General features: G+C 46.5%; 2 protein-coding genes and 1 pseudogene across 2 annotated transcripts; 2 read left to right on the top strand and 1 right to left on the bottom strand.

Moving 5' to 3' along the window:
• The first annotated feature begins 6,127 nt into the window (after positions 1-6,127).
• On the top strand, positions 6,128-6,217 carry LOC122898268 (annotated as a pseudogene).
• A 29,182-nt stretch (positions 6,218-35,399) lies between these two features.
• On the top strand, positions 35,400-63,431 carry OTULIN (OTU deubiquitinase with linear linkage specificity). Its single transcript, XM_044233711.1, has 7 exons — positions 35,400-35,660; positions 42,950-43,026; positions 48,369-48,463; positions 51,325-51,468; positions 55,983-56,108; positions 58,836-59,105; positions 61,587-63,431. The coding sequence occupies exons 1-7, from the start codon at positions 35,485-35,487 to the stop codon at positions 61,779-61,781; spliced, it is 1,083 nt and encodes a 360-aa protein (XP_044089646.1). The 5' UTR covers positions 35,400-35,484; the 3' UTR covers positions 61,782-63,431.
• A 14,049-nt stretch (positions 63,432-77,480) lies between these two features.
• ANKH (ANKH inorganic pyrophosphate transport regulator) lies at positions 77,481-206,079 on the bottom strand. The gene is made up of 12 exons (XM_044233696.1): positions 205,937-206,079; positions 130,612-130,828; positions 123,310-123,428; positions 120,597-120,680; positions 113,827-113,997; positions 112,024-112,158; positions 109,842-109,934; positions 105,805-105,900; positions 84,656-84,785; positions 81,877-82,000; positions 81,157-81,256; positions 77,481-79,540 (listed from the first exon to the last, which is right to left on the bottom strand). Exons 1-12 carry the CDS (start codon positions 206,030-206,032, stop codon positions 79,427-79,429), a joined length of 1,479 nt encoding a protein of 492 aa, XP_044089631.1. The 5' UTR covers positions 206,033-206,079; the 3' UTR covers positions 77,481-79,426.
• Positions 206,080-261,314: the final 55,235 nt, after the last annotated feature.

The raw sequence follows: 261,314 nt of genomic DNA, 5'->3' as shown, positions 1-261,314 counted from the left end.
TCAGGGAAGGGAAGAGGAGGGAAGAGCAGGGAGGGAAGAGCAGCCCAAATCAAGGGGAATTCACATTAATTCTCCAAGGATTTGCCTGCAAAAGAATTGTTGTGAAAATAATCATTCTTCTATATCAGGTGACTTTCTCATGTTTTAGTGGGATTAAAGGAATAGACCATTTTGATTCTGTCCAAGCTAATCTTAGAGAAGAAAAAAAAAATCTGACTTCTGAGTACTCTGGAAATGTTGGGAATTCCATGTTAAAGAAGGTAAATTTTGGGGCGCCTGGGTGGCTCAGTCGTTAAGCGTCTGCCTTGGGTTCAGGTCATGATCCCAAGGGTCCTGGGATTGAGCCCCATGTCAGGCTCCCTGCTTGGTGGAAAACCTGCTTCTCCCTCTACCACTCCCCCTGCCTGTGTTCCCTCTCTCTCTGTGTTTCTCTCTGTCAAATAAATAAATAAAATCTTAAAAAAAAGAAGGTAATTTTTTGAACTGATAACTAAGCTGATATGTGAAAACCTATACGAATACGAATATAGAAATGACTAATTCAGAATTAGTGCCAGCGAGTTCCTCAGATGGTATGATTGTCCTCACAAGAATGTGCTTCACGCTGCTTAAGACTACCTACTGTGTAAAACATAAAAATAGCCATGCATATTTTCATGGATCTAAAACTTCAACAGCCTACTGGATTACTTGTCATTTAGTCGGCTACCGTTTCATTACCTGAGTACTGACCGTATTTAGGCATACTTTTCTCCACAGACATTCAGTTTCTTTCAAGTCCTATTTTCTTCACAAGGATCGTTTTGTAGTCAGACACAAAATTAAATGGGTCCAAATTGTGCAATCACTTTTATGTTACTTGTTCAAAACAGTTGGGTCTTCCCTTAATTCACTTTGGTTTTAATCCCATCCTATCCTATAGGCTGAGGACTGGAAAGCTTATGGGGATTACGTTTATGTTTAATATCAACATGGGTTTGGAAGTAATGGAAAACCACTCACTCCCATACCGGACAGCCCCTGGACCAAAGCGCTCTGTGGAACAGCCAAAGGCGGGTGCTGTGGGTCCGCACTTGAAGGTCACAGACTGTGTGGAATGGAGAGCACTGTTGGAACAAGTGTGGTGCAAACATCTCAGTGGGTGAACCACACGTGGCATTTCAAGTTTTGTCCTGGCTGGTGTCTCTGGAGAAATGCTCTTCTCTGTTTAAGACCAGCTTTTTTGGAGGTGGGGAGGAGGGGTGTGCCTGGCTGGCTCAGTAGGTAGAGCATGTGACTCTATCTAGGGTCATGAATTCAAAGCCCCACGTTGGGCATAGAGATTACCTTAAAGATAAGTAAATAAATAAATAATAAGTAAATACTGAACTTTCCGTATATAATTGATCTCTTGGTCTTCACAGTCAATGTCATTGGGGCCTGAGTTGTTCTTTAAGTCATTTTGCTTCCACCAGCGTCACTTACTTGTGATGATTCTTGGAAACGTTAGTCAAGAAGAGTTCCTAAGATTAAAAAAAAAAAAAATGCTTGCTGTAAGTATTTCCAGCTTTGTCTAGACAGGCTGTAAAACCCATCTGCACCGGGAGCTTATTTAAACCAGGAATGGGTTCCAAGAAGCATTCCTAAGTACGAAATATTTTTTTTCCATTGAAATTGCTTGTTATTTGTAAATAAAGAATTTTCTCTTTTTTTTGCCCCTAATTTATAAAGCCTCACATGGAATATTTAGATGGAACCAAATAGAGCTCGGTGGTTAAAACTAGGTGTGAGTGTAGCATTTTACAGTTTTGTTCACCCTGGAGTTTGGAAAGGGGGCAGGAAGGTCAAATCGGCGATGCAAAGATGCTACGTGCACACCGTATAGCTTTACCCCATCGCACCTAACCAGCGATCAACAAATCTACCAGAACACAAAAGCCTGAGACTTTCCCAGCTCCATTTCCTGTTATCACAGCCATCCCCCAGGACAAATCTGGGAAACAGCTTGGGAACTACTTCACACACCCATCAACATGTGCAGGAATTTTCTCCGGGTGCTGGCTTCTCTGCTGGACTGAGCTCTGTGGAAATGCCCTCAGGGCCAGGTGAAGAGAAGCAGCTGGTGTAAAGTGAACCAACAGTTGGAGCAAAGACCAGAAAAGTTGCTTGAATGTTCTGGAACTTTCACTGTGTGACTCCAAGTAGACACACTGATGACTCCCTTAAATGAAAAAGGAGCAGAGATGAGCTGATGAATGCTGAAAATGGTGTTATAAGATATTCCTATAAGGGCACCTGGGTGGCTCAGTGGGTTAAAGCCTCTGCTTTCGGCTCAGGTCATGATCCCAGGGTCCTGGGATCGAGCCCCACATCGGGCTCTCTGCTCAGCAGGGAGCCTGCTTCCCCCCCTCTCTCTGCCTGCCTCTCTGCGTACTTGTGATCTCTCTCTGTCGAATAAATAAATAAAATCTTAAAAAAAAAGATATTCCTATAAATGGGAGGGATAAATGTATGTCTCTCATCAGAAGCGACCTTTGGCTACCATTTAACACACTAGATCGATGAAAAGAAACCTCATCCTGGTGGATGTGTGAGCCACGTTTAAGGCATTAGTCAGCGGCTGGTAAATGAGAAATTAGTGCTTCCACTTGGTTTAAATTTCACAAGGTAATAATGGAACACTTGGACCTGCTTGTGAGACCAGTTATACATAATAGTTGCTTTTTTGGCTGTCCCTCGCGCAGGTCTTTACAAGCGCAGGTGAATGGAAAGATACTCGACGTACCGTGCAAGAAAAGGAAACCCTGCACAATTCTTTTGCTAGAGCAGGAAGGAAAGTGGCCTTTTCCCTTTGAAAATGGTGCCAGAGCAGCCCTTTTAAAAGTATTCATGGTGAGGGACAAGTTCTCAAATTTTTCAATGCTCTGCAGACTGCCACTTTTGTTGGAATATAGTAAAACTGTTACACCGAGATCAAGTTGCTATCAAAGAAGTTTCTCAGTCCTTCCTCTCAACATCTGTGTTCCTGCGGGCTGGCGACGGAGGGTTCACGGTGTGATGCTGGTCTCGAGAACGCACTTTAATAGCGCTGAAATAGGAGTTTCAGGCAAGAATCAATAGATTCTGATGCTATTTATCTGGGAGTTTGGAATTTTGCATTTGTGCATTTGTGTTGTCGTTTTGTGGGTTTTTGCCGTGACTTGTCCAACTGAGACGCTGTATGCAGTTGCGCTGTGTGCGCCTCGCTCTGGGCACCTCCCCGGAAGGCGGAGGGGGCTGGCACCCCCCCTCATTCATAGGTTTCTACAGTCCCTTGGCAGAAAGCAGCAAGAACCTCATTTTGATTTCGGTTTTTGGTGCTAACAAAAATTTTCATCATCACACTTTATTTCTTTACTAGATATCAGACTCCTGTGGGAAGGGATGTGAGTCTTATATCGATGTGAAGAGAATAGTCCTCACACAAATACCAAATGAGTTCCCCATTGAAAGCGGAAGACGTCTAAGCACAGCTGTTACTACTTAAAGAAGCGAAGACTCTAATAGCGTGAGTATTTCTCCCTGAAATTTCTTTTTATTGATCCAGACTTAAAAAGAGCACGTTTTTAGACGTCCTGGGGAGAGACGCTTCCTGGTTCTTCATAACCTGGCATACTCATCAAGTCAGGGCGACCTATGGAATGACCACAGAGGACATCAGAGGTCAAACCCAGCTTTGCTAACATTGTATCTCTAGTGAGCTTAAAATTAACCAAGGACACTGACTGGACCCAGAAACAGGTTTTTAAATAAATGATGGCTCTTGGAAGAATGTTATGAAGTGGGGGTCATGGACTTCTAAAAAGGAACAGAACCTTAAGGGACCCGGGGAACACACGTGCCACCTTCCATGCCTTTGGACGGAGCCTGACCTCAGCCTGGACTCTGCCGAGCCTCCGGGCAGGTCCCAGGTTGGAGACAGCGATGCAGGGCCAGGCTGCTGTGGCCACGGCAAGCAAGAGGACGGGTGGCCTGGTGGCAAGTGAGAACGGGGGGCATAATTAAATAGCAGGGGTTTCCACCAGACTGTGTTAACCGGATCCCCCCATTATACCTCGTTTCTGATGGTCTTCCCAGCTCCACGAGATCACCGGTCTCCTTGGTCTGTGCAGGACTCATATATTGGTGGGGGGGTATAGAAGAGGGGTCACAGGCTAAATTTCTGCAATAAGGAAGAACTTTTGACAAATCCATGAATTCCAGTCCTGTGTGGGCTTGATTGTGAATGAGAAACGGTAAGGAGCTTGAGTGGCTGCAGTATGATTAGTAGGAAATATTGCCCGAGTCTTGTCAGGAATGCCAGCTCCTGACATACTCCGGGCTCCGTTCCTGCAGCCTGGGTTGCGACGACAGAAGCCCACCGTTAAGTGAGTTGGGTAGGGAGAATCCCATAGAGCACAGGGCAGGACGGGACAGCCTGTTCCTGGGAAGTTGCTTGGGCCCCAGAGAGCCAAGAATTAGGGTTTGCAGCTGTGCCTTTCATGGTTCATGTGAGAGATGGTCTCATCGCTCACGATTTCAGGGCCTCACCGCACACGTTTTCTCTCTGTCTCCCTGCCCCACTCAGTCTGTCTCCACCTCTGTCTCCCAGTCTTCCTCCTCCTGGCACACGAGGCTGCTCCTACCACCGAAGGAAACTGCATGGTCGTCCCTCAGTTCAAACTCCCAAAGAAGCCGATTGGCTCAGCCCACGCATGGCCTTGAACCACACGCCCCGCGCTGTCCAATCATCTGTGGCCCATGCGGGAGGACAGCGTGTCTCTAGCGCGTGTTCAAAATTTCTGCGAAGCAGGCATGAGCAACGTGTGCCTTGAACCGTATCTATCGTATGTGGAGATTTTCATAGCTCAGGGTCACGCGTGAGTGACCTTCAGCGGTGGAAGAACTAGCTCAGATCACCGTACAATTAAGGTTAGTAATCTCATCAGTGAGCATCCTCACTGATAAAAATGTTAGTGAGCTCACTGGAGAGGAGCAAAGACAAATGGGTGGCACCAAGGTGGCAGGGTAACCATCAGGCAAGGTTGCCCTCCTGAAGTAGTCTTCTTGGTGGCCAGGGTGGAAGATAAAAAGAAGAAGACTTTGCAGGTGTCCAGAGTAATTACCTTCAGGTGCAAGTTTCTTGCTGCTGATCTGCTTAAATAGATGGTAAGATACACGTGGGGTATTTTAAAAGCGCAGACCAGGGTTGCATGGGTGGCTCAGCTGGCTGGGACTCTGACTCTTGATTTTTGGCTCAGGTCATGATTTCGGGTCCTCAGAACAAGCCTTGGGTGGGGCTCTGCGCTCAGCGCAGGTCTGCTGGAGATTCTCTCCTTCTCCCCCACCTCCCCACTCGGACTCTGTCTCTCAAATAAATAAACAAATCTTAAAAACAAAAACAAAAACAAACCAAAGTCCTGTGAGCTTTCCTGCAGTGTTTTGATGTGAACGGATTACAGGCGCTCCAAACCTTCCCTGGGTGCATTTTCAGCAACCCTTCTAGTTTGCAGTGGGTTAGCTCCATAAAGCATTCTGGCTTAGCACTTCATGTTGCAAAGGTTGGATTTGGCATTGTCTACTTCCTCCAGGTTCCATGACGACTTCCTTAATTTGTTATTCTCTTTGTGCCACGGGTAGGACATTTCCATGGTAGTGGAAGTTGGCTCCCCCACTCTGAAGTGTAAGCCTGAAGGTCAAACCTGGTTGCCTGAAACCTCATGCACAGAATTCCCAGTGGCTCTATCAAAAGTTCGTTTTGTGTTTACTGTAATGAAATATTGTTTCCCCATGCCTATTATGACTTCTACAGGATATTATGTTTGTTAAGACACAGCCTGGGGCCAGGAAACAGAGTACTCAGACCCTCAGAAGTGTAAACCTGGTGATGGTTCTCACTGGTCAGATTGCATTTGTGGTTTTCTAGCCATTAAGTAAATAAAAACAGTGGGAAAACTTTGGAGGACCTCATGGTGGATATCAGAAAAGATAGTCTGGTATTGTAAATGAGTAATCCACTAAATTTATTTCTGGACCAGTATGTATTGGACACATTAAACTTATCTGCATTTCGAAGATTAACAATGCTGCTAAACTAAGCCAAGGGCACTTTTGGCTTAAAGAAAGCCATGTGCTTCTGCAAGCACATATACTAAAACTGGAGCAATGTAGAGATTAGTGTGGCCCCTGCATGAGGTTGACATGCAAATTCCATATTTTTATGTAGTCAATAATATTGTAATAATGTGGTATGCTGAATGATGGTAACTATACTTATTGTGGTGAATGTTGGGTAATGTGTAGAATTGGTGAATCACTATGTTGTATACCTGAAACTAATATAATATTGTATGTCAAATACACATCAATAATAAAAACTAAAATAAATACAGAGAAGAGGAAATATTTCTTACAAGTTAATGATCATCAAGACCTAATGAAACGTATAAATATGCTGAACAGTGCTATGAAAATCACAATAACAAAAGCAGTCAGACTGAAAGCTTTATCCCAATGACCTCAGTTACCAAGTTGACTATCCATGTGGGAAGAAGCAAGTACCATATAAAAAGGATATTACTGGTGCTATACCCATAGTTACTTATTGTTTACCCAGAGTTCCTTACTCCAGCTCAGGAAAAATAAGTAAATAAATAAATATGATGAAACAGTTTCAAATGGCTCCAAACCATCTTCTCTTATATACTCCAAACCGCCTCCAGATAATGAGACTTTCAATGTCAGTTTTTATGTTGAATGAGAGGCAGTCATAAAAAGTTGTAACCAAAATTGTTTTCAAATGGATGAAACAAAATATTCTTTAAATATTAATTGGAATAGAATCTCTCTGCATAAAACCATTTAGAGAGGTTTTTAAGTTTAGGAATGTAAGCAAAGACCCATGATGAGGGACCACCTCTTCAAAATTGTAATTCTACCTCTAGGTTCCTATTTGTAGATTGATGGTCCTAAGGAGATGAACAGTTAGATTAACACAATCTTCAGTACCACTGTGTACCAACAGAGAAGAGGAAGTTCAGCATTATCTATGTGGCCAGCCAGAAAGCTATTGAATCCTTGTATACAGAGAGAATCAATTGTCACATTGAATTCCTGACCTTATGATTGATGATTGACTGTCTGACAGCCACTTTTCTTTACAAGAGCATTCTGTTTCACAGCAGACAGTCACATGTTTGGTCCTTCAGTGCACCTGCAGCCAACCTCACATTCTGTGTTCCCTCCCCAAAACTCTTTGGTCTCAAACTTTTCCATAGGGGAGTGAGGATTTTGTGAATCTCTTCTGAAGGTCAAGCCAAGGATCTTCCAACTTTATGCTTTCAAGAGAATCACATTCCAGATTGACTACTTAAGAAACCCAGAGGATCACACCTTAGTAGTAGGGTTAAACTAGCTCAGAATAGAGGCTACTGCTGACCTACTCTTAAACAGTTTTTCTAAAAGCCACGAAAAGATCAAACCCATCTGATCTTCCAGTGGCTTAACTGCTTCCAGAACAAAGCTAATGCTCTTTAAAGAGAGATAGCAAAGTTTAGATACTTAATAACCTAAAAACTCATTATTCAGGGCACCTGGGTGGCTCAGTGGGTTAAAGCCTCTGCCTTCAGCTCAGGTCATGGTCCCAGGGTCCTGGGATCGAGTCCCGCATCGGGCTCTCTGCTCAGTGGGGAGCCTGCTTTCTCCTCTCTCTCTCTGCCTGCCTCTCTGCCTACTTGTGATCTCTGTCTGTCAAATAAATAAATAAAATCTTTTAAAAAAAATAAATAACAACTCATTATTCAGTATCCAATAAAAAAAATACTACACATGCCAAGAATCAGGAAAATGGGACCCATAATCAGGAGAAAAAAATAGTCAATAGTCAATAGAAAAAGATCCATCAATGACAGAGGTGGTGGAATTAGTACACAAAATTTTGAATTATCTATTATAAATGGACTCAACATATTTTTTAAAAAGTATTTTATTTATTTATTTGACAGAGAGGTAGAGAGAGAAGTAGAGAGAGAGAGCATAAGCAGGAGCAGTGGCGGGCAGAGGAGAGAGGGAGAAACAGGCTCCCCAATGAGCTGAGAGCCTGACACAGCACCCTGGGATCATGACCTGAGCTTGAAGGCAGACACTTAACTGACTGTAGACTCAATATATTTAATGATCTTTAATGGGAATAGAATGAAGAGATAATTAAGATACAAAAAGAACCAAGTGGAATTTATAGAGATAAAAATTAAATTGGTGAAATGAAAAAAAATTACACTGGACAGGATTAACTGCAGCTGAGACACAGAAAGAGAAAGGACCAGTGAACTTGAAGATGAGGCAATACAAACAGTTCAATCTAAAACATAGAAAAAAAAGATGGAAAAAATAAGGCTTCAGTGACCTGAGGACAATATCAAGTGGTTTATTGTATGTGTAATTGGAATCCCAGAAAACTGTAATTTAGTGGGAGGGGAGGAGAAGGAGACAGAAAAATAACTGAAGAAATAATGGCTGAAAAAATTCCAAATTTAATAAAAGCAATGAACCCATAGATCTACAAACCTTAATGAATCCCAAGGAGGATAAACATGCACAGAAAATCACATCAAAGCAATTACAATTAAATTGCTGAAAAACAGCGATAAAGAGAAAATCTTAAATACAGCCAGAGAAACAAGGCACATGATGTACAGGGGAACAAAGATGAGAATGAAAGCAGATTTCCATTCAGAAATTATGCAAGTCAGAATACAATGGTATGGCGTTTTTAAATTGCAGAATGAAAAAATAAAGTACTGTCAACATAGGGTTCTATATCCAGCAAAAATCTCCTTTACTATATCCAATTCGGCTGGCTCAGTCAGAAGAGCATGCAACTCTTGATCTTGGGGTCGTGAGCTCAAGCCCCACATGGGGTGTAGATTATTTAAATAAATAAAACATTAAAATAAAATATTCAACTTACAGTGAAATAAAGGCTTTTTAAGACAAAAGCTGAGAGACTTTGTAATTGAACATCAATGAAATAATGTTAAAGGAAATTCTTTAGGCAGAAGAAAAATAAAACCGGGTGAAAACTTGGATCTCCACAAGGGAATGAAGAACACAAAAAGTGGTAAATATGTGGGCAAATATGAAAGTATTTTATTTTCATAAGAAAATTCAACTACGTAAAGCAAAAATAACATTGGTTTCATAACTTACACAGAAGCAAAATGTATGACAACAATAGCACAAAGGATGGAAGGGGAAAATGGAAGTATACTGTTATAAGGTTATTACAGAACATTCAATTATTATTTAGAGTAGACTGGGTAAGCTAAGGAGATATGTCATAAACATTAGCACAGCCACTAAAAACTAAAATGTATAAGTATAGCTAATAAACCAATTGTAGGAAATAGGGGGACAAATGAACAGAGAACAGATGGGATGAATAGAGAACAAACAGCAAAGGACAGACAGGCAAGTTGGGGAAATTGTTAAGGAAAAGCATCAAACTGTTGAGAATAATATGTACAATAAGAGAAGAACAGCAATCTATCAGATGGGCTTATAGTTGAAGTAAACAATAATCACAGAGGGAACAGGTAAGGATTAAAGAATCATTAGGAAACAGAATTGGGAAGCTTTTGCTTTTTGAAACATTTGGACTGAAGATCTACCTTCCAACATCTCAGAGTCTTAGGGACTCCTGTTTGTGCCTACTCAGACTGATGCGCTTTCTTTCCTCAGGAAGAGAAGTTTTATTTATAACTTTAGTGTTAATGAACCCCAGGGCTCCTATGGAAATGTACTCTGACCTTTTACACAACATTTTTACTTAAGCCAGAGTAAAGGAGAGGCTGGACATTGAAAGAACAAATGGCCACCTTCCACTCTTTTCCTTTAAAAAATCAATAATTTTTTTTTCTTCTTAAGGAAGCTGCATCTGACTTTATGAAATTTGGCAGAGTTAAGCATCATGTACTAGTTATTTTGATATTTAAATATGAGTAAGATTAGTAAATCGCAACTAAAATGGAGCCATTTGAGTAAGAATGGAAAACAGTGAAGCAGAACCATACACATTTGGCTAGATTTTTTTTGTAGAGCATTTATCTACCTAATCCGATGTAGTCATACAGATGAAAACATGAAGTTATGTGATCTGACACAATTTTGCTGTCCAACTTTGTGGGACTTTTCTATATAATTTCTTATTTTGAAGTGTTAAATCTTATAGAATTCCTTTATAACAATGTTATATGGGGTTCAAATTTACATTCACCCCACAGATAAATTCTCTTATGACAGGATTGATCATATAGAAATATGTGTAGTGGACATGCATCTGGAGTTATGTGCTGAAATTCATCTTTGGATTAAATTTAGAAAGGTGAAGGATTAGATTCATAGCTTTTCATTTATGCATCGTCCTTAGAAATGGGCCCATTTTCAGGCCAGATCCAAGATTACGTCTTAGAAATTTGTGCCCATCTGAAGCATGCTTAAGAAGACAGTTCTTCCCATGAAGGCTGTTAACAGAATAACCTGAGTATATCCAGGACAGGAGTCTGGGCTTCTGATATCATGGGAGACTCTGTGTTCCCAGAAAAAAAAAAAAAAAAAAAAAAAAGATTGCCTGCTAACACAATGGGATGATGACTTGTTAAAGGATTCAGTAATAAAAGTACCTTTCATGAATACAATCCATATTGAGTTATTTCACAAATAATGGCTTAGTTTATCGCATGTGTAATAGTTGACAAGTTTTGGGTAAGGAAATGAAGTAAATAGAGGCTAGTGACTTGTCTAAGAGCTCATGCTGACTGAGTACCAGCACGTAACAATCAATCAATATATCTTGCTATCTGGACTAATGAAGTAGTGCAGCAGAGCTTTCATTTCCTGCTTGAATGCTCATGATATGTATATATAGAGGCAATCATGTCTGCTGTAATATATGACAGTGTTAAAAAGAAGAAAAGCATAATAGAGATGTCACTTTTAGAAAACTTCTGTAGGATTTGGGTAGCCTTTTGAATGGTACCTTTGAAAGCATAGCCTATGCTGGGGAGCTGTCCCTGGTGCTGAAACTGCCGTAAAGCAAGTAAAAATGACCACCAATTTTTCGTACATATTTTTTTCTGGGCTCCTATTACCAATCACAATCCTATTTTTCTTTAAGATTTTATTTATTTATTTATTTGAGAGAGCAACAGCGAGCAAGAAAGACAGAGCATGAGCTGGGGGAAAGGTAGATGGAGAGGGAGAGGCAGACTCCCCACTGAGCAGGGAGCCCAATACAGGACTCCACCCCAGGACCCTGGGATCATGACCTGAGCTGAAGGCCACCTCTTAACTGACTGAGGTGCCCAGATGCCCTCAGGTACCCCACTAATGACAATATTATTAATAAAAATTATATTTATAAAATATTTTCCCATTTGAACGTTTTAAAGACCATTTTTTAGATTATAACCTTGTTATTTATGCAACATTAATTTTACATTTTAAAGTGTACAATTCAGCATATTCTAGTATATTCACAAAGTTGTAAAATTACCATCACTATCTAATGTCGAACATTTTATTACAGCAAAAGGAAATTCATCCTCAGACTTGCTGTCTCTATAGATTTTCCTGTTCTGGACTTTTCATATAAGTGGAATCATACAATGTGTGACAATTTGTGACTGGCGTCTTACTGTAACATCATGTTCTCAAGGATTATCCATGTTTTAATATGTATCAGTACTTTGTTACTTTTATTGACAGACAATAATCCATTGTATGGCTATGCTACATTTATTGTTTCTAGTTTTTACCTTTGCTGCTACAAACATCTGAGTACAAGTTTTTTTGTGTGAACATGGTTTCAATTCTCTTGAATAGGTATCTAGGAGTAGAATTGCTGGGTTATATGATCTTTTCAATATATTGAGGAACTGCCAAAATGCTTTTCCAAAGTAGATGCAGTACTTTACATCTCCTGCCAGCCATGTATGAATATTCAAATTTCTCTACATCCTTGCCAACATTTGTTATTGTCTGTCTTCTTGATTTTAGTGATCCTAGTAGGATGTGAAATTGTATTGCACTGTAGTTTTTCACTTGTGCTTTCATTTCCTTAATGGCTAATGATGCTAAACATTGGTCATTTGTTATCCTCTCTGGAGAAATGTCTGTTTAAATCTTTTGCCCATTTAAAAAAATTTGGGTGATTTTTTTATTGTGGAAGTCAAAGAGTTCTTTACATATTCTGGATATGAGTCCCTTATCAAATATACCATTTGCAAATATTTTCTCTCACTCTATGGATTGTCTTGTCATTTTCTTGATGTTGTAAAGGATTATTTTCAACACAGTGGTCCTTCTCTGGTTCTTCTCAGACCTCTCCTCAGTATCTCTACAAGGGTTTGTTAATAGAGTGTAGTAAGAATTCCAAAATCTGAGCTCTTGTAGCACATTATGAAGCAGGGAACTCATTTACAATACGCTTGTTGGGAAATATCATATGAAAGAATACTTTTAGTGGTTCTCTGTTAAAAGACTTGTTTGTCAAACTGGGTGATGCAGAATATATGACCTCTGTCCCCTGTAGGAGAAGAGGCATGCCTCACATGCTGTACTTTTCTCATTATACTGACCCTACTATCCTCTTACTAATACAAACTCTGCTTGAAAATGTTGCCAAGAAAAAAAAAATAAATGGAAACATAGGACCATTTTCCATCCCAAAAAAGATTAGGTTCTTATTTCCAAGTTCTGTTCTTTGGCAAGAAAATACATTTCTTTTACACAATCGGAGATTAAACTATTTTTTAATTGAAAAATATTACCTTCTGCAAGTTTTCCACCCCCTTAATGGAAAGCAGAGTAAGAAAAATAATCTAGTAAGTTAACTGGGATCAATTTTATTCCCTTGAAAGTTTCAAAATGCAGCATTTATTCAACACCTACATTGAGTTGAAAAAATATCTTCTAACCCTCATAGCCCTGAGCCAAAAATATCTCTCCCCTCTATTGGCGGTTCTCCACTATGTGCTTAATTAAGCTAAGAGAATCGTTTTCCTCCTGCTAAAATCAATAATTGTTGTTCACATAATTGTGGACATAATTGAAGAATCATTCAAACATTTAAAGCTTAATTTGTTCATAGCATAAATTGTATTTATTAATATTTATTTTTAAATGTTTATTTTTAGGATAGAAATTAGACTGATATAGTAGTTTTATGTACAAATATCCGAAATTCCCATTTAATTTATATAGTTTTCACTCTAGTATCCCAAAGTCATAACAGTTAAGGTCATTTATATTTTATCCAAATAATTCTTGTGTAGATTTAGCTTTTTAAAAGAAATACATAGTAGAAGTCTAGTTCTGTTTTTAAGATTTTATTTTTTTAAAGTAACCTGTACACCCAGTGTGGGGCTTGAACTTACAACCCTGAGATCAAGAGTTGTAGGCTTGGGGTGCCTGGGTGGCTCAGTGGGTTAAGGCCTCTGCCTTCATCTCGGGTCATGATCCCAGTTCTGGGATAGAGCCCCGGATTGGGCTCTCTACTCAGTGGGGAGCCTTCTTCCCCCTCTTTCTCTGCCTGCCTCTCTGCCCACTTGTGATCTCTGTCAAATAAATAAATCAAATCTTTAAAAAAGAGTTGTAGGCTCCACCTTCCAAGCCAGTGAGTTCTATTTTTGATGTTACCATGATGTCTAGAAGATAGTGAACTCCTGCTTTAATTTTACAGATGACGCATGAATGATTAACTAGAACTGGCTTTAAAATTTTCTCTAGTGCTACTTCCAGAGTTACAATAAATACAAAAGAGTTTTTTGTTTTGTTTTGCTTTGGGTTTTTTGGTTTTGGTTTGTTTGTTTTTTAACCACTGTTCCCTACTGGATTATGGGGAATTTGTAGTCAACAACAAAAGTCCTGACTTAAGAACTGCCTCAGCTAAGTCACGACTTGGGTCATTACCCTATTCTACATGGCATCAGAGAGATGAGAACATTTTAGAGGTGTGGGCTCTGTCAACCTCCACCCTCTCACTTGTCAAAAATTTCATAGCAGGCACAGAGCTGATGAATTTCGCAAAACCAAATTTAGGGAAGGATTCACTGGAAATTGTTACGAGACCTGGGGAACAAATTTCCTACCACTTGGTGGTCTAGAGAATGTTACTCTGCTGGGGTGTCTCCAAGAGCAACAGTCACAAAGCATTGGATAACCAAGTAACAGTTAGATACCCTGAAATGCTGCCAGGGCTAACTTCCATTAAAGGAACAAGGAGGAAATTAACTTTCAAGAAAAATATTTTTTAAATTTCAAATGAACCAAGCAAATATTTACTTCTTTCTTACTGTGTGCCAGGAACCAGGCCAGTCTTTATCCAAGGAGATCACATTATAATGGAGAGACTAGTGGAAAACAAATACTGATAGCTGTTTTATGCCTACCTATATTCAGAACCAATGGAAATGGAGAAAATAATGCTCACAGGCAACTGGAGAATGGTAGAAGTTATAGTTTAAAAAGTAGGGTGGACCAAATTGTGAAGAGTATAGAACGTCACATCAATAATAAGCAATGGGGAACAGTCATTTGTGAATTTTATAAGAACGATTTGGGGGGCACCTGGCTGACAGTCAGTACAGCATGTGACTCTCGATCTGGGGTTGTGGGTTCAAGCCCCACACTGAGTATAGAGATTACTTAAATATAAATATTTATTTGACAGAGAGAGACACAGGGAGAGAGGGAACACAAGCAGGGGAACGGGATAGGGAGAAGCAGGCTTCCCACTGAGCAGGGAGCCCGATGCGGGGCTCGATCCCACGACCCTGGAATCGTGACCTGAGCCAAAGGCCGGCGCTTCATGACTGAGCCACCCAGGCACCCCTTAAATATAAAATCTTTAAAAGAGAGAGAGAGACTCTCTCTGCCTGCCTCTCTGTCTGCTTGTGATTTCTCTCTATCGGGTAAATGAATGAAATCTTAAAAAAAAAAAAAAAGGGAGAGAGAGAGAGAGAATGACTTGGATGGAAGCATGGCAAATGGGATGAAATGGAGGGGAGATGCAGAGAGACAGGGAGATTGGTTAGAGGATGAATTGGAGACAGGAGGCAAAGAAGAGAGTGATTTATTATAACAAGGCCTTTCTTGATAACCTATGTAAAATAGCATATCCTATAACTTAGGACCCTCTACTCTGCTTTCCCCCCATAGAAGAACTTGCCACTAACACACACACACACACACACACACACACACACGCATGCATGTAAGTATTAGCTATTGTTTATTTCACTAGTAGAATATAAAATTCATAAGGAAAGGGACATCACTGTATTAACTGTTGTGTCCCCAGTGCCTACCATGAAACATGTGATATGGGATGAATGAAATGGCTAACTTAAGAAGTGGATTTTGAGGGGCGCCTGCGTGGCTCAGTCGGTTCAGCACCTGCCTTCAGCTCAGGTCATGATCCCAGGGTCCTGAGATGGAGCCCCACATCGGGCTCCCTGTTCGGTGGGGAGCCTGCTTCTCCCTCTACTTCCGCCTGCCACACTGCCTACTTGTGCTCTCCCTCTGTCAAATAAATAAATAAACAAAATATTTAAATAATAAAAGGGCAATTTACTGTTCTTCAAATACAATTAGGAGTAGAGAACAAGAGAGTTTAAAAAAAAAGAGGTGGATTTTGATATTGACTAAGATAGGAAATAGAGAAGGAAAAGCAGGTTGGCAGTGGACTCAGTGTGCCGCGTGAGGAGGTGTCACAGTGAATGTGTGGTCCGGAACTTCGACTGCGACTGACATTTGGAAGCCATGGGCGCTGAGGTATCAGTAAAAGAACGAGTTTCTAATTAAGGAGACATTATATACGTCGTGTGCATCTCAGAGTTTTGTGTGACTTCTGGCCACCAGAACTGTTGTTTTCATCATCTGCTTCGCTACACAGCTGTTAAGACTGCTGGGAAGCCTGTTCCTCTGGCCTGCCTGGCTATCCCTGTCTACTCTGGATTAACTCTAGTTTATTTCAGAGGTGACAATGCATATACATCTTCAGTCCTTTGCAGAGTTTTAATATTGTCCACTGACCATGTCTGCTTTCCCACAAGCCACTTGAAATAACTACTCCCTAAACTTAAAACACACACACACACAGGGGCGCCTGGGTGGCTCAGTGTGTTAAGCCGCTGCCTTCAGCTCAGTCATGATCTCATGATCTCAGGGTCCTGGGATCGAGCCCCTCGTCACGCTCTCTGCTCAGCAGGGAGCCTTCTCCCTCTCTCTGTGCCTGCCTCTCTGCCTGTTTGTGTTCTCTTTCTGTCAAATAAATAAATAAAATCTTTAAACACACACACACGTACATCCCTGACCAATCATGTGATAAACCTTGAAACTAAAAATGCATACACAAATACCACAGGAATAAGTAATTTGAAAACTCAAAAAAGATTCAGTGGAAATGAAGATGTTCTAAGAGTCCTTGCTCTCCGGTGTCAATGAGAGCTAACATATTTCTGTTCTTCAGAATAACAAGGGCATAAAGGTTTGGTAGTAAGTGTAACCCACGCCTGCTCCCTTCTCAGGGCATTTCCCAATGTCACTTTCAGTTAACAATTACCTGGAGGAGATAAGATAACTCAATTTGGCTGCCATTATGAATGTATCTTGAGCTCTCACACGTGGCATAGTGATTTGATAGGCTTCCCACATTTCATTAGAAGGATATAGCAGTGGAATTCACTCCACTGGCTTTTAAGCAAATCTGAATCATACGGTGTGTTAAATCTCATTAAGAGGTGGATACGGTGAATGTCAAGCTTTCGTGATAGGCTAAGACTGTTCTAAGTTAAGACTCATCTATTGATGAACACATTAGATGGATTATAGTGTTCATTTATTAAATATTGTCATTACATTTCATTTATGATGGTATTTTCCTACGGCAGCCTAGCAGACAAATATGACTCCTAAATCAAATACAATGTTCTGCTTTCTTGAAGACCTGAATGAGGACTATGACCATAGGGATGCCTGGGTGGGTCAGTTGGTTAAATGCCTCACTCTTGGTTTTGGCTCAGGTTGTGATCTCAGATGGTGAGATGGAGGCTCTCGATGGGCTCCACGCTCAGCATGGAGTCTGCCTGAGACTCTGCCTCTCCCTCTGGCCCTCCTCCCTGCTCTCTCTCTCTCTCTCTCTCTCAAACAAACAAATAAATAAATAAATCTTTAAAAAAAAAAGACTATGATCATAAGAGGGGTGTCTGGGTGGCTCAATCGGTTAAGTGCCCAATTCTTGGTTTTTGGCTCAGATCGTGATCTCAGGGTTATGAGATCGAGCCCCTATGTGAGGCTCCATGTTCAGCAGGGAGTCTGCTGGAAGATTCTCTCCTCTGCCCCCTCCCGACTTGCGCTCCCATGGGTGTGTGCTCTCTCTCTCTCTCTAAAATAGAGAAATCTTAAAAAAAAAAAACTGTATAAAAAATTTTAAAAGACTATGACTATAAAATATGAGGAGGACAACTTTAATTTAAACTTTTAATCAATAAATTCCTTTGTAGTGTGCAAATTTCAGGAGCTCAAACACTTGTCGCATTAATGAAGATTGTTTAAATCAGCATTCCCAAAATGTGGCCTGGCACCCTTTCAGTGAGTCTATAAGGTTATCCTCATAGGCAGGCATCCCCAAAATATGGTTATTCTTCAGCAAGATGTTATGCTAATGTATAATAGATTTGTTTTTGAAAAGAATTTAAAATATATCAATTTTGGGGCTCCTGAGTGACTTGGTCATTAGACGTCTGCCTTCAGCTGAGATCACGATCCCAGAGTCCTGGGATCAAGCCCTGCTCAGGAGGAAGCCTTCTTCTCACACTCCCCCTGCTTGTGTTCCCTCTCTCGCTGTCTCCCTCTCTCTCTGTCAAATAACTAATAAACAAATCTTTTTAAAAAAATCTGTCAATTTTAGTATCTACAACTGGAAATAACAGTGGCTTGTTCTGAAGAGTAGGAAGCATGCCTTGCCAGATAAGGTCACGGGAGAAGCACCAGAGTTGGTCTGGAGGGAGGAAGAAGGGGAGAGCATAGGTGGGAGCCTTTTACTAAGGACAAAAAGGAACAGGTGAGTCAGCGTAAGCAGGCTTACAATTGGTTAGTTTGAATAAACTCAGTAGGCCCTAGGGTGTCGGGGCTGTCTTGGGTCTTCCAGTATCTGGCCCTGGGCTGATTAGGATAGGAGACTATTGGTCCAAATGTTAGAACCCTGCGAAAGCCTGATAAAGGTGTGTGGGCAAGACTAGGACTTTGGATTGGTTAGTTTGCATGTGAAAGGTGAGCTCACAGGGGAGTAGCTTGTTATCTCTAGAGATAAGCCAGCCTCCTCAAACACTGTTCTTACTAGTTAAGAATGTAAAGAACGCAGGGTGTTCAAAGACAAGACATTTGAGAACTGGGCTAGGTAAGGTGCAGTAACAAAGAACCGCCCGAAGCTCAATGTCAATGTCAACACAGCAAAGGCGATTTTTTTTTCCCTTGCGCGCGTGAGGTCTTTACACTTTTGAAAGGCAGCATACAAAGAATAACTAAATACTTAAAAAAAAAAAAGGCCAAAATATCAAAACAAAATCACTTAAATTTAATTACCTTAGCTTACTGAGAAACTCCCTTTTAGCAGAGGGAGACGGAATCCACGCAGATTCCCCACTGACCATGGAGCCCAACATGGGTCTCAGTCTCACAACCCTGAGATCAAGCCGAAATCAAGAGTGGGATGCTTACCTGTGCCACCCAGGCGCCCCGAGAGTCCGCCTTCAATGACACTAGTTTTCTCTGTGAGCCACAGGCAAGTTCATTGCTAAACATGGAGAGAGCAGGGGATGGGGAGGGCTTAGGGGCCACCTCAGGACTTGAGAGAGGACGTAGACCAAGAACAAAGAACAGGTGATGGGACCGAGGCCCAGCTGACTTTAGACCCCCAACAGTAATAGCATGAAACCCATGGTAGCTTACTGATAGGGCTTCTTATCTCCGATATTTAATAGACTCGGGCTTGCGTGAGAGTAGAGATCTGATGTTTACTGAAAGGCTGTGTAGTTGGATGGTGAGGGCACAGCCTTTGAGGTTAGCGGACCTGCGTTAGAATCCTGCCTCGATCACTGACTTTCCTGTTCTGGGAAATGGAGCCAATAATAGTCTTGTGGTAATGTCTTCATGTGGGTAGTAATGGTTTCGTGGAGCTGGGCTCAGGACTAAAGGACTTAATTTACGCTATGGTTTTCCCTTCCAGGTCTCCGGTTCCACCTAGCTTTCATGGTTGTTTGTTTTTGTTTTATTTTGTTTTGTTTTGCTTGGGTGTGTGTTGGGCTCTTGAAAAGCAACAAACCCAGCTCCTCTCCTGCCCTCATACATTTCCTCCATTTCCTCCGAGGGCTTGCCCTGCTCAGGCTCCTCTTCACGGATGGTGGGTGACTAAGGGGCAGGTACACCTGGCTCTTTCCTATCGTCTTCTCAAGCTATATTTTGGCATAATCTCTAAGTCCTACTTTCCTTGGGTCTTCAGGTTTGCATCTCAATTGTCTATTTTATTTTTTGACCCTTTAAAAGATTTTATTTATTTATTTGAGTGACAGGGAGAGAGCATGAGCGGGGGCAAGGGGAGTGGGAGAGGGAGAAGCAGACTCCCGCTGAGCAGGGAGTCTGCCACGAGGCTCCGTCCCAGGACCCTGGGATCATGGCCCAATCTGAAGGCAGATGCTTGACTGATTGAGCCACCCAGGTGCCCCTCAATCAGCTATTGTAGAGCAAATTACACCTGCCACCAGGCCCATCCGTTTATCCACGCGCCCTCTGGGTAGGTACCTCTGGATACAGGGAAACCTCACAGATGCAGAAGATGCTAAAGGTAAAAGCATGAAAATATGTTTTTTACAAAATTTCGTTTCAACAGTTACCTCTTTTAATTCTGTGAATAGATGTCCTCAACCCTTGAATATCTGTGAGTCGGGCCTTCAGCCCTGTGCTGGCGGCTACGGAGCTCTTAATCAGTAGTAGTTCAGTTCTTTGTTGTGCTCTCCCCTCTAGGCACTCTGCATCGCCTGGAAGGGCCATGCTGGTTCAGGTGGGGGGCATGAGGGGTCGTAGCCCCGGAGGCGTGGGGAATGGGGGCGGTTGTAGAAGTTGATGAGTAAGTAACTGCTCACCGTGAACACAGAGGCAAGAAGAGAAGGGGGCTCTGCTGGTAGAGAAGGGGGACCCCTTACACACGGAGAGGAGGAGGAATGAAGGAGCTGAAAGTCCCACAGAGACTGGTGAGCGAGCGGGAGAGGGGAAGGAGAGGTGGCTTCTGACAGGGAGCGGCGTGTGAAGTCGACGAGTTTAAGGGGGTTTACTTCCCGATGATGACAAGGTCTAGGGTGTAGCCATTGGAAAAGATGGCTGACGTCTAACACCATTGGGAGAGAGGCCACTCTGAGCTGTGTTTCAGTCGCTTGTCCGAGGGAAAGTTGAAATGTCACTATCTGGTGTCAAAGTTCTTCATAAATGTTGGAGAGTGATCTTGGCGTTGATAAAGAGCCTGCAGGGACCCCAGGAGCAGAGACCCAGAGCTGATGCGAGGCAGGAGCCTCCCCGGAAAGAACCTTGGTCTTGAATCGTAGCACGTGGCAGTCCTTCCACAGACTTCCTACCGTCCTCTTAGCAATCCCAGGCAGGAAACAGACCCTCTCCTGGAAAACCAGAGGCTAAGTGTCAGCGCCGGGACTCAGATCCCGTCCTGACTTGATCCATGTTAGCTGTAGTTTTCAGTGAGAACCTTGTTTCTCCACATACTAGTCACAGCAGGAGCTCAACCCCCTAGAAAAGAGAACATATAGACTCTGCCTAGAAAAGGAAGAACATCTCTCTCTGTTTTCTTCATCTAGCTCTTTGCTACAAGTGTTCAGGCTGTAAATAAATGGCGGTGGCCATTGGGTGGTCAGGAGCGGGTCCAGGAGAGGTTCTTACAGTGCCACCTAGCGTCCCTCAATGGACTTACTCACAAAGCTTCGTCTATAAACACATATATACATACATACTTTTAAGTAGGTAGGTCCTGAACCTTATGTGAGGCTTGAACTCGCTACCCTGAGATCAGAAGTCACACGCATGCTCTACTGACTGAACTAGCCAGGTGCCCCAAGGCTATAAATATTCTGAAAAATAACTTATATAACGAAACTGCAAGTAACTGATTAATTTTGCAGGAAAATAGCTATTAAAGCTCCTAAGTACTTCTCTCTCTCTACCTACTAGATTTCTTAACCTGGCTTCTTTTTTTTTTTTTAAAGATTTTATTTATTTATTTGACATGCAGAGATCACAAGTAGGCAGAGAGGCAGGCAGAGAGAGAGGAGGAAGCAGGCTCCCTGCTGAGCAGAGAGCCCGACGTGGGGCTCGATCCCAGAACCCTGGGATCGTGACCTGAGCTGAAGGCAGAGGCTTTAACCCACTGAGCCACCCAGGAACCCCTTAACCTGGCTTCTTGATTACCCTGAGGACTAGACCAGTTCAGTGAGCCACCTCATTCCACACAACAGAAATTATGACCTTGTTAAGTCCAGGGTTATTGTAAGTGAACACTTCTCACAAGGGCTGGATCCGCTGGGCTTGGTGCCAGCGGTGTCCGAGACATTTGGGTCTTGACTCGGGGGAATGCAAAGGTGCTTCACAAACCACAAAGTGCCAAGCGAAAGTATTAGATAGAGCTGTTGTTTCCTGCACTATTCCAGGCCCTTCTCATGCCTCCCTTCTAATCCTTATAATGGACCTATAAGAATGACTATCTAGATCTTATGTCTAATGAAACAGATGCTCAGTGAGGTTAAATGACTAGCTTAAGGTCATATAGCTAGTTTTCTCTCTGCTATCTACATGACCACTATGATATTGATATAAGGAATTAATGCTAAATTCATTCAACAAGAATTTGTTAGTGAGGCTGGTACCATCCACTGGGTTAGGAACAAGACACATGAAGCTTTAGGAGTGTTATGAACTGAATGCTTGTGTCCGACTAAAATTCCTGTGGTGGAGCCTCAACCCCTGTAAAGTAACTGTATGTAGAGATGGGGCTTTTAGGGAAGTAATTAAGATTATAAATGAGGTCGTAAGAAGCGGGAGAGGCCAGAGCAAACCAGCCTCCAGCCCCGTCGTGCAGGCCCTGTGAGCACGCACAGCAAGGAAGCAGTAGTCTACAGGCCCGAAGAGCGCTCTCCCCAGAATTCAGCCAGGCTGACGCTCTGATCCGAGACTTTCAGCTTCCAGACTGAGGGAGAATAAATTCCTGTTGCTCAGGCCTCTCAGTCTATGGTTGTTTGTTTGCTTAGTTTGGTTTTGTTTTATGAGAGAGAAAGAGAGAGCATGAGTATGTGAGGCAGGCAGAGGGGCAGCGGGAGAGAGAGAGTCTTAGTCAGGCTCCACGCCCAGCACAGAGCCCAACACGGGGCTCAGTCTCACAACCCCGAGATCAAGACCTGAGTGGAAATCAAGAGTGCGGTGTTCAAGCAGCCGCACCGCCCAGGCGTCCCTGCTGGTTTCGATGGCAGCCCAGCCCGAGCTAACGAAGACAGGTGAAGCTACTTCCCTCCAGGGGCTGCCTGCGGGGTTAGGGAGATCAGTAGTTGGATAAACTGTGATCCCAGTTGCGGGACAGGTGTAGGACCGCCTCGTACCCATAGGCAGTTGCTTTAGAGGGAATCCTGACGACGGGTGGGAGCGGCATTGACAGCTGACCACAGATCTGCTTCTGAGACCAGTACGTTTCAGAGACAGGATCTCCTGCTTCGAGGCCCCTCATCACTGAGAAATGGGACTTTCTCACGGAAGCCCATGGGCCTTCTCTGAGTAGGGATGGAGCCAGGGACTGAAGGTGGCCTTCGGTTCTGGTTCAAGAGCAGAACTTCTGGTGCTCAGCTGCCACGTATATTAAATGAGGGGGTTTTGACTCGTTGCCATCTAAGGCGGTCATATGAATATCTTTGCCCACCCACCCTTGTAAAAGTTTTGAAACACTGAGAAGCCATTTCCACGTTTGAAAGTTGACATCTAAATTTTTCCATTAGAAATTTAGTTTTAAAGGCCATGATTTCCACTGTATTGTAAGTGATTACTGACATTTTAAAATGAGATCATCAATGACTCACATTTCCAATGGAATCAAAATAATGTATCTATTAGAAATTCACTATCATTCATTAAAAAAAAGACTGCGATTTTACGTCGTTCCTTTTTCCCATTGGAATCTCATTTCCACTCCATTCTCCTTTTCCACAACTTTACTTAATGCAGCCTATTTTTATGTTTGAAAGTCTTTTATTATTTAAAATGATTTCAAAGTCTTATCTATACTTGCAATTTTTAATAGTTAACATGTGATTAAAATATGTTGTAAAGTTTGATAATTATTACACATATTTAGTCTTATTTAATAATTATTAGATAATTATTACACATATTACAAATTTTATTGATATATCCCTTTCAAAATCTATTAGTGAATGTTATTTATTGTTAGAAAGAGATAGGATTTAATCTCAATTCTTTTCCTATTTTCAGATTTTACAGCTAGAAGCACTGAGAAATACTGTTTTCATAAATAGATGAGAACGGACTTCTGCCATAACAAAATTATTCAAATCTTTCAGCTTCTGATTTGCATGCCAAAAGTATCATAGCAATTTCTCATTAGGTACTTTAATTATATTTAAATTAATTTAAATTTAATTTAAATTCAATTAGCATATAATATATGCGTTCCAGAGGTTGAGTTCAGTGATTCACCAGTCTTATATAATTATCCAATGCGCATCACATCCAGTGCCCTCCATAATGCCCAACACCCTGTTGCCCCATCCCCCCGACCCACCTCACCTCTGGCAACCCTCAGTTTGTTTCCTAGATTTAAGAGTCTCTTTTATGGTTTGTCTCCCTCTCTGATTTCAACTTATTTTATTTTTCCCTCCCTTCCCCTATGAGCCTCCGTTTTGTTTCTTAAATTCCACATATGAATTTGTGTTCCTTTGACTGACTTATTTCGCTTAGCGTAATACCCTCTAGTTCCATCCACCTCATTGCAAGTGCTAAAATTTCATTCTTTTTGATGGCTGCATAATATTTACACACACACACACACACACCCCACATCTTCTTTATCCACTCATCTGTTGATACACATCTGGGCTCTTTCCATAGTTTGGCTGTTGTGGACATTGCTGCTATAAACACTGCGGTGCACGTGCCCCTTCAGATCACTACGTTTGTATCTTTAGGGTAAATACCCAGTAGTGTGATTGCTTGGTTGTAGGGTAGCTCTACTTTTTTTTTTCTATATTTTATTTATTTATTTGACAGAGAGAGATCACAAGCAGGCAGAGAGGCAGGCAGAGAGAGAGAGAGAGAGGAGGAAGCAGGCTCCCTGCTGAGCAGAGAGCCCGATGCAGGGCTCGATCCCAGGACTCTGAGATCATGACCTGAGCCGAAGGCAGAGGCCTAACCACTGAGCCACCCAGGCGCCCCGGGTAGCTCTACTTTTAACCTTTTTTTTTTTTTTTAAGGATTATATTTATTTATTTGACACAGAGAAAGAGAGACACACAGTGAGAGAGGGAATACAAGCAGGGTGAATGAGAAAGGAAGAAGCTGACTCCCTGCTGAGCAGTGAGCCCGATGTGGGGCTTGATCCCAGGACCCTAGGATCATGACCTGAGCTGAAGGCAGAGGCTTAATGACTGAGCCACCCAGGTGCCCCTATTTTTAACTTTTGGAAGAACATCCATGCTGTTTTCCAGAGTGGCTATACCGGCTTGCATCCCGACCAAAGGAGTAAGAGGGCTCCTCTATCTCTGAATCCTTGCCAACATCTGTCATTTCCTGACTTGTTAATTTTAGCTATTCTGACTGGTGTGAGGTGGTATCTCACTGTGTATTTCACTGATGCTGAGTGATATGGAACATTTTTTCAGGTGTCTATTGGCCATTTGTGTATCTTCTTCAGAAAAATGTCTGTTCATGTCTTCTGCCCATTTCTTAACTGGATTTGTTGTTGTTGTTGTTGTTGTTCAGTTTGATAAGTTCTTTATAGATTCTGGACACAAGCCCTTTATCTGATAATTCATTTGCAAATATCTTCTCCCATTCAGTAGTTGTCTTTTGGTTTTGTTGACTGTATCCTTTGCTGTGCAAAAGCTTTTTATCTTGATGATATTCCAATAGTTCATTTTTGCTTTTGTTTCCCTTGCTTTTGGAGATGTGTCTAGCAAGAGGTTGTTATGGCTGGGGTCAAAGAGGTTGCTGCCTGTGTTCTCCTGTAAGATTTTGATGGATTCCTGTCTCCTGTTTAGGTCTTTCATCCCTTTTGAGTTTATTTTTGTGTATGGGGTAGGAAAATGGTCCAGTTTCATTCTTCTGCATGTGGCTGTCCAATTTTCCCAACACCAGTTGTTGAAGAGACTGTCTTTTTTCCACTGGACATTTTTTCCTGCTTCGTTGAAGATTGGTTGACCATAGAGTTGAGGGTACATTTCGGGGTCTCTGTTCTGTTCCACTGATCTATGTGTCTGTTTTGTGCCAGTGCCATACTGTCTTGATGATTACAGCTTTGTAATAGAGCTTAAAGTCTAGAATTGTGATGCCGCCAGCTTTGATTTCTTTCAACATTCCTTTGGCTATTCAGGGTCTTTTCTGCTTCCATACAAATTTTAGGATTATTTGTTGCAACTCTGTAAAAAAAAGTTGATGGTATTTTGATAGGAATTGTATTGAATGTATAGATTGCTCTGGGTAGAATAGACATTTTAACTATTTGTTCTTCCAATCCATGAGCATGGAATATTTTATTTATTTTTAAAGACTTTATTTACTTATTTGAGATAGAGAGAGAACACAAACAGGGGGCAGAGGGAGAGGGAGAAGCAGGCTCCCCACTGAGCAGGGAGCCCAATGCTGAGCTTGACCTCAGGACCCCGGGATCATAACTTGAGCTTAAGGTAGATGCTTAACTGACTAAGCCACCCAGACTGACTAAGCCACCCAACGATTTTATTTTTAAGTAGTCTCCATATGAGACATGGGGCTCAATCTCACAATCCAGAGATCAAGAGTCGCATGCTCTACTGCCCAGCCAGCCAGGTGCCCTCGTGAAGTACTGTAAATCATCAGCTAAAGCTTTAGGTTCTTCTTCAGACCTGTTCAACACAAAGACTTAGAAACCACCTCGATTACAGAAGGACTCATTCTTCAGTCATCAGAGCCCTGGTTTCTGGGAAGCACCACCTCACTCATAAACACTCCTTCGAAGACAGCGTCCTTGCCAGGAGTGTGTCACCTGACATAAGACGATGCAGACATTTCTTACTCATGCTCTCTCTTTGTTCTCTCAAGACACTTCCTCAGGAGCAAGGCTTTCTTTGAGTCAAGTTATCATCATCCTAATAACCCTGCTCTACACTCTGTCTGAATGAACATACCGGCCAAAACACTCCACTGAAATACCAAAATACCCACTCTTAGGAGAAGAGAAGGAAAGACACCAAGTCTGCATGCAAGTTTTTGGTGCTTTCTATGGGAGGCTTGTCTGAAAGCATTATTTAAATTGTGCTTTGTTTTGATGCTCTAAAATAGCACCATCCAATAGAAACATAATGTGACCCACATATGTAATCTAAAATTTTCTAGTAACATATTAAAAATTAAAAAGAAACAGGTGAAATTAATAACGTATATAATGCAATTCATTTGGCTTTTGAACAATATGGGTTTAAACCGCATGGGTGCACTTAAATGTGACATTTTTTCAATCAATATAGTTCAGTATTTTCTCTTCTTCTTCTATATTCTTCAGTACAGTTTCAGTATTTTCTCTTCCTTATGATTTTCTTAATATTTTCTTTTCTCGGGGTGCCCAGGTGGCTCAGTCAGTTAAGCGGCAGCCTTTGGCTCAGGTCATGATCCTGGGGTCCCGGGATGGAGTCCCAAAGCAGGCTCCCTGCTCAGCGGAGAGCCTGCTTCTCCCTCTCCTTCTGGCTGCTGCTCTGCCTACTTTTACTCTCCATATGTGTGTCAATTAAATAAAACCTTTAAAAAAATCTTCTTTTCTCTGGCTTACCCTATTACAAGAATATAGTATATAACATACAACACATAACATACAAAATATGTGTTAATTGATTGTTTATGTTATCACTGAGGCTTCCAGTCAACAGTACGTTATTAAGTTTTAGGGAGTGAAAGGGTATACTTGGATTTGTGATGGCATGGTGCAGGGGGGTCTGTGCCTCTGACCTCCATGTTGTTCAAGGGTCAGGTGTATCATTTCAACAGTCAATATAAAAAACAGAAAATGAGATACTTTACATTCTTCTTGTTTTTTGGTCCTAAGTCCTTGAAATCCTGTAGCATTTGATACAAACAGCAAACCTGGATGTTGACCAGCTACATTTCAGGTACTGAATACCCACATGGGGCTAGTGGCTACTGGACTGGACAGCCCAGTCCTTGAGGCACACACCGTAGTGAGGTTTGGGATGGATAAGAGAGGCCTTCTGTTTTTGTAAAGACTATTTTGAACAGAAGAAGTGTCTTGAAAGGAAAAAAAGCCTCTCCATGCCCTATTTTTGACCCTGGGCTTTTGTAGTATAACTGTACAAAGGGGCCTTGGTATATTCCAGGAAATAGAGGTACCTCAGTTTGAAGACCCTCTTTTAAGATCGATTCTAGCTGCCGAAGTTTTGGGGAATGAGGCCAAGATGATGAAATTATACATCCGTATCTTCTGAAGAAGGCCTAGCCAACTATCCTTCTAAAATGCTGGGCCGAGTAAAAAGAAAAAATCATGAGACAAAACATTAGCCACAAGATCCAGAAAGTCCTTGTTACTTTGTCAGCAATAGGCTGGTATGATTTTTAGGGTAAGGTTGACAAGCTACCTTATCACAAGCAGAGGGTTTTTGGTAATGGTAGGGTGATGTTTTCCTCTCTTAACGTGATGGAGATAAGATAAGATGTGAATCATCAACCTAACATCAGACTACTTGAGGAGGGGAAGCTATCCAACATATGTTATGGCACAGAAGTGACAAAGAATCTCTTCTTTGCCTTAATTTTCTTGGGAAACCACTACAGTTTGCCCCTTTGGGTTTTTTAAAAGTTCGAGTGTGCCACATGAATGATGGGCTTCCTTGCCAAAGGAACCTATATGCTTGTCCTAAAAGACAAGTACAAGGAAGTAGTTTATGATACCATCTCTGTTTGCTTAAGGCTAAGGCTTAGGATGCGTAGGCTGCCAGGAGAAAATCCCACAGACTGGGTGGCATAAACAGCAGAAATTTCTTTCTCACAGTTCTGGCTGCTGGAAGTCAGGGATCAGGGTGCCAGTATGGTCAGGTTCTGGGGAGAGCTCTCTTCTGGTTTGCATACTGCTGACTTCTTGTATCCTCATCTGGCAGAGAGCAGAGAGGGGAAAGCAGACTCTCTCATGACTCTTTGAAAGGCCATAATCTCATTCAGGAGGACTCCAGCTTCCCGACCTCATTTGATTCATCTTATTACCTCCCAAAGTCCTGCCTCCTAATACCATCCTATTGTGAAGTAGGGTTTCGACATAGGAAGGGGGATGGTGGTGCGGAGCACAAACGTTTAGTCGGGAACACCAGATATAGTCACTTTGGGGGTTAGAGTTTCAACATATGAATTTATGGGGGATACATTTCAGTCCAAAGCAGATATTAAGGTTTGGAAGAGTATGGAATTCCATTTCAGAAGCTCTCTAAATAAAGTGAGATTCTCATCTGCCTGGATGATTTCTTTAGGATGAAATTCTATTTAGCTAGAGGCCAATGACTAGTTTAACATTTTCCAGAATCCCAAGTCTTTGTATAACATCACTCTGTCATCTCCTTATATGTTTAATTTTCATGACAAAATAAATTTCATTATGACCCATACTTCTCCCAAGAAAAACTCTTGGGGACAGTTTTGGGGTTTTCTAGGTAAATTAATACTGTTGCAAGATATTTTTTCTAATGAACTATTTCCCCTATTTTTTTTTTTCTATTTAAAGTTATTTCTTTGAGTTTCAGAACTGCCAAAACATGGTAGGCCCCCCTGGCCCCAATTCTGTTTAAAGTAATGAGCATGCCATAATCCGGGGGTATGCTGGAAAAGTCAATTAGAAGTTGGCTATTCCTAGAGTAGTTAATTTCTAAGTGAAACTAACAATACTTCCTTTCAAGCTTGAGAGGTACATAACCTATGAAACAAGAATAAACTAGAAGTACTTTTCCTGTTAGTACTTTTGAAATTGATGTACATTATATACTTGAAGTCCTTTTTTTAAATTGCTATGACATTGGGAAATTCCAAAGAATAAAAATGGAAGGTGTTTTGACTTCGCTGTAAAATGTGAGTCTGTGGTACTGAAATTTTACTATGGATCCAAGTTGGCTACTCAACCAACTTGTACTAAATTCCTTACAGAGAATTCATCAAACAAGAAACACCCTGAATAGAGGTTTGGCCCTGTTCCTCGTGAAGATATAAATAAGGGCTGCTGTTTTCCAAGAAAAGGAACTCAGTCTTTCATGAATTAACTATTTTAGGCAAGGCAACTGAAGAGGTAGTTACCTTAATCCAGGGTGAATCAAAATCTAAGTTGCCAAGTGTAAGGACTTACAAATTACAATGTCATCATATAACTTTTAGTTATCAAATGAGGAATAAATCAAAGGAGAAGCCGGAAACTAATTGGGATTGTTCCGGTGATGTCATTACATAGGTTTTTACATATGTTTATGGAATTTGTTACAAAGTCCATACAAACTTTTTTTTTTAAAAGACTTTATTTATTCATTTGACAGACAGAGATCACAAGCAGGCAGAGAGGCAGGCAGAGATAGAGGGGGAAGCAGGCTCCCCGCTGAGCAGAGAGCCCGAAGCAGGGCTCGATCCCAGGACCTCGAGACGATGACCCGAGCGAGGCTAAACCCACTGAGCCACCCAGGCACCCCTCCATACAAACTTTTTACAAAAGTTTATGGACTTTTATTTTTATTTATTCATCTTGACATAAGAATAGGCAAGTTATAATTATTTCACAGTTCTTAGGTTTATCTCTCACAATTTCCTCTAAGAAACTCTAATTTTTGAATTAGTTTAACACACTTGCTCTCTAATAATTTAGTCCTGTAATGTCAGTAAAAATTTACCACATCCCCAATGTGCATATATTCAAAATGTATGTGTACTTCTGTGTTTATTATGTATACTATAAAACATATACAAAATAGGAAGTTTAAAAAGGTTAAAGATGAAACATCGACATTAAAAGTTTTCTATCTAAGTGCAAAATAAGAACAATGTAGGTAGATATTCATCATTATTTTGGAAAGTCTTGGTTTAACAGTTTGTGATGTGGTGATTTGATTTTTCCTATATAATAGACTTTATTTTTTGGAATAGTTTATGTTTACAGAAAAATGGAGAAGCTAGTACAGAGTTTCTATATACTCTACACCCAATCTCCCCTGCTGATAACATCTTACTTTATTTTTAGTATGGTATGTTTATTACAGTTAATGAATCAGTACTGATACGTTATTATCTTTTAAAGATTTATTTATTTATTTGAGAGAGAGAGCACAAAAGGGATAATGGGAAGAGAGAGAGGGAGAGAAGCTCAAGCAGACTCTGTGCTGAGTATAGAGCCTGACCTGGGGCTCAATCCCACAACCCTGGGATCATGAACTAAGCAGAAACCAAGAGTTGGACACTCAACGGACTGAGCCACCCAGTACATTATTATTAACTAAGGTGATAGTTTACTTAACTTTTTTTTAAGGAAGGATTTTTTTGTTTCAGGATCCCTACCAGGACACCACATTACATTTACTGTCAGTCCATCTCCTTGGGCTCCTCTTGACTGCGTTAGTGTCTCAGACTCTTGGTGTTTTTGATGACCTTGACAGTTTTGAATAATACTGGTCAAGTATTTTGTAGGATGCCCCTCTAATGGAATTTGTAATCTGTCCAGCTTTTCTCATGACTGGACTGCGGTTATGGGTTTTTGGAAGATCACAGAAGCACAGAGCCATTTTCATCAGATCCCATCTATCACGGTTCCAATCGACTGACATGATTTATTGCTGAGCCCAGGTTACATGGGGACTTGTGACTCACAGAGAAGCATTCTTCCTCTAATAAGGTCCAGGACAGGCCAAAAGCTGTTTCTCAAAGGGAGAGTAACTTTCACAGAGGGTAGCAGGGCTTTTAGTCCCAAATCCTAAGATTTGCCTTGTGATTCACTTATAGATGCTTGCCAAGGACTCCAAATAGTGTCTCTATCTGCCACTCCAAGCTCCACTGGGTCTACTGGGTCCTGTGACCCAAATGGCAGAGCCACTTGCACAAAAGCCTGGACCCATGGCAGAGATTGCTCTTTTCTCACTAGGTGTTGGGCCTCTTCCTATAGTAGTTACTTCCTTTAGTAACAACTTGTCCTTCACCTTTAAAGTGGTATCTTGATGAATCCCATACTACTGGACCCCTAGTAATTTCCCTGAGGAAGAAAGCCCTTGAGTCTTGGAGGATTTATTTTTCCATCCTCTGATAGGCAAATATCTTACCAATATGTGTTCAGTAATTGCTACATCCTACCTACCAGGGCCAATCAGCATATCATCTTCAATGGAACGGACTAGTGTGATTTTCTGTGGAAGGGAAAGGAGGTCTTTGCAGACTAAATCATGACACAGGGCTGAAGAGTTGATATATCTTGTGGTGGGACAGTGAAGGTGAATCGCTGGCCTTGTCAGCTGAAAGTTAATTCCTTCTGGTAGACTTTTTCTTTCAACAGGCATAAAGGGAAAAAGCATTTGCCAGATCAACAGTTATATACCTAGTCCTAGGAGAAGTGTTGATTTGTCCAGACAAGAAAACCACTTGTGGAGTGGCAGTGTAACTAGAATCACCACATAATTCAATTTATGAAAATCCACTGCCATTCCCTGAGATCCATTTGTCTTGTACACATGTCAAACAGGCAAGCTGAAAGCGTAGTGGCTACCACAACCTCTCCAACCTTCAAGTCTTTGGTGGTAGTGCTAATCTCTGCAATCCCTCCAAGAATGTGGTATTGCTTTTGGTTTACATTTTTACAGACAGAAGAAGTTCTAGTGTCTTCCATTTGGCCTCTTCTGAAATAACCACCTTCACTCTATAGCTCAAGGGACCAATGTGGGACCAATGTGGGAATTCTGCTAGTTGCTGAGCATGTTTATTTTAATTACACATTCTGGAAATGGGAAGTAACCACAGGTTGTGTTCAGAAACCCACTGGGCCTAATGTGAGATGAACCTGAGCTAGAACTCTTTTAATCACTTGACCTCCACAAGCCCCTACTCTGGCTCGTACACATGATGATACTGTGGGTTTCCGTGAAGCAGTGTCAAGTTAGAGCCATTATCTACTAATCTCCCAAAGTTTGATTATTTCCTTTCCCCCAGTGGGCAGTCACCCTGGTAGATGGGCATAGGACTCTTTGGGGAAGGCTGGGGACAAATTAATAATATACATTTTTAGCAAAAGAGCAATGTCCTTCCCCAGGAAGACTTGGCCTCCCCTTCATTCAAAGAGTTCTGAGTGTATAAACTGGTTCAAGTGTGGAAAATGACAGAGGGGCAGTGATGCTCTGTTCTGGTGGTGCAAGTTAGGACTTCTGTTTGCTAACCCTAGAACTTTTCTGCTAATACCAAGTATGAATTCAGTAGATTGTCCACTTCTATTTTTCCCTAGGGACATTAATTGGCAATGTCCTAGGTCTCTGCAAGTCAGACAATTCTGATTACTGCTTCAGTTCAGGTGTCCATTACAGCAACCACACCCATCTAGTTTTTGACAATTAAGTGCCACCTCTTGGTCCCTGCCATCCTAGGATCCCACTATCCCCAGTACATTTAGAAATCCCATTTTGTGTAGTTTCCACTGTAAGATTTATCGGACTACAGAGAACGCAGATCTCTTCGAAGATGCTGGGGCTTCACTCATAGATTTACTTCCCAGAGTCATGGTGAAGGGTAATGTCCTTTGGACCCTCCTGGGGTGGGTGAGCAGGTCTTACATGATAAATCCACTGTAACATGTCAACTCCCTTTACCCCCAAGCCTTTGGATACCTTTCTCAATAGTATCCCAGGCAGTTCTGGCACTTCATTTAGTCCATTTAGTTCATTTAGTTTAGTAGGCACTTTGGGGAGGATGGAAGTCAAGTGATCAGTAGAGTTTCGCTCAAGTCCTTCTCATAGTGGGCCCAGGGGGTCCCTAAGCCCATCTTATGATTATGTTCCCAGATTTACATGCATAATAGAAAAAGACACACTCAGCAACCATTCAAACAAACTGTCAAACTTTTTCTAACCATTGGAGGTAACATGCTGTATCTAAAATATCTGATTGGTGGACCCTTATCGTAAATGCAGCCTGATAGAATTTTGTAAGTCTTCATCTTGATCTGTTAGTTTCCTATGGCTGCTACAGCAAAGGACCACAAACTGAGGGCTTAAAGAAACAGAAATCTATTCTCTCACAGTTCTGGAGGACAGATGCCTGAAATCACGTTATTAGCAGGGCCACACTTCTTTGGGATCATCTTTGCTTGCCTTTTTCTAGCTCTGTGTATTGTTACAACACTCTAATCTCTGTCTCTGTCTTCATATGTTCTTATTTCCTGTGACTATATATTTCTGCATCCTCTCCTATTATAAGCACACTAGTCATTTGATTTCTGGCCCACCCTAAGGCATTATGACCTCCCCTTAACCTCATCTACAAAAACCCTATTTTCAAATAGGTCACGTTGAGGTTCCAAGTGGACAAGAATTTTGGGAGACACTATTCAACCCACTATAATCCCACATCCTTAATAGCCACTGGGAATATAACTCCTGTACTCTTTTGCATGCTCTGAATATTTTTAGCATGTGTATTTTTCACAATTAAAGGAAAAACCCCACTCCACTGTTCTTTGCCTCAAAATGCAAATATTTTACCCCTATTTTTCCAGTTTCATTGAGCAATAACTGATACACATCACTGTATGAATTTAAGGTATGCAGCATGATGGTCTGATTTACATATATTGTGAAATGATTACCACAACTGTCTAATTAACAACCATCATCTCCTATAGATAAAACAAATTCTCCTGTTATTAGAATCCCTAGGATCTACTCTTAACAGCTTGGCTATGTATCATACAGCAGCGTTAGACACAGTCATCACACTGTACATTCCATCCCTAGTATTATTTATCTTATAACCGGAAGTTTGTGCCTTTGGACCACTTTCCTCCCATATTCTTGGAGAGGAAATAGTCTTTCCATCCAATTTCTTCCTTTGATGCCCACTACTATCTAGTCTCCTCAAACTGGACTCCCCGTCTTGCCGTCTCCCAATCTCTTCTCTAACAAAGTCACCTTCTCAAATAGTCGCCACCTTCCAACTTTTAGCGAAGATCAAGCAGAAGCTGCCTTCCCAGCCTAAGGAAGCTTTTCTCCATCTGGTCTCCAGCATCCTCCTTCCAGGAACACCCCCTGCCCCCCCGACCGCTCCTCATCTTTCTCCCCAGAGAGGAAACAGTTCGGTTTCTCCTGATCTCTGACGTCTCTACACACCTCCCCTTCGCCCGCATTCCCCTCACATCAAATTTCCCTTCAGACACTACGGCCCACACTCTTCGTGCGGAGCTTGCGCAACTGCACAGAACCGGTTCACCCCGCCGCCCTCACCGAGGGGAGGGACCTAACTCCCAGCCCTCGGCAAGCCTGACCCCACACCCGAGACCAAAGCTCTCCGGGCTCCAGGCCGGGTCGTGACGGCGCTGTCACTCGGGGAAGGCCAGGCAAGCCGCACGTCGCTCGTCCGCCCACATCCTGCGTTCTGTGGTTGAGGAAATCCCGCCCGGCTCTGAAGCCCGGACTGACACTGCAAGCTGCTCAAAAGCGCCGGCGCTCTTCACACCCTGGGCGAGCCTTCCTCCTCCTCACCGAGGATGCGATCCTTCGCTCGTCCAGCGTTTTCCCTCCCTCTCACCTCCCAGGCGGGCCCCAACATCCAGGGAAAGCCAGACGCGCGGGGAACCCCAGCGAGGACCAGCCGTGTGGAGCATGCGCAGTGTCCGCACCACGCAGGCCGCCGTATTGGCCCGCGGCTCAGCTGGTGCAGCGGCTTGCGCAGGCGCCGCGACGAAGGGCTCCCCGCCCACCCCGTCCGAGCGGGCCACGCCCCCTCTTCGCGGGTCAGAGGCCGCGGGGCGGGCGGGGGTGACGCGTGCGGAAGCGTCCTGCGCGGCCTCGGAAGCCGGCGGGCAGTAGAACGGCCGCGGCCGCGCCGGGCCCCCCAACGGGAGGGGCCCCGGATCGTTCGGAGCGGCGGAACCGCTGTGGCGCCCCGGCCGCCGGCGGTCCCATGAGTCGGGGCACCATGCCCCAGCCCGGAGCGTGGCCGGGCGCGAGCCGTGCTGAGAAGCTGGTGCGGGAGGCGGGGGCCGCGTCTCCGGGCCCCACGAGAGCGGCGGCGCGGGAGGGCGGGAAGGCGGCGGCCGGCGGGCAGCCGCGGTCCGCGGTGCTGTGCCCAGCCGAGCAGTGAGTCGCGGGGCGCGGCGGGGGCGGGCGGGGGCGGGCGGGGGCGCGGGGCTCGTTCCCCGTGGGGAGGCTGGGCGTGGGCTGGCCTGGGCTGGGGAGTAGCCGGCCGAGAGCCTCTCGCACCCTTGGTTCTGGGTAAGGTCGGCGACGGAGTGGAATTCAGACACTTGTGTCCAGTCTTCGTACAGAATGTTTTCCCGCAGGGCCCGGGGTCTCACAGTTCTGGTCATCCAGTGCCCCTGTTTCTACATCTGCATAGCTCTAAAGTTAAATGAAAGCTCCAGGAACTTGGGAAACAAACCGGAAAAGCGTACTGTTCTAACTCAGTGAATCTTTCCTCCGACCTGGCTGGGGAAGTAAGGTTGCTTCTGTCACAGCCAAAGGAAAACTGAGCCATGCGACAAGTTTGTTCTCGAAAGGCAAGTCGCCGCTTGATGAGCGCTCCACCTGTTGAACAGACTTTGGTCGGAGTCTGACCCAATTCTCTTTTGCCCATTAACGGCTTAACTAGCTGTCCCCCTACCCCTTTATTTTTAGATAGGAAAGGCAGCGCCGGTTAGATCAGTTGTTTAGTGAATTGTGAGGAAGGCAGCACAAACCGGAGGCGTTGATATTTTTAGCAAGGATCTGGGATTGAGGTGCAGGCAGAATATAGACTTGAAGACGAACGTTTTCTACACTTTCAGGTTCTAGGCGCATGCAAATGCCTTTGAATTCCAGAATTGATGAAAGCATTCAGATAACCATTCTGACAGCTTAATTGGCTGGCAAGTTGAATTGTAAGGTGTGTTCAAATGTGATCCCCCCCACCTTTGGGCAAGGGGTCCTTGGTGGGCCTGCTGTGCAGCTCTTGTATTATAATGACATTGATGTGCATGGTTCTTGACCATGGCTGTTGACCTTCTCATTTACTGAGCACCTAAGGCTTCTGGAATGGTATTATCCATACTTAGTGTGTTAATGGCTACTGGGAAAGATTTGGAGTAGGCAGTCTCAAACTCTACCTATTCGGGTGACCTAGGTGAGTGAGGCTGGCCAGGTGTACCATGGGTTTCTGGAGAGCTGTGTCCATCACTGTTGGGGTCAGAGTCCAGGAGGTTCTACCTTCTGCTTGCTGAATTTTCTATATTTCAAGAGTCCAAATATCCTGAATTTTTAATGAAATATCCTGATTTTTAAAGACTAGCATTTTGTTCTTTAACTGAAACCACTGTGCAGGCCCATCTGGGAGCTGATGTTGGTTTGCTCTTTGGGTTAGAAAACGACCTCAGACTCCACAGAGGGTAAAATTGAATGGGTAGGGTGGGCGAGAGGGGGTGTCTTCTGCTTCTGCCCCTCCGCAGCCCGTTTTGTTTACTAACTGCTGCTGCCTTCCTCTTGCCCTGGTGGCTAGTTATGTAACTCCCTGGTTAGAGACCCTGCCCCTCAGAAGCTGCACCTTAGCCTTGAGTGGAGCATTCTAATGCCCCTTCTAGATGCAGAAACTTTGAATCCAGAACCATGTTTTTAAAAGTACGTATAGTTATTTGGCAAGTTTTTGGATGTAGTTTCCAGAGTCAGAACCTGGCAGATCACAAGTAGGCAGAGAGGCAGGCAGAGAGAGAGGAGGAAGCAGGCTTCCCGCTGAGCAGAGAGCCTGATACGGGGCTCGATCCCAGGACCCTGGGATCACGACCTGAGCCGAAGGCAGAGGCTTTAACCCTGTGAGCCACCCAGGTGCCTGGGGAAATAGGCCGTGGTGGGAAGGAGCACTCTTCCTCAATGAAAAGGTTTTAAGACACACCCCTTAACCGCTGTCAATAGATTTACAGACTTAGTCTGAAAGGAAGCACGGGGCGGTGGGGAACCAGCCCAGGTTTGTCATCTTACCCAGGAGGAAACTGAGTGGTGGATTCCAGAGGTCCTTCTTGGCCAGGGAGACAGGGAGTAGGTTTCTGGGCCATGTTCCCTGAAGCTTCGATGGGAACATACCCATCTTTTTCTGGATTTCTTAGCAAAACCAGGCAGAGGAACATGATTTATGACTCTCCCCTTACCTCATCTAGCTCATTTGAGAACCGGGGTTGGTTGGCATCCCGTGGACAGACCCTAAGGATGGCTCACAAGATGGCTTACGGTCTGATTTGAAGAAGTCTTAGGTCACACCAGATTTGGTTGACTTTTCTTGGAGCTTCCTCACTGTTTCTGTGAGCACATCTGCTCTGCGCTATCCCCTGCTCACCCCACCGCTGCATTTGAAACTGAGGCTGTGTCCATTTCTTGCCCTTAGCTAAATAAGTTACCGTTCCTGAGGACCAAAATGGTCCTGAGACATGGTCAGTGGCCAGGCTAGAGGAGCTCAGGGAACTGAGAAGCATGACTACTTCAAGACCGGTCTTTGCCTGCCCGATGGTGCGACATGGTTTGAATCTAGGGTCCCTAGGCTTGTTGTATGTGGTGGGGAGCATATGTCTGTGAACCTCTATGAAATGGAAGGTGAAATTTGATGTGTATTTCTTTTTCTGGGCTGAGGTTCTGATGGGAGCTATGGATTTTCAAAAGGGCTATGCACAACGAGTTTTTTAAACCATTGTTCTTGGATGTTGCTAATATGCTGTTGCGGGAGTGTGTTTTCCCACTCGCCTCACTCCTTAGCTCCTGTGGGATATGTTTGATGGGGTAACAGCCATTCCCTCATTCTCTCTTGCCCCTTGTCCAACCGGGAAGTAAAGACTGTTTCAAACCTCATTGTTGAGGATATCTGGGTTGTCCCCAGATACCTCTGGAAGTCACGTGGAGTAGCACGAGCCTTCATGGAAAGTCCACTCACAGAAGGGGGTGGAATTTTGGCTTGGGTGCCGGTACTTTCCTGCATTTGATGTGTTGTTCGCCCATCTCTACAACCGCGAAGTGGTGGAGAAAGGCTGGGTTGAGTGGCCTTTGCTTTTCCTGTACCTTTTTGGGAAGATACATTGGTGTCACAGTGGTTGACACTGTCTTACCAACACTGCCTGGGTGATGGGTCTTCTGTGATAGGCCAAGTTAAGCATGAACTGCAACGTTCAAGTTCAGAAAGCTGAACAAAGCCATACTTAGCTTTTTTAGACAACTAAGGGGAACTTAATGCAAATGTTCATAATGGTGAGAGATTCCAATACTGTCTTGTTAGTTTTGCATATATGTTAGAATTGACTTTTTTCATATTACATGTTGTATCAGAATTTGAAAAATTGGCTCTACAGAAATGTCTTGCTTCACTGAGCTCTGTGTTTTCAGTTGATAGCTTTTGTTCTTGGCAACAGTATAATTGTATCTGTATGTAGTAAGCATTTTTAAATTAAATTTTCAAACATTTTATTGTTATGCAGTTCTTCGAACAGAGCAAGAGAGATTATAATGTGGTCTGCAAAATCATATAATTTATTCAATCACATATATTGCCTCAGTATTAAGATATTTCATCTCTAGCTTAAAAGAAAACCAGAGCTTGAAAATACACACTTTAAAATAGCAGTGTGCTAAACCAAGAATTTTCTAAGTAGAACGTATTGGATTTTGGTTTTAAAATTTAACTCAATTATGTAATTGAGCCTGACTCACATGCCATAGTCCACAAGAAATCAAGTCATATTTAAGACTTTGGCTTACTTTTCTAGCTATCTCCTATGTTTTCTAGAAGGAAACCTTTTGCTGTGGTGATCATGGGTTTCAGTGGCCTGTTGAGTGCTGAACAGTAGACACTTCCCATCCCCATCCCAAGTTGACATATAAACACAAAAGTTTACTAAATTTCTGAAGCTGGTCAGCATCAACGATTTTTATTTTACAATGCATATCCTTTTTCTTTTCATTATTTCACTATCTTCCCTTCTCAAAACAAAAAATTCAAACCTCTAGTTTAAATATAATAAACATACAACAAACAAATAATACGTAAATATAAAATATAAATAAATATATCTGTGTAATATATAAATATTTTATTTTGTCATTTTCAGCCTTAATATTTTGATACTTAAACAGGTTAAAGCAATAGATTATTGAGTCAACTATTTTCCTAAGTAAAATTATTATTTCTCTTGTTCTCACACACCTCTCTCTCTCTCTTTCTCTCTCCAGCTGGTTGTCCTTATGTGGGACAATGACTATTTCATTTTGGCTGTTAAATATCTTCTTTTCTGACCATAGTAATTGAATGTATTGCTTAAACTTAAAATTTGTTCTCTCTCCAAGAAATTACAGCTTTAGTATCATTTTTATGGTAGCCTTTAAAAGCCATATTACAGTTTCCTTAGTGGTCTTTTAAAGTTAGCAAATGTCCTTGGATATTGTCCTTGGTGGCCAGGGAAGTTAGCAGACATTTGTGCACAGGATCTGAATGAAATCTGGTTGTGGTTAAAGTAATTTGAATGCACTCGGGCCTCCCATTCACCCATTTCTGCTTTGCTGCTTTTGTGTATCTTGAATCAGTGCTTTTAATTTCCAATAATCTTCCTTTCTACTCCGTCTTCCCTTCGCATTTAGTTCTCACGTTGATTTCTTTTTGTTCCATTCCTGCTGGCCTTCTTGGGAATTTGTATGTGTACAAGAGGCTTGTTCAGAGAACTTCCTCTGGGCACTGGTGTTGCGCTCGCACTTGGGTTATTTTGCAGATTAAAAAGGAAGAGGACAGAGGTGGAGCTAAATGTGCCTGCAGCGTAGCCACAGAATTCGCTTGAAGTATAGTTTTTAACAACACATAGATTCATAGTCTCATAGAACTTAAGACCTGGAAGAGGAACCATGTAGATCGTACAGACCTTGACTGCTCTTCTCACTTTGAAGATGAGAAAAACCAAGGCTAGGATTAGGGAAGTGGCTTGCCCAAAGTCATGCTTCTGATGATGACATCAAGAAAGTGGTTCACTTCGATGCTTGTTTTGTAGGATCAGAATTTCTCTCCTATTTGATAAAGCTGAGGAGGAGGCCAGAAGGTACAATGAAGTTATTAAAAGAAGAACTAACATATTTAGTCACTTTTTATTTTAGGCATTTGATGTATAGTCCCTGTGAATCTGGTTTTGGTTTGCTTTTACCTCTGGTGTGACAGCAGACATTTTACGTGGAATCTCATGGGGGTCAGAGAACATGGAAAGTACCTTTTCCTAATACGTTCCCTCAGCCCCACAGTATTTTAAAAAAATGGGCACACCCACATTACCTTTATTTAAAGAGACAAAAAGGAGTAAGAAATGACCATTGGGAGAATTATTTGTTAATACTGTGCACCAGTGGTGTAGTTTGAGAGTGAGAACAGCTAACTTTTGGGAGAGCTCCTATTTTACATGTGTCCTTTTCCACGACAGTCTTTTGAGGTGAGTTCTCTCACTGTCCTTTTTGTGCTGGTTAAATTTAAGTGGTTAAGTTTAGGCTCCGAGAGGTCTAGTTACTTCAGTTCCATGGCCACACAGGGCTAATGAGGGCTGGAGCGAGGAGTCGTTAAAAGCTGACCTTGTAGCTTCGGGGTCCCTGCTCTAGCTCCGGCACTCTGCAGCCTCGTCACCCCACCGCATGTGTCCTGATGTCCTAGGCAGTGAGTCATTCCAGCAGAGGGAGTGGATTGAGCCAGTCACAGGTGTAAAAGCATAGGCTAGTGTAGGTCAGGTGTTTGGACCGAAGCGGGGGATGTGTCGAGGAATCCTGGAATCCAGGCTAGCGTGGTGGGTCAGGTCCACGTATAAAGATTTTATTTATTTATTTGTCAGAGAGAGAGGGAGAGAGAGCGAGCACAGGCAGACAGAGAGGCAGGCAGAGAGGCAGGCAGAGGCAGAGGGAGAAGCAGGCTCCCTCCTGAGCAAGGAGCCTGATGTGGGACTCGATCCCAGGACGCTGGGATCATGACCTGAGCCGAAGGCAGCTGCTTAACCAACTGAGCCACCCAGGCGTCCCAGGTCCACATATAAACGTCGCTGCTTATTTGAGAGCCAGTAAAGGGTTTCAGTGAGGTGGGGGAAGGGGGGGGGGATAGCAGATGGCTCTCAGTATCCCTTCATCTTTCTCTTATTCCTGCTCGCCTCTTCTTCCTCTTTCCCGCTGCTGTGCAGAGCCTTGTACCAGGAGCTGGGCTGTCGAGGGAATTGGGAATGGGAGTATCTCAGGTCGTTTGCTTAATTTGCTTGTTCCTAATCTTACTAACTCCTTCCCGTGTCTCCTTGCGCCTGGAGCCTCTGTCTGGTGTGCAGGGCGGGCTGTGCAGCCATGGGGAGGAAGTATAGGGAATTGGGCATCTGATTACACTTAATGTGTACTTTGGCCAGTTTCTTCCTTTTCAGCTCTGAGGGTCTCCTGTACCCTGAAAAATGCTTGGCACTGCCAGTTCCTGAGCCCCTCTAGGGTTTTCTGCAGGTTTACCGTCTTAACTGTCCAGCAGATATTCCTCCACTGGCATGGAGGCTTTCCTGTCCTCGGTCATTTACTGTTTCTTTGTCCCTTTTTGGACTGTTTGGGTCTTGTGGTTTTAGCAAAGATAGGTTTAGTATTTCTGTTTCCCCTCCTTGTCGAGTTGTGGCTTCTCTTGAGGGGTAAAGGAGATAGCTTTTTTCAGTCCTTGTCTGGCAGCTAGTGAGTGGGCTTTTCTTTCCTTTTCTAGCACACAGTATATTCTTGTTCACTCACTAGATGGAACTAGAGACTTCAGGAACCTACCGTATAAGTACCAAGTCGATCAGGGTGGCGGCACTTCATGTATGTGGGGGACGTGCTCCACGGAGGGACGTGCTCCACGGAGCAGGGCTGGTTGCTGCAATGGGGGCCGGTGTCAGGGAGCAGGAAAAGCCTTGGGAGGGTTTTTAGCTTTGGGGACTTAAAATGATGGATGGTCTCCTATCCTTGTTTTTAAAGTACTGATTGTAAAATTTTCTTGTGACATAATAAAGCACTTGGCCTGCATTCCTGTGTAAATACTTTTATTAGTGTTGTCTCCATTCCTGGAACTTGATAGCATCGCGACGAGGCTTCATTGATAAGACGCATGCTAGGATGCTTACGAATGTAGCTGAGCTCCCATTCATAGATCTTCCAGTTCAACTTCACTCCGTACCCAGCGGAGTGATGTGAAAGTGTCACATTTAAATTAAGAAGCTCTGAAGTGGAATGACAGAAGCATGAGCGTCCAGCGTTTAAGATCCATATTTTATCAGATCATCATCATGTAATATGAAAAAAGCTACACTTTTAGTGTCTGATAAATCTTTTAAGCAAGTGCATATTGTAGTGGGAGGGAAATGTCAGTGCAACACATTTTTGAAATGTCTGATTTGGTGTGATTTCAGTGAGGAGGACATGTATCGTGACGCGGAAGAAATAGAAAAGGAGAAAGAATTACTTACACATGAAAAAGGGTTATCAGGTATGTTTGGAATCATTTTATTCATCGAGTTCTTACTGTTTATAGTAGGAAATGCAGTAGGTCGATATGGCCATTTTCATAAAATGCTGGGATGTGCTTCCTAGGAAGCATTCTTATGCGTATGGTCTTAGCTGCGTCTGATTATTCATTTTGCTGAGGTTTGTTTGGGGAGTACTGTTTCTCAGGTTTTAAAATCGTAATGCAGATATTCTCCCTGTGTTCTTTACATTCACATCATGTTTGCCTCTGTGAGGATTTGTTCACTCTCTTGACGCTGCCCTCTAGTTCCGTGATTTCCGTCAGTTCTTAGAGGGAGAGTTTGGAGTTGAAATGCACTTTCCATTTCAAGTGGAAGGACTTCTTGGGAAGCTGGCTCTGTGTGTCTTTGCACACAAATGGCCTTGTAAGAAAGAATGATCCTGGGATCAGTAGTGGGAGTTCTCTCTCGTTTCATGACCTTTTATCCGTGTTTCTGCTCAGTCACACCTGCTCTTGCCCCCCAACCCCTCAGATCCCCGCACCCGTGGGCCCATTGCTGCTAGGAGGAGGCAGGTCCCCTGGCCGCCTCCACTGCAGGCAGGGCCGGCTGGGCTGTCTGAGGACAAGAGGCCCCTCGCTTCCCTGGCTGGCTCGGGCTGGAGCCGAGGGGGGATGCTGCGCTTGGGGGAATCCGCCATAAATGACTCACAAGTGACATTTTCTCTCACTACCTGTGTAACGTACATGTTCTGGTTCGTTCTGAGCACTAGCTTGTGTTTGGTTTACGGTTCACAAAAATATTGTGTGTGTGGAGTTAGGAACATATGATATAAAGTAGGCTTTTGGGTCATTTTGAGGTTTTTCCTGAGTCGTCCTTGCAATGACTTGGCGGAACTCTTGACTGGGGTAGCCCCGTGGACCAGCTTCTCTGTCGTTGTCCCCATCAGGAGTTTTCCCGGGCCACCTGTCCCGGTCCCCCATGGAACTGCAGAGGATGCTCCGTTTCTGCTGCCACTATCGCACCCCGTTCGTGACGACCTTGGAGTCCTTGTTAGTCATGGCCCTGAGGAGACGGTGCTGTGTGTCCCACCGCAGGGAGCTCTTGCTTTCTCTGTCACTCTGCAGGTGCTCTGCTGTGGTTCACCCTGTCCTCGGGGGAAGCCCTCCCTCTGCAGGTGTGTCAGCGGCTGGGAGAGCTGTGTCATTTCCAGCTTTCGCCTGAGGTTGCACCTCAGTCCTTCTGGGGTCATTGCCCTTCCTGAAATAAGGTCCTTCCTGAAATAAGTGCTTCAGCAAGGAAGGGTCTGTTCGTGGGAAGCTCTGCTTGCAAATTGAGTCTCAGTTTTCTTTTTAAGAACTCCGGATGAGCAGGTTAGTCTTTCCGAAGATAAGGCAGTTCACAGTTCTGCAGTCAGACTGATCCTTCATAGATAATGTGTCCGTTTTTCCTGTCTTCTCTTTATCTTCAGTATTCTGCGGTTTCTTTCTGATGTCTGTTGAGTGTGGACTTTTAAAAGCCTACTGCTTGAGGTCTTCTTTTGGAATCCCTCCATGCCTAGTTTTCATTAGTTTGGGAGAATTCGCACCATTATCTTCTTTTCTTATTCTCCCTACTTACTCGTTTCAGAACTCTGAGTAGATGTTTGCTCGCCTGCTTCAGTCATCTGAGGCTCTTCATGACATGCCCTTTCATAGCTACATATTTTTAAATTATTTATTTGGGGCGCATGCGTGGCTCTGTGGGTTGAGCCTCTGCCTTTGGCTCGGGTCATGATCTCAGGGTCCTGGGATCGAGCCCTGCATCTGGCTCTCTGCTTGGCGGGGAGCCTGCTTCCTCCTCTCTGCCAGCCTCTCTGCCTGCTTGTGTTCTCTCTTTCTTTGTCAAATAAATAAATAAAATCTTTTAAAAATTATTTATTTATTTGACAGAGAGAGACACACAGTGAGGGAGGGAACACAGTCAGGGGGAGTGGGAGAGGGAGAAGCAGGCTCCCCGCCAAGCAGGGAACCCAGTGCAGGGCTTGACCCCCCAACCCTGGGATCATGACCTGAGCCGAAGGCAGATGCTTAAGGACTGAGCCACCCAGGCTCCCCTATAGATATTTTTATTGTGTAGCCTCTGTTCCATTCTGGGTAGTTTCTTCAGATCTCTTCTCTCTTTTTTTTCATTTTTGGAGATGTTCTGGGGGCGCCTGGCTGGCCCAGTCAGTGGAGCTTGTGGCTCTTGATCTCAGGGTCATAGGTTTGAGTCCCACATTGGGTGCAGAGATTACGTAAAGTCTTAACAAAAGACAAAAAAAGAAAAGAGAAAGAGAAGTGCTGTTTTCTCCAGATTTGCCTGGCTCTGTTTTTGATAGTTTTTTGCCCTTTGCTCATGTTTCTTACGCCTTTTATTTCGTTAAGTATTTAAGACCTACTCCTTTGGGTCTCATAATTTCATTCGCTGAAAATCTTGGCAGGTCTAATTATGCTGGTTGCTGTTTTTGCTTACTTTTTGTTTTTCAAAGTTTGAATTGAAAGCTCAGCTTTTGCTTATCTGCGGAGGGCTTGTGCAGTCTGGCCTGAGTGGGAGGCTTCGGCCTTATTCCTGTTGGGCACCCACCGTGTCACCTACCCTGGGCCACATTATGTCAGTTTCTAAAATCGAGTTTCCAGGGTCTTGGGGCTCGTCTGAATTCCCGTCCTGACCCTGTATGAGAGCCAGCCTGTGGTTATGAATTCTCAGGGAGACTTCCTCTTTCCCAAACCAGAACCCAGGCCAAGTGCAGAAAGTTTTCTTATGTACTCTGTTTGTAAAAAAAACAAAAACAAACAAACAAAAAGCAACAAACACTCTTCGCTAACAAAGATGTCCCAGGGTTGGCGAAACTATGGCTGCCTGGCCAAATTTGATGTGCCACCTGGTTTTAAAATAAAGTTTTATTGGAGCTTCTTTTTTACCTGTTGTCTATGGTAGCTTTCACACATGGTAAAGTTGACTAGTTGTGACAGAAACCTTATGGCCCTCAAAGTCTGTGTTATTTACTCTCTGGCCCATTACAGGAAAAGTAGATTCTTGCCCTGGTCCACCCTTTGACCCTGAGTTCTGGCTTTCTGAAGTTCAGTTTTAAGTTCCCATCTTTCCAGGTTCTGAATCCTTGTCTTTGTCACCATACAGTGATTAAGGACCAGACCTCCTGGTTATCTGAGCTCCTGATTACCCCTCTGGTTTTTAGCTTCTCCTTTGGGTTTGTTTTGTTTTTGACATTTTTAATGTTCTTTCTTAGAAATAGTAACAGTCTGCGTAGTTTGCATTTAAACGAACGGTCATATACTGTGACTGTCCTATAGTCTAAGCTGTTTGAGGTCAGGGGCTGCCTGTCCTTTGCCTCCATCTTCTATCCTGAAGGAGGGCATGCAGGGGCTGTTGGAGCCCTTCTCCCCAAGAACAGCGGCGGGACGGGATTTGAAGTATCGTTTAGGTGCCCGCAGCTGTGTGGGCGTGCCGTTTCCCACCCCGCTGCCGCCCGCAGGCTCTCATTCAGCAGGGCTTACGCTTGTGGCTTGGCTTCCTAACCCGGTGAGGTCCCCTGCCTCCTCCTCTCAGTTTTGAGACGGTGGACCTGCCCACCGCGCCCACGGGCCAGGGCTTACCTTCGTGGGGGCGGGAATGAGGACTGCAGGCCAGGAGAGCCGGAAGGCTGGACTTCAAGCTCGTGAGGTCCTTCTTGGGCTGGAAACGTGCTCTCTGTTCAGGCTCGTAATGTCTCCTGGTGGGAACATGGTCCAAGCGATGGCCTCAGTTCTGGATGTTTGCTCTCCCTCCTACTTTGTGGGGAGGTGAGTGAGAAGGCACATGCAAGGAATTCTTCTTTCCTCTGAGTAGACCCTAAAAAAAATGTTTCTTGAATCTAAACACTGATGGGTCTGTATTTAGGATCGGCTGTGTGGCTCCGGTATTTGTGGTCTCTGCATAGTGTGCTCCAAGGGTGTGTGTCCCTTGTACGCCAGTCCTAACTTCCGTCGCAGAATTGTCTGTAACCAGCGAGGAGGACTTCATGCTCCTCACTCCTTCACACCCTGGCCTGTCGGTGTCCGTGCTCTTTCCTTCTTCAGTCGCCTCCCAGTCTGTCTAGGACAGGCTCTGGGTCTTCACTGCCTTGTTAACCCTGGTTTCTAGCTCAGTGCCTGGCGCATGGTAGACATTCAGTAAATATGTGTCGTTAATTTACGTCTTTCCTCAGGAGTAAGTACATTGTAAGGTACTTCTGTCTTTGTATCTTAATTTCCTTGCTAACATTTACTTCTTCAGTAATTTAAAAAGGAAGTCAAGCTATGCCTGAGAATTACTTCACTTTTTTCCTAAAACACACATACCCGTGTGCGTGCGTGCACGTATACCACGAAGTCAACCCCCAAACCTTGTATGCTAAACAAAGAGAATCTAAAGCCCATTTATTTTATTATGTGATATTTCTGATTGCAACTTGGATTTTAAATGTCTTACAAGAGTCAAGTGAAGTCTGTAGCTCAGCTAACATTTAGAGAGCTTCATTAGTTTCTGGCTTATTAATAGTTTGTAGCCTTTTGGGATGAGGGCAGAGTATAAATAAATAAATACACAGTTTTTAGTAGGTTTTATCTCTTTGTATAATGGATATAAAAAAACTAAGTAACAATCATCAGGTGTATATTTCCATAGCTCAGACTCCTGCACGGTGGGTTTGAGTGGAATGATACTCACGTCATGTCAGTGAAGCTCCAAGCACTAAGGACACAGCTGAGACACGGAATAAACCCTTGGCCTCAGAGGAACTCGTGCTTTGCTGTGTTTGTGGATGTGGGTGGGAGTGGGAGTTTAGGGAGAAGTGGAGAAAAAGAAACATGTGAGGTGTCGATCAGTGCGTAGAAGAAAAACAAAACCGTGTAAGGGGACCAGAGTGAAAGTGTGTATGTGTGACATGATATATGGGTTTTGGGTGACGTCAGAGCGGAGACCTGTAGGGGGTGCCGGAGCCCCGCAGTATGTGGGCGAGGTCCAGGGGAGGCCACAGGTGGGGCTGGAGCAGTCAGTGTGGGGGGCGCAGGACAGGGGGCCCCTGTAGGAAGTGAGGACATCGATGCCAGTCCCGAGGGAGGCTCTGGGGCTCTCAGAACCCAGGGGTGGTGGCAGTTGTCTGAAGTTTTAAACGCATCGCTCTGGCTGCGGTGTGGAGAAGGTGTGGAGACCCGGGAGGGGAGTGAGGGGATGGTGGTGGGTAGTGGCGGGATTCTGGAGCTTTTTGGAGTGAAGGTAGGAGAAGAGTCAGCTGGGTAAAGCAGTGCTGCTCTTCTGGCGGTGCTCTGTTCGTTACTCACCCAGCCCCCTTCTGATTGTTCTGCAGAAGCCAGGTTAAGTGTAGCTCCTGAAATGGACATCATGGACTACTGCAAAAAAGAGTGGCGGGGAAATACACAAAAGGCCACATGTATGAAGAAGGTATGATGTCTAGATACACGAAGTTTCAAGTCTTTAAAGTAGTTTGTCCTAAGTGATTACGTAATATGTCCTTTTATATTTTTAGATGTGGTTACAACAACTGTTCTCAGACTAGGTAAATATTGGTGTTCTAATTCTAGAGATGAGGAAACAGACTCCAAAGGTAAGGAGCTTGTTTCGAGTCACAGTGTTAATATAGGGCCAGCTTTAGCTGTTCAGTAACTCCTTTTCTTTGAAAAATACGATGCTGTGCTGTTCAGAGTTGGGCCGGTCATTGGTTGTCCTCTTGGGGTCATTTGGCGATCTCCTTCTGGCCTTTTGTGTTAAAAGCTTTAGGGATGGGACCAGCAGATGCCATCCCAACTGCTGTCCCTACCTGGGTCTGGTCTCCTGCCCTCCTGTCCGAGGGGCCTGGGCTCTCCCACACTCCCTGTGCCGAGGGATCTGAAACGACTTCCTTTGTTTAAGGTGTCCCTAGAGCTGCCCCTCCTGGTCCCATTGATGACTCTTAGGGAGGGACTCCCGTGACGTGGTCCCGCTGTGGCTGGGCTGGCCATTGTTCAGCCGGGCCCCCTCCCGCTACACGCTGGTCGAGCCCACCACCCTCTTGGTTCTGCCCTCGACGGACCCTGAAGCCAACATTCCTTAGTGAGTGGAACGATGTGAAATTGCTACTCTCTGACCATTTCTGAACTACAAAAATGGCAGTTTCGACCTAAAACGTCCACCACCTCTTAGAACCTCTGCATTTATTTTTTGCTCATTTTTCTCTTGGGACTATTTACATTATGAATTTGAATGTACTTCTTTTATATTAGAGATACTGACCTGTCATGTTTGATAGGAATATCTGTCTTGTTGTTTACATCTGTATTGTTCAGGGTTTAAAATTTTTAAATATTTGTATACATCTGTGCTTTTCCTCAGAGCTGTTTTTATCGAAAACAGTATGCCCCTTTCACGTGTACTGCAGCGCTCCCGCCTGCCCTGAGCTTGGCCGGCCTTCCGAACGTAGCGGCTGCTGCAGTCTGAGAGCCCGTGCTAGCTTTGCTCCCTGCCGGGTCTGAGCTGTGGGCTGGCTGTGTCTCGGGCACTTGGTAGGGAGCTCAGTCATGAAGTGCCTGAGCGATGATTGTTTACACTTGTGAGGCTGCCTGCTGAACGTGTAAATTCTGGCCACTTACAGGTTTTCCAGACTTGAGCCCTGTATCAAACTAGATAACCAGGTGGCTGGATACCTAACATATGTTTTCTCATCTTTTCCAGAAATGCTTTCCCTGACTTCCGGTTTTATTTTATGATCTCAGCCTCTTTAAAGGATCTAACAGTTGGCACCTCAGGGTCCATAACTTGAAAGTATCTCTGAAGTTATCCACATCGTCCATATTTTGGAACTGACGCTAAAACCCTTTCTCTGTGATTTTAGTTTGAGGGAATGGTTTGACCATGTCGTCGGACTCTTCCAGTGCCCAAATAATCAAAGGCACATCAGTTGGACCAGGGTCACTTTGGGACCCATGGTAGTAATGAGAGCATCTCAGGGGCCTCAGTTTGGATCTCAAGTTCTTTTTTTGTCCCTACTTGTCTTACAGTTGATTTTGTTTTGGATATTCTTTTGGAAGTAAGTTTGTATAAACCCAAATTTAACTGTTGAAGTTGGAAATAGCACGAGTGATGTATGCATTTGGAAAATGCAGTTCCGGTTGGGTCAGCCGTCGCCAGTATTCCGAGGGTGACCAGGAGCCCGCCCAAGGGAAAAGGTGTGTCACTGGCCCTTAGTATGTTGTAGCGATTGGAGCGTTGAATGAAAACTCGACTCACACCCACTGAGGTCATCCTATGACTCGAACCTCGAGAACAGCTAATAACGAGGGCCCAGTGCTTGGGCAGAGTCTGCATGGCGCCCACCCCACGACAAGGGCGATGCTCCTTCCTTTGTGTAAGTGCAGGGTAGAAAGAAGAGTCTCAGGTGATGGTCACGGCGGAGCAGGAGGAGCAGAAGGGCCCCCAGAACGAGGCTAGTGCAGCTCACAAGGCAGCAGGTTGATCTGATGCGCCAGCATAATCCCGCCAGAGAAATCTGGTGGTCCTGTGCCTGTGGCCCATTGTATGGTGGCTGTTTGCAGAGGATGCTTCACAGCGGTCCGTTTGGATGACTGTTCTGAGTGACAGCGTGTATGTCACTCAACATTTTCATGTCCTCGTTTTGCTTCCAGACCAAATGACGCTTAAAATCCACTTTGTAAAGAGTCTGATAGAATTATCCAGACATCTCCTAGCATGTGGACTGTTTTTGCTATACCATGGAAACTTGGGATTTTTAAAAAAAAATTTTTAAAATACAGAGGTATAAACTTAGTACTTCTCTCTGTTCTTTCCTGTCTCTTCATTAGAGTTCGGGTCACTTTTAATGCAGATTAACCCCCTTAGGATGTTGGTTATCAATATGTGGGTATTATAACAGTTGTTTAGAGAGGGACTTGTAACTCCTGACCTCGGGGTTGGCTAGTGTTTTCATAATATTTGATATATTTTATTAAATGATAATTTGTAATTATTGGTCTTAATGATTATTAATGTTTATTAATCTTGATTATTAATAATCATTAATAAACGATATATTTATGTGTTCCTGTGTGTTGTATCTGTTACATATGCTGATGTTTTGTACAGTATTAACATTTGGTTATTTCTTTAGACTAGGAAAGACAGGAGTTAGAATGGCTTATGTGAGGGACTCAACCAGCCTTGTTTTCATCCTTCCGGTGATCAGAGGCTTGTTTTTTCCCATGGGAATAAAGCTTTCCATATGGTCTGAAGTCAGTAATGACCATTTTGAATTCTTTGATGCTTTTACCCAGGGCTATGAGGAAGTGTCTCAGAAGTTCACCTCCATCAGACGCGTCCGCGGGGATAATTACTGCGCGCTGAGGGCCACGCTGTTCCAGGCGATGAGCCAGCCGGCGGCACTGCCCCCCTGGCTGCAGGACCCGGAGCTCACGCTGGTACGCTGCTGCCGCAGGTTTGAGTCCGTCGTGTTTCCGATCGTTTTTGTGAGAAAGCTCCCTTCTCAGCCGGGGCCGGGTGCCGGTACTGTCCACAGAATGACGTCAGCGTGCGGCTTGATTTGGTTTTGGGTGGCAGAGATGATTTTCCATAATAAAGTGACCAAGAATGATTGCAATATACCAGAAGAGAAACGTGGTAAAATGTATTTGAACGGTTCTGCCGAATTTGAGAGCTGGTGTTTGTGGTCTGTAAAAAGCACTTCGGGGTTGTTTGGCTTCGGTGTTGTGTCTGCAGTAAGTGCGCCGTACGCTGGTCATCTGAGAGCCTTGGCGGGGTTATAGAATGCACATTCTGTGGTTTCCGCTCCAGTTCAAGAAATGGGCGCCTTCTGCGTTGTGCTAAGAGGATCAGTGTAGGGGGTGGCGCGTGTCACCCCAGGATGGGCTTCCTGGGAGGTCAGGGTCATGGGATGTGTCCCGTGCCTGGCCTTAGTTTTAAACCGGCAGTGTGGTAGTGGCGCCCTAGGGTGTCGTGTCAGTATGGCTTGTGTCTGTGACCTGTGTCAGATGAAGTCACGTGATAGGTTGGCTGATAGAATATCTCAGAGTGTCTGGTGGGCAGAACTGATAGTAAGACGTTCATCGGAAGAAAATTGGAAGCACCGTGCTTAAACACATGCACGCACGCACGCACACACACACCATAGACATGAACAAAACCCAAGAGTTCTCACAGTGGGAGATCTGCCTTAACGGCAGCTTACAGAGGTCATCAGGATGAACTGATCAGCGGCTCACAGAGGTCAGCAGGGTGGATGGACGGCAAGCTCAGTCCGAGCCCACATGGCGTGTGGCTGCCAGTGAGAATGAAGCCTTGTCTTGAACACTTCTGAACCACAGGCAGTGACCATCCCAGCTTGAGGGTTTGTGCCCGTGTCCTCAGTACAGATGGGAGTGTGGCCGACATGATTCCTCTTGTTCGGGAACTGTTGAAGGAGCCGGGGTATTTGCCTGGAATCAAGATGCTTTTAGAGGAAGCTGGTTGTCCTCTAAGCTTGAGATTAGGTACACGAGAGGTCACATGGCCTGAAGGGCACAGGCCATGGAGGCCTTTGCACTCTTATTCTCGTTCTGGCCCTTCTGCCGGTCTTCCCTCGGAAAGCCCAACTCCGACAGGGGCCTGAGCGTGTGCGTGATGGGGCAGCGGGACTGGCAGAACCAGGCGTGCAGACGGAGGCGGGGGGGTGCCCCTTGGTGGCAGGGCACCTGGACCACCTGGCCTCCGGAGTGGGGTCTCCCCATCTCCAGTACTCCTCATGTGACTGTGATAAGTAACCTCTTTACTATAAAATATATATTTGGTAACATACTTGCTTAAGACACGCAAATCAAGGGATAGTTTATTGCTGCCAAACAAGACAGTCCTACAGGAATTGGGGGATGAAAGTCATTTCTTACTCATTTTCCTGATACATCAGAGTACGATGTGTCCCGTCATAGTAAGTAAAACCCTGTGCTCCCTTCAAGCTCAGGCTACATTTTTTGTGTTAAAGATGGCATAGGCTTGCCATGGTAAACACTTGGGGCAGAGCCAGTGACAGTGGGTCTGTCCCCATTTACCCTGATCCTTGATCCTTCCAAAATGCCCAGGGCCTCCTCTGACAACTACCCCATGCCCGGTGACAGTCTTCTGTCCTGGTCGGTTGAGAGCACAAGCACCTTTTGTTATTGTGTGTCCATGGGGCTTCTAGAAGTGTGGGAATGCTGACCGTTTCCGGGGACACAGAAAAGCAGCTCTCAGCAGGCAGCTTGAAGGGAATCTAGTTTTGCACTCTTAGGGCCTCCTGAATGGCACTGGCTCTACATTAACCCATCTCGTCTGCTTTTGGGGTCAGAGAGGTCCTGGGGCACCTAAGTTTGTGTGTGAGTCTGGACTGAGAACCAGCGTCGGCCGGTCGCCTGTAGGCCGTGCACTGCTGGGCATCTCTTGACCTCATGGAGAATTGGGGCAAGCCCACAGAAGCCCTGCTTTGTCACTGCGGCACAGGCGCCCTTTAGCTGGCTGATCTGCTTCTGTTTGCAGGTTGAAATATGTTCTCTGTAGCATTTTGCCATTTTCCCTCTCTTCCAGAATGTCCTTGGTTTCAGAACATTAGAGGGAAAGAGGAAGGCTAGACCGAGAGAACTTCCCCTTAATCTGAGCTCAGTGAAAGAGACCCTTGTCCTGCCCACACTCGTCTCCTCTGGCCTGGCTTCACCGCGTGCTGGGAGGCGGAGCTTTGCCCTGGCTGCCTCTCTCGTCCTGCCCTGCTTGCGTTCCCTTGTCCGGGTCCCAGTCTCCGCATTTAACTGCACTTGATCATCTGACCCTGACGCCAGCATTGGAGGTGGCTTGGTCTGACTGTCCTTAACCTTGAGGGCAGCACCTTGGTCCCTGAGAGGGAGTGTTGGTCAGGGCAGGGATCCTTTGGTTTCCAGGTTTACCATGTTACAGAGCGTCTCGATGAGCAGGCGATACTTGGGACAGTTTTTGTTTACTGGAGCTCTTTTTTTATGAGTTATTTTTGGGGACACATCTCTGTTACCCCACAGTCCTTTTAATCATGGTGAGGATGTCAAGAGTTAAAGACCGCTTCCTGGAGAAAGCAGTTGGTTTTACAGTATAGGCACAAATGAAATTCCATCGAAGCTAATTACCAACCTTATTTTTGAAATATTTCCAATCATGGTTTCTTGTTTAAATCTTGTTACCTGCTTAAATCTCTCTTATTCTGACAAAAGCCCTGTCTCTTTGTGTGTCCTAGAAGAGTGGGTGTGTATGTGTGTTTTGTGTACCGTGACTCTGGAAAGCATTCAAGGTTAGATCTCCTTTTCTATTTTTGAATTAATCATTGCAAATGCATTATTCTTTTCTCATTATTTCTTTCACACACCTCGTTTTTTGGACTTTCTCCAGGATCTCCACATCTCCCAGAGGCCTACAACCCTGAACTAGGTCATTAGGCTGGCAACGGTTTGCCCAGTGTGTGGAAGGAACAAGGTTTCAGGGTTTCGCTGTACGTAGTTAGAACTTGGGGCTCTTCCAAGTGGTGCAGTTGTGTGTGGTGACTGCTGCTGGGGTACATGCAAGGTCACGTGAGGCTCCAGTGGTCTTCCAGGCTTCTCTCTACCCCACTTCTCAGCTGACCGTCTGGTATTTCCGCTCCGCACGCTTCTTTGTGCCCAGCTGTGATTTCAGCTTATTGCCACTTGGGGGCATTTTAGGTTCTGGTGATACATCTGAGAACCCGAATGGAAGGTTCCCCGCAGAACCACCTACCTGATGCCCAAATGCTGGGCGTTGTGGGCACGGAGCTGGGCTGGTGGTGGTAAGACGGGGAGAGCGCAGCCACTCCCGACTTAGTGTAAATCACCGTCACCGCGGCAACTTTCCCTGAAGAGCAGGCTGTACATCCCTCATGGTGCTGGCTTTTGCGGAAATGAGACCACCTTTGTTTCCCAGGATGGCTGCGGGTTGAGAAGGTGGACCTGGAGTCACCCTTTGTGAAGGGGCCTTTGAAGGCTTAGATTCCCCGGGAACCGAGCATAGGAGGCCTCAGTTAAAACTATTTTTGACTGTGAGACAAGCCTACGTTCCACGTAGGATGCTGTGAGAATGAATTCTTCTCTCCTGATCGTTTGACTCAGTGGACTTTCTCTTCCTGTCTGGGTGTTTCAGCAGTGAAGGGACGTGCCTGTGCCCAGCCTTATGATGCATTTTCTCCTGACACACCCCGGACTTGGGGGAAAGGGGGGTGTCAGAGTTCCCATGCTGTCATCCGTCATGTTGTGTCCCAGCTTGCCTGGCAGACTCCAGATTCTGTGGATGATTAGGGGAAAACAAAATAAAACACGGTCCAGGAAAAAAAAAAAAAAGGAACCGAGGAAGGAGTAGCTCAGCTGTCAATTCTTTAATGAGCGGAGCCCCTGCAGCTGTTAACACCCTGTCCCCCCTCCCCTTCCCTGCTGTGGTTTTGTCTCACTGTACTGATGAGGCAGTTAAACTAGAGACACATTGTGTTTGTGAATATTGAAGCTTTTGAGGATATGTGGTAATATCGGAAGTTAGGCCGTGTTTTTCTAATCAGGAAAGAGTCGGGTTTTCACTTGATCCTGGACCATCTTTCCTGCCCGAAGCCCTTCCTAAGTTGGGCTTTAGGGAGTGGCAGGGAGGCTGTCCGTGACCCCAGTAGCTACCTGGGTGGTTTGTGAAGACGTGTGGGGGATGCTGCTTTCATGTCCCCCTCGCAAAGTGCTGGTGGAATGTTCTGGGTGTGGTGGGAGCTGAGCAAGGTAGATTGTGCCTCTGTTATCTCAGCCGGAACCACCATTTCTCTCCAGCAGACAAACGTGCGGGAATTAATTCTGGAAACAAAGGTAGGTTTTGTAGGCTTTGTGGTTTTTGTGGGATCCTGTGGTGGATTTCTTGGAACGCTAACACCTCTTTTTCTCTCTGTTTCCTGATAATCCAGTTACCGGAAAAGCTCATAAGCAAATACAACTGGATCAAGCAGTGGAAACTTGGACTGAAATTTGAGGGGAAAAGCGAGGACCTGGTGGATAGAATTAAGGAGTCCCTCACGTTGCTAAGGAAGAAGGTTTGGAATCTGTAGTGTTTTTTCCTCTGGGAAGTGCAAAACTCTCACTCCTGTTCGTCCCAGCAGACTCCTTCTTAGTCCTCACGGAGTGCATTGCCAAATGTCCGTGGCCGACAGTTAGACAACATAATTTAAATGAACATAAACCCTTCCTGTGAAGTCTGTGGTAAAATCGAGAAATAACAACACCATTTATCATGTTTAGTGAAACATTTAACTTTCTTAAAAGGAAACCTTAAATGTGGTCTTTGTTTTAAGTCATACTAACAAGTTCAGGGGTAGTCTGTATTTAGTCTCTATTTCTTAAGGGTATTATCAATGACGTGAATGCGTATTTATAAATCCTTTCCAACTATGTTCATGTTTTAAGTTCTCCCTGTTTACTAGACTTGTTTTCATTTCTGAATGATTGTCAGAAACTTGTCTTCATTTTTTTTTTTTTTTAAAGATTTTATTTATTTGTCAGAGAGAGAGAGGGAGAGAGAGCCAGCACAGGCGGACAGAATGGCAGGCAGAGGCAGAGGGAGAAGCAGGTGGGACTCGATCCCAGGACGCTGGGATCATGACCTGAGCCGAAGGCAACCGCTTAACCAACTGAGCCACCCAGGCGTTTTTAAGATTTATTTATTTTAGACAGAGCACGAGTGGAAAGGGCAGAGGGAGAAGGAGAGAGACTCTCAGGCAGACTCCCGCACTGAGTGTAGAGGCCAAGGTGGGGCGTCCTTGATCTCATCCTGAGATCGTGATTGGAGCCGAAACCAAGAATTGGATGCGTAACCGACTGTGCCACCCACGCATGCCAGTAACTTGTCTTTTGAAAAGTGTCCTGAGGGTTTCTCTGAAACAGAATTATAGGGCACACTGATTCCCAGTGATTTGGTTATTAAAATACTCCATTTCTGGAGTATTCCATGGGTTTTGGAGGTCCTGCTTGGACACTGGCCCATGCGGACTGCTGGGTTGCTTGCCGTAGAAGAGCTTGAAGCTCTCCCACCAGGAACCCCAAGCTGAGAGCCTGCTGATTGCTTCAGGCTTTGTAGATGGCGGGGAGCCTGGTAAGGAGGCATCAGCCGGCCTTCAGGAGTCTTTTAGCGCTTACCCTGGGTGTTGATCCGTTTCATCCAGTACGGTCTGCCCCCTGGTTAGGCTTTCAGCTCCATGAGGATCTGTCCTGCTCCTTCCCTTTCACCCAGTGTCGAGCACCAAGCCTGACCACAATAGGCATTTGGTAAATACATTCTTTAGTGAATGAACTGAGGGCCTTGACCTTCTAGAACCTAGTTTTTATTTACAAACATAAGTGTTTCATGGAAAGTCTAGCAATTAAAAACTTGTGACAGGAGAAGGAAACAGGGATTCTTTGTATTCTCTTTGCCTTTTGGAATGGAGCATGGGGTTTACAGGGGCTGGGGACCCCAGGATCTAGGGTAGGTGAGAGCTGAGAGCAGGGCTCTGGCTGTGTGGGGGCACAGGAAGGCTCTTCAGCTCAGCCCTGGTGACAGTTTCTTTTTCATCTCTTTTAAAGTCTTGTGAAATTATAATTTTTGCTGTATTAGCTATGTGTGCTGTAAACAGATCCTTATTTTGGGGAATGGTTTAAGTGTTTCCAATTTACGGTAACATTAAAATTATTCATTAGTAATCCAAGCCAGCATTACTAGTACTTCCTGTGTGCCAGGCTGTGCGCTAAATGTTTCATATGTTATTTAATTCTCCCAAGAATTTGCCATATTATCCCCATTTTAAAGATTAGGAAACTAAGGTCCCGATGTCTGTTAATGCCCAGCAAAAACCACCAGCTGCTTGGTAGCAAGGCCTTCATTCCATCCTGACCCTGTAACTCTAGAGCCATGCACTTGACTGCTGACTGGGTTTACTTCTGGAAAATAAGAGATGCTCCAGCTTTCAACCACATATAGAAGAGAATCCTGTGGTACAGTCATTGCCATTAAAATTCATTGTTGAATTTAGAATTTTAATGGCTTTCTGAGAGGGGCAATGGTTACTGGTTATTCATAAGGACTAGTTCGTGTTGGTATCTCTCGTCTTCATTCACTTTAATTTAAAAGCACATGTGTTTATAGAGTTTCCTCATTCACCTAAAGTGTTTGCCTGTGTTAGCTGTATTCCTAGGACTCTGCTTTTTTCTTAAGCAGGAGTCAATAAAAATTTCCTGCGTGGATGTATTCATTTGAAACTCCATGTCTATTTTTAGGGCGTTAGAAGGATGAGTTTAGTAAACCTAACGTTCAGCAGCCCTCACAGTCTTCCTTGCTCATCTTCATTTTTGCAGGTTGGCTTGGTGCTTCTAGGTGGTAAGTGCTCCCTCCCGTAAGCCCCTTAAGGGGAGGTATAATTTTAGCTACCCCCCACCAGCTTCACACACAGCCCTCACACATGCACCTTATTCGCTCCTCCGGAAGTTATTTCCGATTGGTCCAGTTTCATCGTCTTGGAAGTTAGGGCAGTTGAAAGCTCCATCCCATGGCATCAGTGCCTCTCCTTAGTGCACTGTACTTTTGTTTCATGCTAATGGGGGAGAAGCTGAGTAAGGAATTTGTGTGGTCTAAAGAGTACCATTGTTTGAGCTAGAAACTTGAATGTTGCGAGCATGGGTACATGACCCGTGGTCGCCTACTTTTGAAAATAATTTTGTGCTCATAGTATGGAATATACCAGGGGTTTTTAGAGCAGGCGTTTAATTGTTACGTAACTTTCTTGTTGTAGTGGGCAGGCTTGGCGGAACTGAGAACAGCCGAAGCAAGGCAGTTAGCTTGTGATGAACTGTTCACAAATGAGGAAGAGGAATATAGCCTCTATGAAGCTGTAAAATTTCTAATGCTAAACAGAGCCATTGAACTATATGATGATAAAGAGAAGGGAAAGGAAGTACCGTTTTTCTCCGTGCTTCTGTTTGCTCGGGACACATCGAATGATCCTGGACAGCTGCTAAGGAACCATCTAAACCAGGTGGGACACACCGGTGGCCTTGAACAGGTGAGTTGTGCCTTTGAATGTGTATTAGTCCAAACTGGCAGTTTTAATCATTAAACATTGTATCACAGCTTTTGTAGGTCAAGAATTGGAGCAGCGTAGGTGTGTGGTTTTGGCTCAGCGTCTGAGGAGGGAGCAGTCCTGTGTTGTTCAGGACTGCAGTCTCCCGAGGGCTCGACTGTGCTGGACGATCCACTTCCCACGTGGCGCAGCACCTGGCTGCTGGCAGCACCCTCCGGGGTGGTTAGAAGGAGGCTTTAGTTTCTTGACACATGGGCCCTTCCATAGCACTGCCTGAGTGTCCTTGGGAAACAATGGCTGGTTTCTCCCAGACAGTGAAGTGAGCCAAGAAAAGGGCAAGGAGGAAGCCACAGTGTGCTTTACGATCTCATCTTGGAAGTTACATACTGTTATATACACCATTAAAAACAAAGTCACTAAATCCATCCCACACTCGAGGGGAGAGAGCATCAGGTCCCACCCACCTTATCAAGTGAGGAGGCAGAAGAATTGTGGGTTCATTTTGTAACCACCACATTGATTTCAGCCTGGACTTGCTTCCGCAGGATGCTGGATGGGATCAGCACCCTTGCACCTGGAAGGCTACAAATAAATGCAGCAAAGGGTCTTATTATTTAATCATGGCAGCTGGAGCTGTATTAGGTAGTGTCCTTAAAAATAGAATTGGAGTCACCTTGGCCAGTAGAGACCAGCCTGCTCTGGGATCTTTTACGCATATGCTAAGTTTGGAGTTCTGCGCACAGACCCAGACTCAGTGCGCTCCTGTCCCCTGACACCACACCCACCCTGTCCTGTCTTTGGTGTGTGCGCCCTGTGTCATCTCAAAAAGCTTAAGTCTTTGTTGGTGGAGTAGCCAGCTACGAAAGTAGCATTTAAGGCTGTCCATCCAAAGCACAGCCTCTGTGATATGTAGCAAAGGGGAAAGGCTCATGGTCCCGGCCCCGTCAGGCAGGATTGAAATTGAAGAGGACCGCTTCAGACAGTATCTGTGCTCAGAGATAGGAGCTCATAGGCTCCTTCTGTCTCCGGAACTGCAGCCCTTCCCTTCTGTACAGAGCCTGGGGCACGGTGGTTTGCGTGTTGGACTGAAGTTCGTTCTTGAAGAGTCCTCACAAAATCTGTAATGGCGAGTCCCATTTTTAAAACATAACAGCTGTATCGGGATAAACTTTACATACCAAAAAGATGATCCTTTTGAAGTGTGCAGCCCAGCGGTTTTTAGTGTGTTTATAGAGTTTTGCAACCATCGCTGTAACCTAATTTTAAACTGTTTTATCACCCTAAAAAAGCCCCTATACCAGTTGGTACTAATTCTGCCTCTCCTAGCCCTAGGCAGCCACTAGTCTACTTTCTGTTTCTGTAGATTTGCCTATCCTGGAAATTTTGTAAAAGTGGAATCGTATAATATGTGGTCTTTTGTGGCTCGCTTCTTTCCCCTGGCTTCATGTTCTCAAGACTTGTCCATTTTGCAGCACACGTCCCGAACAGTATTTCAGCGAGTGGACAGACTGCAGTCCATCAGCTGACGGACGTTTGGGGTCTTTCTGCTTTCTAGCTACTATGAGTAATCCTGTTGTGCGGACACATGTTTTCATTTCTCTTGGCTAGATACCTGGCATATACTTCTTTTGTTCCGTAGTTGAAGTTCACGTAACATAAAATTAACCATTTTATTGATTTTATTTTATTTTTTTTAAAGATTTTATTTACTTGACAGAGATTACAAGTAGGCAGAGAGGCAGGCAGAGAGAGAGGGGGAGGCAGGCTCCCTGTTGAGCAGATAGCCCCATGCGGGGCTCGATCCCAGGACCCTGAGATTGTGACCTGAGCCAAAGGCAGAGGCTTAACCCACTGAGCCACCCAGGCACCCAAAATTAATTATTTTAATATATTATTTAATATTTTTATATTTAATATTTTAATAAATTATTTAATATATAACTCAGTGGTTCTCAGTACATTTATCAAGTTCCAAAATATTTTTGTCACCCCAAAGGAAAACGTGGTACCTGTTAAGTAGTTCTGCCTCACTATTATCTGTGTGATGATAGCTGTTCCAGTGGGAGTGCAGGGGGTCCGTCTCTCTGTGGTTTTGGTGGGCGGCCGGCTGAGGACTCTTCCTGTGCTCCTTGTCTACTCGCATAACTTCTTTGGATTAATGTCTTTTTTCTGTTCAGATCCTTTGCCCAGTTTTCAAACTGGTCATTTTTTTTTAAATTGTTGAGTTATCAAAGTTCTTCACGTATCCTGGATACAAGTCCCGTCACAGATGTTCAGCCCACTTTTGACGGTCTGCTTATTTGTGACAAGTGTGTAGAGAAGGCTGGGGGCCGGGCCTGCGCCGAGGAAGGGAGGTTGCGGGGTGGCCGGGCCTCGAGCCGCCCCCAGCTCGGGCCGGAGCAGGTGGCGAGCCGCCCCTGGCGTGGCGGCTTCCGTCCGCACAGCTCTCTGCTCTCTCCCCAGGTCGAAATGTTCCTCCTCGCCTATGCCGTGCGCCACACCATTCAGGTGTACCGGCTCTCCAAGTACAGCACGGAGGAGTTCGTCACCGTCTACCCCACCGACCCGCCCCTGGACTGGCCGGTGGTGACGCTGATCGCCGAGGACGACCGGCACTACAACGTCCCCGTCAGAGTGTGCGAGGAGACGAGTCTGTGAGGGGCGCGCCTGGGCAGCCTGGCCACGCGGCCGAGTACACGGGCCTCGCTTGGCTCGGGCCTTGGGCCTCCGGGTCTCTTGGAATGGCCTGTGGGAACTCTTGGGCCCTGTGAGCCGGGCTGGACGGGGCTGTTCGGAGGACAATTTCTGATAAGAATTAACCGAGTGTTTTCCCTCATCTTGGATGCAGTACGTTTCAGGGGCCTTTAGAGCACTTTGTGGGAGGTACAGACTGCGTCTTCTCTGTAAAGCAAATCTCTGGTATCAGAGGAGACTCATTTTGGAAAGAAATGTGTTCTTTATGTCTCAGAATCAAACTCTTTTTAATTGTAAACTGGCTCTCCGTTTTTTCTAAGATAGTAATTTGTCGTGTTGGTGATAGTGGGTGTCTGTAGGCCCTTCCTGTGCACTTGAGCTTACGTGACCTAACTCTGGAGGGCGTCTGTCCCCAGGGCAGTCATCGCGGCCTCTGATAGTCTTGTTGATCAGTGGTTTGGATTTACATATTAATTAAAGCTATTCTAAACAGATTGTCTTATAGGAGATTAAAAACTGGGTCCAGAAAGGAGTTGCTAAAAGGAGAAGGAGCCACACGCAGGAGGGATGCGACGGCACCTGAAACCTCTGACTGAGAACGTGACAGGCACCTGAGGTCACGGCCGCAGCTGGTCTGGTGCCTCGTGCAGGTGCTGTGCTGTCAGCTGGGGGCACGGCTTGGAGCTGAGCTCGGGCGTCGGGCTGTGGATGATTCTCGGTCTCACAGGTGCGCCGCTGGGTAGTGAGGAGAGCGCGGCGACTCCCCAGGTCTTTGAGAGGAGGAAGCCCGGGCCCCAGGACTTCAGGCCTCTCATCTGAGCTCAAGGGTGGGGGGGAAGCTGGATCTAGGGCTTCCTGTGCCCTTTCCTCGGGATGCTTTTGAGGGTGCTGCCACTGCCAAGTTCGTGTTCCCGCCGGGGGGTGAGTCCTAGCGAAGTGTCTTAGATTTTTCTTGAGTAAGGTGAAGCGGAAGCAAGTAGAAAATTAAGTACACAAGTGGGGACTAGCGCATCGGTGTGTGATTTGATTTCGGGAGGCGTGAGGGAGGAGGGAGCGTACCTGTTGGTGAGTGATGCCGCCTGGAGGCCTGGTTGCGTGCGGTTAGGGCCGGAGTCGTCCACGGGGGGCGTAGGCCGTGTCCGTGGTTCCCCGGGACCAGGCACATCGCTGCAGTGCTGTGTCAGCCCCTCCTGCCTGGGCTCCGCGTCTGTGAAGGTAGCAGCACCCTGAGGCACCAACCTTTATTTTGTAACAGTTACAATCTTGATTTGGTTCAATTTAGTGTAGTTAATAAGCTATCACATGTTTGGGTGGAGTGGTGGGCCTTTTCTGAAGATTTAAGTTTTGCTTTATACTTAAAAATTAAAATTGTTTTGAGAAAACTCAGAGGACATACAAAAAACTATGCAGACTGTTACATGAGTATTTTCCCATTACCTCATCCATGATCCCACACTTCGGGAGGTGTTCATTCTTCAGACTGTTTGAACTGGGTTTTGCTCTGAATGTGCCTGAGTGTGTCGGAGAGGCTCTGTTTTTCACTGTGAAACGTCATGGTGCCTTGAATAAGGAGGTGCCTAGAAGCCAAATTAAAGAAATAATAATGACTTCTTACTGGCTATGATGCTTCATTTCAGTATTTGTAATTGTACAACAGTAATGCTTACTGTTCATTCTTGAACATTTTTAAAGCAGTTAGTGTTGGGGCGCGAGGCAGTGGGGGTCTCTGTCCTCCAGGGGGTGCATTGAGTCTCACTGTTGGTCCACACCTGCTATTCAGTTTAATAATACTCGTGACCATCTGTCTTTGCATTTTGAAAATGTTCTAATCTTCGTGATCTTGAACTGGACTTTTGGGCAGCTTAATTGTTTACATGCATACTTTTTCTTGTTCCCATGTGTGACATTGTTAGAGCGTGTGGAAGTTGTGGTCTTCGGCACCGCAGTGATGCCCGTTTGAAAGCATGCGCTGAAGCAGCTCTCTGACCCAGGGCCTTGCGGGACTCTGCGCCCAGCCTGTCGGACAGGCTTAGTGTGATCGCAGCATGGGGGAGGCAAAGGTTTCAAAGAAACAGTACTTCGGGAAATATAAGTGATTGGCTGGCTTTAAAACATAACGTTTCTTCATTATAACATGCAACTTCAGTTGCCAACAATCTTAATGCCATGGATCATTCCTGGTCATGGGCTGCTCGTGGGATAGTAGCAGAAAAGAAATTGTATTGAGACCAAACCAGATGCAGGATAACCGATTTAGAGGGGCCTCTAAGAGGATACAGTGTCCTAGGAAAAGAGAAAGCCGTGGTGACTACACTGAGCTTACTCATTCGCAGAGCTCACTGCAGGAGTTCAGAGGTCCCGACCCGAGGGTCTCGGCAGAAAGATGATCTCCGTCTTAAGCAGGCATGACTTACACCTTTGAGCTTCTTTAAGGCACATTTAAACCTGAAAGACTTTCCCTGTAGCAGGTTCCCTGGAATTAACACTGCTTCTTCAGGCCCTCTTCTGGCTCCTCCCCTCTTAGGAGGAGGAGCTTAGCTCGGGCACACACGGCACACTCGGCACACACGGCACACTCGGCACACACGGCTCGCACTGATTTCACTCCCGCTCGGGGAACAGCGAGGGCCACCGTGGAGGCTGAGAGGCCAAGGTGTGGGTTTGCCCTTGTGCTCCGGACCTAGGCGGGGTTTGACCTGAAGTGTTTGAGTTTCCTCTTCTTGGAATACAGCGTATCAGAAAATGTTTTAGAGGCACCAAATGGGATTGGCTGTGCTTCCTTTGTATTTTGTGTTGGGCACTGAGTTAAGTGAGATCTGAGGCAAGTTCTCAGGCATCGTCTTGGTATCCTTTCATTGCTCAGTTCCTTCCAGTTGTAGGGCTTCGCAGGTAAAAGTCTCAGGCCACATGAGTCTTAACACCTCTGTCAGAAGAAGCATCTTTTGTGGGTTTTTATGCCCCCCCGCCCTTTTTTGGAGGCTGTTTTCCCTCCTGCCCTGCCCCTCCCACCAAGGTGCTGTGTCGCTCCGTGTCCGTGGTCTGCTTCCTGCCGGTCTCCGGGTCTCTGGGTCTCCCTGCGAACAGCTGTGTGCGCCACCTCTCCTGCCTTTGCTACTCCTGCTGTCCCTCCTGCTGTCACTGCCCATGCTTCAGCCTCCAACACACTTACCCGCTGCCTCCTCTTTCTGATGTTAAAATAACATTTCGAATATTTCATTTTCTGTCTTTATTAAGCAGTACTTTGCAGGTACTCCCCCTTGGAAACCCAGAAGTATTTTCAGAAGTCTAAACCTCCAGGAATCCTCTCTCTAGGCTTACACAGAAATAAATGTTTTTTTAAAAAAAGCCTGTGCCTACTTAAAGCACAACAAAAAGGAGGTTCTCAGTGTATATGAGGTGCATCTGGGAAGTGTGTGAAAGGCACAGAACCCCAGATCGTTCAGGAAAAGGCAGGGCAGAGTCAAGTCCCTTGCAGAATTGGCGAAAGGAACTGTAAGAAGTGAATCGAAGGAGGAACTGATTTTAGAATAAAAATATCACTTAAAACAACAGGGGCACCTGGGCGGCTCAGTTGACTCAATGCCAGACTCCCGGTCTAGGCTCAGGTCGCTGCCCACACTGGGCTCCGTGTCAGCTGCGGAGCCTACTTGAAACCCAAAGGCCAAACATCAAATACCTGACTGACCTCCTGGCCCGTGTTACACTTGGATGAAAATCTGTGTGAGTAGAAGGACTTCTGTGCGTGGATACATCACTTTTCCTAAAACATATGAAGTTTCCTATTTCACAGATGTGCAATGTTCAATGCTTAACTCTTCTGGAAAACCCCGGTGATCTCTTCTGGGGAGGTCGAGAGACCAGGGAGCCAGTGCCACGCTGTGCGGAGAGCAGACGCTGTGCGGAGAGCAGACGAGGGCAGCTGACGATTAAAGCCTTTGTCATTCAGTTTATAGCTTGAGGCCTGGAAAAGCACAAGACCAAACTGGTCCGGTGGGCGGTTGGGGGGAGGTGCGGGGGGGGGGGGGGCTGGCAGGGGAGGGGTGCAGTAGGGTCAGGTGAGGGCCCTGCCCACGTGGGGCCGGTGCATGTCAGCATGTCTGCACCAGGCCTTGCTGGGCCCAGCAGCTCTCCGGAGGCCCGAGGGGACTTACCCCCTTGTCTCTTTCCATGGTCAGTTGAAGTCGTTACTAGGAATGGGGGAGCGGGTTAATTCGGTCTGAACTATGGATGTGTTCATTGCACTGAAGTTCTGTATCAGCAAACCATTTGGTCATATCACACCTCTGGTTCCCAGGCCTTCTGGCCTCCTATGTATTTAAATCCTTTGAACACTCAGGACTAGCCAGGGCTATTCATGGAGAAGAACCCCCGCTGGAGTTCGTCAGTCACGTTGATTTCTTGGGTCTAAGCCTGGGTCAGGAGCGAAGTCGTCAGAACGTGGTTAATAGAAGGAAGAGGATACAGGCCTTGAAATACCTGTGGTCTTAGCCGTCATTCTCCTAGTAACCAGGGATGGTTGAGCTTAATTGTGAACCTTAAAATCATTTTTTTGTGCTTAGATTTTAAGAGCTTTTCTATAATAAACGCCTTGATCGTGTGCCCGTAAATGGTGCTAACACACGGTCCCCTTTCCGGGATCCCCCGCCGCCCGCGGGACCTGCGCTCGCTTCTCGGTATCCCCACGTGGGCACAAAGCCAAAATGAATGTATCCAGTGAGCTCCCCCCTCATTTTCGTTGTTTTCAGAGAATGTTTTGCTATTGTTACCTGCATTTTAGCAGCTTCTGCCTTTCTGTGTTGTGAATTGGGAGAGGATAACAACCAACTTCCGCCTTTGGCGACGCGTCTTCCTTCCCCGGGGGCCCTGAGCTGGGAGGGCGGGGGGCATGGCAGGGAGCTCACCCCCGTGAGCCTGGCCCTGCTCCTCTGGGCCCGTTTAGCGAAGTCTGTTTACACTGTAAAATGTCAGATTTGTCGAGTACCTGTGCTCGGAGAAACACGCTCCTGAGGCTCCTGTCCGTGTGGGCCGAGCTCCCCACCTGCGGTTGTGGGGGTGCCCACCTGGGGGCTGGGGTGGGGTTCCCTCTGTGACTTCATGACTCGGCTTCACTGTGGATCCCCTTTAGTAAACGCAGGCACCGAGGGATGTACACGTAAATAACCAAAAATAAACGTAGAAAATAAAAGATTAGAAGCCTGGCTGTGTTGCTGTGTTGCCTTTGAGGACTCCGGGGGACTCGGGCCCAGGGCTGTGACTTTCTGTCCCCAGCCCGGACGGGCCTGTGCTGCCCCGGGGCTTGACAGTGCCGGATCCAGCAGTCAGTGCTGCGGGGCACCCCGGCGCCTCTTCCTGCCCCGGGGCTGGGAGCAGTGCCAGGCCTCTCGGCCGCTGTGTGGAGTGGGGCGCGCGCACTGACCGAGCCCCCCAGCCATGGCCCTGACCGAGCCCCCCAGCCATGGCCCGGGGGTCTGCAGAGCCAGGCCGCCGCCGCAGTCCTGACCCAGCCTTGGGTGCCTGCCCGGGAGAGGCCTGCGGGGCCTGTGACCTTCTGGGTGCTCACCGACGGGCGTGCGCTTGGAGCGGCGGAGTGGGAACGACAAGGTCCGCACTGCGGGCGAGTTAGACGGCCCTGAAGGGAGGGAATGATCGGAGCGGGGAGGACCGCGCTCCCAGAGGGAGTCCTGGGGTCAGAGAAGGGAGTTTGAGTCAGCACAGCCCTGCCTTCCTGTGAGTCTGAGAACCGAGTCCGGGAGTCTGTTTGCGGGATGGTGCCGCGCCGCGGGAGAACGCTTGTTGGGGTGCGCGTCCGGCCGCAAGCAGCCCCGGGCGGGAAGTGGGAAGCCGGAGACCTTCCTGGGATCATCACAGCAGCAGCAGACCGCGTTCCTCCTCCGCCACACCATTCGGCGGGCTAGTCGACAAGACATCTGCTATAAAGACACTTTGCCTCCGCTTGCCTGAATCACGTGTTCTCAGTCTAAGGGCCGTGTTTCTGGCATTTCTCCATGGCCTCCCACTGCCCTGCAAGCGGAGAGAAAACCAGGGATGCAGGCTGTGGGTCCTGGAAGCCCTCAGAATATGTTTACCCCGTCAAATGATAAAATACCATCTGTGTCATCTGTAGTTTGGATGGGTGTGTATTTCAACAGTCCGTTGTCACTTCTCTGTCTTGCTGGAGACCTTCTGGGCATTCTTTCTGTAGGGCGTCTAAATTATTGGTCTCCCCTTCCCACTTCTCTGACCCCTGCCTCTTGTCTGGGCACAGAGTGGGTGGCCTGGTAATCCCCTTCTGACTTTCTGGATCTGGAGGGTTCACTCTAGACTTCTGGCCCAGAAGAGGCAGAACAGATTTTGGCTTTTGGGGTGGAAAAGCCCAGAGTGACCCAGGCTTCCCAGCTTCCCAGAGTGTGTGAGGATTTTTTTGTCTTTCCCCCACCCAGCCGCCCAGCCCTCTGCTGTGGCAGGGTGGCTGAGAAGTTTCGTGTTACGATGCAGCGTATTTATTGTAGCCTAGGACAGTGGCTTCCACACAGTTCCTGCTGTCTCCCCAGATCAAGTAGTACTAAAACGTAGTTTAGGGCAGGTGAGATGCGTTCAGGTTGTGACATGCTGTGCTGTTCACGGGGGAGATGGAACCTCCAAAAATCTCAACGAGAACGCAGAACACAAAAGGCCAACCCCACAGTAATTGTTGGCTAATGCCTGAAGATCACATCCTGATTGTGTCAGGTCATGAGGAACATGCTATGCTATTAAGGTTTTAAAAAATATCTTTTAAAAGCATACATTTAATGCCCCTGAATAGGTCTGGTTTTCATAATCATAACTAGTGCTATAAATAAGCATTCTCATTCATGAACCTTTTTAGGCACTTCTAGATTCAACATGTATAAAGCTCTTGAAATGTATTTCCAAACCACCCTCCAAAAAAGTTATAAGAATTTTCAGCCTCACCAGGAGGTGCTGGAGGGCCTGCTCCCTTGTTCCCCCAGTGATACTAGGTGGGATTTATTTTTAACTTTGACCATTCAGCAAGGAAAAAAGTGGAAAGAGAGAGAGACAACTAGTTTTAATTGGCTTTTGATTCTGGTAATGGTAATGGTATTTCCTAGATATTTATCGGTTCTTTGGATTTCTTTCCTGCTTTGCCTGTCCAGGTTCACCCATGACCTTAATCTCCCTCGTTGAGGGTGCCCTTGAATTGAAGCATCTTGCGGCAGTATCCGCTGAAGAGGTGCCTTGGATGGACATGTCCACTGGGGACTAGGGGCGCCGATTTCCTTAGGCCCCTGCACACGCTGAGCTCTATCATAGTTTTTGATCTTTGCGGAGTTGGTAGTTGGAGATCGGGTTTGTGTTCCTGTACCGAGTGCGACTGAACCTGCTTTTGTTTGTAGAAGCCATTCATGGGTCATTTTCTGGGAGCTCATGTCCTTTGCCCATCTGCCATACTTTCTAACTAGACTGTCATCTGTGAGGGTACCTTTGGTTTTTGTCTCTGTGTTTCACAAAAAGATTTAAGGGAGGAAACATTGAGAAGGGAAGGCTAACGGGTGATCACACATCCATGTTGAGCTCTTTTGATCGCAACTGACAGCTAGCTGGCTTAGGTCATCTTAGTTCGTGGAGGGCTTGACGTTCACCAACCAGAAGTGGGGTTGGAGGGGAGGCCCTCTCAGGAAGGGAACTGCTGTGCAAGTGTCCTGGGGTTAGCATATGCCAGGGAGGAAGGTGCACATGCCGCCTTTTTCTGCAGAGTGCCTGCCCAGTTCCAAACTCCAGATGCAAAGATGAGCTGCCCCAGTCCTCCCTCCCTGTCCTTCCCCAGGCCCTCTCCCAACTGTCCCCAAATTTAACACAGCTCATGTGCATCTGAATGGCAGGACGGAATTACAAAGCAGTTTTGTCTTCCACTGTTCAAGAGTAATCAGTAGAACTTCCCCTGCCCCTGGATGAAAACTCAGCTGTGGACATCCATGATTCTCCCGAGCACCCCCGGATAATAAAGCTTACAGGAGCACCCGGGGGGCACAGGTGCAGTCGGTTTAGCATCTGACTCTTGATTTCGGCTCAGGTTGGGATCTCAGGGTCCTGAGATTGAGCCCCCTGTCCGGCTCCGTGCCCAGCGCAGTCTGCTTGAGATTCTCTCCCTCTCCCTCTGCTCTCCGCCCCCCACCCCCGACTCCAGCTTGCTCTTGTGTTGTCTTTCTCTAAAATCTCAAAAACCTTATGGTCATTTTACATTGCCCAATGTGATTCCTGTTCAGAAGTTGGGATACCCCATCTCGTCTAAGAGTCAAAGCCACGAGTAGTCACTGATTGCCTCAACCGGCCTCTCGCATTGGAGCAGGAGCAGACCCCTCTGCCCCTCCTCCAGCTCCCAGCTCAGCCTTGCGTGAGAACTTCCCTCAATGTGGCTAATCTTCTCTCCTACCCACAGCTCGACGTGGCTAATCTTCTCTCCTACCCACAGCTCGACGTGGCTAATCTTCTCTCCTACCCACAGCTCGTCCTCCGCAGCTCCTAGGAATCCAGCAACCCCTCCAGCTTCCTTCTTCTAAGCCCTGTTCTCTAGGCTTAAGGTGTCAAGCTCCTCCCTGCCCCCGCCCCGCCCCAAATCACGTATGTGCACACATCCCCAAGGAGGAGAAGGGCTCAGTATAACTCTGCAAAGAAACCGTCTCTACAAATGATCTTTTCAAGTATGTACTCTTTGTTCTTTTATGCTCTCACAGTGGGTGTGGATGAAAGAGGGAACAGGGTTTGGAATGGGCGGGGCACGCAGACATCTGGTCAGGAGGCGGGGCTCCTGCAGGAGTCCCGCCTCCCCCTCCTACCCTTATGATGCTGCTTCTCACTGGGTGTTAGCATCCTCCTTTCTGGTTGGGCCCTGTTTACGGCATGGAGCCCAAGCTCAGTCTAGTGTCTATCATGTGAAGTGTGAGGTTCTCGTTACAGCAACCCAATGCCTAGAGTGAGAGGGATGCCTGGCTAGCTTGGAAAAGCAAGGAGATTAATGGTGGGGAGGTGATCAGCCTGCTGGGAATGGTTGGGTAGGTTGTGTACTGCAAAACTCCAGGAGGTCTCATTCCCCCAGGGGGACACATGGGCCTGAAACCTCCTGGGTGACCAGGAGCACCTGAGCTAAGCCAGAAGGACTAAGGATGCAGAGGAGGGACAGAAGTGACAGCTACCAGGAGAGAGAACTTGTGACTTGGTTGAGGGAAGGGAGGGGCATGGAGGAGGCTTCTGGGTGGGTGATAATGACTCATCTAGACGGAAATCCAGAAGAGGCAGGGACAGTGTGGTGAGAAAGTGTGCAGAGAGGCCCTGAAGGGCCTAGGCCCGTCTGGGACCCCTGGGAGAGGTTAGCAGGTCACTGGTCTGAAATGTAGGAACAAGTCTGGACTGGAAAAACTGCCCTGGGGATCACCAGTGCATATTGGGAACTAGAGACAGGCCCGACTGGGTCGCCCGGCAGCATGCAGAACTGGATTCCCAACTTAGGTGGCAGCAGGCCTGGGGTGTGGAGGCCCATTTATATTCTTTTCCAAAGAAAGCGGAATCCTGCAGCTGTGGCCACCCCAGCTGCAGGGGGAGGAAGGCGGAGAGCGGAGCAGGGAAGCGTCTGGCAGAAAGGCAGAGCGGCTGGGGTGGGACGTGGCCCTGCCTGACCCGTGAAGAAACCACATCTGGGTTTTTGCTTCACGAACCTGCGAGCACATGTCCTCACCGTGTCCAGGGGCTGGGGGAGACGGACTGCTGCGGCCGGCCCTCATGGCACCCGAGCTTTGCATGGAAATCAGATGAAGACATGGCGGGTGGCATACAGTTGGGTATGAATCGTGTTTGTTCATTTCTGTCTTGGCCTTTGGACTCAAGGGTATCTGAGGTCTCTGAACTGAAGACGAGATTGGCCGTCATTGCATGGTGGTGGTTCTTGGCCAAAAGCAGGCCGGCATCAGCGCATGTCGAGTCACTGGCTGAGGCCCAGCACACGCACCTCTCCTCGGCCCGCGACGCTGGCCATCGGGCTCTGCAAATCCTACCACCACGCTAGCTCAGAATGGACAAGGTCTCGTTCTGCAGCAGAGAAGGCCGACCCAGAGGCATCTGATAACTTGCCTGACTCCAAGCTAGTCAGCAGCCGAGATGGAATGAGGATTCACAGCTCCTCTGTGTGTGTGTGTGTGTGTGTGTGTTCTTTTCTTTTTGTGCAAAGACCTGTGTACTGAGCTGTGAAATTAGCACAGTATTTATTGGCTTGCATAGTTCAGATAAGAGGCCTGGAGCTCATGGGGTGACTTAAACAAACAAAGCCAAACTCCCCCCCCCCCCCAGCCCTCAAGTGTTGCCTTTATGAGTTGAAAAGTTTAATTTGGAAGAGGGCATAGTTTTCTCCATGATACTAATGTAAAAGCCCAGTAGATCATATCTATGAATATATCTGAACTGCCCCATCACAAAGGTAAACCTTTTGGACTGTTGCTACTGTTGTATAGCATGTGGGTGTAGGCGGTTTGGGATAATTTACAGATAGGCAAAGAGATGAGAGGCAGGTGTTTCAAAACCATGAACCATCTCATGGTTTATTTTAACAGCCTCTGAATTAAAAGCTCTCAGCCATCATAAATGAAGAAGACAAGTATGAACAATAGAAGTCCTCTGCAATGTGTGATGTAGAGTGAAGGTGAGGAGAGGTGGGCAAAGCTACTGGGAATGGTTGTGCAGGTTGTGCGCTGCAAAAACTCTGGGAGGTGTCATTTACATCATAGTCCAGGGAGACAGATGAGCTTGGAGAAGCCTCCTGTAGCATCTGGACCAGGAGCCCATGAGCTAAGCCAGTGGCACTAAAGAGGATGCAGAGGAGGGACAGATGTGAGAGAGTGACAGAAGAGAGAGCTGCTGGGGGTTAGCGGGACCTGATGGTGCAGGACAGGGGTGTCATGGAATAGGTTTCTGGGTGGATAATCATGTGATTCATTTAGAGCCAGGCAAGAAGACAGGCCACACAGCCTAAGTGCCATGAAAGGCAAGAAAGGTATTGACCTCTTTGACTCAAAAACATGGCAGTGTTAGAGGCGGTAACAGAGAAGCATGGTTGAGGCAAGAGACCTGGGATTTTAACCCAAAGACATGGAATAAAGCAGAAGCAGCCTCAGGCTGGGCAGTGGAAGTCTCCCAACCCTATTAATTACAGGTGTGTGGTAAAACCCTTTCTCTCTGTAATCTCTCATGGGAGGTTCAAAGAATGAGCGCCATCACTCTTTGAGGTGAAGACACCACATTTTAAAGAAGAGTCATGCTTTTCACACAATGATCGATAAGAACAAGAATCTCTTAGATGTGGGCAGGAGGGGGTTTTGGGTTCTGGCCTTCTTACTTTCCTGACACCCGTCTAAGCTGGGTATCCCCATTCAAGAAGCGGTGGGGAGAAGCCGAGCCTCAGAGAAGTGCTTTCAATATTACCGCAAGGCCGGGAAGTCAGAATTCATTTTCACATAGACTATAACTTGAAGCAATAGGTCACATTTAAATAAGGGAGTTTCGAGAAATAACCCAGCAGCTAGAGGGGTTAGCCACCTAGGCAAAGGCAAAATTTTAATGCCTCCTATATGTTTGACAGAGAAGGGAAATGCAGTTAGAATTAGGAAACCATGTAATTGGGATGTATAAATAGGCTGACAGAGTTTAGAAAATCAAGAAACTAAGAGCAGTCTTAGCCGGATGCCAGATCTAAGCTTAGAGTAAAATTAGAGTGTGAAAACCGTTTGACAGCTCGTGAGTGTGAGCTCCACTACCCGCAATAACCAAAGAAGGAAAGCATCTAGAAATTGGTTTAACCACGCAGAAAGTTCCATCTATTAAATACACATGCAGCACTTGCTCAAGTTCTGTATGTATTTTATACTGACCTCTGCAGTCACTTCTGACCCAAGGCTGTGCAAATGTTTTAACGTGAATGGTTTCCAAAACTTCTGCCCCAGTTTTGATGCGAAACCGCAGTGCTGGTCAGTGGACAGCCGCAGCACGTGTCGAATGACTCCCCGCAGACTTCATTTCGTTAAAAAAAAAAAACAGAGCCATTCTGCCTCACTGCTAATGTTCAGATCTGAGACGAAGAAGGAGGTAATTTTATCTTTCATCCTGTCGTGTGCTCCAAATCCTAGATCGTACGCAGCGCGACGGCCCTGGAAGGAGCCTTAGGGGCTAATGGCGTCGGCCTCTCCGTGCGCGGGGACTGTGCGGTGGGCACGGCGTGAGAGCTCCGAGGGTCAGGCTCTAGACCCCCCGCGTTTAAGCTCTTCTTAGATGGGTGAGGACCGGCTGCTCCGCGTCACACAGAATCATTTCATGGGGGTCTCTGTCCGGATTCGGGAAGGGTTGCCATGAGCTCCTTGGTCATCCCGGCTCTGGGTGTTTGTGCTTCGGGACATCATCCGGCAAACTGACCACAGCCTGGCCCCAAGGAGCCGTGTGTTGCTGCCCCGAGCCTGGTGGGGGCGGCTCTGCGGTGGGGGGGTGGGGCGACAACTCGCCTGCTTCGTGACGGCTGGTCCACGCTGCGGGGACCGGGGGACTCACGCGGGTGGCCGCCTCATACCTCCTTCGTTCCAGCAGGCTGGTCTGAATTTCCCCTTGGTAGCTGGTCCATCCAAACCACGGGTCCCCCGTGCTCAGGGAACCAGAGTGGGCCTGGCCGTGATGTTTCCCAACGCCAAAGGCAGCCCTTTCTCGCCCCCTGTGCATGGCTGGAGAACATCTGCTTCTAAAACCCCCGGGGCCAACCGGTCTCCCTGCGCCGCGGGATTTCCACGAAGCCAGGTGGGCTGGTCTGTCCCCAGCGTCCTAAGGACACCACTTCTACCTCGGGCTCTCGTGCGATTCTGCGGACACACACGGGCTGTGGTGAGACTTGGTAGCGGAGGGGGCTGAAGTTTCGTAACAGCTTCAAGGTCCCCCGTGAACACCTGCCCCACGCTGTCTGTGCAGGTGCCTGACCTGACGCAGGCTTTGAGGGACCCTGGCCGATCGTACGTGAAGCAGAGGGAAAAACATTTGGGCATCACCGGGACTTGGCAAGAGTGACTTAAAAACAACACGGTGACCAAGCAGCCCACCTCCCCGTGGCCTGCTTCGCCCAGGCTGCTGACAGCTCCAGCCTCCCTCGTGGGAGGAAAGTCAACTCAGAACGTCCCCTCTCCACTGTTTTCCCCTTTCGAGATCAGACAGTAAGACACACACACCCCTTTTCTGACTCTGACTGGAGTTGGGGTTATTTGGATTACATAATATCTCTCTCACTTTGAACATTAGCCCAGTGAATTTGAGACCTTAAAAGGTCTTTTCAAGGGCAGGCGACAGGGCCTTTTGGTACATTTGTCTCTGGATTTCTTCTACATCCTGTTTTATGTGTGGTTTGATCAGCTGATGGATCATGTGATGTTTTGCTCCTTCAAATGACAGAAATAGAGACTCAGAATAACCACACGGAGAAGCCTCTCGAATGTTTACCAAACACATTGCTCAAAAACATGCTTTTCCACGGTTCACATGCTTTTTATGAAAGAGCCGCGGGAGGGTGGGCGTGGGGAGCCACGGGTATCACGGAACTGGCCGCACGTGGACCGCAGAGGTCTCCAGGCTACAAGGGGCGGTGTCTGCCAAAGCCCCGCCCGCCGACAAGAGGGGCCAGACCTCAAACACAAAAAGCCCCTTTTGCTGGGCTGTGCCTCGCTTTGTTTGGAAACTTAATTCCTATTTTTAGGGGTCAGCTCACCTCCAAAATAAGAGGCCAGAAGTCACAGCTCCTTAGAACGCAACAGCCCATGCTGTCCTGTGCATGGGTGTGCTTAGAGATTCATGGAAGTAGAAAGATTTTTAAATATAAGAACATATTTTTCAAGGTCATGTCATTGAATAACAAGACTATGAATACGTTTTCTCTTGCAACACAGCTCTTGGGCTCTCCCACTTCAATCTGAATTAAGGAAAGAGACTGGTCAGAAAACTACTAAGTCTTCAAACCATTTTGTTTCTAGAAACTAAGAGTATCAAAAAAAAAAAAAAAGTTACTCTCCTCTCCTCCCACCCTTTCCTCCCATAAGAAAAAATCTCAAATGTGGAGCAATTGGGGTAGGGAGCTGTTGGGTTTTTTCTCACTTGTTACTTTACGCTATCTTTGAAGAACTTCTGTCACACTTGGGAAATGTAATGACTATTCCAACCCCAAGAGAGATCCAGAAAAGGCTGCCCGTGAGGACTGCAGAGCTGGACCCTGGCTGGGAAGTGCCTTGGGGTTCGGAGAACTTTCAATCAGTTGGAGCTTGACTCTGGTAGAGCCCCTCCCTGGGCCTCCCTCCTCGTGGGCCCTGCCCTCTGCACCTCCCAAAGTTATTGGTAGGATGCAAAGAAGGAAAAAGTGTATTTGCTACCATACCAAAGCTTTCCTTGGCCCCACCCCGTATATCCTAAACAACACCGAAAGCTATTCTTTCTGAGGGTATCAGCCGTTCACGGACATCTCCAAAGCCAAGCCACATGCACAGGCCAAGCCCATGAAACAAATGCAGAACAAGATCTTTGGGAGAAGGCGGACCCAACACAGGCAGCAAGGGGCCATGCCTGGCTTCCACCCTGTTTTGTAAACCAATGCCCTCCCCCCCCCCCCCCCCCCCACCCCCCCCCCCCTCCCCCGTGCCCAGATGAAAGAATCCCAGTCAGGCAAGAGGTTCTGGCCAGTAGGCAAACCTCTCAACAGGCCCCTGAGCCTCAGGCCAACAGGTAGAGAGCCCCGTCATGACTTTCCTCTGGCGAGTCTCGCCTGGTTCTTTCCGCTCCCTGCTCGGGCATCCGATGCCACGGGCCAGCAAGCTCCGAATGGAACAGAGCGCACGACACCTTCATGCGTTGAATGATCTGGCTTATGACCCTCAAAAAAAGCAAGGAGGCCTCTGTCCTGGAAAACCTTCAGTATAGAAAGACTGCTTTGAACTGCCCCAGCTCACTTCTCAGCGTTTGAAAACAGTTTTGTGCCCCTGTCGTTTCAGGTTATTTTTGTCTACAAGGATCACCCAACACGGAGAAAGTCACGCTTGGTCTTTTCACAGTCCTTGACCTGTGACTTTCCCAGGCACCACGCCCTTCTAATTATACCTGTCCGCTAAGCGACTGGCAAGAAAAAAACCTGTGTTGGGGAAATCTGTTTTTTTTTTTTTGGCCAGCAAAGTCAAAGGTGTGGCCCTCCTTACTCTGAAAAGTGGGATGGAGCAGTGTCGTGTCCCCCTTCCCCCCGCCTTTCCCACCTGAGGGTGCCAACACCGTGTCCTGCTTTAGGAGCTAAGGCGTGCGTGGTAGGCCACGAATGAAGTTAGCCCACGTGGAGGAACTGGGTGAGGGACGGCGTGCTTCAAGGCGGAAGGTATTGGACTCGTCCCGCACGAGGTCTGTCACTATGGTCCGGGTGTGGGGTGGCTTCCCATGTTCTCTGAGACAGTGGCCACATATTTATGGCCCGTTCATCACCGACGGTGTCTCTGAGGTTCTAGCTTCTAGTTGTGTAATGAAGGCTCTCTAGCTGAGCTTTCCCTGACTTAGGAAGAGATGGCTTTTTCAGTTTGATCTTCACGTTCTAGCCCCACAAGCATGAGATAGTCACACATGTTAAAAAATACTGCTGTTTAATTTTCTAGTCATGTACTTTTAAAAAGCTGATACAATTAGACATTTTTTTCCCCATCTTCTCAGATCTGCCCCTGAAACCAGCCGAGAGCTACCCATCTTAATTCCCAGCACTCATCTACATGGAGGAAAAGTCTCTCAGAGGAAGCACATGAAAATCTGTCCCCAAGGTGGACACACCCAAGGTCACTTGATGTCCGGAAATGTGAATGCAGCCCTGTGATGTTCATGGCTGACTTTATGCCCTTACATTCTTTTTTTTTTTTTTTTAATGAGGAACAATATGATTACACAGCACTGAAAACAATAAACACGAAAGGCTTGACTTTTTCTTCCTTTTTTTCTTTTTTGCCCCTTCCAGTGTATATTTCCATTCCCACTATTGTCTATGCCAGCTGACCTATTTATACCCCTGCCACCCATAATGAAAAATAGTTCTCTCCTCATTTATTGAGCCTTACATTTATATACAAATGACAGACTCTGTAAAACTGCTGTAAATAAAATACAATGTTCATCGATACAATACGTATCAACTGCAGGTCTGTGGAGCACACAAGCAATCACCGTATTGTATTAGAGACATTTTATTGAAAATGCGAAAATAGGAAATGTATTATAGCCTAAAATAAATTACATAACATATACAGTATATATTTATATCTTTAAAATATTTTTGTGTTTAGGTTCTTTCCGTCTAGGAATTTTGACTAAATCAAGAATTTAGTGAACTGTGTCCATAATTTTTTAAAGAAAAAACCCGCTTTCCAAAACTTAGAAAAATATACTGCACTAAATGGATCTCAAATGTGTCATTTCAGGGAATATCACATAGTGACTTTGCTATCGCTTAGAAAACGTCTTGCTTTATCGTGTGGCGTGAAATTACCTGTCCCGCGTGGTTATGACTAAGAGCAGCGGAACCAGGTAATGAATCTACTTCGAAAGTTACGATACAGCAACCTGGCATTAGAATGCTAGATTATGACTTAAAGCTTCCGTTCACTTTTTTAAAAACTAAGAATGTGTGAAGTTAGAACGCTCCGTTTCACTTGCTCTAGCGCCATCTTCAGGAAAGGTGAGTGAAAAACAAGCCTTCGGGGAAAGTCATGCCTGAGGATGCTGACGTTTGGAGATGCGCGGTCCTGACAACTTAAAAAAAGTTAGCTCATGTATGTACACGGCGCGACCTGAAAGGTGGGAGCTCGCTCAAACCTAGGAAAAGGCCGGTGAGATGCTCTCGTTCAGTCCGCTACGCCCCTGGCGGTCCGGACCTTCCCCCGGGAGGGCAGGCCTGGCCGTCCGGCCGCCGCGCAGCCCGTTCACAAAGGCACCGGTCAGTGTGAACGGCCAGGCCGGCCGCCGCCCGTCGCGGACGCTCTGCATGGGGGCGGGGGCCGTTGGCCGCAGGCTGTGCGGGGTGGAAGGCCTCCGGGGCCGCGTCTCTCCGCACAGCCGTGTTCCCGGGAAGCCCGCCAGAGGAAGCCGAGCTGTAGCGTGTGGATTCGGAAGAGCGATGCGGAGGGACAGGGTCCAGGCCGGCCCTGGGCGGGGGTGGCCGAGGGCGCCGCTGGCACAGCCGCAGTCCTTTGGTTCCGAGTGGAGATTGTCCGAGGGAGGAGGAGGAGACACGCTGTTCTAGAGGCAGCTGCGCCTTCGGGATTTCGGGGGCAGCGGGGGCGTGAACTCATTGTTCTGTTCGTGGGCAGGAGGCGATGGCAGAGACCGCTGTTCGGTTCCCGCAGCCGGGTGGGCGCACCCAGTATGCCGCAGAGTCTCCGTGAGACCTTCACGGCGAGGCCTCTTCCCTGACCCAAACCCAAACCCAAATCCAAACCCCCAGCAGGAGAAAGCAAGCACGACGGGAGAGGAGATGTCGCTGCGCTGCCCCCTTGGCTGCCCTGCTGTCCCCGCGTCCCGCTCGCTCCCTAGTCGTTCTCCTCTCGCATTTCCACCACTTCGGTCCCCTCCTCTGCCGGTGGTATGTCTGTCATGGCCGAGTCCTCCCCCTCGGCCGCTGTCTCGTTCTCCATCTTCTTTTTCTAAACCCAAGAAGACTCATGAGTGTGGGGCTGGGACAGGGACGTGTCACTGCAGAGCCATGAGCGGGCAGCGGCTGCCTCGCTGCAGACCTGGGTCCCGGTTCTGGTTGGGGTGACGTCCCCGAGGCTGCATCTGATTCGGCATTTTCCTTTCTGTCTGGTTACTCGGGGGGCCCGGCGCTGTGCTAGATGCTTTGGGGGATCCTGGCTGCCTCCCCCACGCCCAGAGAGCACAGGCAGCTGATGGGGACCTGCCCCTGCACCCCCCTAATGGTGGCAGCACCTGGCGAGCCACAAGCGCAGACTGCGCTCCCTGGGGATGAGCTTGGGCCCCTCCCCCCAGGCCACCCCAGGTCCCTGGACTCTGCTGGCTGGCTGTCCCAATTCCTGGTGACTGCGCTGCCATTTTGCCTGCCTTGCAGTAAATACCTCTCTGTGCCCTGACCTCTTCTCCTTGGGGATCAGGTGCTCCAGCGCTGCCCCCTAACCCAACCTGCCATTCTTGGCTCACTGGAGACCCTGTCATTATCGGCACCCTTGTATCACTGACAGGCCAGCTGCAAGGACACAGTTCTCCACCTCTTGCCACTGCCCCGCCCCCCTTCCAGGCCCCTGTCCCTACAGCCCACGGGCCTTCTTGTCTCCTCTTTCTTCTCATCAGCTTAAATGAAATGCTCAACAGCCATAATCACTTCTGTGCCCTGTGCCTCTTTCGTTTCATCTCATTTGTAGGTAAAACCCTGGTCTTGGTTGGGTCCAAATCTCTGCCAAGTTCAGCCCTCGCCAGCCAGCTGCCGTGGCTGGGGTGTTGCACTGGGGAGCCCGGAGATCTGTCCTCGGCCCCTTCCCTTCCCTCCCCCCAGCCTCTCCCTGGCTAATCCTCTCCCTCCTGCTCCGTAAGCAGTCATAACCGTAGGACTGTGTCCCCAAACAGCCAGGTAGCCCTGCAGGATAAACGAATTACGTGCCAGAGTATGTAGTGTGTGTGTGTGATCGCGCTCGCGTGCGCGGTGAGGAGCTGAGACTTCCTGAAGGGCCCGGAGCTCTGGGGTTGAAGAGGGGAAGGGATATGCAGGGGCAGAGTCGGGGAGGGCATCCTGACCAGCCAACATGTGCTAGACCGGTCCTCCCTCCGCAATCAGTCCGAGTTTATAAGGACTTAGAGGATGGATAGTTTCAGCATTTTCTCACATGGTCAAAGCATTACTTAGTTTCTACAGTTTGTAGTTCTCCTGAGGAAACACTAGGATGCAGGACTGTATCCATTCTCCGCCGTCTCTCCTGAGCTGTTGGGCCGCCTTTTGAGACAAGGCGGGTGTCAGGAAAAAATCCACATAATAGTTGTAAGGAATAACCCACAAACAGCACACTAAGGTGTCCCCTTGCTATTGAACCTGACCTAGGACTGAGCAACTCTGGCCATGAGGGTCCCTCACACACAGGGGGGGGCCCGAGTTCTGGTGAGCAGCGTGGGTCCAGCTGAGGTGGGCTGTGTGCCTGTGACTGTGGGCCCCCCAGGCTGCCTCCTGCCGTGGGCCCTCAGGGAGCCACTCAGGGGCCCCTGCACCTGCGGAGGCTCCACGCCAGCACAGGTGTGCGGTCTGGGGCAGGCTCACCTGTTTCCGATAGACGTAGCACGCGGCTATGGCGACCATGGTGGATTCTCCCACGAACCCCGCCAGGAGGGAGCCCACGCCCAGAGTGGCTCCGTGTACCCTGGGGATGAGAACACAAAGGCCACTGGTCTGTTAAAGCCGTGCCGAGGCACAGGTAGAGCGGAAACCCAACGGAAGCCCAGGAAAGGTGCAGACAAGAGAGGAACCAATTGCCCCCCAGCTCTGCGGGTAAAGGCTGCACCTGATACACGCCCCCCCCACACATGGGGAGGGGAACTGGAGCTCCGAGGTGAGCTGTCCCCCACTTCCCGTCCAGGTCTTGGCCCCACACTGCTGGCTGGGCCGTGGGCCATGTCCCCCTCACTCGTGAGCCCACAGCCCTTCCTGCCCTCGTCTCTGTACAGACACGGGAGCTGAGGGCGGGGGTCACGATGTCCTTCCTCCTCTGTGTTTCCCCTTCCCGCCCCTGCCGCCCGTAGCAGGTGCTCAGTGAATAGGGTGTATGGGCTTGACCCCGAAAGGACGCTTCTAGAATGTTGCTCAGCTACCCTCCACCTACTGCCTGGGCAGAGAAAAGGTGTCACGATGCATTTCTAATTCTGGGTGTGCCTGGGGATGGGACATGAAGGTCAGAAGAGGCAGAAGGACCCTCAGCCCCGGGCCCCTCTCTCTCCCCCCGCCAGAATCATACCCCCCCCCCGCCCCCGCCCCGAGACATACCCCAGGTAGGGCAGGACCACGAGGCTGGTGATGAGGACAATGATCCGCAGCACGGAGCTGGGGGCCAGCACGAAGGTCTTCTTCAGAGTCATCAGCCACCCGGTGAGATGCGCCCTCACAGTGACTGAGGGGACAGTAGAGGTCTGGTCAGCGACGCCCTGCTTCCCCTAGTCCTCAAGCTCTCCCCCGTGCCTCGCCAGCACGCCTGAGTTCATGGGGTGGCTGCGTGCGGACCTAGGCCTTGCTGCTGCAGCCCGGGGCTGGCCACCGCGTCTTCCAGCCAGGGCTCCCGACCCTGCTCCCGGGCCCGCGACAGCCCGTCCCTGCTGGGCTCCCACCTCACTGCAGCCCTGTCCCGGGCCCGCGACAGCCCGTCCCTGCTGGGCTCCCACCTCACTGCAGCCCTGTCCCGGGCCCGCGACAGCCCGTCCCTGCTGGGCTCCCACCTCACTGCAGCCCTTAGCCGCCAGACAGACGGCTGCCGGCAGCTGCCTTTCTCCACCGTGACTGCCGTCCGGCTTCCGCTGGACCCCGCCTGGCCCTGGGACGGTCCTGCCCTCCCTGCTCCTGCCGCAGCCCCCATCCCGCCCCAGCCTGGCCTCAAGCTCTGATCTCTCCTCTTCAGAAGAGAAAACACAGAGAAAAGCCACAATTTGCCGGAGGTCCAGCTGGACTGTGGGTGAGGAGGGAAGCGGGACCAGAAGGCCTGTCCTCCTGGGGATGGGGGGACGTGGAGACTAGAGCGGGGAGAGGGAACGATGGGGCTTCCCTAGTTCCTTCCCAGGCACCCCGGACCGCTGGCACCTGCTCATCTCCTCTCCTTCCCGGATGGCCACCCCGCCTCTGTCACTACTCACAAGGGCCTCGCCTGGCATTCCCCTACAGGCTGCCTGTCCATCCCGGGAAGAGTGGGGGCAGAACGGGGTGCCCGGCCGGGGCACGGACAAGGGCTCTGGGCACAGACACGCCTGTCAGGAGGAAGTGCCTGGATGTTCAGCCCTGATCTGCAACCACTGCAAGGGCTGTTGGAAGCTGTGGCTTAGTCCTCCCAGGGTAGCAAAGCCAGGCAGAGTCCTGGGGTAAAAATGCACGCCCAGGGTACATTCGGAGGAAGACACTCTTGTCTTCCTCGTCTCCGGGGGGCCCTGCCTGCCCGGGTGGAAGCCTTGTGTTTATGAGGCGCAGACACACACTTGGGCTTGGGCCAGGCGAGGTGGGGGGGCACCCGCTGGAAGGCTCCACCGCTTGGCCTGAACCCTGCCGGCTGCAAAGACAGGTGGGACGTGACGGCTGGCCCCGCGCCCTCCGTGTGACAGAGACAGAAGGGAGTCTAGAGACTAAAAACCAGTCCAGTCCCAGCAGGATTTGTCTGGGACCCCCAGCCCCCAACCAGCTGAATGCGGGGAAGGAGCAAGCAGCACATGCCTTCATCGCCAGCAGGGGGCAGCCTTGCTCCGGGAGGGGTCACCCTCCTCGGCGTGGCTTGCCTGGTGTCCCCTTGACAAAGACCAGACACCACCCCATGGCCACGATCTTCCACGCCTCCGTTTCTTCCACAGCTGGGAAGGTGACACCTGAGAGACCAGCCTCCAGAAAGGCTCGGCGTCCAAGAGCAGGGGAGGGGTGGGCTCTGATCCAATGCAGGGATGGCACCAGTGGCCCTGGCCTCCTCTAGCTCTGTGGCCCATTTCTTTCTTTCTTTTTTTTAAAAAGATTTTATCTGTGGCCCATTTCTTTGTCCCTTCTGCCTTCTCAGCTGAATGATTTAGTGGATTATTTGGACATTAATTTTTTTTTTAAGATTTTATTTTTAAGTCATCTCTACATCCACCATGGGACTCCAACTCACAACCCTGAGTTCAAGAATGGCAGTTCTTCTGTCTGAGCCAGCCAGGCACCCCTGAGCAATACGTTTTTGGAATAAATAATGACATGCACTTGGTATAGAACTGAAAAGGAAGGGAATGCAATACAGAGGTTTTTCTCCCAGGCCTGACTCCCCAGGCCCTGGTCCTGCTTTCCAGAGGCAATCACGGGTACCAGTTTGGTGAACTGCTTCCAGGAACAGTAAGTGGACACCCAAGCACTTACCATGAACTTGACACACATGGACAAGCATGTGTGGTATGATTGTTACAGAAAAAGCAGCATGCTAATCAACGATTCTGCAGCCTGTTTTTCTCATTTAATAAAGAACAGCCTCACTCCCGTAGAGTAAACCGCCTCCTACAGAATCAGCTTGGGAATTTTCAGCCTGGCTTATTTTTGACTACGGACATTTTTCTCTCTGGCCATATGCCGTCTGGCCTCAGCCCTGCCCCCAGAGCCTTAAGTCCAGCAGTGTTTTTCTGTCTTTGTATATCTGCAGGTTTTAGCAGCCTTTCTGCCTTTTTGTTTATGTTATTTTTTAAATAGCATATTATAAAACTGACTTTGGAGCATACAGATCTAAGAATTTTAACACACGCACAGATCTGTGTAGCCATCGCCACGACCAGGGCATGGAACAGTTCCACGGCCCCCCTAAACTCATGCTGTCCCTTTGGGTGTGCTTTCTTTTTACCATGTCTGCGACCTTGTCCTTGAAGGAACAAATCATGTCTGTCCGATGTGTTTCTCGACCTTGCAGCCCACTGGATGCCAGGTTTGCCCCTTTCCGATCCACTGTGACATTTTGCCATTTCGGTTTGGGACATCATCGCAAACATTTCCAAAGAAAGAAGACCTCATCGGGCACGCGGTGAGATAGGAATTTTCCTTTCATTCTGTCTGTCTTTACCTGGAACCGGGAAGAAGGAGAAGATGCGCAGGGGAACGACGCAGAGCTCTGCAAAGGCGAAGTCCACGCCGATGATGTCGATCAGAATCTTCTCAGAAACGTTGGGCGTCCAGAACATCACGAAACAGAGCTGGGGGCAGAAAGGACAGGCAGCGAGGTCATTAGTAGGAGCGGGCATGAGTGAACCCACATCAAAGCCGGTGTCTCGTGACCCTGTGGAGTTGGAAGGAGGACAGGGGGGCCAGCCCATCAGTCCTCCAACTGCCGCCCTCCTGCCTTGTTCTCACCTTCGACACTAGCCACGCCCATTTGGCACAGGTGCCCCAAAGGGACCCCTGGAGGGACCCCTGTAGCGGGTGGGTGGCGGGCTAGTGAGGGAGACCAGCTGCTCTCTCGGAAGGTGTAACTAGATCGCTAAGCGGCCCGGTGAGGCCAGGTGAGCGTGCTGACTCATGGGATTTTTATGGCTTTCCAAGACTGAGAAGTGACCCGAAAGCATCTGGCACCCACATCTGCATGCGCAGGGCCACCCCGAATCAGCGCACCTAACAGAAAAGGAAACAGTGAGACTAACGCTGATGATGGGTTTGGGATCTTTTCAAGGTCTGGTTTAGAGAATGAGAGGCAACAGCCACAGAATGTGCACCTTTGGAGAGCAGGCGGGCAAGGAGTGCACGGATTTCACAGAACCCCTCCCCCACAAAATGGCAGGGGGTAGGGGTGGGGACTGAGTTGTCTCCAGCCCTTCCCGCCTCACCCTGTCAGGAAATGTTGGCAACAGGCCCTTCTGGAAGTGGGGGTGAGGGCGGGGCCAATAGCAGGCCGGTGGAAAGTCTAGTTAGTGAGCAGCTTGGGCACAGTTGCATCTGCACAGCTGGTGAGTGTGGCCCTGACCTTGGGAGGGCCCTGGAATGTCATCTCTCTGGTGGAGGACAGTTGCTGCCCAGAAACTGGGAATTAAGGGGAAGATGACGTCAAAGGTCCTGTCTTTTCCTCTGATCAGCTCCCGGAACGCAGGAAACCAGCTGCATCCCTCCCGGGGAGAAGACCCAGGATTCTGGAGGCTGGAGGATCCTGGTGAGGCAGCACCCCCTCCCGTGCCGGACTGGCCACCACGAGGCCCACACAGGGGATCGGCGGCGACCACACGTGCATGGCTGCGGGTCGGCTTCTGATGCCCCCAACAGTGAGGAGACAAGCAGGGATCACCACGGAAGCTCTCTAAGCTGAAGAGGCTCAAACGGGGGGAAAAAATTGGGGGGAAACAGAAAGAAAGCAGAGAGGCAGAGAGATGGACACACCCACGCGCTCACGTGTGCACACTCCCTCTCTCTCTCTCTCTCACACACACACACACACACACTGGAAAGGGGAGAGAGAGGAAACTCTCCCCCACTGATATTCTCAGAGTGATAGAAGATCCTGCACCCGTGAAATGAAGCCCAAATGGAAATGTTATTTTAAAAAGACATTTAAAGATCAAGAAAGTACTTCTGACAATTAGAAAGATTAAATCAGAAATAAGAAAATTCACAAAATGACAGTAAGATAAAGTTGAAGAAATCTACAACAAAGATGGAGCAGGACAAAGATACGGGAAGAACAGCAGAATGGGGTTGAAGAATATAAGTCAAAAACCCATCGCGGAGCCCCAACATTCAAATCATACGAGTTCCAGAAAGAACAGTGAAAATCCGAGAGCTGAACCACACAACGCTGAAGACCTTCGTGGGGTCCATCAGTGGACACAGCATCATGGATGAAGGAAGACCCCCCAGTAGAGCACACGCAATGCTGGAGGCAGAGACAAGAAGATTCTAGGAGCTCCCAGAGGAGCTAGGAAGCTCACACCGAGAGTCAGAAGACACGGAGCAGTAAGTTCGGGGGGAAAACGGTTTCTATCCTAGAACTCAGAATCAATCAATCATGTTGGAAGAAAGACATCTTCACATGTTCAAGGCCTCAAAGAATTTCCTTCCCACACAACATTTTTTCAAGAAGCCACGGGGGGTATCCACTGCCAGAGCAAGGGAGGAGTCATGGATGAAGAAAAAGATACAGGATTGATCTCAAGAAAAAGTCCTGGGGAATCCCTGGGATGGGGTCAGGGAAGACCTCAGAAGGGCCGAGAACAGGCCCAGAGGTCAGCAGATTTGCACTGAAACTGGCTGGAAGAGGAGACCCAGTGAGGAAAATGATGAAGGTCCAGGAAAAACTACAATTTTTTTTTTTTTTTTTAAAAGTAGGGAATCAGAGCTCGGCTGTCTAGAGTTTGCTACAGTCAGAACTCATCGAAAGAGCTGGGGGCAGTAGGGGCTTCGGGAGTACAAGAAGGAGTGTGCAGGCTGGGGGAGGCTGTTGGTAACAGTCCTCAGAGAACGGACCTTTTAACCTTCGTGTGAGTATAATGGACAATCCTGGAATTAAAACATGTAATAACAGAACTTTGGGAGAGAATGCTAACCACCTGCCAAGTTCACCAAATATTTTCTCTCCCTTTTTTCAGGAGCAAGTGACTCTCTTTAAAATGAAAGTGAATACGTTCAAATGAATCACAATCATATAAAAACAGAACGCTGACATTTCAGAATACCCTCTCCTTTAGTCTTTGGGTAAATTAAGTTTCATGGAATTAGGCTGGTCTCATTACCTATGTTGTCCTGAAGTATTTTCTCAAATACCTTGGAAGATCTATTATAAATATGTGCACCTTATAAATGTAATGGACATTTTATTCTATTAGTGCATTCTTCAGCATCTGGAAAGAATATTCCATTGCTTTTCAAAAGTGACGGTTGTACAATCATTCAACCCTCCTACGTAATGCCAATTCTCACACCCCGTTTTTGACATGAAGGGAAAAGTACTTCCTTACGTCCAGCAACACAGAGCCCCGAGAATTTATTATCTAGAGTCCCGGACAAGTAACCTTGTCATCTTTTCCCACCGCAAAGCTGCCAGCCTGAAATGCTGAGATGCACGCCTATAGCTCGGGGAGGGGGTGGGTGGAGGGAGGGAGGCAATTTCATGCAATTATAACTTCAAAATGACACTGAGCACAGGACTGGGACACCATTCATTACCCTGATGAAGACACGGATCATCTGTCCTTCCAAATATTTTCCATTGCAGCAAAGCCATAAAGATTAAGATAAGTGAGCATCACCCCAAGTCTGGACTTGCTTTGTGCCTTAGGAGCTGTGGAGGGCAAGCCATCCTGGGTTTTCCTGGTTGGAGGGAGATACCTCGGGCATATTCTCCTAAAAACGTAGGCTTCCAGGAGAATTGCTGGCATGCTGTATTTCTACTCTAGCCTGCGGTTTTCTGTGAGATAATGCTGCACGTTGCAATCTCTCTGTGTTTTGTAAGTCACCGTAAAGTCGCCGCTAGGTTTCAACAAACCCAGGAAAAAGGCGGGTGTGACCACATGTCCGAGACGGTGGTACAAGGAAGCGTCTGCGGCCAAGGCAGGTAAACCCTCCCCTCGCTTCTCCACATGGATAATGTTTGTCTGGAAGATTTCACTGCCTTCGATGAGATTATCAGTAAACTGTTGAAGGAGGGAGTACCATCTGAGGACACAGCAACAGCGAGCGGGTCCCTGTCATCCGACACGTTTATACTCATCTCAGCCTGGACGGGGTCACCGTGCTGGTCCCTTGCAAACCAGACGGTGAGGTTTAGTGGGTCGCTAATAGGTCCTCTGGGAGAGCGGCTTGATATTTCACTTCCAAAATTCCACAATTTTGACTTGGAGCCACGGAGCGACTCCGGTCTCCATCTGGTCTCCATCCGTGCCAAGGACCCCTTAAAGGTCCCCATCAAGGCCACATGGCATCGAGGTGCCTCTCTGGAGCTTTCAGTCCCATACACGAGAGCCTAGACTGGCTCTTTTAGAACAAGGAAGCTGGAAGCCATCAGTCTGGTCTGGGGCTTTAGCAATCCCGGGTAACGATTCAAAGAGAAGGAAAACTGCCTGTCTCGATGCTTCCTTTCTTTTCTCCCCCAAATTTCTTCTTCTTCTTTTTTTTTTTTTTTTTAAGATTTTTTGTACATTCATTTGAGAGAGAGACAGAGGGAGCATAAGCAGGGGGAGAGGCAGAGGGAGAGGGAGACAGACTCTCCAGCGAGCCAGGAACCTGACATGGGGCTTGATCCTAGGACCTAGAGGTCATGACTTCAGCCGAAGGCAGACGCCCAACCATCTGAGCCACCCAGGTGCCCTTCTCCCCCAAATTTCTAAATATGGTCCCTTTGCCTTTGCTGTGCTTCCAGCTGCCTTCCAGCAAGCTCCTGAGAAAGTCACTATTCCCTGCATCGCCGGAATACGTGCGACTTAGAAGTAGGCGTGGCATTGGTTAAAAGCGGCCATCAATAACGATCTGCATGTCATCTTCCCCTAAGAATAGCAACCAGATCACCTCTGACCAGCCTGTTTCTGAAAACAAAAAGCTTCAGAAGTTAACCTAACAAAGGACATTTCAGGAAAAGTGAAGTAATTCTAATGAGTTGCCCAGAGGTGGCTTCCCTGGGAACAAGCCCTCCCAGTTGACCATGACATGCCGTGTTCCTCAAATATTTGCAGAGCCTAATGACATTGACTTTTCCAAACCAGAACACAAACCTAATAAACTATGGACAATGAACAGAATTTGTTCTCCTTGGAGCAGGTGTGCGGTTGGCTTTTTTTCCCCCCTGCAGAGCTTGCTGTCAATATTATCTCATTAGGAAGTAGCCAGCAAAATGGAACAACCCACTCAGTGCCCAGGTCTGGGTTTTTCTATTTATTCTCCAATAAAAGGAACCAGGGCTTCTTAGAAAAGTGGCTTTTTCGAAGATCAGGGCAGGAAACATACGAGATGATCTGCCTGGAGTAGCGTGTCAAAGGACACAGGAGCTCCCGATAGCCAGAGCTGGAACAATAACACCAGAATAATACAGTATTGAATTATGACCCACAGTATACAAGAGCCCCCCATGGATCCGTGCTGATTTAAACAAATAGGGACAAAGCTCCCACACAGACTGCCACATGATTTATATTCTGGACGAGGCCTCAAGGGGGTGGTGCATACCTCCCCTTCCCGAAACGTGGGCTGACCACAGCCACTGCCTCCGAGAGACAGTGCCTTCCAGTGGGGAAGCAGTGAACGCGGTCTCGGCCAGGCCATCAGGGCCGAGGTCAACAGCGATGAAGTCATGTTGATTGCACATATTCTCAGTAAGATGGGGGAACGGCTCTTCACCTGGTCGGCTTCCTCCCTCCAGACCCATAAGCCTGGTCTAACAGAGAAAAACCTCAGACGCACCCAAACTTAAGCCCTAACGAGTATTCCTCAGACTCTCAAAGCCACCAAAAATCGGTTTGAGAAACTCTCACAGACCAGAGGAGGCTAACGGACGGGAAGGCTCTCTAATATAGTCATGCCGCAGGGACCTTAGAACACAAGAAGGACACGAGGAAAAAGCTGGTGAAATCGGAACGAGCCCTGGAGTTTACTTCATGGTGGGGTTGGCCTCTCGGGTGCCTCGCACGGGCCCGCGTGGAGCAAGATGGAGTGAGGGAGCTCTCTGAGCTGCCTCTGCCAGTTTCTGTAAACCTAAAATAATGCTAAAAGGTTATTGAAATAGAAGATCCGTGACACATTCCTCTTTTATTTGACAGACTGTAACTCTTTTTCTGAGGACCAGGCCACTGATTCTGACATTTCTATTTTGAACTAGGAAATACTTATTTACGTTTCGAGATATACTCTTCTCTAGCAGAGCATGGACCTCTCCAGACAGAGCCTTCTACCTTCACGATCGCCCATCTCCTGCTTTTCCTTTCCTCTCATTGTATTAGCCTCTTTAGAAACTAACCACCACTGGGCCACAGCCCTCTCGTTCACAATCAGGACAGGAAGCTCCCGGCCGGTATAGATGCCACGGTCAGGGTTTGAATGACGGTGTGCCCCCAGAGGGGTGATCTGTTAGGCTGGCCTCACTTGGATGTAGTTGTTCTGTGATGGGGGCAGTATTTAACCTTTCGCTTCCAGATTTGTATAACGATGATCTAAACTATGATCAAGTTCCGCCGTGTATTAGAATCCTCAAACGGGATTACAGCATGCTCAGAGGGCGAAGGAAGCCCTAAGCCTTACAGAAATTTCCCTCTTGGGTCTAAGACCCTACAGTCTGAGTCAAAGTGACCAGAACCACAGAAAAGGCATCCTCTCCAAGCCATGCTTCCTCACCTGCAGAGTCAGTCCCTGCCCTGCCCTGGAACAAGGATTTGGGAATGGGATTTGAAGAAGCCAGTTGCTTCGGTCAGGGTCTGAATGCAGAGAGCCTCTAAACCCAGCCACCGTGGCACAGCAGTGTCTGCACGTCCCGAGAGGGACCCATTCCACAAAGAACCAGGCCAAGAGCTCTGGGTTTGACTTCATTTCCAGAAGCTGTTGACCGTGCCTTTGAGGAACACACAAAGCCATCTTCGTGACCCCAAATGCTCAGGAGGAGTAGCAAGTCGGAGATTCTGATCCCCGAAGCTAGAAAAAGGGAGACACATGCAGCTGTTTTGAGTTAACGTGGTCAGCCCTGGGCATCATTCTTATTTGGAGATTTTACTTAGAAAGAAATTCAATATCCTTTTAATTGGACTTAAGTCTCCACTGGGTAAGCCGGTGGTTAACCGGCAGCCACACCGTGTCCACAGAGGTGGTTAGGAGCTTGGCTCCTGACCAAGGGCTTGGCGACTGTGTGCATTTCCATGCTGGTGCTGGCTCATTCCCCCAGTGCAGGCGACCAGACCACCAGATCGTCCACGGCCCCACACGGAGGAGCCTGCCCTGTGCCTTCAGGGCCCTCTCAGCACCTGGCGGAGTCCATGGGATCAATCAGTCTTAGCTGCCGTGATCATAAAAGCTTTTCTGGGACACAAGGAAATGTTAATGGTGGAGTCATCTGTAGGCGGTAAGATTAGGATTGATTTTATTTTCCTTTGTACTTTCCTGTTTTCCACAAAGCACTTGTAATCTTCTTCCTTTGTCAGAAAAACATTTTAGCATAAAAAGGACCCCTGTATTTGCTTCCCAGATCAAGTCAATATGTGCTTATGGCATGGGTGTGAGAAATCCTGATTTGGACGGGGGGCAGCTTTTACAAGATGGCTGCCAGTTCAATTTTCTTTCTTTCTTTCTTCTTTCCTTCCTTCCTTTCTCTCTCTCTCTCTCTTTTTTGGGTAAGATTTTATCTATTTACCTGACAGAGAGAATGAGAGAGCACAAGCAGGGGGAGCAGCAGAGGGGAAGGAAGAAGCAGGTTCCCCGCCAACCAGAGAGCCCGATGCAAGGTTCAATCCCAGGACCCTAGGATCATGACCTGAGCTGAAACCAGATGCCCAACCGACTGAGCCACCCAGCTGCCCCATGACTACTCAGTTTCCATAACCAGTGTCCCGGGGAGCTGTGTCCCATGTCATGACATTCGGAAGGCATGCGGATTTGATTTGCTTGCGGGTGGAGGGGAGCCCTCAGAAAAAGCAGGACCCTATTGGGTAGCCCATGCCTGTCTTGCCTGAGTCTTCAGGGAGAGCTGATGAAGACCTGAGGAACATCATTTGGCCTTTTGATTCTTAAGATCAAATTGCGTTGGCCATATGCCTATGGCAGGGGTGGGGTGGGGTGGGGAGTTCAGCGAGGGTTTTGTGGGTCATGGTCATGGTTCTGGGCCAGGCGGGGGGGAAGGGGGTGGAGAATGGGGGTGCCATGGTCAGAATATTGTGCTGACAGGCCCGCTGCTCTGTGGTGTTGTGTGAGGACTGACAGTGGGGGGGCACAGGCAGAAGCAGGGAGCCCCGTCATAGTGGGGAGATGGGTGTTACTGTAACTGTGGTTACAGTACAGGGAGTTGGCGGAGAGAAGAGGAAGGGTTGGTTCGGAGGAATTTGTGGTTAGTATTAAAGGGAAGTCCTGGGGACAGAGGTGAGGCCGGAAGAGGGAGGGATATGGTGGGATGCGAACGAGCTGTGTTCCATGTCAGCCTGGAGCCCGGGGCCACCGCGGGTGCCCTTCTGGCCTGTCTAGTCCAGTTTCTCCCTCCCTTTTGCTGGCTGCCACCTGAGCTAGACGTGGTCCTTTGGAAGAGTTTTCCCAGTGCAAATAGTGAGCTCATGACCCAGCATTTTTTCAGGATGTCTCTTGAAACCAGCGTGAGTCCCAGTTTTGAAGAAAAAAAAATGCCATCTTACTAGAGCAGGAATGACTAAAGCAGACACAATGGGTGAAAATAGCCAACGAGCCCCATTTCAGGACATCAGCATTGAAGAGGGTGACAGGGGTGGGAAGGGGGGGGCAAGCCTGGGGCAACAGCCAGAGGGCATGACTGCCGACCTGTGGGCTGGCGCTCTAGGGGACTGCCGATCCACCCTGACAGAGAAGGGACAGCAGGGGACAATGCAGAGGGAGAGGACACTTTCGCAGAGGAAAAAGTCACAGGCAGGGAAAACCTGGAGAGGAAGGGTCACGAGTATGACATCACTAGCTAGCGGGGAGGCTCGGGGACCGGCGTCTGTAAGGTCAGGCCCGCGGACAGCAGTAGGGGAACGAGATGGGGTAGACCGCAGCTGTCACAGAGACGCCAAACATGGAAAAGCACGTCACAGAGTGTCTGTGGCGTCCCTGATAGTCTCAGTGTGGCTTGAGGACAGTCACACTTGTTACGCATCTTCCCCGGCACACATTCCTAAGGGAGTCTATGCACAACCCCAGCGTGCGCACAACTCCCACCCCCCTGCCCTTGTGAAAGCACAGCCGTGGTAAAAAGTTCACGTTCTCGGATGTACATTTTAAAGTCAGCTTTTTACAAGAATATGAAAACGGAATCATTCCTGCCATCATTTCGATGGACTGAAACTGCCCCATTAGGACCCCCCATCAGGACACTCAGTACCTCGCCCAGAGCAAAGCCCCAGCTCCGAGCAAGGCAGAAATGACGCACTTCCTACAGCAGGGGGCGCCGTGCACCAAGTCTGCAGAGGGCGTTCCTGTTAGCGGCAGAATTTTTCATTCTTTCCCATTCTTGCCCGATTTGAAGAGTATTTAGAAAGTTCCAACCCAAGCTTCTGCTTAGCCTTAATTTTCCGTTGGCTGTTCACAGTCAAACTGAAACGTGCTCAGGCCTGGGGGCAGAGAGCCCGGGGAGCTGTTTGGTGGGTGGAGAGTTTTAGCTTTGCAAGATGCAGAGCTCTGGGGCTGGACCTCGGTGGTGGCTGGGGCACAGCCGTGAGAATGTACTGCCCTTCGTGTATGCAACGTATGTATGAATGTAATGTACTTTAACACTTAGAACTTGAAAGCCTTTACAATGTTGCTTTTTCCCCCCCTTCTAACAATGTTGCTCTTTAACAATGGTTAGGATGCTAAGTGTTCCAGAGAGGAGAAGAGAGTTGGGGGAAATGGGAGGGGGAGACAAACCACGAGAGACTGCGGACATGGAAAAACAAACTGAGGGTTTTGGAGGGGAGAGGGCTGGGGGGGTGTTGGGTGAGCCTGGTGGTGGGTATTATGGAGGACACACACGTATGCTTGGAGCACTGGGTGTGGTGCATAAACAATGAAGTATGGAATACTGAAAAAAAATTAAATTAAAAAAAAGATGTTAAGTGTTCCACTGGGCGCTTTACTGCAATGAAAAGACCTTTTTATACTGTCATTTCATGATGAAGTTTTTGGTGGAATTTTGGGCACCAATCGTCACTGTTTTCACCTCCTCAGAGTTCTTCCCAACAAACCAATAAGCCCCACAAATCTGCAGGGCCATGATGATTTCCTTAAAAAGCAGATGCTGGCGAAAGTGGGAAGGGAGAGCGGAGCTTTGGTGGGAAGGAGCAGCTCTTACCCCTTCTGATCACGCACCAAGAACCTTCCGTCGCTACACACTGTGGGGTAGTGAGGGAGAAAGCTTCGAATTCAGTTTATTTACCTTGGGTCCTTTTTGTCCTCCCCATGCACAAGAGGGTCATTTTCTTCTCCCGGATAATGGGAACAACGGGCGGGCAGTGTCCAGGCGCGGGGGTGGGGCCACCAGGCAGAACAAAGCCTCAAACAGGCCGTCCTTGTTGGAGACACAGGGTCAGCATGGTACTGTGGCCAGAATAAGGCCCGTAGTGTCCGCTGCCCCGATGACCGAGGGACGGACAGCCCGCAGAGAAGTTCAGCAGCAGGAAGGTGAGACTGGGTCACTCTCATGAGCTAGATGTTTCAGTCTTTGAAGACAGGGCCAGCCGGACAAGGTCTCACGGGACAGTGGCTTTCCCTGGTTTGCCTGCTCAGATTCGGCAGCGCCCTGGCACACAGCCGGACGGGCTTTCCTGCCAGGCAGCCCTGAACCGGGCATGTTCCAAAGCAGGAATTCCTGCTGCTTATGGGGTGATGCACTATGCGACCCCACGAAGCAGCAAGAGGGGAGGAGGGACGTGCGGCCAGAGCATGTGAGGCCCTCCCCTCTACACGTGGAAAGTAGATGGACATGGGACATGGGAGCATTCATTTAGAGCCCAGGATGCAACACTGGCCCTTAAATAATGCAAAACGGCTCCTAACGGGGGACACTGGGGCAGCGGCCAGCAGCACGGGTCATGGTGATGTCCCCAGCCTGCAGGCAGGGCACCTTCCTTCCCCAAGATGCTGCTTTTTCTGCCAGCAGCACCTTGGACCCAGAGAGCAGCAGGTGGCCGGAGCCGGGTGCTGGCCGGGATTTGGGATGCTCTACGTACTGATGGGGACAGCGACTTAGCTTCCAAAGGGAGCTGGAGGGACGAGGAGGCAGAGCCGAGTTCCTGTTCGTAGCTTTGGGATTTGTGCTTCCTGGGGACTTATCTAGTGTGAACAGCATAAGAAGTATTTCAGGATCGTCTGAACCTCACCGAAAGGGATTATCTCGCGTGTCCCAGAGAAAGCACCAGTCTGCTTCCTTCTCTGACGCTGCTCTCTCGCTCTCCGTCCCTCCTGGAGGGACCCTCGAGGCCTGAAGCCCTGAAGCTTTAGGATTAACATGTTTTCAATACCAGATATCTTCGTCTTAAATTCTGCAGTGGCCTCCAGCCCTTGATGGCCTCTATGTCCCTCCAGACTTGGGGCTCTGGAAGGCAAGGGTGGCAGAGGCAGCCCGGTGTGTTGCAATCCCATTCCTGATTTCTACAGACCACTCACTCGGTCACTGTTTGTCCATCAGCCTCCACCCTAATCCTTCCCGCACAAGGCTTATCTCGGGAAGCTGGGGTCGGAGATGGAGGACAGCCTCCTGGATGGGACTCTGACCTGCCAGGAGGAGGAGGAGGCTCACATGGGAGTGAGGGACTGCCCCCACTCCCAGTAACCAGGGACAGTGAAAACAAAAAACAATGATCTAAAGAAAACAGATTTCAAATTTTGTGGAAAGGAGGTAAGACCGAGTAGCGCTGGGGCTTCTGAAAGGGGCCGGAATGCTCTCCCAAGAGAGATGGCCTCCTGCACCCGGAAGAGAGGAGGGCACACAGGCACCTGCTTGCACACCGAGGTGTTCGCTCAGCCCAGCTTTCCCCGGCTGCCTGTCCCAAACGGCCTCTCCCTCACGCTGCTGCCTTTCATTTTTCTCTAAAGCACCCTGTGCACTTTGCAGAGGGGCCGTGAAAAGATGGATGGCCTTCCAGATGCCAGGCCACACCAGTATCGATCACTTTATAGAGCAGCAGGTGTGATTAAATTAAGGATCTTGAGATAAGATTATCTGGGAATGTCTGCGTGGGCCCTAAACATCACATGAGGGCTGGGGAAAGGGGCGTCCGGGCAGGCACAGAGAGGGTGGGGTGATGCGTAGGGAGCCGGAAACCGGGGTGCCGTGGCCCACCAAGGCAGCCGCCTCGGGGAGTTGGAAAGCACAAGGACCAGGCCCTTCTCCGAAGCCACAGGAGAGAGGGAGCCCCCCAACCCTTCGGCGGCAGCCCTGTCCACTGAATTTCGGCTTCTGGCCTCCAGAACAATGAGAGAGTAAACTCCGGTGGCTTTTTAAGCCATCAGGTCTGTGGTGATTGTTACACCAGCCAGAGAAACGACCCCGAGGCCCGACCCCATCATATCCGTAGCCTGCCTGTCTTCTCCAGGTGAGAAATCCCACGAGCAAAGCGACTTGGTGTGTTTACTTCCCCGTGGAAGCCTCAGAGCCGGGCAGGCCGCAGGGGTCCGGCCTGGTGGAAGGCTCGCCACCCGCCACCCGCCACCCGCAGAGCCTCGCGCTTCATTCCAAAGCTCAGGCTTTGGACAATGTTTGCGATGCGCACGTGTGTGGCTTAAACTCTTCCCATGCGGGCACGTCTCATATTGGGTTGGTGTCTACAGATATACTGGACTTCTGAGCCAGAAAACTGAAAAACATCGATTTCTCTTGCTGGGTCACGGCAGACTGTGGGGTGACAGACATTTCTGAGCTGGAGGGAGCACTGTCTGTACCCCGCCCTGGAGCCTACAGACAGGAAGGTGCGATGGGACATGTGCAGAGCTTTCCTGGGTCTCAGGGAGGAAAATGGTGCATGCATTATACGTCTTGTGTATGCGTCATGTCCTTCTATAGAAGATACGTATAAATCGATCCAGACGCCGATTTTTGTTGAAATGCCCCCAAAATTCCCACGGAAATTTGGAGGGATATATTAGTAAAACTAGAAAAATTCACAGATGCACTCATTGGCATCCAAGGTACCCAGAGCTGTTTGTTTACATAGGCAGACATCTTAGGCTCCCTTGGAATCCCGAGTGTTTGGGGATTCCCCGAGCACGGGAACCGCACTCTTGGCTTACAGCCTGCCTGACTCGAGCTAAGCTGAAAGGTCTTACAAGGTGGGTATTTTTATCATGTCCTTCTGGCAGCCAGGGAAGCCGAGGCTGTTTCGGATGACCTTCCAAGCTGCCCAGCAGGTGCACGGAGGAGCCAGTCTTTGACCCCAGGCGCTGGGACCTCAGGGACACATGGGTAAACGCCACACTCTGTGGCACTGAACTCAGGCTGGAGGCCAATCCCTCTCCCTGGCCCCCTGGCCATTCAGTGAACATGCAGCCCGGCCTCCGAGCCCCTCTCGGACTTGTGAGGCTCTGGAGCTGTCCGAGCCCCAGCCGGTAAGAGCCATCTCTCAGGGAGGATGAAAGAGAGGCAAAGGCCATCGATCGTTACCTAAAAGCGACTGGACTTTCCAGGTCACCTTCCAAGTCCACCTCCAGGGGCAGGGGACGGGAAGAGGCAGAGCCATGACATACCTGTGTGACCTGAATGTTTTTTGATTGTTCTCCTTTGTTCCCGGGTCCTGTGGTCTCCGGCGTCGGTAAGCACACAAAATGACCATTTAACGTGCGAACTGGGGTTTAATGTCCTCGATGTGCTCATCTCACACACAGCTTGAGATACACACGTCTGCGTGGCGTTCTTCGAGATCACGGAGGTATTTGCCGCCGGCTTGGCTGACGCCCTACGTATCCTACCAGTGTCAATCAAGAGGACACCCAGAGTTTCGGGCCAGCAGGACACGCACACGCCCAGGGCCCCACGCGCCTGGGGCTGTGTGGGCGCGACTGCGGTCAGAAACCCGAGAAGCCGCCATCAGCCCGGTGCTGTCCGTGCATCTTCTTGTGCACGGCTGTCGGGAGGCTCTGGACGGGCTCTGGCTGTCAGCGGAGACTAATAAAAACCGCCTGAAAGAACCCCAGAGAGTCATGAAAGAGGACTCCTCCAAGTCTGCGAATGAATCCCCACCGGGTTACTTTGCCATTTGGCCGGAGCAACAGTTCACGACCGTCCTCTTCCTCTGATCGACCTGCTGTTGCGCCAGAAGAGCCTGGGGGAGCCTGGGAAGCACGCCAGGGATGCGGGGCCGGCCGGCGGCCTTCAGCCCGGGCAGGATTCTCCGGCCGAGGGGGACTTTGCCGCACCCCCAGGTGGGGACGGCCGCATCTTACCGGGACGTGTGCTCTCTGCACAACACAGGTGTGTTCAGACCCGGTAAACCGAAACTAAGTAATCTGTATCATTTTGTGCCAAATCAGATACCATTTATAAGATCCGAGGGGGAAGCAGTGGAAGTATCAACGTTCTGAGAAAATCTGGGGGAATAAATACGACTGAATTTGTTCCCGGGAAAGCGGGAATGTGTTTTGGCTTCCCAGTGTTCGTGACGGAGGGCCTGGTGCAGAGGCACTAGGTCATTCGATTAGTGGAAAGCAGAACAAAGCCGGAGAGCAAAGTTACCTAAATTGAACACGGCTGCTTCTCCTGGACGCTGGGATGCCAACACCGCCCCGCCCCCCAAGCCCCAAAAAACCCACATCAGCAGAGATATAGTTAATCGCATCAATCTGGGGACCATCCCGTCCCCCCGAAAAATACTTTTATCTTACATGGAGAATCGGGAAACAAAAGAATAGAGATGTCTTATGGAAACAGTAAGTGGGGAGATTAAAAAGAAAACAAGTTGTAGAATCGTTACGTTTGGCTGATCAATTCACGTGGCCTTCAGTGACTACAAAAAGATTCTTTCTTTGGGAAACAATGGGGTGTGAGTTCCCCAAACCGGAAGGCTTACGGCAGCTCGAGGTTCTGGCCTCCCAGGCCTGGAGTCCAGCAGTCAGGGGGGCAGTACCGCGATCAGTTTGCAGTGTCTGGGGACGGTCCCCTCCAGGCCTGTCCTGGCTTTTGGCTGCAACACGTGGTCTGGATGCCCCCCACCCCCGCCCCGTCAGACCAGCAGTCCTACTGAATTAGAGTCCCCACACCTTCCTTATTCACCTACTGGGAACGCATCTTAACCTATTTCCAAATAAGACCTATTTCCACATTCTGAGGGACTGAGACACAATTGGTGGACACAATTTGGTGGACACAATTCAAGCCATGAGAGTTTGGAACAGACGATTCAGGGTTGAAGGCAGATTCACACTTTCCCTTTTTACTACCCATGATGTCAAAAAAGCAAAGCTTAGGAGGATCTGGAGTAAAAACCTATTTTACGTTTTTAGAAAGAACCAGATTCTCCAGTAGTAACAGCTCCTGCCTGGGAGCCTCCTGTGTGAGGCAGTGCTGTCTGCTGGTACCTGGTGGCAACCTTCTCTCCCCACATTAAGTGACGGCAACACACACGTACACACCACCAAACAGCCTCCGTTTGTTGAAGATGAGGGAGGCCAGTGGGATATACTCTGGAGACCCGGGCACGATCCCAGGACCTCGGCAGGGTCTGAATCTGGGGTCTCAAAGCCACCTCTGGAGAAGCTGGGAAGACACTCACTCTATACCTGCCTTCCTGAAATAGGCCAGCTCACCAAAAACTGGAAGAGCTTAACTGGCCAACTGACAATCTGTCAAATTCACTGATTTCTTAAAAATTTGTCTTTTTTTTTTTTTTTTTTAAAGATTTTTTTTTTATTTTTATTATTTATTTGAGAGAGACAGTGAGAGAGAGCATGAGCGAGGAGAAGGTCAGAGGGAGAAGCAGACTCCCCATGGAGCTGGGAGCCTGATGTGGGACTCGATCCCAGGACTCCAGGATCACGCCCTGAGCCGAAGGCAGTCGTCCAACCAACTGCGCCACCCAGGCGTCCCAAAAATTTGTCTTTTTAACTCTTCTAGAATTTATAGTGATTTGTACTGGGAGGATAGGCAGGGCCCTGGAGGGCTGTGAGGGCCCCAGGGGTCTCTGGGGCCTTCACATCCTCCTGACCTATCTGTGTCCCTCACCTCTGTCTCTACTCCATTTTGCCTTGACTTCCAACCTCTCTGTTCATTTTCTGACCCATAGTCTCTCCCCCTTCTCCTTCTGACCCGCACTCTTCATCTTCCCCTCTTGTCTTTCTCTGGGTTAAAGGGATGCTGGGTATGATTGTATAGGTTGTTCACTGCACAAAAGTACCCGCCTAGCTCTGCCTGCCAAGATCCATTTGGACAGATACCCATTTCCATTTTGTAGAAAGGGGGTTGGGGAGGCCTCATCAGCAGCCAAGCCTGTGCCTTGCACGGATTCTTCTCCAACTCTCTTGCAGCAGAGAGGCCGCCCTCTTGGCACTTGCTCCCCAAAGCTAGAGCAGAAAGGAGCTTAAGAAAATACCAAATGTTCTTAAAATGCTATTGTGAAATCAAAAGAAATTGGTCAACTAAAATCACCCAAAGACTTCTCCATTTAATTTGATTGGCTATGAACTTTAGAAATACGTAAAGAGGGGTGCCTGGGTGGCTCAGTGGGTTAACCCTCTGCCTTTGGCTCAGGTCATGATCCCAGCGTCCTGGGATCGAGCCCCACATCACGCTCTCTGCTCAGCAGGGAGCCTGCTTCCTCCTCTCTCTCTGCCTGCCTCTGCCTACTTGTGATCTCTCTATGTCAAATAAATTAAAAAGAAAGAAAGAAAGAAAGAAATAGGTAAAGAAAACATCTGGAGTAGATTGGCAATTTGATAAATTTAGCAAGTCAATCCACTGGCTTCACCAAACTGGCCTAGCACCCAGGAATCGAAGTCTATTGTCTATATATCAAAAGGATTGTTGAGAAGACACATCCTACCCTGGTTAGCGGTTCCTATTTTACCCCTAAATCTAGAACCCGGGAAGGACTCAGGGTAAATCTAGAGAGGCTAGCTAATAAGAGGGTGAGTTTCTGCACAGTTGGTATTATCAGTGCCTTTCCCCAAGAGGAACGAATGCTGTTCCTGCTTCCTGACTACAAGCTCATCACCACTTCCTCCAGCCTGTGTTCCCCATGGTTTTCTGCTAGAGAAACAGGCTTTAGTACATAGTGATTATCACTGGGCTTCACGTCAGTCACAGCAGTGATGGAGACCCAGGCTCTAGCAGAAGGTTTGGGGCACAACCAGCCACCGGTTTGGATCCCAGCACCGGCTCAGCCTTGCCTTGGGCATGGTTGATGGCTGCTCTGCCATGTGCCCTCTTCTGTGTGGCCGCCATGCCACAAGCTCTCGCAATGCAGCCTACTATCCAAAGTCTTCCTTCCAAATTGCCTTAAGCTGTGTACGTTTCCGAGCCGTGTGTTCCTTTACTCCAAACAGCAGCTGGGCCGTCCGTAGTCATCTTGCTAACACGGTTTGCATCATGTCTGCTCCTTTGCTGCCACGGAGGGGACCCCAGTTGACCTGACAGTTCTACCATTTTGAAGCTCATCTCTTGGAGGATCTAAAGCTCCCCCTTCCCTCACCCTCCCTGCCATCGAACGGGACCATCAGCGCTTCTTCCTGAAGGCAGCTCCGAGGGGCCGAAAGGAAGATGCTTCCCGAGTATTTGTCCTTTTCAATTCTACCCGCCTCCTCAACCCCTCTTCACAGATGTTTGCTGCCTTCTGTGAAGGAACACTCCCAGATAAAACCATGAGGCAGAACCAACTTTTGGAGTAGGATAGAAACTCTGAACTACATTGTGAATCCATACTAGGGTGTGAATAATGATGTGCATTGTAGCATACTGGAGTATTAGTGTCTTATTAACCATCAAAGGTGACACAGCCGTATTTTTCACAGGCCAAGGTGGATGTTCATCCCCAAAATGTCAGGGGTCCAAGAATGAGCCCACTCTGATGAAAAGGTGGATTTTTTGTTGTTGTTCTAGACAGCACACATTTTCTCTTTAAAAAGAGTCAGCATCCCTGGGTCTGTAGAATCTCTGGAGTCAGCTCTTCTCAAAGACCCGAGGAGAAGAGCCAGTGAGCCCAAAGAAGCAGAGCCCTAGAGAATGCTCTGATCCCAGGTGATGTACAGAAGGTTCTGGAACCATCAGAAAGCTGAGAGTCTGTATGTAACCTCATCCACTGGAATAAATACAATGTGCACTGCTCTTGAGTATTTTGGTGGCCTTCAGTGACATTAGTTCCCCAGCACTAAGAAGTCTTAAAGTTAAAAAAAACAAAAATGGGGGGCACCTGGGTGGCTCAATTGTTAAGTGTCTGCCTTTGGCTCAGGTCATGATCCTAGGGTCCTGAGATTGAGCCCTGCATCGGGCCCTCTGCTTAGTGGGGAGCCTGCTTCCCCTCCTCCCACTCCACCTGCTTGTGTTCCCTCTCTCACTGTATCTCTCTCTGTCAAATAAATAAAATCTTTAAAACAAAACAGAAATGGACTTGAGAGGAAAGGACCTCTCAAAAGCTTTAAAAGTTGGACAAACTGAGGGCAAATCATCATTGGTTCCTTTGACTCAGAGGTGAGTCCTAAGTGGCGGTTTATTGAGCGCCTCCTTTGTCAGACAGGATTCTTGGCCCTGGGCGTGGAAGGTGGCTACGTCGCACACCCGATGTGGGCACTTCAGAGCCTACGAGAAGCGACAGATGTGAAGACTAAATACAGAAAGTGCTACAAAAAGGAATGTACACATTATAGTGACAGCTTAACACTTAATTTAGGAAAGAAAAACCAGAAACCAACCCTACACCTGAAACTAATGTAACATTGTGTGTCATTTATACTCCGAATTTTAAAAGTCGCTTACAAGGGCGTCTGGGTGGCTCAGTCAGTGAAGCGTCTGCCTTCAGCTCAGGTCATGATCCCAGAGTCCTGGGTTTGAGTCTCATGCAGGGCTCGCTGCTCAGCGGGGAGTCTGCTTCTCCCTCTTCCCCTGCCCCTCCCCCTGCTCAAGCTCTCTCTCAAGCTCTCTCTCTCAAATAAATAAATAAAATCTTAAAAAAAAAAAGTTGCTTACTTTCCCCCTATGTCTTTTAAGGTCAATTCCTGTGGCTAAGATGTTGGACCAATGGACTGAACCATTGCAAGCGTAATGTATGTGAGGCACTTCCCGAGCAGCTAACTCAAATACTCCTGTTTTTTGTGTGAAAGAAACCGCCATTTCAAGCATGACGCCCACGTCTGGAGGCTCAGGGCCAGAGAGCGGTTCCTACCTGCTGAAAACTTCACAGTTGGGACAAAAGGGCCCGCAGAGTGGGCCTGGAGGCTGGCTTCTGGCAGGTTCCGTTCCAGGTGCTCAGCTGAGTCACTAATCCTCTCTGAGTCCCTTCCCCTTCTAAGAAAGGAAGGGTTTCGTCTCGCTTGTCTCCAAGTTTTTTTCCAAGGAAGGACTCTGAGTCTCCATTTCTATGGGGAAAATCTACCCTGACACACTCCAGTTACAGGAAAGAGGACAGGATTAGAATAATGACATAAATAAAGTCTTCATCTGGGAAATCTAGGCATTTTTCTAAATCATCACCATTTCAGAAACAAACCAGTTGCTTATCTCAGAGCGACAGATTATTGCCCGCGCACCCAGACCAGAGAAGAAACAACCTCAAACCCAGGCTGGTGGAGTTGTCCATCCGACTCAGCTGTAGCCGGGCAGGATGTTTAACCGGAGTGAGAGCAGACAGAGGAGGTCAGACCCGGATCGCCGAGTCACTGACAACTAGAAGCTTCTGGCGCTCAGTGAGGGATGAGGGCCAAGTCACAGAACCTGGCACTTGGTTCAACTCAACTTTTGACTTCCAATCATTTCCCATCGTCTCCAAAAGCTGAGGTCTGTTCCTGGAATAGAAGCCTTCTCAGCTTTTTTAAAATACTCTTTTAAACAGTTTCAAGGCTGCTCACTGTTTTCCTAATATTTTAGGGAACTGTGGAAAAACTTGCACACCATAGAGAAGTGACACAAATAGGGGAGCAGGGTTTCCTGGGGTAACCGACGACACAGGCGCGCTATGGGGAATTCCTCCTGGGCGAGGTGGCACAGGAAGGTGCTCCTGACGCCCCTCCCCCGCCGCCTCCAGCAGAGTCCAGAGGGAGGGACTGACAGGAGGGGCAGGTTGGGGCAAGGGGCTGCTGAGGACACAAGGTCACCATCGGTGACGTGACCGGCTGTTAGTTTCATGTTGCCCTTGTTACAATCTGTTCAGGCGTAGGATCCGTGGATCAAAGATTAAGTCATGGGCTTTGGAAACGTATCCATCAAAGGTTTAACACGAGCTTAGGGCTCGATGAGAACTAAGGAGCACCATCAGGGCTCCTGAAGCCAATAGTTCTTGTGACGAGAGGAAGAGGGGCCAGAGTCACCGCGTTCCTCTCATCAGCGTAACCAGCCCTTCTGCCCCGGTTTTCGATGACCGGAGCTGCACACCCCTGGCATTTCTGGAACATACTTGTACTTTATAAACAGAGAATTTCTACAGGACTTAGGAGGACCTGCGGAGCCCAACAACAAAGAGGAAGACTGGACTGAGTTCAAAAGACCCGCATTTTGGGGCGCCTGCGGTCGCTCAGTTGTTTGGACCTCTGAGACTTGATTTTGGCTCAGGTCACGATCACAGGGTCATGAGCTCGAGCCCCACGTCATTGGATCCCACGCTCAGCTGGAGTCTGGGATTTTCTCTCTCTCTCTGCACCCCTGCCCATGCCCGGACCCTCGAGTGCGCTCTAAATAAATAAAATCTTAAAAAAAAAAAAAAAAAAAAAAGAGAGAAACCTGCATTTCTTTTTACCTCCTTGTCATCTCCCCCTTTAGAACTCAAAGGGCATGGTCTACAATGCAAGTTTGTTTATAAAAGTGCTTTTCTTTCTGTTTTGCTACTATAAACAACCTTCAATTATATACCATGTGCTTTGGGCTATCGACCACGTACACATTTTTTCCAAGTTTTTTGAACAGTATCTTTTACATTGAAATTACCCATGGGGATGGATAAAGGACGTGTGTTGTTTATGTAGGCTGTGCGCAGAGCGCGGGGCTGTCCCCGGGGCTCCCCGCTACGTCCCCAAGAATGACCCAGGGCCTGGGATCCTACAGGCCAGCAGAGGGAAGCAGCGTGAGTGGGGTGGGGGGAGGAGCTTCTACTGCGCTAACTCAAGTAACACCAACTCAGTTTGGAAGAGGGTCAGGGATGTTTATACACTTGACTCTGAATGTTGAATACGGGATCAGAAGTTATTCAGTAAGACAAGAGTACTATTAAAACAAAAGGCAGCATGTTAGAAATCCCCAGACCTGCCAGAAGTCTACCCTTTATTCCTAGATTCAACGACCTCCCTAAGGAACGACCGTTCATATTTTGGGTTGTTAATTAATTCCGTATAGCATCACAATGGAACACAACAGTCCTCCCTTTAAAATGGCCATTCCCGTTTCCCAAAAACAACGCCGGCAGGGGGCGTGGGGTTGTGGGTCTCTCCCCTTACCGTGAGTGATAAGGCCATGCAGACAAACGTGAACTTCTTGATGTGGGCCGCGGTCACGGTGTTGCTGGTGCTCACCAGTTTATTGCTGGGGTTATTCTAGGGGGAAGAGGAGGACAGGTTACCCTCGGCTGACCACACATGCCACTTGAAGAACGTCTTGTTTCGGTTTTATTTGATGCGTCTGAGGTATAGATGTCCCCTGACAGCTGGGAAGACGGCTGTCACTTTGTCTTTCTCAGGCAGCGGTCAGGTTGCTGGACGTGAACATGAACCGGAGGGAGTCGCAGATGGACGCTGGGCAGGGTCTCCTGAATGTGCGCTCCCCTTGCCACCGGGCCCCCACCCAGCCTAGCTCAGGGTCCCTACCTGTGTGGCCCCTCCTGGTCACATGGCATCTCCTCGAAGCCACGGCTCCCCTCTGGGGCCCCATCCTCCCCGCCAGTGGACCGGAAGGACGGGTGGGCATTCTCAGTCCTGCTTGCCCTGACGCTGACTACCCCCCTCGGATTCCAGACAGAAGCTCTTGCTCTGCCCCTAACACACGTGGTGTTTTCCCATTTCGTGCCTTTGCTCCTCCTTGTCCCATTGGATCTTCTAATTTTCAAAGCCCCCTTTTGAGGGCATGTCAGTGGCACAGCCCATCTGTTTCTGAAAGCCTCTCTGACCTTTTACTCCTAACTGCCCTGGGGTCCCGCTTGCTGGAGTGCTGGCCAACCCGAGAGCTCTCCAGGCGTGGGTATGTGTTCGGGGGGCAGGCATGGAAGCCTGTGAGGTAGGCACTGGCTCTCTCAGATAAAGGATTGTGCCCCCCACCCTACTCTTTCCCTCCTGCCACTTAGCATGATCTTTCTTGAGTAGAGAAGGTGCCCATCTCTGTTAGCGCTTAATTTTAAGCAAAGAGTGAGGACAGCTCAAATGTCCTCTTGCATATTCATTCCCGAGGCTTCCTGAGACTATCCCAGCGCCACCGTGAAGCATGCCCACCACCTGATCAGACAAGTGTCTGGTCCCTCACCATGAAACCAGCGGAGGAAAGAGCCCCCACCTCCATTCGGATCCAGTCAGCCCCAGAGGTGACCGACAGAAGCCAGCCCCCAGCAAGTGGCTTGCGTCTCGCTTAACAAAAGACACAGAGGCAGAATGCAGACAGGTTCCACTCGGAAAAGAGCTTCTGACAGTTCCTTTCCTTTGGAGGCTGCCGGAGATCTCTCACATCCCTTCCCCATGATGCCTCCAGCACAAACATCTGGTCGAGCCTATGTTTTCCTAAGTCCAGCCTCTAAAGCGGATCTGCTTTTCTCAGTAACAGACTCGGCTGCTACAGTGAAGTGCAAGTCACGGTAGGTGCGTCTCTCCATCTCTCTGGCCCTGGGGGACCCGTGAGAGAGGTGCCCAGGGGGCTCACCCCAAAGAATCCAACAACCTCAAAGCACTCATGTCACCTGTGATGGGACAGCAGGGTACCACATGTGTCACCTGCGGTGGGACAGCGGCATGTGCCACACATGTCACCTGTGATAGGACAGTGGTGTGCCACATGTCACCTGTGGTGGGACAGCAGGGTGCCAGAGAGCCCCAAGTGTGCTTTCATTTCAAAAACAGTGCGTATTTCTGGCAGCAGGGTTGGAATAAAGGAGCACATATCGTTAGATTGGTAGGCGTGTTTCGCTTTGTTTGCCCGATGCGCTTAGACGCAGACTCTTCCGCAGATGATAACTGAACGTCGGAGAGATTATGTATGCGAAATGCTCCCAGTGGATATTTAGCGAGAGCCGTCAGAAGTTATGCAAGAAATGTCAAATCCCTTATTCTGGAACGCACAAAGAGGCTAGGATTTCCATTGTCAGTGCAGCCAACTCTGCAAGTCCGCACAGAGGTGTCTCAGATGTGGGTGAATAGACAGCATTCACACGGACGGCTCGGAGGCGCTCCCTGGAATGCCCGGAAACAAAGAGGGAGGCTCCAGAAGGATTCTGCATGACCGCAGCTGCTGGCGAGACGTACGCTCGCTACAGGGGTTGCTTCACAGCACCTAACCCCGGTGATCATGGGCAAAACCAAGTTTTCCTTGGATGTTCCCCGTGAAACCGTACAGTGCTGTATTGCTATTGTTAAGCGGTATTATTTCAAGGTAGCCAAAAACATTCCAGATGAGACTTTCCCAGCCAGGAGTTTCTAATATTTAGTATCTGCTGTTCTCCTCTAGGTTTATTATATAATCTGATTCTCCAAGAGCTAGAAATTTAGCAAAAAGACGTATATCCATCTCGGTTTTCTAGGATTTACTTCTATGTTCATGTTCCTTAAAAGGAAAACAGCGATGTCTGCTCATAGATTGGGTTAAACTCATGCAAACAGGGTCTTCCAGGAGAAACGTCTGCTGGGGCGTGCCCTGGCTCAGGGTGCGAGGTGCAGAGGAAACCTCTCTGGGGCCCCACGCCACAGGCTGTGCCCTCTTCCAGAAGCCCACAGACAACCACACATTTGAGAAGCCGGACGCTATGTGGAGAGAGAGCGCAGCTTATGGCCTGTGGCTGGGCCTTGCTTTGTGGGCTTCCTGGGCTTCCTGATGCCCACGCGGGTCTGGCAGTGGGTGGGAGCGGGGCGAGGAGGGAGCCCAGCCTCAGCCAGCCAGAAAGTGGGGCGACGAGGGAGCCCAGCCTCAGCCTGCCAGAACCCACGCTGCCCGAACGGCCAGAGCTCATCGGCTGGGGTCCCTAGCAAAGAGGCCGCCTCTCCTCATATCCCAGGGCTCTTGCTGGGATCAGATAAAATGGCACTGAGCTGGTTCTACAGAAATTCAAGGCAAAAGGGTTGGTGTGAAAAATACAAGTGCAGGTGAGTGCTTCTTTCCTAGTTTTCATTTCACTGTATTTTTAAAAAGATTTTATTTTTTTATTTGAGAGAGAGAGCACAAGCAGTGGGGAGGGGCAGAGGGAGGGGGAGAAGCAGACTCCCTGCTGAGCAGGGAGCCCGACACGGGACTTGATCCCAGGATCCTGAGATCATGACCTGGGCCAAAGGCAGACGCTTAACTGACTGAGCCACCCAGGCACCCCCTTATTTTTCATTTTAAAACATTGTATAGGGGCGCCAGGTGGCACAGTCGGTTAAGTGTCTGACTCTTGGTTTTGGCTCAGGTCATGATCTCAGGTTGTGAGTTCGAGCCCCGTGTTGACCTCCGCACAGAGTCAGCACAGATTCTGCTTGAGTTTCTCCCTCCTTCTCCCTCTGCCCCTGCCTCCCGCTCACTCGTGCACACGCTCTCTCTCTCTCTCTCAAATAAACAAATAAATCTTTAAAAAAATTGTACACTATCTTTGGGGCTTATGTTTTGCTATAAATGTCTATGGGTTAAAGTCATTAAGCTTTAATGAAGAAGGACATTAGTTCAACGTCTGGTAGGACAGGGCCGACCCAGCCGCAGGCTGGGAGTCTGAAGGGTTGCTGCAAGCAGCGGCAGGGCCAGAGCTGTGGTTAACAGAGGCTTTCAGCGGGGATAAGTCCGCTGCATCCAGAGCAACCTGGACCCAGGCCGCTGCACAGACAGCTTCGGGGGGCATGGACATTGCGTATACCAAAAGACATCCATCCAGAAGCTTAGGACCTCAAGGGCTCAATCCTGTCTATACCTTCACATCTGTTATGAGGTCAGCAAAGCATCTGTTTAATTAAAAAAAAAAAACAAAAAAAGAAACAACAAACCACAGAAACAAAATCCAATGTAATAAACTTTTTTGAGATTATATTTTCCCTCTGTAAAAAATTTAATAATTTCTTAATCAGAATTACCTACAAGTGAATATCGTTTGGAGGGCATTAGAGGATTGGCATGAAAGTAAGCTTCATGACTTCTGTTATTTTCGGAGGGAAATAGTCCACAATGACGCCTGACGCCCCCCCCGCGCCCCGCCCCACGTTCATCTTACAGAGGGAGGTGAGACGGGGAAACAGCGTGTTCTTCATCGGAGACGCCTGTCTATCACAGGCTAATTTTAAAGCGAGTGTTTCCGACACCACGCCGCACAGGTGCTCACCTTGTCAAAAGCCGGGTAGACAGCGCGGATTTCCGTCAACCAGCCATATGGCATGTGACCCACAGGGTATGTGGCTGTCAAAATCGCCACAGCCTACAAGAGAAAGAGCCGGCAGTTAGTGTCGGCGTCCCAGGGAGGATCTTGCCACGGGCCAGAGGGAGCGGTCTTGGTGCGGCCACCACAGACGGATCACTCGACACTGGGCGAGAAGCGCTGGCCGGCCGCAGGCGGGACTGGGGGAACGGGGAGCGGCAAGTGCTCCACTGCGACCACGGATGGGAGTGGGATCGCGAGCCTGGGCGTTGGCTGGACAAGCTACGATTTGAACCCAGGCCCACCGGACCAGGGACCTTTGCTCCTTCCATTGAGCCAAATGGAGCCCTCCAGTCTAGCCCCTTTCTGGAGTCCCGAAATGCGATTCTGAGCCCTTTCTGCTCTCCAGGTAGTCTTTGCTTAGGGTTCACGTCTACGCCTCATTCCTGTCCTTCTGGGTGGCTGGCAGTAGGCTCTAGTTGGTGGCTTTATGGTTTTCTCCTTCCGACTCAACTCACTTTTAATCTGTCCGGCCAGAATAGCCCAATTCTGATTTTTAATTTAAGAAAACTAAAGAAATATATCTTGTGGAAACCAAACATATCCTTCTGTGAAAATGAGAGTTTCTCTTCTTATGCAAACGAAAATGAAGGCGAGTGAAAACAAAGCATCAAACCCTACATTTTGGCAGAGTTCAACTCTAAGTAGCTAGTAAAGGAGAATTACAGGCTTCATCTATTTTCATTAACATTACACTCATGCCTGGAACATGGGGTAAGTCCCCAGCTGGGCGAAAACACTACTGTGTAGACCCAAACCTTCCCTTGGTCACCTTCCAGCTGTGTGAAGCAGGGACCCTCTCAGACCTCCTTTCTGTTCCTCCAGCAGAACCATGGGAATGATGAGATCCATCACAAAGGTTTGCTGGGCGTCCATGAAATGTGCATAAATGGCGGACACGCAGTAGATGGTCAATACACGTCTGTCCTGTACCCTACACGCTGAGTCTCTATGCCACTGAGGTGATTTACCTTGGTTTTTCTTTTCTTTTTCCTTTTCCTTTTTTTCAAAGGGGAAGATGGAATTCTAGCACACAAGTTAATGGGGTCACATACGTTTTTTCTGAGCAACTTAAACTGTTGGTGTTAACTGAAAAAGCTATTGGGTTGTAAGAGCCAGCCAAGATGACCTTCGTGATCCAAAACACAAAGTCCAAGAACAAAGTGAGGCAGGAGAAAGCGTCCTGCTTGTGATTTATGTGCATCCCTTTCCAAGCCCACATGAGCTGCTTCCCAGGACATGGAAACTGGCAGGAAGATCCCCGGCTGGAGACACGCCGACGGCACATCCAAGGGCGACGTGGAAAGAGAAGGCCCTAATGAGCAGCCACCAGCCTTCCTGAAGGCTCAGCAGTTCCAGAGACGGAATCAAATCTCCAGAGGGCAGCGGAGGAGGAGACAAATGAAGTAACTTGATTTGTTCATACCATACTTGAAAGATGGAAAAAATGATTCAACTCTTTCTTTGGAGTAGCTGCCAGTTTCCAGACAAATTTCTTGAGCTGCGAGTGAGTAAATAATGGAGATCCTCATTTGGGGGAGGCCGGACTGCCAAGGAGCTCAGAGAGCCACGATGGGCCCGGGGTGTGGGGGGAGGGGCGTCCTGCAGGAAGGCGGGGCAGGAACAGGCGGGTTGGGTCGACATGGGGGCCCTGGGCCTCCCGGTCTGGGCCTGGGCACATCTGCTGCTACACGGCAGAGTCCGTGGTCTCCGGCCACCACAATGTTGGCGTCACACTGACTCCACAGGAACATGGAAAGGCCACTGGACGGGAGTCAGAACAATCTGGATTCCTCGACCAGCCCCGGCTTCTTGCTAGTTTTGCACCCTTAGCCTTGTGCCCATGCCTCAGATCTGGTCAACAAGAAGGATGAAGGAGATGTTTCCTTCCATATTCATAGAAGTAAACAGTCCCACGATTCTAAGAGCCTCTTGGCTTCTGAGTGTGAATGGTCGTCCATTACGATACCACAGAATTACCTGAGTTCTCTAGGCAAATTGGAAACAAGTCTGTGTCCACTTCCCTACCCTCCACCCCCATTCTTTAGAAGGTGACCACAAGTGGCCCCATCCCTAGAAACCACCCTACCTCAGTAGCTGCGGAACTACCACCAAGGTCCCGGGAAACAAAGAGGTTGACGATTGGCCTACTGATCCTCTGTGTGGCCAAGATGAGTGCCAAAGGCCACCAGAAGCTCAGCATCTTTCTTATGGTCGCATCTCCCTGTGTCAAGAAATGGAGATACAAATTCACTAAATTCTAGAAACAGAACAGAAAAAACAATTCAGAGTGAAAGCTTTTCCTTTTGATGTCAATAATGAGTCAATTCATTGTACTTAAAAATAATACAAGGAAAAGCCTCTGTAGCCAAGCCAATTCAAATTAAAATAAAACGTACAGTGTTATTAGAAATTAACTCAGACAGCTGGCAATTTACCGTGAAATCAAAGCACACATTTAAGTTTGATGGATCCAAATCACTCTTTTCCAAACAGGGCAGTTCTAACCCAGAAAGAACGCAATTCCATGGCCTGGAAAACAGGCTGGAAATTGGTTTTTGTTTTAATCACCAAACTGAACTTAACTCTCAGAAGTGAAAAAAAAATTACTATAATTTATTTCTGTAACCAGCTGGATCACAATTGTGCCTAATTATTGAGGTATAAATCTATTACCAAGGTTCTTATTCTGAAAGCTCTGACGGAAGTCACGTGAATGTTCAGAAGCATAAAAATGAAAGCATGGTCAAGAAAAGGTGATTTATTGCGAATTCTACAAAACCAAAAGATGTACAATCTTTAAAGGCTGGCTTTCATGATTTAACTTCGGTTTTGATTCTTCAGAGGGTAAGTCACATCGTGGAACCATGCCAGCCACTTTTATCTCCCCTTGCTGGCGGCTCAGGGTTCAGAGATGGATTGTCACCATCGAGACCCTTTTGATGTGGGTGTCCTAGTGACGGAAACAACTAGATCAGACTTTATTGACGGCCCGCCTCGGATCGAGGTAAGTGGTCAATACAGTTATTGTTCTGACATGCCAAGAGTAAGCTGTGCTCAAAGGCAGGATCAGAGGGTGGAGTGTGGGGCCTTCTTCGGGGCTGCGTGGACTCGTGCCTATCGGCCCCACAGCTAGACGGAAACCAAGCCCAGGGACGTCTGGTCCCGATGGGCGGGGTCAGCATAGACATGTCAGATCCTGCTTGCACTGACGCTGAAACAGTGCTCGGGCCAGTTGGGGAGGCTTATACCCTGCTGGCATCTGACTCCACTTCTGTCACCTTCCAGGAGGTGGGGGAGCTTCTGAGACCCCATCACTGTCTTTCCTCCCTGCACTCCAAGGTCTTGTATCCTGCGTGCTGTCTGGGCTCCCGTCTAACTGTTGCTTCTGTGTCGCTCTCATCTATGGGATGGGACGTAATGCAGCTGCTTGAGGGCAGAGAGCAGAGTTCTGTGCTGCCCATGCTGGCTACACTCTCTGCTCACGCCACAGGAGGCACCCGAATGAGTGACCGTGTCTGGCCAAGGTGGAAAGTATAAAGTACAAAAAAAGTCTGGGGTCCTGCTGTAAACTCAGAAATTATCCAAATGCGAGGTTAAGTGGGAGCTGTGGGCCCCCAGCTCCTTGTTGATGAATATATAGAACGACTTACTTTTGACAACAGAAGGTATGAAGAACCAAAACTGCCGTATCTACTCCTCAGCCTGACCTGACCCACTGTGCCTCAGTTTCCCTATATGCAAACAAGGAGGCTGCACCGTGACATCTCCCAAAGCCATTTACCGCCCCCACTCTGGATGTGCCCTGGCGCTGGACATCTCAGAGCACGGGCTTGTATACGGGTCTCCCATTTCCCAGAGGGCCGTCCCCGGATGCGCAGACCGGCCGTACCCCCAGCTCCGGTCCGCTCCGGTCGGGGATGATGTCGTGGATGTTCTTGTAGTAGCCCAGGCACAGGGTGGTGCAGCGCACCAGGGCGCCCATGTACAAGGACAGGATGGGGATGAGCAGAGGCTCTCTGCATTCCAGGTGACTGTGCAGTAAGATGGCGACAAACACGACCTGGAGGGCGGGAAGACAAGGACATGTCAGAGGGGAGACGACAGAACCCGTCAACCGGCGTGCCCGCCGGCTGCTGGCGCCCTGACGAGGTGGACCTCCGAGTGAAAACCTTAGTGCAGATGGGAGGACAGGAGCCGGGGCCGGGGCTCTGTGTGTCCTCAGGGGAACAGCACACAATCGCTTTGCTATATTCCCCTCCAAGGCTCTTCGATTTTTTTTTTTTTTAAGATTTTGTTTATTTGACAGAGAGAGAGAGAAAGTGCACAAGCAGGGGGAGCAGCAGGCGGAGAGGGAGGGAGAAGCAGGCTCCCCAGTTATCAGGGAGCTCAATGCAGGGCTCAGTGCCAGGACCCTAGGATCATGACATGAGCCAAAGGCAGACGCTTAACCCACTGAGCCACCCAGGCCGGCCCTTTCTAAGACTCTTTGAAGGCAATGATATATCTAGTTACGATCTCATTACAAAACATCTAGACACTTTTTTCCCCAGACCCCCAAAGATGTGGTAGAGGTTTGCCCGCTTGAGCCTGGATCCTGATACGCACATGTAATCCACAACGAAGGCCCAGGTCCACAAGGAAAAAGTAGTGGTGATCAGCGGCATATACAGAATAATAGACATTAACATTTGTAAGATGAAGTTTGCTAAAAATGCTGCGAAAAGCACCAGTTTCAATTATTACAAAACAAAGTCAACTGAAGTTTAAAATACTAACTTAAAAAGTGGAAGAGTTCGAAAAAATAGAGTCAGGAGAGATTAAAATAATAATAAAGTATTAATCTCTACTGACTGTATAATCTCTGAAAAAATTTAACAAATATTTAGCTTTCCTGTCTATAAAAGTCCGAGGAGCAGCCCAGCCTCTATGGAGCCATCCGGGGATTCACACATTCAGAAGACCACTGAAGACGGAAGACCACAAAAATTAACTAACGGGGAGGGGGACACTATTCTGGAGTTCCACTGACTTTTTAAAAAAGATTTTATTTTTAAGCAATCTCCACACCTAATGTGGGGCTTGAACCTACAACCCCGAGATCAAGAGCTGCATCCTCCTCTGTCTGAGCTAGCCAGGTGTCTGTGAGCTACCGTGACATTAATGGCCAAATATCCACGGAACAACAGGGATGCAAAACACACCACCACGGAGTGGTCCTGACCCATGGAGGCTTAACCCCAACACTGCAGTCCCAAGGAATCGGCGATGACCGAAAGTTGAAAAGGAAGCTGGGGACCGAGCATGATGAGCTGGATGAGTGCATTCAGCTGCCGGAAGGAACAGAGAACAGCAGGGTTATACAGACTTGTGAGTGCAGTAGAAGTATCAGATGCTGGAGGTGGTTTGTTTGCAATGTGGGCTGCGTCTTATGCCAGCTGTCATTCTCGAACCCAGTACACGAGGCTAATTCAGACCGGGAGCCTTAGGCATGGCTTGGCCGCATGGACACAACCAGGCTGCAGCTGCACCGAGGATGTGAGCAGACACCAGTTGGGGTGGCGCTCACACTCCCACTCCTGTTCCCCAAAAACGCAGTGGAGCCTGCAGATGAAGTCAAGATGCCCGTAACTGGCCCGTGCCTGTTCCTTTCAAGTGGGACAAGTAGAAAATGCCACTGAAGATGCAGACACGACCTGGGGAAGTCTCGCTAGGGACACACGGTATTAGGAACGGAGGACCGGGAGTTCTGTGATGGGGCCCAGGCATGTGGGGACGTGTCTAATGCCTCAGAAGGCTCAATGGAGCCCCCAGGCAAACTCTCGCTTGAGTGTCTCAGCAAGCTGACCGTCCGTTGAGGGTCTCAGCAAGCTGACCATTTAGCACACAGAAACCCACAGTGGGAACAATGACGACTGTGCATAAAGGCTGAAAACTCGCTGTACAAGAAAGGAATACATGAGGACTGAGCCCTCCACGGCCACATCCAGGAAGGCTCCCAGAGCCATCAGGATGGCCACGTGAGATGCAGGCCTGCTGGGCAGGACCATGGAGGAGGATGTGGTTAAGAAGGGAAAGGGGGACACGAGCCAACGAGAAGTAAGTGTGGTGATGACAAGAAGGGGGTGGGCTATGCGGGCCCGAGGGAGGGGGTGCCCTGGGCCAGCGGCTCTCCCCCAGCTCCCCATTTAACAGCTCGACGCCGTGGGGCCCAGCACCCATCACAGAGCTTCCATCGTCACTGTGGACGGTACTACTCGTCAATTAAAAATAACATGGGGCCTTCTGCATTTCAGTCCAGAATTATGATGTTGAATCTGGTATTACCACCAGAAACATCAGGTGATTCTCCGAGGAGGAACCTACTCTCCTTGGTAAGGATTTTCCCCAGGAGAGTCTGTTCTGCACAGGCCCTGTACGCAGTGCTCGAGAGCCCAGACATAAACAAGATCGTCGCAGACTCTCCTCCGGGGGTGGACGGTCCAGTGCAGGAGTGGGGACGTGAACCAGACAGGGACACTGAGGAGCATCCACTGCGGGGGTGGAGGCCGCGAGGCTTTGCTGGATGGCCTGGCTGCTTCGAGGGAGGGCATCCCCGGTGCCACCTGAATCGAGACCTGTGGTCTCGGCAGGGTGTGGCAGGAGTCGGTGGCAGGGACGAGGACGTGAGGCAGAGCAAGTCCGCCTGGGCAGAGGGGCCGAAGCAAAGAGCCCCAGGAAAGGGTCCTCTGCCACACCAGGGCCCTAAATGGCGTGCCCGTGGTAGGGATGGCAGGAGCGAGGGGACGAGAGAAGAGTGCCAGGCCGGTGAGGAAGCACGGGCCAAGGGTCTTGAACGTTGTCTCCATGACCAGGATTTTGACTGTTTATCCCAGGAACCCCAGGAAGCAATGTTTAAAGCAGCTTCTGAGCAGCGTGGCCAGAATTTCCAAGAGAAGAGATCACTGTGGCCGCAGAGGGGAGGAAGGAAGTAAAGAAGGAGGGGCGGGCCAGAGTAGAGGCCAGTCGGGAGACTTCTTTAGTGGTCCGGGCGGGACGGGGGCTCCTTCGGACCCGGGCGAGGGGGTCGTAATGGGGAGAAGAGAGCACATCGAAGATACACCCGGGATTAAAATCGAAAAGGCCTGGTGATGAAGAGGACGGTCCCCAGGCTTCTGACCCGGTGACAGTGCCACGGGTTTGCTCAAAATCGAAACACTCGAGAGAGAACGTATGAATTTGAGCTTAGGGGGGGTGCCGAGGACCAGACTGGCATATAGATATGTTGTCTGGTGCTCAGAGGACAGGATGCGGCTGATTCGGGAATCGCTGGTCCTGTTAGAGATGCTACAGACCTAGGGCGGGAACTAGGTTCTTCTCCAACAGAGCCCAGCAAGGAGAGAGAAAGCCTCGAGGAGCGTCCACATCTTCACATCTGCAGAGGAGGGGCCTCCAGGAGGAGGAGACCGAGCAGGCGGGCGGTGCTGAGTTCCAGAGCGAGGCCGCGTTTTGTGCAGGAGGGAGCAGTGAAGGCAGTGAAGAGACGGCCAGAAAGTTGACGGAACCGTCCCATGGATCAAGTGACACAGAGGTCATTGGCAAGACCTCCCCTGCACCGGCCCCGGGGAGCCGACTTGGAGGTGGTAAAAGGACAGAAGTAGAAAAGAAATGCAGACAGTGCGCAAAAACCCCCTTCCGGAAAGTCTGGCTGCGAAGTAACAGAACTGGAGCCCGAGAGGCACACGGGAGCACGAAAAAGCTGCCCTTGTGGTTCTGTTAAAACGGCAGACGGGGGAGCACGTTTACGCGTCAGGAGAAATGACCCAGGGGAGAGACAACGGGTCTCGGAGAGCCAGCTGGACCCCATGCTTGAGAAAGTGCAGGTGGACGCCGCAGTTCTGGACCAGGGAAGGGGGGGGTGCCTCGTTTCCCAGAGTGGGGGGGGAAACGCAGATGACGCGGGGTTAGGAGGCAGGCTTGTAAGTCTGGTGGCCAGAGGGTGAAGAATTCGGTGGCTTCGACTTTCTCATGGAAGTGGGAAGGGAGCTTGTCTACTGGGAAGAGAGAGGAGCGGAGGGACCCTCTGACGCAGCTACTGGGTCAGCTGCGGTGAGTGATGAGCGTCGATGCGTGGTTCCATCACCTGCTGGACTTTCTGGGTGCAGGTGGTAAAAGGTGTATTGTGGGGGATTCGGGAGTGCGGCCTGGCCAGGAGGCTGAGATGAAAAGCCAGCGAGCCCAGGGACGGACAGGACGGCAGCAACGCTGCTGAGTGGGAGGGAGGCCTCCCGTCCCACGGTGCTGGGCTGAGTCGGGAGGCCAGGGCTAGGACGGGAGGTCCCAGTAAGATCCAGCAACGCCCTGAGATCGCTCCTGTGGATGCTGAGCAAATATTGACCAGGTGATTGTGAAATACAACAGAAACAGCAATAGTCTTCATAAATTCTTTGGCAATCTATTGGAATGTAGCACTATTTTATTTTTAAAGGTTTTGTTTATTTGACAGAGAGAGAGAGGGAACACGAGCAGGGGGAGCAGCAGAGGGAGAAGAAGACGGAGCAGCAGGCTCCCTGCCGAGCAAGGAGCCCCATGCAGGGCTCGATCCCAGGACCCCGGGATCATGACCTGAGTCGAAGGCAGATGCTTAACCAACTGAGCCACCCAGGTGCCCCTAGGACATAGTGTTACTGACAGTAATGGTGGCACAGAAAAGCAATACTGCACAGGTAAACCAAACCAAGAGAGCTTTCTTGTACTATGGTGAGAGATCAATTAGCTCAGTAAAAGTTTTTTTTAAAGATTTGATGCATTTATTTATTTGAGAGAGAGAGGAGTAGGCAAGAGCTGGAGGAGAGGCAGAGGGACAAGCAGAGCCCAAGGCTCGCTCGATCCCACGACCCTGAGATCAAGATCTGGGCTGAAACCAAGAGTCAGACACTCAACCGACAGAACCACCCAGGCATCCCAGCTTAGTAAAATCTTAAAAAATGGGAGTTGCCACTGAAAGGCATTATAAGCTACTTTCATTTTACCATTGGCAATGACTTGCTATCTCTCTATGCCAAGGTGGTATTTGCAGAGGACTTTGCCTGAGACCTGTCTACTCACAAATTCGGTGTTGAACAAAATGCTTTCAAGAAACAGAGGACTAAAACTGGGGGTGGGGGAGCAGGGTAATAAAAGACTTAGGAACGAACATCGCATTTATTCCTCCAAACTTTCAAACTACAAGGTTTAAAATAACTACTTCACCAGGAATAGCTCGGGGCCAGATGGTACTGAATCCAGCTCCCGTCTCTCTTCCCAACCAGATCTGATCATTCTGCACTTGCGAGCCCTTCCAGCAGGCACCGGCCAGGACGGGGTTTAAAACTGAGAAGGAAAATGGCCGTAGGCGTGCTGGCAAAGCATTTTTCAGGGATCTGGTTTTCCCTTCTACTCCTAGATGCTCACTATATTTATCTCCGGCAAAGTGAAGTTGTGTTTTGTTTGTTTGCCCTTAAGAAAACACACATCTATAAATATTCCCTGAGTTGCTGATGCCAATGTTGGAAAAGAGAGGTGCGGCCTTAATTTCAAATTAACTGATTAGAGTGAATAAGGCAGTTTAGATCATCTCTCAGAGGATGAATAAAAGTAAGATCAGGACAAAAACCTCTAATAACTCACAAAGAAAATTAACAAAACTATATCCAAAGAGGACATGAGCGAGTGTCCAGGTATATGCATGTGTGAGCAAACACACACACACACATACACACACAGTGTTAACAGGAATTAATTTAAATTACTTTCAATAGTGATTCTTGGAGTAAATGCAATTAATTTGGAAATGTAATTGTTAGTCTTTAGGGAGGTACTAATGGTCTGACAGTAGATTATTTCAAAAAGGTGGCCACCAGACTAGCTTGTATGATGGGGGGAAACCAGGTAGAAATGCATGGAAATGCTCATAGGATGGAACCGAGAACTGGGAAAGGAGCTTAAAAATCAGCCCATCCCCCTCCTCTGTGAAGAAACGGTTCTCCCGAACCCCTGATTGTAGGAACTAGGGCTGATTTATAGATTACGGGAATTAAATCTAATTTTCTGCTGAAATTTTCATGCAGTGTCCTGAGTGGCAGAAGAAAGGAAGTAACGTGGAGAGCTGGGGCTGGTGCCAGAGCCGGGCTCCACAGAAAGGGCAACGTCGGCCCTTCCTCTCAGAGCACGTCCAGCCTCCTGGCTCTTGTGAAATGTGGGCTAATGACGCAGGAAGGGCAGCCGTGTGTGGCATCTACACGAGAAACAACATGGAATAAGAATTCCCAAGAGCTCCCTCTAGAGCCAAGGGACAGACCATGTATTGGGAGACCACACGGGGGACCAAGTGTGCCCCCAGCTGCGGCCCACTGACCACCAGACACGTGTGTGCTGGGACCCGATGGCCACGTCACAGGCGAGTTCTGTAAGCCTCAGGGCCCACACATCTGACGCTGAATGTCAATTCCTACCACCCTCCTTCTCGCAGGGTTAGACCTGCGTCTCCTACAAGAGGTCTCATGCTCCCCCCTGTTCAACACACCTTCCCTGATGTCCACGTTCGGCTGGAGTAAGGCAGGAAGGCCCCCGCAGAGGGAATGCACGTCAGCGAGGCAGGAGGGGGCTCCAGGGAGCTCTGACAGACACACAGACCCTACTTACCTGAGCGATGACATCGGAGATCGAGGCACATCCCACCAGGAAACTGTATTTGTGTTTGAGGAGAATGCCAGCATGGGTCCACGCCTGCCGGGATGAAGAGAATCTGGCATGAGAGACACCGTCGGGATCGGATGACTTCTGGCCGTTAGGATTTACTGGGCAATCCGGAAATAGACTGCTACAACCCCCCACCCCCACCCCAGAACCTTCGGAGCACAGGACAAACCTTCCGTTGGTCAAATGACCATAACTTGGCCTGGTGGCTAGGTCCGCGTTAGATTTCTAAGTGGAATCAGTGACTGCACAGGATTTACTTAGTACAGGTGGTAAGGCGGACCAGGGCACTCACTAGCTTTCCTGGCAGGGAAGCTAGATGGATACCAAGAACAGAGGGAACACCCTCTCTCTCTGGGGCAGCTGGACTGACAAGGCAGAAGCATTCACCCTCTGCGAGGCATGTCATAACGAGGGCTCCAGCTCAGTTCCGAGTTATTACAGTCATTACAGGTTCTCATCAAACCATGAGGGCTCTACTCCTTCCTTCTCTTCAAGTTGGGGCAGGATCTGATCTGAAACTTTGCCTCTGAGGGAGATGAAGAGGAAGGTTCTCGGGGGGAGCAGACAATGGAAAGCCCGGGGGGCTGGTGAGTTTGGAGGTCTGAAGTCCAAGGCAGAATCTGTGTGAGCATCACCCTTCTGACCCGGAAAGGCCATTGCGGACCGACACGGCAGTAACATTTCGTGCGAGCTTCGCGCCATCAGACAAATACGATTTATTCCTGAGGTCTGTGTCGGGACTCCTGTACAGTAGCTGCCCCATCTACTTCCTCCCTCAGCTCACAGGTCTCGAGGTGCCAGACGTGGAAAGAGGCGCCAGCTGTCGATAACACTTGCAAACAGTGGCTTGTGGGCCCCCTTGGTTGACCGAAGCCATCGGGATGATAAGCTTTGTGGTTTTCAAACATTCTCTCTCTAACCAGGGGAAGGTGTGTAGGGGTATGTGCTTGGGAAGATGACCTGGCTTTTTATCGATGTTCATTATTTTGTTTTTCACGAACGGTCTCTTACTGCTGGGTCTTTGGGGGCCGCTGATGATGAAACAGAAAAGTAAAGGGTGTTAATCCCCAGTGTTCTGGTGTTACGCTGAGTTTTAGAAACTCTTTCACGGCAAAGAAATACAGCTGAAGGGAAATGGAACATAGGGCACACGGATTCACTTTTAGTTCCAAGTCCCTGAATTCACGTATCACCGTAATTCTTCTGTGTGTCCAACAGAGCCCCCATACAGATGGGGGGCAGGCCTCAGAGCAGTATTGGGCCTCTGTCTAGAAAGTTGGGCTTCTACTGTTTCCTGATTCCAAGCACTATGGGGCCCCCTTAGGTCAGCATGGGGCACTGTTAGGGAATTCAGCTCTAGGAAATCCAGCCTCTTTGTCCTTTTTTTTTTTTGGAGTACGTGTCAACTGCCAGGGTAAATACAGAGTAAATTTCTTACTTGGTGATAAGTAAGAAAAAGAAAATCCAGGTACCAGTGCTCCAATGGCCCAATTCTCCCACCGACCCTGCCGCCACACCAAGTGACAATCAGAGCCTTGGCATGAAAACTGTGAGTTCAGGGTCACCGTGCAGACTGGTGGGAAGCAGTCAGAGATTCCCACCACGTCCATAAGCTAACTGCAGGCGGTATAGCACTCCTGATACCATCAGAGAAGGTGGACCACCCGTAGTTGACCTTGGCTCATTCCTCCAAGGATGTGGGGGTTGGCCTCACCTCACTGTGGACGCCCATTTACCTCACGCATCTACAGTATGTGAAACTCGAGGGGCAGGGCACTGAAAAACTATACAGATGAACGTATTTTTAAGTCTACCCCCCAAAATAATTTAAAACGGAACCCAAAGAAGAGGTTTATTTCCCAGCATTAGACATTACTGAAGATGTGTGTGTGTGTGTGTGTGTGTATAAAATATATATTTTTATTTTGATTAAATCTCTTTTATAATTCTCAATAGCACAGAGGAATAGAGACAAAGCATTCTCTGAGAACTCTCCCATATCATGACAAAGAATTTAATCTATGGAAGTGAGCCACCCTTAGTAAGGTAGTAAAGCTGGTTATTAAAGTCATGAAAGCCTATCCATATTTTCCAGAGATTCTCATTCTAAAATGCTTTTGGGTGCTTAAGCCACACAAATGGTGAGTTTATCAGAAAGCTGTCCTGATCCCTTGATCCTGACTATATCAGGAAAGAACTTCATATTTAAATACAGCTTTCAAATAGGCTCTCTTGCCTCTTGCTAGAACTTTGTGGCAAGTACGACGATTCTCATCAAATAAATGGCCAAGATGGGCTGGTTACGAGTCTGGGGCCAGCTAGAACCCTTCTGTACTGCTGGTGGGCTTATAAAATGATAGAGCTGCCACGGAGATCAGGATGAGGGTCCCTCAAAAATTAAACATAGAATTATGATATAATCCAGCAATTTTACTTCTGGCTCTCTACCCAAAAAGGATTAAAACAGGGAGCTCAAGGAGGTATTGTATACCCATGTTCATAACCCATTATAGAAAGAGCCAAAAGGTAGAAATCACCCAGGTGTCCACTGATGGAGGAATGGATGAACCAAATGGGGGTCTATGGCTAAAATGGTAAATTTTATGTTAAGTACACCATCATTTTTTTTTTTAAAGAAGTGTCCACAATTACTCACCATCGCATCCATAAAAGGGAAGGCAGCAAGATACAGGAAGGCCCGTCTCGTTTTGCTGCCCACAGACTCATCCACATGGTGCAGTTTATTGATAATGTAGTAGCCTAAGTCACTATAAGCTGCAAAGGGCCAAAAAACATACAGAACAACATTTAGAAAAAGTTATCTTTTAAGCTTTTTATCTCAAAAGTGCAAAAACAATGTTAGATGTAATATTTGGGTTTCTTTCTTTCTTTTTTTTTGTTTTTTGGTGTAGAAAAATGAGAAAATTAGATGAGCAAATGGAAAAAAGATCATGTCCAATCTTAGCCCTCTGCTCAGTGGGAGTCCCGGTGAATGCTCTGGGTTCTAACAGCCCAGTTCTTTTATGGGGATGTGTGTGGTGGGCGCGTGCGTGGAGTATATATGTATGTTTTAACATGAACATGGGATCATTCCGTATATATATTCTTTTGTAAACCATGACCATCTTTCCGTGATTTGCTCCCACACTTTAATGGCTGCAATAAATTCCTTTTTGTGGGTTTACTTGGCATCAATTACTCAATCTCCTATTATGCATTTAGGATGCGTCCATTAACTTGACATCATGAAAGGGCGCTTGACGGATCATTTGGAAGCTAAATGTTTATATGGAGTAGTACTTATTGACTAAAAGGAAATTCCCAAATGTTGATACACCCTTTCTTTTTCTTTTCTTTTCCTTTTTTCTTTTTTTTCAAGAGAGGAAAGGGAAGAGGGAGAGGGAGAGGATGTCAAGCAGACTCCCCACCGAGTGCAGAGCCTGACCCAGGGCTCAGTCTCACGACCCTGGGATCATGACCGGAGCCAAAACCAAGACTCGGATGCTTAACCACCGGTGTCCCCCGGGTGCCCCTGTGAATATGTCTTTTCAATAAAAAAATGGAAAGCCTTTTCACAGCTTGCTATTTGTTTTGTTTCATCTTTTGGGAGGAGCGTGCTGGTGTTGAACTGACACAGAGCAAATGAATCGGCAGCCGCAGGACAGATATAAAGAAAGGAAGAGGAAGGTCTTTCTAGTGGATTAGCTGGGCACTCTGGCAGCTGCTGTTAGCAAAGATGAAATAAACTAAGATTTTCACCTCATTGATAGATGATTAGACTATATCGAAAACCAACAATCTTTGTGTTTTCGTACCGTTTTACATGGCGGTTTAATAGCACCATTCCTGCTGTTTTCATTTTTCTATAAATACGAATATTAATACAGTGGACAACTATAAAGCTGCTTTGAAATCAGAACGGAGACAGAATGCAGCGAGAGTCTCATTTTAGGTGAATAATAAGATCCTTCTCTCCACTTCAAAGTTTGGGGGATGACTTGGACCCCTATGAACTAAGAAGAAACCGATGGTAAAGAAAGAAGCTTCCACTCTTTTTCGGCGGATTAGTCCTGCCTCATGAGAACTTTCAGTCAAGTCTTCAGTATGATTTCATGGATATTTACATGCACAAGTGGGAATCCCAGATGGGGAAGTAAAGTGATTTCGAGGCGTGGGGGGTATGGAACGGGCAGGACGTCCCGAGAACGGGGGGATGGGAGAGGCAAATGCAGGAGGAGAGGTTGAGGCCCTCTAAGGAGGGGCACGGGAGAACCAAAAAGTGAGCCGCCAGGGGAGCAAACATGTCAGGTGTGGGGCATGGTGGGGCCAGCCGAGCCACTGAGGCAGCAAGAAGGGAAATCCGGGAGGGAGCGTGTCCCAGGGCAGAAAGAGCAAAGACCTGGGAAGTTGGGACAAGGAGGGCAGGATGCAGCTGTGAGGTCCACGCTGGGATCCGAGGGCACACAGACTAGATTAGATGAGCAGATTAGAGAAAGCTTGACCTGACCCTGGGAGGCTCAGGGGAGGGGCAGGGCGGGAGCCCCACAGCCCACCTTCCCCGCCTGGTGTGAGGCGCTCAGACCCAGGGAAAGCAGAGAGATGGAAACTCAAGGCCCTGGTGAAGACGTTCCTTAAGGAGGTGAATGGTGTACTTGGGGCACTGAAACCGGCAGGTTTTGTCTCAGAGTTTACTGTTGCTGCTGATCACGTGTACATTCGTTTCATTCAGTCGGGAACCAGCCACTGTGCTGGGACCTGCCAGGGGGGACTCATCCCCGGCCCAAAGACTGTCCCACCCTCGCAGACAGAAGCTGCTGGCAGGTCAAGGCAGCCGAGCTGGCTGAGACAGGCAACGCCATGCCAGGGGCGAGAGCCGGGCAGCTAGGAATAGCTCACGGGCTGAAATTCCAGGGCCAAGTTTAGAGCCCATAGACAAGGCCACGGGCACTTGATGGACTCTGAGAGCAGGGAAGGCCGAGATCTAGACGTGAGACAGGATGAGTGAGCCCTGTCCCTGGGGACGGCAGAATGTGACCTTCTTAGGTGACAGGGTCATTGCAGCTCTAATTAGGAAAGATGAGGTCACACTGGAGCAGTGTGGGCCCCCAATCCGATATAACTGGGATGCTTTTAAGAAGGGGAAATCTGGACCCAGAGGTGGACACACACGAGGAGAACACCTCGTGGATGTGAAGGCAGAGATGGGGGGTGGGGTGGGGGATGCGTCCACACACTCAAGAAGGCTCAAGGTTGCCAGCAAGCCACTGAAGCTTCCAGAGAGTCCCGGGGTGGGCATCAACCCCGCTGACAGCTTGATCGTCCAGCCTCCAGCCCTGGGAGATGATACATTTCCGTTGTCTCAGCTCCCAGTCTGTGGTGCATCATTAGCACAAGCCCAGCAAAGTCACACAGGCGGCTTCTGAGAACGGGAAAATTTTTTTCCCAGGAGACTCTGGGACCCACGAGTCTGAGATGCCGAGAGCCCGGCGTGCCATCTGCTTGTGAGGCCCCGGACGGCACAGAGATCGATACATATCTGCTTCTCTACCTTCTGCAGACAGACCTCAGTGTACCTACTGATTAGAATATTTTAGTGAAAATGTCAAAAACAGTGCCTCTAAGCGAGAGGATAAGGAAGACGGACTGAAGGAGGGCTGAGTGGTGAGCTCAGGGGGCCAAGCTTTCTGACTCTGCCTCTCCTCCCCCTTTGCTTTTTCTAGCCTGCAGCTGGTTCTCCGCTCCTGTGCCCTTGAGCTGTTTCTGGCTGGAGCTGTTGGCTGGGGGTAATTTGTTGAAAGTGCTTTGCACTGAGTCCATAATTACCAGGCTGGCTGCCCTAACATTCAGGGACCATCGACTTCTATCAACTGCCCCACCTCGACGGTTCTGAGACAGCTTCTATTCCTTCTGAAGGGCAGAACAACTCAAAAGAAAAATTAAACAAGGCTTCTGAACAAGACGCAAACGGATTTCATGACGTGGCCGCAGCAGGGAGGACACAGGCCTGACCTTTTTATAGGTAGACAGCTTTTGACCCCACCCAAAGGAGAAGAAACCAGGAGGGCCAAATCCCCAGCTCTTCTGCCCTGGGCCCATCAGGGTGACCGGCTCTTTCCAGAATGAGTGGTTCTCAGGCTAGTTACCCGCGCCTGTTGCAAAATGCCTCGAAATATTAATACTAATCAAGGCAAGTCTATACACCTCTTTTCCTCTGGGAATTGAGGGGAAAGCCTTCTTCTGATTCTAGTAAGAGAATAATATGTGCATTTCCAAGAGGTGATTTGAGAACCTTTATTCTCATTCAAATTCCAAAGTCCCCATGCTTAAAAGTCTTACAAGTATTCCTGTGACCCTGGTGGTGGGTATTAAGGAGGCACATATTGCATGGAGCACTGGGTGTGGTGCATAAACAATGAATCTTGGAACACTGAAAATAAAAATTAAATTTAAAAAAATAATAAAGAGGGGCACCTGGGTGGCTCAGTGGGTTAAGCCTCTGCCTTCAGCTCAGGTCATGATCTCAGGGTCCTAGGATCGAGCCCCACATCCGGCGCTCTACTCAGCAGGGAGCCTGCTTCCTCCTCTCTCTCTGCCTGCCTCTCTGCTTACTTGTGATCTCTGTCTGTCAAGTAAATAAATAAAATCTTTAAAAAAAAACAATAAGGAAAAAAATAGTACTACTGATTATGCCACGGACTTCTCTGTTTACTACTAGGCTTTTCACAGAGGCAGGTAACCTGACCCCCTGTGTTTCTAATGAATCATTTCAAAAGTGTGTGTGCTTCTATGGCTGATATTTAAATCACTTCCACACACAGGGTCGAACAACTTTTATGCATAAGGCACTGTGCCAGCACACCCGGCTGTGAAGAAGCTGGGTACTGGCATGGGGGCTGGGACACAGACACAGGACACCCCTCTAGAGTCCCCATTGTGCAACCGTTATCTGGAACATACAGGTGTGGGAAGTACAAGCGCCACGCAGGCCTTGGAAATCTATCGTAAATCCACGCATACAGTGTATGTGAGATTTTAACACAAGAAGGTAAATGCGATCTCACTGGTGTCGAGTCTCTGTGGAGTGGGTATTTTGTAATAATTTACCGCATGATCTCTTGCTTCTCTCTAGAGAATGTGCCTTATTTGTATCTGAATTCCTGGGATCTGCCCACTGTTTGCCACATAGTCGGTGTTCAATACATACTGATTAAACAAATGCATGAATCCATCATCCCCAAAGAAGTGACTGGGGTAGACCGATTGCAAAATGTCCCCGATTCTTCTCTCCTGCCTATATCCCTTCTCGGCAATATTTCATAGTTCCTTTGGTGCAAAGCTGGAGTGTGTTTCCCTACTGCCTTGAACCTGGGCTGCACTGGGATTTGTCTTGGTCAGTCACGCACGGTAGCAGTGATGGCGGCCACTTCCAGTTCTTGGCCTCATAAGGCCTTGTGGGCCGCTATCTTCTCACTTGGGGTATTGCCACAGCTGTCCACACAAGCTCAGGCTGGTGGAAGAGAGCCCAGCCGTCCCAGCAGAGGCCATCGGCCCAGCCCCTGCTGGCTGACGGCCCCCCAGTGAGCCCCGCCTCCTGATTCTCAGCAGAGAACAGAGGCATGAGCATAGTGAGTCCGAAAAAACCGGCCAGCCAGCCCCCGGTCTGGTGAGCAAGAATAAATGCTGTGTTTTGAGTCACTGAGTATTGGAGGGTTGTTACAGAGCGATGCGTTTTGAGACTACGCTAAAACTGTCCTTGTCTAGCATCCTTGTTAGTGTCAGTGATACCCACGTGTACCCTTTCCAGGATGGGTCTGTAACCCGTGAATAAGGGAAACGTTGTTGGAGATGGGAAGACTGACAATGGACCCACTCTAGAAGTTACTGGAAGAACCTCGGAACTTGCTCCCCTAAGCGGTGCTCACTGCCCAGGCTGCTCTGGAACATGGAAGAGGCCTTACAGGTCACTTGAGAATCAACTGTGTAGACCAAGAAAACAGCCACAGCCATGGTTTCTCCATCTGTGTGAATTAGGTGCACAGATACTACTAACTTCATGCAGGTGAAATTTACCTGGACCCAAATTAACCAAGTACAGGGTCAGCAAGGTTTCCTCTTTTACAAATTAATTAAGAGGGGGATGTGGGAGCACACCTACATCCTGACCACTGGCCTAAATTAAGGTTTGGTCATGGCAAACCCCAAGCCCTGCAATTTAAAAAAGTGGTGTCTCACAGATGAGCCCATAACAACAGGAGTGGCCACAATTTAGCTAAAATGAGACACTTATTGGCAGCTGCCCAACAAAGACCAAGAACCAAAAGCCAGAATTACTCCCAGGGCTCCTGCAGTTTGGATACTGAGAGCCAGGCTCTGGTGCACAGAGAACAGACACAAACTTTTGGGTCAGTAGATCTTCTAGAATTCCAAGAATCTGCTTAGAACAACAGCTAAATCCATCCGGGATATAGAACTGTTTTGATTCACACGTAAGATTTTATACTTGTTTTAAAATGGAAAATTTTAGACTGGACTTGAAAAATGATGCTGATTTTCATCTCGATGGCCACATGTTCCTCACTCCAGTTTCAATGACATAGGACGCTCAGCTTTGTTCTTCTGTGATGTCTGGCACCCTGTAATCAGCTATTAGTCCCAAAGCCTTATTCAACTATGACTAAAGCAGGGAATGTAAGGCTTATTTAAGAAATCCAAATAAAGAGTGATAGCAAAAGGGAACTAATTTACCCATTTCAACACAAATTAATCTAGACCTACTCATTCCACGTCTGGAATTTTCTCCAAGGCATGTACCATCTTTGAAAGTGACTTAGATCCAATCTAGCTGCAGGACATTTCTTCAAAGCACATCCACAAGTTAGTATTCAGGGCGTGAGCTGGAGGAAGAAGAGCATCTCCTCTGAACCCCAGGCCCTGAAGCTTTGCGCCCAAATTAAATGATCAATATCAACACTTTGCCTGAAAATCTGGCCCATGAGTAGCAACCTCTCACGTTTTCACACTGTTCTCAGCACAAAAGCTTGTGCTACATTTGAGAGGAAAACCAAAAGGGTCTCATGGCATTTACCTTCAGATTCAAGTTTGTGTGAGCAACCATTAATTGCCATCTGAATACACCATTAATAGTCTCGGTTCATTTCCCGGCTCCTTTATTCACCACTGACATTCATGGAGCTCATACAGCTGGTGCCGTTTGGAAGGTACACAATGGATTTATGAGGTGTTATTTCACGGGTTTTATGCAACTCGGCCCAAATAGATGTGACACTCAATTTTCATGCCCGGTAAGCTGAGCTGTTTTAAAGCCAAGGAGCTCTGAAGTCAGGCTCTTACAGTTTTATTGCCCCCCAGGGAGGTAGCAGAAGCAGAACTGAGGCTCCAGAGGAAGTTCTTTTCCAAGGTCTTGGTCCATCTCTCTGCAGGTCACTGTATGTATGATATAGTTTTCTTATTTTTTCATGGAAAGAATGTTATGCCATAGTATTTAGTCTCATCTTTGGATAAAACAGACTAGTGAGCCCCTAAAATAAGTTAACTTTAATACATTCAACAATCTGTTTTATTTATTTACTACATAAAATGATCATTTGTTCTCACTGCTGATAAGCATCATCTTAATAAAAACCATTCCGTTTTTATTTTTGAGTCTGTGTCATAAGGCGAGTCTCTAGGAAGCCTGGGCCATTTTGTTGACCTTCCTGAAGTCTCTTCTTCTCCAACACAGGGCTTGGGAGTCCACAGTAGAGCTTCCCAAAGAAAACACATTTTCTTTTCCTGCGCTAGGAGCACAAACCCCATTCCTTTCATCCCTTGACATTTTCACGTCAAGTGTTTTAATAATTACCAAGGAAATCACGTATCACAATAAATGCATTCAAACGGACAGAAAGGCACAAGAAACGAGAGAGCTCGCCCCTCGCGTGGGCGGCAGCAGCCTTACCTATCAGGGTGTGAAAGACGGCAGCGACGGCACCAGCCACCACCATGCACAGGACGGCTTTGGTCCTGTCTCGCTTGCTGTTCACGAACACCAGCCCCACATTTTTGAAGTCACTCATGGGACCCGTGAAGAACTTCATGAGGGAGTACGCCAGCCCGTAGCTGGCCAGCATTTCCACTGCATCCTCCTTGACAGCGGCGATGCCTCGGTTCAAGGCCTGTGGAGGGGGAAAGATAGGCCACAAACAGCATGAGAAATGTCGTCCATCTCCAGGGACTCACGCCTCCGAGATAAAAGCTCAGCAGACAGGTTTCTATAGAAACACTAAGCAGCTTATAGGGTAAAGCTCACTATAATTTGATAAAAGTTATTAGTTTTCATTTTCATCCATATTAGCTTTGGTTTGAAGTAGCTTCTTGAAGGGGAGACACCTGCCCGTTGGGGTGAAAGTATCAGAGGAAAAACCCAGCAAGTATTTTATGTTAATACCGGAAGACAATTCTAGGCAGTTGTGGTTAAAAGCTTAACATGTTAGATTTTATTTGTGGGCTGAATTTCTATAACAGCAACAGGCATTCTAGAAATGAGTCAGATGCTTCATGTGGAGTGGGTGATGGTTTCTTTCTTTCTTTTTTCTTTAAGGAAGGGGCGTGTGTGCACATGCATGTGTGCATATGTGCCTGTGCAAGTCCATGGGAGTATGCACCCATGACTTGAAATACCACGTATGTGCTATGTCGGTACCCTTCCCAGCACGAGCGAAAGCTATGAAAAACGCAGTGAAGGAATATATTGTATAATTGAAGGATGCTTTTTGGCCAATTCTTACTGTATTTTAACTTTCAATGTTAGGACATCACCTGTTCTTTAGGAACAGGAAACTGATCAAGGAGGAGAGCCGGCTTTCTGTGTGCGAGTCATAGACTTGTAGAAGCAGGATGCAGTGTAAGCACGGACAGTAAGCTTGGCCTGCCCAGACAACTATTTCAAAGAGGCACCCATTTCCAAGGAAACTATCATGAATAAATCCATGGCCAGCCACGCGACTTGATAAAGAGTCAGGCTACCTGCCGCTGCACTAAGGCTCCTTTGTTTTCGAGATCTTGGTTGATTTCATAATTGGCCATTTGCGCCACTTGTCCCTTTCCCAAGAGCTTTAAATTATTGCTCTTATGTCTTAAATTCACCAATAAAGAGTAAGCCTGTGAAACTCTGGGTCCGCACCCTTTACTCCAATAAAAGCAGGATCCCAGGCCTGTGCACGTGTGTGCTTGCTCTCCCCCGCCACCCTGCGTCACTGATGTAGCCCAGGTGTCCTGTGCAGCTTCCGGGCCTTGTTAAGTCATAAACCTTTCTTTTTCCAAAGTTTCCTGATGTCTGCTGTTGAAGGGTGTCCTGCAACCATAGTAAGATCCACAAGGGCCATCCCAGTAGTAACACTGATTCTGAAAGGGAGACGTGTCTGAGGGAGGCTCACGGAGGCCCATGTGAGGGCCTTAAGGCATTAGGAGCCATGGTATTATTATTGACAGGCTGAGATCAGAACAGAACAATAGACTTTATTTTTTAGAGCTGCAAAATGGAGCAGAATGTGCAAAGTTGCTATACTCCCTCTGCCTCAACACATACAACTTTCTCCACTATCAATATCCCATGCCAGAGGGGTACATTTCTACAGTCAATGAGCCGACAAGCACACATCTTTATCACTCAAAGCCCATAGTCTGCATTCACTCTTGGGTTGTACATTCTAGAGGTTTTGACAAATATATAATGACAATGTATCCATCGTTATATAGTTGAACGTTCCATGCAAAGCATTGTTAGTAAAAAAAAAAAAATGTATAGCAAAATACCAATGTGTAAGATGGTTTTAGAAGAACCTAGAAGAAAAATATCTAATAGCTATAGGAATTTAGTATCGTTCTTCTGACAAAGTTGGTATAAGCTAGTTTTTGATAGTTATTGCCACTTGGATGTCTAGTCCTCTTCTACCTTTTCCCCCCAAATTTCCCAAAGAACCTTCTTAGCCTTGGTGGTGCATGTCTGCCACTGTCCCTTCCTTAGAAAAAATTTTCCTTCTAGCAAAGCTGATCTAATAGTTGAATCCCCTAAAGCAAAATAAAACCCAAGAAACCCCTTGATAATAAATCCTGTGTTCAATAGACACCTCTAGTCAGAGGGTCCTGTCATGTGTCAAAACGCATCACTGGATAATCTTCCAAATTAATTTCTTTGGACCTTACGCAGGGACGCTGTTGGTGTCCTACACAGACCCTCTACGGGGCACCATTCCCCAGGTGCCAGGCGGGAGTTGGTCACTAATGGCTCACAGCTGCCTCCTCCTCAGAGTAATTTGTCCCCAGCCACTTTGGGTTGGTTGAGCCACATCTGAGCCCCAGGACGCACACAGCGAGGGGCTGGCTGACACAGGGGTATAGAAGATCAGCTCCCTGCCTCAGGGTCGGGCTGCTCTGGTACAATCCACACTCCAGAGCTCCCTGGGGGACCAGGAGGAAGCCAGTCTCCAGTGGAGACCAGATCCTTGCTTAACTTCTCCCCACCCCCCAACTCTCCCCTCTCCCTGCAACACTTCACTTGCCCGAGAATTCCCCAACACCGTTCCGCTCCCAGAGACCCCAGCTTAGGACAGCGTCGAAGTACGTTTCTCGCAGGCACTGAGATTAGCGTATGGCTCGGTCTTTTTCCTCCCTGTCCTTCCCCAACATCTATGACTGCAAATGGTTTAGATTTTTATCACCAAAACATTTGTTGACACTTAAGTGATAGCCATTATTTAGCATAGGGTGAAAAGGCATACAGGAGGGCACCTAAATAACGTAGGATTAGACTCTTTGCGTGTCTTGCTGGCAAAGTATTACTCTTGGCTAAAAAGACATCTGCCCTGCCTGGGACACCACTGCAATGCTCTCTTGTTCCACCAGCAGGTCCCTGACGGAGTCCTAAAGGCAGGGCTGAAGCAGGTAAGAGGCGGGGAAGGGGGGGGTTGCGGGGAATGACCGCTCGGTCAGCAAGACTGAGTGTGAACACTCCACTCAGCTCAACAATTACGGTAATTTGAGGAAAGTGCACAGGGTTTAAACACACACAGACTTGAGGGGACATGCTCCCATCACTTAACTATTGAGTGGCGTCGGCCCTGGTGCTCATTCTCACTGAAATAACCCGGCTGATCTCAGATGGATGGAGTGTACAGGGAACCAGTGACCGGCCTGGAGGAGGCACTTCAAAGCAAGGATTTGTGTCTGTTTTGTTTACCACTCCATACCGGCCACCTCACCACCTCAGAAACACTCAAATATTTGTTGAAGGAATGAAGTATTTTCTACTAGGAACTTTCACGTCCATATTAATTTTTATGAATGCTAAAAAGTTGCATTCTGATTCTAAGATGTTATTACTTGTCAGATATATTGCTGAGTTAATGTTTTAATGGCCACATTAAATGTATACAGTGGATGAAAAACATTCTAATTTCAAGTAATATTAAAAGGCAAGGAAAGAAGAACTTTACAATTGAGGGCATGTGCTATATTATTAGCCTTTTTAATATTCTCATTTACAGTAAGTATTTACCTCAATTTGCCTACTTCTTTATTTCCTGATTTTCTTTTGGTCCCCCAATATATTTGGTCCCCGAATAATAACTTGGTCCCCCAATAATAAGTTACGTGTAGCCCGTCAATCATCTCGTGGAGTTTCTTTCCACACTTTTGGACTTGGCTGTTCTTCCCCATCCACAAGTAAACCATCAATGTAGTTGATGGTTTCATTTGCACACTTAAATTTTAATCCTCCTGGAATTTATGCCATGAGATAGGGCTCAAGATTCATTTTCTAAAGAAATAGCTTATTTCTTCAAAACTGATCTGCATGAAACACTGATTGCCCATTATTTGGGATGCTTTCTTTCAGGTAATTCATCCTTCCAGAACCTTCCGTTGCCTGCGGTTTGTTTCATCTGTCTCAACTTGCTTCCCTGTTCCTCGTCACAGCGCACTCATTACCTGACATTAAGTTGACTCTTCACTTTCTGTCTTACTGTCTCTCTTCTCCATTTGAACGTAAGCTCCAGGGCACACAGAATTTTGGTTCACCATATGTCCCCAGACGTGCAATGTGAGGGGATCCCACACTGGTCAGTGTGTGAAAGAAGGAAGTACCACATCCACAAGCAGTATAAACACTCACAGCAACAGGTGCCAAAGAAAAGGAACAAGCTCATGAACCGGGACTCCTTGGAGAAGCTCGTTCCGATGGACTAGACGAGGAAAGCCCTCCAAGGATGGGACAGTTGAGCTAACAGTGGAGCCGAGGCCCCAAGAACAAGAATGAGCCGGTTGGATGAAGAGCTGCCAGAAGGCCAAGGGCTACGGGAGGGCTTCCTAAGGCCAAGTAGAAGCCAGCAGGAGAGTGTGTGTGCATGTGTGTATGGGGCGAGGGGCAGCGCATAAAGTGAGTTTGGAAAAGCAGGCAATGCTGAGATCGCTCCAGGTCATGGTCAAGAGTACGTGTTCTGTTCTAAGAGCAGTGGATCTTGGCTCCAAAAGAGCGAGGGTCTGAGCAGAGGTGGGCAGAGGCTCACACTGGTGGTGGGAATGAGCGTGGGCAGAAGCACAGTCAAGGGCCTGTGGTAAGCCAGGGAAGAGAGGAGATGGCTCGTGCCAGGACAGGATAGCGGAGATGGGGAGAAGGTGATTGATCTGAGAGCTTTCTGGAGATCACGGACATGGTGGGCCTGTGGAGAAGGGAGGAATCGAAGCTGACTGTTGAGTTTTCTGGGTTTGAGCCACTGCTCAAATGATCCAACTGTTTCCTGAGCTGAAGAGACCGGGAGAGGGAGGAAGACGTGGGGGAGAAAACAAGAGCGCGCCATCTCGGTGTCCCCCGTTGGGTCAGAGATGCCCCTTAGGATTCCGAATGGAGAAATCAGGTTAGATGGTTGGCTAGGTGAGTCTGGAGTCCAGGAGAGACATCTGGGCAGGGGACATACATTTGGAGCCCATCAGCGTCTGGATAGTATTTAAAGGCAAGAGACTGAACGAGATAATCTAGACAGGATATAGATAGCAAGGGGTCCAAGTGTCAGCCCTGTGTCTCTCTAGAAATAAATTTAAACCCATTCAGGAGGTGGCAAGCTCTCTGGGTGACACAGGCCTTGTAACTCTGCTGCAGCTCAGCATGAATGAGCTCGCTGGTACCGTTCTTGGCCGCGGCTCTCCCGAGCACTGTTGTGTCTCCAGCCAAAGAACTGTGTGTTCCAGGCAGAACAGCTCGCTGCCACGGCCGGGAGAGAGGCACAGCTATGGGCTGGAAGTTTAGCTAAAGTAGTGAGCGAGAGTCTTTGGAATGAATTGGGCTTGGAGTCAGAATTCTGTCCTAACTATAGAGGTTCACTTGCTATTTAAAGGCAAGTTTCTAAACGTGCGTGAACTTTCCACAGTAAAGACACTTCAGATCAGAGCATTAAACCATCGTGAATATGAAGGTGCCCTTCAATCACAGCTTGGTCGTGGTCCCCGATGGCATGGCTCGGGCCCTTCCTCACCCTTTAGATCAGGGCTCTCTATGCTGTGGACGCTCGGCACCATGGGATGTCTGGCTTACAAACACATTCGCGACCAGAAGGCATTCAGTGGGTCCTACCTGTCTTAGTCTCCCCCAGGGTCTTCCAGGTTCATGGTGCTCTGTTGCCTGATTTTTTTTTTTTCTCCCAGAAAGTTATCAAAGCTACAGGATATTAAAAAGTAAAAAACAAAAACAGAACCAAACAAAACAACCCCCAGGGAAATGGCTAACAAATCCCACATGTGATCTCCTGGATATGAACTGTCTTAGATCCTTAAGCCCTACAAGAGATGAAGCCGGGCTCTAGAGACCGGCAACATCTCCATACTGCAGGCCGAGATTCTCAGGCCAAGGGTCACCAAGTCACTCTGATCCTGCAGTCATTTCCGGGCAGTGTGACGGCAAGCACTCCCTGCCAGCCCCGAGGACCGCTGCCTCCCCTTCGGGGAGATGCGAGGCCCTCTCTGTTTCTCCCACTCCATCTCTTGAAGCTTCCCTCGACTTGTCTCTCTCGACTTCTCCTTCAAGGTCACCACTTTAACCACACCATGTCAATATCCACAGCTTACTAATGCAAACCTCTGACCCCAGATTCATCAAGTTATTTACCTCTTCCCCGCTTTGTATTTACAGGCTTCCACTTGGGCTCTGAGGGCGGCTGGAGCCAGGCCCACGGCAGGGACCGCTGGCTGCCATCCCACCGGCCTCCGCCCGCCGACCAGCTCTTTGCTGCTTCGCCAACCTCCATCTTTCCCGTTCCCTTCTCTGCACCTCTGTCCTGCCTCATTCCCTCTGACTCAGCAGATAACTTCCCCTCTTGCTTCATCTGGAATATGGAATCCATTGGAATTGAAATCTGGGGGGGACCCGGATAGCTCAGTCGGTTAAACGTCCGGCTCTTGATTTTAGCTCAGGTCACAATCTCAGGGTCCTGGGATGGAGCCCCATGTTCGGCTCCACGCTCAGCACAAAAGTCTGCTTGTCCCTCTGCCTCTGCTCCTCCCCCTGCTAACGTACTCTCTCTAATAAATCCATAAATAAAAATCTAAAAGAAAAAAAAATAAATAAAATTTCTTGTTGCTTCTCTCCCTAAAATGAACCTCGACAAAATACATCTACCCAAACCCTTCCTTACCACCTCTGTCCTGTTGCAATGGAAAGCCCAGTCTGAGCAGGGTGTTGACCTGGGCTCTGCATTTATGTCCCTCCGACCTTGACAGGAGCCCCCGTCCTCCTCTCTGGCTGATCCGATCCTTGCTACAGGACTGGCTCTTTCCCATCAACACTTAGAGATGCACCGGTGCTTTCCATCTTAAAAATAACCCTTCTCTTGACTCCTCGCTTCTTCTAGTTCCCACGTTCTTTCTCGCCTTCCTTTCATGGACAACGCTTCTCTGGAGCGTGGCCTTCTTTCATTATTTTCGCGTTTGCTCTGCCCGTGGACTCCTCAGCCTGTGGGAACAGCAGCTGCCCGGGGGCAGGCGTCTCACCCGCATCCCACGGCAACACATAATGGCAGGTTGGAGGCACCCCTGAGCCCTGGCTTCTGCCTTCCTTCCCGCCCCCCATGGGCTCTTCCTGCTTAATCAAACAGGCCCTTTTCTGTTCTCACCTTCCTGACCCCTTGGCGGATCTGACCCCGTTGGCTACTCCCTCTTGGAAACGCTTTCCCCCCTTGGCTTCGGTGGCGTCGAGGTTTCCAGGTTTTCTCCCCATTGCTCCCCTTCAGCTTTTCTCCTGATGCTTTGTCTTTTGGGGGGCTCCTAAATATTGGCGTTCCCAGGGCTCTGCCTGGGCGCTGTCCTGTTGCCACTCCCGCCCCGCCATCCCACCCTCTGCCGCAAACCTCTGGTGCTTTCTGTCTGCTCAGAATTCTCCGGTCCAACTCTCCAGACTTCCTAGACTTCTCTTCAGCTCCAAACCCACAGGTCTCCGCTGAGTGTCCCACTGATGCCTGGCACACTGCGCTTCCAAAACCGAGTTCACCATCAACAGACTACGTGGGTCCCCGCGGCCCCCTCCCCTGGGGCTCGAATGCACGTGGCCAGGATTCCCACCCAGGAGGTCGAGGAGTGAGCTCCCTGGATGCCTTTTACCCCGCGCTCCCACAGATCTCGTGGTCCCGTCACGTCTTCCCCAGTCACTGTAGCATCTGTCCAGTTCTCTCTGGCCTCGCTGCCGTGCCTTGGGTCAGGTCACTGATGGCCTGCCTGTCCCCAGGCCATCCTCTGAGCCTCCACATAGTGGTCAGATCACAAAAATCCAAATGACTAGAAAAACACCCCATGTGCTTCAGGGCTGCACCGTGTTCACAGACCATGGTCTCCACAAACCGTGCTCTAAGGGTCTGTAAGCGTGTCTGGCACATGGCTCGTCAGCATCCAACCGATATCTGGGCCATGAGTGAATAGTACAAAAGCCGTTCGTGATCTGACCTTGCCTGGCACTGCCTCTTGCACTGTGTGCTTTGTGAAGCCTACACTGACCACAGTTGTCTGGATATACCACCCCCCTCTCATCCAAGAGCCCCTTTGCTTACGCTTTTTCCTCTGCACAGAATCACCTCTACCTGGGTCCCCCCCATGCACCTGGTCAATGCATCATCAGCTGAGGGGCCGTGTTCCCTGGGAGCCGTCCCTGGAGCCTACCCCCAGCTCCATGCCCCGCGGCCACCTGCCTGGACGGGGGAGCCCCTCACGGCACCCAACACGGGGTCCTGGGCTTGCCTGCTCACTCGACCCCACGTCTCACCAGACGACCTGAGGCAGGGTTCGATTTACTTCTGGCCACTTCTCCCACATCCATTCGGCACGCCTCATGCGTCACTGAAAATCAGTCTCTGAATAAACACATGTGTTACTTGTGTTTACAGCTTGCATGGGGTCGTTCATGAACAAAACCCTCCAGCTGCAGGTTTGGGTTTCTGGCTAAATAAAGCTATTTTTGGTAGAACTTACATATTTAAAGTAAATATGCAAATTGATGGCAGGGGCACTGTACATATTCTTGTAGTTCTGGTATTTTCTCATGAGACAGGTAGGTCTGTTGTCACCTCTATGATGCCTCACTGGGCACCCAGCAGGTACTGGACGGGGGCGCACCGCTTAACTGCTGACACACAGACATCAGGAGGAAGCGAGCGACCCTGGGCCACATGACTAGCCTCTTAGCCTTAAGCAAAGACTCTTTTTCTGTTTCCCTTCCTTCCCATCCTGAGGATGTCAACTGGGATGGAGGACAGATCTCTACAGGGTCAAATCCTGTAACAGAAGTCAGCTGCTATGAGAAGGAAATCAGAAGCCAAAGAGCAGCGAACCTTCTTTGCCCATCCCCTGGACAAGCGGAGGAGCCTGCCGAGAGCTGGGTGCGCCCCCCCACATGACCAGGGGGTCATCTCCAGACTGAAAGACGGGAACTTGTAGGGGCAACAAGGCTCCAAGAGAGGAGGCCGCAGAGGTCAAGAAGTGCCAGGGCTGATCTGGTAACTGACGTTCACGGGGAACAGGCAAAAACATGATCATACTGCTCCTAAAGCAACAGCTTTTCAAATTCTTCCAGAAAAAGGTGTTGAGTCGGAAGCTGGTATTATTCCCCGAAATAGCAAGAGATTAGTATATGAAACACTGAAATTCTTTTTTTTTTTTTCTCTTAGGAAGATGAATACTTCCTTCAATGCCTCATCCTGGATTAGAAAAACGAATGGGACACTGGGCTCGGTAATAATTCTCTCTTGCTAGACTAATCTTTTTGATAAAAGACTGTTCCTCTGTCTACAGCTTCAATGATCCTGTTACACCTTTCATGACATGAAGCCAACTCGCTATGGTTACAAAAGATCCAGTTTTAAAAATCTCTCTCAAACCCAGGTTTCTCTGAACATGGCAGTTTGTGAAAGCGTGGAGAATTCAGAAGGACACGTGTAGGCAAAGCTACCTGTGGGGAAGAGCTTCCTTCAGTGTCATGGATAATCAGCACCCTTGGATTTCAATCCTCTCAAGGAGTCTAGGTTCTTGTAATTTTCCACTGTTATTGTTCTGTTTGTATTTTAAAAAGTGGTTTGGGTTAAATTAGATCATTTGTCTTCCCGGTAATTTTCCAGCCATGTTTTATTTTCTCAAGGATCTATACTGCTCTAAATGAGACACCCGCACTCTGTTTAGCTGGCACTCCAGCCAAGAACTCGACACCCACACACAAGGCTGTGGTTTAAAGGGACTAGCAGTAAAATGAAGCCTGGTCTGGCCTCGTCAGCAGTCAAAGTCATTGCCCTGTGCAGTGCCGTCCATATTTAGTGCTTCCTGAAAACACAGAGACAATACGGGGCAAGTCCAAAATATGACACTGGCTTTTTCTGTCACTTCCCACACCTGCAGAAGAGTTTCCATAAAGACTAGAGACAAACTACCCAACAGGTACCAGGTATGGCTAACTCTGGGTTCTCCTGTTGCGAATCTCAGAGGAAATGAAAAAAAAAAAAAAAAAATTTTTTTTTTTTTTTTTTTACTTTTTTGCCTTTTGAATGGAAGTAAGTTAGTTCATTAAAAGATAATACCTTGGTGTTGCAAGACCCTCTTCAAACCATTTTGATCCTTCATTTTAAACACGAAGCTTCTTCACCTGGCTTAACTTAACTTGGATTCAAAATGGCGGGAGGCTCGACAGGGAAGGAATGTTACCATGGATTTCTTGTGCACTTTAAAAAAACAAAGCTTTGGACGCCTGGGTGGCTCAGTGGGTTAGGCCGCTGCCTTCGGCTCAGGTCATGATCTCGGGGTCCTGGGATCGAGTCCCGCATCGGGCTCTCTGCTCTGCGGGGAGCCTGCTTCCTCCTCTCTGCCTCTCTGCCTACTTGTAATCTCTCTCTGTCAGATAAATAAATAAAATCTTTAAAAAAAAAAAACAAAAAACAAAGCTTCATGTGCCATCTAACTACTTATTTCCCAGCTTGACCTCACATCTTTACTATTAGTGAAACTCCCAAATTTCCCACACATGTTTCTATACTTATAGAGTCTCCTGGTCTCCAAATGGTGGTATTTCTTTCTTTCTTTTTTTTTTTTTTTGAGATTTTATTTATTTATTTGACACACTGAGATCACAGGAGGCAGAGAGGCAGAGAGAGAGGAAGGAAGCAGGCTCCCTGCTGAGCAGACACCCCGATGTGGGGCTCGATCCCAGGACCCTGGAATCATGACCCGAGCCAAAGGCAGAGGCTTTAACCCACTGAGCCACCCAGGCGCCCCCAAATGATGGTATTTCTTGATTAATATCTCAAGATTGTATCCATTCCACTTTAGAACAGAGTTAAAAATACTTTTACATTAAAAAAAAAAAAAAACAACCCACAACAACTCCATGAGCAACAGGCTGGAATAGGAGATGAACTTTGGGGTCTGGAAAGTCTCTTTGCTAACTGTCCATACCTTCTGTCCACCTACACACACACACCTACCAACCCTGCTCACATGCCGAGATGCTTACTCTCTCCCTGCCAGCACAACCCCCTCTTCCTGCTTGGTGACAGACTGTTCCCTCAATTGTTCCGGCACCTTGCACTTGTCTGCGGACCTCTGGACAGCTCAGAAGCCTCGTTCCTTTTTCCGACTCAGCTGCGACGTTCGGAAGCCCCCTCCGTTCGCGCCTTCCATTCCAGTCCAGTAATGCACTTATACTAACAGAATGACATGTGAGTGGCTATTTGCATGTAGACCTTATAATGGAAGCCGTGTAACTTACAAAATCCAACGACACAACCCTGATGACGAAACCACCCCCGCAGCTAGCACTGACTGAGGGCTGCTTTGTGGCAGATGCTATTCTAAGACCATTACCCTCCCCATCCCTCTGGGAGAGAGGCACTATTATTTCCCAGCCGGTCGGTGAGGAAACCGGTCTGTGGAGAGGCTCAGTCACTTGTCCGGGGTGACACAGAGCTGCGAAAAAAATCCAGACAGCTTCACTTCGGGCTGTGATCCTAACCGTCACTCCGTCATACCGACACCAACTCTCCTTTCCAAGTCTTTCACACGGAATCAGAGAGGGCAGGTGGTACGAAACGCTTACTTGAAACTGGATTAGCTGGCCAGGTCAAAGAGAACTTCTGGATAAAGACTCTTCTTCTGAAAAATTCCGAAGACCCTGAGGTAAAGACTAATTTTTCAACAGTAAGGTTGAAAGGCTACAAGTGTGTAGCAGAGGCTACAAGGGTGCACGCGGAGGATAAACGGAGTGAGGCTGAAGTCACCATATTTATCTGGGTCACGTCAAGGAAGTGCGGACACAGGAAATGGGGCCGTGTATGTCCCGCAAGAGGCACTCCATGGTGCGGCGGAGAGGACAGAGGACACCCGTCAGCGCAGCCCCACAGGTGCTGGGTTACGAAGCCCAGGGGCCCCTCCGTCTTCCCCGGCGCGGTGGGAATGCCGAGAGGCTCTCAACCGTGGCCTTCTAAGATGCGGACAAGGATGCTCATGGCTTCTTCTAGACAAAAGAAAAAGCATCATCCCCATATCTTTAACCCGTTCAAGGTCTCATTCGCTTCTCAGCTGTGGATTAATGTATTTCTGCCTCAGGTTCAGCGATGACTCACTGCTGGTGTTTACAGAGTGGTGTATGCCAAGTTCTATGAAAGATTTTGGAGGTTATGGGCTTTTGATCGGATTGCTTTTAGGAGGTGAGCAAGTTAGTAAAAACTGGTCATTAGCCCTGGGTGTTACACAGAATTGATGAATCACTAAACTCTACTCTTGAAACTAATAATACACTCTATGTCAACTACCCTGGGTTTAAATTTTTTAAAAATGGCCATTAAACACGCTAGTGCAGCCACCCCACGTGTGTTCTAAGCCAGTGCCTACGCACACACATGCACACACACGCACACTGTGAGAGGGACCCCCACGAAGTGGGCAAGAGTTAACTGCGACAAAGCTATCCTCTGGGTTTGCTTTCCGTGTGCAAGCAGGTTTGCCATGACCTCCCCATGCTCCCACTGCTATTACTAGTTTAAATTACTGGCCTGATTTATGGTATTTTACATGAAGGAATACCATCTCACTGAGTGAACTGCTTAGAACACAATACAAGACAGGACAGACGGTACCACTGTAGCCCAAGCAAATTGGGAAAGAGTCCAATGGCATCGTCAATGGTAGCGGGGATCAAAGAATTACACACCGCCCCGAATTTATTTTGCCTTTGCAAGAATAACCATGCTTTATGCCTAATACTTTTCACCTAATATAATACAGTAACGAACTATAAAATAATGTAGATCAAATTAGCATTTTGAAAATTTCTAAACTAAACAAAGAACAAGTATCTTTTTATAACTTAATACTTCATGCAACGAATGCATGAGAGAGTGAATGCTCTCACTGAGCTTGGTTCCAAAAATCCCGAGTCACTATAATTCAGTTTTGTATCTTGGGAAATCCGAGTAGCCCAAGCAAGGACTTGTCTTTCTCAGCCTTTTCACCTACATGGACGAGGAGGACAAAGAGGACCCAGTGAAAGGAGACATCTGTCCCTTCTCCTCTTGGCCTTCAGAGCCGGGAAGGATTCTGAGGCCACAGACGGCGTAGCTGTGATTCATTTAGGCACCATTTACGGGTCACATGAAGCCTTTTACGTACGCGGTATGTCAGTCTTGAATGTGCCTTCATGCATTCTCTTATAGGTTTTATTTCACATTTTTAAAAAGATTTTATGTATTTATTTGAGAGAGAGAGAGCATGAGGGGCAGAGGGAGAAGCAGACTCCTCACTGGCAGGAACCCCCCCCCCAAATGCGGGGCTCCATCCCAGGACCCCAAGATCATGACCTGAGCCGAAGGCAGACACTGCACTGACTGAGCCACCCAGGCGCCCTGCACAACTGGTTTTGTCTAACAAGGCTGCAAAAAACAGGGCCCGTTCTGAAAATTCCCACCCTGCAGACAAGGAGACGGAGGCTCAAAGAGACTCCGTGACTTGCTCAAGGTTCACGGCTGATGCGCGGTGCAGCCCGAAGGAGCAGCTCGTGGCCCGGTGAGCCGGCGCTGGCGTCCTTCCACGCCAGACTGAAGGCGTTGGGGGAAGGGCACCCCTCCACCGTCAGCAAGGCGGGGAGGGAGTGTGGATGGCCCCGCACAGAACTGTGTCATTACCTGACCAGTTAGGGCTGAACGTATTACTGGAGAAAATCTTTAATTTTAGATAATGACTATTTAGTTTGGGGAACTGGGGAGCATTTACATAAAAGATATGTGAGGTTCAGTTAGAACCTCCTTGAGGCTTTTCCCTTGGAAAGCAGGCAACAGCAGGCTCCTGGCTGTCCAGCGAAGCTGCTATAGACACAGGCCTGGTCAGCCTCTACCTGGCAGTCTGGGCAAAGAGGCCAGCAGGTCAAGCAGCTCCAGAAGCTTCCAGGGAGATCCCTGCCAGGCCTGGGAAAGGCATCTGTTAAGGTAGTATGGCTCCCAGCCAAGGCCCTAATGATCCCAAAGGGAAGATCTGTGAGGAACTGTGGCCACACCTGACCCCAGAGAGGTCTACGGGTCACACCTGCGCTCTGTCCGTGGCTCCTGGGTGAGGAACCTTCCGCATGTGGTGGACAACTCCTGAAGGAAAGCAAATGAAGCATAAGCTCAGGAAAAGACGTTCTAATACAACAGGAGTCAGGGAAATAAAAACAGAAACAAGACTACCATCACATTTAAACAATTTGTGACGATAATATTCAGGGCTGATGAAGGTGCGGCCAAGGGAGGGAAATCTCATCCAGTCCCAGCCATGACGTCCACTTCTATAATCATGTGGCCAAGCAATATGTCACGAGGGATTAAAATTAAAAATATACCAACTCCTTGATCCAGCAATCCCTTTATAGAAAGCTATCCAGGGGCACCTGGGGGGCTCAGTTGGTTAAGCGTCTGCCTTCGGCTCAGGTCATGATCCCAGGGTCCCGGGATCGAGTCCTGCATCTGGCTCCCTGCTCAGCGGGAATTCTCCTTCTCCTCTCTATGCCACGAGCATAGAACTAGAAAGAAGCCCACACGGTGGTAAGTAGAAGTAGACGGCACTTAACAATGTAGTGTATTTTTACTCCATTGAAAAACTAAAAAAGAAAGACCCTCAAAAATGTGTAAAGATCTTTGCAAGCAGAGAGAAAGCTGATGAGTGATATATACCAAACCGTCAAGACCGGTTGTTTTAGAAACGGTTAAGATGAAGTGGGGCAGGAAGGGGAAAACTGTTAACTTTACACACACACATCTGGAATGTTCTACTTACAACAAAGAGCCTGTTACTCTCACCATCTGAAGCAGAAGAAAAAACAACCTCATCAATGCACACAAAATAAATAAAATGCCAACTTCTTAGGGAGCAAGGCCGACCATCACCCTACAAAGAAAATGTTGGTATGTTTTTGTCATTCTCTTTCGGATGGTCAGCTGTGATGATACTTCCTAGAAGAATTCCCCTTGTTAATTTTGCTTGAAAATGCCATGATTTATAATATATTTTTTTTAAATGACAGTTTTGAACATATGACTGAAACCCAGAGGCTGTGTGCTGGCCAAAAGTCCCTCGCCAGTCTCCAAAACCTAGACTTTCGAGCATGAGAAAGAGGAATTTTCTGTTTAACTCACCCTCCCGCTGTCGCTTAAGCCCTCCAAGACCTACTTTTTTTTTTTTTTAAATTTAGCACCTAAAACATGATTTGTTTCGGAACAGGTAAAACAACAATAACCCAGTGCTTTTAGAGCAAAAGGCATTGAACCCAGGCTGCGGGTCAGAGGAGGGTTCCTGGAGTCCTATCAACTCCGCAGGCTATCAGTGCTCGCTGGAGAGAGCCCAACCTGAATGTCTCTGATGTGCGCTTTCTTAATCCCCATCGAAACGCCAGCTCTGCCTCTTGCCTTCTGGCCATCCTCAGCGATCCAGGACTTTCTTCCTCTGGAACCCTCTGGAGCCAGTCTTAGCTATACAATGGTTCCTGGCACAGGCTTATCTTCATCTATTTATTCACAGAACTATTTCATTCATTCAAACACACTTAGTGAGCTGGGTGTACTTGCCAGCCACTACGCTCTTTACTGACCAATGTCCACAATCGGGCTGGCAAACGGACCACGAAGCATTTGTGGTCACAATGTCCTCCTGCACACTGACCAGGAAAGAGCTCACCGTCAGGCAATCACACCACACTCACTAGAGGTATCTGAATCTGTCGGTATCCCTCAAAAACCCTAGAATTGCGGGCTTAGAGGAAGAGCTTACTCACTGGTTAACTGTAGCAAGGATTAGGACACTTTTTTTTCTTAAAGATTTTATGTATTTATTTGAGAGGGAGAGCGAGCGCACACAAGCAGGGGGAGCAGCAGGCAGAGGGAGAAGCATGTACAAGCAGGGGGAGCAGCAGGCAGAGGGAGAAGCATGTACAAGCAGGGGGAGTAGCAGGCAGAGGGAGAAGCATGTACAAGCAGGGGGAGTAGCAGGCAGAGGGAGAAGCATGTACAAGCAGGGGGAGTAGCAGGCAGAGGGAGAAGCATGTACAAGCAGGGGGAGTAGCAGGCAGAGGGAGAAGCATGTACAAGCAGGGGGAGCAGCAGGCAGAGGGAGAAGCATGTACAAGCAGGGGGAGCAGCAGGCAGAGGGAGAAGCCGGCTCCCCGCTGACCACGGAACCCAATGCGGGGCTCGATCTGGGACCCCCCACCGGGATCATGACCTGAGCTGAAGGCAGATGCTTAACTGACTGAGCCCCCCAGGCGTCCCCAAATTAGGGCAATTTTTTATGGCAAGGAGGAGGACAGATTCCAAGAGCTAAAGACGAAAAAAGTGGCCAAGGGGGAAGACAGTAGAGAGGCCGAAAGAGACAAACGCAGAAGGACTATGTCTGGAACAAGTGGGAAGACGCGGACACGGCAGCACGGCCATCTGAGTCCTGCAGAGGGAGGAAGGGTCCTAATGGATCAACATGAATCCAAAAGGGAACTTTAGAACAAAGTTCTATGGAATGACCCTAAACAGCTGTGTAAAAAGAAGAAAAAGACAATAGCTTGGACTCTGGGTGTAACTCCATGAAGCTCGTGGCATCATACTTAACGGCATTTCTGTAAGAATTTAAGAATTATTCCAGTGTCAGTGTTAGAATTGTCTTACCACTCTTGAGCTGCCTTATGGCTTAAATGTATTCTTCAAACAGAAGACTTAATCTTCTCCCAATACACTGAACCTCCAGGTAAACCACACTCAACTGGTGTGGTGTTTCTACAATGGCAGTGATGAAAAAGTTAAGCACCTTTTCTGGAAATTTCTTCAGGTGTTCAGTATTTTGGCTTGATCTCTTCTCCTTAACACTACAGAATAAACCAAAGTAAATATTTCTTCCTATTTTACTAAGAGCAGAAGGTTGTCTCTCAAGGTGATTTGTTGTCAAGTTTCTAAATGGCAAAGTGCGGACTTTAAGAATTGTGATTCAAGAATAAAAATAATGGCTTTGAATAGTCATAGATGTTCTCATTGTGGAAAATTAATTACTGTCTATATATTTTAATCTGTTTTAAAGTAAGCTTTATGACGCCTTTTGATTGCTCAATATAGAATATGATGTTTCCTCACAAGTTAAAATGCACTAAGATTTTCCCCTTGGTCTTTCCATAGAAGAAGAAAAATGTTTCTTTATATTTACTTTCTTTTATGTGAAGGTGAGCATATGTTACATAGATAAAATATGATATAAACTATGATATCAAGTAATTCCTGATCCTCTCAAAAAAATATGGGACTGAAGACTAATCCCATTTGACTACTACATGTTTTCTCGGCTGGTGCAAAAATTGACGAATTAAGAGAAAAACACTGATCAGGGAAAAACAGGAAGTCCCAACTTTGCAAAACACTCAAACCACCTTCTATGCAAACCACAAAAAGATTAGACAAACTAAGTATTTGTTGACCTTGGCTGCAAATTTGGAAAAGGAATAGAGCCTTAAAATATATCTGGAATGAGACTCAAATCCTTTTTCACTGGTTCTTTTCTTTTCCTTTCTTTTTGTAAAGTGTATTTTAAAGGAACTGCTAGGTAGAAGTTCAAAATTATTTTCATATTCATCCCTGTATAGATCAGCAAAATCATATGGAACTCCAGTTGTGGGTACAGGGGTCTGGGCTGGTATTTCTCTTGAGTCACAACATTTCACTTAATCCCCCTGAAAATGCAGCAAGGTAGGGAGTCTTGGCTCTTGTGAAAGATGGGGAGATTGAGGCTCACAGGGAAAAACAATTTGCCTGAGCTTGTGAAGCTATCAGTAGCAGAACTGAAACGGGTCTCTCAACCCAGCAGAATCTTCTGGAAAGCATGTGGATCATCGCTTCAGATTTGAGTTAAGGCGGCGTTAACTTGGGCACATGACTTCACCTCTCCCAGATTTAGTATCTTTAGTAAAAGAGGAATGCTCACCCAGATCTGTCTCCTGCAGGCCCCGTTTTCGGGATTCACTGAGCTCATGTTTGTGGAAGCGCCTGGTACCAAAGGAGGCAAATCACCAACCCTTTTCCTCCCTGGAATAAGAGCACTGCCGAGACAATGGTTTGGATGTCGGCCCTGACCTAAGCTGGAGGACCTGGCCCATCAGGGTGTCCAAGGTCTCCACGGGACCTCAAGATGCAGTGCTGGTTCAGGGCAGATGAACCCTGGTCCTAGACACGTTTGGCCCGTCTAAGGATCTTCTGGAATTTACTTGTCTTTTAGAATAGCCACAGCCTGTGGATAGATTCAGGCCAACAATCACTTCCAGGATCCAGTGCGTCACACCCATAGGGCCCCTCCATGCAGAGGACCTTAACTCTGGGTCGGTAGGTAAGCTCAGTCTGCTAGAAGGCACCGTGCTGACCCAAACTGCCCGAGATCTCATGACTCTCCGGTTGGTGGGGAGCAGAGGGGCAGGAGGAAGAGGAATCGTGGCAGTTGCTTTGCAACCTTCACGAAAAATGCAAAGATACAGACTCGGTGAAGTAGTTCCCTAAGTGCCTTCCATTCCAAGACGCTGTGTTTCCTAGCCAGGCTCCCCCAGCTTTCACAACCCCTTTCTGCCTCTCGATTTTTTTTCTTTTCTTTTCTTTTTTTGTTTTTAAAAGGTTTATTTAGAGAGAAAATGGGGGGGGGTAGCAGGGGAAGGGGCAGAGGAAGAGGGAGAGAGAGAATTGTCCAGCAGACTCCTCACTGAATGCAGAGCCCAATGCAGGGCTCGATCCCAGGACCCTGAGACCGTTGCTGGAGTCAAAACCAAGAATCTGCTGCTGAGCCAACTGAGCTACCCACATACCCCATCAATTTCTTTTTATAAATATGGCTCCTTGGCTTAAATAAATGAGTGGAAATTGGTTTTTGACCAAATTCAGCCACACAGTCCAAAGCAGCAGTAGCTAAGCAAAATCAACCAAACTTCTTACGCCTCAGCCTCTAACTTCATTCATCGGACGGTTTCAGAAGGCATGTGCACGGCCTGCGCAAGGCAGCACTGGCTTTACATGTTCCCAAGCAGCTTGTAGTGACTCCAGGTAGACAGGACGTCTACTGGGCCTCTGGCTGGGGCCCTCTGGACTCTTCCATTCTGGTAGCGCTCTGCCAGCGGGGGATGCACGGAACCGGCCCACCTGGGAGTCTCCTGACTAAAAGGCATTTGCTCCTTAGCTGTTAGGTGCCCAGCACCCTGGAGCACCCCAGAGAGATTTCACACGAGGTCCCTGGGTCCACGGAGGTTACGATGATAATACGGAGCAAGTAAAGAGGGGTTCAATGTGGTTCAGTACAGAGCGGTTGGGACACGAACTTGAAGAGTGGAGGAGACAAAGCTGGGTACTGGAGAAGACAGGGAAGGAGAGGTCTGGGGCGGCAGAGAGGAGGGTGGGGGGCTTTACGTGGCTGCGGGGATGGGGGTGGGGAGGACTGGAGGCAAACTAGGTAGGGGGATCACCTGATCCGAGGCAGGTGGATTTAGGTTGGGTGGAACAGGCAACAGGAAGGAACAAGAGCTTGCGTCTGCAGTTTATGGAGACGAATCTGGGAGGAATGTGTGTAATGGACTCCAATGGCAAGAGAACAGCACAGGAAAACCATCTCTTGTCACAGAGCCCCAGGGAAGCTGTGCTGAGTCCAGGACCCACGGCACTGGCGGTATGAAAGGACGACAGGAGCCAACATTGATTCTGATGCGAGAAATAAGGGGTTTCTCATCTGCCTCGAGCACCCCATCCCGTGTCAGTCACCCTGGGGGTGGGGCCTGTGTCTAGGTTGTTGATCAACAAGGGTTTCAGGGTTTCTAGTTGAGGAGCAGCAGGGGGCCATCAGCACGGGACACCACGCACTGGAAAGCACAAGCTGGAAACTGTACGTGGGACCATCCATGATATATGTCATCCATGATATATGTCATGCGAAATAAAACAATGCCTGGTTACAACGGAGCCCCAAACCAAAGGGACACAGACGTTCTCGCCTCTATCTAGAGAGGGTTATGAACTACAGCCAAAGACGTGTGGTCAGAGCCAGGCTCCCTGGACTCTGCCAGCCGCGGACATGACAAATGTCTAGGCGGATACTGTGAGTCGCTGCAGACGTGATGACTTAGCTGTCACTCCGTCAACCACACACTGATTCCACACTGTGCTGCGGGGAGAGCTCGTAGGACCCCCTGTTCCCTCGACTACGTTTGGCTGCAGCCCTGACCCCTGGGGCCCCTCCCCTCTGGTGGCTTTACCAAGAACTTGGCGGAATTTCTCCCAACCCCCGAGGGGCCCTGTCCAGCCTGGGCAGGTCTGCAGGGGATCAGGGCCAGCGGCTCCCCAGAGGTAGGGCAGGCTAAGTGGTCTGAACTGCACTGGGCGTGAGGAGGCAGAATCCACAAGTGAAGCCAGGTGGACAGAGCAGATCCACAGGAGGGGGACACAGAATAAGACGCAGGACGGGCGATGGGCAAGAAGAGACCCCATCGCTGCTCCCAACCTTCACTGCCTCTGCTCCTGGCTTGAGAAACCCAGTCCAGAGAGAGTTGCCCTCGGAAGTTTGCAGGTGACCCCTAGTGGCCCAGCTAGCTGGGTGGTCCTGGGGGAGGGCAGCAAGCAAGGCCCTGGCAGGGGTAGTTTCCTACCCGTTTGCCCTCTCGTGGGGCAGTAGGTCTTCTCCTCCTCTTTTGCTATCACTGCTGCCTTTGTTGCTGACTGTTGAACCATGAGTGGGGTGACTGCCCACAGGGGGAAAAATGTGTCTCTCTAAGTGCGAGAAGTCTTGCTAACCAGCGATGCATTGGGCTCTGCAAAGCAAATGTGTTTGCTAAGCCAACACTTATCTGATGGCAAACTTCTGTAGGAATAAACAGAAATATCACTGGGATCTGTTTACACTGGTGAGAACCAAATCCGTGGGAGGTCGACCGAGCCAATGCGGCGGCACCGCTCCATTCTCTCAGGCAGCGAGTAGCTCGGGGTGCGGACTCTGGAAAGTCCTAAACGGTTTCGGGAGGGAAAGCACGGTCAGGAAGGGTGCTGGGAAAACCGGCCTGCTCGGGGCCACGACACCCATTTTCAAAGGACATTTATTTTACCCCCAGGAGAGATCTGGGAAAAAGGTGGAACTGCTCAAGCTGGAAGTGGAAGCTGCAGTCTCCTGCGGGCGCGGGCCTGACCGTGACCGTGGACCGCGCGGCGGCAGGCGTGCTTCGAAGCAAGCGAGTGGGGCGAAGCCTGCCCAGGGACCTGCCCACAGCGGGTAACGGGGTTTGAGGATGTTCCACTTTTCTCTCCCTTCCCCACCCTCTCGTTTCTCAGCGGAACGACTGAACAGTTCTCTTTCCACAGAAAATCCTTTGGCTTACTGTTAGATCCGTTGAAAAATACATTTCCCCAGGTTTATGACCGCTGCGTCTTGTAAATGTGCTGCGGTTAAAAGCTGACCCCACCCTCTGGAGACAGATCACTTCTTAGGGTACAGTTTGTTTTCCCCTGAAGATGATGAACATAACATGCAAATGGGAGAGCTTGCTCCAAGTCCTAGAATAAATTTTTTTTTTTTTTTAACAGATGTGGTCTTAAGATTTGGATACTAAGGTTTGGAACTGACCAGTCTCCTTTTCTCGGAATTGGGTTCAGCTTGCATTCAGCACTACCTTGTCCTAGGACTTCGAAGAAATACAAATGGCTTTGCTTCAGCGTAAGGTGAGGCAATGGCAACAGACAGAATTCCTTTTGTGCTTTATGAGACGTGCTCTTGTGTTTTCTTCGCTGTGCCGTGTATTCTCTGAGGTAATGGGACGAGAGACAAAGTGTGCTCTGTGCTACTTGGCTGAGTGACATTTTTGTGTGCCTGGACTCAGGTCTGGTCCAATGCCTGTCCACTGGGCCTCCCTCACCACACACTGTCGCAAGCAGCTGCTCCTTTCTGAAGCTGGATTTCTCATGCTTGTGTACAGAAACATTTTCCATTTTCCCCGTGGCATGCTCATGGCAACATAAAGTCTGGTCACTGATCTGCAGCTCCTCCTGCCAAAGTCTCAAAATGCAGTAAGCAACCAGAGGGTAGAAAAAAACCAGTCTTTAATGACACTAAAATCCGGCATCAACATCGTTATTCACTATTTGAACAGGCAGATTTTTTTTGTATTTGGAAAAAAAAAAAAAAAACCCTCAAAGAACAGATGCAGATTTTTTTCTACACTAGAATTCCCTTAGCACTTAACCACTTTGTGGTTCTTAAACTCACTTTAAGTGAAAGTAAGTCAAGATCATCTGAAATTGATTAATGAGATATGAGAAAGCCAAGAAGGAACATGCTGGATTCTTTAAGCAAAACGTCCCCCTTTCAAATGAGGGCTGTAGAAGGGATATTGTAAAGCAGACTAGAGCACAAATATATAAAAGCAAATATCCTGAGAGCAGCTCAGGGACAGTGGGGCTCGTTAATGATTTCTTTTGCAACATGACATCTTATTAGTGCTCCATTCCTTGGAGCCTTTGAAAAAATTCTGTTGGACACATTTGCCTTTTGGATTGTCAAGGTGGGTTGCAGCTGAAGAAATTGTGTGTTCCTGATATGATATTTTTACAAAGAAATTAATACCTGGACCTTTTTAGTATAATTTGCTATATATATCTTTGATGATTTCACAGAATCACTAGACTAAAAGTCTTTTTTTTTTAAAACCATGTAATTTAATTGACTTCCTACCTTTATATAGGACTCTATTAAACACATTCTTTTCTTGAAGACTTTAAATTCTCTATGACCTCCCTTGAAAGCCCTGTCTCCCTAATTCCCAACCTGGTGATTACCAACACTTACTCTGAAATACCCTAGTTTGGAAATTGAGGAACTCATGCTGTGTTTCTGACTATGCCCTTAGGAACATGGTTTCACCCAGATGTTAATAAGTGTTACACTGGGCACCTTCAGGAGTCAAAGTCAAAGTTCTTTTGTTCGAATGATACAGCTTCTCAAACACTTTAAATGCCACCGTGCGTTCTAAATCTCCAAGAGGAAAATGGTATTAGACAGTTTCCCATATGTTTTCACCTACAGAATCTGTTTTTGAGGTGCACGTCACACTGCTGATTTTCCTACATAAGATATACTCCTGCCAGGTGTGCACGCACAGGTAAGGAAATGAAGCCTTAGCATAGTATTTCTTTCTTTCTTTTTTCAGAGAGAGAGACATCACAAGTAGGCAGAGCAGCAGGCAGAGAGAGGGGGAAGCAGGCTCCCTGCTGAGCAGAGAACCCAATGCGGGGCTCGATCCCAGGACGCTGGGATCATGACCTGAGCCAAAGGCAGAGGCTTAACCCACTGAGCCGCCCGGGCACCCCAGCACAGTATTTCTTGAACAGGAGAATAAAATTCATGATCCATGCTCACTGGTGGTTCAAACAAGGTGATACTATGAGGACCAGTAGATGGGGAATCAGCAGGCTTTTAATTTATTTTTATTTTTTTTAAAGATTTATTTATTTGAGAGAGAGAGAGAGAGCACGCATGCATGCGTGTGAATGCAAGAGCGGGGAGGGGCAGAGGAAGAGAGAAAATCTCAAGCAGACCTCCTGCTGAGCCTGGAGCCGGACACAGGGCTGATCCCAGGACCCTGAGATCATGACCTGAGCTGAACCCAAGAGCTGGGCACTTAGCCAACTGGGCCACCTAGGCACCCCGTCAGCAGGTTTTTTGGAGCTACTTCCTTCCTTGACACAATTGGCTTTGGGATACAGGAGAGGTCACGAGGTCAGCTTGTGTGATCTGGATGCTTCTGAGGTCCTCTCATTGGTTGATTCTCAATTCTATTTGTATGATAGCCTGAAGCAGCTGGAGATTATCAAGGTTCAACTCTTCTGAAAGTGAGTTTAGCATTTCTTATTTTAGGTATTTATTCTGAACTATCCAGTTTGCACAGAATCTGCTCAACCTTTCTTATCTTGTTGTCTACAGACTTAATCCACACATTTCTTTTCTGTAGTGGATAGTAGCTCACATTGATTAGTTTGGCATATGTTTGCAAACCGGGATGTATTACCAACTTTGTAGATGCAAAAATATCCCCCTCTTCTTCCCACATGAAGTTAAGACGATACTGTCACCAGATAGAACACATCTCCCTAGGTAAACCCAGGCTCTCTAACTAACTCGGTATCATCGGGACAGTCCTCCTCCAGCTCCAGGAGTCTGTGCTTCTAAGTATTTCGATTAGCACTGAGCTAAGTGTTTCAGGAAGATGCCCAGAAATTAACAGGTAATTTCTGACTAGTTCAGTCTAGGTAGGGAGTTAGTATATTATAAAAGTATAAAACATCTATAATTAAACCACTTGGATGCTACTTTGTAACCATAATTTTCAACGATTCTACACATTTGTTATGAAAATACTAAGTACAGGGGCGCCTGGGTAGCTCAGTCAGCGAAGCGTCTGCCTTTAGCTCAGGTCATGATCCTGGGGTTTTGGGATCAGGCCCCACATTGGGCCCTGCATTAGGTTCCCTGCTCAGTGGGAAGCTTGCTTCTCCCTCTCCTGCTCCCCCTGCTTATGCTCTCTTTCAAATAAATAAATAAAATCTTAAAAAAGAAAATACTAAGTACAAGCTGCCTAATTGCTGCTGAATAAAATAAAAACATCAGTCAGGTAGAGAATTATCCCCCCTGTAGCACCTCTTCCCTTTACCACTCCCCCTTAAAGAAACCCCAAAAAACACAGCAAAACTCTACGCATTCCATTTTTAAAATGTATTTGGGCAGGGAAAAACCCATGATGTAAGTTGACTGCTTGAACAGGGTTAAAACAAGAAGCTTCAATGTTTTACATGGAACGCCCATCACGCTTTTATTTATTTTTCTAAAGATTTTTATTTATTTGACAGAGAGAGAGATCACAAGTAGGCAGAGAGGCAGGCACAGAGAGAGAAAGGGATGCAGGCTCCCCACTGAGCAGAAAGCCGGATGTGGGGCTCGATCCCAGGACCCTGAGATCATGACTTGAGCCGAAGGCAGAGGCTTTAACCCACTGAGACACTCAGGAGCCCCTCCCATCACGTTTTTAGTCATCAGCACTTAACGATTTTCTCGATTTTCTCGGAGTCCGACAGAGCCCTCCCCCTACAGCAGAGACTGACGGGTGTTGTTATTGTCGCCATTTCCTGCTACAAGCCCGTCTGTCGGGAGGTCAGGGCAGTGCTTGCCGGACCCGCTGGAGGAGGTCAGCCCCCGACGAGAAGAGGGCAGGGGGACTCTGCAGACCATTAGGAACAGCAGGGCCAGTTCCCGTGTGTGTTGTTCTTGGAGAACCTTCTAATGGCAATGGGCTGCGGCAGTTCCGCTATCAGATGTGATCTATCCTGGGGATCGTCCGTTTCAACTGTCCTCTCATGACCTCTTAGAAGTATAAAAAGGAAATGTGGAAAGGCAGTGAATCCCTGAACTGATACTCGAGAAAGCAACAAAGGAGACAGAGACATGGCGCAAAGTCCTGTTGCCCCACGGAATTCTTCACTTTAGGAAGCCCGTGTTATTTTAGATACACGGTTCTGAACAATCCTGGTTGTCAGGAATTCTGGAAACACAGCTCTCCTTAAAAAAAAAAAAGCTCATCTTTTGTTTTTTTTATTCCGTGTGATGAAATGTTTCTTGTGCCTCCTTCTCTCTAGCCCAGCATTAAAATAACGACCCCAGACTTGTGGCTACACAGTTACCTTCAGGGATTGCCATGATTCCTTCCTGAATGTGACTGAGTCAACACTGAGTCCGTGAGGGTTCGAGGCTAGTATTTCTGGAGGAGCGTTTGCTTGGGTGCCTCTCCTTCACCTGAACCAGTGGTGAGAAAGGTAAGCTTGTGGAAGTATTTTCAGTTTTTGCATGTGTGGCTTTTCACACATACAGCTTGCCCTGCGATCATCTGTTTTCAACTAGAAATCTCTATAAAGCAGCACTGTGTTTCCCACATAATGGGGAGTCTTTAAACGCTTTGCTGAGAGATGGACACACATCACGATAGAACGCTCTGATTCCCACCCTCCACCCCGTAGTTTTCTATTTCTCCTCGAAATAACCTGTTCGGGGGATGAATCGATGCTTTCCTATAGTGATTGAGTGCAGAAGTGAGTACGTCCTGCCAACGTCCAAGTCTCATCGTTCGGAGTTTTCCAGACTCTTCGGGCTGAGGCCAGGGGCCACTTGGGTGCAAAGCCTCCAAAGAAAACTGTGGGCCCACAGGAAAGAGGGTGGATGACTCAACAGGAGGGCTCCTTCCTGAGTCAGCCTGGTCGCAGCGTGACCCCAGAGTGGGCACTGGGCTCCTGGAGCCAAAACAGAATCAAGATCTGAAACCAAGTTTTGCTCACAAAGGAGCCTAAACAGGAAGTTAGTTGTCGGAATCCAGCTGAACTGCGGCCGCAGACACGGGCTCAGTTTTCATTCTCTGGTGGCCTTGTTGCTGTCCGGACTTCTCAGGGGCCGCTAGCAGCTTCTGAATCCCGTCCAAGAGAGGGTAGACGCGAGGTGCACTGCTGGATTTCACGGGGGAGGAGCACAGCGATTACGAAAGCAGGCAAGTTCTTAACTTATAAAATGTACAGCTGGGCCACGAGGAGCGTCTCTGTGCCTGACTGTCCCGAGAAGTCAGTTCAGGATGAAGTGGCACTCGTCTGAGTACAGAGAACCCAAGGGACACGACTAATGAATGTTCACTGCGAATTCAGTGCCTGACCATCGATTCTAGCATTTTCAGGTTTCGGGAATCTCTTGCGACACTCAGAAACTAAAGGGACAAGTGCAGGTTGAACTTCTACTTTCTGTGCCCTTAGAAGCCACTGCTCATCCTTGGCTCCCTGACTTACCATTCCACAGTGAACATTTTATTTCTAAATTAAAAAGTCAGCCAAGGGTGGGGGAGGGGAAGATTTAGTATGAGATCAAAGCTTGTGAAACGCTGTCAAGGTCATTTATTACCTCCTGTACACCTAGACTACTGGATGGGAAAGTGCATTCATAAAATTCCAGATTCAACGCGATCATTTCCATGGAGACACAGTGTCATTCTACAGAGAATTATGAATTCAACAGGGCACTACGGGGTGAAGAAGGTAGGCGGGAAATAAATGGACTATTAAAAGCAAGAGATAAATCATGTTCCTGCAAGTACAGCTCACGATCCCTCCCGCACAGCCCACACAGCCTCCGAAATAAGGGAACAGCCTTGCCCTAAGCCGACTGCATTCTGACACTTCACTCTGGAAACAAAACAGTTACTTGGCTTTCCAAAGTCTCTGTTCTGCCAATGCAATAAGCTCAGACACTCCATGTCCTTACTCGTACAGAAGAAAAAGACACAGCTGACCACTAACGACAGGCCGGAGACAGAGAAGGGACAAAGAGAAACCTGGGGGCCTAGATGCTCTGACAGCTCTACTTATCCCCCGGACCAGTCACATCCTTTCCAGCCCACGTGCACCCACATGGGGTCCCTGGGGAGCTGCACTGCTGGTTTACCGGAGGTCCCTTCGAACAGTGGTCCTGTGTGTGCCCTTACAACGAACAGCTTAACAGCATTCTGATTCTGTTACACACTGTCCCCAAGCACCAGCCATGAACCTTATATGAAAAAATGACAAAAAATAGTGAAACTGATTTTCAACCCACTGATTTTTCAGTTTCTTAACATTTGAATATACTTTTGTGTCAGAGGAAACTCCTTTCCTTTGTAGTCTTAGGGTCTAATGCAAAGAGGAACTTTTACCATATTCTGTGAGTTCCTTCTTTCTGCAAAACAAATTTTTGCCTGTGATGATCCCATTTTCCAGTTAAATAACATGATCAGCAGGGGCAGCCAGGCCCTGGGGCCGGCACAGACCACTGCTTTTTCAGAGTCTGTCCTCGATGTTAGCCATCTTCTTCCATTTTTTCTTCTACGCTGAGACCTTCAAGGTCTGAAGACCAACAGGAAAAGCACATGGCACTACTGTGGCCCATTAGGAACCGTTTCCAAGTCTGCATGTAGAAAATCTTTTTTTTTTTTTTTTTTTAGTTCAATTCACGATACATCATAGTCCTTTCTCTCTCTCCAGATATATATTCCCCTCCATAAAATTCTTGAGTAGGTACTTTCAATCATTTGATCCTGAAGGTAGTTTTTTTCTGTTCAGAATATTTGCCTTTTTAAAAATAAACCAAATACAGCCCCAAGAAGTTTGGGCCTTTCCTTTGCCGACATCAGTGTCCTGGCCACCTCCTTCCCCAAGAGCCCCCTTGACTGTTACACAAATTCTCCAGTGATCTCTTGGTTCGAACCAAACTGCACCGAAGTGTTAACAGATGTTCCTGCCACACACACAACACTGTGTGTTTCCCAGTTTTAAGACACCAGACAAGGCTCTCCTTGACTCAGCATTAGTCAGAGAACCGTCTTCTGGACTAGACCTCGTGGACCATGCGTCTTGGTTCTGGCCCACCTAGTGCATCAGCAGCATGGTGGTTTAGAGGGAACTGCTCACCCTTGATATCTGGTCTCCCTTAATACCTACTGGGTTCCTCATCCTCGAATTTGGACGTCTAGGCCCTTGGCCACCCTTTGGCAAGAATCCTGGTACGCTGGTTTAGCAAGAACGCCCCTCCCCCTGTGGTTTCGCCTTAGCGATTCCTAGGCACTGACCCCTCCCTCCGCTCACTGGCTATAAAGGGACACTTGTGCTTGTGGTATTCAGAGTTGGGCTTGATCTCTCTCCCCTGTTGTGATCGTCTTGTCATCGTCACAACAGTCCTGATCCTTGCCCTCAAGCTGCTGACAGTCTAGATGGAGAAACGCTTGTTTTGACACAGGCCATACAAACACATGAATGCGGCATGGCAAGAATCGAGTGCTTTGGAGACAGCACGTGCAAAGTGCTGGAGTTTATTCTGATTCAGCGTAATCCCCCTCGTTGTGTTCACATATGGCTATTAGCATAACCCACTTTTCAGTGCACGCTATGGTCTTAGCACCTTACAAGATGTTGATAAAAATAGCTCCACAGATATTCTGAGAATGTGAATTTTGGCAAAAATACTAAGAAGATAAGTAATGCCAATGAACACCTGAATTCTCGAAAGAAAATACTAAGTTCACATGGTTATTAGAGAGTAATTTTGGCCCAAGTGTAAATATAGAGGAGTCACAAGAAGAAAGAACAATTAAATTAAATTAAAATGTGTAACCATGTCCTCAGCTTTGTAGGATTAAGGTGAACATAGCGCTCCAAGCCATCCTGGCAACTCCCAGGGGGAAGGAATCTGTACTTATGCAGGCCAGATGACCACCAGAGCCTGGATCCTCCCCATGGACCTTGGGTGGGGCATGGTCCAGAGACGGAGCTTTCCTGGTACCTGCCCCATCAGTATCTCTGCCACAGCGCATCAATTCCACCAGTCCTCTCCAGCTCCCAGCTGCTTCTCCCCAGTGCTTCACACCCATCTTCTCGAAAAATGGACAAGACCATGCCACTTCCATTTTCAACACCCGTTAAGGACTCCCACTACCTACAACTTAAGTCTTAACTCCCATCTGTGGACGATTTGTGCCATATTCTTTCCCTGCTGTCTTTCGCTTTCCCCATTACTCACCAGCCCCTGAGCTCACACTTCCCCTCTACTTTGCTTGGACTGATTCCCCAGGCCAGACTCTCCATCCTCCTACTTTCCCCAAATGTAAGTAAATGGATCCCAAGGTGGATGGATTAAGCCAGCTCTTTAAGAAAAAAAGAAAAACCAATAAACTCAACACCAAGGTGCATTTTATGGCATTCCTTGTCTAAGACTCAAGGCCATACGTTGGATTTATCCATCTAAGAATTTCTCTGAGCAGCTCATACATTCAACCCACAACACTTCTTGGGGTCATAAAGTTCACTAATAGTTGCCTACCCAGTTCTTTCTCTCCCTTGCTCCCTCTCGTGTGTAAAATATTACTTCCTTCAAATTTCACCGGCGGCAGGGTGTGTGTGTGTCCTAATTCCAGAATGCCAATGTCTACTGAACAAGGTCAGTTCTACTTATCTCCATGTGGAAACAGAACTGGGATATTTGACAGCGCACTGGCCTTTCTAGTTTGAAGAGTCCTGGCCTTTGAAGTACGCTCTCACACACCAGCATCTTATCTGTCCCTCTGAACATTTCACTTGGCCCTTTCTGGAAATTCTACAATTCTATGTAGACAAACTATACTCAATATTCTAGTTCTTTGGCTTTCTAGAAAAGTAAGGGAACATCTGCTTTTCCAATTTCAATATCCTCTACTTAATGATTCCTACTGGGCTGAGCATGACCTCTGGGATGGCATGTTTCAGAGAGATTACAAGTCTCCTGGGTTGCACCACATGTGAGGATTTAAAAATTGATGCCCATCCTGCTGGGATCTCCCCCCACCCCCACCCATAAATTCACTGGTTCACAGATGCCCAGGCTGAGGCTTATCTATATGTATGCACATGGCTATCTGTGTTCATGCATGTGTGTGTGTCCCATGAGCACAGCCACAGCCTTGAACTTTCTCATCCATAGTCATTCTCATCATTTTCAGCCTTCACGGTTTTACCATGTACTTCCTCCCACAGACCATTACAGAACTATGAGTTATCTCGGTTTTGCACATGACTCCACATCCATATGATTTCCAGGGAGCCCTCAGGTTCTGCATTTCCCGAGAGATGTGCTAGTTCTTTGTTCCTTGTGTCTACATCAGTTCTCATGGATGACAAAGTATTCACTTGCTTTTACCAGGCAGTATTCCTTATTTATAAGATAATAATCACAGCTTGGCCATTTCCAGACAAACAGTAAAAGGAACATCAAGTGGTCACACAGAGGCAGGGACTGCAAGGCAGACAGAGGTCATGATCAAAGAGCCCAGAGACACCAAGTGCAGAGACCAAATACTGCTAAACACAAGTTGGCAAGGGCTCTGAATGTCTGCCTGGTTGAGTTGAAACACTAAAAACCAGCATGCTCAGGTTCTTCCGGCAGAGATCAAGTGCTCTGGCCAGCAAGCCAGGTGCTGCTCAAGGGGGACACGTTATTGTTGCAAATGGCCAGTTCACAATTCTTGTCCCTACATTTTCCTCTTCGCATGTCCCATTCACTAGGCTCCCTGGTCCTGGTTTCCAGCCACGACCCGAAGATCAAGAGTCGCACGCTCTACTGACGAAGCCAGCCAGATGCCCCAAGAGATGACTGTCTTAACGAAGAAAGGACATTCTACTTCTGGACCTGCCACATCTGAATGTGTTACCTTCACCAAATAAGCTTCTATGCAAAACCAAACAGGGTTGGTTAAAAGCTCTAAGAGAAAGGAGATACTTTAATTTTTTTTAAGATTTTTTTATTTTATTTTAAGTAATCTCTATCACCACCATGGGGCTGGAACTCACAACCCTGAGATCAAGAGTCACACGTTCTACCAGTGGAGCCAGCTGGGCGCCCCTGAGCAACTTTAAATGAGTCTAAGTTTAATTTCTTCTAAACCTCTAGTAGATGCCCAGTGATTTTTTTCTCACAACGCCTTCACTCCCAATGATGTGATTTAGAAGCAGAGAGGGACATGGAGCCTAAGAAAGGAACAGGGCCCAGCATGAGAGGAAGGAAATTGTTCAGATGGGAAAACTGTCAAATTCAGAAGTGAGACTAAATCATGAGTATCTTACGGGATGGAAGAGTCTCGTGGATGACTCCTTTCTCTGGATCTATTTTCTTGCAAAACGTTTTTATTGACGCTTCAATATTTTCACGGGGCCCACGTGTCTCTGCCATCTTTCTTGGAACAGGAGTGTCGAGCACACCTGACCGCTCCTCAGTGAAGCCTTTGTAACAGGCTGGACCGGCACCAAGAAAAGCTTCTCAAAAATTCACCCAACCAAGAGGCAGGGCAGTCAACCCTACCAGCCACGAGCTTTGGCCAGCAGGCGATGTGATGGCAAAACAAACTCTCCCACAGGGAAAAGAAAAACACTCATGTGGATGTGAAGAAAGAAAGGACCATGGGCCGGGAACATGTGCTTGGATCCGAATCTCTGGAGCTTGGCTTTCTGACACCTATTGCCACGCATTTCTGTGGGATACATATATATATATTTTTTTAACTAAAAAATAAAAAATCGGTTTGAGTGATTCTGTGGCATGGTATTTTCTAAATTCAAGTATTTCACTGGATAAAATGCTTCAATTCCTTTAGACACGGGCTCTCATTTTTCTGTTGTTTTTGCCAAACAGACAGATGGAAAGGATGTATCGTGGAAGAATCTAGGATTGGACACCGTGGGGTAGAAAGGATGAATCAAAGCTCACGGCTTGTGTTTGGCTTTTCTGCGGTGCATTCTGGCAGCCTGTGTGACAAGTGTCAGAGGCCGTCTGACTCTGCGTGGTGCCGCCTGATGGGGGTCAAGTTCTGCGTGTGACGCAAAGACACCGGGGAAGGAAGGGTGGAAACTGTTCGACATGAGTAAGCATGAGTGAGAAGCAAGGATGAAAATCAGAACAGCAAGACGACGGCAATGAGAGGAAAAAACAGAGCCCACATGATGTAGGACAGCACACAGATCCTTCTGAACTGCCACGAGACGGGATGCGTTTGCGTGATGAACAAAACCTCCTCCCAGTTACCTGCTCCACGTTCCCCAGAGGGGGTCCAATCGGCCTTCCTCTTCCTCCTCTGCCTCGCACTATCTATCCGACACAGAAGTCGTCAAGAGGACACATGTGGCTTGGGAAAGCATGACATCTGCCCTTGCTTTAAGTGTTTGGACTTCCAAGTGCGAAGAATCAAATGGTTGCTTTACCTCCTCCGGGTGTTCTGTCTACAGCCTCAGTCCTAGGGACACGCCATGTCTCCAACATGGCCACCCAGCCTGTCACGCCCGCGACAACACAGATCGGCTCTGCCTGGACAGAGGTGTCATCCATGCTCCTATCCTCAAGAGGAAAGTTTGTTGAGTAACAGTTGCCAACTTCAAAATATAGAAGTGGCTGTAAGAAGAGCAAGATGGAAAGAAACCAGTAGCTAGATGCGTTTTGTTACCTACTCAGTCCGTCGGCCGTCATGGTTATGATTCATCATGCATTATGCGTCCTGATGACGCCTGTAGCTTTTGTTCCCCTCACGGACATTACTTCACATGGAAGCCCGGATTTAGCCCATAAAGTCGTCATGCTCTCCAGCAGAACCCGGAGCGGGAGAAAGTGGATCCCCGCCCGCCACCACGTAGGCCTCCGTGAGCTCCTCCCACCCACCTTTTTTTTTTTTTTTTTTAATGAGGCAGAAACAGAAAAAGGACCACATTCATGTAAACAGTGACATCCAAGCAAACTGGCTTCTCTACAAGGCCTAGTTTCACAGTTGTTCCTTCTCTAATGGGAATGGAGCGGTTCTGCCCTGGCTTCTTTCATGGAGAAATAAAAAGCCTCACTGAAATACTGTCATTCTGGTCAATGACTTGTTGAAATATGCACACAATGGACAGTGAGCCGAGGATCCGTCAGCAAAGGCCTTAGTAAAGAACTCAGATTGAATCACTTCTGCCGAGATCCTTTCGAAAAAAGCTACTTTTTAAAAAATCATGAAGTACCTTATTCTAAAAACAAACATGTTTATTGAGGGTTTTTTTTAAATTGTAGTATGTTAGTCACCAAACAGTACATCATTGGGTTTTGATGTCATGTTTCATTGTTTGAGTATAACACCCACTGCTCCATGCAATCCGTGCCCTCATTAATACCCATCCCTGGACAAACCCAACACCCCAAACCCCTCCCCTTCTAAAACCCTCACTTTATTTTCCAGAGTCCATGGTCTCTCATCATTCGTCTCCTACTGCGATTTCTCCTCCTTCATTTTTCCCTTTTCCTAATGTCCTCCATGCTATTCCTTATGTTCCACAAATCAGTGAAACTATATGATAATTGACTCTCTCTGCTTGACTTATTTCACTCAGCATAATCTCCTCCAGTCTCATCCAAGTTGATGCAAAAGTTGGGTATTCACCCTTTCTGATGGCTGAGTAATATTCCATGGTATATATGGACCACATCTTGTTTATCCATTCGTCTGCTGAAGGGCATCTTGGCTCTTTCCACAGTTTGGCTATTGTGGCCATTGCTGCTATGAACATGGGGTGCATATGGATCTTCTTTCCACTACATCTGTATCTTTGGGGTAAATACCCAGTAGTGCAATTGCAGGGTCATAGGGTAGCTCTATTTTTAATTTTTTGAGGAACCATGACATCGTTTTCCAAAGTGGCTGCATCAACTTGCATTCCCACCAACAGGTAAGAGGGTTCCCCTTTCTCCACAACTTCTCCAACATTTGTTGTTTCTTGCCTTGTCAAATTTTGCCATTATAACTGGTGTAAGGTGGTATCTCAGTGTGGTTTTGATTTGAATTTCTCTGATGGCTAATGTTGGTGAATGCCTTTTCATGTGTCTGCTAGCCATTTGTATGTCTCCTATGGAGAAGTGTCTGCTCATGAGGTTTTAACATAGCGACCAAACATAGTTTTACTACAAAGCTCAACTCTGAATAGGGAATTATTGATGCAGACTCTGACAGGAGCTGCCACTTATCAGTCACAAACGAGCACTGTGGGCCAGTGTCCTTGACAGAACTTCTCTAGTTCTGGAAAGTGATTCCCATGGGAGGCAGTTTCCATAGTTGTCTTCAAAGAAATGAAACACCACAACTTCATGTTACTCTGCTTTCTCTCCTTTGCATAATGACTTTCTCTCCTTTGCATAGTGACTAAACACTGAGGAGAGACATTTTGGCAGGAAACAGACTGATACCCATGTCTACACGTCTATGTCTTAGATGGTGCCCTATTGCTGGCATGCTACCATGAAAGCCTAGAATGTGGGTCTGGGCCCTCTTATGGAATAAGGTCCCTGATGAGGCCCGGCAGTCACATAAGCAGGTCCTCTCCACGATACGAGCTATTCTAAAGTTACAGTGTCATTCTTGATCACCTTCATTCTGGTATGCTTATTTTTGCCGTAAAGAGAGCCACTATTGGTGCAAACTTTTATTAACTTCCTGCAGCTGGCTTAAAAGAAACTAAACCTGATCTCTAAAATCCTTGCAGCTCAGTAGAAAACATCCCTGGGAGATACATGCCCACGTATTTTGGGCCAAGCAATGTGGTATAAATTGAGAACATCCTACTCCTATAGAAACCGTTAAGACTAGGGATAGCCAGTATTTTGGGAACAAGCTTTCTATAAAGTTTTAGGCCAGTTTTTACACTTTGGTTGTAAATATGATAAAATGTCTACATATGGTAATAATAATATGCAACCAACTTTCTAAATAAGAATGATCTTCAATTCTAACCACAGATTTTTACATTAGCCTGCCTGACGTAGTTGTTTCTTTAGTTGGGATAAAATAAGAATTTACTATGGATTATTATAAAAGAAAATTGTCCTAAAGTTTAACACATGGGTTTTCTATGAAATTTGGTGACTGTTCTGTTAATGAAGAAAGTCATTCTGACACTTGTTAAAACAGTAAGGAAGATTTTATTCCGGACTACTGCGATGGGGGGGTGGGATCAACACCATTGCAGTCGGGATAGAGAGAGCAAGTTCAACTCTGAACACAGGAAGGACAAGTGGAGCTTTACAGCCAGTGAGCAGAGCTAGGAGGCCTGTGGATGGCATTGAGGGTGGGGAGATTCTTGTTAAAGGCAGGGCAGGCACCTGCCCACATCAAGGGTGGGGAATGAGGAGTGTGATAGATTTTCGGGGTGATCAGCTATCAAGGGTGGGGAATTTGCTCTAAGCTGACCTAGCAAGATTCTTGATAAAGGCAGGTTAAGCAAGGGCAGACACGGAAGATCAGGGTCAAGGCCTAGGTTGAGAAAAGAGCCAGCTACAATTTGGCTAATGAGAGAACCTTTGTCAGTTTCCACCATAGAGAATATTTAAGTTATTTAACTTTGAAAGCATGTAAAGACATCATGAGGGTCAACATCAAGAGGAAAATAGATTAATGGGTTTGTAGAGCCACTCCAAATTAATTCTGAGCATATGCCTCTACTACAGATCCCCTGAGGATACTAATCCAGCAAAACCTCCATCTCCAATCAACACTAATAAACTCAAAGGTCATAGCTTCTTTGGAATGAGGGCCATCTGGTTGGCAGCACCTCCTTTAATTGGCCACAAAGACAGAGCATGTTATCACCTCCCTTAGAATTACAGTAACAGCTCTCATACTCTGAAAATGGAATGGCATAAAATAGCCTGTGATGTAGAGGAAGCACTGAGGGTGGAAAATCACCGCACATAACAACTCTGTGACTGGTTCCAGTTATGAGTTAACACTAATCGTTTCTGGTCATTAGGGCTTACAGTTGCTGTAAGTGAGGTCTTTCAAGCACTTGGAATGGCATTACTGTGTCATTTTCCCACTGACCATACCAAGTGAAAACATATGCATTCATTAAGCAGAAATTCCACATTTTTCAGGGGGAAAGAAGCCCAATACAATAAAAATAACCGTTAGCTGAAAAGTAATGTGATGACTAAAGAAAGCACCGAGACTCTGACTGGAGTCTAATTCTTCCATATGGCATCGTGTAGCTATGGCAACAGCAGACGGAGATACATGTGTGCAAAGAGGAATCCTTCAGGTTAAAGCTCTATCATGTTGAATTTTAATTTCCTTTAGGAAATGATTAACATTAGATCAGTTGGGTTCCACCCACCCCATCACAACAAAGTCAACTCTGCTATGGAGCAGCGTTTGACCTGTATAAATAAACAATTCAGAAGTAAAGTTACATTTTCCAGAACTCCTTGTCAACACTTTCCTTTTCACGAACTAACGTTTCATTTCTCCAAATGAGCCCACATTTCTCATGATCTCTTTCCGCCTCCGACCTGAAGGGGCTATCAAGCCATCAGTAGACATACTCCATGAAAACACCAGACCTGGGCTGTCCAGTGTTAACAGCCGCTAGCCATATATGGCCTCGGAGCATTTGGTATGTGGCCAGCCTGAGCTGAGACATAACATATGTGTAAAATGCACACTGGATTTCAAAGATTTAGTGCAAAAGAAAAAAAAGAAGAATAAATCTCTCATTAATCATTTTATTTCGATTACATGTTGAAATGATAGCATTTTAGATATAATAGGTAATACATACAAAAATTGTCTTTACCTATTTATATTTTTTGCCTTTTAAATGAGGCTATGAGCTAATTCCAAGTTTCATACGTGGCTCCTATTACATTTGTGCTGGACAGTGTGCATTAGACAGTGCTTTGGGGGAGGCTGTTTTTCTAGCCATCTGAACAGAATGAATATTTCACACGTCAGAAATAGCCCACCAGCAGAATCACATAATGACCCTACAATGGGCCCATCTGCTCTGTTACTGATTTAACTCTGTTATATAATCTTTCCTACTGTATGTAAAAAGGTAGTGGCCTTCCATTTTTCTTTTATGATATTCAGAAGCAAGGCTAACCACAACAGTCAAAAGTCTGCTAATAAACAACAGAAGTTTCATGACCACAAATGTGCAAATCCCAGAAACACATGAGAACCACTTTTGCCCTCTTCTTGTGCTGTAAGTACCTGCTATTAAATACCGCTAATACTGTATTAATTTGAAGTTATCTGGGCTCGGTAATATTTAAATACACTATTATGAAATTTTACAACACTAAATGAAACCAAACTTTCAACCGCTCTTGTGACATTGACTCTATTTGTTGCAAAGGGCAAAGTATGAACTTGAGAGATTAATGTGAACAGTCTCCTGGGCAGTCGGAAAGCTGAATCTGTATTACTGTTTTACACTTCCATTCTAAGAAAATAACTTCAGTTGATTTATTTCATTGGTCTTAAATGCTTTGAACTCTGATTCATTCACAGCCATTCGAAAAAATGTCAGTGAGTCTATCTCTCGGAATGTCAGGAATAACAACAGCAATGACTAAAAAACGTAAAAAGCATTCAAAAAAGAAGAGAGGTGCTGTTTATGAAGAATTTGCTGTGGAAGGGAACAGTATCCAGCGTTCCACGGCAAGAAAGCAATTCCAGCCTGGAGCTGGAGAGGAAGATCCTCCAGCAAGTAAGACAGGAACTGAAGAATAACTCAGGACCAAGAGAGAAAAAATGAGTTATTTCAAGGCAGCTAGAGATCAAAACCAACAAATGACTTTCAAGTTCATAGCCTCTGACGCATAAGAGGTCATTTCCACAATTAAACTTTCCTTTCTTCCTGTGCTGCCATCGCCCAGATAAACAGGCAGCAGACAGAAACCCACGGAACAGTAGGTGGTAGCGAGAGTATATGGTGCCCGAGAGCCGGCAGAATCTCCAGGCAGCCTTGACTGAAGGAAAACACATCTCGGTTACTAGGCTGAGACACTCTATTTTCAGCAGAACCATCCTTCCTTAAAAGGGGGGAGGGAATGGGTTCTGATGAAATACAGATTGGGAAAAATTAAAAAGGGAGGGTAAATTGATTTTCTTCTCCCAGATTTCTTATTGGGGTGGGGACAAAATTAGAGCTAGGTAGACTTTGGCAGGAGATGGTTTGCCGTTCAGCCATCCAAACCCAAAGTAGATCAGAAGCCCTGAGGGGCATTCCCAAATGGGTGATTTGTCCGAGAGTGCCGATGTTAACAAGTGCTTTATTTTTATTTTATTTTATTTTTTTTAATTTTTTAAAGATTTTTATTTATTTGTCAGAGACAGAGGGAGAGAGAGAGAGAGAGAGAGAGCACAGGCAGACAGAGAGGCAGGCAGAGGCAGAGGGAGAAGCAGGCTCCCTGCCGAGCAAGGAGTCTGATGTGGGACTCGATCCCAGGACCCTGGGATCATGACCTGAGCCGAAGGCAGCTGCTTAACCAACTGAGCCACCCAGGCATCCCAACAAGTGCTTTCTTATTAATGTTAAAATTGGGCTCCGTTTGAGTTAGGAAGGGAAGGATAGTGTGTGTCCACAGCCATGCAGTCTAAAATACAACAGCCCCGTGTCCCATAGAACCCAAAATACCCTTGATATTACCTCATGGGATGAGAACAACCGTGGTATGTTGTTCATTAGAAAAATAAGCAGTCATTTCCAAACCACGCCAGCTAATAAATACAATGAAAAGTCCTGCAATTTGTGAGGTCATGTAATCAACGGAGATGAGGGACAGATGATACTCCTGGACCCTGATATGTTACAAAAGGGTCCCCCAGAACGAGGTCCCAAGTCCTAAGTCCCTACTAAATCACCAGGATTACACCCCGAGGGGGTGGCCTTGAATACTTTCATTTTCTGCCTAGCGCCTCATTTGAGCCTAGCCGGTGCCTTCGGTTCCGTGACCCATGGCTGTGGTTACACACCCCACAAGAGTGGCAATGTCATTCTCAACCCAACGATAATGACTTTGAAGAACAAATGTGAGCAGGAACGTTCTTATTTTGCAAAGTGGAAAATGCTTTGAGATCTAGAGATGAAAAGCATAGGAGTATCACCTGTTAGCAACGGACAGATTGATGGTAAGCCTAGTCTCTCATGTTTTTATAAACTCCAAACAAGACAGCAACGAAGAAAACAAAAACAAACAACACTAATGGCCAGCGAGCCAAATATTCAAGAATAGGTGCCTTCCTCCCTTGGCTCCCATACTGAGCCTTTTCAAAAGGCAGATGAGGCCACGAGTGACTGGGCGAACGTCCAACTGTCTTGTAACTTGGCCAAAAATGTTGAAGTAGATACTCCGGCGTACAGACATTCTAATTACGCAGCTATTCCGTGGCCTATCAAAACCCTTTGTACTGTGACACATCTGCCGCTTCGATCTGACATCTGTTTAAATCTCAACTTCTCAGTGCTTTTACAAACATCTCTTAGCCCCACAGAGAAAAGTGAAATCCATGGAATGGATAAAAATGGCAAGGAGCTGACTCATTTTAACCGGTCGTGCAGGATCTCTTAAGGAAACGAGCACCTCACCCAAAACTCATTCTGCCTGTGGTCCACCCACAAGGGCTCACGGAATGAAGATTTTATCTTTTTTTCTCTATGAGGCTATACCCGAAAGATTAAAGTGTGCACACCAGGGACATTAGCTTACGTAAGCTCTACGATTAAAATATTAACTGGAGAGCCAATAAATAAGGGGCCGAACTGATTTTTCAAAAAATATCTAAGCGGATATCAGATGTTAACACACTGAAGCTACTTTTCTAGGCTGATGCAACGCACGCATGGTTCAGCTGCTGGGAAACAGACATTTAGCTAAGCAAATCAAGTAAACCAGAGGACAGAGGACACGCCGGTGTGCTTTCCCATGCTCACGCGTGCTCCTTTTTCTTGATAAATCACTCAGGTCATGACAAATAAACAGGTGCCGTGTCAGGTAGAGTGGTTAAGTCTGTTCTGCGGTGTGTCTGGATTTTGGTCTCCTTTAAGTAAAAAACAAGACTTGACGACTACAAATTCACTTTTTATCAAATTTCGTCCCATTAGGGATTAAAGGACTGTAGGAGAAGACAAATAAGCAATTTTGTCGATCTTTGTTAATCTTGTTTTTCAGGAGAAGTTTCCTGTTTTTCAGTCTAAGTGCAGCATATTTTACACACACATTTGGGATTATTTGCCTGCATGTTAGGTAGGGTCCAACCAGGCCTAGCTGAGAAGCAGGCTGGGTGTTGATACAGGTTCTCTCCGCTCCCTTTTGAAGCTCACTCCACTTCCCAGGCCTCCCAACTTAAGGACCCTATCTGACACAGTCCATAAATTCTCTGATCTTTGTTTTAATTCTCCTGATTGCAGAACTTCTCTGGTTCCAGGACTTACTTTCCTTGGGATCCTGCTCACTGAAAGCTGACCGTTGGCAAGTTGATGCATTATATCACAGTTCTCCTTCCCTCGGAACTTCTTCTTATTGTTATGGAGATTTGAACAGAGGCCTTCAAGAGACAATGCCATAATCTGAAACGGTCACTTGATTGCTGACAGTTTCCAAACCTGTCCAAGTGGGTGAAGGAGTCCTATTTGTTTGGATAAAGAGCGGCACTTGGCAAACTTCCGATCACAGCACGGGGGCCCATTCTAGCATAGGATAAAGCACATTAACTACAGACAAACTACAAAACATGTCCCGCTGTTCCTAGGCATGTCTGCAACACCTTCTTTTAAGAACTGCTATTTTACGCTATTTAGAAAAAGCAATCGCAGTAATCTAACCACACAATTAGACATAAAGTCGTCTGCGACAGGTTGGCTTGGATACCGCCCACAGATATCTTACCATGAAAAACAAGCTTCTCTTTTCTCTAATGTAGTTCACTGGGCCATGCCTTACAGCGAACCCCACCAGGAATGTGCCGCCTTGTAAGGGTCCCATTACAGGGAAATTTACTTGTGAAATTACTTCATAGCCCAAATGCTAGCTGTGCTCTAGGAAAAAAACCAGTTTTTCAAAATCAGGTGCATCCCCTCATTGTACCCCTGTCGGAGGCAGAAGAACAAGTTAGCAAATGACCTCACCCAGCTGAAATGCACCTGCCTCTAAGCCCTGAATTACTCAAGGGAATTCCTTGTCGGACAATCATTCAGAAGAAACAATGTCCAAGCATGGCCTTTGCTACAGTTTGAGTTAACTGATGACTCTTACTGTACATTATAAAGAAGAGAAATAACAGAACCTAGAAGAACTTATTTAGTAACAGCCTCTGCTCTGAGCACCAACACATGTTTTCTCTAGTCAGACATTCACTGGGACGCTAGGAAAATGCTTTATTCTCAGCCCTTTACTAAAGAGCAGAAGGCCAGGTGGAAATGAGTAAGTAGCCAAAGTCACATCCTTAGTAAGAGGCAAAAAGCCAGTACTTGAACTCAGGTTAATTCTTCCGTACTTTATTTTATTTTATTTTTATAGAGAGGGAGAGATGGTGGGGATGGGGGCAGGGCAGGGGGAGAGGGAGAGAGAATTTTAAGCAGGCTCTGCGGGGCTCCATCTCATAGCCCTGACATCATGACCTGAGCAAACCAAGATGCTTAACTGACTGAGCCACCCAGGCGCCCCAGGTCTTCAGTACTTTTAACTGCTACGATACTCTGTACAACCAGAAATGCTTATTTTGATATACAGCTACCTGAGGTCCTTCTGCTTTCCTTCCTCAATCTTGGCGGTCAGATTTCTAGAAATAACAGAGTCAAACAATCAAAAGCGAAACATACTACAGAGTTAGAATTCAGCTTCTAGTGGAAAATGTCAAAGTTCTACAAATAATACTGCCTTCTCTCCGAGATACAGGAGAAAAGTGTCAAATCCCTACTTTATAAATAAACTACCAAATGCTGAGGAAGAACGTCTTTGGGCATATTGCCTGTTCTTGTGCCGCAAATCAGCAGGAATGCCTGACACGTGATCTAGAATCTACTTCTGCCAGCCTAGTCCTGGGGAACCGTCCTATATCATGTGTGTCTCACTAATCCGTCTTTGAAAAAAACTCCTCACCAAATCAAACGGCACAGAAAGAGCTGTTGCACGCTTCCTGTGTTTTAGGCAGAGATCTGAGACAAATGGAAGCTGTTCTCCTGTGCTCGGGATATATAAAAGAGGTGATATACTGAGCTAAGTGCCGTGTCTTTATCGGTGTTCACCAATTCACTCCTAATTGAATAATAACTTCAGGAAAGCATCAATCTCGCCTCCAAAATGAACCTTCACAATCTCAGCCCCATGTTATATAAAGCAGGAAACTACTAATGCTTCACTCCCGGTCCAGGTGTTGCAATACGTGGACAAGGCACCCGTCTCTTCTTCACCTGTTGGACGTCTGCAGGGGTGAATCAACGTCAGGACAGTACTGTGTTTTAGGTTGAAAAACACCTCATTGTATGTCACGTTACATCACCCTGACAGGCTGAAGATGTCCTTAACAGAACTACTGAGCATGTTTTTAAAAATGGGTGTGGGGGGGTGCCTGGGTGGCTCAGTGGGCTAAAGCCTCTGCCTTTGGCTCAGGTCATGATCCCAGGGTCTTGGGTTCAAGCCCCACATTGGGCTCTCAGCAGGGAGCCTGCTTCGCCCCCCACCCCCCTGCCTGCCTCTCTGCCTACTTGTGATCTCTGTCAAATAAATAAAAAAAATCTTTTTAAAAAAATAAATAAAAATAAAAACAAGTGTAGGAAGCCGAACTGTGCGGCAGGAAGGTTCTGGGTTTGAGGCTGCCTTCCAAACCTCCGAAACCTTTTGTGCCCAGGCTTGGTTGGGCAACGGTGTTTTCCTCTCCCGGCGCCGTATCACACAGGGGACACAACCCTTGTGGCCAGTGCCCAGCGCTGGCACCGCCTCTCGCCGGGCCCACACCCCCACCCAGGCCGGAAGAGCGGGAGGTGCGGACCGCACGATGAGGAGGCCGAGGAACGCGCAGCCCCGTCCCGAGGGAAGGGCCAAGTCAAACAGGCGACCGGGCCAGTAGGGCAGGAAGTGGCCGGGAAGACATTCCCCGATGGCTCGGGATATTTAAATGTTGCAGACTGGGGAGTGTGAGCGTGTGTGTGTGTGTGTGTGTGTGTGGATGGGGGTGGGCGAGAGGTGTACACAGCCCAGGGGATAAGAGAATCCTGTTGCTAAACCTAAAAATAACTTGGTCCTGATGGACGGATCACAGCACTAGCAAAGCAAACACGGCAGCAAAGGGCTATTGAAGATCCCAGGGCGGTCCGTGTGTTTTCCCAGGCTGCCTGGCCTCTGCTTACGTTCACGGGCATTGCCCGGGAAGAACAGCCCTTCAGCTGGCCCGGCCTATAAAACAGTGCATTTGGTCCATCATTTTACCCCACATGGAGTCTGGCCCTTGGTGCTGGGAAGACACCAGCTGCCCCAGTGTGCCTGGGGCCCGCCTGGCTTAGCACTCAGAGTCCCAGATCCCAGAAACCCCGCAGTTGCGGGCGAACTGGGTCAGTCGGTTACTCCACGGACAGCTCACGGTGGATCTTTTTTCTGCCTTAGTGGACAGGTGTTTGCATTTTTCTTTTTTTTTCTTTTTCTTTTAAAGGACAACACTTTTAGGTGAAGGAACTGTCTTTGGATCGGTAGAATACTGACAATGGTATCTTGAAGATTCCAAATGTTGCGCCACACATAAAGCGACAAACCCAAACGTCTAAAGCTGCTCTTGAGGTCACATAAGGTGATGTCTGGTGTGTTTTTTTCACATTAAGATACACTCTTCAGTAGTAGTATTGATGGTGCATTTAAAAGCAGCATTCTTTAAACTCAAATTTGCACAAAGCTTTAGAAGTTGTAGTTTGAGAGAACTCCTCCTATGGACGGTTAGCCCTGGGAAGCCATTGAGACAGGCTGTGGCCACCCATGTGGCTCTGGGGCCCTGTGGGGGTGGTGAGGCAGACATCAGCAGAACCCATGGCTAACCCTCAAGCCGCAGTCTCCCTTACCAATACCTGACCTCAGCCCTTCCCCATTCTCCTTCATGAAATGCCAACTTCTTGTTTCGCTTGCTCTCTGGAGGGACAGGCAAAGGCCCAAGGACCAATCAGACTCAAGCAGAGTAGTGCGCAAGGAAGGACCACAACTTCTTCCTCCTGGCACAGCACAGCTTGGCGTATCTGTCAGTGAAACACCTGAGTGCTTCACCCGGCTTTGCCTCTCCAGGGTCCTCTGTGACCACAGGCTGCCTCATGATGTTTTCACTCGGTTTACTGCTTCGGGATTCTAGAAACACAGTGTGAGCCTGCCAGGGTTTTCCCGCTGATTATCTGCTGATTTTGAAGTCACAGAACTGTGTTTCTTTCCGTGGTGTTTCTAGATGCCAACCACTTGGGGGTAGGGTCAGGTGGGGCAAGGACAGTTCCCGCTGGATGATTCCTGGCTGGGCCACAGGCATGGCTTTCGTTAGCAGGGCTGTGATGCCCACTCAGAGGCTGCAGAGAGACGGGGGCTCCAGAAGGAAGGAGGCAGAAATGATCTATGTTCCCACTAGCTATTTTCATTATTACTATTTTGGCCTCTCTTAATTAAGTCACTAAAGGTCTCATTAAAAAAAAATGACTTCTCTTGCTTGTCACATGTCCTCACTTTGCTATACAGTTTAGCTCATTTACTCAGGCGTTAGGACGGTATATGCCAAGATGTGCCTCGAAGACAATTCCGGGATCCCCTTTTCCCACGCAGAATGCTGCCACAATATTTACAGCCCTGATTCCCATTTGCAAAGAGGTCCTTGTTCAAATGCCCTGGCCACCAGCCTCCTCTGAGAAATCCTACACTACAGGAGACCATCCTTACTGTCATCAACCCAACATTGCTCAAATGTACTTGACCACAGGGTCTAATCCGTACTTAAGCCTACTGGGGCACCTAAGATTTGGGGAAACTTGCTTAACTAAGGTATTCTCAGAATTAAAAACAGTCTCTTTTCCTCAACTAAACTATGAATCTTGCTAATTGAGTAAAAGTGGTTAGTAAACTGTAGACCATTTCCCACAGATTAATCTTTTTCATCAACAAGTTAAATTCTGAAGAATGATAAGGAGGAGGGGTAACATCTTTAAGGAACAAAGCTTAATCATTTATAAAAAAATATTTTACTTTTAAAAACCTACCCCAAATTTTGAAGGGGGGGGGAAATTCCTTGCCCAGCAAAGCATCCAATTCTCTACCAGAATTTCCCAACAGCTCAAAATACCAACAGGGTATAGCTCTACTCAACATTATAGTGAAAATTCCTGGAACCCCCTTCTAAGAAAAGCCAAGCTGTAGATCAAGAACCACCAAATATTGATATTTTCTGGCTGGAAAATCATACTAAGAAATCAGTCTTTAAGCAGTTACATTTCTAAAACAGAACATAATTAAAAATCTAAAAATGTAAATAAACTATTTAAAAGTTCTTAAAAGGTTGCTGCTACAGATATAAATTTATTGTCTCAGTGGAAAATCTGACAGCTTTCCACGTATAGGTATTATTTCCACTATTGTTATTTGTTATGAGGTCCCCAAAATAGTTGCAGTGAAGGAAAAAAATGCTTCTAGGTTATAAATAAGCATATCCTTTCCAAAAAATTCAGTAACTAAAGTCAACTATCAAATTGCTAGCTAATGGTTCTAGGGGTAGTTACACATAGAGGGAAAAGTCAAAATAAACATTGTTTTAAGTAAATAAGCAGACTTGTGGAAATGTTCGAGTCATCTAGAAAACACAGCATGAGAGTTAAAAACAAATTCTAACAGATTTATTTAAAACTGGTGCAAGAGGCCTCAGACTCTTGATCTCAGCTCAGGTCTTGATCTCAGGGTTGTGAGTTCAAGCCCTCCTACTTAAAAAAACAAACGAAACATGGGTTCAAGAGGAGCGGGAGGCCGTAAATTCCAACAAAGGTTTAAGTGAATTTTAAGCATTCGTGCTTTAGGTTCCTGCCTTTAAAATGGAGATAAGGATCTATGTTCCACCAGGAGAGCCATGAAAAATCGGGAAAGAATATGACTATTGAGATACTGGAAAACACACCAACACTCACTAACCTTTCTGCAAGGAAAAATTTAACTAGTTCGGATTACTTCTAGCCTACCTTCCAACTGACAAAATATACCTAACTACAGCCGAATAGTAGCTAGGGACAACTTCTGGGTGCTTAATGCTTCCAACCCTGATGAAATCCCACTGCTGCTTTGGTGGGCCCCCTAGCTTGGCCAACTTAATGCGGAGGCTCCAGCAACCTGTACCTTTAATCCTGGGTCCCCGGTGGATCAGTAAGGCAGCCTGAGGTCAGCGGCTTTTCTCTCGCTCATGCTAAGGCTCCTGATAGAGTGTATCTTCAAATGTCCTAGAGGAAATAATACTCATTCCATTCTTAAATCACAGCGAAGCCACATATGTTGGAAGTTCTACCAAAGAAGAATTGGTTTGACATGCTCATTAAAAATGAGGTCTCTTTCTCTGCAACCTGAGCTTTCTAAATTAGCTCAGGTCTTGAAACAGGTTCATTGGTGGACGAGACGTTAGCTCTTCGTGCTAACTGGTAAGAGTCCAAACCGAGCTCTTACCTACTAACCTTGAACAGCTTGTTGAGCTGTTAGAAATACCAATTTTTTAAATTTTTTTTTGGCGAGAAAGAGAATCTTAAGCAGGGTCCCTCCTCAGCGTAAAGCCTCAGCCGGGACTCGATCTCACCGCCTGGAGACCATGACCTCAGCCGAAATCAAGAGTCCAACGCTTAACCGATGGATCCAGCCAGGTGCCCCAGAAACCCAGTCTTCGTAACACCTGCAGCAACAGAGGCTGAAGAGAGATTCTCTCTTGCTCCTTCCCTGGCCTAATGTATTTATGGTCCCAGGACAGAGCCCTAGGGCTACAGGACTAAGAAAGTGTAGGAATTACATTAAGTGTCAGTATTGAAAAGTCTACTGCACAAGCTTAAAAGGAAATGGTGATCTTTGCCAGAGCCTTTCAAAACAGCCCAGATATTACCCTTCGTGGACTGGCCTACGTTGGGCCTGAGGATGACGAGCCCAACTGACCTGAGGCCCTGCCCGTCTCATCAAAAATGAGGCAAGAAGAAAATGACCTGGTGCCTATTTATATGTGCTGGTGGGTCATTCCTTTGTCCATGTAATAGGAGTATTTTTGTGCAAAGGGACTATTTAGGGGCTCTGCAGTCCTCCAACAACGCTTCAGCTTCTCTTTCTTCTGTCCAAACTCTTTTCAGTAACACACCTTAGAGTCTGCGGCAGGAAGGAGTGAGGAGATCAGCCAGCGGCCTGGGCCTTCCGTGGGGCCCACGCGGACGTGCGTTCCGTCCAGACCCGGCCTGGCCTAAGTTCAGAATGGGGCTCCCCTTCCACAAAATTCATAAGCATCTCATAAGCAACTCTGAAGTGATTTTCCATAAAATTTTAAAGTGCGAGGCAAAAAGGCCTGATGTCGTGGCAAAGAATATGAGCTCTCCCGTTGGCCTGTCGGCAATACTGTCTGTCCCTGGACAAGCTATCTGCCTGCCACCTGCAACTTTGGTTCCCCTGTGAGTAAAGCAGAGATGACCCGAGCCGCCTCCTAGGGGAGGGCCCCCGTGTAAATTGCTGAGTTAGTGCCCGGTCTAGACGAAGCCCTCCATAGGCGGCAACAACAGTTACTGTTACTGTTGCTAATTACAATAAAGGCAGGTGAGCTCAGTGCACTCTGTTGAGGGAAAACCCATTTTTACTGCTGATTTACTAGGGAATACCTTGAGATTCTTAAAAAAATGTAAAGGTCTATACTGTGGTCTTAGGCAAATCACTTACCCTCCCTGTGTCTTCATTTCCTCATTTGCAGAAAGAGAATCATAACAGGAGCAGCTTCCTGGCCTGAATTAGCCGATTAATGAGTTAATACCCATACAGGAATTAGAGCAGTTACCTGGAACACAGTCAGGACTAGATAACTTGTTTCTTGTTTCACCCTCATTAAGATAAACAAAAACACTGTTCTCCAGGAAGTCAGTCAGAGTAGGAAAGAAAAGCCTATTTACTTCACTAACATTAATGAATCAGATAGTGCTAATCATTACTTTTGCTGCTAGTACAGCTAATTTTAATTTCTATGGTGATCTCGCTCTTTTTTTTTTTTTAAAGATTTTTATTTATCTATTGGACAGAGAGATCACAAGTAGGCAGAGGGGCAGGCAGAGAGAGAGGAAGGAAGCAGGCTCCCTGCTGAGCAGAGAGCCCGGTGCGGGGCTCCATCCCAGCACCCTGAGATCATGACCTGAGCTGAAGGCAGAGGCTTAACCCACTGAGCCACCCAGGCACCCCTCTATGGTGATCTCTTTACAAGGTTTTTAAAAACATGTATATAATTCTGGATTTGTACAGAGTTGGTTAAATTTTAAGATGCTTCCAGATTATTTTTAATTCTGTTGAGACTAAGAGACTAATGTTAAGAGACGAATGTGCACTCTGGTTAATCATTAGAAACGCTTGGGCGAGTCTGTGCCATTGTAAAAGGGAGTCCTAGAAAAGTGTGACAGTCTGTGCTCACAGAACAGCTCAGCACACGTTGAAACGCTTCTCAAGTCTACGACCTGTGACTCTGAAACCAATTTTGCAATCAGGCTCTCGAGCCTTCCGATGGCTTGGTGTGTTGGTGATAAAAAGCAGCAGGAGTCCCCCCCCTCCGGGGCAGGCATCGCGTGCCGCTTACCATCATTTAATTTCAAGCCTTGGGAAGATCCAGAAACACTCTTACAGTGCTACTATGAATTTCTGGCTCGTGAGATTCTGGCAGATGTTCCTGCTGGCTGAGAATTACTTTTCCTGTTTGTCTTTCTGCTTATCCAGTCACCCTCAGTCTTCTGGCGGGATCACGCTTGGGGGCAATCCTGTCCATTTCCAGACAGCACCGAGCACCTTCCCTGATGCAAGCCCGAAGGCTGCAGTCACAGGAGGGCCCTCCCCTGCCTGAGGTGAGGGGAGAGGCTCCAGCACTAACAACTGGTCCCGGAGGGGCTGTCTGCTTAGTTCCAATGGGATTATGTTACTTGGCAAATGGTACTGGGCACACTTTCTGATAAAGGACAGTTGAGAAACAGTTTATTTTTTCAATAGATCACTTAACGAATGTAACAAAACACTCCGTGGTGTGAACTTTTCTGCCAGTGTACGAAAACTGCAGGTGTGCCCAGGCGCAGACTCCGCCAGACCCTTCCCGGCCCCGAAGGCGCGTGCAGATGTTGGCCAAGGAACAGGCCCACTCTCCACGTCAAGACAAAGAACCCCAAAGGCCCAAGCCCTGGGGCCTTGGCTGTTTGTAAACAACAGGGGAATGTCTTCGAGCAGTAACTAATCATAAACATCTGAGCAAAGATCCTTCCAGCGATAGTGACCTAGCTAGCTTTCCAAATATATCTTCACTTCGCTTTTTTGAGCAAATTGAGCCTAGTGCCCTGTTAGTTTAACAGAGGAGGGAAAAGTCTCGAAAGTGAAAGCCTGTGAGGGTCCTGGGTTGCCATAGCAACCGCAGCACGCACTTTCTCTGCTTGCTTAGGTTTCAACCTAAGTGCTCAACCAGGAAAGAAACCGAGTTACTACTTATCATTTCTGGAAAAGGAAAAGATTATGTTCTTTCCTTTTAATCCTTAACGGAGAGTAGTGAGGGCAGGTAGAAAGGATGTTAACACAGATGACTTAAAACTTCGTAACTTGGGGTGCCTGGGTAGCTCGGTCAGGTAAGTGTCTGCTTTCCGTTCAGGTCATGATTCCAGGGTCCCAGGATCGAGTCCCACAGCTGGGAGCCTGCTTCTCCCTCTCCCACTCCCCCTACTCATGCTCCCTCTCTTTTTCCCAAATAAATAAATAAAAATGTTTATAAAAAAACAAAAGCTTTACACAAAACTTCTTGAATGCACACGTGCACGCACACGTGCACACACACGCACGCCACTGCCACAGTTGTGGCTTGCTGTCTGACAGGGTCCTCCTAAAGCCCAGTATACCAGCATATTCTGTAGGCTGAATTCTCAGAGTTGTATCCATTAAGAACAAAAACCAGAAAGATTCCTTTTTTTTTTTTTTTTTAATCTTTAGCATTAAAAAAGAGCTTTTGTTTGGTTCTGTTTTCAAGGCTGGGGAGATGTTGATCAGCCTCCAAACTCCTATTACCTTCAGGCTGAAATCCAGACTAGAAAATGCCAAGCCCCAGATCTTCCTTTTCCTAGAAGAAGCGACAAGACACCGGACAACAGAACGAAAGCCCCAGCGGTGCTCACCAGGCAGCATCTCGTTCTCAATATTCTACTTCTGCACCATAAGGAGGGCACTTTGTGCATCGGGGATGTCTATGGGAGCTGGTGTTTATTCTGACTCCGGGAGGAATGAGAAGACGGAACATCTGCCATCAGAGGGAGGAACCCCTGCCCTGACTGCCAAGCACCAGTAACCAATCACAGACTGACCCTGAGAAAATGACCAATATCTGACCTTTTCTGTGATCTGACATAATAATGTCCAGGCTGGCCTTGTCCAAGTCAGCTGGCCACACCCCTCCACGAATGTCACCAAACCCTTCTGAGAATAAGCAAGGAGAGATGAGACATTGTTAAATGCTTTATTCCGGGGACTCCTGCCCTATCAGCGATGGGCGGTAACATTTTGTTTTCATCCCAACCGCCCTCTCTGTAAACCGGTTTGCTCAAAAAGAGATTCCAAAGCTCTCTGATTCTCACCAAGTGGAGCAATCTGGCTAGATCAAGGAATTCCCCCAGCACTTTATGATAGTTTATTTTTTCCTCTTTCTGTATCCAAGATACATGGTTTAAAGATTTTTGAGAAGGAACGTTATGCTCCTCCAGCAGGCTATATGTACACAGCATTGTCTATTTTGTCCCAGGACAGAACCACATGGGAAGTTTGTTTCTGCCATGATGTCCCAGGAAGGAGGGGAGGGAGAAACAAATTACAAACATGGGTTATTCTTTTCTGGATTCAGACCATAACCAAGTTCTGATTTTTCTAACTGGGTTTTTGCCGTGCTAAATTTGGAATCTAATATTCTATTCATAGGGGAAATGGAGCTGTGCGTGTTCTTGATTTGTGAGTTATTTTTTTAATTACGTATTATTTCTTCTTTTATTTTCCTTGTTAAAATTTTAAATTAAAAGAATTTTAAAAACAGCTTTATTGAGGCATATTCAACATGCCTATTTAAAATATTGATTCAGCATTCTGACGTATGTATATACTCGTGAAGACACCGCCCCAATCAGAACGAGCAACTCATCCAGCACCTCAAAAGGTTGGTCCTACTTCTTTTTTCTAGATGGAGAAATCATTGACATTTAACATTGTACCAGTTTCAGGTGTACAAGAGAACAATCTGATGGGTGTATATATTGCAGCTCCCACCCAACAGGACACATAGTTACAAATTATTTTTCCTGAGATGAGAACTTTTAAGGTCTACTCTCTTAGCAGCTTTCAGGTATAGAACACAGTATTCCTGAGTCAAGTGTGACAGTTATTCTAATGATTACTTTCACGGCCACGTTCAAGCAAGAGTAGATGCCAATGAATCTGCTGCCCAAGGTGGTTTCTAGAAGTGACACATAATTTGATTTAGTAAATACTACATTTTCAAGTTTCCTTCAAAATTCTGATTTATTGGGTTAGAGGAGTTCCCACCAGCTTTCTAATGATGCCCAGGCAGCCTCCTCAGAAACTGTCCTACAGGAAAAGGTGTTCTGACACCTGAAGACAGCTAGGGTATGGGGTGCCTGGCTGGCTTGGTATGTGGTGGGTACAACCCTTGATCTTGGGACTGTGAGTTCAAGCCCCACTTTGGGTGTAGAGATTACTTAAAAATAGTATCTTTAAGGAAAAAAAAAATAGACAGCCAATGTACATCCTGAAAGGTGACTCTAAGGTCCTCTATGGCAATGGACATTAAAAGCAAGACAGGAGAGGACCCCATGGAGAGGAACCTCAGAAAAAGAACTCAGAGGTGCTCCAAATTGGCATGCTTTTTGATTTTATATAACTTGACAGGCTAATACCTTAATTGTGAGTTTTTCTTCTTTACACTCTCATGTGCATCGGGAACTTTCCTAAAAGTTTTACAGGCAAGTGTATATGACGAATATGCTTAAGAAGACTAGCTATCACTACTGGTTTTACATTCATTAGGTAGAAAGGGGCAAACAAAATATTTAGAGGGACGAAGAGCTAACATACAAAGTTTTGTTAAAACAAAACAAAACAAAGGAAAATAGCAAGCCTCTTCTATCTGGACAAACAAGGGACCCATGTGAGAATAATTAAAGCATAAAATGATGTATTTCTTTAAAAAAAATTTTTTTAATTGGGGTAAAATATGCATAATACCAAATTTAGCGTTCTAAAGATTTTCGAAGAATGCAGTTCGGAGGCATTCAGCACGTCCACACTGTGGTGCAACCATCACCACTGACCATCTCCACAACCTCCTTCACCTGCAGAACGGAAACTCTGTCCCCATTAAACACCAACTCCTAATTCCCTGCTCCCGTCAGCCCCCCGGCCACCACCCCTCTGTCTCTGGGAGTTTGACTCCTCTAGGGACCTCATGCGTGGAATGGTGTATCGTTCTGCTCTTGTGACTGGCTGATTCCACTTCGCGTAATGACGGCTCAGGCCGTCCACGTTGTGCCCTATGTCTGTATGGGATAATTTGATAGTTTACCAAAACTCCTAGAATTCCAGAGTTAGGTGCCAATTTTGAAGCTCTCCGGAGTTTAAGGAAAACGTAATGGGTTAGCGCTTTACAAGTGATGATAAACTTGGAGCAGTTTCTACCCCCAGAAGATGGGAAAAGGCTGACTAGAGAGATGCTTCTACTGAAATTGGACAGATTCCTGTGTATGATACATAGGAAACTATCTACTGTGAGGAAATGGAACATTTCATTCCAGCCCACTTCGTTTAAGGCCGAGAGCTTGCCACCGCTGACCGGTGTCCTCTGTGTCATACCAATCTCGCCCCAGAGCTCCAAGGCTGGGGGGCAGGTTTTTGCTTGGCTGCTGGCCTCACGGATCATTCCCTTGCCTGCCAGTCCGGAAGGTTGTTGGTGTGTTTCACAAGCAAACAGTGTCAAAAGCTCAGCTCCCTGGCAGGCGTGCAGGCCGAGGAGAGAGACCAGTTCTAGCCAAGCCATGCCCTGAACAGACCAGCCTGATGGGTCCACCCCAGTCCGGCCACGTATCACTGTTTGGCCTGTAGGTCACAGAGAGGGCTCAGCCCCTCCGGGGACTTTTCCCAGGAGCCAGCTAGGACTCGCTCTGTGCAAGACGAGGTGGGGAGACTAAACTGAGCTGACCGTCCAGGCCTGCAGAGTAGCAACACGGGGCAGGCGCAGGGAGTGGGGGTTTCGTTCTGTCTAGGCCACGTCTGATGAGAAACGCTTGTGTCTCCTCCGTTCACTCAGTGCTCACGGGCCACTACTGAGTAATCATGTTACCACTGCATGGTGACTTCCCTCCCTTTCCTCTCTCAGCAGTAACGTCCAGAGAAGAATGTTCTGGAGACGCAAGGTAGGACACATGGAGATCCCAGAACAACACATCTGTTATACACAACTGCCTCCTATATTCAGCACACTCCGTTCCACTGTGGTTCCCTGCAGCACAGCAAAGAGCGTCAGGGTCTGCGGGCATCTAGGCTGTGAGGAATCAGAACCTTTGCCGAAACTGCTCCCTGCACCGGGTCACTGCCTCGGCCTCAGCAGCAGAAACCCCGTCGCCTGGGCTCTTCAGCTCCCCGACAGATGAGTCACTGCGGCTCTCGGTTTCCTGTAAGACACTAGACCTCCATGAATGGGAGCCCCTCCAGCAACTCTGGGGAGGGGGCAGCCCAAATGGAAAAAAGAGCCCATGTGATAGCAGCAGAAGAGGCCTCAGAGTGGGGCAGAGCAACAGCCCCGGGCAGAAGACTGAGCCTGAGGAAGAAGCAGGCAGGAGGAAGCTCGGGAGGAAGGCGGGCTCTTCCCTTGCTGCTGGGCCCCGAGAGCCCTCCGTCCCTTCCCCGACGTGCCCTGGTTCTTGGTCTCTGCATTGGGTAGGGAGGGACACAGGCCAGCACTGAAGGAGGACCAAGTAAAGAGGGGCAGTGAGGATGACCCACTGAGTTAACGCCGTCCCCACTCCCAAGTCCGACAGCCCGGGCAGCTCCTGCAGACACCGTGGGCACACGTCTCACACGCTCAGGTAGGTACACACGCCATGTGCTTTAGACGCCCACCTGTGACCTTTTCTTCTTTTTACTTTTGTTTATTTATTTAACTTAAGGTGGGGGATGGGCAGAGGGACAGGGGAAGAGAAAATCTCTAGCGGCTACACACCCCCCGAAGCCAACACGGGGCGCGATCTCAGGACCCCAAGGTCATGACCTGAGCCGGGATCAAGAATCGGAGGCTCAGCCTACTGAGCCACCCACAGGCTCCTAACTGTGACCCTCTCTTAAGGGACTGGATCGTTTTCTCTTCCTCCTGTGAGCCCACAAAGCAGGATGAAGGGGAAGGAGAGAGTGTCCTGGCATCGTCGGCGGCCTTCTGTCCTGGAGCCAAGTCCACATTCACATCCCTCACAAGAGGGAACGCGTCTCTTGGCTGCAGAGCAGAGCGACTTTATTAGCTGGGCTGCAGGCTTTGTCTCTCTCTGCCTCGTGCCTTCGCTGCCCTGAATTTGGGTATTAACATAAAGGCCTTTTTTATTTGCTCATATTCCCACGGTTGGCCATCTTGGGACAACTGGGATGTCGTACGTTTCTCTCTGTAGCCCATTCTTGCTGCGTACCACAAGCAAACAGGCTCACTGGTTCCCTAAACACACGATGATGTTCCAGGTGCCAAGTCTTGCCGACCTTCCTCCCGGCCTCGGGTGGTTCTAGCCACGTGGGCACCATCTCGGGCCTTTCTCCTGGCTTCTCAGCCACCCGCTCAAGAGCAGACTCCAAGTTAGATCCTGTAGCCTGAAGACAGACAAGTTCGGGGCTTTCCAAATGACAGCCTTGCAAAATGAAGGGTTCTGCATCCAAGGCTGTGCACTGCTCTTGGGGAGGAAACCAAACCACTCGGGGCACCCCCTCCCATCTGGGGAGCCTGGAGGAGCAAAATCGGGGTGGTGATGACTTCCATCCATGCGGGGAGCGAAAAGGAGGCCCCTCAAAGAGAAGGCTTCTGCAGCCAGTAAGGAAGACAAAGATCACAGGAGGGGAAAAGGGCAGTTGGCGATTTTGAAATCAGATCTCCTAGGCCACCACTATTGAGTAAGCAAGCGCTGCCCACGAGGCTGCCCTGGAGGGGGTGCGGGAGGAGCCCTGTGATCCCTTAGCAGGGACAAGCAGCAAGTTCACAGCGCTGCTCAGTGAACAAAACGGCGGGAATCAAGGAGGGTCTATCAAGGGCTTCATCTATCCTCCCGGGAAGCCCCTCTGCCCAGGGCCGATCCTTTCATTTCTGCTGGCCTTTGGCTGCGTGCCACACACCACCTGCGCGGGGCGGGCAGGGAAAGGGTCTATTTGGTGCCCATAGATAGGGACCCAGTCTTCCTGGCAATCTTGACATAAAGAGAGACTTTCCGTCTCAACATGGGAGGATCCTATGCCTTCCAGCGACCTCTGCTCATGACGAGACCCCAAGGAAAACGACAGTGGAAAATTCAATAAGGATTTTTAATTTCCTTTTCTACGTTTTATATTCTGTTCCATGAAGAAGAAAGACTTTGAGTGTTATTATTGCGCCATTCTATGATAAAGCAGGAGTAATTACTAGGAACGAAATGATATTATAAGAAGAGGTAAGTTATAAATTATTCTAATGATCCACTGGGGGAAAATAGTGGTTCATCTCCCTTGACTTTACACCTCATTCCCCGGCCTTCCCCCCAAAATTCAAAAAGCAAGCAAATAAATAAAAATTCCTCAAAGGGGAGATAAAAGAAGAAAAATGCTTTTACGCCCAGGAGCTGCCTGCCCCTGGAAAAGAGCAACAGCACAGGCATAAAAAGGCTATTTCTTCATTTTGGAAAACCACTATGCAGACTCTATGAGCCTGGAGTGCCTACGAGATTAATCGTACCACCCTCCCATCGAGGCCGGCTGTGGGCTTTAATGTCAGAGTCCCCGACCAGCTTTAAGACAACTCCATGCTCTACCTTCTAAGATCTGCCCCCGCCCTTTTAAAAACTGAATGCCATCCCATTAAAAATTAAAAAAAAAAAAGAGAAAAACTGGCTTATTTCAAACAACCTATAAATATTTTATACTTTGCTAAGGGAAGCCTCAGACGACACAAAACTCTCAAAATGTTGCCACGGTTATGAAATCAATGATTTAATAAGCTCAAAAGGAAACTAAGTACAAACAAGCACCCATCCCAGTTCTGAGTTAAGGAGGACCAGGTTTTGGTTTACAACACAGTGCTGTGTTTTAGAAACATGCTACTCTCATTTCCAGGCTTCCCCCCCTGCACTCACCTGTCCAGCTCAGTTGTTAAGGAGCCGGCGTATACTAGAGATCAGATTTCTCCTCCATACACTTGGTGCGGCAGGTGCGTCCCAAGTGCATATTCTTTTCCACCTTCTCCTTTGGAGTTTGGAGCGGGAAAGCAAACTCTAGTTCTATTTTTAACTATATTCTCTCATTTTGTGTCCCGGTAAGTCATGTAACCCATTCAGAATCCCTAAAGCAATGGACTTTCCCCTCCTACGATGTTAACCACACATAGATAGTTCATAAAACTATTTATTAAAATAAATAAAACCATTTTCACAGAAAATTATTACAGATGATTAGGTGATATATTCAGTGGAGGGAGGGAAGAGGAACTTAATAGTAATGCCCAAGCATTTCTAATGATTAACCAGAGTGCACATTCGTCTCTTAACATTAGTCTCTTAGTCTCAACAGAATTAAAAATAATCTGGAAACATCTTAAAATTTAACCAACTCTGTACAAATCCAGAATTATATACATGTTTTTAAAAACCTTGTAAAGAGATCACCATAGAGGGGTGCCTGGGTGGCTCAGTGGGTTAAGCCTCTGCCTTCAGCTCAGGTCATGATCTCAGGGTGCTGGGATAGAGCCCCGCACCGGGCTCTCTGCTCAGCAGGGAGCCTGCTTCCTTCCTCTCTCTCTGCCTGCCCCTCTGCCTACTTGTGATCTCTCTGTCCAATAGATAAATAAAAATCTTTAAAAAAAAAAAAGAGCGAGATCACCATAGAAATTAAAATTAGCTGTACTAGCAGCAAAAGTAATGATTAGCACTATCTGATTCATTAATGTTAGTGAAGTAAATAGGCTTTTCTTTCCTACTCTGACTGACTTCCTGGAGAACAGTGTTTTTGTTTATCTTAATGAGGGTGAAACAAGAAACAAGTTATCTAGTCCTGACTGTGTTCCAGGTAACTGCTCTAATTCCTGTATGGGTATTAACTCATTAATCGGCTAATTCACGCCAGGAAGCTGCTACCCAGCCACAGTTGTGCAGGGTGATGCATCTGTCCCACACGGAGATGCACACTTGCCAATCAGATAAGACTGGCATCCTTTAAGAGATGCTTTAGTGGTCATTTGGGTGTGTACCCCCAAGGAAGCTGGTCTTTGGCGCTTCCAGGGCTGAAGGTGAAGGCCATTAGCCATCCCCATCCTTCCCCACCTATGGCGTTAAGACCTCCTCACTGGGCAGCAACCCCCGCCCCCGCCACCCCGCAGTACTCAAACCACTCTGACTTCTTCCCTCAGGTGAAGACACTGCCCATAAAAGGGCATGTTTGGGCGTGTTTTCTTTCACCAGAAAATGCTTCTTATCGCAAACACAAGAATTGTTTCTCAGCGTAGTTGGCCTCACTGGCATCTATGCGAAGACCAGTCAGCGAACCCGAGCTTCAAGTCCATGCTGGGAGCTCCCTGCCTGACGTGGGGCCAGCTTTGCCACGCGAGAGGAGCGACCTTCCCCTCCGGGCGGAGAAGGGAGGCCGCTCGGGTCGAACCCTAACGCTCCGGTTGCCCTGGTCCCGAGCTGAGCTGTGTGCCAGGCAGCGTGCTCAGGAGGAAAACGGGTCAGTTTGCTGTCCCTCCACTTAGAGGGACAGACGTGCTCCAGCTGATAAAAGACCTTGAGCTGATAAGGACCTTGAGCTCATCGCCTGGGTTCTGCCTTACGGTTTCAAGCAAGGGGTCGTTCACATCATCCATTTACTTTGCCCAAGCCCGTCTGCAGCTCCCCCTGCACTGAGTGCCATGGGAAAGGGAGAGCCCTGCCTTGGGGCTTCGCGGTAAGGTGGGGACACAGATGTGGCACCGCCAAGATGCCAGGAGGCCTGGGATAGAGGAGCCCTGGGGCCCCCCAGGAAGAGCAGACTGCAGCCATGGGTGAAAAGCTAGGGACACATCACTGTGGCCAACCAGGCAAACTAATCTGAAATTAATGAATGCTGGGAAGGGAAAAATTATCTTTAAAAAAAAAGACACCTGATTTATGAAAAGGTGCTGAAAAGCAGAGGAAACTCCAATGTCTGCCAGAAGGTACAGCCAGTGAAAGCCTGGAGCCCACACTGAGGGTTTTTTTAACCCGATGATTAGATTTTAAGAAAGTAATACTCGGCAGCATAGACAAGGAGGGAGGGCCGCAAGGCTGGGGGGAGCACTCAGAGGCGGGCGGGGAGGATGGGGTGAAAGCAGGCAGGTCATTTTGGCAAAGTGGAGCCCTGTGGTATGAACGTTGAGAGAAGAACAGAGCCATGAAGCGAGCCAGAACCCAGGGGGACTGGGGCGGACCCTGTGTGTGACATGCGGCCCTCCTGAGCTCGGGCTGGGACTCTGGCTCATGCTGAACGGCAGCCCCCCATGTTCACTAGGACAGAGCGGGCCCTCAGAGAAGGATGGAGAGGAGGCTGAGGACACAGAGACCCAAGGAGCAGGGGAGGCTGTCCCCGCACTGTGGTGTGCACAGACCTGCCAGACTCCTGGTGGCTCTCCGCTCTGCCACTTCTCTGCTCTCTGGGCCCATTTTCTCTAATTCCAACAGTGGACTCCATCCTCCACGGGGCTCAACAGGACCCAGGGCTGGGAAGGAAGGTGGAGCTCAGCGCCAAGAGGGAATTGAGGGTGGCTGGGGCCAGTGGGCTCCACGGCCAAGCACAGCCTCTACAGACATGCAGAGGCTGCTGGCAGCGGCCTCCTTTCTCCTTCCGGGAGGGGGACCCTACGTGCCTCTGCGTTGTGGACCAACTATCACGTTTAATGAGAGCATATTTTATAAGCTGTGAAGTCCTCTGCAAAACTGAAGTGTGGACCAGGCGAGACGCAAGGCAATGTTCACTTTGTTGCCTCCTGAAATAAGGTTATTTACTTCTGTTGAACTAAAAAGATAAAAAAATGGGGTAAGTGTTTGGCTCTCCATGTAATCTAAGGCATCTGATTTGTCTTACATTGGAGATAACATGGGCTGATTCTCAAAATGAAAAAAAAAATGTCTGGATATAATATATAATTAGAGATATTCCTTTTACAATAGTGACACGGTCCAATTACAGAAAATATTTTCACTTCCCCAAATTCTCATCTATATGCTGAGCTTCCTAGTGGCTTGAGGGTCTCTTCCTAGGAAATGCTGTTTTTGCACTATTTGTCGAGAAGATGTCGATGCAATGCAAGCACAGGGAAGCCTAAATCCATAGGCACGGGTAGGTGTTAGAAAATTTTACTCACTAGAAAACACAGCAAGTTATTGTAATCACAGTTGATGAGCCACGTGCACCCAGAAGATGCTTTTATTTTATTTTCTTATTTACTTTAATTACTGATATATAACTGATGTACAACATTTTATTAGTTTCATGCGAAACGCTGGAATTCGACGTTGGTATACACTGTGAACCGATCACCAGAGGCAGGCTACCATATGCCCCTCGACAGTTCATTAAATGGTACTGACTCTATCTCTCATGTTTTGATTTTAAGTTAACCTGACATCCGTGGCGGGTGGCACCCCCATCCCCCTCTCCCAGCTATGACGTTTCTTACATTGTTATCAAACCAACTGAACCCCAAGTTAATTAAGACAAATGCTGTTTTTCAACATTACCACTTTCCCCCATTCCGACTATTTTAACAGCGTGGTTTTCTACTAGTCCTCGCCGCAGATGTATAATATTTTAATAACATTAAGGGTTAAATAACTTTGGGGAAATGGCCCAGAAACCTAGCCACAATTTAGAATAGTTCTATAGCAAAATGTATTCTAAGTGCCTTTCGTGAATTATAACCAGACTATAAGCTCTAGACAATACTAAAAAACAGACAAACAAACATAAAGCTGTAACCAGAACCCCTCTAAGGTTAGTCCACTCCCTACTGTTTACCCAGCAAACATTTAATACACAGAAAGAGCAAACTAGGGAGCCTCATCACACTGCATTCCAGATGGCTTCTCTCCGCGGTCACCAGGCACCTGGTGCGAATGTGATCTTACCCTGAGCAAGCACCGTGGTGATGCAGATAAATCTCCTCCCCCCACAGCCCTCATGTGTTCCAACGTCAAATATTCAGAAATGTTGTTGAATATTCCCCCCCCCCCACTATTTCATTAAGACACATGGCTGGGAAGCGACCGCATTATAATAAAGCATTTTTTACATGTTGAAAGAAAAATGAATATTCATAGCACTTGCATTTAGGTTAAAAATGCAAACAGCTCTCATTTATAAAGAATATAACTAAGCTGTCCCAGGAAGAGAAAGAGAAGGAGGGAAGAAAAAAGGGAGACAAAAGGAGAGGGAGGAAGGGAGAAAGAGAGATACACACAGAGACAGAAGGCAGAAAGAAGGCTATACAGACACAAAATATTTTTGTAGCTCCCACTGTTACCCATAGTTTGTACTGTCTCTGAGGCAAGCGATTTCAAACATTTCACTCGACTTATTAACAAATGGCCATGATTGAGAAATGAAACTTGTTCTCTTCACTCCAGACCAGCTCTTGCAGAGAGAGTTCCCTGGGTCCTCATGCAGCGGCCCTCTCCCACCCTAGCTCGTCGGTGGCCATGTCCACTGGATTCTAGAAGGGGTTTCCTTTAGGTTCTCCCTCCTTGCCCCAGGACTGCTGTAGGCCACCTACCTCTTGGGTGGTTTCCTTGCCGATGGTCCCACCTCCCTCTAAATCATTAGCCCTGCTAAAAGGAAATTATCTTTCAAATATGCAAATCCAGGCACACCACACCCCTACTAGGAACCCTTCAGAGCTTCCCACCGCTCTCGCGACCAAGGCCGAACTGGCACGTTGTCGGTCTGGATTCTGCTCGCCCTGCCGTCCTGCCCCTGCAGCCTCCTGGGCTGGTTGCCTGTTCAAGTCATAGGGAGCATCTGTCTTTCCTCACCCAGAATTCCCTTGCTTTTCAGAATAGGGACACACCATCCTCTTCGGGTCTCAGCTCCATCAGAAAACTTCCTTGACCCTTAAAGGCCAAGGTTCCTCTTGTAAAATCCTAGAGGAGATCATCCCAGAGGAGAGCAATTCTGTAGAGAGCCCGCCTGTCTGCTTGTCCTACAGGATAAGTGCTGTGCAGCCAAAGATGGTGCCCATCCTTTCTCTTTTTCTGTCCTTAGTGACTAGCACTGTGCCTGGGACGTAGTGGGTGTCCCGAGAAACATTTATTGAATGAACACATTCATGAACACTCTTGCCCTCTGCGTTCCACAGTCCTCATTATTTAATAAGGAAACAGTACCGTACAGTAAGCACCTGGAGAAACAGGTTACAAACTTTCGGCTCATGAACCACACATCACACTTTAGCTTAGCAAACACTTTGGTGGGCCACTGCCACAACTGTCAACTGAACTGAGAAAGGCCTGGTCCCACTTGCAGGTGTGAATTAGAGAAGGGATTCAGTGGGAACCTCCAGCCCCCCTCCTCCAAGTCTGTGACAAACAGCAGCCTGTAATTCAAAGAATGTGTAACCTATCATTTCAAAAAGCACATGTTATCTAAATCCTAGTAATTTGACTTAAAAAAAAAAAACTGCCGAGAAAATCCAGCATTAAGTGTCTTTTCCACAAAGTGGGAAAACAGCAACAACAATGACAACAACATTGCTGGCACACATGCTGTAAAATCCAAGTGTTTCCAGCATCGGCCTTCAGCATGCTTCTGCCTGCCTGAACCCAGCTGGCTCTGGGTTAAGAAATTCCCCTACTGCAAGTCACTGAATCGGTATCAGGAAAAGTCAGCTAGTCAAGGCTGTAAAAATAAACATCTGTAGCAGCAGCATTCCGGGCTCTGAGTCTTAGCAGCGCTCCCTCACACACCTGAAGCGCTGCGTACTTTTCAAAGCACTTTTGTGTCCAGTCTCTGTTTGGTCTACACCTCCGAAAGAAGGTATGCAAACCCTTTCTCCCTGTTGACGACTGGGAAGGCTGATGCCCACGGAGGTCAAGGTTTTTGCTCTAGGTCATAGAGCCGGTGGGTACAGGGATAGAGGTCAAATCCAGGGGTCCTGTCAGGAGTGGGGGTCCCTCCTCTCAGCCTTGCTGAGGTCGGCTTGTGGCACCGTGTGCTGACCGAGTATGGAGGAAACGAGGAGACACAGGAACTCAGTGCCCCTCTGTACAAGTGGGAGCCATTTCCCACTTCTCTCTCTGCTCTCCTGCTCTGAAATAGCCTGGAGACTACGTTAAATAGGGGAAGCCAAAGTCAGGGTGGTAGGAAAGAGAGAACACTTTCTCTTCTGGGTCCCCTAAATATCACTTGCCCTGCATTTCCCTAGAACACAGTGGACACAAATCTCCTCTGAGACAGTAAGCAGGAGCTGACAGGCCCGGGAGAAGGGCTGCTCCCCTGGGGGTTGAATGACAAAGGGCACAGCTCTTCATTCAGTCCATTCAAGTCTGAAGTGGGAAGGTGACCCCCCACGGTGCATGCCTGGTGCCTCACGGGCAGGGCCTGGCTGGCACCTAGAAAGGTAAGCTTTTCTCCTCTCCCAGGTGTTCTCCTGGGAAGTTTCAGGAAGCACACTGCTTGAGCATCACTGGACGCACTTTTTGGGGTGCCTCGGTGGCTCAGTCGGTTAAGCGTCTGACTCTTGATGTTGGCTCAGGTCATGATCTCAGGGGATTAAGCCCCACTTTGGGGCTCCCTGCTTAGAACAGAGTGTCCTTGCGACTCTCTGTCTCCTTCTGCTCCTCCCCCCATGTATTTTCTCTCTCTCTCTCTTTCTCAAATAAATAAATCTAAAAAAAAAAAAAAAAAAAAGCACTTCTCTCTGCCTGGAAAGCTGCTGGAACAGGTATTTCCCCAAACGTACGCAAGTTAAGCTGACACAATCCTTTCCCTCTCTGCGCTTCTGTCTAACCCCCTGCAGAGTAGGGATTTGGTCCAAAACCTGCCCGCTGTCAGGAATGAAAGTCCTGAACAGTTTAAAAGCGTTGCATCGTGAAAAACCGATCTGGCAGCATTAAACAAAATGTTTTTAATAAAAGAAATCGTCTGAAGGAGCTGGCACCACGTGGCTTCGCGAGAACTCGCGTGGAGCTTCCAGGTGGTGGGAGTCACTGGGCCCTGAGACAGCATCTAGGCAGGGACTGCCCGCCAGAGGCCAGGGCGCCAGACACTTTGATGCCTGGCACCTGCCGGGGCAAACCAGAACCTTCTGCAGGAGCGTGGTGTGCCACGCAGCAGAAGCCTGGAAAGGAGGGCACACGCATGAGAGTATTTCTAGTATTAATGCGAGGAAATAATTCGACGTGTGCACAGATTCCTGTACCAGAAAAAGTTGCCAACCATGATTAATAATAGAACGAAAAGAACCAACTTGAACATCGGACCCCAAGGGAACACATTACGGCGTATCTATGTGAGAGAATGCGAGGAAGCTATTAATCATCATGTGTTAGATGAATACTTAACAGGAAACTGCCTATGATATGAAAAGGAAAGAGGTGGGGCGCCTGGGTGGCTCAGTGGGTTAAGCCTCTGCCTTCGGCTCAGGTCATGATCCCAGGGTCCTGGGATGGAGTCCCGCATCGGGCTCTCTGCTCAGTGGGGAGCCTGCTTCCCTTCCTCTCTCTCTGCCTGCCTCTCTGCCTGCTTGTGATCTCTGTCTGTCAAATAAATAAATAAAATTAAAAAAAAAAAAAAAGGAAAGAGGTTACAATTTTGTCTTAAAATACGTGCCCCCCCCCCAAAGGAAGCAGGAAGAACACGTGGTCTAATAAGCTACAGCCATTACTTCTGGCTGCTCGGTTTGCACAGGATTCTTAGTTTCTTCAAAAATTTATTGATTTTCCTCCCCTCTAGAGTGAAAATGAACATTATAACTAGAAGAAAATTAATACATGTTGTTTTTTGGAGACGACAAATCCTCTTTGAAAGCCACAGGCTTTTCCAGCAGCTTTTGAGGTTAATTAAAACTTTTTTTTATTTTGATAAAATATAACATAAAAAATATCATTTTTACCATTTTTAGGTATACACTCCAGGGGCATTAAGTACATTCACATTACTGTGCAACCTTCGCCAGTGTCCATTCCCAGGATCCATCGCCATCTGTCATCCCAAACTGAAACCATACCTATTAAGCACTAACTCTCCCACCCCCGCCCCAAACCCTGGCCACCCCTATACCACTTTCCATTCTAGGCACCTCACGTAAATGGAATCGGACCCTAGTTGTCCTTTTGTGTCTTGCTTTTTTCATGTCTTAGGGTGTCTTCAACGCTCTCCTATGTGCTGGTATACATCACGATTCCATCCCTTGCTAAGGATGAGGAATAATCCACTGAATGTGGCTACCACATTTTGTTTCATGACTTTAGCTTTTAAATCAGACTTTAATGTTCATCATGCCTGAACATCAGAAGGATCAGCCGTTCCTATTATTGAAGGATATTTACCATCAGAAGAATTAAGAACACCGGACGATACAAGGAAACAAGTTATTTGATTCAGAGAGCCAAATTCTCCACCTAGGTAGAACCCACTGAAATCTAGGTAGCAAGCCAAAGTTTGCAAGAAGGGAGGTCACCAGGTGCCGCACACTTGAGGAATTCTTAGTGGTCCCCAACTCAGTTGTCTGGGACCAAAGGCACGTGTGTCACTTTGTGTGAGTAATTAATAATGCCTGCTACAGCAGTCAGGATGGCGCTTGCCTCTGGGGGACCAGGGAATCTTCTGGGCCGAGGGAAATGCTCCGTATCTTGGTCGGGGTGTGGGCCACACTGATACACACTTGTCACTTGTCAAAACTCATGGACCTGCACATTGCACTGAAATGAAGACCTGTACATTTCACTGGATGTAATTTACTGTATGTAAATTATACCTCGATTTTTTCTTTTTTTAAAAGGAATGAAAAACAGGCTTGCCAGGACCCCTGGCAAGAAGTCACATTAGCCCTAAAGAAATTGAGTAAATGAGAATTCTAGAGACACAGAGATGGTTCTGCAGCTCACCACTGTTGCTTTTCTGCCCGTCTGCCTCGGGCGCTTCGGTGGGTCACCGCTGTCCCTGGAGTGAGCCCGAGCTCCTTCCTCTTTGCTGCTGAAACACTGGTTTGTTTCGGGGAAGTCTGATAAACACATGGGATGGTCTGCCCAGGCCAGGGAAGCTGCCCTAATCTGGTACACAGCCCCACAGGTGTGTAGCCCGGGTGGCTTAATACCTGAAGGCATGTCCCTCTGCGTGGGTTAGCAGACACATCCCGACGACCGGCAGGCTCCAGGTGATGCAAGGATGCAGCTGAAGAGGGAGGGGAGAAGCACCGTGACCCATTTTCAAGAGAAACAATGGCTCCAAGAGTGCACCGGGGAACCACATTCAAATGTGATCTCTGGGGCCGAGAAGATGCATTTTGACTCCCTCATTTCAGAGCCTGGCTGCCAGGGGCCTTTCTGGTTGCTTCTCCACTGTGCTCAGCTAGACTCACGAAGAGGTGAGAGTTACCTCTTTCTCATTAAGTACGGGTATTTGTTACTCTCGGCCCAGTCTGTCTTTATAAAATGTCAAATTCAGGCCACACAGGGTGGGAGACCGCCTTGTCCCAGCCACAGAGTATTTCCTGCCAGGCCGTTTAAAAGCACTCGGATCTGAGACAACTTTTTCTTTTTTTCAATCTGCTGCTCTAGATTCCCCACACTGCTACTCCTCGCTATTAAAATGCACGGCCCAGTGGCCAGCAGATCTCCGGATGGCTTACGGCACAGCATTCGGGAGCATACCAAGTTCTTATCGTCTTCAAGGCAGCTCTGAAAACAGAACGGGCCCATGGAAGCCAGATGGTAAATTGGAAAAGAGCAGTCAGAGGCTGAGCTAGTTCCCCAGACTTAATGTTATATTTTTAAGAAACTGAGCAGGGATTCTGAAAAGCTTCTCCACGTGGACTCATTATCACTTAGTTAGGACAGTAGCCTGAAGTGACCTGCTCTCACGGCCGTCAATGCTGAACCTCGAAGCTTCTGGACCCAAACCAGTCCTCTTTGGGTCTCTCACAAAATAAGCTACCTTTACTTCTCATATCCTAGGAAATCACAGCCACGAGGCCAACTGTGGGCCCTTCCTCTTGTTGGCTCGCCCGGTTCCCTAGGTACAGTCTCATCGACCTGCCGGCAGACATTCTGCCCTTCAGCCATTTCATTCCCCCTAGTGTGCCGGGGGCCTCAGCCTCTCCTTTCCAGTCACGTTGTAACTGCTTATCCAAGGATTCCCACCTGCTCTCAGTTTCCTCCCAGCCTCGGGTCGGAGTCAGAGTCAGAGTCAGAGTCAGAGGGCCCCCTGCCCGCCGCGGTCTCCATCCAGGCGGAGGCGCAGGAAGTGTGCTGGCGAGCCTGCGTTCCCAGGCGGGCACAGGGGCCTCGGGCCTCCCTGTGCTCCCCAATAAGGAGACACACAGAGCCCCTCCTCCACCCTGAGGCTGGGGACAGTGAGGTCTCCGCGTCAGGAAGCTGTGCGACTGCCCCGTCTGACAGAAAGGCAATCTTCTACCACTGCCAAAGGTGCTGGACTCTTCGACAGCCCGACCCATCTAATGATCTCAAAATACCATAAAAAATGCAAAACCCAGCAAGGACCTGTGAGCTAACTTACACCAAAAGATACTCTCCCAACTATAAAACAAACCTTGTCCGTCGGTCCTGGGACCCCAGGACATTTCCTGAACCAGATGTGCAGGTGGTTTCTGATAACTCCTTGTCTGGGGGAGAAATTACCCCCCCGGGGCCCTGACAAATAACCGAGTCGTCTCCCCTCCCAGGATGGACTTTGAAAACGATGGCATAGGAGCAGCGCAGAGCAGTGATGCAGAGGTCTGGTAGCTGACCAAGACAACTGACCTCTTTGTCATTTCAAGCTCTTTGGTCCTCGGCGCCCTGAGTGGTACCTGGCTGGAACAGCAGCTGAATGATCTCCAACCATGGAAATCACGAGACAAAACAAGAATCCCCGAGTCTATATGGCTTGCTGTGAAGTCTGCCAATTTACCTCTACTGTGACTCTGTGTTCACCTTTGCAGATGGAGTGCTTCCCTCGTCGGTGACAAGGGCATCTGGAAAAGGGGAGGCAGGGGGTGGCCCCAGCCAGAAGACAACTATCTCAGAACAGCTGGCACAGCCTTACGGCTTTCTGGGGTGTGTGATCATAAATGACCCTGTGCAATTACACACACTGACACATCGGTGTCCCTCCATTTGCAAAAGTGGTTCATGTGTGTTTCCTTTACCAGGACCTAAGCAGCAAGAGCAGGGCCACGTCAAATATGGCAACGCTTCCCTTGTTCAAAGGTCACTGGCTTGACACTGACTCTAGAATGCCTCCAGAACAGACACAAAATCAGCACAGGGCAGGAAAGCAAGTGTCCTAAAGGATATGTGCTTTTTCCCAAAGGAGGCCTCCAAAATGATTTATTCTTCATGTTTCATGAAAATCTCGCTAAATGTCAGTTTCTTAGGCCCAGCACAGATCCGAAGCAAGAAATTAAAAGGTACTCATCATGTATCAGCTATTTTTATTATTTCATTATGTTGTTGTCTTGGTTAGTGCCAAAATCTTCAAATGTTTTGACTATCACCTGTCAGCAGCTACCCCCCGACGGCCCAGCACAACAGGGATCTACAAGACATCAAAAAATATTTCGTGGGACGCCTGGGTGGCTCAGTGGGTTAAAGCCTTTGCCTTCGGCTCGGGTTATGATCCCAGGGTCCTGGGATCAAGACCCATATCGGGCTGTCTGCTCAGCAGGGAGCCTGCTTCCCTTCCACTCTCTCTGCCTGCCTCTCTGCCTACTTGTGATCTCTGTCAAATAAATAAAATCTTTAAAAAAAAAATATTCCGTGACGTCCTGAGTACCATATTTATCTAATAAGGTAGACAGATGTGTGATACGTATTTCCAGCAATGATAACTTTCGTACTAAAGAAAGAAAAAGAAAACTAATGATTTATATTTTAAGGGGTAAGCTTCAGATATCAAAAAAAAAAATAAAATGCACTCATGCAGGCAGCTCACATCCAAATAATGCTGCAGAAAAACAGGGTTTTCCTTTTTTTTATTGCATCTCCACAGCAACTCACAGAGTTACAGGTGAGAAGAAAATACCAGATTGACTTTTCTAAAATGTAAGCATCAGCCAAGTCACTCTGGTATGAGTTTCACAAGGTTTCTTTACTCCAACTCACCTAGGACATTAAAGAAGAATGTGTGGCATCTCTCATCCTTCCATCCCAGCATACCCTGCCCCACGTCGGACAAGGGAGAGTAAGGAGCCTCGGAGACCACATTACTGAGCCCTAACACACACTGAGCTCATCACAGCTGAGAAGGGAGATGGTGCCAGGAACTGTGTTACTCGGGACTCACTGCTTTCAAAGAATGTGATGGATCCCTAGAGAGAGATCTAGGTACTGTCTTGATATTTGAAGATGTTGATTATGTTTTGAAGGATACGCTTGGGAAGAAGGATTCTGACAAAGTAGTAGTTAGGCTAGTCATCAAATCAGTCAAGAAATAAAGAAATGGAGAAACCTGCTGCAGGATTAAGCCTCTGTGGTCTAGAAGTAATCCACTTACCTAAGTGCATCGAAGGAATGGGACTTTAAATGTAGATTCACATCCAGAGAGAACTGGGAAACACCAAGGGGGACAGAGTATCAGTTGGCTAAGACGGTCACAGTGTCCTTGACTAAATATGGACTGCCAGGGAAGAGTGACCTCATTTTCTATGTATGAACCAGAAACTGAAATAGGTACCCAATTACGCCAGGCATAAAGCTCAAGGCAGTCAGAAAAACACGTTATCTACTTATTACACAAAGATGCTCACTAAAACTTTATACGGCAAGAAACAAGAAACCTCAGCATTTAAACAAATTGGGGAAGAAGCAGTTGAAGGGGACTAGGAAGTACAGACTTCCAGTTAGAGAATAAATAAGTCATGGAGATAGAAAGCACAGACTAGGAAATATAGTCAATAACACTGCAATAACCTTGTATGGTAACGAATGGGGACCACATTCATCACGGTGAGCACTGTGTAAGGTACAGAATTGTCAGATCACTACATTGTACATGTGAAACTAATATAACATTGTATGTCAACAGTTCTTCAATAATAAAAAGTAATAAAAAATAAACAAACACCACTGCAAAAAAAAGTAGGTACTTGATAAGTAATAAAAGAACAGACAAAAAAATAAACAATAGGGAAACATACACAGCAAAGGGAATTACAGCATACTTGTATAATCAAATACTATGCTGCTATTTAAAAGCATACTTAAATACTTGTAAGTGATATGGGAAAAATGCCTCTGGGTTCCGCGAAACATACACATATCTCAATTATGATGAAAAAAACTTGGCAGGAGATATTCAAAATGTTAAAGGAGTTCTTTTCTTTAGAGTGGAATCAGAGGTATTTTTACTTTTTCCCTCCATTTTGAAAAACTTAACCAAACTTTCGACAGTTAGCATTTAGTATTTTTATAATTAGAAAACAATGAATGGCATTTTGAAATCTATTCCATTAACATAGAATAGACTGAAGGGAAAAAAATCCCTCCCTCCCCCACAGTTGCTTGGAAACTTGGCTTGAGATTGCCATTTCTGTCTCTAGGTACTTTGCAAAGTGGAACATACAATGGGCAGTTTTATTATTACTTAAGGCAAGCTCTGCCTGGGGGGTCTCTTCCCTCACTTACAGATCTCGGATAAAGAGTCCCTTCCCAGCAATGGCCAAAGTCAGACACACACCCTTTTTCATTCTTTTACCTCCTGGTCTGGAGAGGGTGGGGGGATGTATTTCCCTACTTAGTAGACAAAAAAGACATTTATTAAACTATTTTTCCTGGGCCTTTCTCTTTTTCCATTTTGTGGTATTAGTAATTTGAGACCCTTATATTGTGAAAGCCTAATGCTAGGTTCCCTAAGTTAGAAAGGACTTAACGTTCCCATTATGCAACTTACTCTACAATTCTAACAATCCCTATACAAAGCTCTTCATTCACACATAAAAACTTTGGGTCTTTGAATTATTATGAATTATCATACTGGACCCAACCAGATTCAGTGAATCATCTAGGGCAATCAGAAATACCCACAGTTATCATCTTGGTGTGGCAAAGGGAATTACCAGACACTGGGCAGAACACATTTCTTCTCAAGTTTAGAGAACAATTTCAAACTTCTTTACTCCTTTGAAGTCTTCATAATGAAGTTGTATTTAACATTTTAGGTGCCATTAAGTACCCTGAAACAAAGTTCACTGATTTATTCTACATAATTTGGTGAATTTGGCTTTTAAGGAATTCCAGGACTTTGTACCAAGTTTAGTTTTAAATAGAAATAAAAGTCCTTTGAACATGGTGACAACAGGGACATGTGCAGATACTTTTAAAAAATACATTGTTCAAAATCTATCTTAGCAATCTGCAGTGCTCTAGTGATAAAGACTAAATAATTTCTAAATAATTTTATTGTGAAGTAGCCACTGCTTCTTATCTTCCTCCCTTCTAACCAAAGGCAAAATAAGATACACTGTTGATTTATCAATATGAATTATCTGTATAGTTTGGTTCTTCTCCTGTGAACCTCTTGGTCACAATCCCTTTGTTCCTCAGAACCCTTTTTATGACTGTCTTACACCATGAAATTCAAAATTTGACTGCTAAGATTAAGTTTAAGCCCAGGCTGGGAACCAGAAAAGCCAGAAACTTATTCCTAAATGTCTAACAACTCCCGGGCAGATTTCAGCAGCGGGGGGGGGCTGCCTGGAGGAGGTGGGGAGCAGGAAGGCCAAGGGCCAGGCAGATGTGGGCTTGAGTTTTGGCTCCTCCCCATAATACCTGCGTGATCTTGGACAAGTGACTCTACTTGCCCCAAACCTCTCAGTCTTTCCACACTTTGTACCATGTGCTAGAAGCACATACCAACTAGTCAGTAAATGGAAACAACTAATAGTTTTGCTTTTCAATCTGTAAAAAATAGAGATAAAATGATAATTCTAGATTATCATAAAGTGTACTAAGCACCCACAAGGTTCTACAAACACGATTTTACTTTCTGCGATAATGGACTGATTCTCATTGTTTCCTTAGGGTGTTTTCATTTACTATTAAAAAGCAGGTTATTCTAGGTCAAGCAGCTTTTCTCCCCCATGTAGGATGTACCCCTCCCTCACAACCCTCCAAAATTACTGCCACCACCAAAATTTAAAATGTGATAACAGGTTTTGCTAACCTTGTTAGAACACTCCATAATATTTGGGTTTCCTCCCTGACTGAGCCATAAAATTATAGGGAAATCTATCTACAACCGAATGTTCATACATCAGGAGGCTTTGGATGAATCACTGCAGGCTTCTTGCTAGCCAGCCCCTCCCCCACACGCACCGACAGCTCTGAGATAATTTATGAATATGTAATACCTTTACACAATCACATATGTGCTGTTTATTCAAATTTCAGTGGAATCCTGCATATAGCTGGATTTCCATTTTAAAAGTTCTATCCACATTTTGTTTACAGAAACAGCAAACTGAGACGTTTATAACCATAAAAAAACCCCTCATCTTATATTATCTTTTGTTCTTGACAAGTCAGAGACTTAACAGCTAATGAGATGTTTTATTTTTTTAATTTTGCATGTCTTGTTCATCTCTAGGACTTGTGACCCAAGGGCTGCTTTGACCTTTGACCCCTGTACTCCTCTGTTACCCCTCTACTGGAGGATGAGTCAATTTTTGAAATATGAAGTCTTGTTCACTCATGGCAAGGTATAACACACCTGCACACTCTGAAAGAATGGTGGAGATCTACATGCATCCATCTGTCTAGAACATGATTAAAAACCCACATCAAGAGCAAAGTATTTTCTGAAGTCTAATGCAGACCACTTTTGCAGATAGGTTCATTTTCCTCCTCTCTGTTGTGTTTTAAGGCGGTTGGGGTAAAATGCACTTCTATTCTTACCCACAGGTGACTGGGTCACTCTTCACTTCCTACAGTAGTTTTTCTCCTTCAGCTTAAGAAAACGTAAGTTCTGTTCCTCTACCCTTGTACAATTTTGCAAAACAATTATCATCTGATACCAGATGGCAAAAGAAGGTTTTTGGAAACCTATCATTCCCTCCCCCACACCTACTCTGACAGACTATCTCCACAACAGGCAGCCTGTAACCTCATAAACACACCGGCACTTAAGGGATAAGGGCCTCAGACAACACTTGCTGATAAAACATTTGTGCAAAGAGACAACTCTTCCAATACTTTACGTATGTCGGCTTTGATAATCAGGTTAGCAACATTTTAAGGATGCGTCTGCATTATTAGACTCACTAAGATAAACCGAATGTGTGACTGTTTCTTATGTCTAGTCTCCCTTTTGGGACCTCAGGAGATCTTTTCCCTTACACTAAAATCAAATGCTTAGTTATATCTGCCTGGCACTAAATCAAGGCAAATGTGAGGCAGTAGTATGGTATGTTTCAGGTCATTTAATTACGACAAAGAATACTCTCACCTCCACCAGTTATCCCATATAATTTTCTTTCTCTTATTCCCTCCCTCTCTTGCTCTCACATACGCGCTCACTGTCTCTGTTTCTCTCTCTCTCTCTCTCTCTCTCTCTCTCTCACACACACACACACACACTATAACAGCTCAGGGAGAAGGGATCAGGTGAACAGCTCCGGCTTTCTGACCTTTGGGATCACTCCAAGAAAATAAGCCTTAAATAGTAGAAGGTGCAGGTGAGTTTACAGCACTGGACTCATCTAAAATCTAAAATGTGCAGGGCAGTGTAGTAAATTCAGTCCTAGAACCTTTCCACAGATTATACAAAACACCTGAAGTCCCCAGTGCTATGAGAGAAGAGAAGGTGGGCAGAAGGGAGGCAGAGCAGCAGAGATGCCCTGGGGAGACCCTAGGGAGCAAAGTGGCAACAGAAAAAATATAATAGTTCACCGGAGGAAATTAGTTTGCTTACCAGGCAAAGGTCTTTAGACACTATACCATTTTGTGAACATTTCTGGGCCAGAAAATTTGAAGTACAAGTAGCTTACAATGGGGGCCAAGCATTAGTGAGCTTACAGAGTTGAATCAAGCAAAAGTTCTGAGTACAGAGAGACAAATCCAAGCAGATACTCATCCGACAGAGCAGTCAAACTGACCCCCTTCTGAAAGGGGGTATTTTAAAAAACAAAAAGTACACCAGGTGCATTTTTTTATACATATATTCCTTGAAGTCTCTCGACTTCAAGTCAAAGAAATAAGATAGTACAATACCGGAGTGAGGCTCATCACTCGCTGGGGCCAGTCCCCACACCTGCCTCCTTGACAGGAGGCAAGCCACTGCCTCCCACCCCCATCCTCTCTCCCTGGCCTTCAAACGCAGCTGCCTCCCGCTGGAGGCTCTGCGAAAAAGGTTCCCACAGGCAAAGTGCAGAGTACCAGTGCCCCACTGTTGGGAGAGTCTGCAGCGCCGGGGATTTGCAATGACGCCACATGGAGAGAAACGGGGCGGGGGGGGGGGAGACATGAAAAAGAAACAAGGACGAGAAGGCAACAAACAAAAATGCACTCCCCTGCTTTAGTGGTCCAAAAGGGGAAAAAAAGGTGTGGGGGAGAGAGAAACCCCAAGTTAGAGATGGTCAACGGTTGGCTTATCAGGACACATTTGGGTACCCTTAATCCATACCTGGGCAAAAAAAAAAAAGAAAGAAAAGAAAAGAAAGAAGAAAATTAGAAGTACCTGGTAAATGAACTCGGACACGTTCTAATACAAAATCTCCCCATCATCGCCATCACCAACACCACCAACACCGCGTAAATAAAAACCAAGCACTTGAGCTATTAGCAACTACATTCTACTTACAGACCTGACGTTTACATAATAACAAATTACATAATACTCCTGCTGTGCACTAAAAACCCTTCTATAGGTGAAGCTCTAAACCCTCTGGTCTTTTAACATTTTCCAGAGAGAGCTGGAAAAGTCTGCTGAATAACTGGGGGGAGGGGGAGATGGAGTGCTGGAAAAGTCATCCTTGACAAGCTGCAAGCCCAACGAAATGTTCCCGGATAAAAAGGGACTCGGAGCAGGTGACTCCCCGCGGCTTTCATCCCCTGGCGCCCGGGTGTCTAAGGCCAAGGCAGAGCGAGCCCGGCGCGGGGCGCAGGGCGCGGGGTTCAGGGCGGAACTGCCCGGGCCGGGCGAGGGGCGCGGCCGGGGCTTACCTGCTCCCCGAAGTCGATGGCTATGTTGGTGATGCCCAGGGGCACCAGGAACCGGATCAGGGGCCAGTAGTGCGTGAGCGCCGGGAATTTCACCATAGTCCCCGCCGTGGGCTGACCCCACACACATCTGCCGCCGCGAGGGGACTCTGCCGGGAGGCGCGGGGCGAGTGGGCCGAGCGGGGGCGCGGGCGGACGGAGGCCGCGTCCGGCGGGGCCTCGGGGCGGCGGCGACGGCTCCTCCTCGCGGCTGCGGCGCCCTCTCCAAGCGCGGCTGCTCTAGCAGGAGCTCCGCAAGCTCAAGTCCATCCCTGCTGCCCTCCCACACAACAAAGATCTGCCGGGAAAAAAAAGAGGAGGGACAGCGGCGGCGGCGGCGGCAGCAGAAGGTTCTGCTGACAGCGGCTCCATTATAAGCGCTCTGGGGCCCGGAAATAAATAAATAACCGCGCGCACGAGGCGCCGCCGCCGCCGCCGCCGCCGTGCGGAGGAAATCAGGGGCGGGCGCGGAGGCGCGGACACCGCCGGCGGCCCCGGGGGCGGGCGGGCGGGCGGCGGGCTGGGGAGGGGCCGGGCCGGCCGGGCGGGCGGCGCCCTCCTTTCCTCCGCCGCCGCCTGCGCTCGGCGCGGCCGCGGGGGGCGCTGCGCACGCACAGGCCGCGGGGCCGCCGCCGCCTCCGCGGCTCCCGAGGCCGCGCGGGGTGGGACTCGCTGCGGTGCCCGGGCCGGCTAGGGGCGGCGGCGCGAGGGCGCGGCGGGGAGCTGAGGGCCGGGGGCGCCGAACCTCTGGAGGCCTCGGGGACGCCCTGAACCGGGCCCTGTCGCCCGCCCCGCGGGGCCCGGGTCCGGCGTCCCCTCGCCGTCCCGGGAGCGACCGGGGCGTGTGCGAGCCTGGCAGCCGGGGGACGTGAGCGCGGACGCGCGGGGCGAGAGCCAGGCGCGCGGGGCTGCGAAGGAGCGGGAGCCCCCGGCTGTCCCCGGCGAGCGCTGCGCGCACTCGGTCCCCCGGTGGCCGCCTCGGGCGGGCGGAGACGGGCCGAGGACGCCCCTCCCGGGCTGGGGCTGGGGCTGGGGGGCCTGCTTCGGGCCCACCTGGGAACTGGGGGCCGGGAGAGAGAGGGAGAGACGCTCCGGAAGGCGGGGGAGGGGGAAGCGCAGAGCCAGAGCAACGGTCGCAGCGAAGGGGGCATCGCTGTCGGGGTGTCCCAGGGGAAAAGGCGCCGAGGGCCGCGGGGACCGCTCCCTGCACCCGCCCAGGCCGGGCCCGCAGTCCCTGGGGAGCGCTGGGACCTGCCTCCCGCCGTTTGCTAACGTGAGCCCAGATCCTCCCCAGTGCACCGCCGTTTTAAACCCACCGCAAACTCGAAAAGTCTGTCTCTTTTAGATAAACAAGGGGAAAGAAGAAAGAAAACACGGTTTTTTATTATACGGTGCCCCAGTGACTTCAGGGCAAAGACTAGCCGTGCCGAGGGTTTTCCCTAAAACTTCAGGCGAGCTTGACAGCCAAGCCAGCATCCATCTGCGCCAGGGCACGAGGACAGCGGGTGGAGGCCCCGGGAGGGAAAAGTGCCGCATGCAGGCAGGGGTTCGTGGGAAACCTCTGTCCCTTCTGCTAAATGTTGTCCTGAACCAAAAACTGCTCGCAGAAAATAGTTTACTAAAAGGAAGGGGGGAAAAGAGCCTCCTGTGCAGGGTCGGCTTCACGGGTTTATGACCCGTGTCGCCGCAGCGAAAGTCCCAGCGTTTGGAAGACTTGTATTTGGTTTATCCGACACTGTTGCCCTCTTGAAATTTCTAATTTTGGAAAGAGAGCCCATCCTGCTCAGATGATTTTACACTCCCCCCCACATCACATGATTCTTTTAAAGTTTAATTAGCATAATGAATTAAAGTAATCTATTGTTAAAAGCCCTAAAGTAATTTTGCAGCTAGGAATGAACCCATTACTTCACATGTAGCTTTGTAAAGCTGGTGCTCATAGCGAGCTAGAGACCTCAACTTTCTGGTTTCAGGCATTTCACAATGTATTTGTAAGGATCAAATGTTTTCCATATTTTATGCCGTTTAAGAGACCTTTTAAAATTCCACACAGTCCACACAAGGCCTTGAGAAAGAGGAAGATAATTCACCCTGTAGCTCTTATGAAACCTCAAATGACATTCCCTATAATTAAAATGAAAATTTGGTAATTATTTATTGTGTTACCTGGTGTCAAGTAATATTTTCTAAAAGACTTCCCAGAAAAACAGGAAGTACTTGTGACAGGACTCTTCTCTATGACAAGTTCCCAAAAGGTGTGTTTTAATATAGTCAAATCTTATTTAATATATACCAAGAGAGCTTGTTATTTAAAGGAATTCTCTGGGAAGGAGTTCTTTTCTAAAGCAAATATCACCTTACGGTTACTCTAGGTTTCCCTGGGCTCGTTTTACTCAAAGCAATCTAATTACACTGACCTTTGTCTGGAATGTGGGGTTGATGAGGTCTTCGATCAATACTCATCAAGTCCAGTTTGCTTTGGCTGGTCTCTGGACAAGGACCCGCCACGTCGCTGCCGGTGCTGCTGCTGGCCCATGTACACACACAGCTTCCCTCTTCAGGAGGAACGGTGAGAAAGTTCCAGTGAATCAATGAAAGGCCGCCATCCTCATTTGAGTATTCTCAAAGTGTATTTCTCCAATGAGTGATTGAATAGTGTCATCTTTGATTACGGCAAAGAGCACTTTTCAGATTGGAGAGGCCTCCAAATTCCAATCACATAGTGGCAATATGGAAGTTAAGGGGACATTTGATTATTTTTTTCTGTCAAAGACTCAAAGTCAGAGAACTGATTTCAAAGGGGGGTTTTTGGCCTCTCTTTTGCTTCCTCTTTTTAACTTGGTCGTTGTTTGAAAAGATAACTCCAGAGAAACAAGTGATAATGAATGGGGGGTTTTCTAAATTACACAGAACCCAGAAGAGATCACAAAGTCATTTACACTGGATTCAGAGGGTTATCTTTCAAAGGGTACAGCTTTATCTTCAATTTATAGAGTTTTTGATCAAAGGACATTGCAAGATTTATAGACTCTACACTCAAAAGTGTGAGGAAAAAATATATACATAGAGGAAAATGCTGGAAGAAAATGCTGCACTATTAACTGTGTTTAGGTACAGTTGCATAGTATTATTAATTTCTTTTTATACTTTTCTATATTTAACATAATGGCCATATAGCAGCTTATTAAAAAAGTTTTAAAACATATTTATGAAATGTCATCAGAAGTGCAAGTGGACATTAAAAATCAGAGCATGGGAAAAGTCAATCTTCACGGAAACAATTTTATAAACAACCAGCCATATGCCATTGTGTTGCTGTTTAAAATTATTAAAATTATTAACTCCAATTTTTGAAGAAAAAGTTACATGTGTGCCTCATTTCCTTTTTTTCTGGAATTGGTCTCAAATGATTATGCACAAGTTACCCCTATATCTGTTGCAAAGGACAGAATAAAAGGTCATGTTTAAAATCATCCAGTTCTCTAACTCTGCAACTCGGATTTCCTTAATTGGAGGAGCCCACTGGCAGTAGCTTGGAATTGTAGTCATGGACGGGATCTGGAAGAAGGTGTCATAAAGATTTGTGGAAGATTGACTTTATAGTGTTATGTACACACTATAATTATCCTCTCTTGAGTATTTAATGTACCAGTTTATTTAATAGATAGTTCTAGTGGAAGATTTAGTCCTGGATATTGGTGTCTTTTTTTGGATATTGGTGTTTTGAAATGAGCAGGAGGCCTCCTCCCCTCGTAGACTAGCTATAAATTCAATCCTTATAGTTCTACATCTGAGCCTCATACAATTTTAAGCCATGGCCCATTGGGGGTGGCATGGGGGAGCCTCAGATTTCTAGACTATTTAATTGTGTTCGTATGAATATTGTTCTCTTTGATGAAGTCATGATTTCTGCCCAGATCCAAGCTTCCAGAGAGCAGGAAGACAAGTTGTCTACTTCCCCCCAAGCTGCATGTTTTACTTTTGTGGTCTCTGTGTCATTCCAGCCTAAGCCTTGTAACAATTTGACTGGGCCAATGATCAAAGCCAGTTTTTGTACTCTCAACACATCCCAACAATAGGAGGTAGGAGGTGAGTGACGTGGGTAAATGGTCCAGAAATGGAATATTTGCTATAGATAAACTAGAATTAGCGAGTCATATTCTGCTAGGAGTTTCAGTTCTCACTTTTAATGATTTCTTTAATATTTTTAAAGGGACCACATAGATGCTTCCAAAATGTTGAACTGTGAGAAGGAATAGAGTTTCTCTAACATGCTGATATCGATATGGTCTGTAGACTATTTTAGTAAGTGAAAAGAACTGTAAAATGGCATGCTATTTTGGGGGGAAGGGAGGTAGAATGGGAAGAAATAGGAATATGGTTGTGCATGTATCCGTGTATTTGCTTATATTTGTGAAGAAGACACACTGGAAATATAATCCAAAAATTATTCAAGTGCTTATCCATGGGGAAAGAGCGAGCCCAGGGTCAAATAGGGATGGAAGAAGGAATTCTCTGAATGTATTTTGTAATCTAATTTTGGCTTTGGAAACATTCATGTTTCAAATGATGAAAACAGAAAAATAAAGCAAAAGAAGACGATTATAGGCAGAAGACGTATACATGTCATGCATTTTTTTTTTTAGTTTTTTCCTCTTTTATTCTGAGGAAAGGATTTGAGACAGCTTTAATCAGAGCACATATATATGCTTATCCGGACATAATGCCCTTTTACATTTTATTTTTATAAAAAAAAATTTTTTTCCTATAATTGCTAGAGAATGAAACATATGGGGAACCTCTTGCCGGGTCAGTTTTTTAACCTGATGGCCTTGTGTATTGATAACTAACTTTGTGTCTGAAAAATGACTAAAAAAACAAGAGTAAGCTTTGAGATGGATTCTGCTTATGCCACTCAAAAATACCACCACCACTAGCCCCTGACCTTCAGGATTTTGGAAGCAGGCTACTTTATAGAGGTGAGCACGTGATGGTTTGCTGACTTGTATTTGACTCATCATGGTGACACACAAAGGATACAGGCTCTGCAAACCTTAGGTCAGGTAATTCCTAATGAATTGAATGGAATGGAGATGTAACTGAGATTAAAATACAGCAACTTTTGGCAGGCCCTGTGTCAGGCTTCCAGCTCTGTGGGGAGTCTGCTGCTCCTTCTCACCTTCTCCACTCTCATGCCCTCTCTCTCTCAAATAAATTAATAAATCTTTAAAAAATAAAAAATAAAAAAATCTTTAAAAAATAAAAAAAGTCTTTAAAAAATAACAACTTCTTGTAACACCTTTTCCTCTCTTTAACTTCTGCGCTCTTGTTTTTAATTAATCTCTACGCCCAGCGTGGGGCTCAAACTCACAACTCCAAGATCAAGAGTTGCAAGCTATACTGACTGAGGCAGGTGTCCCTGCTTTTGCTTGTTTTTTTTTTTTGTTTGTTTGTTTTTTTTTAATGACCAGAATAGCATAAAATGCATATTATTAAAATAGTTAATAAAGCTTAAATTTTTATTCTTGCTACCTATCCAAGGTCAAAAGTCTATTTTTTTTAAAAAAAAAAAGCCATTTTAACATATCATGTGTTTCACAAAGATTTCCTGTGTAATTCCAGCTCACTTTGATATTTTCTTTTCTACTTATTATAGAGAGCTGCATGTTTCACTTTCTAATATGTGTCTGATATCTACCACAAAATATTGAATTTCCTGAGATTAGGAACTATTTAAAATACTACCATCTTCTTTCACTTCCCATTTCTCCCCTCCACTCCTGGGACAATGACAGATACTAAGTAATGTGTTTTGAATAGAATTTTGTAAAAGTGTTTTATGTTTAATCTCCAAGTTTAATCTCCAAGGGTATAAATCCTTTCTGTTGTATAGTTAGTAGTGACTGGACATCCTTAGCATGTTGATAATATGGAGAAATCAGGTTTTGTCACTTCTCAGACTTTACTACCCCAGAGAAGAGGCAGACAAACAATAGTTCTATTGTTACTGCATTTTAATTGAGTCTATTAATTTGACTAATTAAGGTATTAATTAATCAAATTCATAGCACAGTGTCACCTTCACATCAAGTAGCTAGCTTATCCCTGAATTCCTACATCCCCCCCAGATCATTTTTATATTTGAAAAGGTGCCTCATTTCAAAATGATATCCTGCAACACTACATAATTTCTCTTGTGACTCCGTAGATTTAGTGGTTGGACAAGGTAGTAATGAAACCAGTGTTATTTGAATCTCTATGTAGATTGGCTCACTTTGTTTTACTCCATTCAGCAACCTCTTTGGAGTGCCTGCCGTGTGCCAGACATGGTGCAAGGTACCGGCTATGTGGTATTGAACAGAAAAACACCATCTTCCTAAGACTGAAAACAAGAGGGGGGGTCTTCTCTCACTGCTGCTCCAATTTAAAGCCATACTGAAGGCTCCAGCTAATGCAATCAGGCAAGAAGAAGAGATAAAAGGTAGGCACACTGGAAAGAAAAAGTATTTTTTTATTTGCAGATGATGAGATAGTTCAGATAGAAAACCTCAGAGTTTTTTTTTTTTTTTTTTAAGATCTTATCTATTTGAGAGAGAGAGAGAGAGAGAGCGAGAGCCAGCACACCAGCGAGAGGAGAGGCAGGCTTAGCTGAGCAGGGAGCCTGAAGACATGGGGCTCAATCCCAGGACCCTGAGATCATGACCTGAGCCAAATTCAAGAGTCGGATGATCAATCGATTGAGCCACCCGGGTGCCCCAACAGTCTTTAGCTTTTAATTACAGTGATTGGTCTACACGTTCGCTTCCTGGGAGTGCTATAACAAAGGACCACAATGTAGTCTCTCAAAGATCTGAGTGGTAGAAATCCAAAATCAAGGTTATGGGCTGTGAACACTTCCTCGGAATCTTCTGGGAAAGAATCCTTTTTTGTGCCTTTTTATAATTATTAATTATTTTTATTAACATATAATGTATTATTTGCCCCATGCGTACAGGTCTGTGAATATACAGACTTACACACTTCACAGCACTCACCATGTCACATACCTTCCCCGATGTACATAACCCAGCCACCCTCTCCAGACCCCTCCCTCCCCCCAGCAACCCTCAGTTTGTTTTGTGAGGTTAAAAGTCTCTTATGGTTTGCCTCCCTCCTGATCCCATCTTGTTTCATTTTTTCCTTCCCTACCCCCCAAACTCCCCACCCTGCCTCTCAAATTCTTCATGTCAGGGAGATCATATGATAATTGTCTTTCTCTGATTGACTTAGTTCGCTTAGCATAATACCCTCTAGTTCCATCCATGTCATTGCAAATGGCAAGATTTGGGGGCTTTTTGGATGGCTGCCGAGTATTCCATTGTGTATATATACCACATCTTCTTTATCCATTCATCTGCTGATAGACATCTATGTTCTTTCCGTAGTTTGGCTATTGTGGACATTGCTACTATAAACATTCGGGTGCGTGTGCCCCCCACCCCTTTTAAAAGAATTTATTTCTTTTTGAGAGAGAAAGTGAGCATGCGAGAGAGGGACCATGAGCAGGAGGGAGGATCGGGGGTGAGGGAGAGAGAAAATTCTCAAGCAGACTCCCTTCCCTGCTGAGCACGGAATCCCAGGCAGGACACCATCCCAGGACCCTGACTGAGATCATGACCTGAGCCAAAGACAGACGCTTAACTGACTGAGCCACTCAGGCGCCCAACCTCAGAGATTCTGTAAGAAAGCTACTAGAACTATGACTTGAGCTTAGCAAGGTCACAGGATACAAAGGCATTTACAATCCTCAATTGTGTTTATATATACTAGCAGTGAAAAATTAGCAGTTGAAATTTAAAAACCATCACTGACAAAATTCATGAAACATTTAGGGATAGATCTAATAGAACATGTTGAAAACTATAAAACATTAGGAATTCAAAAGAGACCTAACTAAATGGAGAGGTGTAATAGATTAATGGACCAGAAAGCATTGTTAAGGTATCAATGCTCCCCAAACTGGTCTACAGGTTACACAGAATCTCAGTCAGATCCTTTGGAAAAAGAAAAGGCACAGGACTGAGGCCAGCCAAAGCAACTTTGAAGGAGAACAGAACTGGAGGACCCAAACTACCTGATTTCAAGACTTACTGAAAAGCCACCATAATCACCCCAGTGTGCCTTAGGTGAAACACACAAAGCAATGGAGTAAAGAAAAGAATCAGAAATAGACCCTCATATACACAGTCAATTGATTTTTCACAGAAATGGCAAGGTAATTAAATGGAGATGGAATAATATTTTCAGCAAGCATTGCTGGGACATAATAATGACCCGTGAGCCATACTTCATGGCATGAAGTCAATTTAATAAAAATAAGTAAAATTAAGTAAACATAGATCAAAGATTCAATGCAATAACCACAATACTTCTAGATAAACACTTAGGAGAAAATCTTTGTGACCATAGGTTAGGCAAAGATTTCTTAGACACAACATCGAAAGGGCAAACCACATAGAGAAACATTCATAAATTAAACTTCACAATTCAAAAACTTCTGCTCTTCCAAAGCTCTTGTTAAGAAAAGTAAGAAGAGGGGCGCCTAGGTGGCTCTGTCAGTTAAATGGCTGCCTTTGGCTTGAGCTGTGGTCCCAGGCTCCTGGGATCGAGTCCCTCACTGAGCTCCCTGCTCAGTGGAGAGCCTGGTTCTCTCTCTCCCTCTGCTTGCCGCTCTGCCTACTGTATTTACTACTCTATCTCTCTGTCAAATAAATAAATAAAATCTTTAAAAAAAAAAAAAGTAAGAAGACTAGCCATGGATTGGGAAGAAATATTTACAAAATACATATCTGATAAAGGAATTGTATCAAGAATGTAAGTATCTTTTCAAAACATAATAATAGAAATACAAATAACTCAAAGTCATGTGTCTTCATAAACATATAAAAGGACTCTCACCTTTGTTACTTATTAGGGAAATGTGCCTTAACATGACCAAACACCTACTAGAATGGCTAAAATGTAAAATTAGGGCAAAAGCACCCAAGAGCTAGGTAGGTTACGGAGCAAAAGGAACTCACATACATCATGTTGGGAGTGCAAAATGGTACAGTCACTTTGGAAAATGGTTTGACAGTTTCTCATAAACTCAAATATACACTTACCAAACAGCCCAACAATTCCACTCCCGGGTATTTAACCAAGAGAAATGAAAACATATGTTCACAAAAAGACCTGCATGCAAGTGTTTATAGCAACTTATTCGTGATGACCCAAACCTGGAAGCAACCCAAAAAACCATGAACTGATGAATGGTTAAACAAGCTGTGATATATCCATACTGAGAAATCCTTCTCCCAATAAATAAACCAGGCTCCTGAAACACAGTACAGTTGAATCTCAAGAGGAGTGACTCAGAATGATACCCTCTCACATACCCTACCGAAAACGTAAACTGTAGGGATGGAAATCCAACCAGTTGCCGGTGCCCGGGCGTGTGCTGGGAGAGCTTAAAGGATCCGTTACAAAGCAGTGCAAGGAAACTTTCTGGGTGATAGAAATATTTTACATTTTGACGTTGGTTGTGATTATACAACTCCTAGAACTGTCTACCTAAGAAGGGTGAAATCTCGATATATATATATATTTAAATTATGTCTTTACAAACTGACTTTTTAAAACAGGCTCCATGCACAGCCTGGACCCCAACGCAGGGCCTGAACTCATGACCCTGAGATCAAGACCTGAGTGGAGATGGAGAGTTGGAGGCCGGGTGGCTCAGTCGGCTGAGCACGGGGCTCTTGATTTCAGTTTTGGTCAGGATCTCAGGGTGCTGAGATCGAGTGCGGTATTGTGCTCTGCGCTCAGAACAGAGCTTGCTTGAGGATTCTCTCTCCCTCTCCCTCGCCCCTCCCACGCTCTCTCAAATAGATAAGTAAATCTTGAAACAACAACAACAACAACCAAAAACAAGTCAGACACTTAATCAGCTGAGCTGCCCAGGTGCTGCAGTATAAACCTACTTTAAATAAAACATAATGAGCACATTTAAACAAAATAAAATAAAACAATCCCTTCCTTTGCGGAAGAGCCGTTAATCAAATAAGCACACAAATAAATATACAACTGCATGGCATTCAACAATACAGCTGGCCATCTCCTATCATAAAGAAGGGCTGGATAAGGAAGTTTACAATTTATGTTTAAATACTAAATCAACCCAGTTAATTTGCTTTAGAATTTGCACAGTGTCTCTATCTGCTATACTACTAACAATAGCCAATATTTACGGCCATTTTTCCAAATGCCGGTTGCTGCGTTAGATTCTTTATACATATCATCTCATTTAATCCTCAAAGTAATTCTATGAATTTGCTACTTTTACCACCACCACCCCCCCCTTTTTTTTTCAGTGCAGGCATAAACACAAAGGTTAAGTAAGCAAATTTCTAAGGTCTCACAACTAATAATAATCAAAGGGGTTGGTGCTCAACGCATATATACCTGACTGAAAGCCCTTAACCCCCATTCCAGGGCTTCATGATGGGGTGTGCTTAAAATGCAGAGTCTTTGCCCTTCCGCAGAGACTGGGACTCAGCCTGAAGAGTGGGATCATCCTGGGGGCTTCGTTCACAATCCCCCAGGACATGCTGGCGTATCTACCCCAAACCGATGGTCTGAATGGCTAGTAGAGTTTCGAAGACCAAGAAGATTTAGAATCACAAAACAGCGAGGCTGGACAGCATTTTAGAAATTATTTCGTTCAACTGTGTATCCAGCGCTTTTGTTTACAAGAGACTGGAAAAAGCAATGGGCTCCAGGAGGGAGAGCAGTGGTTCTGGGAGTGTCTCAGAAATGGGGAAATGAAGGATAGCCTGGGAGAGGAGACAGCGGAAGTGGAGTCAAGGTCACCAGCTAGAGCATTGACTGGGAAGAGGGGGCTGACTTGATAATAACTTCCCGCTAGCCTCTCTCTGGTGCTGCATTATTAGCAAAGTACTTTTTACATAAATTACATTATTTGTCACAATGAACTTATGATAAGGCATATTAGTTGTTTTCCTTTGTTTGGAAATAAGAGAGACTGACTTACGCTAGTCTAAGGCTACCAGCAGGACTCTCTCCATCCCTAAATCACTATTCCTCTTCTCTCTCTTCCTTCTTCCCTCTCTCCCTCCCATCTTCCCTTCCTTCCTTCTCTCTCTGCTGTCCCCCTCTGCCTTGCTGGTCCAGATCGTGAGTAGAAAATGTCCATCCATAACTCATGGGCTTAGGTATCAGGTCTCTTTTGCTCCCAGGTCTATGATTCCAAAGAATGGTCCCTATATGGGCCAGGTTGGTCCGCTGTCCATCCTGATTCAATGAGATGAGTCGGGGGATGGGATCCTCTTGTCCACAGCGATCCCTGGCAGCTCCAGAGAGGAGAGCCGGCAGACGACAGGTATCTAGCACATGGCCCTCTGCCCCTTGGTTAGGTTACGTACATACACATATCACCCATATCTACAAGTTTTTAAAGACGTCTCTGCCTTACAAGGCCTAATTATTCTTGTTAAAACTGCAAATGTACATTCTTTTCAACAGACGGCAACTCAAGGTAATGCTCAGCCACCCTATAGAACAGAGGTTCACAGTTCATAGATCGTCTCACCTTTTGCCATATAAGGGGATGTCCTCAGGTTCCAGGGATTAGGTGTCCTGAGATGCCATTTCTTAGCCTATCACAAGTGACTTCATTCCAAAACAGCGCAGTTAATTTTAATAATACATTTTTCACCTAATGTATCCGAAATATTGCTGTCAGACATGTAATCAATATAAAAATATCAATGATTTATTTTACACTCTTTTGTCCTGCTAACCTTTCCAATTCTAGTGCATATGCCCAAGCTCCCTGTTCTCTCTGCATCCGTTGGGGAAGAGCTCTTGGGCCGGGGTACAGCTGCACACATCAGGGGTCATGCTCCAGCACAGGGACCCCATTGGGCTCTTGTTTTACAGAGAAGAGTGACTTTGGGAACTAAACATCCCTGGAGCACTGATCCAAGGGCCCTCTGTCCCATACCCGGAGACCTTGTGTGTGTCTCGTCGCAGGGGAAGCTGAATCTGGGTGCAGCCCTGTTTTTTGCACGTGAGAACATCCTAGCAGGGCTGAGTCCTTGGCTCTATGACTTCATTGTCAGGAAATGGAAATGTCAGGGAAGCACCCCTGGTTGTTCACTGGGGAGTCCTCCTTGTCTGCACAGCTGAAAATGGCGACCCAGGATTAGGTCTCCCTGATTCCAAAGCCAATTCTCCCAGCCACTCTTCTCTTCCGCTCCTGCTGGCTTGACCATAATCATGCAGGGTTCGAGCCGGGGCCACCTCCCAAGGTGGACTGAGCAAGGGCAGGTTGCTTAAGAAGGCAGCCCCAAATTGGACTAAGGTAGGACAGCAGGCAGGCAGGGCCGGGATCCCTGGTGGGGCAGGGATTGGGACACTCCAGGGTGTGGTCCCTGTGGCCGAGGTAAAGAACGGAGCTTCCGGAGACACCCACTTGGCCTGGCCCAAGGTGGAGGCGGTGGCTGGGGCAGCTCACATAGAAACTTGTTTTGGACGAAGGTGAACTGCTAAGTTGTTTGTTTTTTGATGAACTGTCCCACCCAAGAATGTTCCAGTCATGTCTTAAAAGTCTTAGCCCCCCCCCCACAGGTCTGGTTTTCCTGAGTCAGTGATTTTGTCTCCTTCTGTCTAAGAATCCTGCCAGTTTGTCTCCCCAAGAGTGTTTTGTTGGCGGACTGGGGCTCAAGTGGCTCTGGATAGAGACTGAGTCTCCATAGCCTTTGGTTAGTAATTTTCCAATTCCTTCCAGTGCTGGGGCCACAGGGGGGCATCTGACCTGAGCATAACAGTAATGAACCCCATCAGCTCCAGTCGCTGGGGTGTCTGCCCAGAACAGGTATCCGTGACAGGCCTTATCTTGGGATGGCTTGGCCGCCTCCCAGCCCAGGGTTGCTGCTTGCTGGAGACTCCACCCAGCAGGAAAGGATGTCTTTTTCCCCGTGGTTTCCAAGGACTCTGCCCAGCATTCGTACAGCGTGTGTACAGGGATCCGCTGCGTGCGTGCTCACCTTTCCTGGACGTGTCCATGCAGAACATGTGGCCCAGAACTCAGAGTGTGCAGATGAGTAACAAGTGAGATTTGATGTAGATCTGTTGTATGACAGCTTCCAATGCCAAATGTGGGACAAGTTCATTGGGTTTGTTTTCCCAGGGTTTCTCGGACTCTTTCCCACAAAATTCAGTGTATTTAAATTTGTCAAGTCCCCCGACAGCCCTAATGTCATTAAAGGTAAGATTGATTGTGTTTTCTGAACCCCAAATCCTGTTTGTGGCTACTTTTCTTTTCTTTTCTTTTCTTTTTTTCAAGATTCTTTAATTTATTTATTTGACAGAGAACACAAGTAGGCAGAGAGAGAGAGAGAGAGAGAGAAGCAGGCTCTGCACTGAGCAGAGAGCCCAATGCGGGACTCGATCCCAGAACCCTCGGATCATGACCTGGGCTGAAGGCAGAGGCTTTAACCTGCTGAGCCACCCAGGTGCCCCATGTGGCTACTTTTCAAAGTCAGTCTGATAGGTGTAATTTGGAGGCAGAAATACTGAAGTGTTAGCCGGTCTATAAAAACAACAGTATAGACATGATTGGGATATGAGCTGTCTAAGCCACATTTAGGGCCCTTGATGGTTCTTCTTAAAGATAGTTAAGTCCAGGGGCGCCTGGGTGGCTCAGTGGGTTGAGCCGCTGCCTTCGGCTCGGGTCGTGATCTCAGGGTCCTGGGATCGAGTCCCGCATCGGGCTCTCTGCTCGGCAGGGAGCCTGCTTCCTCCTCTCTCTCTCTGCCTGTCTCTCTGCCTACTTGTGATCTCTCTCTGTCGGATAAATAAATAAAATCTTTAAAAAAAAAAAAAAAGATAGTTAAGTCCAATCCTCTTCATCACATATGTATGTGACAGCAGCAAACTCTGAGATAGGTGAGCCAATGACATTCTTTCTGGCTGGCGTAATCCCCTTGTCTTCCTTTTGACGGTGGAGAGGCTTGGGTACGGCAGTGGGAGATCCACAAAGATGAAGGGCCAGGAGGAAAGGCAGGGTGTGGAAAGGAGCTAGACAAATAATAATTAGTAATAAAACAACAGGCACAGCAGGAGGTAGTATTTTTCAATCACACACCTTGTGCCACAGAAGGCTTGGAGTTTTGTACTAGTACCCCATTCATTCATTCATTCATTCATCCCTTTATTCAATCTCTCAACAGTTATTAACATATCAAGCAACATTCTGGGTGCCAAGGATCTAGCAAGGAGTGCTCCAAATTCATTGCTCTCAAGGAGCTTACATTCTAGCGGGGGAGAGACAGCAAACAAATACATAATGCCAAGTAGACAAGGCTGAAAAAAATAAACCTGAGCATAGGACAGAGGGGGACAGAGGTTGGTATGGAGACTTCCTTCCCATGAGTAGGTGTCTGTTGCCTTTGCAGGCAGAGGGAATACCTGCCCTGAGCCCGGGAAGGGCTTGGCAGGTAGAGGGAAAGAGCAAGGAAGGAGAGCTTGGGGGTGAGGTCCAGGGGGTACCTGGGGATCTGAGTGAAGTGGGGAAGCCATTGGAGATTTGAGCAGGGACATGTCTGATGTGGACTTCAAAGCAGTCATACTACCTGCCTAGTGGAGAAAGGCTTGGTTGGGGGTAAGGGTGGGAGCAGAGAGGCCAGTTATGGCGCTACTGCATATGGCACCACCTTGCCTTGGAGGGAGATGGTAATGGCTTGGAGCCACGAACTGAGATCGGAGGAGATAAGAAGTGGTGGGTTCCAGAGACACTCTGAAGTTATGGGGGCAGTATTTGCTGATGGATTTGGATGTGAGAGCAAGAGAGGAGGCGTGTCTTGACTTGCTAGCCCAAATGAGCACTACCACTTACTGACACGGGATGCACAGGAAAAGGGGCACATCTGGGGATGAAAAATCAAGAGTTTGGTGCAGACACACCAACTTCGTGATGCTTATTAGACATTAGGTGGAGATGTTACAGAGAGCGCTGCATGACTACATTAGTTTGGAGCTCAGACGGGAGGCTCGGTTTGAGATTCAAGAGTCCTCAGCCAAGGGCTGCCATGTGGAATCCCAGCTCCAGATGAGGCCATCCCGGGAGTAAGAAGATCCTCTGACCTGTGTGAGGAGGGAAGGGACACATGCTGAAGGAGTTGAGAGAAGTAGGAGGACAACGGGGTGGGGGGGGAGCACGTGGTGGGGGACGATAAGTCAACGGAGTGTCCAACCAAGTCAACTGCACTAAGAAACTGACTAAGATGAAGACAGAATTGACCACAGGGCTTAGCAGCGTGTCTTTCATCTCAAAAGCTTACGGGGTGGGTGCTCTGATTATCCACTTTATCCTCAAGGAAGCCACAACTTAGAGAGGCTCAGTAACTCCGCCAAGGCTGACAGAGTCAGCGATGGACCCGGATCCCACCCCAGCTAAGCCCCGAGGCTCCCTGCTCTGTGCCAGGACTCCTCCGGAAGCACACATTCCCCTTCTTACTGCCAGTGTGGGAGTCCTGGGCTTTTTAGCTCACCTCCCAGCCAAACGGTGAAAGTGCTCCAGGAAAGAAGCCTATCTCAGCTCCATTTGGAAGATGACAGATTATTGGAGAATCTTCTGAATGATTCAAAAAGAGGACGGAGGGAGGATAATGCAGAGCATTTTGGAGAAGCCTGCTTTACCACTTATCTTCAGTCCAAACGTATGATTGCTTTAAAAATGTCTTATTAGTATGAGAGAGAGAGAGAAAAGAAAGAAGCTGAAAATAAAAAGTGTTTACACCAAAAAACGGAGTGGAGGATTTGCAGGCTTTGCTGACTGCAGGCTACAAAACAGATTTGTGGGTGAAATCTAAGCTCTTTGTGTGTGTTCTTTTCCATTTCCTCTCTTTTATGCTTAATGCCCATTAAAGAAAAGCTAATTAAGACACTATAGGAGTAACACAAGTAACCTTCATCCCTAAATAATGTTATCTATTGACTGCAAAATATTTCACGTGAAAAGCATTTTCTGGCTTTTTTGAGACAAAAAAAAAATTAGCTAATGTATTGCCCTACTTTGTACGATTATTTTCTGCCTGTATATTCTTAAAATTAGTAATTCTCTGAACGTAGATTTTCAAATCTGGGTTTCCCAACCCAAAAATCGAAAGGGTTTACATAAGTGTATTTTATAGGCTCTGGATGCCAAGGCAGATTTTAGACGATAGTTATGAAATAAAAGACTCTTTTTAAAAAAGATTTTATTTATTTATTTATTTGAGAGCAAGAGCACATGTGCACGAGAGCAGGGGGAGGGGCAGAGAGAGATGGAGAGAGAGAGACTTCTCCTGCCCATTGCAGAGCCAAGGAGGGGCTGGATCTCATGACCCCAGAGATCATGACTTGAGCCGAAATCAAGAGACTGTTGCTTATCCAACTGACTCACCCAGGCGCCCCTAAAATGAAAGATTCTTAATTTCAGTGTGAACTAGTTTTGTCGGGCTGCCAAAGTAAATCGCTGCAAACTAGGTGACTTAGAACAACAGGAATTTATTCCCTCGTGGTTCTGGAGGCCTGAAACCTGAAGGCTCTGGGAGAGACTCCTTCCTTGCCTCTGTCCCCTCCTGGCAGCTGGGGGTGTTCCCTGGCTTGTGCCTTCATGAACGTCATCTCTGCCTGGTCAGCTTCCCTGAGTCTCTGAGTCTGGAAACCCTTTCCGCCTTTCTCTGATAAGCTCATTGTCCCTGGAGTTAGGACCCACGTTAAATCCATACCTCGATTTGCGAAGACCCCTTTCTCCAAATAAGGTCACAGTCACAGGTTTGGAATTTGGGATTTGGACATATATTTTGCGGGCTACTACTCAACTGCCTGTCCAGTGTTATACCCCAAAGTAGCAGGAAGGAATCAGAGACCTAGGTCTAGGTCCTCTTCTCTCTGATGTCTGCTTTTGTAAATTTGTGCCCAACACCATGCTCAAGAGAACACATCCAAGGTGTGTGAGTAGTTTAGAGAGACACGGGAGCGATCGAGGGGGAGATGGTGCACTTTGCAATCCCTGCTGGTAGCGTCTAGGTCCCACGGAAACAGAGGGCTCTGCACCAGACCATCTGGGCTGAAAGTGCCTGCCAATTACTGGCTGTGTGATTCTGGCAATATACTTAGCTTGGCTCAGTCTTCATTTGTGAAATGTGAGTCATGATACTGACCTTAGAGTGTCCCTAGGAAGATCGAAAGAAGTGCCAAACGTGAAGCCTGTAGCACAGCTCTTAGACGATTCTGTAAATGCCGGCATGGTCCTCTCGCCCTGGAACCACAGTGCTTGTGTTCAGCATTTGCTTTTTACCCTTGGAGCTTCCCAGCTCAGGAAGGAAGCTTGAGCCCAGGTCAGGGTCCTTGTATGGTACCTTTGCGAGCTAGTCCGTTCAGGCTCTCTGTTCCCCCAAGATACTTTGCATTCACTCACCAAGTCCTTTCTCTTTTACTGTCTTTCCCTCTTGCCCAGAGACTGAGTAGCTTTTCTCAGCTGTTTGTTAGGAAGCCTGGTTTCAGTCTCAGCCACTCAATTAAGCTTCTGCACAGCACTGCGCCAGCCTGTGGGAAACAGTCCTAGCTCACAGGCCTGGGCCTCTGGCCACCACTTCCAGTGTTTCTGAGCGAGCCTGAGCTGTCTATAGTTGAAGGCTGAGAATAACAGGTTTGTTTGGCAAGTCGGAAACTGTGGGCTGAATGGGGTTGCCGGTGATGGGAATGGAAATTAGGGTCTGGAAAGAGGAGCAGCAGGCCCTTCAGTGGGTCCAGGTGGGGCCGTCTTCTCAGCTGCGGCGGACGGTGGGCTGCTCCACCCAAGGAGGGGGCCCTGGGTTTGGAAACTCGGGCTCTGCATGAACCCAGCAATTGGTCTCATGTCTCTGAGCTCCAGTTTTCTCCTGTGTAAAACAAAAACAAAAACAAAAACACCCAGACGTTTTTGGGGCACCTGTGTGGTTCAGTCAGTTAAATGTCTGACTCTTAATTTCGGCTTGGATCACGATATCAGGTTCGTGGGATTGAGCCCTGAGTCAGGCGTTGTGCTCCACTCAGAGTCTGCTAGGGATTCTCTCTTCCTCCCCCTCTCCTCCTCCCACTCATTCTTTCTCTCTCGCAAACAAATAATAAATAAATAAATCTTTCAAAAAACCCAAACAGACATTTTTAGTTGTTTGGGGTAAAAATAGATCATGGACGTAAATGCAAGTGGCTTAGGTGATTACGGTAACCCCTCTGGGGCAGAGATCTTCTCTCTTTTAATAACTACTCTTCTTTTATGCATGTGGATCAGCAGTTGATGTCATGAATGCAGGTAAAGTCTATCCTAGTCAACAGGAAGGGTTTTCATGTTCAATTCCAGTCCAGAGTTTGTTTTTTCTTCACCAAGAATTAGGCTAAGGTAGAGCGTTTCTAACCTTCATGTCCTTCCAATCCCCTGGAGATCTTGTTAAAATGCAGTTGTCTTTCATTTAGCCAATCTTGTCTGGAACTTGAAATTCTGCATTTTTAGCAAGTTCCTGATACTGATGGTGCAAGACCTTGCTTTGAGTAGGAAGGGGCCAAGTAATAGCCTGGAATTCAGCCGTTCAGATACTGTTGCCCCTTGAACAATGTGGAGCTTAGGGACACAGAGACACCCCCATGCAGTTGGAAATCTGCTTATAACTTTTAGCTTCCCCAAACCTTAATTACCAATAGCCTACTGTTGACTGAGAGCCTTACCAGTAATGTAAGCAGTTGAGGAACACATATTTCCTATGTTCCTAGCATTATATCTTATATTCTTAAAATTATACCTAACGTTTTCTTACATTTTTTGGTATTTCTAAAATACTCTGTTCTGCTTTGGGTTTTTTTCAAATTGTGTAAATCGCCAAAAAATTTTCCAATATATTTATTGAAAAAAATCCAAAGATACGTGGACCTGCTCAGTTCTAGCCCTGTTATAAAGGTCAAGTGTACTCTGGTTTTCTCAGAAGACCTATGTTCAGGATTTCCCCAAAACTATGGGCTGTAACTTCTCTTTCTTTTTTCACTGAAAACTCATCATCTTCAGGTCAGAATTGGCAGAGAAGAATCTTCTTAGGGTAACCCCAAAAAGAACGGAAGCAGAAAGGCAAAGGAAAATTACTTCTTTTATGAAAGCCATTTCTTGGATCAATAAACGTGCTGACCCAGGATAACCAGAGGTATTCTTGTCTGCCAGGCTGTAATCTGCACATTCTAGGTTCAGTTCTACAAGTTGGTCTAATGCTCACCTAGAAGCCTAATTGATAAATCTTTTCGGTGTTGTTTTGTTTTAATTTTGCATCCCTTAAGATTTTGCTCTGATTCACCTCCTCCTCTCACTTCTCTTCCCTTACTTGGAATCCTCTACAAGCTCTTGAAGCTTCTAGAATTTGCCTCTATCCTAACTGGTTTCGTTTTATCTCCCCATCCTTTAATGGATGTCTCACTTTACACTGTAAGTTCCTTGAGGAAAACATGGTGATTTTCATCTCTGTGTCTTAGAGGTCCTGGGCAAGGTGTGGCCTATCATTAGACACTCCTGTTCTTGTAACATTATAGGTACAGATGACTACATTGCTCATAGATACAGGAAACAAACTGTTGGTTACCAGAGGGGAGGGGGTGAAGGATGGCAAAATAGGGGGAGGGGATTAAGAGGGACAATCTTTCAGTTATAAAATACATAAACCGTGGGGATGTGAAGTCCTGCACAGGGAGTATATAGTCAATGGTACTCTAATAACTTTATGTGGAGACAGACAGTAACTAGACTTATCGTGGGGATCATTTTGGGACCATCATTGGGATGCACACTGGAAACAAATAGGATATTGTATATCAGTTGTATTTCAATAAACACAAAAGATTTGTTTGCTGAGACAAGGGCCTTTTGCTCATTCTCATTAAATCCTCATAAGGACTCATTTTTGCTGTCTTTCCATTTTATAGACGTAGCAACAAAAGCTTAGAAAGGTGGGGTGACTTACCGAAGGTCACTTAGGTGTCAGGTGGTAGTGTCAGGCCTTGGGTGAATATATGTCTGCCCCTTTGGTCCAAGTTCATCCTCATCACTTTGGAATGACTAAATGGACAAATACACCCACAGTCAACTTTGTTTACCATGACCTGCAAAGTGTAGGAGGCTAATCATTGCTTTGGCTGAGTGTGCTGACATCCAGAGCAATGACTCCCAAGTCCTAGGCCATGGGCCCTGCCAGATCAGAATTACAGATTCACCAGTCTTTGATATGGGGAAAAGAAGGACATAAAGTTAAGTTCATTCAATTAGAGAACGGCCTTCACGAACAGATCATGTCTCTTCTTTTCTGATGTTCAAGCGAGCTTCTTTTCAAAAACTAATGGCACAAATAATTCGTAGGTATAAGTCCTTTTTTCTCACCACAAGTATATCTGTGACCATACAACGTTGTTTCCATATTATTGTCTATATTCCTTCTGCTGTACCTTTCCTCTCCCTGTTTAAGAGCTAGAAGTTTGTACTTCCTAGTCCTTGCCCATCCCCTGCATTCCTTTCCCCTCTGGCAACCACCAGTTTATTCTCTATATTTATGAGGGTTTTTGTTGTTGTTGTTGTTTGTTTGTTTGTTTGTTTAGATTCTACATGTAAGTGAAATCATACAGTGTTTGTATCTCTCTGTCTGAATTACTTCATTTAGCCTAATACCGTCTAGGTCTATGCATGTTGTTGCAAATGGCAAAAGCTCGTTCTTTTCTATGGCTGAGGAATTTTCTATTGTATATATACCACATGTTCTCTAGCTAGTCATCTATCTGTGGACACTTGGGCAGCTTCTGTATCTTGGCTATTATAAATAATGCTACAATAAACATAGGGGTGCATATATCTTTTTGAATTAGTGTTTTCCTTTCCTTTGGGTAAATATCCAGTAGCGGAATTATTGTAGGGTGGTTTTATTTTTTTATTTTATTTTTAAAAGATTTTATTTATTTATTTGACAGAGAGAGAGAGAGCACAAGCAGGCCCAGAGGCAGGCAGAGGGAGAGGGAGAAGCAGGCTCCCCACTGAGCAGGGACTCCATCCCAGGACCTTGGGACTATGACCCAAGCCTAAGGCAGTCGCTTAACCAACTGAGCCACCCAGGCACCCCTGGTGGGTGGTTTTATTTTAAAAATTTTTGAGGAATCTCCATACTGTTTTCCACATTCAACCCTGGCTGCACCAATTTACATTCCCAGCGATAGTAAACAGGATGTTTTTTCCACATCCCAGCCAACACTTGGAATTCTTGATTCTAGGTATTATGACAGGTGTGAAGTGATATCTCTTTGAGGTTTTGATTTTCATTTCCCTGATGATGAGTGATGTTGGAGTAGTTATTATTCTTTTTTTTTTTTTTTACATTTTTACTTGGCAAAACAGACTGACCATACTGAATTGGAATTTTTTTTTTTTAAGACATCTGTCAAATCCCAGTAACTTGGAATAACTACTCTAAAGAAGATTAACTAATTGGGAGCAGAGACCCTGTTGGAGAAAAAAAATAGCTGGATATTTTTAGTGGATGATTTTGAAATTACCATAAATTTCCTACTCATAAATGTTATGCCCAGCTGACTCTAAGCAGCCATTGATAGTAAGACCCCCAGCTCCACAAAAGGAACACTCTTTTAATTTGAGCAAAATGGCAGCAGGTTTCTTTCTTTTGAATTTTCATCAGATGGGCACCCTTTGGGGTGCTTGGTAAGCGTGCATTTTCTCAAGCCTGAGTGTAGGTCGCTAGCCTTTCTGGGTAGGGGGTGAAGGATTGGGGAGGAGGAGGGAAACAGGGCTTTGCCCAAGAATGCCGGGGTGCTTGGTTGAGGGAACAGGCAGTAAGAGTACGTCTGAAATAACAGGCACACCCAGTGTCATGTTGAGCACGCACACCGAGAGAAGAGAAAATAATGGGCAAGTCGGATTTTTACCTGTTAATCTGCTTCGAAACAAAAACCCAAATCAAAGTAAACGCAGCAAGCAAAGTGCCCATGATGCCATCAGAAATGCACCAGCTTCCCCACGTCAGATGAGCTGATGGAGTTCTTATAGTTTGGCTAATTCAGGAAGAATACAGTCAGGCAGGATCTCTTTCTCACTGTGTTCATATCACTGTCTGGTGATCAGAATGACTGACAGAATAAATATAGGTAGTGACAATCCTTTTTTTACCCACATTTTACAACATTCAACCCTATCCAACAGAATTGATCTGGTACCCACAACTACAAAAAAAGTAGCCTTGTAAAAAGCGATAGATCACACATTGTCAGATACAGTTAGGCATGTACCATGACCCCAGCAAAGGCTTGGTGTGTGGCAGACCTTACTTTTATTGTCCCCTTGGTGACTCATGAATCACCGCAGCCCATAAACTCCTGACACACTTTCCAGATGAGCAGAATTCACCATCTTGATAGTAAAACTACCCCTCATTACTAAGTAGCTCAAAAGGTAAAAAGCCACCTTTATGAGTTGGCATTATTAGAGCAACATCAGAAAGAGTGTATGTGATTAGAACAACTGGAAGGATCTCGCCACGCGATGGATTTATTATGTCTGTGGTATAATTGCTTTTTTCTGAAACAGATCATAGTGAAATTAGTAATGGTCAAGAGTCAAATCAGGCATTTCATATCTGTACAATTTTTTTTTTACTATTTATGAGGAGACAAGGATTCCTGGCTGTTTAAGGAGAGAAGAATCCAGGAATATTTCTTTGCCCCGAGAGACCTGACCCCCAAATTAAGCCTGAATTTATATTATGTCTTTCTTGATTTGTGGGTGACAATGGGATGGATGTGATCTTACAGTTTGCGTATGGGTGGATCTCTCTGTCGAAGACATGAAGCTGATGTTCTCAGCATCTGTCTCCCAGGAAAGTGCTTAAGATTTGGCAATGTGATGACAAGTGAGATGGATTCTCGGCTGTGAGGACGCTTATAATCTAGACAGGCTATGATTTGTGTATGTGCATAACTCCTTTAGAGTAGAGAATGAAGACGTCCTGGAGAGAGACACAGAGGAAGTCCGAAGGCACAGATTTCTCCCAGCTGGAGTGTGGAGGGCAGCTCACACAACATGCAAGGTTTGCTTTGAGCCTTCGGGATGGGGTCCAGGAAGGGGAACTAAAAACATCTGATATCTTAGCAATTAAGATTAGGGCACATCAAGGGGTAAGGAGGTACGTTTCCAAAAGACAAAGCAGCAGGAGTATGAAAGCGAAGGGCTTTTCCCATGGGGGCCCCAAGGGCAGGTGGAATGCAGGGGAGTGTTAGGTTAGAAGACAAGACGGGCCTAGGTCGTGGGAGCTTTGGAAACCAGACTGGAGATTTTGATATTTATTCCGTACGTGGTCACTGCTGCCAGACCCTGTTGTTTGTCGACTCAGCAGGTATTACTTAGTCTTTTTTTTTCCTTTGCTAACAGAGCCATCATGATCATAAACTCTGTATTTTACAGCCATTGGCATTTATAAACTAGTTCTGTAAGTGTTTGACCTGAGGAACAGGACTTGAGCTGATGAGTCTTTAACATGGACAACCCTGGAGGGAGGGAGGAGGGTGGGGAGGAGGGAGAAAGACTTGGGAGAGCTAAAAAGACAAAATGAAGGCCATGAATTATAGCAGCAATAGGACACACCTACGAGGCTTCTAGAATAATAACATGTACAAAAGTCACTTCACATAATACTGGAAAGGCACTAACTTTCTAACCACTCTGAGTTGATAATAACATATTTAGTTTGATTTGAGTCATTCCAACAGACAGCTTAATCCCCTCACAGAACTATAAGATCTGGGCTAACTGAGGACAGTGTCCAGCCAGAGGGCTCTCATCACACTGTTTGACAGACCCTTCTGTCTCCCTTTGTGTGCCTCAGGAGTATCATGACCCGAGCTGAAGCGAGACGCTTAACTGACTGAGCCACCCAGGGGACTCCTTTTCTTGCCTCTTCTAACATCTAAGCGTTGGCAGCAACTCTTGGCATTTCTTGGCTTGTGGCAGCAGAAGGGCAACCTCTGTGTCCATTGGCCTCTGCCTCACATGGCCTCCTTCCCTGTATGCCTTATCCATCCTGTGACTAAATCTCCTGTTCTTCAAAGGACATCGGTCAGTGGATTTAAGGTCCACCATAATCCAGGGTGATCTCCTCTTCACTTTTTACCCCAGCTTTATTGAGATAAAGTTTATTGTTGGTAAAGTTCAGCTCTGTGCGGTGTAATGTGTACCCCACAGTTACTTCCGAGAATAGTGAGATGGTGACCACATAAGTGTAGTAATATCGTCATCCTGTGTGGAAACAAAAACAAAAAAGAAGAAAGCAAGAAAAGGCAAGAAATTCTTTTCCTTGTGATGAGAACTCTTGGGATTGACTCTCTTGGACCTCATCTTAACTTGATGATAGCTGCAAAGACCCGACTTCCAAAGAAGGTCATGTGTAGAGGTTAGGGCTTGAACATCTGTTTTAAGGGGGGGACACAATTCAGCCCAGTTCAGCCCATCGGTGGGCATTAATGATACTCCTGGGGCATGGCTTTTAAATTTCAACTGCTAATTTTTCACTGCTAGTATATATAAACACAATTGAGGATTGTAAATGCCTTTGTATCCTGTGACCTTGCTAAGCTCATATCATAGTTCTAGTAGCTTTCTTGCAGAATCTCTGAGGTTGGGACAGCTGAGTGCCTCAGTCGGTTAAGTGTCTGCCTTTGGGTCAGCTCATCATCTCAGGGTCCTGGGATCGAGTCCTCCCTGGGGTTCTGTGCTCAGCAGGGAAGGGAGTCTGCTTGAGGATTCTCTCTCCCTCACTCCCCTGCTTGTGGTCTCTCTCTTGTGCATGCTCTCTCTCTCAAAAAGAAATAAATAAAACCCTAAAAGGTAAAAAAAAAAAAAAAAGAAGACTCAAGAAAGAACTCTTTTCTAGAAGCTTCCAAGGAAGCATTCATAGCCCTGTTGACACCTTGATTTTGTATTTCTAGCATCCAGATCTTTGAGAGAATACATTGTGGTTCCTTGTTATAGCACTCCCAGGAAGCTAACATGTAGACCAAACACTATAATTAAAAGCCAAAGACTGTTGGGGCACCTGCGTGGCTCAGTCAGTTGAGCATCTGACTTTTGATTTTGGCTCAGGTCCTGGTATTGACCCCCGAGCTGGGCTCCGTGCTCAGTGAGGAGTCTGCCTCTTCCTCCCTCTCTCTGCCTCTCCCCCTGCATTCTCTCTCTCTCTAAAATAAACAAATACATCTTAAAAAAAGTAAAAGCTAAAGATTGTTATATTGGATGAGAAGCAACTTATACACTGTGTTTAAGAGACATGCTTTAATTAAGAAGACAGACTGAATGTAAAAAGTATAGAATGATATGCCGTACCACATGAGCCAACAGAAGGCTATTGTGGCTTATTACCACCAAAACCAATAGATCTAAGGAAAGGGCTACTGGAGGAGAAGACAGACATTTCTTATGGATGGAAGAAGCTATTCAACAGAAACACAAAACAATCCTAAGTTGTATAAACCTCACCTAGCAACATGGCTTTAAGCCACATGAAGCAAAAATGAACAGAAGTAAAAAGAGGAACAGTAATCCACATGATAGTTATAGATGTTAACAACACGTCTCCCTCAGCAACCGATCAAATAGGTAGGGGAAAAAATCAGTAATGTAAAAAAATATTAGAGTTATAGGATTTACCAACTTCGTCTGAGCAATGAGCTCAACAGGGCAGAAAATCCACCCCACTGACAGACACCTGTGACATGGGGTGTCTTCCCAAGTGTTGGCAGGGTTTTGATTGATTTAGTATTAGGAAGGGTTCCCCTAGTGCTCATTACACAGACTTTTTTTTTTTTTTAAGATTTTATTTATTTATTAGAGAGAGTGACAGAGAGAAAGGAGGGGAGAGGAAGGTGCAGAGGGAGAAGCAGCCTCCCTACTGAGCTGTGAATCCAACAAGGGGCTCAATCCCAGGACCCCAAAATCATGACCTGAGCCGAAATCAAGAGGTGGATGCTTAACCAATTGAGCCACCCAGGTGTCTCCAGACTTTCTGTAGAGATAGAACAGGAGTAGCTTGTAGCTTGACCACTTTGTTCCCTACCCCCAGTGCTTGGGCGGCAGGACATCAGTGCCAGAGGAGGAAGAAAGAGACGAAGACATTAGGATTTGACTGACTCAAGAAATATATAAACAATGATAAGACCAGAGTTATGACTACAAAGATTTGTTAAGGGGGATTTGTGGTTAAGAAGCCAAAGCAGTGTGAACCCGAGAGCCAGTGTGGTTGATGATTAAGGAGAGAAGTCAGAGTCCAGACCAGGGGAGTAGGACTGTCTTGTTTCTCTGCCTTGAAGCCCGGGTGAGGTAAGGCTGTAAAAAGGGAAATGAGATAAAGAGTGGGCCAGTGGAAAATTATGGGAGGCCATGGAGTGCAGGGGGTTCAGAGTATGGACTTTGGAGTCACCCTGCCTGAGTTTGAATCCAGTTCTACCACTTGCTATGTGACCTTGGGCAAGGTACTTAACCTCTCTGGGCCTCAGTCTCCCAACTGAATGGTGGGAATAACAATGGTACGAGGTTGTAAGAGTTCTATGAAGGGACACGTCAGGCAAACTGCTCTAGTTGCAGATATCTGAGCAGTTGAAGGTATTGGTGCAAAGGTAGAGGTCAGGTAAGAGGGTGCCTTTTCAGGTAAGATGGGCTGTTGGTCAATCCTCAAAGCATCAGAGAGAGCCCTGAGGTAGGTGAGCTCTGAAGGGCTCCAGGACGCTGAGCAAAAAACCTGCCTCTGGGATGCAGAAGCCTCCTTTCCACTAGACTTTGGTATCATCCTCCATCTTTTCTGATTACGAAGGTTCTTTGCCGTGGCATTATTCGTCATAGCTAAAAATTGAGTGTCATCAATAGCTAATCATAGCTAAAAAAGAGTGTCTATCAATAAGGGAATGGATTAGTTACAGTACACAGGCAAACCATGAGACTCTTAGCTAGAGAGAACGGAGGGTGTTGGAGGAAGGTGGGTGAGGGATGGGCTAAGTGGGTGGGGGGCATTCAGGAGGTCACGTGTGATGAGCGCCGGGTGTTGCATGTAAGTGATGAATCACTACATTCTCCTCCTGAAACCAATACTACACTATACAAAAATTAGTTAAAGTACATTTGATGACTACTCTAGAGCAATTAAAATAAATGAATTGATTCAACACATAGCAACCCGAAAGGCTCTCACAAAGCTAATGCTAATGAAAAAAGGGAGTCGGAAACTTTACCAGCGTGGTAAAATGTAGGTTAGTTTTGAAGAGCGCAAAGAATACCATTGTATAATGCTTCTGGCAAGCATAATATACAGAAAAGTATACAAACACGGTCTGGATAGGTGCATATCCAGGAAGAGAGGTCTAGGACTAGAAACAAACTTCATCTAGCACATTCCCTTCCTTCATTAAGTATCTGAAGTAAAAACCACAGTTAATTCTGCATGGAGGGCCCATTACTTTCCTTCATCCTTGCTTATTTTTAAAACGTTTTCATGATATTGTAGATAATTTAGAAAACATAGTACAGAAGAACCAAGGGACTAGCCCTCAGATATAATCATCACTATAATTTTGTCCTATCATGATGTGTGTGCAGATGTGTATCTGAAATTGTATTGGATGGGCCATTTCGTAAAATGCTTCTTAAACTTAATGTATTATATTTCCCTATGTCATAAAGTGTTAGAAAGAAAACCACAGGTCCAAAACAGAGTCACTTACATCATAGGCCTGGTCACCAAAACTTAGGTAGGGCTTAACACCTGACCTAATTACAGTTTCAGCCTCCCCCAGAAATGGAGTCTGAACTCGTCCCTCAGGAATTTGGGGTAAGCACCAGTGAAGTAAACTGTCCCAGGGACCCTCTCCATCCCCCAAAGGCAGCGCAATAATGGCCTCTTATTTTTCCCCCAGGGGAAGTTGACCCTGCTGAAACTATTTCTTCTTTTCTTTTGTTAGTTGCCCCACCCTGTTTCTGCCTCCAAAACCTTTCCATTTTGTGCAGCTCTTTGGAACTTCCCTCCACTTGACCCCATGGAGGTTTCCCCATTCACGCATCATTTTAAAAAGTCAATTAGATCTTCAGATTTACTTGGTTGAATTTTTTTTTTTTAAAGATTTTATTTATTTATTTGACAGAGAGAGATTACAAGTAGGCAGAGAGGCAGGCAGAGAGAGAGAGGAGGAAGCAGGCTCCCTGCTGAGCAGAGAGCCCGATGCGGGACTCGATCCCAGGACCCTGAGATCATGACCCGAGCCGAAGGCAGCGGCTTAACCCACTGAGCCACCCAGGCTGAATTTTTTTTTTTAACACACAATTTTGAGTGGCTTCCAAATAGTTCATCTCTTCACCTACCACAATTTATTCCATTATTTTCCTATAACAGGACACAAGAACTTTCTGACTTTTTGTTGCTATAAATAATGGGCCTGCGAACATTATGTATTTCTGGTTATTCCTTTAAGATACATCTCTAGGGGGAGAACTGTGGGTTCAAAATGTATGGCCCCCTTTTTTTAAAAGGTTTTATTTATTTATTTGACAGAGAGAAAGCATAAGTAGGGGAGCAGCAGCAGAGGGAGAGGGAGGAGCAGGCTCTCTGCTAAGCAGAGAGCCTGATGTGGGGTTCAATCCCTGGATCCTGGGTCCATGACCAGACCAGAAGGCAGCCATTAACCTACTGAGCCACCCAGGCGTCCCCTGTATGGGCATTTTTAAGGCTATTGACACATAGCCAAATTGGTTTTCCGAAAGTTTGGACCAATTAACACGTCTATTGGTATTATGTGGTATACTTGCTGATTTTAAGGTCTTTTAATTGGGTAGTAAGACTCATAAACTTACCCTACCTCTGTTACAAATTTGTTTTCCTGATCTCCAGGCCTGTTTTCTTTTGGATTTCCTCTAGGGGTCATTCAGACCTTGGGAAGGGAGTGGCTTATGGGTGGAAGACTGCCCAGGTGGGCGATTTTCCTAATATTTGTTCCTGTGGGAACCTCAGCACCCGCCCCCCACCCCCTTTCCCCCCGCCCTCAGCTTGGATGAATTCAGTCACTTCCAGTCATTAGGCTGAGGGCCAGTCTTATTACTGCTCACGCCTCCTGTTCTGTGACTAACACGAACACTACAGTCTTCCTTCCTAAAGGAAAGACAACCTGTTATTTTGTACTTGTTGCTGTCTTGTATCAATAGGAAGCCAGTGGCAATCCTCTTAGAAAAAACCCCTGATTTAAACTAAGTGGCTGTTTCTTTCTAAATGTGATAATCCAGCCCTGGCGTTCACTGACAAAAATCCTTTTCAGAGGGACACACCTCTCCATATGTGAAATTGATTCTCGTCAACAGCCTATTATTTATGGGTATTCTATGGTTCAGTGGAACTAGTGGTGTAGACTTGGCCTGTTAGTTGGCACGTACTGTGTGTTTGTTGTAGCCCATGTGTTTACTTCTAGGATGTGTGTGGACATAAGCCCCAGCTATTTTCAAAGAGCCTCCCAGTTTGTGATACTGTATTGATTTTCAACTTACAATAATATAAAGTTGACATTATTTGCATATCCAACTGTCAACATAAGATTTTCATCCATCTAACATTTAAAAATTTTCTTCCTTTATTTTTAAAAGATTTTTATTTAAGAGAGAGAGTGAAAAAGAGTGTGAGTGGGCGGAGGGTGGGGGGGCGGGGTAGGGGGTGGGCAGAGGGAGAGGGAGAAGCAGGGAGCCTGACAAGGGTCTCCATCCCAGGACCCATGAATCATGACCTGAGCCGAAGGCAGACACTTAACTGACTGAGCCACCTAGGTGCCCCTTATCCATTCAATATCTTACAGTAAAAAAGTAGTACCTTCCCAGTGATCTTAGGATAAATAGCCACATCTCCATGACCCACATGACTTTTTGATCTTATTCCACGCAAATGAACCCCCCTCAAACCTCATTAACCTTTCTAGAGCTCAAAAACAGCATGTTCCCTCTGGCCTCAGGGCCTTTGTACATGCTATTTCCATGGCCTGGAAGAGTCTGCTTCTTCCTGGAAATAACTTCTGACCCAGCAAATTCCACCCCTGGACCTTCCTTTGCTCAATCTTAGTGAAATCTTTCACATGAGCTAAAAAATATCACATCTTAAGAAAAGGCTATCCCTGACGGCCTTGACCATTTCTAGATCCTCTGATGTATACCATAGCATCTTGTGTTTTGTGTATCATGTTTTGTAACTTACAACTCAGTGTTGATCTATCATCACTGTTTGACGTCTGTCTCTCTCCTTCATCTTTGAGCTCCACATGGGAAGGGGTGGCTTTTCTTCATCACCGTGAGCATGGCTGGGAGCACAGGGCAGGGCGACAATGGTTGTCAAGAGAATAGACTGAAAAACTGACATAAGACAGCTGACAGCTTGGGTTGGTCGGCGGGATGGCTGAGCATCTTTGCATGCAACTTCCTTGCAAGGGAATTTCTTATGCCTTAGGAGAGTGTCAATCAGAGTGGAAAGTTGAAGACAGATGGGCAGGTTTTCTTACCTGATTTCTCATCTATTTGGGATTGGGCTTTGTTATTGTCTTTGCCTCAGTCTCATTTAAAAATGGAAACAATATCTTTACATTTCCTTCATCCTAAGACACCTCCAACTTCAAGATGACCATCTTTTTATTTTTTTATTTTTTTAAATTTATTTTAAGCGTAACAGTATTCATTATTTTTGCACCACACCCAGTGCTCCATGCAATCCATGCCCTCTCTAATACCCACCACCTGGTACCCCGACCTCCCACCCCCCCCTTCAAAACCCTCAGATTTACTATAGCACCAAGAACCATAAGATACCTGGGAATAAACCTAACCAAAGAGGTAAAGGATCTGTACTCGAGGAACTACAGAACACTCATGAAAGAAATTGAAGAAGTCACAAAAAGATGGAAGACCATTCCATGCTCTTGGATTGGAAGAATAAACATTGTTAAAATGTCTATACTGCCTAGAGCAATCTATATTTTTAATGCTATTCCGATCAAAATTCCACTGATATTCTTCAAAGAGCTGGAGCAAATAATCCTAAAATTTGTATGGAATCAGAAGAGACCCCAAATCGCTAAGGAAATGTTGAAAAACAAAAATAAAACTGGGGGCATCACGTTACCTGATTTCAAGCTTTACTACAAAGCTGTGATCACCAAGACAGCCTGGTACTGGCATAAAAACAGACACATAGACCAGTGGAACAGAGTAGAGAGCCCAGATATGGACCCTCAACTCTATGGTCAAATAATCTTCGACAAAACAGGAAAAAATATACAGTGGAAAAAAGACAGGCTCTTCAATAAATGGTGCTGGGAAAACCGGGCAGCTATATGTAGAAGAATGAAACTCGACCGTTCTCTTACACCGTACACAAAGATAAACTCAAAATGGATAAAAGACCTCAAGATGACCATCTTAAGAACAAACCATACAAAAAAAAATCAGCATTGCTTGTACATTAAATATACATATGGATTATAAAACACACCTGGTTCCTGGACATGTTAACATGTGAAAAAATGAACATCTTAGAATTTAGACAGAATTTGGCAGTCCCTATCACAAAGGATGGATGTAAGTAGTGAGAGATGAATCCATGGTAAGTGAATTGCTAAGTGCCTTTTTGTGTGTGTTTTCATGAAACAACGTGGGAGCACATTTATTCTAAGAGATCACTGTTGGGTGTTTCTTGTCCCAGTGCCACCCCTGGCCCAGGCCTTCACTATTTCTTGCTTGCCACCTGCAGCTCCCTTCCCAGAACTCCATACTGGCCTCCCAGTACAATCAAGCAAGGTGCTGTCACTGGAGTCATTCATCTAAGTTCCAGACATGCTCTTCTCACTGAAAAAGTCCACAGCCTGGCAAAGCATTGCTCTCCCTTAACATGGAGAGAACAAAGTCAACCCCTTTAGTTATTGTGCTGTATGAAGCTTTCCCACATCAAGATCCCATTCTAACTTCCCAACCTTCCCTTTGTTCAATGCTGGTTTGTTCCGGACTCCCTGCCAATCCCATTTACTCCATCTCCTCTGCTTTCTGGAGTCATCTCCCTCACTTGACCTCCCTTATGCTGTGTGGGCTTATCCTAGAGCACTTGCTTCCATGTTTCCAGCTTGGAATGTAGTCAGACATGCATGTAACTGCTCCCTTCTAAACTATAAACTCCTTGAAAGTTGGCACTCCACCTTATTTACCTTTATATTGTGTTTTATATATATAAGAAGCATAGAATGAGTGAATTGTTTTTTGGCTCCTGAAACACCAAAAGGAACAGCATTTCAGTATCTGTTATGTGTCACATAAATTAAATCTGTGAGGGGCACCTGGGTGGCTCAGTGGGTTAAATCCTCCGCCTTTGGCTCAGGTCCTGATCTCACATTGGGCTCTATGCTCAGCAGGGACCCTGCTTCCTCCTCTCTCTCTGCCTGCCTTTCTGCCTACTTATGATCTCTGTCTGTCAAATAAATAAATAAACTGTTTAAAAACAATTAAATCTGTGAAAGAAAAAAGGCTCCTAGTGAAGGGATCTTGCTTTGGTAACAGTCATGTCTTTTTCTGTGTGTTCTTCCTTTGAACAAAATAATGGTGTAACCAGGTCTTTCTTTTCTTTGATCAGAAGAAGGAAGGATGTATATGCTGGTGGGTTGTACTATTTTAGCTCCGTGTCCATTCATGTCTGTATCCAATGCTCAGAATGCAGCCAGTGTACAATGTTGAATTAACACTGGTGCTTTACTGTATGCGGGTGGGTTAAATCTGGATTAGAAGCCCAGGAGCTGATGATGGGATCAGTGAGCTGGGTTTAGGGCCCAGTTGGGTGAGGTCATGCCTCCCATAGCCCCTTTTTTCACTGTGGTTCCTGGGGCACAGAACACCCACTGAGCATTCGCATCCCAAAGGACTGGGCTGACTCAGCTTTCAAGAACATAGATGTCACAGAGAATCATTCTAAGTCAATGACCTTGTGTTACCTCAAAGGGCAAGTGCATGGTGCCTGAGGGTGCCCTAATGATGCAGTTCTACAGGCAACATGGCTTATTCTATTTTATGGCTCCCTCGAGATTTAGGAGTGCTTTTGAAGTAATAATTTTTGGCATCTTTTAAAATTGTGTAAAGATACGATTTATGTAAAAATCCAAACCCCATTCTTTTCCAGGGGCTGAATTGAATTTGTTTCTGTATCTAGTGGTAGATGTGTTTCCGAGTGTTAATAGCACAATAAGTCAACAACACAGTTTTGCTAATTGAGGGATGATTTTCAGATTTCTTTCAATTATTGAAAAGTCAAAATAGCAATTCTGAGTTAACAATAACGGCAACAACAAAGCCGAAAAGCCCCAGTACTTGTTACGACAGACTCGGAGGTCAGGGGATGTGGGTTTCAGCCTCACCCCGGAGTTGTTTGAACTTGATCATCACGAGCAAGCTCTAGTCTTCTCTCACTCCTGCCTCTCCAGCTGTAGAACAGAGAAGGTGACAGGGCTGTCACACCCCAGAGATGCAAAGTCAATAAAATGTGTGGCAACATCTCCCCAGACTAAAAAGCTATATATACATTTGAATTAAATGTTGAGCCTAAGATGTTTCTAGGTACTGTTCCTTCTCTGTTGATTCCTTATGAAAAACAACAAAAAAACCTCCATCTCTGTGACAGGTGACAAATTGGTCATCTGTTAGAAACCAGACAGGAAATATCCTTTATCTTTCCCTCTTTCTCGGCACTATTCACCTTCCTGTTCAGGCACTACAAAAATGGACTGGTTTTCTATGAGAGATGTGCCCCGAGTGCTCATTCTGTGTGTGCGTATGCCCTGCCTTTGTCTGAGCCATGAGCTGGTCCCGGTGGTGGGGCAGAGTTTCCTTCATCGTGTTAGCGTCCCAGGGAAAGATCACCCAGAGAACTGCTCCACGGAATGAGGTTTTAGAGCAGGATGTTCCTGAGTCCAATTTTCTCTGCATTATTCTAACCAGCTGCTAATAGAAATAAACAGGTGAACAACCTCTCCTCCAGTTTGCTAAGTTTCTCAGGTAGGAGCTGTTCAGCAAGAAATGTCATTCTCTAGCTCTTTCCAAGTCTTGTGATTTTTATCAGAATAGAGTTATTTGCCTTAAGAATTTTTCTAAACCTATTACTTCTCTATAAAAGACTTTTCAGTTGAAATAATAGGTTTTTCATTATGTAGTTACTTTCATTGCTGGAGACTCAAAATACTCGAAAAATACTTGAAGCTCCGATTCAAAGACCACTGTCGCTGGTGTAAAATTTGCATATGGTGATGTACAGTGACCATTTCAATACCTGCTGCCATATTAATAAAATCCAGAAGTAATGAGAAAGGATCCGGCATCTTAATAACATCACAGTGCTCTTTTAGAAATGCTGAATAATCACACTGGCTGGAATTGGGGAGGCAAAGGCTTTCCATTATTTGAAGAGCATCATAGGACGCCTAATGACCTAGAGAAAGTGTGACCATGCTTTCTATCTTATCTGAAAGGTGCCCCTTCTGCAGATGCGCTTTGTGGGATAATGTTTCTGGAGGCCACATTTTCTCATCTACTTTTTCTTTCACTTACATGAAAGATGCTGGCTCTAGGGTATATCCCACATAATCGCTGCTAGCTCTTGAATCTCAACGCCATTCCCCTAGATTGCAAAGCCCATCTTTGAAGGATTGCAACCATATCTACTCACAGGTCTGCTTAATCCATTGCAACCACCAACCTTGGCGGTGATCTGAAGGCTTAGGTAGGCTTGTGCCTTGCATACCGCTCTAGCTCGGCTGAAATTCTACCATCATTCAAACTACTTTGTAGAAGTTTAACACCTTTCATGTAAAACATTTAAAATTGTTTTGTGGTGGGTACATTGTTAGTCTTGTCTGTGAAGTGAGAAAACCACATTGTGTATGAGAGCAGCTGGGTGGCCTCAAGAGGTATCTCCGGAAGGGTTTGCTCTACAGTTTTTAATTTTAGTGAAGATTAAAATGAAAAGCAAAAGAGGTCTTTCAGAACTGATATATTTTTACTTAAAAACACTTGCTAAGATGTGTTTTTCTTTCCCCCTTCTACGGGAAAGTCTTCCTGGGTATTAATAACATTTAGGGAGACACAGTTATTTGATTCTTCAGACATAAGAGCCTAGAACAATCCATCTCAGTAGATGAGGGGAAGTTTCCTCCGGCTATAGCAAAAAACAGTTATTTGCTCAAGATTGTAATAGTTAATGGCAATTGTGTCATGGAAATGCCCTGAGTGCTTTATGTGTTTATTGTGCCTTTTAGCAAAAGCTTTACATTCATCTTAATACTGTTGCTCAACTGGAACATGTTTTGCCCTGCTGACAAGATAATTGGTTGTTAGTGGGTCAGGAGAACATCTTAAAATTCCTTTGCAAGTTGTCTTTCAGCACGTGGAGCGATAGCAGCGCAGAACGTACTCACCATTTGGTCACGCCAGATACCTGGGACCCAAGCGGAATGTCTGTCAGCGTCCGTTGCCTCATGGCCAGTGCAGTCGCCACTCCCACAAATTAGTGCTCAAAGAGACGCTGTGTCACGCGTACCATGGAATATAGGCATGTGGGATGGAATGGGGGACAAAAAGGTCTTTCAACCATTCCTGAGATCATATTTCCCTTTGTTACAATTTCTTTTTTTTGGAGGTATGTGAATCAGCAGCTATTGAGTTAGGTAAAAATTGTCCTGTGAATAAGCCCATTCCTGTGAAAGCTGGCTAAACCATGATGATAATTGCATGAGGTTTCTTCAAGATTTCAGATCCCTTTCTTACCAATACTCTGCCTTGGTGAGATAGCAGATCTTCTAGAAGGCTGTGGTCTAAGGTGGCATTTCCCTACCTGGTAATTCTTCTTGGAACTCCAGTGTCTCACAAATCGTTAATAGTTGGCTCATAAAGAAAGGGTTTTCATGATTGTATTCATCAGGATTCTCTAGAGAAACAACTGTTAGGATGTGGCTATACATTGAGATTTATTATAAGGAATTGGCTTACGTGACTGTGGAGGCTTATGACTCCAAAGCCTGCAGTGTGAGCCAGCAGGCGCAGCCCCGGGAGAGCCGATAGTACAAATGAAGTCTGAAGACATACAAATGAAGTCTGAAGACATTCTGCTGGAAAATTCCTTCTTGGTTGGCTTCTGTGTTCTATTCGGGGCTCCAACTGATTGGCTGTGGCCTACTCACATTGTGGAGGGAAACTGCTTCAATCACAATTTACTGATTTAAATATTACCCTCATCCAAAAATACCCTCTGAGTTGAAAAATAAAATTAAGCATCACAAGTCCACCCTTTGTCAACGTGGTACCTATATGTGTCCCTTTCAACCATACTTAACCACCGAATTAAACAATAACAAGGTCATAATTCCACCTAACATGATGCAAATACCCCACATACAAATGAATACACACCAACTCTTTCTCCAGATGATGCACAGAGTCTTTGGACAATGTCCACTCTTCTTGATACCCTATTGCCTAAATACTGTGATGTAAAGTTAACAAAACTTGTGTACTGTGATATAAAGTCAATACAACTTGTGTTATAGGAAAAGGGAATAAGGAGGGAGAGACAGAAATAGTTGTTTAATGCACACACACTCACACACACACCTCTACACACTCACACACAGATAGTCAAAACACACACATATTTAAAACCAAATAAGGAGGAAATACTCGTGAAAATTGCAGTTCTCATTTTGGCAACTAGTCCCAGGGTAGTAGTTGGTATCCACAACTCCCTTCTTTCACCATCTATTCTTTGCCTTCAGCCAGCATCAGCATCTGAGCTGCTCATGGGTTCTTTTCTTTCTTTGTGGGGTAATACAAACCTTCATTCCTGAAGGCTCTGGGCCATGAGTAGTCCTGCCTGGATTGGGTTGTTGTGGTTTTGCAGTGACTTAAATCACAGGGCATGATAATCCTAAGAGGCATCCTGAGGGATCTCCTGTCTCTCAGGCATACCCTTCCTAAGCCTCCACTGTAGAGTAGAAGCCCAATTTCCCCTTGGTGGTCAGGATCAATAACCCCAGCCAGTCACGTGACTCCCTATTTTGCCTGTTGCTTTGGAAGCATGAGGAATCCAAAATGGCCGAGTAGCAGTCTTAACTTCTAGTTCAGTGGAATCATGGTTGTGTCTCCTGGCAGAAGCATTCCTTCCTTTGGAACTAGGATGTGTAGGCCAGCAGGCCTGGAGTAGAAGATCATGGGGACAGCAAGCAAAAGTTTTGCAAGTGAGTGACTAGAGGTCATAGTGAGTAATGCCACTCACAACTGTGAGTCTGAGCTCTCAGAGACACAGCGCCATGTTAGAAACTGATTCAGAGCACGTACAGTCCCCTGGGGAATCTTGTTCCAGCTTCTCAAAGTATTGCTACCTGCACTGTGACTGAGTCTTCAGAAGGTGCATTCTGTCTTTCCACTGAACCAGCTCTTTCAGGGTGATGGGGAACATGGGAAGAGCAGTGAATTCCTTGAGCCTGGGCCCATTGTTGTACTTCATTTGCCCTGAAGTACCTCTGGTACCAAATCTTCACTAGTTAGGGTTTTCCAGGGAAATACAAGTGATAAGTTTGTGTATACATATAGAGAGCACAAGATTTATTAGAAGAAATTACAATTATGGAGGCTGGCAAGTCCAAAATCTGAGGGCTGGCAGTGTTGAGATCCAGGAGAACAGATGATACAATCTGAAGGGTGGAGCCTAAGGGAAGCCAGTGGTGCAGATGGAATGTGAAGACATTCTGCTGGAGAATTCCGTCTTGCTCAGGGAGCCCAATTTATATTTTTCTGGTCGGGCCTTCAACTGATTGGGCAAGGACCATCCATATTATGAAGGGCAATCTGCTTTCCTCAGCATTCACCAATTTCAATGTTATTCTCATCCAAAAATACCTTCCAAGTTAACCATCAAACTGGCAAAAAATAAAGAAAACCAAAAGAGCGGGGGAGGGAGGGAAGGAACACTGCATGTTATAGTCCTCTTACAGAGGGAGAATCACAATTCACATGATCATAAGTGTTAATGAATGTTAATGTCAGGCCCTGAGAAGTTCTGCAGTAAAGATGCCTTTTCATGTTCATATAACCCTGTCATTCCTAAAATTATTTGCTCATGAGAAACCATCCCCCCAATTATTTTTTCTGTGAAAATTTGCTGCCATTTTGCTGTATAGTCGTGTTTAGAGAAACATAGATAAAAGGCTGGTCTATGGAATGGTGTCTATTAAAGCAAGTGGCTCATTTGGGGATTAAATTGATGATAGCAACTTCATTAACAAGCTTCATTACCTGAATCTAGTAGCCTAAGTGGGTATTTATGTATTTGATTTATTAGATGCTTACTGGCAGCTCTGTTGGCTAAAGCATGGTGCCAATGAATTGTAAGTAAGGTATAGAGAAGTCTGTGCTGCCAAGCTCATGGAGATCGGGGTGGGGTGGCCCCTACCTCACTGACTGCTGAAAAGCCTGGTTGAGCAAATGATGGTAGCAGAGAGAGCGTGATGGCTGCCACCAACTCAGGGTATAAAGAGGGTCCCCTGCCTGATTCCGCACACGATGGATAAGATGTGAAACACGAGGTGCACTTCCAATTATTATTAGCTCTAGCACAAAACCACCATCTGAGAAGGGCACAAAAAGAAAGGGAATCCTCAGTCAAAGAAAATAGCCGAGCCATTACTTTTTTCCACTTGCAGGTTCCTAGGCTTATAATACCTCTTTTAACTCAAGAAAATAAGGAAGCGATCTTTCCTGAGATGCCATGGTTCCCTGCGGCCTTTCTGGAGACGTCCACAGGACCCAGAGGCAGGGGTGTCTTAGAGAAGCGGTGGCCATCTTGGTAACAGCCTTAACTTTGTCCCCTTCTTTCCTGCTTCTTTTTCCTTCTCCCTTCACTCCTGCAGCCCCTGTAAGTGGTAAGCTTTGCCTCAGGGCTCCGTTTTTTCAGGGAAGCCAGAGAAGACAATGCCAGTCTAGTAAAATAGAAGTCATTGTGGTTCATTCGGGATTCTTTTTTTCCACAGAAGGAAACCAGAATAGATCATGGGAATGGAATTATAACCTTCACCAGACAGGGGAAAAGCCTTCAAGCCAGTTGCTGCCCAAACAGCAAGAGCCCTTTGGCTGCACTGGGAGAGAATGAAAATGGTTGCCTATGTCTCGGGCTCCCTCCCCGGAGAGACACAGGCTGGCTGTGCGGCTCTGGGCTGGGTCAGGTGGTGCTGCCTCCTGGGACCAGTGTTTAGGGCAGTCCCTCCAGCAGAGTGCTCCCCATACCATCTGCCCTATCTAGCTCTGCCCTGAATAGGGTGTCTGGGCATTTGTAATCGTCCAGCGACCGCTATAGCCAAGGTGAACTGCCCATCTCCTGTTTCCTGCGTTCGAGTTATCTCCCCAGGAGCCAAGGATTGTTGTTTGGGAAGCCTCCCAGACAAAGCTTTTATGGGCTTGGCATAATCTGCTCTACCCTCCTTTCCCCATAAACTCTGTAATTTTGGTGCCTCAGTTTTGAGAATGTGAGTGCGCTCTGTATGCATATGTCGCAATCGAGCAGAAATATTGGTGTCTCTTTTCAAGTAGACATGAAATAAAGACTTGTTGAGTGAGTAAAAGCCATTACAAATATTTCTAGGGGCATGGAGAGTGACTTCTCCACAGAAGAGTATGACTGCATTTTTGACTTTCTGTTTGTGTCAGGGAAGATTTAAAGCTCTCACATTGCAGCGAGTTAGGAAAGACAGACTTTTTTCCCCACAGCAATGAACGTATCACCAGATAATGCCATACGCCTACCAAGCTGAGTATCTTTTCTTGCAACCTCCCAATACGCTCTTCTTCTCCCTTCTCCCTCAGGTTCTGTGCCCTGAGGGGCTGCACTTGCTGGGCTCTATCAGTTGTGACTCTCTTGCCATCTGGTCTCCAGTTGGGTCCAGCCAATGGGATGCGGTGGAGGGAATGAGGAGCTCACACCTTAGTACTTTCCATTTGTGAGCGCCTGTTTACTTCCTGCTGCGACCTGTTGGCTAAACAACTTTCTCTGAAGGTTTGTGTATTTTTCAAACTGTGGTGGGTAAACGAGTGACGTAATTTATTAACTCTTGTTATATTCATCCTCGACTAATTAGAAATTCACAAGAAACAGAGGGGGGCCATATTTTACTGTCTTCAAATAGAAGCCAAGGTTATCTCTTCCTTGGCAAATGTGTATCTAAATAAATAACACAATAAAATACCTTTGAAAAAGTGCCATTTAAAACACAATTCCATCTGTTTTTAATGACTCAGAAGATACTCTAGTAGCCCGCAGGGCAATCAAGAGCCATGGGTTATGGGTAACAATTATAATTGTACTAATGATACATGGAATCTGGTTAATAGGAGCCAGAAAGCAGAATTTTCTATGCTTTAGGTCTAATAACCCTATATGTGTTTATTATGAAAATTCTTTATGGATAATGTGATGTAACTAATAAAACAGAGACCCAGAAAAATGACTAGGTTTTATATTTTTGAAATAAAGTCAGGAGTATTTATTGATTGTCTCCTGTGTTCCAGACACTACTACGGTGTGCTTATCTATTTTCTTTCATCCTCTTGGGAACTCACTGAATAGTTTTTGGGTTTTTTTTTTTTAAATCTCTGAGAAGTTGAGTAACCAGCCCAAGATTGCATCCTTGGTGAGGGGCGAAGTCTGGATTAAAGGCCAGGTCTGTTTGATTTCAAAGTTTCTCTTTCACTGGACCAACTGCCAGTCCAAGGATGGTCGAATGGGAATCCAAGAATTCACACACCGGTTTTTCAGAGCTGTCATGGTTTTGAGAGATCTGGAAGAGGTTAATCCCAGCAGGCAATGACAGCTAGTACTTCTCTTTTCATTTCTTCCTTCCAGAAGGAACTGATTCTTATGATCCAGGCTTCGCTGTGAGTCTTTAGCCACTGCAAGGGCATACATAATGTGCCCACATTAAACTGCGGGACAATCCTTCGTGGTAATGGCTGGTAGTCACTATGCTGGGGAGATCCAAAGATTGAACTTCTTACCTGAGGAAATGGTAGGAAGTCATTCTTTCACACAATCGCTTACAGCACTGTGCATTGAATCATAGAGTTTTAGAGCCAGAGGAGAATGGTTATAATGAAAACAATAATTTTTACTTACTCTTGAAGACCTGTCTCAAAATAGCAGACTATACTTGGCAGGCAAAAAAGGCAATCTTTATTTTTCATGTCCCATAAGCAAGGCAACAGGCTCTGCGTGAGAAGGTAAAATAAAGCCTTCTTTGTCAATATTTTATGTTCTTCAGACTTATACCCAAACATATGTTAAATCCTTAAGGGTGACCCAGAGCTGGAAAGTGAATCCGGGCTCATCTGGTGGACACAGCTAGCGTGGCAAAGGAGGAAGATGGCTCACAGACTGATGTACGTGGGTGGGTGTCCACGTGTCCTTGACTTGGAGCCTGTCCTTGACTTGTCGGTTGACAAGCTAGTGAAGTAGTAAAAGGGCGTTTTTAAAAGAGTTCTTAACAGGGAAAGCTCTGCAGGAGGCAATCCCAGGAGCTGCCTGGGACAGGGGGAGGGTGTAAGCATCTCTCAACCCAGGACTTGCCAGGTGCCCTGCCAGGTGCCCTTGACGTTAGACCAGGGGAAACCAGGGACAAGTTTGTGTTGCATAGAGCAAGAGTCCGCATTGCCAACCAGACCTTTGTGAGATCCCACTCAAGAGAATTCTGCAGACATGTGGCATCGATGCAGGCTAATTCCTCTTTTCTGATTCTATCATTCTTATGTTTTAAAATACTTAGGGATTTGCTCTGCTGAGCAACGTGTGGGACGTGAAGGATAAAGACATTTACAGTCCCTCCGTATTTGACCGGTGTTCCATCTCCAGCTCCTAGAATAGTGCCTGGAGTGTTTGGCGCTTGCTGAACGTTTATTAAATGAATAGATGGATAGAGGGAGGGAGGGAAGAAGGGAGGGATGAAATAATGAATAAACTTTCTGCATGATGAAGGAGGGCAGGGAGGAGCTCTAAGGAACGCCATCCAGTGTCCTCCAGGCTGGGGCCAAATGCGAGCCCCAGGGCAGTTGGATGAGAGACCAGAGCTGGATGTGTGAATGACTAGGTTCTGTTCAAGATCCCGCATACTGTCCTTTTCCTCCTGCCCCCAGTGGACATTAGCACTTGGTCTCCACACCCCTGCCCCCCAACCTTCAGGACAAGAAGAGCAAATCCTGGCATATCCACTTTTCACTACCCTGGGTCAGAGTGGCTCCTGGAGCGTTCACAAAAATCACATGTGGCCTCCATCTGGAGATGGGGGCGGAGGAGGCAGCTTGGCACCGCAAGGCTGGGAGGCTGTTTTAGTCATGCAGGTGAGAGCTGATGAAGGCTTGCAAGCAAACACAGGTGGTGAGAATGGCCTGGAGGTGATGTATTCTGGAAACATTTGTAGGGAGGATCATCAGCACTTATTGGACTCATCATATCCTGCCCTGAGGCTTTAGATGTCCCCAAATACAGTGAGTTTATAGTTTCCAGCTGAGAATGTTGGATAGACACCAGCTATTGCTAGGAACTGGATTTTTTAGAATGGCCACTATATTCATTGTTTTTGAATTTCTGAGTACCATCTGTTTGGCTCTACAATGCTTTTCTTTCCGTACTTAATAGAGACCTATTGAAATGGCATTTAATTCAGAATTTTTGCACCTATGAAGTCACTGTACCTTTTCTCTTTTCTTGTCACCCAAGCATTGTATCCCCCCCCCCCACCCCCACTTTCGCCTTAGCCATGACTGGCTCCGTGTATTGCAGGAACACCATAGTCTATAACTTGGATTCTGACCCCAGGAAGGAAAACCTTTAAAACTCACAGGCACCCTTAAAATACATTCATGATTCCCTTGCCCCTGATGCGTAGGGTTGCAGGAGATGGAGGCTCTGGAGGAGAAAGGGCATATCTCATGTCAGGGCCCCAAGTCATTTTAATTAATTAACTCATTCACTGATTGGCCAATTAATTAATTAATTAGAAAGATTTGCTTATCTACTTTAGACAGAGAGAGAGAGAGCTGGCGCGGTGGGGAGAGGCAGAGGGACAGGGAGCGAGAGGCAAGCAGACTACCCGCTGAGGGCAGAGCCTGACCTGGGACTCGAACTTAACAACCCTGAGATCATGACCTGAGCGGAAACCAAGAGTCCGTTGCCCATAGGACCGCACCACCCAGGCACCCTCCGAGTCATTTTAAACGCAGATTCTTACTGTTCCTCTGCTCCTCCCTTGAGGTACCTAGTTCTTTTCTGGAGCTCTGCAGCTTCCCCAGCCACTTGCTGTGACTGCTAGTTAGTAACACCTGCCTACCAGCCTTTGTCTGCTGAGACCAGGAAGGTTGTCTAGAACAGGGCAGACCGTGGTCAGTCCCCCTGCGAAGATCCACTCTGTGCCATGCTCCGCAGACTCAGCTTTTTGCTCTTACCAGTCGTCTGTACTCGGTTCCTACCTTCTGTGATCTGAGCTGCTCTGCTTAGCCGGGACTCCCGGGAACTGTGTTCCCGTCCCCCGTGTCACCCAAGTGCCGACCTATCGTTCACTGCCCAGCCCTGGAATTCCATGCCAACCTGGAGCCTTCCCCGTGCTCTCTGGTTTGGTGTCAGGACCCAGGCTTCCATCTCCCTGTTGTCCTTTCCCTGTGATCCTGTCCCGCTATATTTCATGTCTCTGGGGACAGTGAGGCCATTCGCTTGACTGTTTCCACTTGAGACTTTTTGGTTAAAAGAAGTTGTGTCCTAGTTCCTGGTATTGTTATTTAGGTCCCCCCCTTCTAGGCACCTTTCAGCCAGGCCACATTGGGACCCAAGATTTCTAAGTTCTACCTCCACGATTATTCTTCAAATTCAACTCCTCATCCAGAAATTTCATTCAATGACCCTATCTGGCTTGATTACACCTTTTAGATTTAACCTGTGCTCATTGGTCTGTGTTTCAGGAGGAAATCTGCTTACTGGGTACTTTCTGTTTTCTCTTTTGGAAGGCAGAAGTTACTCTTCTGCTTATGTCACTTTCTAATGTAACCAACACGACCAGATATATTGTAAGGGAACCAAGAATAAGTTCAGATAAAGTTGATTCTATTGTTGGTTATGGAAAGGTTATTTCTTTGTGAAATGAAAGTAATACCAGGAAAAAAAAATTAATGTGCTTTCTTTCCTTCACTTCTGAGTATGTTGTCTCATCCCTGACTATATCGAGGTTTCTGTCTGTCTCATGGGTGTGGCACAGTGGTAAGGAGTGGGGCTTTGCTGACAATTACAAAGCTAATGTCAAGGGAAATTAAAAAAATTAATGTTCAGATTCTGGCTTTCAAAATAGGTTCTTGCTGCTAAGTAATAGGCCTGAAAGCCCCATTTTGCTGAGAGAAAATGCCCAAATTAGCACATTAAGGTCTGAACCCCAGCCCTTCTCTTCCTGAGGTTATGGGGAGAAAAGGGAGGGCAAGGCCCAGAAAAGGGAAGGAATAAGACATGAAGTCTCTCCCCACCCCTTAGCTTTATTGAGGAATAATTGACAGCTAAAAGTTGTATATATTGGGGTGCCTGGGTGGCTGAGTGTGTTAAGCCTCTGCCTTCAGCTCAGGTCATGATCTCAGGGTCCTGGGATCAAGCTCCACATCCGGCTCTCTGCTCAGCAGGGAGTCTGCTTCCCTCTCTCTCTCTGCCTGCCTCTCTACCTACTTGTGATCTCTCTCTCTCTCAAATAAATAAATAAATAATCTTTAAAAAATTATATATATTTAAGGTATATAGTTGGTTATTTGATATATATATATATAGTCAAATGATCACCACAATCAAGGTAATTAACATATCCATGCCCTCACATTATTTCTTTTTTCTTTATTTCTTGGTGAGAACACTTAAGAGTTACCCTCTCAGCAAATTTCAAGTATACACTACAGGATTTCTAACTGGTCACATCGTTCTATAGTCTGTCTCCAAAACTTCTTCGTCCTGGCAACCACCATTTTACTCACGAACTAGTTCGGATTTCACATGTAAGTCAGATAATGCACTGTTTGTCTTTCTGTGTCCGGCTTATTTCACTTAGCACGTGAAATAAGGTTCAGCCATGTTGTTGTAAATGACAGCATTTCCTGCCTTTTTTTTTTTTTTTAAAGATTGAATAATATTCCATGTACATATATAGCACATTTTTCTTTTTTAATTTTATTTTTTTTCCAATTTATTTATTTTCAGAAAAACATTATTCATTATTTTTTTCACCACACCCAGTGCTCCATGCAAGCCGTGCCCTCTATAATACCCACCACCTGGTACCCCAACCTCCCACCCCCCCGCCACTTCAAACCCCTCAGACTGTTTTTCAATCCATTTAACTGCTGATGGACATTTGGGCTGTTTTCATGTCTTGACTATTTTGAAGAATTCTGTGGTACACATGGGGGTGCAGACAAGTCTTTGGGACAGCGATCTCGTGCCTTTCAAATATATGCTCAGAAGTGGGATTGCTGAATCATATGGCAGCTCTATTTTTAATTTTCCGGAGCCTCCATACTGTTGTTTACCATAACGAGTGCACCAGATTATATTCCCACTAACAGTACGCAAGGGTTCCCTTTTCCCCACATCGTCTTGATCACATCTTTCTGGGAGAGAATCCAGGGAAAGGAGGGGCGTCTTGTAAGTTGAGGTGTTGCTTAGAGTGTGTGGCTTGGGTTCCAGTTTTAGGCTGGGAGCTCTGGGAGGAGGCTGTCTTGCCGGCTGCTCCCTCGTGAACCTGGGGACAGACTCCTCAAAGCAAGCTAGGAAACACGGAGTGGGCCAGCTTCATTTGCCTGACCGGCCCTTGCTTCTGATTTTCAGAGGTTAGTAAAATAACATTTCCTGCTTATTGTCAAACTCTCTGGTCTCTCTAGCAAGCACCTTACACCCCAAAGACTTGAGTTATTTACCACCAATATCTGAGATCACTCCATATTTTTGAAAGGCTATATACATCTAAATATTCACTTAATGTTTTGTTTTTTTTTTTTTACTTTTTTTGGGTGTGAATCGTATTGTTTGACAGTCGATGAAGACTATACTTTTTATATTAGTGTGCCAAGAGCTTTAAATCATGCCAACTAAGTGAGATAAAATATTGCTTAGCTGAGTTAACTCTGATGACAGCTTATAAATCACTTCCTATCATTTTAACCACAGGAAGGAGAGGTTGTTAGCCAGTTATACGTGATTTAAATGTCTGACTGTGGCTTCTATTACAAACAAAAATTGTGAAACACACTCATCCACCATCATAAACTTTTGACTATTTAAAAACAAACACATAATAAAACTTTTTTCTTAAGCTTAAGTTTAAAAACAGGTGTAGAGGGCAAAGAGGTTTGCTAATGTTGAACACAGTTTTTCAGTACACACGGACAATTTGTAGCGTATGTTGGATGAGATTCATTTTTTAAGCAAAAACATTTACTTCCTCTTTGCAGAGAGTAGACACAGAATTACCTGAGAATCTGCCCAAGGCACTCTTTACTGGATTAGTCATTTGACTCTGGATGGAAGTCAGGGTACCCTTCACACTGTCAAGAGACTTAACTAAAGGGAAATTAAGGTTCAGGGAAAGCTAATGGCCTGGAGAGAGTGGTCAGATCCCCTTTGTCATAACAGGGCTTAATTATTGCCTTTGCCTTCAGAATGTTTTTCTACTATTACATCTCCTTTCTGAGGAAGGCAGAGAAGGTGGGATAAAGGCAGCTGTGGCGAGAGGTTTGTGTGAGAGTGTGCTCTCCACCACCCACACGTCTTTTAACCAGTGTGGGCTGACTTCCGGCTGGCCAGCCACTCTCAGCCTCCAGCCTGACTCACCCTGTGCTTGTAACCTCGTCATAGCCCGTCTTTGCTTTCTGTGTCCCACAGGCAGCGCTGCCTCCACTCCCGCCCAGTTCATCAGTATTGGGCAGGAGCCACAGTCCTGTGGGTCTTCAGATGCTAGGAATTAGAAGAGAACATGGCAGCCATACCTTATCTCTTTCTTTTACTGATGAATGGGAGAAGATATTTGCAAATGACAGTACAGACAAAAGGTTGATATCCAGGATCTATAATGAACTCCTCAAACTCAACCCACACGAAACAGACAAACACATCAAAAAATGGGCAGAAGATATGAACAGACACTTCTCCAATCAAGACATACAAATGGCTATCAGACACATGAAAAAATGCTCATCATCATTAGCCCTCAGGGAGATTCAAATTAAAACCACATTGAGATATCACCTTACACCAGTTAGAATGGCCAAAATTAACAAAACAGGAAACAACATGTGACAGAATTGACCCAAGGAGATTGACTATCATGCAGTCACATCCGGCACAGGGACACACGTCTTATCCTCCAGATCTGTGTCCTTTTGATCCCCTGGGATCACACTGCTACTTAGCTACGATTCCCCCTACTGGAGGACAACCTCCCCCCCAACCCCCTGGAATTACTGGAGTCCTATTCAAGTCATTTACCCTTGGGACAAGTGCAGCCTTGACCAACCCAAGTGTAAACTATCAAATAGCTCTCTTGTTAGGGAAGATGGCTGTAAGTCAGCGTGCTGCAGGTATGGGACTCTTGTTGAACAAGAAATGAACTTGAGATGATAAGAGTTTTTTCTAGGGCACAGGATGTTGGCCTAGGGCCCTGCTATAAGAGTAAAGGTCAAGCCCTTTGTCACCATTTCTTCTGTGGAAGTCCTTCCTCCAAATCTGCCCTGACACCAGTGCCCATCTTCAGTTTTCGGCCTCTGAAATGCTGGTCTGTGTATCTTTAGAACACTGAGGGGGTACCAGTATCTCTGACTATATTTGGCTTTGTGCCTCTTGGCTAAGACCTGCTCCATAGAGACGAAATATGGTTATTGGTACTTTTGGGCCATTAAGACTTCCAGCTGTATTAGCTGTTCAGCCCCTTTTAGCCTCTCTTGTCCTGCAATATCTTCATTACCTGAATGAAGGAAAATGGACTTTTAATTCTACGTAATACCATATTACTGACAACTCCACCAGGATTTAGGCGGAATTAAATTTCTTTATAAACAGTTTATATTCTGAATGGGCCTAAGTGACTTCCCCATATTTTTTCTGTACTTAGAAAAATCAGAAACTAAGCTATATTTTTACCTTCTTCTCCTGGAGCTTTCCAAAGAAAATTCTACGTGTGTAGGCCACCAGGTACCAGTAGTGGACTGAAATAAGGAGCTTTGGGAAAATAGAGCCATTATTGTGAGAATTAATCTCCATGTTTTCACTGAAAGTTGTAAGGAGACCTTAGCTGGAGGAGACAGATTCTGAGATTCCTATCAGCAGAGCCATTCACTGATGACTTCTCATGCGGGGAAGTCTGTCAGGATTCTGGGAGAGTCTTGATTCAAATTAATTTCCAAGTTGTCTATTGGATTCCAGAAGATGCCATAGGTTATTCTGTTAAAGGAAGTACTAACCATGCTTTTTTTTCCCCATCTAAATTATATTTAAAAATTAGATGTAAGAAGACTTGTTCAAAACACATGACATTCCATCCATCAAAACACAACAACACAAAACACTTTTGTTGGTTCACTGTTAAACTGGCATGAGTGTTCCCTTTGGTGATCACTGATTTAGGTTATATATCCTACATCTCAATTTCAATGTATTAGTCATGCTTTTCCATGCATTTAGGGCACTAAACCATCGTGTTATGCAAACTCACTTCCCAAGATGTATAGCTGATAGAGGAAGTTTAACCAGAAAAATGAGAAGCAGTGGTACTCAAAGTATGTCTTGTATAAATGAACTAAAACATTCTAAAATTTATATGGAACCAGAAAAGACCTTGAATAGCCAAAGGGATATTGAAAAAGAAAGCCAAAGTTGGTGACATCACAATTCTGGACTTCAAGCTCTATTACAAAGCTGTACACTGTTGGTGGGAAAGCAAGCTGGTGCAACCACTCTGGAAAACAGCATGGAGGTTCCTCAAAATGTTAAAAATAGAACTGCCCTATGACCCAGCAATTGCACTACTGGGTATTTACCCTAAAGATACAAACGTAGTGATCCAAAGGGGCACGTGCACCCAAATGTTTATAGCAGCAATGTCCACAATAGCCAAACTATGGAAAGAATCTAGATGTCCATCAACAGATGAATGGATAAAGAAGATGTGGTGTATATACACAATGGAATACTATGCAGCCATCAAAAGAAATGAAATCTTGCCATTTGTGACAACATGGATGGAATTAGAGCGTATCATGCTCAGCGAAATAAGTCAAGCAGAGAAAGACAACTACCCTATGATCTCCCTGATATGAGGAAGTGGTGATGCAACATGGGGGCTTAAATGGGTAGGAGAAGAATAAATGAAAAAGATGGGATTGGGAGGGAGACAAACCATAAGTAACTCTTAATCTCACAAAACAAACTGAGGGTTGCTGGGGGGAGGGGAGTTGGGAGAAGGGGGCTGGGGTTATGGACATTGGGGAGGGTATGTGCTTTGGTGAGTGCTGTGAAGTGTGTAAACCTGGCTATTCACAGACCTGTACCCCTGGGGATAAAAATATATGTTTATAAAAAATAAAAAATTAAAAAAAAATGACCCCATAGATACCTACGTGTATCTCCACTAGATATCTCCACTGCAGCACTGTCAAGAGGGAGAACTGCAAATATATTGTCATCTACATTGAAAAAACATATCATCAAAACAAACAAAAAAAAGAACTAAAACAGGAATACTTTGAAGAGAATAATAATAATCACAGTCTTTGGTTTCTATAAAAATTATTCAAGATAAACTATACATTCTGAGGTACCCTAACTCATGATCTCCCAGATATAACACCCGGTCATCTCTCTCTCTTCTTGCTACAGTATACTTGTAAGAAATCAGGTTTTTCATATTCTAACACTGAAGGAAAAACAAAATATGGGCATGTGGGGTGTTTTTAAAAATTTTTTTTTAAGATTTTATTTATTTATTTGACACAGAGAGAGAGAGAGAGCGATATCACAAGTAGGCAGAGAGGCAGGCAGAGAGAGGGGGAAGCAGGCTCCCCGCTGAGCAGAGAGCCCAATGTGGAGCTTGATCCCAGGACCCTGAGATCATGACCTGAGCTGAAGGCAGAGGCTTAACCCACTGAGCCACCCAGGTGCCCCTGGGCATGTGGAATTTTGCAGAGTTGTTGACATCCTGGGATTTAGTATAATGAAATGAATTAAAATTCCTGGCTACTTACTGCCTCTTGGAGCAAGTTCTTTGACCTCACTAAGCTTTTGTTTCCTCCGTTATAGAATGAAATATCAGTAGCAGATTGTTCAAAGTGTTGTCCTGAAGGTCAAGTGTAGTATGTTCAGTACGGTGCCTGCTGTGTAGTAGTGGCCGGTACACATAGATCCTTTTGCTACTCTCTATGCTGACCCTTGTATCAGGATTGGATTTAACGACATCATTCTTCCTTCTAGCAGCATATTACAAAATTAAAATTTTTTATTTCCTAATTTCTTTTTTGTTCCGTTAAAAAGTTGACGAATCTCAATTAAGTGTGGGATCAGTTTTTACAGCAACTCAAGCTAGTATTTTACCTTAACTCTTGTTAGGATTTAGGAGTGTTTTTTGGACAAATAATCTTGGGAAGTGGTCAGAGAAACTAATCATTTATCTCTGTGAAGATTTAAAAATTACTAAATATAATAATAAGAGACTGAAAATGACTTTTCTATGTCTTTCTATACCATATTCAACTTAAATAGTCTTATATACTTGGACAATTAAACGGATTTTTTTTCTTTTTGCTATTTTAAATAGGGGAAAATTTGTAGAAGACCGAATTTAAAAACTATATGGGTTGAAAATCCTTTCTAACTGACTAGAAAATAGACCCTTAGAGTTAAAGACATAAAAAATATGACTCATACATTGCCAGTAAGACCATAAGACGGTTCAGCCACTGTGGAAAATAGTGTGGTGGCCCCTCAGTAAGTTAAACATAGAATGACCATATGACCCAGCGAATCTACTCCTAGGCATACACTCCCCCAGATTGGAAACAGATGTGCAAACAGAAACTGGTACGCTGATGTTCATAGCAGTCCTATATGCGCAATAGCCAAAAGGTGGAAACAACTCCAATGTTCACAAAGGGATCACAAATTGTGATGTATTCACACAACGGACTATTATTCAGCCATAGAAGGGAAAGAAGTGCTGATACATGCTACCCCCTCTGCTTCCCTTCAGCCCCTGGGCAACTAGCAATCCACTTTCTGTCTCAATAGACTGACTTACCTGAGATATTTCATATAAATGGAATCACACAATATATGAACTTTCTTTATTTTATTATTTAATTAATTTTTAAATTTCTTTTCAGCATAAAAGTATTCACTGTTTTTGCACCACACCCAGTGCTCCATGCAATATGTGCCCTCCCTAATACCCAACACCTGGTTCCCCCAACCTCCCACCCCAGACCCCTACAAAACCCTCAGGTTGTTTTCCAGAGTCCATAGTCTCTCATGGTTCACCTCCCCTCCCAATTTCCCTCAACTCCCTTCTCCTCTCCATCTCCCCATGTCCTCCATGTTATTCGTGTAAAAGTGTTCATGTACAAGTGTTTGTAAGATTCATCTGAATCATAGCATGTATCAGCACTTCCTTCCTTTCTATGGCCAAAGCATAGTCTGTTGAATGGATATACCACAATTTGTTTATCCATTCGTCCAGTTAAAGGACATCTGGATTATTTCACGTTTTGGCTATAGTGAATAGTGCTGCTATGAACATCCATGAAGGAGTTTTTTTTGAGTATCTGTTTTCAGTTCTTTTGGATATGTACCTAGGAGTGGAGTTTCTGGATCGTATGGTAATTTTGTATTTAACTTATTGAAGATCCACCAAACTGTTTTTCACAGTGGCTGCCGTGTGGCAGTCATGTATGAGAGTATCTATTTCTCCATATCCTTGCCAGCAGAGGTTGTTCTTCCTTTGTTTCATGATAGCCATCCTGGCGGGCATGAACCAGTGTCTCATTGTCGTTTTGATTTGTATTTCCTCTCCCTTTCTTTCTCTTTATCTCTTTCTTCCCTCCCTTCTTCGCTCCCTCTTTACCTACCTACCTTCCTTCCTTCTCTTTTTCCTCCCTCCCTTCCTTCTTTCCTTCCTTCCTTTCTTCCATCTTTCCTTCCTTCAAATCACACCCCACATCTCCAAGAACACTGAAAAAGACCTGCAGCTCTTTCTTGGTGGAGGAGGAACCTCTTTTTAATCTTCTCGTGGTTGAAGTTAAAGATTTCCCATTGAATTTCTTTTGGTAGTTAGTCGCTCCATTAGCTTTTCTTTATAGGACCTTTCGTTATTGTGCTGTGGTTTCACCTGCTTTCTGTGCTTACAATATCAGGGGTCATCTCTGATTTGTATTTTTAAAATCACCAATGATGTTGAAAATAGATTCATGTGCTTGTTGGCCGTTTATACATCTCACTTGGAGAAAGGTCTACTTGAATTCGTGACCCAGTTTTTAATTGATTTGTTCCTTTTGTTGTAACAGCTGTATGTATTCTGGATTCTAAACCTTTACCAGATAAATGATTTGTAAATATTTTCTACCATTCAGGTGGTCTTTGTTACTTTGTTGATAATTTCATTTGATGCACAAAATGTTCTAATGTTTATGAAGTCCACTTTATCTATTTTTTCTTTTGTTACTCATTTTTTGGGTGCCAAATCTAAGAAGCTATTGTGAAAATTAGAGGTCAGGAAGATTCATGCCTGTGTTTTCTTCCAATAGTCTTATTTTTAGCTCTTATGTTTGGGTCATTGATCCACTTTGAGTTTATTTTTGACTTGGAATGAGGTAGGGGGTCCAACATTTTCTTTTTGTGTGTTTATACATTTTTTCCCAGAGCCATTTGTTAAAGAGACAATTCTTCCTCAATTGAATGATCTTGTCCCCCTTGTAAAAAAGCAATTAATTGTAAATGTTTGGGTTTATTTCTGGACTATCAATTCTATTCCATTGATCTATATGTCTATCTTTATGCCAGTGATACAATGTTTTATTTACTTTTGCTTTGTAGTTAGTTTGGAAATCAGGAACCGTGAGTCTTCCAGTTCTTTTTTTTTTTTCCTTTCTTAGTATTGTTTTGGTTGTTCAGAATCACTTGCAATTCCATGTAGATTTGGGAATAGCTTTTCCATCTTTCCAAAGGTCGTTGGAGATTTACTAGGGCTTGCATTGATCTGTAGATTGCATTAGGATATATTCTCATCTTAACAATATTAAGTCTTCCTATTTTTAAAATTTATTTAGGTTTTTTAAAATTTCATTTTAGTAATGTTTTATAGTTTTCAGTGCATAAATCTTTCACCTCTGTGGTTAAATTTATTCCTAGGTTTTTATTCTTTTGATTACTTTTTTGATTACTTTTTATTCTTTTGATGACTATTCTGATAGAATTGTTTTCTTGATTTCCTTTTTGGATTGTTCATGGCTGAATGTATAAAGACACGAATGGGGGCGCTTGGGTGGCTCAGTGGGTTATAAGCCTCTGCCTTTGGCTCAGGTCATGATCTCAGGGTCCTGGGATCAAGCCCCACATTGGGCTCTCTGTTCGTGGGGAGCCTGCTTCCCCCTCTTTCTCTGTCTGACTCTCTGCCTACTTGTGATCTCTCACTCTCTCTCTGTCAAATAAATAAATACAATCTTAAAAAAAAGATACAGATGATTTTATCTTGGTTTTACATGCTGAAACTTTACTCAATTTGTTTATTAAGTCTTGTAGTTTTTGGTAGATTCTTCAGAATTTTCTGTATATAGAATCATGCCATCTGCAAATAAATATAATCTTAACTCTTCCTTTCCAATTTGGATGTATTTTATTATTTTTTTTCTTGCCAAATTACTCTGGCTAAAATTCTAGTATAATATTGAATAACAGTGGTGAAAATGGGAACAAGAAAAGAAAGGATGTCTATTTTTGTCACTGCTATTCAACATTCTACTGAAAGTAATGGATTTTGCAGCACAGTTTTCATTTATTTCAATCCACAAGCTAAAGCCAGTGGTTTAATAATGCCCCACTTTCTTAGGTTGGGTGTTTTGGTAAAATTGTTACCTAGCTTATATTTAAGAACACAGAAATATTGGAATTGTCCTGTGAGGAGAAAGACCATAATAATCACAACGCTGTGTGTCTTACTTGACTAGGACTGCTTTCTGATAAGACCACATTGACTAAGAATCACATCCAAAATTAAGCCTACTGATTTAGTTAAGTTTAGTGTTTTCCTTAGAAAATTGTGGTTCTTTCTAAGCTAAAACACAGGGTGATTTGTGTATAGCTCTACTAGTAAATATTTAGACCAGTGAACAATTAGTCATTTCCTAAGCAATTAAATCTTGGGGGGGGCACATAATTTATTTCCAACCAGGACCTTTAGAGAAAGGAACATGCTATTAATTATGCCAAGAGAAGAAGCATAAACCAGTACTGCCTTGGGCGGACTGAGATGGAGGGTTGTCCTAAGTAAACCATTGAGTTTTTATTCTCATTGTCATCACTGATTTGTCATGGAAAAAAATTAGTAATGAGAAATTTTTATTTTCAAAGCTTTACACCAGATTTTCAAATGAGAGGAAAACGAGATGAGAGTCCACTGTTAAGGTGGTTGCTCTTTCCCATTTTCCCGTGTCCTTTTCTAGATGAGCTTGTTCTGGTCAGGCAAGGTTAGATTGCAGCCAACTCAAATCAGTTTGATACTAATGTAGCTAAGACTGAGCTTCCTGAAGGGTTTAGGTCCATCTGAAGACCAGAGTGAAGGAATACTGGCTTCAGCCAAGATCTTTGGGGCCATTCTTATGCCCCCCTTGGTCTTTATACCAACACAAGGCAGCCTGGGACCACCTCAGCCTTACCAGGGCCTGCACTATGTAGAAAAGCCTGGAATTTAGCTGTAATCCCTGGACTTGTTTCTGATGATTAGCTACAACTGAGCAAGATAACTTTCCTCATTAGGAATAGTTTTACTCCCTGGAATTTTGTGATAAGTAAATTTCACGGCAAGGCAATTGCCACACTAATAAATGCTATTATATAAATATACCTAA

The sequence above is a fragment of the Neovison vison genome, chromosome 1 (assembly GCF_020171115.1).
Source record: "Neovison vison isolate M4711 chromosome 1, ASM_NN_V1, whole genome shotgun sequence".
Lineage (NCBI taxonomy): Eukaryota > Metazoa > Chordata > Mammalia > Carnivora > Mustelidae > Neogale > Neogale vison.
Note: the sequence above shows the minus strand (reverse complement) of the source record. Positions and strands in the feature narration are given on the sequence as shown.

Bases quoted from the DNA above. Each gene is read 5' to 3' on its own strand.
- OTULIN (XM_044233711.1), top strand. From the start codon at position 35,485: ATGAGTCGGGGCACCATGCCCCAGCCCGGAGCGTGGCCGGGCGCGAGC. The intron at 35,661-42,949 runs GTGAGTCGCGGG...GTGTGATTTCAG, and splicing joins GTGCTGTGCCCAGCCGAGCA to TGAGGAGGACATGTATCGTG. The intron at 48,464-51,324 runs GTATGATGTCTA...GCTTTTACCCAG, and splicing joins AGGCCACATGTATGAAGAAG to GGCTATGAGGAAGTGTCTCA.
- ANKH (XM_044233696.1), bottom strand. From the start codon at position 206,032: ATGGTGAAATTCCCGGCGCTCACGCACTACTGGCCCCTGATCCGGTTC. The intron at 120,681-123,309 runs GTGAGTAATTGT...TCATCCCGGCAG, and splicing joins TCCCTTTTATGGATGCGATG to GCGTGGACCCATGCTGGCAT. The intron at 113,998-120,596 runs GTAAGTAGGGTC...CCCGCCCTCCAG, and splicing joins TCTCCGATGTCATCGCTCAG to GTCGTGTTTGTCGCCATCTT.